The 288,358-nt window shown below is 39.2% G+C and overlaps 1 pseudogene; it reads right to left on the reverse strand.

Moving 5' to 3' along the window:
• Positions 1-182,551: 182,551 nt before the first annotated feature.
• On the reverse strand, positions 182,552-188,374 carry LOC135230152 (PC-esterase domain-containing protein 1B-like; annotated as a pseudogene).
• Between the last annotated feature and the right edge of the window lie 99,984 nt (positions 188,375-288,358).

Consider the following 288,358-nt stretch of genomic DNA (forward strand, 5'->3'; position numbering starts at 1 on the left):
CTTTTTGCCACATTAGGGGAATGTAAGTGGGAGGTGGTATAGAAAAATCCCCCTGGGTGTTAAACATTTGTGGATAAGAGTTGATCCAGGGCTTGCAGGATATTTCCTGTAGAGCATGTCCTAGGGTAAGGGGTAGAGCTTTGGAACTTTTTCTTCTCCTTAAAATCAAGCTGTACATTCCGGTTCTTGACATGTCAAACAAACTTGCTAATTTTTTTTTGTTTTCCTGTGGTCAAATCTGACCTGTCGCGAGGTCAAAGAACTGGAAGAAAAAGGCCCTCTGAGGTGAAAGAACCAAAAGAGAGGACAGGCTTCAAACCCAGGGAGAAGAGCGAGAACACAGGTGATCAGAGGTAATGGTGGGAAGGGGCAGATTCAGGCCCAGACTCAACAGTGGACAACAAAGCCCCAGTCTCAGTCGCGACATCAAATCCCAAGTCTGGGGAAGCCCTGGACATGACAGGGGTGTATCCATCTCTCTAGGAAATGAGACCACAAGTATCACAGGGAACCCCCCAGGGGCAGAGAAATGGAGGGCAGGGCCTCTAGGATGGGCACCTCCGTCCACAGTCTGTTCCTGTGTGTATTCCTCAGAGTGACAGGGACGGCTCCTGCGAGGCAGAGGGTCACAGGCAGAAAAGAACCAAGGTGTTCAGACCAGGTAAATTCTGCAGTCTCCTAAGAATCCAAACCGAAAACTCAGAGATTCTCAGAGGTATCAGGGTGGGAGGGGTTGGCATTCCCAGGCTGGGGAGAGGCTGGCTGGGGAGGTGCTGCTTTCTGAAATCTTTTCATCAACATCTTTCTTCTTAAAAGCTACCTTCCCAGTTGATGTCCTCTACGATCTAGGCTCAGACCTGAATGGGGCCTACAATGCACAAAGGTGGGTTATCCAGTGGGGCTAGGCAGGGAGGAGGTGGAAGCAGCATATTCAGGAAAGAGAATCTTCTAGAGGCGCATGAGTTACCTAGTGGATTGCACGTGGTGTCCAGCCTTCTACATTTAGCTGTAGACGTGTACTTGCAGGACGTATTTGAGGGGTAACTCTACTGACTTCCCAAAGTTATTTTTGGTCATTTCCAGTTATAGAGACCAGAAGAACTCACTGGCTCCAAGAACAACAAGAAATCCACTGGATCTGATTATTACTTTCTGCGGTGTGCTCTCCTGCCAGTGATTCAAATCTTTTGTCTGTCATTCTGGAGAATTTTCAACTATTTTAAATATCTAACAAAACACGTTAAAATATACGTATATCTATGATGTTTATGAATTTCCAAATCTCTGAAATTGTTTTTTTATCACATTTGCAAGATCACAGATTTGTGTGACAAAAAAATTTATGTCAGGGTCCCACCCTCATATGTAATTTGGTCCTGCTCCCCCAGGGTATCCAATGTTAATAGACACACGTGTATCCTTCCCTACACCTCTCTGCAGGGACACATATACACAGTCACAGGTACACAAGTACATCTGCTGGGGTGTTTACTTTTATGAAAGCCTGGTCACACTCCACCCACATTGCTCTCGCCCCTTATTTCACTTGATATTCTACCTTGATTCTCTGTAAGTCATTAGATATGGCACTGACACTATATTTTTTGATCTTTTAACTTACATGAATAATTTAAATAGATGATATCAATTCAGTACACTTTATCTGGACTTCTACATGTTCTTGTCAGAAGCTATCAAGTCAGTTCTGACTCACAGTGGCCCTTTGCACCACAGAACAAAACACCACCCGGTCACGTGCAATCCTAATAATCTTTGCTCTATTTGAGCACACTGTTGCAGCCACTGTATCAATCTCATTGAGGGTCTTCCTCTTTTTCACTGGACCTCTGCTTTACCAAGCATGATGTCCTTTTCCAGGGACTGGTCCCTCCCTCTTGATAACATGGCCAAAGCCATCCTTGCTTCTAAGGAATATTCTGGCTTTCTCCCTTTAAGACAGATTTGTTCGTCCATACGTAACACTACTAAAATGGAAACATTATCATCCATGCTTTTTAAGTCCACTCTTCCTGCGTGTTCTAGCTCTCCTCCCCCTGTTCTTTCCTGCAAGTGAATCCAAGATAATTCAGGTTAACAATGTGGTAAGTAGTCTCTCTTATCCTTGCTTAAACAAGCACACAGACTTATACACACTCATAAACATAAACAGGTATTCAAGCATATTCAAACAATTGATATTGTTTAACCCAGATGTGCTCATTTTATATACACTTCTCTGCACCTAGATTTTTTCAGTAATACTTCAATAATACTTCACAGAGATTTTTCCCACTCAACTACTACAACTCATTTATTGATGATGTAGCTTTACCATAAGTTATCTATCATTCAACCATCAATGTACAGTCAACGTTTGGTCAACACTAATAATAACTATCAGTTGTATACTACAGGATCTGTTTCTGTGGAATAGACTCCATAGAGTGAGATTTCCAGCTCAAAGTATGTTTTAAAAGTACAGAGCCATGGCCATGTCTTTCCCCTAGAGGCTGTCCTAAAGCACCTCTCCAGCCATGTCTCAGGGTATCCTTCTCCCCACAGCCCAGCCAGCCATAGATGGTGTTGATTTTTAAATTGTGCCAGTTTCACTGGGACTTTGATATTTTCTTAACTACCAGTGTTTTTGAGCAACTTGGACTATGTTTATTGGGCATGTGGATTTCCTGTGAACGATCTTTTTGAATTCACTGCTCATTTTTCAAGTGCTTAACTTTTATCCTTCTGTGTAAAATGGAAATTGTTATTAAGTCTTGTCATCTCCATTTCACATGATTTTCCAAATCTATCATTTGTGTATCACATTTTTGCAAGCTTTGTCCCCCAGAACGGTCACTTGAGTCAGCACCGTTTATTAAATAAATATAATTTTCTCAAAATACCGCCTTTATATCAATGGTTATTGTGACTTTTTAGCAGATTTTGTTTCATTGGTCGACTTGTCAGTTTCTATGCTATGTAATATGAATTTGTTCGGTTACCTGAAGAGGTAGACACCTGTCAGTATCCTGCTTTTTCATGTTTTTCTTCTCTATACCTTTTAAAGCAGCCGTAGTGTTGCAGTGATTAAGTGCTCATCTGCTAATCCAAAGAAGGTTTGGCAGGTCGAACCCACCACGGGGCACTGAGGGGAAACACCTGTTGTTCTGCTCCCATAATGATCACAGCCTAGAAAACCCTATGGGGCAGTGAAATGGGATCACTATGAGTCAGAAATGGACTCCAAGTCTCCTAACACCAGCAACATCCTCTGCTATCTACTGTACTATTCGTAGCATATGATCACTGTATACAATTCAAAAACAACTATCTTAATATTCCGACTGGAAATACATTCCACTTATATATTAGTTTTAGGGACCTCCATTTGATTGACAAGACTTCTCATTTGAAAATATGGCATATTTTTTGCATACATTCAGGTTTCATTTTATGTATTTTAGTACATTAGTTTTCATCATAGAGGTCCTTTGATGCTCTGGTCAAAACAATGTTTTCCTAAATATTTTACAGTTTTGAACACAGTTTGATCCAGTCAAGTAGTAGGGGAAAGAGAACGGTCTGCCCTTCTCACCCTTGCCAATTTGAGACCCTCATGTCTATACTGGAGACAAACCATTGATTTTGATGTATTCGTCTTTTATTCAGGTATGCAATTATATCATCATTATTTGAAAAATCTCTTATTATACTAGTTATTTAAATTTTCTAGTTTATTCCTTCACCTGAAAACTATGTTGAGTGATGCCAAAATTTTTGTCTAGTTCCAAATTTATCAGAATGAGTTGAATATTAATTTTCCATTTATCTCACACCTGCTAAGTTTGGGGAGAATCTATTATGCCCCAATAGATAACTACTACTCTGACCTGCTGACCATTATTGGAATCACACACAACTTGTTTCTGACAGTTAAGTACTTCCACCTGGCCTCTGTGGAGCTGGGATCCCATGATTTGCATTGCTACTAGGCGGCCCAGCTCCCACTAACAACCTGAGCCTATAGACGATTGTTGCTGTTAGTTGTCATCAAGTCATTTCTGACTCATGACCACCCCATGTGGGCATAGTAGAACTAACTGTTCAATAGTGTTTTTAAGGCTTTCATCCTTTAGTAGTTGATGGCCAGGACTGTCTTCCAAGGACCCTCTGAGTATGTTCAAACTGCCAGACTTTCAGATAATAGTCAAGCACTTAACTGTTTGTGGCGTCCAGGGACTCCCTACAAAGTATACATATTGGTAAGCTCTGTGTTGCTGGTGCTCCCCTCATCTCCGCATTCCTTATTCTTTTGATGAAATGGGTATCCTTCAGGACCTCCAAGAAATGGTCTTATAGAAGACTAACTCAGACATGCCCACATATTGGAGGCTTTTAATCCCTCTTCCAACATCTGACCTAGCAGGTCTGGCATTTCCATTTCAGAGAATGTGGGCCATTGCCTTTTCTAAGCTTCCAAAAGCAATCCCACAGCATATTAAACCCATTTCCAGAACCCTTGCTACGGCAATAAATCCTTGTCAACAAACTATCCTTGACCCAACTTTATATTAAACTCCCCTTGACTCAGCACCTTCAGCACCCACTCCTCAGCACACCCCCGTCCTGCTCACACAAGGCAGCCAGGTCTTGCAGCTCCTTCAGTGTACAGTCCCTCCCCCCTCAACCACAACAGCACTGCCCCCGGTGGCTATGCTGGTATCTGACAACTAAGTATCTGGACAAATGCATGGGACACTATCTCAGGACTCTGCAAAGGAAAGTGCTGAAGGTGGATGGGGGCAGGGCGGAGCCAGAACATAAAGTATGAACATTCTAGAGGCTGAAATTAAATGAGCCCAAATCTCACAGCTGCACACCCGTTGTGGACAGAAACAGCCCCGAGAGAAGCCCTCTCTCATATAAACGGGATAGAAGGTCCGTAAAGGAGAGAGACAGGCAGCTGGGCAGGTGGGCAGACACCTGAAACTCTGGCAGAGGAGAATCCTTCTCTCTGACCAGAGTATGGAAGAACCAAATATTGTAGAGAAAGCTCCATTACATTTTCTCTCTCTGTGCTGTTAACTGGCACCTAGTCAATTCTGCCTCAAAGGGTGAGACTTTTCAAAAGCAGATCACCAGGCTTGTCTTCTGAGGCGCTTCTTGACACGTTCAAAGTGGCAGCCTTTTGGCTGGTTGTCCAGTGCTTTGGCCCCATAGGCAGAACCAGTCACTGATGTGCACAACAGAATGAGGAGATTAAAGCCCCAGCATTCCCACCAGTGGGCCAGGAAAGCACTCCTTCTGAACTCAGAGAGCAGAAGAGAAAGAGAAAGAGGAGGCTGTGCAAGAAAGAGATTCTGCAGACTTGCTATGAACTCCTGGTTCACCCCCCAGGTGCGTATCCATTGCCCCGACCCAAAGAAGCATTATCAAATCCTTTAAGACCCGCACTATGGGTTAGAATGCCATCAAGGTTCCATACTGAGCGGCGCTCACATAGGTTAGACCTAAATACACCTGCAAAGCCTTCAAAAATTGAACTAACATTTGAACCATAGAATACAGAAGATGGGACAGAACTTGGAGCCTGAACATAACTGGGTCAATTGACTGCTGAAAACAAAAAAATTCTCCATAAAATTTAAGCAGGACTTGTACTCTCAAAATCATAAGAAACAGATTTTAAAATGCTATTCTAATCCAAGAAATAACAGGGACACTTTTTAAATAAATGGAAAGATAATAGGTGCTATTTGCAAATGAAAATTTTACATGTTAAAAGTACAATCGTAGAAATCAAAAATTCAGTTGATATTTTCACAATAGCAGAATGGTGATGACAGAGAAAAAAACTAAATACTTGAAATAGATCAGTAGAAAATATCCATTCTGCAAACTGAGAGGAAAATATGGAAAAAAATGGACAGTGCCTCAAGAACTAGACAAAAAGCTTATTTATTGGAACTCCAGAAGAAGTGGACAAAATGTGTGGTGAAGAAAATAGTATTTGAAAAAATACTGGCTGAACACTTTCCAAATGTGGTGAAAGACATAAACTTACAGATTCAAGAAGTTCAGCAAACCACAGCAAGTTAAATAATTCCATGCCCCAATACCGAATTTTCACAAAAATATTCTGCGGGTTATGGGTTTTTTGCCAACCCAGTGGGCCTTACCCCACATCCCAAGTATATTTGTAAGTACATTACTCTAATTTTTTTTTTTAACAGCAGCATGTAAAAAGAAAAAAACAGTATACTGTACTCACAGACATACCCGGGAGGGGAAAAACAGTTGACACACATATATATATATAGAACATGGGTTACTTGCATAAAAATACCATACATCATAATCAACTGCAGAATAACAAAGGTCAAGAAAATACTCAGGAAGGAGGTAGAGAGAAAACAACACATTTCACCTCAGAAAAATAATTTGAATGACTCTGTATTCACTATCAGAAGCCATGGAAGCCAAAAAAAAAAGATTGTGAAACATCATTTTTTCAACCCTGAAAGATGGAAATATTAACCCAGAATTCTATGTCCAATCATTACCTTCAGGAGTAAAGCACAAATAATGCCATTCTTAGGGGAAAGAAAACTGAGAGAATTCATCACCACCAGACTTCTAAGTGAAACACTAAAGGAAGTACTTCAGGTGGTAGACTTGGAATTTCAGTTGTATTTATGGAAAGCAGAAAACGTGGAAACTATGTGGATAAATATACTATGTCAACACTGTAGTTACTGCACAACATGGCGCTGAACAAGCCTCTTTGGAAAGTTTTTCCAGTCTCTTGGAAACGCTTGGAAATACATCCTGGCAAATCATTAGTAGAGAATGGAATTAATTTTGACAATACCTGAGATATGTCTGTAGTCCAGTCTAGTGAATAAACTGGAAAATAAATTTACTGACTGAAACTAAGGCGTGGTAACAAAACATGAGTCTCAGTTCCCGTGTGGCCATGAGCTGGCTCTGAAGGCCAACCTTCCCCAGAAAGGCAGTTCAAGCACATGGGGGGCAACGGCTTCCTGTTGATATTGCTAGGTGCCATCGAGTGGGTTTCTGAGTCATTGTGACCCAGTGTAAAAGGAGAACTTCCCCGATAGGGTTTCCTGGTTTGTAATCTTAACGTAAGCAGTTCGCCAGGTCTTTACTCCTTAGAGCCTTTTGGTGGGTTCAAAAAACTAACCTTCGGTTAACAGCCGAGTGCTCAAACTTGGCACCACCTGGGCTCCTTGGAGCAATGGCAGCACCACAGAATTTGGTAGAAACCTTCCCATAGGCCTTCTCTGAGAGGTAACCCCTTGCTTAAGGACCAAGTTTAGGTTTTATATATACTCATTCTACATAAAGTCTAGATAAGAATTACAGTGCTTCCTTGAGCGGACAATATTGTATATGCCCTCCATAAACAAAATGTGTCAAGGGCAAAGTTTAATATTAAACCAAGGCATTTCCCGTCAGTCCTTACCTGAGAAGGTCTTCGTGAGAATTTCCTGAGACTCTTGGAAAAGGACTTAGTAGACACTGCTTTCTTTTTACCTCTTCGCTCCTGAACAGAAACCTCTGCTAAGAGGTCATGCGTAAAGCTCCAAATGCCTCTTCTTATCCTGAATGTAAGCCGTGTAATAAGACCAGGAACTAGGCATTCAGCTGGGTGAAGAAACCCAGGAGTACTTCCTGTCTTCAACACCTTCCAGTTCCAGCGAAATCCTGTTACAAGTCACTAGATCAGCCCAGGAGCTGGAAGACTGAAATTCCTGGTCCTCTGACAAGTGGGAAGGGCAGGGTGGGGTTAGGCAGAGCCTCCTTGACCATCACTTGCCCCAAGAGGCTCTGGAGGCTGCTTCATGTTATAAGTCAAAGGCCCTTCCAGGCCAGGCACATAAGAGCAGGGGAAGACTTTGTCCATTGAAAGAAAAGATGTGCACAGGAGTGGCAGCTTTTAGGGCACTCAGCATTGGTCAGCTTTGCGACTTCAGGACATCCTGGCCCATGGTCGCCTTCATGACTGGGCCTTTACAGCCTCTTCACCTCTCCGTCCTTCCCAGTTTTCTCCCAGCACCATGAGCTGTGGCTTCTGCTAGTTTCAATGATTTCAGTATTTCAGTAGCTCCTCACCCCACTCAGGGGAGGCAGTTTTGCAGACTGCAGGACACAAATCCACAGTGCTGTTTACATGTCCTTCAGCAGAAACACTTCTGAGGGTACAAGTTGGCCTCAGAGATTCTGAGACCCAGGCAGAGAGAAGCCCAGGGGGAGGGTCACTGGCTTCAGGAAGTGTCAGCACTCTCAAGGGTCATGTCCCTGGGGTCATGCCCAACTACAGGAAAAACGAAGTGGGCTCTGAGGCTCCGTGTGTTGACCGTCCAGTACACAGGCCCTGGAAGCCTTGGAAGGATTCTGTCTTAGTCTAACCCAGCACTGGGGAAATCCTCACAGGGTAACAGCAGTGATATGCCTGGGGATCTTTATTCTAAAAGTCTCAAAGCAGTTGATAGAGTCTTGTGAGGTAGGAGATGAGAAAGCTTGGGACCACCGAGAGAGCGTGGCAAAAGAAGGAAGACTTTATCACTCCCTCTGTTCAAGTTTTTTTTTTTTTTAATTCCAACTGGGGCTCCAAACAGGTCTTTGTTGTTAAAGTTGTATTTCTCCGTGTTAATTTATGATCCTTAACTCAAATCTAGAGTTTCGAGCTCATTTTGATAATTCCTCTTTAGTCTGTGGAGACAGGAGTCTGCCTTCAGCCAGTGGTGAGAGTGGAAGAAATAAAGTCCCTGGTCCAGACTGGGGCAGGCTCTGCTGCTTCGCAAACTAGGGGTGTGGTCCCTGAAGAGCCCTTCTGAGGACAGCACAAGAGGGGCGTCCCGCCTGGAGAAAGGGCGGAGGGGGGTGGGGGATTGCTGTGTGAGCAGTGTGGCCTCTGTGGCTTCGCCTTCTCCTCCTGGAAGTGCAACCTGGGGCCCTTCACGTGCGGAGCCAGAGTCCTAGAGTGGCCACAACTCTCCCACCCTTTCTGGGTCACCCTCTGGACCCAAGTCCCCATACGCCTCCTCTGCCCTACTATCCCAGCATAAGCACTGTGACTGGGCTCAGGGGTGTACCCTGGGACTTGACATCGGTAGCCTCAGGCTTCCCCTAGTTCTGGTGGGACCTGTGAGCCTAGCGGGTCTGAGTTCAGGGCAAGGCTGGGTGGGCTGGGACTCTCGCGAAAGGCTCCTGCAGCCAGCTCCTTCCTGATGCACGTGAGATTGTGGTGGGGCAGCCTCCGACCTGGCACCTCCCCTGGGCGCCCCTCTCCACACAGCCCTGCCCAGTTCCCTCCCCCCTCCCGCAACCGCCCAACCACCTCCTCCTGCCTCCTAGTTCTAGAGGAGTGCTCTTTTGATGCCCATTTGCAACTAGCACCCCATGGCCCTGCACGGAGTCAATCCAGCTAATGGCCTCAACCTTAAGTGCACAACTTTGAAACTGCTAGATAGGTGGGAAATGAACAAAAAAAAGAGGAGAAACACTTAACAACAGTTACAAAAAAGTTATATGGGACTGTATTCTCACATCATGGACTCAAAGATGCTGGGTTGTATTTTTGTTTGCAAACAAGTCTTAGATAAGGGAATTGGTGCCAGGAATAGATGTAGAGTCTGAGTTTGGAAAAATGAGGGAAAATCTGGGATTGATTAATTGACGTGGATGAGACTGAAAATCGTGATAACAACATAACATTTAAAGATGAAATCCTAGCAGCCTAGAACATGCAGTGGAAATTTTTCTAAGTAGCACCAGAAAAGACCTTTAATCACTACACAAAATGGGTCAGTAGTTCAAGATCTCCCTAAGAAAATAGGAGGCCGAGACCACTTTCATTCAGGTTGCAGCAAAGAGGCAAGAAACAGAGCATTTTAATCCTGTGCAAAGTCAGAAAAGAAGAGAAAAAGATGAGATGCTCCTCTACTTCATCCCTAAGGCTAGTTTAATACTGACACCAAATTAGACAAGGATGATAGAAGAAGAGTTACAGGGCAAGCACACCAAGTAACTGAGATGCAAAAACCTACATAAAATACTGGCAAAGGAAATCCAGCAAAGTATAAACCAGGTAATACGCCATCATCAAGGGGGTTTATCGTCAGCATGCAAGCTTGAGTGAACATTAAAGATTTAATAATTTAATTCACCATAAGCATAGATGGAAGAAGAAAAGACATGCTCACCTCAAGAGATGGGGACAAAGCAGTTGATAAAATCCAATCACACTGAGAGATAAGGACTCTGAGCAATCATGGACCAGAAAAGGAGTTCCTTAAGTTGGAAAAATACAACTGGCATGATAGTTCATGGGAAAATGTGGGACATTCTCTTTAAAATTAATTAGCATTAAAATAAGGATGCTTTCCCAATTTGAAGACTGGCGTCTGGCGTCTTAAACATTAGAAAGCAGCCATCTTAGGTGCATCCATTGGTCTCAACCCACCTGGATCAAAGCAGAATGAAGAACACCAAGGACACGAGGTGATTACGAGCCCAAGAGACAGAAAGGGCCACGTGAATCAGCTACTACATCATCCTGAGACCAGGAGAACTAGATGGTGCCCGGCTACTACCAATGACTGCCCTGACAGGGAACACAACAGAGAAACCCTGAGGGAGCAGGAGAACAGTGGGATGCAGACCCCAAATTCTCATAAATTCATACTTAATGGTCTTACTGAGACTGGAAGGATCCCAGTGGTCATGACCCCCAGACCTTCCGTTGGCCCAGGAAAGGAACCATTCCCGAAGCCAACTCTTCAGACATGGATTGGACTGGACAATGGGTTGGAGAGGGATGCTGGTGAGGAGTGAGCTTCTTGGATCAGGTGGACACTTGAGACTATGTTGGCATCTCCTGCCTGGAAGGGAGATGAAAGGGTGGAGGGGGTTTAGAAGCTGGCGAAAAGGACACGAAAAGAGAGAGTGGAGGGAGAGAGCAGGCTGCCTCATTAGGGGGAGAGTAATTGGGAGTGTGTAGCAAGGTGCATACACGTTTTTGTGTGAGAGACTGACTTGATTTGAAAACTTTCACTTAAAGCACACACAAAAATATTAAAAAAATAAGGATGCTTTCTATCATAATTTATATTAAATATTTAACACTGGAGGTCCAAGCTAGAACAAAATGACAACAAAAAGAAGGAAAAGCTGCAACTGCTATTACTCACAGATTACAGAAATGCCTCCACAGAAAAATTTACAAACCATTGAAATTAATGCTAGTCAATCATAAATATAAACTAAAAAATAAACTGCATTTCTATGCATCAGCATCAAGCCGACTCTGTTGTAGGTCTTAGTGAAGGCAGAGGACACTGATAGGGAAATAGCAGGATTCAGGTGGGCTAGACAAGGGGGGGAGAACACTATTTTACACCAGGCTTCATGTATAGCCATGGGTATGTGTTAGTCATCTAGTGCTGCCATAAGAAAAAAATAACACAATTGGGTGGCTTTAAAGAACAGATATTTATTTTCTCACAGTTCGGGAGGCTAGAAGTAGGAATTCAGGGAATGGCTCGTGTCTACCTCAGCTTCTAGCAGCTTCCAGCCACCCTTTGCGTTCCTGGCCTTGTAGATTATCTTCCCCTTTGTCTGTCTCCCTCTTCCCCTGTTTATGTCTGTGTCTATTCTGTTCTTTTTGTAACTCAGAAGGGATTAGGTTTAGGACTCACCCTACACTGGTATGGCCTCATTAAAATAATTTTAAAAATCCCCTATTTCCAAATCAGGTCACATTTATAGGTACAGTAGTTAGGATTTCAACGTACCTTTGGGGTTACACAATTCAGTCCATATAGTACCCTCACCAGATATTCTAGGCTGAGAGTACAAATATGAGCAGCTGAGAGTTCTATTTTTTGTCTATATTAGTTGGCTATCACTTGTCTGAGTCCACCCATATAAACTTTGGAGCAACTTATTATGAAGGACCAGGCCAACCTTTATTAGCCATGTCCATTATGTGGAAAAACGCACACATTCCCATCACTGAAGCCCTGAGAAATTCATCGATAAGGGTGGAATGGGGTTGGGACCAAGAATTGTTTCATGGCGTTGATAACATGGCATAGCTGTTAGACATCTACGTGGAGATGTCAGGTAATAATACTGACAGCTAACACTTACTGGTGCCAGGACTCTTGTGAGGGCTTCTCCTCTCTTAAGATACTTGCTCTGCATGATACCCATGTGAGGAATGTATCATTATAAGGCACATTTTACAGATGAAGAACTCGGTACACAGAGTTACGCTGACATTTGAATAGAAGTCATGAACCAGGAGGAGTTGAAATGGATGGAGGTGTAAACATCACATCCTCAGCTACAGACAGACAGCAACCGACTCACTGAGGCATCCTAGAGAGAGGGTGTCTATATAGAGAGAGAGGACTAAGCACTGAGCCTGAGGGCACTCTGACATCTAGAAGCCGGACAGATGAACGGCAGCCGACAAAGCTCTCTGAAGTCCAGTGTGGTTCCTGCAGCATGGTCTGTCCTTTCTCTGGACTGCATTTTACCAGTCCCCCTCCCACCCGCACTGGGTGTCCCCTTCACAATGGCAGGGACAATGTGTACTTTCACCACTGCGTCCACATGATGTAGACTATTCCTGGCACGTGGAATCTTTATCTGAAATTCCACAGCAAATCTCTAGAGGCTCATGTTCTCATAGCTTCTGTCGCCTCTGCAGCCCTTGCTTCTGTCTGTCCATCTGCTGGGCTGCACCACACGGAACCAGTTATGAAATTCAAGCCCATCTTACACTCGACAAGGTCCTACTCACACAAAGTTTGTATTAGCTTAAAAGAAAAGGTGTGTAGATAAGATACACAAGGGATTTAATTGCAGAAAACAAACCTTAAAATGAAATGGCTGGGAATGGTGGCCTCCCTTTGTAAAAAGGCGTCTCTGTACAGACTACGGGAAAATGCAGTGAAGATATGGGTCATGGGAAAAGGAGCGTTTGTAGCAATCTGGTAATCGCTCAGACCACCTGTAAAAATGTTTTCATCCTTTTTCTCATACCTTACACAAAACAAAATTCCAGATGGATAGAATATTGAAAATTAAAATATGCAACCCTAAAAATTTTAGAAGTTTTTATTTTCTTTTTATTGATAAAAGAGAAAGACTTTTTAAAAATCCCAAAATATGAAGGCTAAAACTGTTAAGATCTATAGATCTTTGGCATATCAAAAAGTATATGAAGGGAGTAAAAATACAGGCAAAAAGCTGAAAAAAAGTTTGCAGGCTAAGGATTTGAATAGAGATTTCTCAAAAGCAGATACAGAAACTCTCAACAAGCACAGGAAAAGAAGCGTAACCTCATTAGTCATCAGGGAAATGCAAATCTAAACTAAAGTGCACTATTATTTCAAAAGCAGTAAGATGGCTAAACTCAACAGGATGGACAACAAGTGTCGGTGACGATGTGGAGAAGCTGGAATACCGCTGGTGGAAATGTAAAATGATCCAATTGATTTGGAAAACGGTTTGGCAATTCTGCAGACAGTTAAACACAGAATTACCATACAACACTGCAATTGCACTCCTAGGTCTGCACCCGGAGAATCAAAAGCATGTTCACATACAAACTCACACAGAGGATTCCTAGTAGTGTTATTCATAACAGCCAAAATGTGGAGAGAACCCACATGTCATGACCTGATAGACAGGATGTGGTATATTCATAGACTGGAATATTACTCAGCCACAAAAAGGCACCAAGTACTGATACATGCCACAACATGGACGAACCTTGAGAACATTACGCTAAATGAAAGAAGCCAAACACAAAAGACCGCATCGTGTATGATTCCATTTACATGAAATGTCCAGAACAAACCAACACAGACAGAAGTAGATTAGTGGTTGCTACGGCTTGGAGGAAAGGAGTAATGAGGATGACTGTTAATACGCCTTTGTTAACAAGGGCCTTTATTTACTGGGCACTGAAAATATTCTGAAGCTAGACAGTGGTGACTGTTGTGCCAAGTCTGCCCATATACTAAAAGCCACAGTATTGTGCATATTTTCAAAGGCAGTGTTACGGCAGGTGAATTGTATCTCAATAGAAGTATTTGTGATTCCTAAAAGACTAACTTTTCAATTAACATATAGAACCTATAAATCAGTAGGGAAAAAACAATCCAATTTTAAAATGTCTCCCTCCAAAGCAAAGGGAAGGGGGTACATTCCATCCATACAGCTTATTTTTTTATCTCTTCATTATTCAAGTTCTATTCTCATCTTATGTAACTCTAAATTATACAAATAATTGTCTCCATTTTCCTTATCCCTGTTTTCACTATTTAACTAAATAAAGACAGCAACACAGTGTTTTTTTATAAAAACCCACCCACATTCACTCAAATAATTTTTTAGCACTTCTTAGGCACCAGGTACCAGGATACTCTGACAAACACAACAGACAAGTTCCTGCCTGCATGGGCCTTCTAATTTTGTGAAGCAGGCAGATCATAAACCAGCCAACCAGCTCTTAATGTAACCTAACATTAAGGAGGGAAACGTAATTTTGGAGCTATCTCAAGCTGTTGTCTCTCTCACAAAGATTTCTCCAAATCTAGTGAAAAGTAAACACCTCGAAGGAACTCTGTGGGGCCAATAAATGTGAAAAAGCCATTACATTTCAGTTTTGTTTTGTTACTTTCACCTGGTACTTTGTCATCATTTTTTAATAACACGATTATGGAGCTGACATCAAACTCTCACCACCCGCCTGAAAGAAAAAACCAAACCTGTAGCCATCTAGTCAATTCTGACTCAGAGACCCTATACGACAGAGTAGAACTGCCCCATAGGGTTTCCAGGGAGCAGCTGGTGTTAGGACACAATTCCCTCTTACAAGAATCTGAAAGCTGTTCACTGTGGATGTGGGAGGGACTCAGTAACACTTGCAGAGACTTCCACGTGGGTGGGGTGCTCTAGTGTGAGCATCGGCGGAATGGACCCCATGTGCACTTTGCAGCCTTCTGCAGATTATGACACAACAAACATTCACTCTTCATCGTCCTACATCTTGGAAGAGAACAGAGGGAATTGTCAGGCAGGACCCTTCAAAAACGCAGGGCAAGAAATTTTATTGCAACATTAAATGGAAAATAAAGTCTTCCTACATTTTTCCTCCTTCCCTACCTCATTTCAAGGAGATAGCTGGAGTCACGGTGTTGAAGCCCTGAAACTTCAAGACTCTGAAGAGTCTGTGGTAAAAGCCTCAGCTCACTGGGGTGATCACACTGAGTGGACTGGAGCCCAGGGGAAGAGTGACAGTCAGATAGTAGGGTCCTAGACATTGGGAAGGGGTAGGACCTCCTTCTTGACAGTGCCCTGGAGTAGGTTACAGCACCTCAAAGGCTGATGCAGGCACATAAGTAGACAAACCCTGTTATGCTGTTGACAGCCCCACCAAGGTTCTCATGCTCCAGCTGAGAATGGAAACAGCAGAACGAATGCTTCTAGAGAGATCACCCACATAGGCTGAGGCAATGGGTGTGTTGAAGGTCTTCTCCAAGCACTGGTCCTTCATTAGACCCTGGGAATTATTGCATATCTGGACGAGGGAGTACCCTAAAAGTAAGTGAGGTTAAAAACTCCCCTCAATTTTGTAAGCAGGTAGTTCTGAGCCTCAATTCATTTTATTTTTTAAAAAATCATGCTTTTATTCATACATGATTTTGTGCAGACTCGCACATAAAATTCGTATTACTCATTCATGCATTAAGTCAACAAAGATTTCCTGTATAAACAGCTACATGTCAGACCCTAGGCCAGATGCTCTTGGTGATGAAATGACTTAGAGAAGTTGCCTCACTGCCTGGTGAGAGAAACGGCCAAGTTAACAGGTGTATCAGTCACGTATTGCTGTGTAACAAATGACTCCAAAAGGTAGTGTCTTAAAAAAACAACCATTTACTAAGCTCACAATTTTTCAGGTTGTCACTTTGGGGTTCTTCTGATCTGGGCCAGCCACAGTGGCTCGCAGCAGGGCTTATTCACGTGTCTACAATTTGATTCCAGGTCACCTGCGAGCCAGTTTCATAAAATCAACTCAGTGAAACCGCTGGATCCTCTTTCCAATGGTCCCTCATCATTCAGCAGGCTGGCCTGGGGTCATTCCCACAGGTTCTCAGGGTTTAAGAGCAACAAAAGGGCAAGACTCAATGTAAAATCTTTTCAATTCTCTCCTTCTATCATCTCTGCTACTATTTCAATGGCTGAAGCAACCGTAAGGTCGGCCTTCAACAGGTAGAAGAAGACTCCTACTGCTAATGAAAGGTGTTCTGGAGTCTCATAGAAGGCATGGGCACAGAGAGAGGAAGAATGTGTAGTAAATGCAATTGTGTTTTATGCTGTGGTAAAGGGTTTCCTGGGTACAATGGAGTACAGAGCAAGAAGTGGACTCATCTACCAGGAGAAGATTCAGGGAAGACTACAACCAGGAAGTCATGCCTGAACCAAGTTGGGAATATGACTGAATAGTTAAGGGATGAAAAAAGGCCGAGCATCCAGGAAGCCCCAGGTATTTTCCACAGGCTTCAGTAAAAGGGGAAGGATGGCTTGATGAGAAAAGTCTGAGGAAACAGGGTAAAAGCACTGGGGGATTTGTTACATTTGTGAACAGGCACAGATTATCTTTTGTTCTATTGTTTCCCTACCATTCCTGCCTCTTCTGTCCTTTGGGGTCACACAAAACAAGCCCCTACCATCCCCATGTTGGAACTTTTATTTTCCTTGGAGAAGTCTCCTCCTTCCTCATCACCACCCCAACCTTCTTAATTTCTTCCTCAAATGGCCTCCCCATTTGCTGGTTTCTCTTCTAAATGGCCTCCTAAACAAAAACAGAGTCTGTCATGGGATTTCCCCAAGTCAACTCCCAAACTTCCCATTCTGGCTGACCACAAAATTCCTGAGTCTTAGGGCTTTTCGGTAAGTCATAAACCTCATCTGTTCCAATGGGGTCAGTTTTCTTCACCTCCACGCTTCACCAGGGAGAGTAGGCCAGCAGATGGGAAGGGAGAGAACATCTCCTAGTCAGAGAGCAGAGCCTGTGTGAAGACTCAGAGGCTAAGGAGACCTAAGAGGGGCTCAGAGTGGACATTTTATAACCAGAGCTGGAGAGACATGATTCCAACAGAGTCAAATGAGAGGACTGGGAGAAAGCAGCTGCCCATGATACTGTTATCATTCCCTGTGCTCTCTTTACCCACCAAGGGATAGTAACCCCTTACATGGCACGGAAAAGTTTCAATTCATTTTTAGTATCTAATCTCCTTCTTCCCACATTGGCACTAGCACTTCTCAAGCGCCTACCTGACAGTTTCATGTTTTTCTGGTTGCCGTGTTTAGCTTCAAACTGGGCCCATGGAACTCAGCACTGTCAGCAATGATGTCACACAGGATTACGGAAGCCTTGGTGCTAATTCAGATCTCAGCTGCATTTTGAAAAGGGTGCCAACCTCAGGTCTTGTGGGAGAGAAACCGTACCTACTGAATCAAGGAAATTCAGGAGCAAGCCAGAGTTCCCAGGTTATTAAAGCTTCCTGCTGGGAGAAGGGATAAAGGTCCTTCAGACCATTATGTTTGGACATCTTCACCCAAGCAGGATGAAACAGTGACACACGAGGAAAAGGCCTTTCTCTAAGACTCCAGATAAAGGTGAGGAAAAGTTGTCCCCGATTGATGAGTGCTACAGAACAAAAGGTCTGACTTCCAGCAGAAAAGAGAGCCATGGTAGGACAAGATGAAGGATTTGGGATGAAAGGATAAGGTCATAAGGAAGATTCTCCTGAGAAAGCACATTCTGTCATTTAGTAGATAATTAACCAAAGTTTATTTTGTCAATAAGAAATGTAGGAATAAATGAGGGATGAAATGAAAGAATTCAATTGTAAGTTTGAGAGCTTTCCAGAATAGCTGCAGAAAAGGCACTCTTTTGTTCTGGATCTGAACATGGTGGAAAGGAAGGAAGCCAGTGGGCAACTGGGGCAGAGAGTATAGGATGGTGGAAAGGGTGGGTTGCAAGAAGCGTACGTCATTATTATATTTTCTAATGAGATGGAATTAATATACCATGTGAAGAACTAAGGAAATTTCTCAGGAGGTTCTGGGAGTGGTAGGTTGAAGAGGCCAGAACCCACATCATTGAGGGCAGAAGAAGGGCTGTAGACTCCTTCCTAGATCCAGGAACTCCCCTTCCCCTCCTGTGTCTCCTGCCCACCTCCCTCAAGAGCCTAACAACCCCTAACCACAAAGATGGCTACAGGATAGAATTTTTTATTTTCCTACTTTTCTCAACCTGAGCTTCATCTAGGATCAGTCATGTATCACTCTTTTCAGGCCAGTTTTGTTGCCCTCCCCACTACTATTACCTCTGCTGTCCTCCTCCACCCAGTGCTGCCCTCCACTGGCCCTGCTTCCTGCTGCTTGCTTCCTGCTTTTCTGACTGGCCTCTAATACCCTTTGAGAGATCCCCCACCCCATCTTCTGTCTGTCACTGGAGCTTACACTCCCCTCCCAAACTCCTTCTCTTTCTTCCTTAACTCGCCAATCCTTCCCTCAAACTCAGAAAAAAACTGACCCTTCAGCTGACATATACAAGCCCCGCTCACCCACACAGGAGGCATGGTTGTGATTCAGCTACTAAGGTTTGTGCCATCAGACTCTCAAATACGGACATCTGTTTCTGCCTCACGCTGAAGGACATGGTAATGGGCTTCTGTTCAGAGAAAGGCAATTTTAATCTCCTGGTGTAGGCTAGTTAAGGGTACGAGGAGAAGTTTTAAATCACACAGAAAAGTACAAATTACGCTGTCTCTTTAAGTATAATTCCTTCTGTGAAAATCCTTCCCTTAAAAGGAGGATGAAAACAAGTTACAAAGAGGAGACCGATTCTCCTGTTTCAATGTTTACACTCTAAATTTACTAAAAAAAATAACTTTCATAGAAAACAGTTTTTAGAGAAACCATGTATTATCATGAAGGTGCAGAGGATGAGGTAACTTCCATATTCCACAGGAGCAAATTCACTTCCATCCAACAAACGCAAAAAAAAAAAATTTTTTTTTAATGTGGCGATCCTCTGTTTATATTATAAACTATCACAGGATAAACCTTCGGCTGCTAACTAAAAGGTCTGGCAGTTGGAATCCACCAGCTGCTCCTTGGAAACCCTAAGGGGAGTTCTACTCTGTCCTATAGGGTTGCTATGAATTGGAATCTACTAAAAGAAAACTGGGAGTTTTATTTTTAAATCAATGTATTATAATTTTTGGAAAAACGATAGACTTTCGCTATAAGGTAGCACCATCACTGAAATTTTCTGGAGGAGACTTTATTGCCCAGAGTAAATTCCCTAAAGTATGGTCTGTGCCTGGGGAAGAAGAAAGAAACCATGGGGACTGTGGAAGTGGAGGATGGTGGTGATGGAGAGGCCTCCAGGGATCCCTAGACCAGAGACTTAGGTCACAGTTGAGACACCAGAGCCCAGAGGGCTCATGTAAATTAACTCTCCATTATTGCAAGTCTCAACCCAAGAGGAAAGTGTCACTCAGGGTAGAACATGAGAACAAAAAGCCCAAGTTCCAAGCCCAGGAGGATTCCCCAAGTACCAGCGAGGCCTTTTGCATCAGCTTCCACTAGGCAGAATTCCCACTCATCAAATTACTCCAGAGATCTATAGGTCAAGTATGAGTATTCTACCCAAGTGTGTAAGGTCAAGGGGTTAGCCATGGTCTGGCAGACCAGACCAAAACATCTCACACCCCTGTCGGGAAAAGGCCCCTGGTCTTGAGGCTGAGTTTTTGAAGAAAGTGAGTGCCATCAGGTGTGCCCTCAGTCTAACTAACACTGAGTTCCTGGTCAGCATCCTGGAGTCCTGGCAAGAAGAGCCAGGCACCTCCAGGAGCATCTGGAGGAGGAGACAGGGGCTGAAGAGGCTACCACACCTACTGGTGCTGCTACACATGTCGGAGACCTGGCTGCAGAGGGTGCAGGCATGGCCTCAAGGTCAAAGGAGAAAGCGCCTGAAGACGTGCTAGGACTCTTAGACTGAGAGAAGCAGGATGTCTGGACTGCAAAATACGCACCCTTCAGGGAAGAACTTCATTCAGGCTTCTTAAACCCACCTCACCTGGAAGATCCACTCTTTTAGCCTTGTGCCCCTTCCATGACCCCTCAAGTACATGGAGAGATCCAGCCCTAGAGCACCAGGGTGGAAGAAGCCCCAGGATAGCTGTCCAAAGACATGAGGTCCACTCCAAAGCTCCCCCCGCCAAGGAGAGAAGAGGACAAGACTCACCTGCAGATGAGGTCTCAGGGCCCTGAGAATGAGCACAATGTTTGTAAGGAAAGAGAAATGGGATTTCAGTGGGACATGGAAGTCTGAGAAAGAGCCTCTGCAAAGATAGCTCTAAGGGAGGTGTGATTGTGAAGGTGGGCTGGTCACTGAGTTCTTTGTAGTACAAGGTACCAGACAGAAGCCAGACTCTGGAGGGAACCTGCCTGCCGGTGAGCAGTGGGCTTAAAACCCTAAACCAATGAGAATCGAATCCCTTCCCAGCAGCTTCTGCACAGATCAGTGATGTTTGCTTGGTCTTTCTCTTTTCTGTGGTCTAACCTGATCTGTCCTGAGATCAGAGAGTTGGAATAGAAAAGCCTGACTGAAATGAAATGAGCAAAGAGAAGACAAGGCCTCCTAAATCTGGTGAAGACAGAACACAGATAACCAAAGGTGAGGATGGGAAGAAACAGATTGAGTTCCAAGTCCCATCCACAGTATCCCAGGGCCTGGGAATCCCTGGAAGTGCCAGAGGTGTGTACTCCCTGGGAGATGTGACCCCAAGTGTCAGAGGAAGCCCTACGGAGCAAGGAAGGAAGGGCACGGACTCTAGGATGGGCACTTCCATACAGGCTGCCCATGTGAATTTCTCAGAGTGACCGTGACAGATCCTGAGAGGGACAGTTTGAGGCAAAGGAAAGTAAGTTTTCTGAAGAGGGGTGAATTCCACAGTCTCCTGATAATGAAACAGAAATCCCGTCCTGCTCAGAGGTACTGAGTAGGAGGGATTGTGAATTCCCATCCTGCACAGAGGCTGGCTGGGAAGTTCGACTGTCTAAAGACAATGTGGCCAAAGTCTTTTTTATCTTTCAAAGATATATCTTCAACTTCCTGCAAATTCAATCCTGGAAAAAAGCCTAGAATATACAAGTGTGGGTTTTTCAGGAGAGCAACAAGGGGAGAAGGTGATAGTGGCATATCAGAAAAGGAGAACAACAGTCTAATAGTCCCCGTGTTACTTAATGAATCACACATGGTGTCCAGCATTCTTCCTTATCTGTAGACATGTAAATGCAGTAGATGTTTTAGCAATAACTGAATTAATCCTCACAGAATTCTTTTTGGCCATTTCCAGGTACAGAGACCAGAAGAAGTCATTAGTTACAAGAGCAAGCAATAATTCGCTGGTCTGAATTTTGTTCAATATCTGTGTTTGCCCTTCATAGATTGATAAAAGTCTCTGAATCTGGCATTGAAGACAGTGTTTTCTCTATTGTTATGGATTGAATAGTGTCCCCCAAAATGTGTGCCAACCTGGCCAGACCATGATTCCCAGTATTGTGTGGTTGTCCTGCATTTTGTGATCTGATGTGATTACTTATGTGTTGTAAATTCTAACCTCTGTGATGTTAATAAGGTGGGATTAGAGGCAGTTAGGTTAATGAGGGAGGACACAATCTACAGGATTAGGGTGAGTCTTGAGTCAGTCTCTTTTGAGATACAAAGAGAAGAGTGAGCAGAAATGAGAGGGACCTCATACCACCAAGGAAGAAGTGCCTGGAGTGGAGCACGTCTTTTTGACCCAGTGTCCACGCGCTGAGAATTTCCTAGGCCAGGGGAAGATAGATGACAAGGACCTTCCCCCAGAGCCACAAAGAGAGAAAGCTTTCTCCTAGACCTAGTGCCCTGACTTCAAACTTGTTGCTTCTTAAACTGTGAGAGAATAAGTTTCTGTTTGTTAAAGCCATCCACTTGTGGTATCTCTGCTATAGCCACACTAAAAAAAAAACTAGATAACTAAAAAACACATATATAAAATAGTCAAAAGAAAAAAAGTTTCAAATACACACACATACACGTATGATGTTATTAAACTTTAAAAGCTTTTACATTCTTATAACACATTTAACAATAGAGATTTGTATATAGAAGTTATAATAAGAGCCATCCCCACATAAGTATATTGTACCTGCTCCCCTGAAGTGTCCAGTGTCCAAGATACATATGTACCCTTTTACACACTTCTTTTTGCCGGGACACATGTAAGTACATTCATTTGTTTGTTTTTATGGAAATTAGGTCACACTCTACCCATGTTTTTCTCTGAATCACTCTTCACTTGGTCAATATCATGAGTCAGAATCAGGCCAGGGGCTGACTGCAGAACAGATGATCAGTTGCTCATATTCACATTCAAGTTGAAGCTGAAGAAAATTCAAACAAGTCCATGAGTCAAAGTATGCCCTTGAGTATATCAAACCTGAATTTAGAGACCATCTCAAGAATAGATTTGATGCACTGCACACTAATGATCGAAGACCAGATTAGTTGTGGGATGATAGCAAGGACATCATATATGAAAAAAACAAAAAGTCATTAGAAAGACAGGAAAGAAAGCAAACACCAAAGAGGATGTCACAAGAGACTCTGAATCTTGCTCTTGAATGTACAGTAGCTAAAGAGAATGGAAGGAAAAATAAAGTAAAAGAGCTCAATAGAATACCTGAAAGGGAAGCTGGAGAAGACAAAGTATGATAATATAATGTGAACAGATCTGGAGTTAGAAAACCAAAAGGGAAGAAAACACCTGGCATTTCTCAAACTGAAAGAACTGAAGGAAATATTCAAGCCTCTAGGTGCAATACTGAAGGATTCTATGGGCAAAATATCGAACAACAGAGGAAACATCAAAAGTAGATGGAAGGAATACAAAGACTCAATACACCAAAAACAATTGGTCGACGTTCAACCATATCAGGAGGTAGCATAGGATCAAGAGCTGATGGTACTGAAGGAAGAACTCCAAGTTGCACTGAAGGCATTGGCAAAAAACATGGCTCCAGGAATTGATGGCGTACCAAATGAGATGTTTCAACACAGGGACGCAGTGCTGGAGGTGCTCACTTGTCTATTCCAATATATTTGGAAGACAGCTACCTGACCAAATGACTGAAAGAGATCTATATGTGTGCCCATTCCAAAGAGAGGTGGTCCAACGCAATGCGGAAATTATCGAGCAATGTCATTAACATTACATGCAAGAAAAATTTTGCTGAATTTAATTTAAAAACAGTTGCAGCAGTACACAGACAGGAAACTACCAAAAATTCAAGCTGGATTCAGAGGAAGACATGGAACGTGGGATATCATTTCTGATGTCTGATGGATCTTGGCTGAAAGTAGAGACTATCACTAAGATGTTTACCTATTTTTGTTTACTATGCAAGCACACTCAACTGTGTGGCTCATGACAAATTATGGATAGCTTACCAAAGAATGGGAATTCCAGAACACTTAAGTGTAATCATGCGGAATATCTATGTAGACCAAGAGGCAGTCATTTGAGTAGGGCAAGGGGATACCGTGTGGTTTAAAATGAGAAAGTTATGTGTCATGGTGGTATCCTTTCACCATACTTACTCAATCTGTATGCTGAGCAAATAATCTGAGAAGCTGGTCTGTAAGAAGAAGAACATGGCATCAGTTTTGGAGAAAGATTCACTAACAACCTATGATATGCAGCTGATACGACCTTGCTTGCTGAAAGTAAAGAGGACTTGAAGCAGTTACTGATGAAGAGCAACCACTACAGCCTTCAGTATGGATTACACCTCAACATAAAGAAAACAAAAATTCTCACAACTGGACCAGTAAGCAACACCATGATAAACAGAGAAAATACTGAAGTCATCAAGCATTTCATTTAACTTGAATCCATAATCAATGCCCACAGAAGCAGCAGTCAAGAATTCAAACAATGTATTGCATTGGGCAAATCTATTGCAAAAGACCTCCTTAAAGTGTTGTGAAGGAAAGATGTCACTTTGAGGACTAAGGTGTGCCTGAGCAAAGCCATGATATTTTCTATCACCTCACATGCTTGAGCAAGTTAGACAGTGAATACGGAAAACCGAAGAACTGATTCATTTAAAATATGGTGTTGGCAAAGAATACTGAATATACCATGGACTGCCAGAAGAATAAACAAATCCATCTGGGAAGAAGTACACCAAGAATGCACCTTAGAAGCAAGGATGGCGAGACTTCGTCTCACGTGCCTTGGACATATTTTCAGGAGGGACCTGTCCCAGGAAAGGCTCATCATGCTTGGAAAAGCTGAGGGTCAGAAAAAAAGAGGAAGGCGCTCAACAACATGAACTGACACAATGGCTGCAAGAATGGGCTCAAACATAGCAATGATTGTGAGGATGGTTCAGGATTAGGCGGTGTTTCATTCTGTTTTACACAGGATCGATGGCCTCTAACAGCCACAACTAACATATGTAAGCATATATGGGTGTGTGTGTGTGTGTGTGTGTGTGTGTGTATACCCATTGCCGTCGAGTCGGTTCCAACTCATAGTGACCCTACAGGACAGAGCAGAACTGCCCCACAGAGTTCCCAAGGAGCGCCTGGTGGATTCGAAATGCTAACCTTTTGGTTAGCAGCTATAGCTATTAACCATTATGCGACTAGGGTTTCCATATAAAAAAAAAATTTTTTTTTAAATATATATATATATATACACACACACACACGTATATATACACACACTCTTTTTTTTTTTTCATATATATGTGTGTATATATATATTCTGTTCACCAGTTTTGCATCTCTAGAGATCCCAGGCTAAGACATTTGGTACCTACACTGGTTCCAGAGGAACCAAATCTTAAGGATGAGTTTTCTCAATTGATTCTCAAGTCTGGCTAATCTTAAAGGCACTGATGACTGTCTCCAGTAGTAAATAGGCTATTGCTAATCCATGGTGGGAGGTGACAATAGAAATACGCAAAATACTACTACCACTGGATCAAATATTTGTGAGAGACAAGGCTCTGCCTGATTACATATTTGATACTTTTCTATAATTTTGTCAGAATAAGAATAATAAGGAAGCTGCTTGGTTGGTCCTGCTTTTGCTAGCCACACTGGTGAATGAAAGAAATGGACTCAAAGCTCAAGCACCACATACAAGATCTGAAAGCTGCCACTTGTGCCCAGAAAGAAAACCATATTTCTTATAGTAACAAGGCTAATGCTGCCAAAAATAAACTCAGATTCTTATCATAAGAGTGACTGAATTAAAGCGCCAGTTGAATATCCAACCTCAAATGGTTTCTGAAGTTAAAGTAAGGGCACTGATTGGGAAGAAATGGGATCCTGAAACTTGGGATGAGGACATATGGGCAGATAGTCAGGAAGCGGGGGACAATGAACCTCCAATTTCTGTTGAATCGCTCTTCCTAACAGAACCAGACCTCTTACTCCCATCTGAAGAGATTCTCTAACTTTGCCGGCTAAGCCACCCTTCCCAGTAAAACAATTATCCCTTCCACCTCCATCTGATGAGATTACCCCAGCTGTGCCTGAAGTGTCTTGTTTGAGTTGTCTCCTGGGGTGGTGTCTGGGGCATTGCCTGGGGCATCACCTTAGGCAGATGCCTTATAAGACACGGCTGAACATCCCACTGCCACTGCCCATTTTTGCTTCTAGACCTATACCTAGACTTCAGTCCCAACAAGCCCCAAAAGGTGAGCTATGAAGTGTGACCCAGGAAAAGCTATGCTAAACTCCAAAAGAACTGCTTGATTTTTCTAATATATACATACAGAAACCTGGTGAATATGTGTGGGAATGGCTATTTTGGGTGTGGGATAACGGTGCAAGCAACATAAAGGTGGATTAGTCTGAGTTTATTGATATAGGCCCAGGAAGCATAGATTCTTCATTCAGTGTTTCAGCTTGAGAGGTTAGAAAAGGATCTCATAGTTTATTTGGCTGGTTTACTGAAGCATGGATTAAGTGGTGGCCTAAAATAAATCAAGTGGAAATGGCAGATCTGCCATTGTATACTGTAGGAGAAGGTATCCAAAGGCTGAGGGAAATTGAAATGTTAGAATGGATTTATTAGGCTGGACCCACAGACCCACACACGGAGTGCCCAGAGGGCTCTCTTTTTACCATAGCAGTGAGGTACAAATTTGGGAAGCAAGCCCCAGCATTATTGAAGACTTCTGTGGTTGCTATTTTATGTAAGTAAGAGTCCACAGTGAGAACTGCCCTAACTGAATGAAGACACCTGACTACAATGCAGTTGACTGGACCCCATGGTGGTAGCATCCAAGTGGTGGCACTCAATCAACAAAGACGAGGTGGGTGTGGTTACCATAACAGACAGTAGAGTCAAAGCAGTAATCAGAACAGTCTGCTCGCATGGATTTATGGCATTGGCTACTTAGTCATAGTGTCCCTGGGAGCGAAAGAGCTGGGAAATGTACATCTCCTGGTACCTAGCATCTTAGATATCTAGTGCTCCTGTAACAGAAATACCACAAATGGATGACTTTAACAAAGAAAATTATTCCCTCACAGTCTAGGAGGCTATAAGTCCAAATTCAGGGTGCCAACTCCAGGGGAAGGCTTTTTCTCTCTGTCACTCCTACGAGAAGGTCTTTGTCACCAATCTTCCCCTGGACAAGAAGGTTCTCAGCACAGGGATCCTAGGTCCAAAGGATGCACTGCTCCTGACACTTCTTTCTTGGTGCTACTGAGGTCCCCCTGTCTCTCTGCTCTTTTCTCTTTTATATCTTAAAAGAGATTGACTTAAAACACAACTTAATCTTGTAGACTGAGCCCTGCCTCCTTAACATAACTGCTTCAAATCCTCGATCATTAACATCATAGAGGTATGATTTACAATACATTGGAAAATCACATCAGCTGACAAAATGGTGGATAATCGCACAATACTGAGAAGCATGGCCTAGTCAAGCTGATATATACATTTTGGGAAGACAGAATTTAATCCGTAACACCTAGTATGCAGCTATCGACCTGTTAATGCCTTTTTCTCCATACCTGTTTCGAAGTATCACCCGAAACAGTGTGCCTTCTCTCTGACCTAAGTATATAAGGACCAAATAATGTACAGGAATCTCTGTTACATTTTCTCCATCTTACCATTATTTGGCCTCATACGCAGACCCAGTCACTTAATTGTGCAGCAGAATGAAGAGATTAAAGCCCCAACATTCTTGCCAGTGGACCAGGAAGGTAGCTGCTCAGACATCAGAGAGCCTCAGAGAGACAGAGACCAGGCGGCTCAAGAGGGGGATACCATAAAGTTGTTTTTCATACCCCTCCCCACTCCCACAGTTGCATATGCTTTGCTCTGACCCTAAGAAGTAGATCAATCCTTTGAGAACTGCATTATGGGTTAGAACACCAACAAGGTCCCAGACTGAGTGACACTCCCATAGATTACATCCAAATATCACTGCAAAGTCTTCAAAATCTGAACTGACATCTGAGCCACAACACACAGAAGTTGGGAAAGAACCTGCAGCCTGAACATAACTGGGTCAAGTGATTCCTAAAACAAACAACATCGACATTTTCTGTAAGATTGAAGTAAGACACAGTCTTGGAATCACAGACAAAAACTTTAAAAAGCTACTTTAACCATGCTCAAAGAAGTAACAGGCACAACTTAGAAAAATAGAAAAATACATAGAAACCATTCACAAATGAAAATTTTAGACAGGAAAAACAGAAAAATAGAGATAAAAAATTCACTTGATCAGCTCTACAGCGGAATGCTGTTGACAGACAAAAGGATCAATGAGATGAAAACAGTTCAATTGAAAATATCCAATCTGAAAACAGAGAACAAATATTGAAAAAAAATGAACAGAGCCTCAAAAAAATTCAAAAATATCTAACATTTATTTATTGGAATTCCATACGGTGTAGAAAAAATATGTGGTGTAGAAAAAAGTATCTGAACAAATACTGGCTCAACACTTTCCCAATTTGTTGAAAGACATAAACTTACAGATTCAAGAAGCTCTGCAAACTCCAACAAGTTAAACTCACATAATTTTATGCCCAAATGCCTCATAGTCAATTGTGGAATAACAAGGACCAAGAAAATGTCTTCAAAGAAGCTAGAGAGAAAACAACTCATCTCACACAGGAGAAACAATTGGAATGACTCTGTATTCACCATCAGAAGCCATGGAGGCCAAAAGGCTGTGAAAACAACATTTTTTCAACACTGAAAGAAAAGAAACATTAACCCGGTGTTCTATAGGCTGTTATTTCCTTCATGAGTAAAGGAAAAATATTGACATTCTCAGGTGAAAGACGCTTAAGAGAATTCATCGCCACCAGACTTGCTCTAAATGAAACACTAAAGGAAGTTCTTCAGGTGGCAGGCTTGGAATTTCAGGAATTATGGAAAGCAACAAAGTGGAAAGTATCTTCGGAAGTTCGCCCTCCACCAAAGATTAGACAGGTCTATAAAACAAACAACAACACACGTGAAGAAAGTGTTTCTTAGTTCAATCATGTGTATGAGACCAAAAGTACAAAACCAGCCCAAAAGCACTGAAAAGAGGGCAGGACGGAACAGGAATCATGGCGGATGGAAATGGGGAACTGGAGCATAGGAGAGGACAATATTGACACATCATGAATATTGCAACCAATGTCACAAAACAATTGTGTATAAATGGTTGAACAAGAAAGTAATTTGCTCTGTAAAGTTTCAAATAAAGCACAATAAAAAATAAAAAAAAGTGGTAGGTATCTCGGTAAACATATTATGCCAACCCTGTTGTCACTGCACAACATGGCGCAGGACTCCCCTCTTTGCAAAGACTTTCTAGCCTATTGCAAACACTTTGGAATATACTCTTGGTGGCACATTAGTATTAGAGAATGGGGTTAATTTTGAAAATATGAGATGTCTGTACTCATGCCTGGTGAATAAACTGGATAATAATATTTTCAGAGCGAAATGAGATGTTCTAACAGAAAAATAGGCCTGAATTCCCACGTGGGCCATGAGCCTACTACTCTGAAGGCCTTTCCCAGAGAGGCATTTCAGGCACTTCTAGAGCAGCAGGAGCGCTGGGGAATGCAGGTGTCAACCTTCCCCAGGGCCTTCTCTGAGGGGTAAGTACCTGCTTTAGTACTGAGCTTAGTGGTTCATAAATTGTCATTCTGCATAAGGTCTTCAGGTTCAGGTCTGTAATCCAGCTGGGATTCTGTGTGTGCTGCATCTCTGCATCAAAAGAACATGCTTCTAGAAGCAGAATGCCAGGAGAGAGGCGGTTCGGCAGTTGGGGTTGGGGGGTGCTGCGCAGACAGGGGTGCCCGAGGGAGGCACAATATAGTCATTCTGCAGGAGGTCTAGTCCTTCTGCACAAGAATTAGAATGCTTCTCAATGCACAATAGTTTACATGCAGGACATAAACAAAGTGACCGAAGGACAAAGTTGAATAGTAAACCAAGCCACTCCCTGTCAGTCCTTACCTGAGAGGGTCTTCATCAGGACTTCCGGGATGGAGAAGGAAACAGTAAACGCTAATTTATTTTACCTCTTCCTTCCTCAAGAAACAGGAACTGGTGTTAAGATGTCAGGTGTCAAGCCCCAAACTCCTCTTCTGGTCTGTATTTAAGCTGTATAATAAAACTGGGAATCAGGCAATCAGCCAGGAGCAGACAGACCCAGAGTATTCCCAGTGCCCCACATCTTTGAGCTCCAGTGAGATCCTGTTCTTAGTCCCTAGATTAGCAGAGGAGCTGAAAGACTGAAATTCCGTGTTTTCAGGCAACTTGGGCTTCAAGCAGGCACTTATTGCTAAAGTCGTATTTCTCTGTGTTAATTTATGATCCTTAACTCAAATCCGGACTTTGAAGCTCATTTTGATAACTCCTCATTAGTCTGCCTAGACAAGAGTCTGCTCACAGTCAGTGATGACAATGGAGGAAACAAAGTCCCTAGCCCAGAGGAGGGACTGTTCCCCAAATTTAGGGCAATGCCCCTGGGGAGCATCTGCGAGGTGCACTGTGGCCTCTGTGGCTTTGCCTTCTGCTCCTGGAATTGCACCCTGGGGGCGTCCATATGCAGACGCAGAGTCCGTGGGTGACCACAACTCCTGCCCTTCTGGGTCATCATCCGGACGCACGTTGCGATATGCTTCCTGCCCTCCTTCCCAGCATAAGTGCTGCGATCACACATGGCAGAACCAGTTCCCAGGTCCAGACCCTAGGTCTTGCCCTCCTTGGCCTCAGGCTTCCCCTAGTCCTGGGGGAACCCGCAAGCCTGGCGGGTGCGAGGTTAGCACCCAGCTGGGCGGGCTTGGGCCTGTCTCAAAAGGCTCATGGCGCACGCAGGTTCCGCCTCCTTGGAGCCTGTGGGCTCGCGGTGGGCAGCCTGGCATCTCCTGCCTCCCTCGGGCGCCCTCTCTGGGCAGCAGCTCCCCTCCCCCTCCCCCGCCAACCACCCAACAGTCGCACTGCCTGCTTTCTGCTTCTAGAAGCGTGTTCTTTTGATGCACACATGCAGCACACACAGAATCCCAGCTGGATTACAGACTTGAACCTGAAACGCACAACTTTAAAACTACTAGACTGGGGGGGGGGGGCGGTATTGGCAGTGAAAAAAGGAAAAAAAAAAAAATAAGAAAGAGAACAATTACAAAAAAAGTATTAGAAGACTGTAACCTCACGTTATGGACTCAAGAAGGCTGCGGATACACAACTGCGTAGATAGCATACTGTTGTATCTTTCTTTGCAAATAAGTCTTAGATGAGGGAATTTGGTACCGGGAATAGTTGCAGAGCCTGACTTTGGGGAAATCTGGGATTGATTAATTGGCTTGCATGAGGCTACAAGCCCTGATAATCAATATTTAAAGATGAGATTCGAGCAATCTAGAACATGCATCAGAATTTTTTACAAGTAAATTAGCACCAGAAGAGGCCTTTAACCACTAAATAAAATGGGTCAGTAGTTCAAGATCTCCCTACAAAGAAAATGGCAGACCTAGATCATTTCCAGTCAGGTTCCAGCAAACATGCAAGAAACAGTCATTTTAATCTTGTACGCAGTCAACAGAGATTAGAAAACCATGAGACACTCCCCTAACTTGATCCTTATGGCTAGTTTAAAAATGATAACAAATTAGAGAAGGAAGGTAGAAGAAGAGTTAGAGGACAAGCACACTCAGTAACTGAGATGCAAAACCCTACATAAGATGCCAGCAAAGGAAATCCAGCAAAGGGTAAACCACGTAACATGCCATGATCAAGGCGGTTTATTGTAGGCATACAAATTTGAGTGAACATTAAAGATTTAGTAATTTCATTCACCACATGCATAGGTGAAAGAAGAGAAGACATATGCTCACCTCAAGAGATGGGGGCAAAGCAGGTTGATAAAATCCAATCACACGGACAGATAAGGACTAGGTGCAAACATGGAACAGAAAAGGAGTTCCCGAACATGGAAAACTACAACTAGCATGATAGTTCATGGTGACGGGTGGGACATTCTCTTTAAAATTAATAAAAAATAAAATAAGGATGCTTCTATCATTATTTTTATTAAACATTTAACACTGGAAGTGTAAGCTAGTACAAAAAAAGTATAACTGCTATTCATAGATTATAGGACTGTCTCCATTGAAAACCGTAGAAAATATTGGAATTAATAGTAATCATAAATAAAAAATAAATTGAAATTTCAATGCGTCAGCATCAAGCGGACTCTGTCATAGCTCTTAGGTGAAAGCAAAGGACACTGATAGGGAAAGAGGAGGTTCGGGTGGGCTAGACCAAGGAGGGAAGAAAATTATTCTGCACTGGGCTGAACTTATAAGCACGGGTATGTGTGTTAGTTACCTAGTCCCTCCATAACAAAAAATAACACAACTGGATGGCTTTTAAAGGACAGAAATTTATTTTCTCACAGTTTAGCAGGTAGTAGTTCGAATTCAGGGCATGGCTGTAGTGGGAGGTCCTTCCTTGTCTACCTCAGCTTCTAGTAGATGCCAGCAATCATTTGTGTTCCTGGCCTTCTAGAAGCATCTGTCTTCTTTGTCTGTCTTCCTTTTCACCTGTTTGTGTCTGTGTGTATTCTGCTCCTTTTATAACTAAGAAGAGTTAGGCTTAGGACCCACCCTACATTGGTATGACCTCATTCACATAATAAAAGCAGGCCCCTTATTTCCAAACAAGGTCAGAATTACAGGTACAGGGGTTAGGATTTCCACATACATTTTGAAGGGACACAATTCAATCCCTAACAGTTGATTTACCAGATATTCTGGATTGAGAGTACTCACATGAACAGCTGAGAGTAGTTCCAATTCTTTGCTACATTTGTTGGCTGAAACTTGTCTCAATGGTCACCCATAGGAATGTTGGAGCAATTTATTGTGCAGGACCTGGCCTACCATTCCTAATCATGTCCATTGTGTGGAAAAACACACACTCCCATCACCGAAGCCTTGAGAAATTCATCGATAAGAACAGAATGGTGGTTGGAACCAAGAATTGTTTCATAGCCTAGATAACATGGTGCAGCTGTTAGATATCCACATGGAGATGTCCGGTAATAAAACTTCACCCCACACGGAGATGTCAAGGATAATACCAACAGCTAATGTTCATTGAGTACCTACACTGGTGCCAGGCACTCCTGTGCTTTTCCTTTCATGTTTGCTTTTCATGATGGCCATATGAGGAATGTATCATTATAATGCATAAAGAGGTCAATACAGAGAGTTACGCTGACATTTGAATATATGAGTCTGGACCCAGGAGGAGTCTGAATGGATGGAGGTATAAACCTCATGTCCTTAGCTACAAATAGACAGCAGTAAACTCACTGAGGCATCCTAGAGGGAGGGTGTCAACAGAGCGAGGAGCAGGCACCAAGCCCAAGGGTACTTGGGTATCTAGAAGCCTGCCAGGTGAACAGCAGCCAACAAGCCTCTCTGAAGTCCAGTGTGGTTCCTGGAGGGTTGTCTGTCCTTGCTCTCAGCTGCATTTCCCCAGTGCTCCTCCCACCTGCACTGGGTTGTCCGCTCATGACGACAGGGACAGTGTGTACCTTTCACCACTGTATCTGCGTAACATAGACTATTTCTGGCCCATGGAGTATATTGACTGAATGAAAAATAAACAAACGATAAGGACGTAAAATCCTTCGTAGTTGATACCTTGGAATACATTAAGGGGCTTCATGAGTAAGAGGGAGAAAAATTGATCAGGGCTGCTTCTGAGACCATCCCTTAGGCGTAATGAGTGTTAAACAACACTTAAACAAAGAGATTTAATGGCAGAGATGTATGTTAAAAAGATGTAAGTATAGCTTAAAGATTACTAGAAACATGCACATTATTGCAACTATAGTCAAATCGCTAAAAAACATATAGTACATGCACACAGAATATTACAAAGTAATTTAATGCCCTCATTAAAAAAAAACAAAAAAAAATTACCATGAAAAGACTAATGTTGAATGAAAATATCAGGATATAATATCTGTGTTAATATACATAAATGTGTGTGCTAATACACACATAAAACCAGTTGCCATTGAGTCAGTTCTGATTCATGATGACACCAGTGTGCCAGAGTAGAACTGTACCCCATAGGGGTTTCAGTGGCTGGGTTTTCGGAAGTAGGCTGCCAGACCTCTCTTTCATAGCAATTCTGGGTGGACCTGAACTCCAACTTTCTGTCAGCAGCTCAAGATATTAACCATTTGCATCAACCAGAGACTCTAATACACATACATGCCAATATAAGCACGAAAATAGACATATCGGAACGTTAATAATTTATTCTATGCGTTACGTATGTTTTCTTGTTTTTTTTTTTTTTTTTTTGCATACTTTCCCATTGCTTCCAAGTTTTTGAGGAATAGAATGTACTTCTGGAAAAATTCATGAGAGATTTTTAAGTAATGAAATAATTAACAGAAACAGAATGAGTAAATCTGTGGCAAGGCAGCCCATGAACCCAAGATTACAGTAACACTGGTATGAAAAGGAGAATTGTGGAGTCCTGAAGCTCAGTGGTTCCATGCATCCATCAGGAAAGAGGGAAGAGCAAATAAACAAGGAGAAAATACAGTGAGCCAGAGGAGTGGGAGCCCTCTGTTGTGGGCACAGTTTTCTCATGAAACTTTAGATGGACACAGTGGGTGGGATTATCCACTTCCATCATACAAACATTTTTATTACCCTTGATTTTAACAGAACTATGTTATAAAAACAAATAATAAAATAAAGTATAATAAAAGAATAAATCTCATCAGTGGACTACTATCATTTTCCCCAGCCACTGAGGAGGGCAGGAGACACACAAGGGAAAGAAGATGGAGCAGTGTGAAAACTCATGCTAAGTGGGGAGGAGAGTGTTTCTGAGACAGGCCTTAGCTGCTACCACCTAGGGAAGTAGGCAGCCATGCACAACCAACTGGAAGAAATGGTACATTATTTCTGAGACCTACTCCAGCTCATAACAAATTATGGATAACATGGGGAAGAATGAGATTTCCAGGACACTTAACTGTTTTTATGAGAAACCTGTACATAGAACAAGAGGCAGTCATCTAAACAGAACAAGGAATACAGCATGGTTTAAAGTCAAGAAAGGTGTGCATCACCGTTGTATCCTTTCACCATATGTATTCAACCTGTATGCTGAGCAAATAATCTGAGAAGCTGGTCTGAAGAAGAATAAGGCATCAGGATTGGAGGAAGACTCATTAATAACCTGAGATATGCAGATGATAAAATCTTGCTTGCTGAAAGTGAAGAGGCCTTAAAGCATTTACTGTTGAAGATCAAAGACTACAGACTAACAGCCTAACAACTGGACCAATAAGCAACATCATGATAAACGGAGAAAATGTTCACGTCATTAAGGGCTTCATTTTTACTTGGATCCACAATAAACACCCACGGAAGCAGCAGTCAAGAAATCAAACGACACATTGCATTGGGCAAATCTGCTGCCAGAGGCCTCTTAAAGTGTTCAAAAGTACAGATGTCACCTTGAAAACTAATGTGCGCCTGACTCAAGCCATGGTGCTTTCAGTCGCCTCATACGCACACGAAAGGTGGGCAATGAATAAGGAAGACCAAAGAAAAATTGAAGGCATTGAATTACGGTGTTTGCAAAGAATATTGAATATACCATGGACTGCCAAAAGAATGAACAAATCTGTCTTGAAAGAAGTACAGCCAGAATATTCCTTAGAAGCAAGAATGGCGAGGCTTCATCTCACATATTTTGGACATGTTGTCAGGAGAGATCAGTCCCTGGAGAAGCAGGTCATACTTGGTAACAAGTGGCCACAACAATTGGCTCAAACATAACGACGACTGTGAAGGTGACGATAGGTAGTTTAACATACATTTTGACCCATATGAATTAAAATTTAAACAATTATTTCATGCCTTTTTGTAGGGGTTTTAGAATATACAATTAAAATAAATGTAAACAATTAATAGAAAAAATCTCTGAAAATAAAATTTAATTTTTTTAAATCACTGCTCCATACCCCAGATCTAAATGGCTTGATATAAAGCACTGGTCTTTGTGATTCACAAAAAGGAGGTGCCAATTCCTGGAGGGGGGATGGGAGGATAGAGAGAGTTGGAAGCTGGCAAAATTGTCACGAAAGGAGAGACTGGAAGGGCTGACTCATTAGGGGGAGAGCAAGTGGGAGTACGGAGTAAGGTGTATACAAACTTATATGTGACAGACTGACTTCATTTGTAAACGTTCACTTGAAGCTCAATAAAAGTTAATATAAAAAAAAAGCCCAGCCCTGAGCAATGTTTGCTTAAAAACTTTGAAAGTTTGTTCCTCTCTAAAATAAAGCAGGGTCTAACTTTAAAAATAAATAAATAAATGTAAACAATTATTAGAAAAAATCTCTGAAAATAAAATTTAATTTTTTTAAATCACTGCTCCATACCCCAAATCTAAATGGCTTGATATACAGCACTGGTCTTTGTGATTCACAAAAAGCAGGTACCAATTCCTGAACAAGAACTGAAGTGACAGGAGAAACCCCCCATGCTGTTAGAGCCCTGAGTATGGGCCCTAATCCAATGATCTGTCTTCATTAATTCCTTTTTATTTCATCTCTGTGAAAGAGGGGAGGGAGAAGGTGAGAGAGGGTTACATGTGCCTATTCTGTTCTTTAGCATCCAGTTCACTGCCAGGAACAAGTATTCGTAAGAGTCTAAAAAACGTTAAAGTACAAATAAGGAGGAAAACCTCCTAGTATATATATGTATTAGGTGGCACAAAGAGTTAAGTGCTCAGCTACTAACTGAAAGGTTGGCAGTTTAAATACACTCAGAGTTGCCTTGGAAGAAAGGCCTGGCAATCTACCTCCAAATAGTCACAGCTATTGAAAACCGTATGGAGGGCAGTCCTACTCTGAAAACTCATGGGGTCGTCATGAGTGAAAATCTACTCAACGGCAACTGGATTGGTAATCTATATATGGCATAAATGTTGGGAAAATTAGTTTCTGAACATATACACGGCATACAGAATACACTGCACATTAGTATTATGTGCCAAAACCCACTGTCATCAAGTCGATTCTAACTCACAGTGACCCCAAAGGACAGAGTAAAACTGCCCCATAGGGTTTTCACTGAAGCAGACTGCCACGTCTGTCTCCTACAGAGAGGCTGGTGGGTTCGAACCACTGACCTTTCAGTTAGCAGCCAAGTTCTTTAACCACAGAGCCACTAGGGCTCACTGCTGTCATGTACAGTGATTACATAAGCAAATTCTGAAACAAACTGCCTGGGTTTAAATCCTAACTCAATTTATCAGCTGGGTGATCTGGGCACGTTACTTTACCTCTCACTGCCTCAGTTTCCCATTTCTAAAACGGGTCTTATTCAAAAGGTTGTTACGCAGGTTAAATAAAACACACAAGGCACTTAGAAAAAGGCCTTACACACAGAATGAACACAATAATTGTTAGCTTTCATAATTATTAAGGGAATACAAACAAACGGCTAGGTTGAAGGAACTTCCATTGAGAAAGAGTTGAGTTCCAAAATTCATGTGTAAAGTCATTTACATCAACTGTTAAAGTTGTATGTTTAGATTCAAGTGATTACTGAGGTATGTTATGATCTTGAACAGAGTTCAGGGGACTATACAGGCTGACTCTGCATGCCCTTCTCCTGCACATCCATTCCATCTCCCTTGGAGCCCAGACATCATGTTATCAATTAAACCCCTCCCACGCTGGTGGTGTACTGTTTAAGAGCTATGGCTGCTAACCAAAAGGTCATCAGTTCAAATCCACCAGGCGCTCCTTGGAAAGTCTATGGCACAGTTCTGCTCTGCCCTATAGGGCCGCTATGAGTTGGAATAGACTCAGTGGCAATGGGTTTTTAACGGGTATGAGGTAACTGTTCAGTGCTTAAAGACGTACCAAAAGCAACCACTAACACAAAAGTATAGTAAAAGGTTCTTATTTCAGAGTAGCAAAACCTTAGTTTCTAACACAGTGGTGAATTAGGGTGGACTGTGGATCAAGAGGAGCTCTGGTGGCATAGTGGTTAAGAGCTCAGCTGCTAACCAAAAGGTCAGCAGTTCGAATCCACCAACTAGTCCTTGGAAACTCTATGGAATAGTTCTATTCTATGCTATAGGGTCTCTATGAGTTCGAATCAACTAGGGTCTCTATGAGTTGGAATCAACTTGATGGTGACAAGTTTGGTTTGGTGGGTGTCATGGATTGAATTATGACCCTAAAAAATGTGTGTCTCAACTTGGTTAGGCCATGATTCCCACTATTGTGTAGTTGTCCTCCATTTTGTGATTGTAATTTTACTGTAAGAGGATTAGGGTGGGATTGATTGTAACACCACCCTCACTCAGGTCACCTTTCCCTGGGGTGTGGCCTGCACCACCTTTTATCTCTCCAGAGATAAAACGAAAGGGAAGCAAGCAGAGAGTTGGGGGCCTCAGACTATCAAGAAAGCAGCACCAGGAGCAGAGCATGTCCTCTGGACCCAGGGTCCCTGCACCTGAGAAGCTCCTTGACCATGGGAAGGCTAAGGACAAGGACCTTCTTCCAGAGCCGAAAGAGAGAGAAAGCTTTCCCTTAGAGCTGATGCCTTGAATGTGGACTATTAGCCTACTTCAATGTGAGGTATTAAATTTCTCTTGCTTAAACCCATCCACTCATGGTATTTCTGTTATGGCAGCACTAGATGATGAAGACAGTGGGTCAAGGTGGAAGGGGTGGATGAAGGACAAAAAAAGAAAAATGGACAACAGGAGAAATATAAGAATTCAGAGAACTGTGAAAATTTAATTCCTGAATATACTTTCTTTCTCCTCCCTATAACTGGAAGGACTTTTCTCATATACAGCGTATATAAGTAAATCCTTGCAATATTTAAAACACTTAGATTTTTGTAAAACTCATTCTCTGAAAACTCATGGTGGCCCCATTAATTTCTGGCTTAAAAACAACTCAGAACTAAAAAGAAGCATAAATAAATAAATAAAGGCACTGCTGTCATTTGCGGGTGATGTTCTTTTCCTGCTATCCACAACCCACACACTCGGGTTAATTTTCCAGGGTCAGTGTTCACAGACCATCCTCTTTCTCTTACCACCACCCCACCACCCTTAATTATTTAGAAAAGGCAGGGCCAGTCAGTGCTCCAAACATCAAGTTTTCTCTCCAAAATGCCAACTGGCACTTGGGGAGCAGGCTACATTCTCAGCTATCAGCACTTCCACTAGCCCCTGCACATAAGGAATGTGTCTCCCCTGAACTGTTCATTGTAATTAAAAAAAAAAAAAAAAAAGTAAAAAACTGTTTCTTAAAAAAAAAAAAAAAAAACCAGGCATTTCCCTATTACCCACCCACCCCACTCTCCCACACCCAGTGCTCCCCTCACCACACACACACTCAAATATTTCATACCAAGGGTGTGTCCCAAGCACGGGGTCTGGCTCCACTCTTCTTTTACACCCCTTGGAGGCCTCTGGAGAAACCATACCTTTGGTTGGCAATTCCCTGAACCCTGCCTATTCAAGCTGGCACTTATTCAAAAAGGCAGATGAGTCTTCAAGTCAGGTTTTTAAAAGGAGTTTAAGAGGTGCCAGGTGATATGCCTACTCACCCTCAAATTTCTCAAAGGTAATAATTTCTTCAGATGTTTACAATGTCTCAACTATGGGTTAATTAAATCCCTTAGGATGGTGGGCATAGGAAAATCCTCCATCTCAATGCCCCCCATTTCGAAAAAAAAAGAGAGGAATCTCCAAAATTACAAATTTCAATTTCTACATACTTGATTGAACTAAGGAGTAAGTTCCTCACATGTGTTATTCTTGGTCTGAGTCCTGGTGGTGCAGTGGGTAAGAGCTAAGCTGCTAACCAAAAGGTCTGCTGTTTGAATTCACCAGCTGCTCCTTAGAAACCCTATGGGGTAGTTCTACTCAGTCCTATAGGGTTGATAAGAGTTAGAATTCACTGGATGACAATTGGTTTCTTTGCTTTTCAATCTTTGGCTGAAAGGTGGACTTTGTTATCAATTTATTAAATCAACTGGTAATTTGCTGGATATTTCTCGTACAGGAACTTATGATGTCTTCAAATCCAGCTAATCAGGTTTAGAGAGAGAGAAACTTCTCTACCTTAGCTTCCCTGCCACTCCCACACCTTTTTCATTGATTTCCATGCCCTGTTTAAGTAACATCACTCATCACTTCTCACTGTCTAGGTTATCTGAGCCAATTCATGGCAGTCAATTCCACCTGCGCCCTAGGATACCCTCATTTACATACTCTGCCCTGTTCCTTCACCAATGGCTGACCTCACATCTCCACTGGAATGTCTACTAGGCATCTCAAACTTAATGTGGTTCAAATAAAATTCTTCGTCCAAGTGTCTTATCTACCTCCCAGTCTTCCTTATCTCAGCAAATGTTCTCACTATCCTCTGGGTTGTTCAGGACAAAAACCTAGAAATCATCCTTGATTTCTCTCCTTTATTCAAATCTTGCATCCAATCCATTGACATATTCTAGACTCTTGGCACTACCTTAACATAAATCCTGACTCTATCCACTTCTCACTACCTCCACCTTACATCCACCATCATCTCTTGGTTAAAACTGGACTCCATGCACCGATCTTCCCTCTTACAATCTACATAACAGCATCATTTCAGTGGCTTCTCATGGCAATTAGGAAAAATTCCCAAATCCTTCCCATGGTCTTTCATGATGCGGGGCTTGCTCACCATACTAACCTCATTTCCTAACAGTCTTCCCTCGGTTCACTCCACACTAGCCATGACTTATTTCCTGAGCTTCCTCAAATGTGCCAAAACACTTGGTTATTTAAGGGCCTCAGAAACAACTCTTTCCTTTATTGGCAATATCCCTCCCTTCAGAACTTCATACAGCTATTCTCTCCTTTGATATAGGTCAGTTATCTCCTCAAATATCCTGATCCCATAAGCCTTTACTATTAATCTAAAACAGCTCACCCCACTCATTCCCTCACATGCAACTCTGTCTTATTTTCAAAATATTTAGCTCTCCTTGACATTTTTTGTTAATTATTACCTGTATTTTTTCTGGTTGAGAATATATGCAGCAAAACATACACCAACTCAACAGTTTCTACCTGTACAATTTAATAACACTGGCTACATTCTTGAAGTTGTGCAACCATTCTTACCCTCCTTTTCTGAGTTGTTCCTCTGTCATTAACATAAACCCACTGCTCCTTAAGGTTCCTATCTAATCTTTTCAGTAGCTGTTGTCAATCTGATGCCATGTAGACCATTCTTAAAAGAGCATATGCTCAAGGTAGACCATTTTTATTGGTTAAGTAAGCTAATGTTCTGGAGCCCTCATGGCACAGTGGTTAAGTGATATGGTAGCCAAGCAAAAGAAGAGCAGTTTGAATCCACCACCTGCACCTTGGAAACTCTATGGGGCAGTGCTATTCTGTCTTACAGAGTCTCTGAGTTGGAATCAACAGCAACAGTTTGGTTTTTTCTTTTTCATACTTCGGTTTTAAGATGATTCAAGGGAATGCTTTTGGTGTAATGTTTAAAGATTATCTCACGGCAATAGTTTCAGGAGTTCATTCACCCTCAGTGGCTCCAAAAAGTCTAGGGTTCATTTGAAATTCTGTTCTGCATTTTCCCCCTTTTGATCAGGGCTTTTCTATGGACTCTTTGATCAAAATGTTCAGCGACAGCAGCTGGGAACCTTCTGGTTCTTCTGGTCTCATGGCATGCTAGATGTTCTTTTAAAAAACATGAGTGGATGCTGAAGGTTATCAAATACTTATTTTATTACACCTATTAATATAATCACATTTATTTTTCCTGTACATATGGCAAATTATACTGATTCATTTTTGAATGTTAAACTAACCTTGAATTCTTGGGATAGACCCAACTTGGTCATAATATATTCTTCTTTAGAGTATTGCTGGATTTGTTTTGCCTATTTATTTTTATATTTTGCATCTATGTTCATCAGTGACATTGGCCTGTAATTTTCCCATCTTCTGCTGCTCTTGTCAGGTTTTGGTATCAATATTCATTCTACAAGCTTTATAAAATGAGTTTGGGTATATATTTCCTTTTATATTGAAGAATTTGTGAAATATTTCTTGAATATTTGGCAGAATTTGCAGGAAAAGCCATCTGATATGAAATTTTCTTTTTGAGAATAGTTTGAGCTCTAATTCAATTGTATTAACAGTTGTGGAATTACTTTTGCTTCCTGTTTCTTCTTGAATCGTTGTTATTAACTTACATGGTATGATACGTTTGCCTACTTTACCTAAATTTGCAAATTTATTGGCTAATACGGTTCATAACATTCTCACATTATCTTTATGTTCTGCAAGATCTGTAGTCATTTTCTTTCTAATTCCTGATATTCGTTTTTTATATCTTCATTCTTTTTCACTTGATCAATCTTGCCTAAAGTTTGTCAATTTTACTAGCATCTTCTAAGAATCAACTTTAGTCTTTGTTGATCATCTGTTGCATGTATTCAATCATTAATAGAAACAAAGATTCCTATGAATGTTTGTTTCTGGTTTTTTCCCAACATTTTGAATGGATGTTTAACTCACTTATTTTTCAAGATTTGTTCTTTCCAATTATATTTTTAAGGCTATAAGTTTCCTATATTATATTGTCTGTACTGCACAAATTTTTGTATGCACTATCTTCATAATTGTTCACTTCAAAATGTATTCTAATTTTCATTATGATGTCTTTTTTGACTCATAGTATTTTAAAATATCCAAGCACATGGAGATTTTGTATTTTCATTTTCTAAGACGGTTTTTTTTTTTTTTTAATTATGGTGTACTTACATAAAAAAAAAAAAATGGAGATTTTGTATTTTCATTTTCTAAGATGTTTTTTTTTTTTTAATTATGGTGTACTTACATAGTATCCTCTATATTATTGCAGACTCTTGAAATTTGTTGAGACTTGCTTTATAACACAGTATACAGTTAATTTTTATACACACTATGTTATGTATGTGCATGAGATGAATGTATATTCTTTCATGGTTAGATAATACACACAAATACACATATAGCAATTTGGTATTTTTTTACATGTTAAATCTTCTGTATCCTTGATAATTTATGGACTTCTATGTTTCTGAGGGGTGTGTTAAAAATCTATTATGATGCATGATGTCAAAAGGAGCCCCAGTAGTGCAGTGGTTAAGCACTCAGCTCTTAAACCTTTTGATTTGATCCACCAACTACTCCACAGGAGAAAGATATGACAGTTTCCGTCCATAAAGATTACAGCCTTAGAAACCTTTGGAGAAGTTCTACTCCATCCTATAGTCACTATGAGTCAGAACTGACTCAACAGCACACAAGAAAAAATGTATGATGTGATGGAAACTCAGAAGTACGAAGCTAAAAAGAATTGGTCCTACCTCCAGGGTCAAAGGATGAAGGACAGAGAAAACAGCAGAGACATCCAAAAGCTTGGAAAAAGGGCTGAGAGGACAATGGTTGGTGGTTTAAGGGCTTTGAAGGGCTACCATATATACTGAGGAATCTGAAGTGCAATGTTCTTGCCTAAGGATGAAGACATGCTCATAAAGATCCTGACAAAGCTTTAGGCTTGCATCTCTGGCTGATCTTTGGGCTCCATGGGGGCAGGAAGTGAAGGCTAGGGCAGAGTTTTAGGCACTCTTGCTTAGCATTGAAAGAACGTGCCAGTTCAGAGCCAATCTGCAAAGACTGGGATAATGTTACTTTTTCTTTTTGGCTACAAGCATTTAAAGAAAGCACTGTCAGGTCATGAACTGACTGCTGAGATAACAGAACAGAACTTCAGTGTCCACACATGAGAAGACATACAATCTTTGCAGAAATAGTTTGGAAACATCACTAAGCAAATGGATGACTGGCCCTCAACAATTAAAAAAAAAAAAAAAGCAAACCCTAATAACAGGAGGGAATCTTATTTCCAGAGTCACATTATAATATCTAAGATATCCAGTTTGCAACACACTATTCTAAGTCATAAAAAGAAAAAAGAAAAGGATGGTTCATTTGTTAAGAAGAAAGAAAGAAGAGAAATGAACAGAAAGCATCCCTAAGGAAACACAGATATTGGGATTACTAGACAAAGATTTTAAACCAACTGTCTTAAATTTCCTCAAAGAGCTAAACAAACCATAGACACACACACAAAAAAAGGAAACCAAGAGAAGAATGTATGAACAAGTAGAAAACATTAATAAAGAAATATTATACAAAAGAACCAAATAGAAATTATAGAGCTGAAAAGTTGAATAGCTGAAATAAAAATTTCATTAGAGGAGCTCAACAGCAGATTTGAGCAAGAAAGCAGGAAAATGTAAGCTTGAAAAAGCACAACTGAAATTGTTCTAACTGAGGAGCATAAAGGAAAAAGAATGAAGAGAACGAACAGAGCCTAAGGGACCTGCGGGACAACATCAAGCATACCAATATACTCATTAAGGGAGTCCCAGAAAGGAAAGAAAGATGAAAGGACAGAAAGAATATTTAAAAACGTAATGACTGGAAGTTTCCCAAATGTCATCTAGATATCCAAGAAGCTCAATAAACTCAAAGGACAGTAAATTCATAGATATCCACAGACAGACATAATCAAAATGTCAAAAGACGAAGACAGAAACTTGAAAGCAGCAACAGATAAGTGACCCCTAATGTACAAGAGAGTCTCAACAAGTTTAACTGTTGATTTTTCATCAGAAACCATTGAGACAAGAAAATAGTCGAATGATGTATTTAAGGTACTGGAAAAAAAATACAGAAACAAAACTATGAACCAAGATGTCAATATCTAGCAAAACTATCTTTCAAAAATGAAGGTGAAATTAAGACATGCCCAGATACACAAAACCTGAGGGAGTATGTTAGCAGCAGAACTGCCTTATGAGAAATGCTACAGGGAATCATCCTGGCTGGCACGGAAGGACACTAGACAGTAACTTGAAGCCATAAAAAGAAACGAAGACTCCGTAAAGGTAACTACTTAGATAAAACAAAGTCAGTAATATTTTTATATCACGCCTCTTTTTTTCATATATGATTTAAAGCACAAATGCATAAAAATACTTACACATCTCTCTTAATGGACACACAATGTATAAAGATGCAATTTTTGTAACAGCAACGTAAGTAGGGGAGGTAACTGAGCTGAATAAAAGCAGAATGTTGTATACTGTTGAAGCTAAATTTGTATTAATTAAAAGAAGATTGTTATAAACATAAGATATTAATTGTAATCCTCATGGTCACCACTAAGAAGTTAAAAAATATAAGGAAAGGAAATAAGGAGAGGACCAAAATTGTACACTTGAAAAAAATCAGTCAAACACAAAAGTGGACGGTAGTGAAGAAAATGAGAAACAAAATACATATATGACCTACTACAAAGTAGAAGACATAAGTCCTTCCTTATCATTAATTGCTTTAAATTTAAATAGATTAAATTCACAATTGGGATCATTAAAGTTGTGTGTCAACTTTGTTGGACCATGATTCTCAGTGCTTTGGCAGTTATGATGTAGTTTAGCAGTCGAATAACGATGCAATCATTTCCATGATGAGATGTGATATAATGTGATTACCTCCATGATGGGATCTGCTGTGAGTAGCCAATCAGATCTAAGGGAGTTTCCTCGGAGGTGTGGACTGCATCCAATATAGGTGGACTTTCTGGCAAGGCTCTTGAGCTTTTGCTCACTCTGAATCCTGCAGCTGGCTCCTCTTCATCTGATCTCAAGTTTTTGGGACTTGAACTCTCAGCTTACCTTCCAATTTGGGGATTCACCAGCCTCCGCAGTCTGTGAGCCGCGGCCTGCCAGCTTACCTGCCGATCTTGAGATCTGTCAGCCTTTGCAGCCTGTGAGCCACAGACCTGTTGTATGACCTGCAGATCTTCAGTTCTGCAGTCCCTGCATCTATGTGAGTCAGGAGAAGCCACAAGCCTGACCCATGGACTTGAGACTTACCAGCCTCTACAGCCTCGTGAGCCATTTTCTTGATATAAAGCTATTTATATATAAATATATATATATACACCTCACTGGTTTTGTTTCTCTAGAGAACCCAGCCTAAGATACCAATTAAAAGACAAACATTGGCAGAATGCATAAAAAAATCATTCGATTGCTATGAAGCTGATGTGACTCATGGTGACCCCTCCCCTCATGTGTGTCAGAGTAGTACTGACACACAAGTGTGTCAGTTCAATGGCTAATTTTTCAAAAGTAGATCACCAAGCCTTTCTTCCAAAGTGCCTCTGGGTGGACTCAAACCTCCAACATTTTGGTTAGCAGCTGAATGCATTAACCGTTTGTACCTCCCAAGGACTACAACATGTATCTATGTTTATTTCTGTATTACTTCTCTTTATACTATATACATACATACACACATACACACACACACACACATACATACACACACACATAGACATCCATGAGTGGTTCATACAGATGCTTTGGACTTCAACTAGCAGGGCTCTATTAATTATTGATAGAAAAGTACTGATACCAGTTATAAATGCGTATTTGTCCATTTCCCCTTTCAGATTTATTAGTTTTTGTATTTTGGAGCGCTGTTGTTAGACACGTACACATTTAGGAGTGTTGTATCTTTTTGGAGAATTGAACCTTTATTATGTTATGTCCCTACTTATTCCCAATAATACTCCTTTTTCTGAAGTATAATTTGTCTGATATTAATACAGCCACTGCAGTAGAACTGGATAATTTTCAACCATTTCAATAGGTAGCATAAGATCAAGAACTGATGGTATAAAAGGAAGGAATCGAAGCTGCATTGAAGGCATTGGTGAAAAAACTACCCTCTCTCCACCATCTTCACTAACTCTGACACCAACTGTCCCTCACACAGCACTCCCTACTTCTCTGCCGGGTTCAATAACTCATTGCAATGGCCACACAGAACTCATAGTCCATATTCACGATTATGGGGTTTATTAGGGAAGTAACAGTTATAGCTCAGGCTCAACGACACTCAGAATACAGTTTTTCTATCAGGACAGCCTCTTCCCTCCTGTGCTCATAGGCGTGCCTCTGCCTGGCCTTGGGCCGGCCTCTCTCCAAAGGCACTCAGCTTTCCTTCTCCCTGGGCCATCATCTCCTATAGCCAGGTCCCTGTTGCTCGGTCTCTCCTGCCATGGCATCTTACCATCTTCAGGGTTACAGCTTCCTCTCTCTATCTCAGTCTCCTGCTTCTAGGAGCTTCTCAGTGCAGGGATCTCAGGTCCATAATATACGCTTGGCTCTTGGCTGTTCTTCCTTGATGGGAGTTGAATCCTCCTCTTTGCTCTGGAACTGGTTCTCTTTGAAGGCAAAATAAACAATCCCCTTGGTGAGCCACAATTACCCTATCACACAGTCCTGCCCAAGCACCAGGGTGGATGTTATAAGATCATGGCTAGAAAGGCCACACAAAGTAAACAATCACATCACAGTACCTTGGACTCATTTTTCAAGTGAAGTACCAAAAATCCCATACAAACAGATTGGTAAAGAATATAATCAACAGCAAGAACATTTTCATACTTATGTTTTCTGTATTTGGAAGAAATCTATAGCACTATTCTTATTTTGCCAATTCAAAGGGATCACAGAGATTAGTGGTAGATGTTGCAGTACCAGAAAACTCTCTGGTAAAACAGTCTGTGAGCAGTCTTACAAACATGGATATTCCACCAGAGTCAAAAGAATGACGTTACATATCATCAAAGAGAACATTTCAAGATCTAGCCTGAAGTACAATGTTGTCACTGATAGGCTAAAATCCATACACTTACAAGGAAGACTAGTTTATATGACTATTCAAATTTATGCACCAACCACTAATGCCAAAGATAAAGAAATTGAAGATTTTAAACAACTTCTGCAGCCTGAAATTGATCAAACATGCAATCAAGATGCATTGATAATTACTGGTCATTAGAATGTTAAAGTTGGAAACACAGAAGGAAAAGTAGTTGGAAAATACAGCATCGCTGAAATAAATGACGCCAGAAATCTCATGAAAGAATTTTGCAAGACCAGTGACTCATCCACTGCAAATATTTTTTTTCACCAACATAAACGGCAGCTATACACGTGGACTTTACCAGATGGAATACACAGGAATCAAACTGACTACATCTGTGGAAAGAGAAGATGGGAAAACTCATATCATCAGTCAGAACAAGGCCAGGGATCGATTGTGAAACAGACTGTCAATTGCTCATATGGGAGTTCAAGTTGAAACGGAAGAAAATTAGAATAAGTCAAAAGGGGCCAAAATATGACCTTGAGTATATCTCACCTGTATTTAGAGACCACCTCAAGAACACATTTTACGTGTTGAACACTAACGACTGAAGACCAGACGAGTTGTGGAATGACATCAAGGACATCACACATGAGGAAAGCAAGAGATCCTTTAAAAGACAGGAAAGAAAGAAAAGACCAAAACGGATGTCGGAAGAGACTCTGAACGTTGCTCTTGAATGTCGAGTAGCTAAAGTGAAAGGAAGAAATGATGAAGTTTTGAGTATTGAGACGCCACCAGTGATCCCTCTTACAAAAAAGACCAGAAAAAACAAGTGAAGCGATTATATTTATGACAAGCTAGGAGCCCTGAACATCAAAGGTAAAGTTAGAAAACGGAGTCAGCGGCAGGGGGAGGGAGAGACTATTCAGAAGTGGAGAGGAGTTACTGGACCTGAATAGCCAGGAACCCTCAGGCACCATTCCCTGGAGCGACTGCAGTGCGGCTGGCAGTAGCGTTCCACAGGCGTTTAGCTCAGGGAAGGACAGCAAGTTGCACAGACTACTCACACCTCCAGAACAAGAGAAGAACGGCACTCTCAGCAAAAGGTAATTACTTGTGTTTATTTTACCTCACCCCTAGCCCCCAAGCCGGCTTCAGTGGCTGTCAACTTCCCTGGGCCTGAGATAGGCCCTGGTACCACTCTCAGCCATTTTTCCATCCTTGAAGAAGGTATAAGTTCACAACTGGAGGAAAGATAATCTGCCAGCTCAATTAAGCTGGGGAGCTCAGGACACAAGCAGCTCTTGTTCAGGCACAGACAGTCCATGGGCTTTGAATACCTTTCACCCCAGCATGGACCTGTGTGGGCCCATTTCAGGAGAATAGGCCCTTGTTGCCAGACTGCAACTGTTTCAGCTGGACGGTGGAAAGATGGGTGTTTGATGTTTGACACTGCTTTGCCTATTAAACAGGGTCTTCACCTACCCACATCAGGGGCCTAAGGACTGGTGGTCCCACCCACAATACCTAGCCACCTGTGACAGGGCTCCAAGGGTAAGTAGTACCTCCCAGAACTTACAACCCAAAGCATTGGGTACCCACTGCCCTTCTGCAGAACCCACCCGTGTGCTCTACAGAACAGGGATGCACTTTCCTCACAGACACTCAGAGGACAGCTGTCAGACCCCTGCCTTGATCAGAGCCTGACCCCCTACTGCAGCCAGATACTTCTGCCTACACCAATAACCCCTGCCCCTCTAAGACTGTAGGACAGAGCCTGTACCACACACTTTATGACCAACTACCTGGGCACCTGAGTTGAATGCATACAAGAAAAGTAAATGAACTCCTAGGCTCATATACCTGGTAACAGTGCTAGCCATCTGGTGATAGTACATTAGAGCTTCAAAGGTGAAAATAATCAACCTAGCACACTCAAGCAGCTTATTTGGGAATACCAAAACTAAACAAAGGAAGAAGCTAGGATACAAAAAGCAAGCATAAAATAAACTAATACAATAACTTATAGATTGCTCAGAGACAACAGTCAATATCAAATCACATAAAGAGGCAGACACGGGGGCAGGACCAAGATGGCTGACTAGGTAGAAGATTCCGCTTATCCTTCTTGAAACAAAGACTCGAAAAAACAAGTGAACTGATTACATAAAGGACAATCTACAAACCCTGACCATCAAACACAGAACTAAGGAGTTGACCTGAGTGACGGGGGAGCGAAAGCCACGCTGCAGCAGGGACCGCTTCCGGAGCCAGTGTCCCACGCCACAGCCTTGAGCCCTCGCGGTTTCCTGGTGTCAGAGTGGTGGGGCTGATTGTGGTTTACTGAGACAGGGAAGAACAGATATAGGCCTAACCCTCAGGACCAACCTCAGAGGGGACCCAGGCAGCACACGCAGGCTCCACACAGACGCGGCTGACAGGGAAACGAAAAACTATAGGGAAGCAGCAACTGGTTTTGGAGCCTGGAGTGCAGCGTCCCAGAAAGGAAACCTTGGTGCTGGGCTTTGGACTAAGTGTGGGGGAGCCAATTGTGGCTTCCTGAGACAGTGTGAGCATGGATGCAGCCCTAACCCTCTGGGACAGTCTCAGCAGGGATCCAGCCAGCACACACGAGCGACACAATGCTCTGGAATCTCAGAAAAAACAGTTCTCACCAAACAACATAAGTAACTTTGTATATTTTGCCAGGCTACTCTCTTCTATATATCTGATTCCACCCCTCATTGCCCCAGCCAGCTTCATTAACATTGGAATCCTCTGTGCCAGAGAGTGAAGTGCACTGCTGAATTTTTTTTCTTCTTTCTTTTCTAACCCATTCTCCTGGCCTGAGAAAAGCAGCATTTAACAATCAAAGAAAAAATCCTTCCCTGACTTCCCTAAACTGAAATAACAGTACAGAATCAGCTCCATCCAGGCATTAACAGACCCATAGTCTTTGGCTTTCACCCTACAGGTAACTAGGTGGCTATTATAATGCAAAGGCAATTCTGATAGAGATCTGACCATAATTGTTTTAGCTCAGCAGTGGAAAGGCAAGTTTTGGAGGTCAGATACCTCTCTACCTATTAAACAGAGCCCTCGCTGATCCGCACCAGCGAACTGAGGGCTGAGACTCCACCCACATCACCTAGCCACCTGCTAGAGGGGTCTGAGAATAGTGACGCCTACCCAAGCATTGGGTGCCTAAGATACAGCTGCAAAGCCCACCCACCAGAGTGCTCTAGAGAATAGAGCCACACCTACCTCACTGACACTTGAAGGAAGGCTGTCAGCATCCTGCCCTCCTCAAAATGTGACCCCCTGCCACTAATAGAAACTGGTGCATACAACCATCACCACTACTCCTCTAAGATAATAAGTGAGAGCCTACACCACACACTAGGTGACCAGCTATCAGGACACCTGAGCTGATTGTATTCAAGAATAGTGAATGGACTCATACACTTATATACCTGGTAACAGCTCAGGCAAGCTGGTAACAGGACGTAAGTGATTCAAAAGCTACATCAATCACGACACCACAATCTAGTAGCCCATCTGGGTGTATTGTAACAAAACAAAATAAGAAGACTCAGTGAGCAAATATAAAATATTACAATATCTTATAAATGGCTCAGAGACAGCAGTCGACATCAAATCACATGAAGAAGCAGACCATGATTCCTTCTACAAACCCCCAAATCAAAGAATCAAAATCATTCCCAGATGTAGATACATTCCTAGAATTGCCAAATGTAGAATATAAAAAAATTATATACAGAATGCTTCAAGACATCAGGAATGACCTCACAAATGAAATAAGGCAATCTACAGAAAACACCAAGGAATACACGGATAAAGCAGTTGAAGATATCCAAAAGATTATTCAACAACATAGTGAAAAAATTAATAAGCTGTAAGAATCCATAGAGAGACAGCATTCAGAAATCCAAAAGATTAACAATAAAGTCACAGATTCAGACAACTCAATAGGAAGTCACAGGAGCAGAATCAAGGAACTGGAATGCAGAGTGGGGGAGCTGGAGGATAAGGCAATTGACACAAATATAGTTGAAGAAAAATCAAATAGAATTTAAAACTATGAAGAAACCCTAAGAATCATGGGGGACTCTATCAAGAATAATTTGCGTGTGATTCGAGTTCCAGAACAGGGAGGGATAACAGAAAATACAGAGAGAACAGTGGAAGATCTGATGGCAGAAAAATTCCCTGGCATTGTAAAAGATGAAAAGATATCTACCCAAGATGCTCATCGAACCTCATACAAAATAGACCCCAAAAGAAAATCACCAAGACATATCATCAAACCTGCCAAAACCTAAGATAAAGTGAAATTTCAAAAGCACCCAAGGATAAACGAAAAGTTACCTACAAAGGAGAATCAATAAGTTTGCACTACTCGGCAGAAATCATGCAGGCAAGAAGACAATGGGATAACATATATAGAGCACTGAAAGAGGAAAAACTGTCAGCGAACAATCATATATCCAGCAAAATTCTAAAACATGAAGGTGAAATTAAGATATTTACAGATAAACACAAGCTTAGAGAATTTGCAAAAACCAAACCAAAACTGCAAGAATTACTGAAGGAAATTCTTTGGTCAGAAAATCAATAATATCAGATACCAACACAACACAAGGTCACAGAAAAAAACATCCTGATATCAACCCAGATAGGGAAATCACAAAAACAAAATAAGATTAATTAAAAAATTGCTCAAAACAGGGAATCATTGATGTGATTATGTAAAAGATTACGATAGTGAAAAAAGAGGGACTAAATACAGGAGGCTTAGAAATTACATATGGAGAGGAAACCAAGGCGATACAGGGCGAAACAACTTAGGTTTTTACTTACTCAAACCAGGGTAAATATTAAGATAACCACAACAAGGTCTAACAATTCCATACTTCAAAATAAAAACCAAGATAAACATAACGACTCACCAAAATAAATTCAACTACTATAAAAAGGAGGAACACACATTCTACAAAGAAAAACTCAGCACAAAAAAGTAAATGGAAAATGAAATTGTCAAAAACAGGCATCAAAATGACAGCACTAAACTCATACTTGTCTATAATTACACTTAATGTAAATGGACTAAATTCACCAATAAAGAGACAGAAAGTTGCAGACTGGATAAAAAAACACGATCAGTCTGTATGCTTCCTAAAAGAGACACGCTTTAGAGTTAAGAGACACAAATAAACCAAAACTGAAAGGATGGATAAAAATATATCAAGCAAACAACAATCAAAAAAGAGCAGGAGAGGCAATATTAATTTCCAACAAAATAGACTTTAAAATTAAATCCACCACAAAGGATAAAGAAGGACACTACATAAAGATTAAAGGGACAATTTACCAGGTACATATAACTGTATTAAATATTTATGCACCCAATGATAGGGCCGCAACATTCATAAAACAAATGTTAACAGAATTAAAAAGTGAGATAGACACCTCCACAATTATAGCAGGAGACTTCAACACAACACTCTCGGTGAAGAATAGGAAATGCAGTAAGAAGCTCAATAGAGACACGGAAGATCTAAGTGCTACGATTAAACAACTTCACTTCATAGACTTATACAGAACACTCCACACAACAGCTGCAAACTATAATTTCTTTTCTAGTGCACATGAAACATTCTCTAGAATAGATCACATATTAGGTCATAAAACAAGCCTTTGCAGAACCCAAAACATTGAAATATTACAAAACATCTTCTCTGAATGAAAGACCATAAAAGTAAAAATCAATAACAGAAAAACCAGGGAAAAGAAATCAAATGCTTGGAAACTGCACAATACCCTGCTCAAAAAAGACTGGGTTATGGAAGACCTTAAGGAGGGAATAAAGAAATTCACAGAATTCAACAAGACTGAAAACACTTCCTATGAAAACCTTTGGGACATGGTGAAAGCAGTGCTCAGAGGTCAATTTATATCAATAAAGGCACACATATTAAAGAAGAGCCAAAATGAAAGAACGCTCCCTACAACTTGAACAAACAGAAAGAGAGCAACAAAAGGAACTGTCAGGCACCAAAAGAAAGCAAAAAATAAAAACTACAGCAAAATTAAATGAATTAGAGAATAGAAAAACAATTGAAAGAGTTAACAAGGCCAAAAACTGCTTCTTTGAAAAAATTAACAAAATTGATAAACCATTGGCCAGACTGACTAAAGAAATACAGGAAAAGAAACCAATAATCCGAATAAGAAATGGGATGGGCCATATCACAACAGATCCAACTGAAATTAAAACAATCATATCAGATTACTACAAAAAATTGTATTCTAACAAATTTGAAAACCTAGAAAAAATGGATGAATTCCTAGAAACACACTACCTACCTAAACTAACACAAACTGAAGTAGAACAACTAAATAGACCCATAACAAAAAAAGAGATTGAAAAGGTAATCAAAACACTCCCAACAAAAAAAAAGCCCTGGCCCTGATGGCTTCACTGCAAAGTTCTACCAAACTTTCAGGGAAGACTTACCACTACTACTGAAGGTATTTCAAAGCATAGAAAAGGACGGAATACTACCTAACTCCTTCTATGAAGCCAGCATAACCCTGATACCAAAACCAGCTAAAGACAACACAAAAAAAGAAAATTACAGACCTATATCCCTCATGAACATAGATGCAAAAATCCTCAACAAAATTCGAGCCAGTAGAATTCAACAACATATCAAAAAAATAATCCACCATAACCAAGTAGGATTTATACCAGGTATGCAAGGTTGGTTCAATATTAGAAAAACAATTAATGTAATCCACCACATAAAAAAAGGACAAGAACCACATAATTTTATCAATTGATACAGAAAAGGCATTTGACAAAGTCCAACACACACTCATGATAAAAACTCTCAGCAAAATAGGAATAGAAGGAAAATTCCTCAACATAATAAAGGGTATTGATACAAAGCCAATACCCAGCATCATCCTAAATGGAGAGAGCCTGAAAGCATTTCCCTTGAGAACGGGAAACAGACAAGGATCCCCTTTATCACTGCTCTTATTCAGCATTGTGCTAGAGGTCCTAGCCAGAGCAACTGGGCTAGACAAAGAAATAAAGGGCATCCAGATTGGTAAGGAAGAAATAAAATTATCTCTATTTCCAAAGACATTATCTTATACACAGAAAACCCTGAGGAATCCTCAAGAAAACTAATAGAAGGGTTCAGCAAAGTTTCAGATTACAATACAAACACACAAAATCAGTTGGATTCCTCTATATCAACAAAAAGAACATTGAAGAGGAAATCATCAAATGAATACCATTCACAGCAGCCCCCAAGAAGATAAAATACTTAGGAATAAACCTTACCAAAAATGTAAAAGAGCTATACCAAGAAAACTACAAGGTACTACTGCAAAAAAAACAAAAGGGACCTACGTAATTGGAAAAACATATCTTGCTCGTGGATAGGAAGAGAACATTGTAAAATTGTCCATTCTATCAAAAGCCATCTATAGATACAATGCACTTCCGATCCAAATTCCAATGACACTTTTTAAACAGATGGAGAAACAAATCACCAACTTCATATGGAAGGGAAAGAAGTCGCGGATAAGTAAAGCATTACTAAAAAAGAACAAAGTGGGAGGACTCACTCTGCCTGATATTAGAACAAATTATACTGTCACAGTAGTCAAAACAGCCTGGTACTGGTACAGCAACAGACACATAGACCAATGGAACAATATTGAGAATCCAGATATAAATCCATCCACATATGAGCAGCTGATATTTGCCAAAGGCCCAGTGTCAGTTAATTGGGGAGAAGATAGTCTTTTTAACAAAAGGTGCTGGCGTAACTGTATAGCCACCTCCAAAAAATGAAACAGGACCCCTACCACACACCATGCACAAAAACTAACTCCAAATGGATCAAAGACCTAAACATAAAATCTAAAACGATAAAGATCATGGAAGAAAAAATAGGGACATTAGGAGACCTAATACATGGCATAAACAGAATACAAAACATTACCAAAAATGATGAAGAGAAACCAGATAACTGGGAGCTCCTAAAAATCAAACACCTATGCTCATCTAAAGACTTCACCAAAAGAGTAAAAAGACCACCTACAGACTGGGAAAAAGTTTTCAGCTAAGACATCTCCACCCGGTGCCTGATCTCTAAAACCTACATGACTCTGCTAAAACTCAACCACAAAAAGACAAACACCCCAATTAAAAAATGGGCAAAGGATATGAACAGACACTTCACTAAAGAAGACATTCAGGCAGCTAACAGATACATAAGGAAATGCTCTCGATCATTAGCCATTAGAGAAATGCAAATCAAAACTACAATGAGATTCCATCTCACTCCAACAAGGCTGGCATTAATCCAAAACACACAAAAAAATAAATGTTGGAGAGGCTGTGGAGAGACTGGAACACTTATACTCTGCTGGTGGGAATGTAAAATGGTATACAACCACGTTGGAAATCAATTTGGTGCTTCCTTAAAAAGCTAGAAATAGAACTACCATACAACCCAGCAATCCCACTCCTCGGAATATATCCTAGAGAAATAAGAGCCTTTACACAAATAGATACATGCACTTCCACGTTTACTGCAGCACTGTTTACAATAGCAAAAAGATGGAACCAACCAAGGTGCCCATCAATGGATGAATGGATAAATAAATTATGGTATATTCACACAATGCAACACTGCACATCAACAAAGAACAGTGACGAATCTGTGAAACACTTCATAACATGGAGAAACCTGGAAGGCATTATGCTGAGTGAAATTAGTAGCAAAAGGTCAAATATTGTATAAGACCACTATTATAAGATCTTGAGAAATAGTTTAAACTGAGAAGAACATATTCCTTTGTTGTTATGAGGGGGGGAGGGAGGGAGGGTAGGAGAGGGGTATTTACTAAAGAGATAGACAAGAACTACTTTCGGTGAATGGAAGAACAACACTCAACACAGTGGAGGTCAGCACAACTGGACTAAACCAAAGCAAAGAAGTTTCCTGAATAAACTGAATGCTTCGAAGGTCAGCAAAGCAGGGGCAGGGGTTTGGGGACCATGGTTTTAGGGGACATCTAAGTCAACTGGCATAATAAAATCTATTAAGAAAACATTCCGCATCCCACTTTGAAGAGTGGCATCTGGGATCTTAAATGCTAGCAAGCAGCCATCTCAGATGCATCAATGATTCTCAACCCACCTGGATCAAGGGAGAATGGAGAACACCAAGAACATAAGATAATAACGAGCCCAAGAGACAGAAAGGACTACATGAACTAGAGACTACATCATCCTGAGATCAGAAGAACTAGACAGTGCCGGGCCACAACCAATGACTGCCCTGACGGGGAACATAACAGAGATCCCTTGAGGGAGCAGAACAGTGGGATGCAGACCCAAAATTCTCATAAAAAGACCAGACTTAATGGTCTGACTGAGACTGGAAGGACCCCAGTGATCATGGCCCCCACACCTTCCGTTTACCCACTACGGGAACCATCCCCAAAGCCAGTTCATCAGACATGGGTTGGACTAGACAATGGGTTGGAGAGGGATGCTGGTGAGGCGTGAGCTACTTGGTTTGGGTGGACACTTGAGACTATGTTGGCATCTCCTGCCTGGAAGGGAGATGGGTGGGTAGAGGGGCTTAGAAACTGGCAAAATGGTCATGGAAAGAAAGAGTGGAAGGAGGGAGTGGGCTGTCCCATTGGGGGGAAAGTAATTGGGAATATGTAACAAGTTGTGTATAAGTTTTTATGTGAGAGACTGGCTTGATTTGTAAACTTTCACTTAAAATACAATAAAAATTATTAAAATAAAAAAAAAAGAAGCTGACCCATGATTGCTTCAACAAGCTCTCAGAACTAAGACTCAAGGAATCTTCTCGATGAAGGTGTAATCCTGGAATTACCGGATACAGAATACAAAAGATTAATATACAGAACTCTCAAAGATATCAGGAAGGAAATGAGGCAAAATACAGAACAAGCCAAGGAACACAAAGATAAAGCAGCTGAAGAAATTAAAAAGGTTACTCAAGCACATAATTAAAAATTTAATAAGCTGCAAGAAACCATAGAGAGACTGCAATTAGAAATTCAGAAGATTAACAATAAAATTACAGAGTTAGAAAACTCGATAGAAAGTAAGAAGAGCACAACTGAAGAACTGGAAGGCAGAATTACTGAGATAGAAGATAAAACTCTTGGGACCAATATATTTGAAAAGAAACCAGATAAAAGAATTTTAAATGAAGAAATCCAAAGAATCATGTGGGACTTTATCAAGAGAAATAACTATGAGTGATTGCAGTACCAGAACAGGGAGGGCTAACAGAAAATACACAGGGAACTGTTGAAGATTTGTTGGCAGAAAACTTCCCTGATATCATGAAAGATGCTCATCAAATTCCACATAAGGTGATCTCAAAAGAAAGTGACCGAGACATATAATAATCAAACTTGCCAAAATCAAACATAAAGAGAATTTTAAGAGAGGCTAGGGATAAAGGAAGTCACCAAAAAAGGAGAGTAAATAATAATAAACTTGGACTACTCAGCAGAAATCATGGAGGGAAGAAGGCAATGGGAGGACTTATACAAAATATTGAAGGAAAAAAATTGCCAACCAGGAATCAAACCATAACCCTGGCCCTCTGGCCTTAGCCCTCTAACTCTAGCCCCTAAGCCCTAAGTCCCAAAGCCCCTAAGGCCCTAAGCCCTTAGGTCCTAACCCCCAAGGCCCTAAACTCTAACCCTAACCCAAACTCTAACCCCTATACCCTAAACCCTAAATCCTAACACCTAACCCCTAACCACCCTAACCTTAACGACCCTAACCCTAACCCTAACACTCGAACCCTAACCCTCTAACGCTAACCTGAAACTCTAACCCTCTAACCCTAGCCCTCTAATCCTAGCCCTAAACCTAACCCCAACCCCCAAACCCAACGCCAAACCCTAAACCTCAAATCCCTAGCCCTAAACCTAAGAATGGGTCTAAGCCTAATCCTAAACTGTAAACCCTAACACTTAAAACCCTAACACACAAAACCCTAACACCCTTAGCCCTAACACATTCAACCCTAACATCCTAAATGCCAAAACCCTAAACACTAACACCCTTAACCCCAACCCCTAAACCCTAAACTTAAACGCTAAACCATCTAACCCTCTAACCCTAATACCCTAACACTAAACCCTAAACCCTAACCCCAGCCCCAGCCCTAACCCTCACTCTAAGCCTTAAACCCTAAACCTTAAGTCCTAAACCCTAGGCTCTAAGCCCTAAGCCCTAAACCTTAAGTCCTAAAACCCTAAACTCTAAGCCTTAAGCCCTAAACATAACCCTCTAACCCTAAACCCTAAAACCTTACCCCAGACCCATCCCACACCCCTAAACCTGAACCCCTAAACCCTAGCTCTAACCCCTAACCCTAAACCTCTAAACCATACCCCTAATCTTCTAACCCTAAACCTCCAACCGTAACCCTCTAACCCTAACTCTCTAACCCTAACCACAACACCAACCCCAACCTCTGAACTCTGAAACCCTAACCCCCTAACCCTAAGCCTCTGAACCCTAAGCCTAAACCCTCTAACCCTAAACCCTAACCTTCACCCCCTCACACCCTCACCTTCTCACTCCCTCACTCTATAATCTTCTCAACCTCTAACCCCCTCACCCTCTAACCCCTCACCCTCTAACTCCCTCAATCTCTAACCCCCAAACCTCTAACACCCACCCTCTTACCCCAAACCACATATCCCAAACAAACCCAACACCAACCCCAACCCTAAATCTAAATCCTGACCCCTAAAACCTAACCCAAACCCTAATGACTAAACCCCAAAACCCTAAACCCCCAAAACTGTAAACCCCAAACTGCAACCCCTAACACCTAACCTGTAAATCCAAACTCTAACCTCAAACCCTAAACCTAAGCCTAACACCTAACCCCAACCGAAAAACCCTAACCCAAACCCTAACAACCCTAACCCTAACATCCCTAACCCCAAAACCCTAACCCCAACCCCTAATCCGAAACCCTAACAACCAGAACTCTAACAACCCTAACCCTAACATCCCGAACCTCAAACCCTAACCCTTTTTGTTAGCAGCCGTAGCACTTAACCACTAGCCACCAGGGTTTCCATGTCACAGGAATAGACATATGCACACCCGTGTTCACTGCGACATTATTCACAGTAGCAAAAAGATGGAAACAACCTCAGTGCTCGTCCACAGAGGAATGGATAAACAAACTACGGTACATACACACAGTGGAACACTACACGACAATGAAGACCAATGATGAATCTCCGAAACATCTCACACCATGGATGAATCTGGAGCGCATCATGCTGACTAAGTCAATCACAAAACGACATATACACTAAGAGACCACTATCATAAAAACTCATGAAAACGTTTACACACAGAAACAATCCTTGATGTTCACCAGGCAGACAGAGAGTGGGTAGAGAAAAGCTAACTAAACAATAACCAAAAAAAACAAACCCACCGCCGTCGAGTCGATTCCAGCTCATAGAGACCCTATAGGACAGATTAGAACTGCCCCATAGAGTTTCCAAGGAGCGCTTGGTGGATTCGAACTGCAGACCTTTGGGTACCACTGGTGGGTCTTAACCACTATGCCATCAGGGTTTCCAACCAAACGACAGATATGTGGTAACTCTGGTGAAGGAAGAGATGGTACACAAGACTGGGAATCAACCTCAGCCCCACTCTAACCCTAACCATAACCCTAAACCACTTGTGCCCTAGCCTAGTAACCCCAGCCCTAACCCCAACCCCCAGCCACCTAAAACCTATACCCCTAAACCTAACTCCCAAACCTCTAACCCCCCAACCTGAACCCCTAACACCAAACCCTAACCCCTAATCCTCTAACCCTTCTGCATCTCTGGGCCTCTCGACTCTCCGTCTATTTTCTCCCTCCAAATCCTACTAACACTCAGTGGAATTTTGAAGTTTCAGCTGTGCTTTGCTTCTTGTTGTCTCCACCGGTCCCATCAAGGCACTGCATCATTTATTTGCTCTGCTTCACTATTGAGTTCCAAAACCATGGCTTAGAATCACCTGACACTGAACCTCAGCGATTGGGCGCAAGGCCGCGAGAGGGCGTGCGCACCGCCGGTTCTGTTCTGCCCACCAGACCCTCCGAGCATGGGAACCTCCTGGACCTAAGCCGGGACGACCTGGGTACCGCTCCAGTGGCGACAGCAGAAGCTTTTCTTCCAGAGGGACCCAACGCCCCAGGGCGCTCTCTCAATACTCCCATTAATGCTATGATTATCCTAACCCACTCCGTCTGCGAGACCTAGTGGGTCCTCGACCAGGCCCAGCCTTCAGGACCCGCAGCCCCCTGCCGTGGTCATGTACAGGAACCTGCAGGGCCGCGCCCTTCCCGCCCAAGCTCTGCCCCTCCACACCCTGATGCCCTGCAGGCCTCTACTAGGTCCCCGCCCAGGGGAGAGTTGTCGCCCCGCACGGGGGGGGGGGGCCACGAGGAAACATTCGGAAACCACCCCCCAGGCACGAAGCCGACTACCCGTATTGAGACCGTGTGAGCAGGGCTGCCCCGCCGACTGGAGCCTGCAGGGCATCACTCACGTTTGTCAGCTTCTCACCGCTCTCTGGGCTCAGGGTCCCAGAGCAGCCAATCCCCCCCCGGGGGGGGCGGTCCGTCCGCAGGGGCTGGAAGATCGGGTTGGTGCCCATGGCCGGAGCGCTTAAAAACCTAACAAACCCTCATAAACCGTCAGCTCCAGACCTTCAAATGTCAGCCCGAGAGACACCTAATCTCCAACCTAAAAAAAAAAACCACACCTGTTGCCATCGAGTCAATTCTGACTCATAGCGACCCTATAGGACAGAGTAGAACTGCCCCACAGAGTTTCCAAGGAGCGCCTGGTGGATTCAAACTGCCAACCTTTTGGCTAGCAGCCTTAGCACTTAACCACTACGCCACCAGGGTAACCCACTGAACCCACTGCCACCAGGGTAGAGGCTCCAAATCCCACCAGTTTGAGGAACCCTCAAATCCCCTCAGCACCAGAGACCGCGTCCACAGCTACCGCTACACAGCGCCGCACAAACGTTTAAGTTAACAAACAACATGGGCGCTCAGGACCCCTTCCTCCTACCCCACCCCCGCCACCCAGAGGGGGAGCGGGACCCGGCATCCACACTGTTAACAGACACTGAATCGCTGCTGCTTCCACAAGGAGTAGGATCCCCGCGCTGCTCCACAGATTCCCAGGACCCCTTCCTTTCCAGGTGGGGCCGGGGCCGCGCCGACGCCCCAGCCCCGAGAGTAGACCAGCCGGCACGGGCGCGGGCGCGGGCGCGGGGTGCCTCAGCCTCCCAGGCACAGCACCCAAAACAGTAAGGGGCAGCGGGGCCTTGGGCGGGGGATCGCTCTCTCCCCGCCCCTGGCACCCTACGGAGTCTGGTGGGGGTGGGACGACGAACGGGGGCGAGTGCCCCGTCCTCAGTCTGGAGTCTCACCCCCCCGGGCGAACTCTGGGCCTTGGTTTCCCCCCCTGGCACAGGGAGCAGGTGGGGGGCGAGGAGGGGGGCGCCCCGGGCAGAGGAGGGACCTGGGCGCAGCCCTGGACACGGCCTTTCTCCCCAAGCCCTTCAAGTCCCCAGGCCCGAGGGCACTCCGCAGCTGGATCCCGCGGCTGGACCCCCCCCCCCCCCCGCAGCAAATCCATGGGGATGAAATTTCGCAGACCAGCTGAGTCTCCCGGGCCAGAGGCTCCCTCTCCCAGCCCCTAGAGTGGCTGCGTCCGCCCGGCCCCGCACCGCGTCCGCCCCAGGGGATCACTCGGGACGGGGTACGCCGGAGGGGGCGATGCCAGCTGCTAACCCAACGTCCGGACTCCCCAACCTCTGGAGCCCAGGGGATGCTGGCACTGGAAACCACCCTCCTGGCGCCTTCCCTCCACACCTTCGAGGGGCCGGGCTTGTTCAGTCTGGGAGCGGGTCCCTCCACCCACCTGCCGGAGTTTCCTACCTTTCAGAAACCACGGCACGGAAAGCAGCAGGAACACCGTCCGCTATAAGGTGCGCCACCGGCCCGGGCCCATCACCACCCGTCCGGGCGCTTCCGGGAGTAACTGGCTGGACTGCGAGGAACATGGCTGCCGGCCCCGCCCAGCGGCCCGGGTGTGGGGCGGGCGTGGGGGGGTTGGGCCTCCAGAGGGGAGGGTGGGGTCTAGAAGCAAGGACAACGCCAAGGTGTGCGGGGTGAGGAGACGGGAGACGTCAGGAGAGGGCCCCCTCGCGTGCAGAGTTAAGTATTGGAGGTGCAACGGTTAAGTGCTTGGGTAACTGAAAGGTGGGCCGTTGGAACCCACCAGCTCAGGGGTTGAAAAGATCTGGAGATGGGCTCCCATAAAGATTCTAACCAAACAAAATCCAAACCAGTTGCTATTGAATCAATTCCAACTCATAGTGACCCTACAGGGCATAGTAGAACTGCCCCATAGGGTTTCTAAGACTATAAGTCTTTACAGAAGCAGACTGCCATGTCTTTCTGCAAATAACCAACTGGTGGATTCGAACTGTCCACCCTTTGGTTAGCAGCCGAGCTCTTAACCATGGTGCCACCAGGGCTGCGCCATAAAGACTGCAACCTAGGAAACCTTGTGAGGCAGTTCTAAGTTGTCATACAGGGTTGATATGAGTCAGAATCTCTTGATGGCACACAACCATGATTGTACTAAGAAAAATTCCTCCAAGCATCTGCCTACATGACCCCTGAAGCACATATGCATGCACGCTACCAAAGCAGTGCGGCCAAAGACAGGAAATTGGGATAGAGACATTATAGACTGCACACTGAAAAGTGATTTCTGAGGGGCATGCAGCTCAAGCGGAGGAGGTAGCATACAACTAAATGCCCTTCTCCTTCTATTGTTCAATGGTCTTGAGAAAGAATGTGTCCCAGGAATTAACTGTAGCCCAGGAGAACTTGAAGACAGCAAATACAGAGGACCGGTCAGGATGCTTCTGCAGTGGTCAGGGTGAGGAGTGATGGTGGTAGTGCAGGTGGGAACAGTGGGCAGGCTTGAGGTGTACTTTGGAGCTTGAGCTGCCAAGAATTGCTGGTCGATCAGACGTATGGGATGAGGGGAATGGAGAATCAAAGGTGACTTCTAGAATTCAGGCTACCATGAGCGCATGGTCACCAGAGCCATTCTCTACCATGTGGAAAACCATGGAGGAACAAGCTTGAGAAAATGACCAAAAGATTTTTTTCTGTACATGTTAGATTTGGATGTCTGAGGTCATCCAAGTGTGGAGAACAGTTCCCAGCTGTGGATACCACTCTGAGGTAGAGTAGTTTTCTGGGTTCTAAGAATTTGGAGATCATCAGCCTATAGCTGATTTGAAAGCCACTGGTGGTGCAGTGGTTATGCATTTGGCTGCTACCAAAAGGTCTGCAGTTTGAATCTACCAGTCGCTCCTTGGAAACCCTGTGGGGAAGCTCTACTCTGTCCTGTAGGGTCCCTATGAGTGAGAATCCACTCAATAGCGCCTTTTTTTTTTGTTTTGTTTTAATACTAAGCTCAGAAAAGTTGTGTGTCAGGGTTGTATTTTTTCACAATACTTATTCAAGCAGTTCGAATCTACCAGCCACTCCTTGGAAACCCTATGGGTCAATTCTACTCTGTCCTTTAGGGTCGCTGTGAGATAGAATTGACCCAATAGCAATGGACTTAGAACTTGGACTTAGAGGAGCCCTTTCTTTGTCAAAGCTGAAAGTTTTACTTCATACTTTTTAAAAACTGCCATGTCTCATGTTACGTGGCTACCCTTACAGGAGCATTTTTGGTGCTAACTTGACTTGTCCTTGGTGAAGGGCTCTGTATTCATTTTCTAGGGCTGCCATAGTAAATTACCAAAAACTCAGTGTCTTTAAAAAAACATATAATCCATACAGTCCAAGAAGCTGGACTCTATGAAGAAGAAGGGGCACCAGGATTGGAGGAAGACTCATTAACAGCCTAGACATGCAGATGACACAACCTTGCTTACTGAAAGTGAAGAGGACTTGAAGCACTTACTGATGAGGATCAAAGACTTCAGCCTTCAGTATGGATTACACTTCAACATAAAGAAAACAAAAATCCTCACAACTGGAACAATAAAAAAATCACAATAAACAGAGAAAATACTGAAGTCGCCAAGGATTTCATTTTACTTGGATCCACAATCAACACCCATGGAAGCACACTTCGAGAAATCAAATGACATATTTTATTGGGCAAATCTGCTACAAAAGACCTCTTTAAAGTGTTAAAAATCGAAGATGTCACTTTGAGGACTAAGGTGTGCCTGAACCAAGCCATGATATTTTCAGTCGCCTCATGTGCAGCTAAAGCTGGACAATGAATAAGGGAGACAAAAGAACTGAAACTTGAATTATGTTGTTGGTGAAGAATAATGAATATACCAAGGACTACTAGAAGAATGAACACACCTGTCTTGGAAGAAGTACAGCCAGAATGCTCCTTAGAAAGGTGGGTGGCAAGACTTGGTCTCACGTCCTCTGGACATATTATCAGGAGGAATCAGTCCCTGGAAAAAGACATCGTGCTTGGTAAAGTAGAGGGTCAGTGAAAAAGACAAAGATCCTCAATGAGACAGATTGAGACGGTGGCCGCAACAGTGGGCTCAAACATTGCAATGAGAAAGGCCCAGGGCTGGGCACTGTTCCATTCTGTTGTACACAGGGTCACTATGTGTTGGAACTGACTCAACAGCACCTAACAACAACATCATAAACTCACTAGATCTCCTGGGGATAGAATGTCATATTCACTGTGGAGTAGATAGTTTGTCTGTTTGTTTACCATATTTACTAATACTATGATTTACATTTGATAACTTCCACAATCAGTTGGATCGCTTTTCTTTGGAATGGACACAAACATGCATCTCTTGCAGTCTGTTGGCCAGGTAGCTAGCTTCCAAATTTCTTTGCATAGTGGAGTGGGCATGTACAGGGCTGCATCTGTTTGTTGAAACAACTCAGTGGGTGTTCTGTCAGCTCCTGGAGCCTTGTTTTTCGCCAGTGCCTTCAGTGTAGCTTGGACTTCTTGCTTCACTACTACCAGTTCTTCATCATATGCCACCTCATGAAGCAACTGAGAGTCGACCATTTCTTTTGGTACTGTGAATCTGTGTATTCTTTGCATCTTTTGTGTGTGTGTGCTTTAAGTGAAACTTTACAAATCAAGTCAATCTCTCATACAAAAATTTGTATACAGCTTGCTATGTGCTCCTAGTTCCTCTCCCACTAATGAGACAGCACACTCCTTCTCTCAGCCCTGTATTCCCCGTGTCCATTCAGCCACTTTCTGTCCCTCTCTTCCTTCTCATCTCCCCTCCAAACGGGAGCTGCCCACATAGTCTTATGTGTCCACTTGAGACCAGAAGGTCACTCCTCACCACTATCATATTCTATCCTATAATCCAGTCCAATCCCTGTCTGAAGAGTTGGCTTTGGGAATGGTTCCAGTCTTGGGCCAACAGAAGGTCTGGGGACCGTGACCTCCAGGGTTCCTCTAGTCTCAGTCAGATCATTAAGTCTGATTTTTTTATGAGACTTTGAGGTCTGCATCTCACTGTTCTCGTGCTCCGTCAGGGATGCTCTGTTTCGTTCCCTGTCGGGGCAGTCTTCGGTTGTAGACGGGCACCATCTAGTTCTTCCGGTCTCAGGCTGATGTAGTCTTGGATTTACGTGGCCATATCTGTCTTTTGGACCCATAATTACCTTGTATCTTTGGTGTTCTTCATTCTCCTTTGCTCCAGCTGGGTTGAGACCAATGGATGCATCTTAGATGGCCGCTTGATAGTGTTTTTAAGACTGCAGATGCCACTCACCAAAGTGGGATGCAGAATGTTTTCTTAATAGATTTTATTATGCCAATTGACCTAGATGTCCCCTGAAAACATGGTCCCCCAACTGCTGCCCCTGCTACTCTGGCCTTCGGAGCATTTGGTTTATTCAGGAAACTGCTTTTGGTTTAGTCCAGTTATGCTGACCTCTCCTTTATTGTATGTTGTCTTTCGCTTCACCTAAAATAGTTCTTGTCTACTATCTAATTTGCAAATATCCTTGTCCCTCCCTTTCTCCCCACCCTCATAACCATCAAAGAATATTTTCTTCTCTGTTTAAACTATTTCTTGAGTTCTTATAATAGTGGTCTCATACAATATTCGTCCTTTTGCAACTGACTAATTTCACTCAGCATAATGCCCTCCAGATTCCTCCAAGCTATGAAATATTTCACGGATTCATCATTGTTCTTGATCTGTGTGAAGTATTCCATCGTGTGAATGTACCACAATTTATTTATCCATTCATCTGTTGATGGGCACCTTGGTTACTTCCATCTTTCTGCTATTGTAAACAGTGCGGCAATGAACATGGTTTTGCATATATCTGTTCATATAAAGGCTCTTATTTCTCTAAGATATATTCCAAGGAGTGGGATTGCCATATCCTATGGTAGTTCTATTTCTACCTTTTTAAGGAAGTGCCAGATTGATTTTCAAAGTGGCTGCACCATTTTAAATTCCCACCAGCAGTGAATAAGTGTTCCAGGCTCTCTACAACCTCTCCAACATTTATTATTTTGTGATTTGGGATTAATGGCAGCCTTGCTGGAGTGAGATGGTATCTCATTGTAGTTTTGATTTACATTTCTCTAATGGCTAATGATTGTGAGCATTTCCTCATGTATCTGTTACCTGCCTGAATGTCTTCTTCGTTGAAGTGCCTATTCCTATCCTTTGCCCATTTTTTAAATGGATTATTTGTCTTTTTGTTATTGAGTTTTTGCAATATCATGTAGATTTTAGAGTTCAGATGCTGATCAGAAATGTTATAGCTAAAAACTGTTTCCCAGTCTGTAGGTACTCAGTTTACTCTCCTGGTGAAGACTTTGGATGAGCATAAGTGTTTGATTTTTAGGAGTTATCTAATTTCTCTTTGGGTACTTGTACATTGTTAGTAATGTTTTTGTTACAATCCCACCCTAATCCTCTTTAACATAAAATTACAATCACAAAATGGAGGACAGCTACAGAACACTGGGAATCATGGCCTCACCACCTTGATACACACATTTTGGGGGGGACATAATACAATCCATGACATCCACCTTTTAGTATATTTTGGGGACTGGCTCTTTTAGTCAGAAACAGGTTGAATAAAAGTGCTTCCTTACCAATAGTTTCCCAGCAGTGTTGGTGACGGATCCCCAGTTGGATACACACAATCACACTGACGTCATTTGCGGTGCCTCAGCAAGTCCCACTTGCCTTCATAACACTGATCTCTAGAACAAAACACAGCTCTGTAAGCAAGTCAGTTAAAAATAAAGGCATTGGATATTGAACATCACTAAAGACATAAGTGCATATTGGTTCTGTGTTGGTTGCCGGAATCTAATTCTCTTGATTAATTCATATTTTTTGTAGATATTTTTCTTGCTCCATATACCCAGAGTTCTGTGTACATATAATGAACATTCTACACGTAGGTTTCTCACAAATATTACCCAATGTCATTCATTTTTTTGACCATTCACTCAGTGTTCAAGAATAAATTGAAGTATAGGAAATATTCTTACGGTTATTTAACTCTAAGGATGAAGAAATTGCATAGTGGGTCTTGGCTCCCTTTAGAAATTCTCTACCTGATGCAGTTCCACACAGCAACACGGACCTTCATCTCAGCACAGGAAGAAAGACAGCTTTGTCTCAATATTTGCCACTGCTCTTCACCTTCTATTAAGGTAAAAATTCTTCAGCCTGCCAAGAGCATTGTTCAAGAATTGGCTCCAAATCTCTCCTTGAAAATTACAGTGAAAAATCTTATAAAAATGTTAAGTTTTATTATTAGGCAAACCACTATTTCATCAAATCATCGTCTCTATATAAATTTTTCACCACTATGTTTTTTTTTTATGTGGCTTAAGACAACAATCAGGTGTGTAATAATGTGTATATCATTACATTTCAAATTATAAAGTGATGTTCCAATGGTTTAAAGAGTTGGAGGGACTATTGTGGCTAGAGAATACTGAATCAAAAAATATTTTGACATGAAAGTTTCAACAACAAATATGTTCCATAACTATAGGTGTACTTGTAGGTAAATGTTTAATGTAATAATTCGGATGGTTAAAAAAGACAAAAACAAATAAAAACACATTAAACAGCAGAATAAGTCAATAGATACCTATTGTCATGACAGATACAAACAGAAAACAAAGAATAAAAAATAAGTGCAGCAGAGGTTACCAGCGTTATGTAAAAGAGAGGAGCATCTTGACACCGAAATAAAATAGCTAGATGCTTCAAAATGTGCATCCAGCAGCTTTTCCCTTTAGCAGGTATTGCAATTTCTGATTTATTGGAATTAAACTAGTTGTCCATGTCATTCAAGTGTTATTTTAATGCAATAAATCATTTTACAAGTCCCATGCTGTAGAAAAAATGCTTAAATCATTACATAAACATAGCTTTGCTCACAACTCTTCCCATTCTAAATGCTTTACCACTTCCTAAATAGCTGTGAAAATCTTCACAGTGCTGTAAACCCAAGTTCTAGTCCCACCACCATTTTATGTGATACTGATCACTGTGTGTCCCTGTGAAGTCTTTTTTTTTTTTTTTAACATCCTATATATATATATTTTTTATAGCACTATGGTCACTATTGTCGACTCAACATGTTTACTGCCTTATTGTGCTCTTTACCTGTTGTTGAAGCCTTGTTATTTACTTTTAAATGTCTTTCTTATTTCTCTACCTTAACACTTAAAACAGTGTTTCATTTTATTTGCTGTTGTTTTTTTCTTTTATTATATTCTTGTCCACTCAGAGTTCAGGCATGATTAAAAAGTAATTACATTTTTGTGGAGACAGAATGGGATTTAGAATCAAGTTTCAATTACCTGGGTTTTACTTCCTTCATTGACTAGCTGTATATCGGCAATACTTACTGACTATAAAACTTAATTTCAACATTTGTGAAACAGGTTACAATCTATCTATGCTTTTTTTAGATATATACATTTCTTTTTAATTTCAAAATATAAATTCACCAAAAATGATGTTAACATTTAGATTTTTCTTGTGTTAAAAAAAACTAAACCAAACCTGTTGTCATCAAGTTGATTCCAACTCATACCGACTCTGTAGGACAGAGGAGAGCTGCCCCATAAGGGCTTCCAAGGAGTGGCTGGTGGATTTGAACTGTCGGCCTTTTGGTTAGCAGCCAGGTTGGAATCCGCTACATCACCAGGATTCCTTTCTTGTAGTAAGTCAGATAAATTGATAAGCTTATATTCCAGCTATGTATTTAGTGCATGAAATATGTCAAAGAGAATTATGTAATGTTTAAAATTTTAAATGTAAATTGATCAAAAATTATAATAAATTCCAAATAAGTAAGATCAAATGATTAGCTCCAGTTCTCAGTAGGGGTTTAAATGCCTTTGAGACCAGTTGGTGCTCCTGTTTTCACCCGTTCTCAATGGCACAAACTCAGCATCAGTCTCTGAATAGTGATTATGATACTAACACAGTAGACAGTCAGGAGTGGTTGGGCTACTATTTTCACATGTTTTGCTGGCTAATAGATTTAAATTATCTTTACTGTCTAATATTTCTTATCTTTTACTTTTGGACAACGAAGTCAATTGTTCATGTCGTATTATGTATGGTACAGCCCAGAGTGTTTGTAGTGTTCAATACTTTAAATTTCTCACCACTTTCATCATTACTTTTTTGTATAGGAAACTCAGGAATCAAATAGGTATTTTATACTGTCCAGCAATGCTTACATTGTAAGTATAAAGTGGGAGCCATTATAACGTTAAGGGAAATATCATTGATACAATGTTGGCTTTTTAATTACGCAGATTTGTATTTGTAATCCCACTCTGCCCTTAATTGGCTGATGACTTTAAGTATGCTTCTTTACTTTCCGTAGCCTTGATTTACTCACCCACAAAATGGGATGATGACCCTCATCTGGAAAGAATATACATATATATATATATACATATATATATATATACATATATATATACATACGTATGAAACTTACTTCTGACAATGGATGAAACAAAGCCAATACTAACAAATATTGCTATTTCTTCTACCTGCCTTCTTTACTCACTCCAAGCTTCTAGACAGTTTGCTCAGATACGTTTCCTTCCTTCCCGTCTTCTTTCTTTCTATGCTACCTCTTTTTGTTTCCCTTTCAGTTTCATTGTGAATTCACAAACGCTAGGTTGAATTTCAGTGTTTATATGCTATTGGGGGTATGCATCTAAGTAAGCAAATTTACCTTCTTGAAATTAAAATATAGATAATTCCTGCACTGCCTGCCTCACATGGCATGCGAAAGTTATTTAAAATAGTAAGAAAATATAAATATGTTACTTATTATCTATTGAATCCATACATCAGGCTAGATAATTTAACTGTCATGTTGAAGTGATAAATTTATAAATGTAGATATTAATATTTTGTTATTAATGTAAGAAGAGTAAGTTAGAAACCTAATATGAAGAGCAGGTGAGGATTTCAAAAGGATTGGTTCTCAGAAGGGTAGGACTAGAACAGTAATAATCAAACAAAATGTAAAATATGTTCATAGCAGGAACATACAGAAGGTTGCTTCTACAATGGTGTTTAAAATAGAATAATGTATATTTGATTAGACAATCATTTATGGGAATAAAAAGATTAAGAAAATTTATCCTTACCTGCAAAATCTTAGAACCAAAAAACCAAACCAAACCCAGTGCCGTCGAGGTGATTCCTACTCATGGCGACCCTAAAGGACAGAGTAGAACTGCCCCATAGAGTTTCCAAGGAGCGCCTGGCAGATTCAAACTGCTGACCCTTTGGTTAGCAGCCATAGCACTTAACCACTATGTCACCAGAGTTTCCACAAAATCTTAGAAGCAACAACATATTCATCATATTTCATCCAGAACATTCCGGATGTCCTGCAGTCATGCATTTGAACTCATTTGTGCAGAAACATTCATTTTTATAGCTACTTACCTTCCTGGTGGTTACATCATTGGCTCCTAAAGACCAGAAAAAGAACCAAATGCAATTTGGCTGTCTTGACTGGGCCCCAAAGAAGACTCTTAAAGTTAAACAAATGAACAGAAATATCTTAAACAAGCAATATCTTCTAGGTGCAACTGCTTGTGTGTGGCACGAGGAAAATAAACACTAATCAAGGTAACTTAATTCTCAGTGAAATGAAACCTCATATGGAAACATGGGAATTTTACTCTTCCTTGATAATTACATCATCTAGAATCATCTCATGTGAGATTTTTATCATAAAGAAAGGGTTCATGGAAAGGAGATGCCTGACTGGAGCCAGCTGTGGATTATTCTTAATTGCCTCTCCACTCTCACATTCCCAAAAGGAAGGAGGATATCAGGGCTTAATATGACTCAAGTACAGCATGAGAAAATGGAATATGTTTACAAATGTCAACACAACTATTTGTAAAATAATTCTATATTTATTAAATCTTTTTGTGAGAAATGAAGTGGCTCTAATCAGACTTAAATAAATGGGTTGACTAATTTTTTTTTTGTTAATATTTGAATGTACCATGCAACTAGGTTGATGGAAGTTGTATATAAAAGTTATCCAAATCACTCAGTAGGATGATTTCGAAGAATCTGAAAAAAGTTAGGAAAATAAATTTGAAATACTGTGGCACTATGAGTCAACCAGAATTACAGAGCGTTCAGTAAATTGGAGTAAAAAAAAACTGAAGGTATCATTTTCAAATTGATTGTTGTTGTTAGGTGCCATCAAGTCTGTTCTGACTCATAGCCAACCTATGTATCACAGGACAAAACACTGCCTGGTCCTGTACCATTCTTAAAATCATTACTATCCTGGAGCCCATTGTCGCACCCACTGTGTCAATCTCTCTCTTTGAGGGTCTTCTTTTTTTTCCGCTGATCCTGTACTTTACCAAGCATGATGTCCTTCTCCAGGAGCTGATCTTTCCTGACAACATGTCCAAAGTATGTAAGACACAGTCTCGCCATCCTTGCTTCTAAGGAGCATTCTGGTTGTACTTCTTCCAAGACAGATTTGTTCCTTCTCTTGGCAGTGCATTCAATATTCTTTGCCAACGCCACAATTCAAAGGCGTCAATTCTTTTTTGGTCTTCCTTATTCATTGTCCAGTTTTCACATGCATATTGGGCGATTGAAAACACAATGCCTTGGGTCAGGCACACCTTAGTCTTCAAGGTGACATAGTTGCTTTTCAACACTTTAAAGAAGTCCTTTGCAGCAGATTTGCCCAATGCAATGTGTCTTTTGATTTCTTTCTTTTTTTTTTTTTAATTTTTGTTGTGCTTTAAGCAAAAGTTTACAAATCAAGTCAGTCTCTCACACAAAAACTTATATACACCTTGTTACATACTCCCAATTGCTCTTCCCCGAATGAGACAGCCTACTCCCTCCCTCCACTCTCTCTTTTCATGTCCATTCCTCCAGCTTCTAACCCTCTCTACCCTCTCCTCTTCCCTCCAGACAGGAGATGCCAACACAGTCTCAAGTGTCCACCTGATCCAAGAAGCTCACTCCTCACCAGCATCCCTCTCCAACCTATTGTCCAGTCTAATCCCTGTCTGAAGAGTTGGTTCTTGTCCTGGGCCAACAGAAGGTCTGGGGGCCATGACCACCAGGGTCCTTCTAGTCTCAGTCAGACCATTAAGTCTGGTCTTTTTACGAGAATTTGGAGTCTGCATCCCACTGCTCTCCTGCTCCCTCAGGGGTTCTCTGTGTTCCCTGTCAGGGCAGTCATCAGTTGTAGCTGGGCACCATCTAGTTCTTCTGGTCTCAGGCTGATGTAGTCTCTGGTTTATGTGGCCCTTTCTGTCTCTTGGGCTCTTAATGACCTTGTGTCCTTGGTGTTCTACATTCTCCTTTGATCCAGGTGGACTGAGACCAATTGATGCATCTTAGATGGCCGCTTGCTAGGGCCGAAGACTCCAGATGCCAATCTCCAAAGTGGGATGCAGAATGCTTTCTTAATAGATTTTATAATGCCAATTGACTTAGATTTCCCTTGAAACTATGGTCCCCAAACCCCTGCCCTGGCTACTCTGGCTTTCGAAGCGTTCAGTTTATTCAGGAAACTTCTTTGCTTTTGGTTTAGTCCAGTTGTGCTGACCTCCCCTGTATTGTGTGTTGTCTTTCCCATCACCTAAAGTAGTTCTTATCTACTACCTAATTAGTGAATATCCCTCTCCTTCCCTCCCTCCCATCTCTCTTAACCATCAAAGAATATTTTCTTCTCTGTTTAAACTATTTCTTAGTTCTTATAGTAGTGGTCTTATACAATACTTATTCTGTTGTAACTAATTTCACTCAACATAATGCCTTCCAGGTTCCTCCATGTTATGAAATGTTTCACAGATTCATCACTGTTCTTTATCAATGCGCAGTATTCTGTCATGTGAATATACCATAGTTTATTTATTCATTCATTCATTGATGGGCACCTTGGTTGCTTCCATCTTTTTGCTATTCTAAACAGTGCTGCAATGAACATAAGGGTGCATATATCTGTTCCTGTAAAAGTTCTTATTTCTCTAGGATATATTCCAAGGAGTGGGATTGCTGGATCTTATGGTAGTTCTATTTGTAGCTTTTTAAGGAAGCGCCAAATTGATTTCAAAAGTGCTTGTACCATTTTACATTCCCACCAACCGTGTGTAAGTGTTCCAATCTCTCCACAACTTCCCCAACATTTCTTGTTTTGTGTTTTTTGGATTAATGCCAGCCTTGTTGGAGTGAGATGAAATGTCATTGTAGTTTTGATCTGCATTTCTCTAATGGCTAACGACCATGAATATTTCCTCATGTATCTGTTAGCTACCTGAATGTCTTCTTTAGTGAGGTGTCTGTTCATATCTTTTGACAATTTTTTAATTGTGTTATTTGTCTTTTTGTAGTTGAATTTTTGCAGTATCATGTAGATTCTAGGGCTCAGGCACTGATTGGAAATGTCATACCTAAAAACTTTTCCTCAGTCTGGGTAATCTTTTAACTCTTTTGGTGAAGTCTTTGGATGAGCATAGGTGTTTGATTTTTAGGAGCGCCCAGTTACCTGGTTTTTCTTCTGCATTATTAATAATGTTTCATATACTCTTTATGCCATGTATTAGGGCTCCGAACAGTGTCCCTATTTTTTCTTCCATGATCTTTATCATTTTAGATTTTATATTTAGGTCTTTGATCCATTTTGAGTTTGTTTTTGTGCATGGGGTGAGGTATGGGTCTTGTTTGATTTTTTTTGCAGATGGATATCCAGTTATGCCAGCATCATTTGTTAAAAAAAAAAAAACTGTCTTTTCCCTATTTAACTGTTTTGGTGCCTTAGTCAAATATCAACTGCTCATATGTGGATGGATTTATGTCTGGATTCTCAAATCTGTTCCAGTGGTCTATGAATCTGTTGTTGTAGGAGTACCAGGCTGTTTTGACTACTGTGGCAGTATAATATGTTCTAAAATCAGGTAGAGTGAGGCCTCCCACTTTATTCTTCTTTTCCAGTAATGCTTTACTTATCATTAAAAAATGTCATTGGACTCTTTAGACATGGATTGGACTGGACAATGGATTGGAGAGAGAGATGATGAGGAGTGAGCTACTTGTATCAGGTGGACACCTGAGACTATGTTGGCATCTCCTGTTTGGAGGGAAGATGGGACGGTTAGAAGCTTACAAAATGGTCACCAAAAAAGAGACTGGAAGGAGGGAGCGGGCTGTCTCATTGTGTAGTAAGGCGTGTATTATAAGTTTATATGTGAGAGACTGACTTGATTTGTAAACTTTCACTTAAAGCACAATACAAATTATTTTTAAAAAGTTGGAATTTGGCTCGGAATTGCATTAAATCTATAAATTGCCTTTGGTAGAATAGACATTTTTATAATGTTAAGTCTTCCTATCCATGAGCAACGTATGTTTTTCCACATAGGTAGGTCTCTTTTGGTTTCTTGCAGTAGTGTCTTCTAGTTTTCTATGTTTAGGTATTTTACATCTCTGGTAAGATGTATTCCTAAGTATTTTATCTTCTTCGGGGCTATTGTAAATGGCATTGATTTGGTGATTTCCTCTTCGATGTTCTTTTTGTTGGTGTAGAGGAATCCAACTGATTTTTGTATGTTTGTCTTGTATCCTGATACTCTGCTGAACTCTTCTATTAGTTTCAGTAGTTTTCTGGAGGATTCCTTAGGGTTTTCTCTGTATAAGATCATGTCATCTGCAAATAGAGATACTTTTACTTTTTCCTTGCCAATCTGGATGCCCTTTATGTCTTTATTTAGCCTAATTGCTATGGGTAGGACCTCCAGCACAGTGTTCAATAAGAGTGGTGATAAAGGGCATCCTTGTCTGGTTCCCTATCTCAAGGGGAATACTTTCAGGCTCTCTCCATTTAGGATGATGTTGGCTGTCGGTTTTGTATCAATGCCCTTTATTATGTTGAGGAATTTTCCTTGTATTCCTATTTTGCTGAGAGTTTTTGTCATGAATGGTGTTGAACTTTGTCAAATGCCTTTTCTGCATCAATTGATGAAATCATGTGATTCTTGTCTTTTGTTTTATTTATATGATGGATTACATTAATGGTTTTTCTAATGTTGAAACATTCCTGTATACGTGGTATGAATCCCACTTGGTCATGGTGAATTATTTTTTTTTTATATGTTGTTGAACTCTATTGGCTAGAGTTTTGTTGAGGATTTTGGCATCTAAGTTCATGAGGGATATAGGTCTGTAATTTTTTGTGTGTGTGTGATGTCTTTATGTGGTTTTGGTATCAGGGATATGGTGGCTTCATAGAATGAGTTTGGGAGTATTCTGTCCTTTTCTGTTCTCTGAAATACCTGTAGTAGTAGTGGTGTTATCCCTTCTCTGAAAGTTTGGTAGAACTCTTCAGTGAAACTGTCCGGGCCAGAGCTTTTTTTGCGGGGGGGGGGGGGCAGTTTTTTGATTACCCTTTTCGCTTCGTCTTTTGTTATGGCTCTATTTAGTTGTACTACCTCTGTTTGTGTTAGTTTAAGTAGGTAATGTGTTTCTAGGAATTCATCCATTTCTTCTAGGTTTTCAAATTGTTAGAGTACAATTTTTCAGAGTAATCTGATATGATTCTTTTAATTTCAGTTGGGTGTGTTGTAATATCGCCCATCTCATTTCTTATTCGGGTTATTTGGTTCCTCTCCTGTTTTTCTTTTGTCAGTTTGGCCAGTAGTTTATCAATTTTGTTGATTTTTTTCAAAAAAACTAGCTTTTGGTCTTATTAATTCTTTCAATTGTTTTTCTGTTTTCTATTTCATTTAGGTCTGCTCTAATTTTTATTATTTGTTTTCTTCTAGTGTCTGTGAGTTTTTTTTTGTTGCTCTGTTTCTATTTCTTCAAGTTGTAGAGATAATTCTTTCATTTTGGCCATTTTTTCTTTTTGTATGTGTGCATTTATTGATATAAATTGGCCTCTGAGCACCGCTTTTGCTGTGTCTCAAGGGTTCTGTTAGGAAGTGTTTTCATCTTATTGGATTCTATGAATTTCTTTATTCCATCCTTATTTTTTTTTTTTAATGTCTTCTATAATCCAATCTTTTTTGAGCAGGGTATTGTTTAGTTAGTGTTTGATTTCTTTTTCCTGCTTTTCCTGTTATTGATTTCCACTTTTATGGCCTTCTGGTCAGAGAAAATGCTTTGTAATATTTCAGTGTTTTGGATTCTGCTAAGGCTTGCTTTATGACCTAATATGTGGTCTATTCTATAGAATGTTCCATGTGCACTAGAAAAGAAAGTTTAGTTGGTTGCTGTTGGGTGGAGTGTTCTGTATATGTCTATGAGGTCATGTTAGTTGATTGTGGCATTTAGATCTTCCGTGTCTTTACTGAGCTTCTTTCTGGATATCCTGTTCTTCAGCGAAAGTGGTGTGTTGAAGTATCCCAGTATTATTGTGGAGCTATCTATCTCACTATTCAATGCTGATAGAGTTTGTTTTATGTATCTTGCAGCCCTGTCATTGGGTGTGTAAATATTTAATATGGTTATAGCTTCTTGGTGTATTGTCCCTTTAATCATTATATAGTGTCCTTCCTTATCTTTTCTGATGGATTTAACTTTAAAGCCTATTTTGTCAGAAATTAATATTGCTACTCCTGCTCTTTTTTGCTTATTGTTTGCTTGATATATTTTTTTCCATCCTTTGAGTTTTAGTTTGTGTCTCTAAGTCTAAGGTGTGTCTCTTGTAGGCAGCATATAGACAGATCGTGTTTCTTTATCCAGTCTGAGACTCTCTGACTCTTTATTGGTGCATTTAGTCCATTTACATTCAGAGTAATTACGGATAGGTGTGAATTTAGTGCTATCATTTTGATGTCTTTTTTTGTGTATTGACAGTTTCTTTTTCTCACTTGATTTTATGTGCTGAGTAGATTTTCTTTATATATTGTCCTTTCCTCATATCTGTTGTTGTTGATTTTGTTTCTGCTGAGTCTCTATTTTTTTTTTTTTTTTTTAATGAGTAGGGTAGCTTGTCTCCTTTGTGGTTACCTTATTATTTACCCCTATTTTTCTAAATTTAAATGTAACTTTTATTTCTTTGTATTGCCGTATTTTCCACTCCATATGGAAGGTGTATGATAACATTTCTTACTCCCTCTTTATTATTCTAATGTTGTCTTCTTTTCTATGATAACATTGCTGTTACCCTGTTTTGAGGGTTTTTTTTTTTTTAATAATCTTGCTTTGTTTTTTTGGATTTCCCTATCTGGGTTGACTTCTGGTTGCTCTGCCCAGTGTTCTAGTCTTGGGTTGATACCTGATATTATCAATTTTCTAGCCAAAGAACTCCCTTTAGTGTTTCTTGTAGTTTTGCGTTGGTTTTTATGAATTCTCTAAACTTCTGTTTACCTGGAAATGTCTTAATTTCACCTTTATATTTGAGAGACATTTTTGCTGGATATATGATTCTTGGCTGGCAATTTTTTCCTTCAACTTTTTATATGTCATCCCATTGCCTTCTTGCCTGTGTGGTTTCTGCCTAGTAGTCCAAGCTTATTCTTATTGGCTCTCCTTTCTAGGTGACTTTTTCTTTATCCCTAGCTGCTCTTAAAATTCTTTCTTTATCTTTGGTTTTGGCAAGTTCAAGTATAATCTGTCTTGGAGACTTTCTTTTGACATCTGCCTCATGTTCAGTTAGATGAGTATCTTGGATAGATATCTTCTCCTCTTTCATGATATCAAGGAAGTTTTCTGCTAAAAAATCTTCAACAATTTTCTCTGTATTTTGTGTTATCCCTCCCTGTTCTGATACTCCAATCATTCGTAGGTTATTTCCCTTGATACAGTCTGCCATGATTCTTAAGCTTTCTTCATTTTTTAAAAATTCTTTTATCTGATTTTTCTTCAAACATATGACTGCCAAGTGCTTTATCTTCAAGTTCAGAAATTCTGCCTTCCATTTGCTCAAATCTGCTTCTCTGGCTTTCTATTGAGTTGTCTATTTCTTTATTTTTATTGTTAATTTTCTGAATTTCTGATTGCTGTCTGTCTATGGATTTTTCCAGCTTATGAAATTTTTCATTATGTTCCTGAATAATCTTTTTAATTTTTTCAATTGCTTTATCTGTATGTTCCTTGGCTTGTTCTGCACATTGCCTTATTTCCTTCTTGATGTCTTGAAAGGTTCTGCATATTAATGTTTTGTTTTCTGCCTCTGGTAATTCCAGGAATGCACTTTCATCTAGAAGATCCCTTGATTCTTGGTTTTGAGAGTTTGTTGAGGTAATTATGGTCTGTTTCTTTATGTGACTTGAAATTGACTGTTTTTTTTTGAGCCATCTATAAGTTATTGCATTAGTTTATTTTATGTTTGCTTACTGTGTCATAGCTTCTTGCTTTGTTTTGTTTTGATATGCCCGGATGGTTGCTTGACTGAGCTAACTTGATTATTTTCACTTTTGGAGCTCAGATGTCCTCTCACCAGATGGTTAGAGCTGTTATCAGGTAGATCAGTCTAGGATTGCATTCAGTTTTCTTGTATGAATTCAGCTCAGGTGTCTAGGTAGCTGATCATCAAGTGTGTGGTGCAGGCTGTGTCCCACACCCTTAGAGGGGCAGGGGTGATTGGTGCAGGTACCTGTATCTGGTTGTAGCAGATGGTCATACTCTGAACAAGGCAGGGGGCTGAGAATCGTCCTCCAAGTGTCTCTGAGGAAAGTGTGCCCCTATTCCCTAGAGTGTACAGTTGGGTGGGTTCTTCAGACGGACCACGGGCACCCAATATTTTTGGTTGTAAGGACTGAGAAGTACCAGTTATCCTCAGACCCCTTTTGTGGGTGGCTGGGTGACCTGAGTGGAGCCATCTGTCTTTAGGCCCCTGATATGGGTAGGTGAGGACCCTGTTTAATAGGCAAAGCAATGTCAAACATCAAACACCCACCTCTCCACCACACAGCTGAAAGAGTTGGTGTTTGCCAACAGGGGCCTATTCTCCTGAAATAGGCCCAGACAGGTCCATGCAGAGGGGAAAGGTTGTCAAAGTCCACAGACCGTTTATGTCTGATCAGGAGCTGCTTCTGTCCTGAGCTTCCCCAGTTAATGGAGCTGGTAAATTATGTTTTTCCCCAATTGCAAATTTATTCCTTCTCAAAGCCCATGAGGATAGGTCTAGGCTCTCAACAGGATCTATCGCAGGCCCAGGGAAGTCAGCCACTGAAGCCATCTTGGGAGTAGGGGGCGCGGGGGGGCAGAGTGGGGGGTGCAGTGAAATATATGCAGGTAATTAGCTTTTGCTGAGAGGGCCATTCTTCTCTGATTCCAGAGGTCTGAGTAGGCTGTATGGCTGGCTGCTTCTCCCTGAGGAAACTGTGGCCGAACACTAGTACCAACCCGCCACTGCAGCTCCTGGGAATGGGGCCTAAGGGCTCCCCATGATTCAGGTCTGGTAACTCCTCTCCACTTCTGAACCATCTCTTCCTCCCCCTGCCCCTCAGTTCTTTTTCTAAGCTTGCCTTTGATACTCAGGGCTCCTAGCTTGTCATAAATATACTTGTTTCACTTGTTTTTTTCAGGTGTTTGTTGTAAAGAGAGCTCGCTGGAAGCGCCTGTCTATTCTGCCACCTTGGCTCTGCCTCTGGAAATAGCATCTTTTGATTTCTTGATTGCTGCTGCTATGGTATTGATTGTGGATCCAAGTAAAATGAAATCCTTGACAACTTCAATCTTTTCTCTGTTTATCGTGGTTTGGCTTATTGGTCCAGTTGTGAGGATTTTTGTTTTTTTGTGTTGAAGTGTAATCCATAATGAAGGCTGTAGTCTTTGATTTTCCTCAGTAAATGCTTCAAATCCTCTTCACTTTCAGCAAGCGAGGTTGTGTCATCTGCATAATGCAGGCTGTAATGAGTCTTCCTCCAATTCTGATACCTCATTCTTCTTCATACAGTCCAGTTCCTCAGATTATTTGCTCAGCATAGAGATTGAATAGGTATGGTGAAAGGACACAACCCTGACACTCACCTTTCTTGACTGTAAACCACTCAGTCTCCCCATGTTCTGTCTGAACAATTGCCTCTTGATCCATGTACAGGTTCCTGATAACACAATTATGTGTTCTGGAATTCCCATTCTTCACAATGTTATCCATAATTTGTTATGATCCACACATAGTCGAATGCCTTTGCATAGCCAGTAAAACACAAGTAAACATCCTTCTGGTATTCTCTGCTTTCAGCCAGGATCCATCTGACATCAGCAATGATATCCCTGGTTCCACTCCCTCTTCTGAATCTGGCTTGAATTTTTTGCAGTTCTCTGTTGTTATACTGATATTCAAATCTATTAATGTCCCGTTTATCTTACCATTAATAAGGACCAGTTATAAAAATATATAAATGGTCACCTAATGGTATTAAAAATATGATATTCAAGTCAGCTATTATAGGGACATCTTTGGTTTAGGGTCTGTCAAAACCAATATGCCTATTGTTCATAGGAGACACCTGTGATATCTCACTGGTTTCTAGTCATGCTTGTAGAGCAAGTCAAAATTTCACCCAAGCTCCTGTCAGTATTAATTATATAAAATACATATGGGTTGGGACGGGTGTATATCATCACCATTATCATCAGCAGCAGCACTTTTTTTGCATTATCACTAAATCAGTTAAAATTTGTGTTAACTGGGTTAAAAAAAAAAAAAAAAACCTGAGTTCAAACTTGTATAATAATTACAGGTGCATGAACCCCTTCTAGAATAAATAAACAGTTGACCTAATTAGACAACATCTGGTTTAATTCATGCTCCAGAAATAATCATGACAAATGGGATTACTGTTATTGGTGAAATGGTTGGGTTATATCCTTGGAACTGGGCTTGAACTCTATCCTAGTTGATTGACAATCCACAAGTTCCATTGACTTAAAATGTGGGGATATTTCTCATTTATAATACCTCTTGGGTGTGAGTCAAGTGCAAATCTGCTCTGTATTATCATCTTTCCTATTTCATTTCTGGTTAGCAGCTCTTATGTTAGTCACTATCATGGCAAATGCATAGGAATATGGATGGAACCAGGTAAATGGCACTTAATTCTTCTGTTTGAATGTGGAATCTTTCACTTCACTCATATTCCATTTGCCCAGCAAGTCATATGGCAAATCCTGATGTGGAAGAGATGAGAAATACCCCGCTACTCAGGATGCACCAAGGATAACCCTTTCCCTTGTTTCTAGGTATAGTGAATTAATCATATACTTCATATACCATTAGGTCTGTATTTGGCTTCCATATCATGTTCCTATATTAGTCATGGAATTGACTCGAAGGCACTGGGTTGGGATATTAGTCAGAATTTTACTACAATAATGATGCATAAAAGACAACCACAAAATCTTAGTGACATGTAATAAAAAGTATTTCATGCAACTCTACAGATCAGCTAGGTTTTGAGTTCAGGTTGTTTCCATGCATCTCTTAATTTCCTTGGACAAGTTGAAGGGGCGGCAGACACTTGAGGCAAGTTCATCTCATGGTAGAACTTCAAGCTTTCAGAGGAGAAGTCTCTTACAGACTAGGCTGGGAAACACCACACTCACACTCATATCCACATTCCATTAACCAAGTAACATGGCCAAGACTAGTGTCAATGGGTCAGGAAATATACTCCTCCCATGGAGACAGTGTAGGTCTGTGTGGGGGGGGCAAGCAGGGGAATAATGTCAATATTTGGTGACTAATAATCTAATCTACACAAGTTGCATTCACTCATCCAAGAAATACTTTCTGGACACAAATATTTTTTTCAGATACCAAAGCAGGATGTCAAAGTATATGCATTCTAGTTGTTGTCAGCTGCCATCAAGTTGGTTCCGAGTTACGGTGACTTTATGCATAACAAAATGAAAGATTGCCATGTCCTGTAACATCTTCATGATCTTTGGTATTTTGAGTCCATTGTTGCAGCTATTGGGTTATTCCGTCTCACTGAGGGTTTCCCCCATTTTGGTTGGCTCTCTACTTTACCAAACATGGTACCTTTTCCTAGCAATTGGTTTTTCCTGATGACATGTCCAAAGTAAGCAATTTGAAGTCTCACCAGCTGTCATGGATTGAATTGTGTCCCCCCCCAAAATATCTGTCAACTTGCCTAGGTCATGATTCCCTTGTCCGATTCTATGATTGCCTATCATTTTACGATCTGATGTGGTTTCGCTAAGTGTTGTACACCCTATCACTATGATGTAATAAAATGTATTAGCAGAAGTTATGTTGATGAAATCTATAAGATCAGGTAGTGTCTTAAGTGGATCTCTTTTGAGATACAAAAGAGAGAAGTGAGAAGAGAGACATGGGGGCCTCATACCACCAAGAAAGGAGTGCTGGAGCAGAGCATGTCCTTTGGGTCTGAGATTCCTGCACTGAGATGCTCCCCGACCAAGGGAAGATTGATGACAAGGGCATTCCTCCAGAGCAGACAGAGAGAGAAAGCCTTCCCCTGGAGCTGACGACCTGAATTTGGACTTGTAGCCTACTAGACAGTGACAGAATAAATTTTTCTTTGTTAAAGCCATCCTCCTGTGGTATTTCTGATATAGCAGCATTAGATGACTAAAACACCGTCCTAATTTCTAAGGTACATTTTGGTTGTATTTCTTCTAAGACTGCATGAGGAAACATTCATTCTATTGGGAGTCTATGGTATATTCAATATTCTTCATCAACACTGGAGTTTGCATGCATCAATTCTTTTTCTAGTAGTAGACAGAAATAGATACACATAATTACATATATAGTTAGATGGTGCCTTGCTCTCTGAAGAAAAATTAAAAAAATAGGGTAAAGGACAAGATAGTAACTGGTTCAGGGATGAAGTCTCTCTATCATTTCTAGAAGCAGACTGCTCAAAGCAAATGAACTGGCTAAAGCCCTGAAATAAGAGATGAGTTATTATCCAAAGAAGAAACCTCAGCAAAATATAGCTGTAATACAATGAAAGAGCCCAGTGATGTAATAGGAATTGAGGAGCACACAACAATGGAGGCCAGGTGGAGTTGGGCCTTGAGTTTAATTTTAAAAGCTTTCCATTCAACTCAGGTTTTTGTAAAATTGAATAGAACCGTAATAAAATCTAACATACTTTAAATGGATTATTCCATGTGCTTTATGGTACAAAGATGGGCACAGTAAGACAATTTAGATAGATATTACAAAAGTACAGGTGAGTAAGTATGATGACTTGAACCATCAAGTATGGAAAATAGCAAAAGTAGCAAAATCCTGAAGACAATGAGCAAATGCTGAACAATGCATTCTTTGAGAGAACAGTGGAGTCAGGGATGCTACTAAAGCTTTGGTTGAATAAAGGCATCATTTATTGATAGGATGAAGATTGAGCAGGAAAATATCTTGGAGAGCCTAATCAACCTTTAAACTTCAAATACGTCAACTTTGAATACTTAACATATATCCTCATGGAGAGATTAACTTGGAAGTTGATATTCAACCATAGATTTCAGGGAAGAGATTCTATTTGGAGATATAAATTTGGTAGTTGTAAACATAGAGATAGAAATTAAACAATGACATAAACGATTTAGTCAAATGAGAAGTCTGTTTATTTAAATAAGGACACAGCACTGTTCATTTATTACAAAATGTCAGGTATCTGGTAGGGGCTGTTACTTATTTTTTAGTACTACTCTAGCTACTATTGGGCCTTTACATACCTACGTAAGTTTTAGAATTAGTTTGTCATTTTCTTTACAAATTTTGTTGTGATTTTTATTAGATTTGCATAGAATATATAAACAGTATTGATGGAATTTAGTCTTCTTAACCATTAACTTTCTATATCTCAAGAATTATTGAGATCTACCTTCATGTCAATATTATAATTTTATCCGTGAAATCCTTGAGTGAATATGTGTGTTCATGAGTGTAGGAGTGTGTGCATGCATGTGTGTGTTCATATACACGCGTGTAAGTCTGTTCACAGATATACATTAACAAAATATAATCAATAAAATACCAAAAAAACACTGAATAGAAAATACCTAAACTAGAAAGCTACTGAACCATTAAAATCCAAAGCAAATCACTGTCATATAATTTTTATGTTACTTTTATCAAAATAGCAAGAAACTTGCAATTCTTATACTTTGTAATATATTGCAGACACAGGGCATAGTGAGGGTAAGGAGTTTCCAGGGGCAATCTCTAAGTTCAGCCTTTCCCTATCCCAAATTTCAAGATGAATAGATGTTGATGAGTCAGCAGAAATGTCTTCCCCCTCTTGTCTGGCTTTCATATTTGTGGTGCCTAAAAGTATTCTGTACCTTGTCTGCTGCACCCTTGGACTTGGACCCTGGGGCATGTGCCCTCCTCTGCCCCCCTTTTGCGATGCTTCTGTTTAGACAATGGAGAATATAAAATAGAACAAAACCATGTGATTAATAATAATCATACGAATTCTAGTTGCATGACCAAGAACAAGTTACTTAACCTCTCTGAGCCTCAACTTTGTCATCTGTACAATGGCAGTAACAACAGTAACAGATTCAATAGAAGTAATAGCTTTTGATGTTGTGAGGATTAACTCGTTGCCATCCAACTGATTTCATCTCATGGCAAACCCATACTCTGTAGGGCTTTCAATTGCTGTGACCTTTTGGAGGTAGATCACTAGGTCTTTCTTCTGAGGTGCCTCTGGGCAGACTGAAGCCACAAATATTTTGGTTAACAGCAAAAAAAAAATTTTTTTTTTTTTTTAGTGCAACTAGGGACTCCCTGTGAAAGTTAAGTGACTTATTATAAACAAAATGTGTAGAACACTGCTTGGTATATTGTAGTTGCTACTTAATTGTTATCAGAAATTGTTATCAATATATCATGAATATTTATGGCATTATCACTGAAACATTTGATAAAAAGAACAAAAATATAAAGTTGGACAAGCCTCACTTATGCATATTATTTAATACCATAAATCAAATCCCAGAAAATGAATGCTGTCAGTAGATAAAAAAGATACTGTATTTTAAACATATATTTGTAATTACAAAATTCCTAAGATGGCCCTACAATAGGACCAGTACAATAATCCATTCATTAAAAAATATTAAGTAAGTGCATATTGTTTGTCAACTGCTGTTTCAGGTCCCATAGAAACAGAAGTAAACCATCAGACAAATCTCTGCCCATCAGAAACTTACATTCCAATGTAGAAATACACAAAAAATGCATATACAAATAGAGATACAGTAAAATTCAAAGTAATGCTAATGCTTACAAAATGAGCAAGGCATTGAAGTAGAATGTTAATTTATAGGTTAAATTAGTTGGTCAGCAAAGTCCTTTCTTAAGAGTGGTATCTGAGCAGAGATCTGAAAGAAAGGGGAGAGACAACCAACAGGAAAATATGGAAAAAAAAGAAAAAAATGCTAGGAGAGAGAACCAACCCCAGTCCAAAGGCCTGGAGGCAATGAAACAAAACAAGGAGGATGCACAACAGAAATCAAGGGAGAGAGGGGTGCTCTGTAGTGAGGTGAGAGATATGTCCAAAAGACTATCATGGCAGCCTAAAGGACTTGGATTTATTTAAAATCTTTGAAAAGATTTGATCAGAGAGACATGTCACCTGAGTAATGTTTTAAGAACTTCTCCCTGGTTGTTGTCTGATTAGACTCTAGAGGGAAAAATTGAAGGTTGGGAGAGCAGTTAGGAGGCCCTTGCAGTGTCTGAGCAAGCTGTAATGGCAGCCAGGCCCAGGGTGTTGGCAAGGGAGTAATTTAGAAGTGGGCAGATATGGAATCTATTCTGAAGATACAACCAACAGAAAGTGTTGTATATAAGATGTTAGAGAAAGAGAGAAGTCAATGATGACTCCAAATTAGAGAAAAACCCTGACATCACATAAGTGGGGGATAAACATTTTTGGTAAAAAATAATGCAAATTCCCATAGAACACTAAATACAAACATACTAATTTTTTTTTTGATAGTCTAGAAGAGGCAGAAAAAAATCTGTAATATGATAAAATGCATACATAGTTTAAATGGAAAATAAAACACTGTTAATGTTTTCCATCAATGTTACAATCAAACATTAAGGATCAAATACTCAACATTTTTCTTGGAAATTGTAGACCTGGATATCATGGCAAACAACACTGGAACCAAAAATATCTTACCTTTGAAAAGCTAGCAAAAACGAATGGTATTTACGTATGATATAATCAACCTGAAACACTATTAGACTCAACTGAAAAATCATATGAACTAAAAAGAATGCTCAGAAAGTATAATTGGCACCCCATTAATATAGATAAAGTATAACCCTGAAGAGTTACAAATTTTATTTTCTCATAAATAAAAAAATGCAACAAAATTTATACATTTCCTAAATCTAAATTGTCAATTTAGATTTAGGAAATGTATTTTGTGATATTTATATAAAACATTTTTTCCTTGAACTCCACTTAAACCAAATGAAACCCATTGTTATTGAGTTGATTCCAACTTACAGCAACCCTATAAGAGAGATGTAACTGCTCAGTAGGATATTCTTGCTGTACTTCTTCCAAGACAGATTTTTTTTCTACTTTTGGCAGTCCACGGTACATTAAATATTCTTCACTAAAACCATTATTCAAAGGCACCAACTCTTCTTTGGTCTTCCTTACTCCTTGTCCAGCTTTCACACACATATAAGGCAGTTGAAAACACCATGGCTTGGATCAGGCACTCCGTGGTCCTTAAAGTGACATCTTTGCTTTTTAACACTTTAAGGAAGTCTTCTGCAGCAGATTTGCCTAAAGTAACACGTCATTTGATTTCTTGAATGCTGCTTTGATTGTCACTCCAAGTAAAATGAAATCCTTGACAAGTTCAATATTTTCTCCTTTTATCATGACATTTCTTAGTGGTCTGGTTGTGAGGATTTCTGTTCTCTTTATGTTGAGGTGTAATCTATAATGAAGGCTGTGGTTTTAGATCTTTATCACTAAGTACTTCAAGTCCTCTTCACTTTCAGTAAGCATCGTCTTGTCATCTGCATATCACAGGTTGTTAATGAGTCTTCCTCTAATCCTGATGCCAAATTCTTCTATACAGTCTGGCTTCTCAGGTTACTTGGTCAGCGTACAGATTGAATAAGTATGGTGAAAAGATACAAACCTGATGCACATCTTTCTTAACTTTAAACCATGAAGTATCCCCTTGTTCTGTTGGAACGATTGCCTCTTGATCTATGTGCAGGTTTCTCATGAGCAAAATTAAGTGCTCTAAATTCACATTCTTTGCTATGTTATACGTAATTGGTTATGATCCACGCAGTCGAATGTCTTTGCATAGTCAATAAAACACAGGTAAACATCTTTCTGGTATTCTCTGCTTTCACCCAGGATCCATGTGACATCAGCAATGATATCCCTCATTCCATATCCTCTCCTGAATTCATCTTGAACTTCTGGCAGTTCCCTGTCAATACACTGCTACAGCCACTTTTGAATGATCTTTAGCAAAATTTTGCTTGTATGTGATATTAATGATATTGTTCAAGAATTTCTGCATTTGATTGGACCTCCTTTCTTGGGAATAGGCATATATATTGGCTCTCTTCCAGTTGGTTGGCAAGGTAGCTCTCTTCCAAATTTCTTGGCATAGACAAGTGAGCACTTCCAGTGCTGCATTTGTTTGTTGAAACATCTCAATTGGTATTCTATCAGTTCCTGGACCCTTGTTTTTTGCCATTCCTTTCAGCATAGCATGGACTTCTTCCTGCAGTACCATTGGATCTTGATCATATGCTACATCCTGAAATGTTGAACATTGGCCAATTAGTTTTGGTATAATGACTCTGCGTATTCCTTCCATCTTTCTCTCGATGTTTCCTGAGCTGTTCAATATTTTGCCCATAGAATCCTTCAATATTGCAACTTGCAGCTTGAATTTTTCTTCAGTTCTTTTGGCTTGAGAAATACTGACAGTTTTCTTCCCTTTTGATTTTCTAGCTCCAGATCTTTGCACAGTTCATTATAATATTTTATTTTGTCTTTCAAGCTGCCCTTTGAATCTTCTGTTCAGCTCTTCTACTTCTTAATTTTTTCTATTCCCTTTAGCTACCAGATATTTTAGAGAAAGTTTCGAAGTCTCTTTTGACATCCATTTTGGTCTCTTCTTTCTTTCCTGTCTTTATGATACATATAAACCAAGTCATTGAGTCAATTTTGACAGAGTGGAACTGCCCCATAGGGTTTCCAAGGAGCACCTGGTGGATTCAAACTGCCGACCTTTTGACTGGCAGTCATAGCTCTTAACCACTATGCCACCAGCACTCCTCAAATCAACATAAAAGTATAAAAATGAGCAAAATATATGTCAGGAGAGTCCAGTAGAAGATAAGAAGGCACAAATATATTCATGGAAATTTATCTAATTTCACTAAAAAATAAATTTAAATTAAAATGACAGCTGGAATTCATCATTTTTCCAAATGGTTTATCAGCTATTGGAAGACTTAAAAATAGTAATAGAAATGGTCCAAGGGAAAGCAGGTGCCCTCAACCATTGTTGCAAATATGGATTGTGAAACTTTGTGATGATATATTTGCAGTTGTTTTCAATATTTATATTTATGCTAGAAATAATCCAAGTTAGGAATTCATAAAATGCAAATAAACAATTTTACATACTTTTCTTCATTACATTTTATAAGAGGATTTTTTGAATCAAAAAAAAAAAAAGGAAAGAATTCCCATGACTGTGAATTTCCATCAGTCAGGCATGAGAACATAATGTCTACTTTGAAAGCATGAGGAAAACTTATGTTCTAACCTAGAAAAGTATCTATCAAATATAGCTAGACAAGAATGCATCAGATGCAGGCAGGGCCAAGATAGTGGAGTAGTCAGATGCTTCTGATAGTCCCTCTTACAACAAAGACCTGAAAAAACAAGTAAATTGATTATATATATGACAAGCTAGGAGCCCTGGACATCAAAGGCAAAGTTAAGAAATTGGACTTAGCAACAGAGGGAGGGAGATATGGTTCAGAAGCAGCAAGAAGTTGCCGGACCTAACTCAGTGGGAACCAGCGCCCCTCATCCCTGATCTGCTGGTGTGACTGCAGAAGGGCTGGCAGTAGCTTTCTGTACACGGTTTCCCTAGCCACAGAGAGCCAGTGGCACAGAGTCTACTCATGCCTCCAGAATCAGAGAAGAACAGCGCTCTCGGCATAAGTGCTAGCATTTAATTCACTGCACAGATCAAATACCTCCCCTTTCAAAAGAACTCTCTCCCATTTATCTGATCCCTCACCCTCTGTCCCAGGCCCCCAAGCTGGCTTCAGTGACATTCGATTTCCCTGGGCCTGAGATAGGTCCTGGCATGCAACCAGAGCCATTGGAGATGGAGCAAATTAACAAACAGGGAAAAAATAATCTGATGGCTCCTCTAAGCTGGAAACTCAGGGCAGAAGCAGCTCCTGTCCAGGCACAAGTGGACCATAGACTTTGAATGGCTTTCACCCCTGCATAGAACTGTGTGGCCCATTTCAGGAGCTGGGTTCTTGTTACAGTGCAAGGGTGTGTGGCCTAAGGTCTGACTTTAACAGTTTCAGCTGTGCAGTGGCGAGGTGGGTTCTTGATGCTTGACACTGCTCTAATAAGCAGGGTCCGCACCTACCCAAATCAGGGGCCTGAGGACTGGTGGCTCCACCTGCACCACCTAGCCACCCATGTCAGGGGTACAAGGATAAGTGGTGTCTCCCAGTCCTTACAGTTAAAAGTATCGGGTGTCAATGGTATGGCTGCAGAGCCCACCCACTTGTGCACTCTAGAGAACAGGGACATGTCTTCCTCACAAACACTCAGGGAAAGGTTGTCAACCCCCTACCTTGCTCAGAGTGTGACCACCTGATGCAACAAGAGACCTGTGCATACACCAATCACCACTGCTCCTCAAAGACAGTAGGTGAGAGCCTACACCACACACTTGGTGACTAACTACCTGGAAATCTGAGCTGAATCCTTACAAGAAAACTGAATGGACTTCTAGGCTCATATATCTGATAACAGCTCTAGCCATCTGGTGACAGGACGTTAGAGCTTCAAAGGCTCCATTAATCAAACCAACTAATTTGAGCAGCCTATTAAGTATTTCAAAACAAAACAAAGCAAGAAGCTAGGACACAGTATGCAAACATACAGAGACAACAGTCAATATCAAATCACATAAAGAAGCAGACGATGATCATGTCAGCAAGCTTCCAAAGCAAAGAATTGAGGAATCTTCCAGATGAAGATATATTCCTAGAATTACCAGAGATAGAATACAAAATAATAATATACAGAACTCTTCAAGATATCAGGAAAGAAAAAAAAGAGCTCAGGCAAAATGCAGAACAAGCCAAGGAACACACAGATAAAGCAGTTGAGGGAATTAAGAAGGTTATTCAAGAGAATAACGAAAAATTTAATAGGCTTCAAGAATCCTTAGAGACACAGCAGTCAGAAACTCAGAAGATCAACAATAAAATTTCAGAATTAGACAACTCAGTAGAAAGTCAAAGGAGCAGAATTCAGGAAAGTGAAGTCAGAATTAGTGAGACTGAAAATAAAATACGTGGCACCAATATATTCAAAGAAAAATCAGATAAAAGAATTTTAAGAAATGAAGAAACCCTAAGAATCATGTGGGACTCTATCAAGAGAAATAGCCTACAAGTAATCAGAGTACCAGAATAGGGAGGAAAAACAGAAAATACAGAGAAAATTGTGGAAAATTTGTTGGCAGGAAACCTCCCAGATATCATGAAAGACGAGATATCTTTCCAAGATGCTCATCTAACCCCACAGAAGGTAGATCTCAAGAGAAAGATATCAAGACATATTATAGTCAATCTTGCCAAAACCAAAGATAAAGAGAATTTTAAGAGCAGCTAGGGGTAAACAAAAAGTCACCTGTGAAGGACAGTCAGTAAGACTAATCTCGGACTACTCAGCAGAAACCATGCAGGCAAGAAGGCAATGGGAGGACATATATAAAGACAAAGGGAAAATAACTGCCAGCCGAGAATTATATATCCAGCAAAACTGTCTCAGATATGAAGGTGAATTATGGCATTTCCAGATAAACAGAAGTTGAGGGACATTGCCAAAACCAAACCAAAATTACAAGAAATTCTAAAGGAAATCCTCCAGTTAGAAACTCGATAACATCAGATAACAATCCAAGACAAGAACAGAGGACAGGGAAACCAGATATCATTCAAGACAGAGAAATCACAAAACTAAATCAAAGCTAAAATGCTCAGAACAGGGAAACAGACATCATGAAGTAAAAGATGACAACATTAACTCAAAAAAGAAGAACTAAAAGATATAGTCATAGATCTTTCATATGGAGTATGAAAATAGGGGTAAATTTATCAAGGTAATCACAAAGGAAAATAACAATCCTGCACATCAAAATAATAATAAAAAAGAAAAACATGAAGACAGCAAAAACAAAAGCAACAACACTGGAAAAGAGGAAAAGATAATACATAAAGAAAAATTACTCAGCACAGAAAATTCAGTGGAAAAAAGAAACTGTCAACAACCAAAAAAAAAGGCATCAAAATGACAGCACTAAACTCATACCTAGACATAATTACGCTGAATGTAAATGTACTAAATGCACCAATAAAGAGACAGAGAGTGGCAGAGTGGATTAAAAAAACAAGATCTGCCTATATGTTGCCTACAAGAGACATACCTTAGACATAAAGATACAAACAAACTAAAACTCAAAGGATGGAAAAGAGATACCAAACAAACAACAACCAAAAAAAAGAAGAGTGGCAATATTAATTTCTAACAAAATAGACTTTAAAGTAAAATCTACCACAAAGGATAAGGAAGGACCCTTTTGTGCAGCCAATGACAGGGCTCCAAAATACATAAAATGAACTCTAAAAGCACTGAAAATAGAGATGGGCAGCTCTACAATAATAGTAGGAGGCTCCAACACACTACTTTTGGTGAAGGACAGAACATCCAGAAAGAAGCTAAATAAAGACAGTGAAAGTCTAAATGCCGCAATCAACCAACTTGATCTCATAGGCACATACAGAACACCCCACCCAACGGCAGACAAGCATATTTTCTTTTCCAATGCACATGGAACGTTCTCCAGAATAGACCACATATTAGGTCATAAAGCAAGTCTTAACAGAATCCAAAACATCAAAATATTTCAAAGCATCTTTTCTGACCATAAAGCCATAAAAGTAGAAGCCAATAACATAAAGCAAGTGAAAAAAAACCCAAACGCACAGAAACTGAACAACACCTTGCTGAAATACTACTGGGTTATAGAAGAAATTAAGGGTGGAATAAAGAAATTCGTAGAATCAAATGAGAATGAAAACACTTCCTACCAGGACCTGTGGGACACAGCAAAACAGTGCTCAGAGGTCAATTTATAGCAATAAATGCACACATCCAAAAGAAGGAAAGGCCAAAATCAAAGAATTATCCCTACAACTCAAAGAAATAGAAAGAAAGCAGCAAAAGAAGTCCTAGGGTACCAGTAGAAACAAAATAATAAAAACTAGAGCAGAATTAAATGAAATAGAGAAAAGAAAAACAATTGAAAGAGTTAACAAGACCAACAGCTGGTTCTATGAAAAGATCAACAAAATCGATAAACCATTGGCCAAATGGACAAAAGAAAAATAGGAGAGAAAGCAAATAACCCGAATAAGAAATGAGATCGGCAATATTACAACAGACCCAACTGAAATTAAAAGAATCATAACAGAATATTATGAAAAATTGTACTCCAACAAATTTGAAAACCTAGAAGAATTGGATAAATTTCTAGAAACACGCTACCTACCTAATCTAACACAAACAGATGTAGAACAGCTAAATAAACCTACAACAAAAGAAGAAATTGAAAAGATAATTAAAAATTCCCAATAAATTAAAGCCCTGGCCCTGATGACTTCACTGGAGAATTCTACCAAACTTTCAGAGAAGTGTTAACACCACTACTACTAAAGGTATTTCAGAACATACAAAAGGATGGAATACTCCCAATCTCATTCTATGAAGCCAGCATAACCGTCATAACAAATCCAGGTGAAGACACCACAAAAAAAGAAAATTAGAGACCGATATTCTCCATGAACTTAGACACAAAAACCCTCAGCAAAATTCTAGCCAACAACATATTGAAAAAGTAAGTCACCTTGACCAAGTAGGATTCATACTAGGTATGCTGGGATGGTTTAACATTTGAAAAACAATCAATGTAATCCATCATATAAATAAAAGACAAGAACCACATGGTCTTATGGGTTGATGCAGAAAAGGCATTTGACAAAGTCCAACATCCATTCATGATAAAGACTCTCAGCAAAATAGGAGTAGAAGGAAAATTCCTCCACATAATAAAGGACATTTATGGAAAGCCAACAGCCAACAGCACCCTAAATGGAGTGAGTCTGAAATCATTCCCCTTGAGAACGGGAACCAGACAAGGATGCCCTTTATGATCACTTTTATTCAACATTGTTCTGGAGGTCCTAGCCAGAGCAATTAGTCTAGGGAAAAAAAAAAAAAAAGCATCCAAATTGGTAAGGAAGAAATAAACTATCTCTATTTGCAGATGATATGATTTTATACACGGAAAACCCTAAAGAATCCACAAGAAAACTACTGGAACTAATAGAAGATTTCAGCAAAGTATCAGGATACAAGATAAACATGCAAAAACCAGTTGGATTCCTCTATATGAGCAAAGAGAAAGTCGAAGAGGAAATCATGAAATGAATACCATTTACAATAGCCCCAAGAAGATTAAATACTTAGGAACATATCTAACCAGAGACATAAAAGACCTATACAAAGAAAACTGTGAGACACTACTGCAAGAAACCAAAAGAGACCTACGTAAGTGAAAAAACACACCTTGTTCTTCAATGGGAAGACTCAAGATTGTGAAAATGTTTATTCTACTCCAAGCAATCTATAGATAAATGCAAGCCTGATCCAAACTCCAATGGCATTTTTTAATGAGATGGAGAAACAAATCACCAAGTTCATATGGAAAGGGAAGAGGCCCTAGATAAGTAAAACAGTACTGAAAAATTAGAACAAAGTGGGAGGCCTCACACTACCTGATTTTAGTACATATTACAACACCAGGGTAGTCAAAACAGCCTGGTACTGGCACAACAGCAGGTACATAGACCAATGGAACAGAATTGAGAATTCAGACATAAATTCATCCACGTATGAGCAGCTTGTATTTAACAAAGGCCCAAAGTCCATTAAATGGAGAAAAGACAGTCTCTTTAACAAATGGTGCTGGAATAACTGGATACCCATCTGCAAAAAAATGAAACAAGACCCATACCTCTCACACGATGCAGAAAAACTAACTCAAAATGGATCAAAGACCTAAATATAAAATCTAAAATGATAAAGATCATGGAAGAAAAAATAGGAAGAACTCTAGTAGCCCTCAAACATAGCATAAACAGTATACAAAACATTGCCAGCAATGCACAAACACTGGAAGGTAAAGTCGATAACTGGGAGCTTCTAAAAATGAAACACTTATCCTCATCCAAAGGCCTCACCAAAAGAGTAAAAAGACTACCTATAGACTGGGAAAAAAAATTTGGCTACAACAAATCCGATCAGTGTCTAAATCTTTAAAATCTACAAGATACTTCCAAACTTCAACAACAAAAAGACAAATAAACCAATTAAAAAATGGGCAAAGGGTATGAACAGAAACTTCACCAAATAAGACGTTCAGGCAGCTAACAGCTACGTTAGGAAACGCTCATGATCAATAGCCTTTAGAGAAATGCAAATCAGAACTACAATCAGATACCATCTTACCACAACGAAGCTGGCTCTAATCTAAAAAACACAAAGTAATAAATGTTGGAGAGGTTGTGGAGAGACTGGAACACTTATACATTGCTGGTGGGAATGTAAAATGGCACAACCACTTAGGAAATCGATTTGGCGTTTCCTTAAAAAGATAGGAGTACCATACGATCCAGCAATCCCAGTCCTTGGAATATAGTGTAGAGAAATAAGAGCCCTACAAGAATAGATATATGCACACCCATGTTCACTGCAGCACTGTTACAATAGCAAAGAGATGGAAACAATCAAGGTGCCCACCAATGGATAAATGGATAAACAAATTATGGTATATTCACACAATGGAATACGATGCAACAATAGAGAAAAACAATGAATCCATGAAACATCTCATAACATGTAGGAATCTGGAAGGCATTATGCTGATTGAAATTAGCCAGTCGCAGGACAAATATTGCTTGAGACCACTATTATAAGAACTCAGGAAAAGGTTTAAACACAGAAGAAAACATTCTTTGATGATTACGAGAATGGGGAAGGAGGAAGAGGGATATTCACTAATTACAGAGTAGACAAGAATCATTTTAGGTGAAGGGAAGGACAACACACAATACAGGGGAAGTCAGCACAACTGGACTAATCCAAAAGCTAAGCAGTTTCCTGAATACAACGAAACACTTCGAGGGACACAGTAGCAAGGGTGGGGGTCTGGGGACCATGGTTCAGGGGACATCTAGGTCAACTGACGTAACAAATCGTATTAAGAAAGTATTCCACATCCCACTTTGATGAGTGGTGTCTGGGGTCTTGAAAGTTAGCAAGCGGCCATGTAAGATGCATCAATTGATCTCAATCCGCCTGGAGCAAAGGAGAATGAAGAACACCAAGGACTCAAGGAAATATGAGCCCAAGAGACAGAAAGTGCCACTTAAACCAGAGACTCTAACAGCCTGAGACTGGAAGAACTAGATGGTGCCCGGTTACCACCAATGACTGCACTCTAAGGGAACACAACAGAGAATCTCTGATGGAGCAGGAGAAAAGTGGAATGCAGACCTCAAATTCTAGTAAAAGAGACCAGGCTAAATGGTCTGACTGAACACTGGAAGGACTCCAGAGGTCATGGCCCTTGGACTCTCTGTTAGCCCAAAACTAAAACCATTCTGAAGCCACTTCTGCAGACAAAGATTAGACTGGACTATAAGACATAAAATGAAACTGGTGAGGATTGTGCTTCTTAGCTCAAGTAGACACATTGTGACTGTGTGGGTAAAGCCTCTCTGGAGGTGAGATGAGAAGGCAGAGGGGGACAGGAACTGGATGAATGGACACAGGAAATACACAGGGGAGAAAGAAGGAGAGTGCTGTCACATTGTAGGGAGAGCAACTAGGATCACCTTAACCATGTCTGTATAAGTTTTTGTATGAGAAACTTACTAGAACTGTAAACTTTCACTTAAAGCACAATAAAAAGAATACTTAATATTAAAAAAAAGAATTGTTATCCATACACATTTGCTAAATATTTACTTCTGAAAAGCTTCCATATACCATAACTTCCCCGTTACCCTCACTCTGTTTATGATTTTTAAAATAAGCTTAAAAATTTCAATTTAGAACAATTTTATATCTTGCTGTTATGATTTCACTTAAAGTAAATTTATTGCCAATCATAGCTTTTATAACAAAATATTAATTCTTTTTCCCTTGCAAATAATTCATTTGATTGGACTATATATATATATATATACATTTTTTCTCATTGAGTCCATGTTTAAATTTCTTGTTTATAATTTCTTTTCTTATCCACTCCAAGCCTGTAAATACAATTTACAGAATGTAGTAGCAAGTTTTGATATAAGACCCTGGATTCACTTTGGAAACCCTGGTAACATAGCGGTTAAGAGCTACAGCTGCAAACCAAAAGGTTAGCAGTTCAAATCCACCAGGTACTCCTTGGAAACCCTATGGCACAGTTCTACTCTGTCGTATAAGTTTGGTCAGAGTCAGAACCCACTCGATGGCAACGGGTTTTAGGGAACTTACTTTATGCTACATAAAAAAAGAAAATACAGCCATCAATTTACATATTATTTAGGTCAACAATTAGGTTATCAAACACTTATCATTTATTAGTCACCGTGCAGGTCATGGTGCCATGAATAGTGATGTTTATGGTCTCCAGATACCAAAAGAAAAATGAGTAGTAATGGTGAACATTTAGAAATTTATTTCACCTAATAAAAAGGAAATACTTTTTTTCTGATTTTTGATGCTCTACCCACTATCATCTGATGCCTACAGCCACGTTTTCTTAGCATTAGAAATATTTGTTTGTTTTTCTGTGAAAGTAATTTACAAGTGAGAACAACTTTCGTGAGGGAAGGGGTCATGTGCATCCTCTGAGGGAGGCTGAGGAATATACTCAGCATTGCATAACCCAGTATATTGGCTGATGCCTTATTGTTTTCCTTGGCAATTTTATTGCATACTCCCAGAAATAAAACAAATTAAGAGAACAGTTTATTGTGATACACTCAGTGATTATTTTTGAAAGCTGGAAGGATATATTTATTTTTACCTTTCAAATATTTTTGATATGAAAATAAAATGGCAGAAATCTTAATGAAAAGTATGATTTCTGAGATTGTTCTATAAAATATGAGAAGAACAAAAGAATTTATTTTGTATTCCCCTATGTAATTTCCATCTATCCTATATCAGTATTTTTGAAGATTGGGTTACTTCAGAGTCTATGTCTTATTTTGTTAGAAAAAAATTTTAAAAACTACCAAATTATTTTAACATTGGTCTTTACCACTTATACACAAATCTAATTCCCCTTCAACACTGAAATTTTACCCTCTGTGTACTTAGCTACATTCCCAAATTTCTCACTGGAATGACAAGATTTTGTTAATTTTAGATGAGTGGAATCCCAAACATGAATTTTTGTCTAGAATGTGGGCAATTAGTTATAATATTCTAGTTTATGCTGTAGTATAACACCAGTGATTAAAAAAAAATCTCTGTCATAAAACCACAATAGTGGATTTCTGGATCACGCTGCATGTTATCTTGGGATTTGTCCTCCCTCAGGGACACAGGCTGATGGTGCTTCCCTCATTGTGAAGCAACAGCAATTTCTGGAAGATGGAAAGAACATGGAATTTCACTCGCTGGCTCTAAATTCTTGCCATGGGTTATGCATGCCACTTGCACTAATGTTTCACAGTCCACACCTAACTTCAGAGAAAAGGGAAGTGCAATCCAAACTTGAGCCAGGAAGGATGAAGATCAGATGATTAACCCACATTCCTAATCAAGTAGTTCACCCTTCTGGGTCCCAACTCCTCTCCAAAGGAGACAACCAAATGTCCCGTTCAGTCATGGAATAAGCTCAAAGCCCAGGATCTCTTGGTGATAAGCAGTCACCAATAAGGTCCATCTTTTATCTGATGACCTGTGAATTATCTAAATTTCCCAGTTATCCAGATATCCAGCATGTCTTGGTTGGACAGGGACAGGATAACGGAAATAAACACTGGTATTAGGAAAGAAATAATGAGATATCCACAGGAATCGTGGGTCCCCAGAAATTCTGAATTTCCATTAGGCAGACATTTAAAGGCCCACTATATTTCTGATGAGGAATAGTCACTGATAAGGCCACATTTCTGCCTCCTTAGAGTAGTTTTCACATTCATTTTTTTGATAGCATAGCCCCTGGATCTTCTCTCTGAGATATGCTTTTTAAAAGATTCATATTGCCTTATCTGCCATGATGCAAAACCCCAAAAAAACCACTGCTGTTGAGTCGATTCTGCCTCATAGCGACCCTATAGGACAGAGTACAACTGCCCCATAGAGTTTCCAAGGAGCGCCTGGTGGACTCGAACTGCCAACCTTTTGGTTAACAGCCATAGCACTTAACCACTACGCCACCAGGGTTTCCTATCTGCCATGATAATTGTGGAATATACTCTTATGGTTGCTAAAGAGTTTTTTCAACTAACTTTCTGCCCATGGTGTTTGGAGTCTGTGATAAAGAGACTATCATTTGACAAGTATTTACTGCCTTCTGCTGATCACATGAGGAGCACACTTCTTCACTCCATCACGCGTTAACCTAGTGATTTGATAAACTTTGCTCAATAGCATGTGGCTGAAAGTGTCTGTATACCACTTCCAAGCCTAGAGTTTCAGCGATATTATATTTTCATATTTCTCTATTGTTTCTTCCATCATCATGAGAAGAAAATGTCTCCAGTACGTTGTCTCTTTCAAAAACTTTTTTCTAAGCCTAATTTTCTCATCTAAAAATCAGTTATCAGGAGAGAGATCACTAGCTATTTCAAAAGAGAGAACAGAATTCAGATAAGTACTTCAATAGGAGATGAGGGAATCAAGGAACCAAACAAGGGAAGCTGAATCAACTTAGAGACTCCCATCAGTATGTTGCTTCCAACACCCAGAAAACTGTCAAACAGCAGGACAAGATGGCTTCCAGGACCCCATGGGTGGGGCCCTCATGCAGAACCCAGAACCAAGGTGAGGACCAGCGGACAATATTTGAAACCATGAAGAGAGTGGCTATTTATTCAAAGTGAAATCATGGCGAGCCACGGTTACTTCCAGGAACTATAGTTGAAGTGGGGAAAGAGAGAAGGAGAAATTTGCTGACTTCTGTCCTATAGCATTTCTAATCTTCTGACAGTCTTACATTGTGATTTCCTACAAGAAATATGCTGGCAAAGGATCTTGGGAAATGTAGTTCTCCTTGGTATAGAGTCAAATAAAGTCAGTGAAAGTATCTGAAAACCAAGGAGCATTACAAAACATGCTGGCTAATATGAAAAAATAAAAACCAATCATGTTGAGTCAATTACAACTCATAGCAACCCTATAGGGCGAAGCAGAACTGCCTTATAGGGTTTTCAAGGAGCAGCTGGTGGATTTGAACTGCCAACCTTTTGATAAGTGTCAGCTTTTAACCACTGCACCACCAGGACTCCAAGCTAATAATCCAAAAAAAAATAGAGCCTGTCTTATATGGTGTGTGTGAGCATCTTCATATCTAGAGTTTTTTTTTCTTAAAATCTGCTTTGTTTAATATTTTATAGCTAAACCATATTTCCTTTTAATTAATATTTGTCTTACGTATCTTTTTGACCTTTTAAATTTCATATATTCTTTGTCTTTATATTTAAATATGCCTCCTTAAAATTTCACTCAAGTAAAATTTTGCTGAAGATAATTAAAAAATGGCTGCAGCAGTACATCAACAGGAAACTGCCAGAAATTCAAGCCGATTCAGAAAAGGATGTGGAAACTAATGGGCCGCAACTACCACAGCCTCCACCAGACTGAGTCCAGCATAACTAGATGGTGCCCAGCTACCACCAACGACTGCTCTGACAAGGATCACAATAGAGGGTCCAGGACAGAACTGGAGAAAAATGCAGAACAAAACTATAACTTACAAAAAAAGACCATACTTACTGGTCTGACAGAGACTGGAGAAACCTCGAGAGTATGGCCCCTAAGTGTCCTTTTAAATCAGTACTGAAGTCACTCCGAAGGTTCACCCTTCAGCCAAAATTTAGACAGTCCCGTAAAACAAATCAAGACTAAATGGGCACACCAACCCAGGGGCAAGGATGAGAAGGCTGGAGGGAACAGGAAAGCTGATAATGGGGAACCCAAGGTTGACAAGGGTAGAATGTTGACATGGTGTACGGTTGGCAACCAATGTCACAAAACAGTATGTGTATTTATTGCCTAATGAGATATTAATTTGCTCTGTAAACCTTCATCTAAAGCATAATTAAAAAAAAAAAGAGAAAAATCAAAATATCTACCTGATAACATTTGGGAATTACTGTTATTTCCATCATTGCTATCACATAATAACAATTATAACATGTGCATTGTTAATTATAATTACAACGTTTATTGTGCACTGTCAGGAACAGTACCAAGTACTTTTCATACATTGCTCATTCCATGCCCGTATTAACCCCATGAAGTAGGTGCTATTATCACATCCAGAGTCCTGTGGATAGTAATGGGTAGGAATGTAAACCTAGGTTGAAATTCTTAACCACTGTTACATTAACTTCAGTTCTACTTCTGGCCACGGTGGTTCTGTTTTTATATATTAATTGATTAAATGTATTGAGGAAGACTGACACTATAAACTTAGAGAGATAAATTTGAATATGTAAGTATATAGCCAGTGGAAGGATTTCAAAGGATAATGGAATCAGGGTATTATAATGAAGAAAGATCTGGATCATTGGGATGGCAGACCAAAGAGTAAGAAACACTAACTCTTCAGATGAACTATGTGAGCACTACCCAACTGGCACAATGGTAAGTCCCATCACTTGTCTTGTCAAAGAAGATATGACATACTGAAGCCATATACAGCTGTATTTCTGTATGACTTGATTCTGATCCATTGGGCAGACAACCATGTATAATGACTCTGATCTACAAGAAACATGTGCTCTGTGTGCTAGGCTTTGGGTACACAGATATATGTTCCCTTTCTTTTCTTTTCTTTTTTAAAAATAAGTTGTGGTTAAATAAATATTAAAATAAAAAAATCCTGATTTGAAAGAAAAAAAATAACGAAAATGACACAGAAGGAGGGATATAATTGCTGATGTCCAGTGGATCTTGGCTAAAAGCTGAAAATACCAGAAAGATGTTTATTGTTGTTGTTATTAGGTGCAGTGGAGTCGCTTCCGACTCATAGCGATCCTATGTACCACAGAAAGAAGCACTGTCCGGTCCCGTGCCATACTTACACTCGTTGTTATGCTTGAGCCCATAGTTGCAGACACTGTGTCAATCCATCTCATTGAGGGTCTTCCTCTTTTAAAAGCTGACCCTGTACTTTACCAGGCATGATGTCCTTCTCCAGGGACTGATGTCTTCTGACAACATGGCCAAAGTATGTTAGATGCAGTATCACCATCCTGGCTTCTAAGGAGCATTCTGGCTGTACTACTTCCAAGACAGATTTGTTTGTTCTTTTGGTATACTAAATATTCTTTGCCAACACCACAATTCGAAAGCATCTATTCTTCTTCAGTCTTCCTTATTCTTTGTCCATCTTTCACATGCATATGAGGCAATTGAAAATACCACTAATGCTTGGAACCTGAAATATACGAAGTATGAATCTAGGAATTTTGGAAATCTTCAAAAACGAAATGGAACACATAAGCATCGATATCCTAGGCATTAGTGAGCTGAAATGGACTGGTATTGGCCATTTTGAATCGGACAACACATAGCCTACTACGCCAGAAATGACAACTTGAAGAGGAATGGTGTTACATTTATGGTCAAAAAGAACAATTCGAGGTCTATCCTGAAGTACAGTGCTGTCAGTGATAGGATAATATCCATAGGCCTATAAGGAAGACCAGTTAATATGACTATCATTCAAATTTACGCAGCAACCACTAAGAACAAAGTTGAAGAAATTGAAGATTTTTTTCAGCTTCTGTAGTCTGAAATTGATTGAACGTGCAATCAGGATGCATTGGTAATTACTGGTGATTGGAATGTGAAAGTTGGAAACAAAGAAGAACAATTGGTAGTCGGAAAATATGGCCTTGGTGATAGAAACAATGCCGGAGATTGAATGATAGAGTTTTGCGAGACCAATGACTTCTTCATTGCAAATACCTTTTTTTCACCAACATAAACGGCAACTATGCACATGGCCCTCGCCAGATGGAATACACAGAAGTCAAAACGACTACATCTGTGGAAAGAGACAAAGGAAAAGCTCAATATCATCAGTCAGAACAAGGCCAGGGGCTGACTGTGGAACAGAAAGATCTTTCTGTGTTAATTATTGACTATTCAAAGGCATTTGACTGAGTAGATCATAACAAATTTTGGATAACATTGCAAAGAGTGGGAATTCCAGGACACTTAATTTTGCTCATGCGGATTCTCTACATAGACCAAGAGGCAGTAACTGGAACACAACAATGGGACACTGCTTAGTTTGAAGTCAGAAAAGATGTGCATCAGGATTGTATCCTTTCACCATACTTATTCAATTTGTATGCTGAGCAAATGATCTGAGATGGACTATATGAAGAAGGCAGCATCAGGATTAGAGAAAAACTCATTAACAACCTGCAATATGCAGAACACACAGCCTTGCCTGTTGAAAGTAGAGAGGACTTGAAGCACTTGCTGATGAAGATCAAAGACGTCAGCCTTCAGTATGAATTACATCTCAAAATAAAGAAAACAAAAATCCTCAAAACTGGACCAGTAACCAACATCGTGATAAATGGAGAAAATACTGACGTTGTCAAGGATTTAATTTTACTTTGATCTACAATTAACTCCAGTGGAAGCAGCGGTCAAAAAATCAAAGGATGTATTGCATTTGGCAAATTGGCTACAAAAGCCCTCTTTAAAGTGTTAAAAAGCAAAAATGTCGCTTTGAGGACTAAGGTGCACCTGACCCAAGCCATTGTATTTTCAGTTGCCTTTTGCCACTTCTGCATGTGAAAGATGGACAACGAGTAAGGAAGACCAAAGAAGAATCGATGCCTTAGAATCACGGTGTTGGTGGAAAATATTGAATATAAAATGGACTGTCAAAAGAATGGTCAAATTTGTCTTGGAAGAAGTACAGCAAGAATGCTCCTTAGAAGCGAGGATGGCGAGATTTCGTCCCATGTAATTTGGACATATTATAAGGAGGAACCAGTCCCTGGAGAAGGACATCATGCTTGGTGAAGTAGAGGGTCAGCAAAAATGAGGGATTAACACACTGGCCGCAATAATGGGCTCAAACATAGAAATGATAGTTAGGTTGGGGCAAAATGGGGCAGTGTTTCATTATGATGCACATAGGGTTGCTCTGAGTAGGAACCCACATGAAGGAACCTAACAACAACAATTAAAATACGAAAAGGTTTTCTCCAGTCTAGATTCTTTGCTCGGAATATTTAGACTATTTACATTTGCTGAAAAACTTATGTTTTTCAGCTTATTAGTTTTTTTATTTTAAATTAAAAAAAACTTTATATTATTCAATGTAGTGATTTTTAGTTACTTATCTTCTCTGTGTCCCCCCTTCATCTCATTCCTGTCTTCTTTGGATTGATTATTTTTTTGCCTTTCACGATTTCTTTGTGTCATTTAAGACAATATGCACTTTACTTCTTTATGTTTAGTGATAATCTAGGACAATGTACCATACACTTAATTAATCAAAAACTAATTTTATTACAACTTCATCTACTCAAACAATAAAAGGTATTATATATTTTAACTCATATCTTCACAGCTATTGCTGTCTAACAAAACACCACAAAACTTGGCAGTTTAAAACAATGTTATTATCTCCCCAGGATTCTGGGTTGAGTGGGTTGGTTCTCTGCTAGAATGTTCATTTTGAAGTTGCAATCAGATACTGGCTGGAGTCATCTGAAAACCTATTGGGCTGGATGTCCAAGAATACTTCTTCACTCCCATGTCTAGTGCCGCAATGCTGCTCCATGGGACCTCTCTCTCCAGCAGACAATTACGGGCTTTTTATGTGACCTACAAGTTCTTGACCGAGTTCTCAGCCACTCTACTTGGTGCCATTCACTGAGAAAGAATTTTCTGCAGATTTCCTGGACCTACTTGAGGAGCTGGGAGGTTAATTTCTAGCTAACTCAGACAGAATTGTGTTGTCCCTTACATTCCCTGGTTTATTCAGAGTTCTTCTGAATCCTCACCTTTAGGGGCCTTGTAGTTTATCTCCTGTTGTCCATGAAACACAGAGCCATGAAAGTTGATACAGCATTGTTTTTTTATTTCCTTTGACTAATATTCTGGTAAAGAAGCTACTTCCTTCTGCCTTATTTTTCTAATTACTGTTTTTATTTGTGTATGTGTGTGTCTGTGGTATATATATGCAGTTCTTTAATGCATGAAAGAAAAACTTAGATCCACATGCCTATAATCTGTTTCCAAGTCTGTCTATCTATCTATTCAACTAGCTCTGTGTGTTGGTTATGATACCTCATCTGCCATGTTTCCAGGCACTGAAGTCTCTGTCATGTTATTTTCACATTACTAACTTAAATTAATCTTGATAATACATATATTTTTAATTTTAGGAATGCTGTTTTTATAGACAGAATAGCTGTATATCAGAGAAGCTAACTTACCCAAGGTACATGTTCTTAGTTGACTGATCCCAGACGGCAACCCCTGGCCCTCTCACAGAAAAATCTAAGTGGTTTTCCTCAACCACATTGTTTTTGATTTTTCACTTCTAGAACATCTTAAAACTTTAATCAAAGCCGAAGTGGTAAGACTTCTCTGTAATATAAAATAATTCTAAACAGATAAAAATATTATTTTCAGAACAGTGGTTCCAGATTATATGAAGTAGGGAAAGAGAATTATAACCCCTTTTATTCAAATGTAGTTCATATCTTTATTATGGGTTTTAGATAACACATATATTCACCTGAGCACTATTCCAGTGTGTGTATATGTGTGTATGTGTGTGTGTGTGTGTGTGTATCCACAAAGCACAGCAGTTTAAAACAACAATTATTTATTTTGCAAATGAATTTGCAATTTCAGCAGGTTTCATCAGGGACAGCTCACCTCTACTCCACGCTTCATCAGTGGAAGTGGCTCAACTGGAAGGCGAAAGATACACTTGCATGATGTGCCACCAAGGACTGAAAAAAATGGCTTTGAATTTGGCTGGGCTCTCAGCTGGGGATGTGCACTAGAAGTCTTGGTTTCTCTCTTTGTCACAGCATGGGGATTATATAATTGCACCAACACAATTACTCTTAAGACATTTCTTAAAATAGGGAATGGGGTAGCATACAGTCACTTGCAATTCTAAAATTCTGGTGGAAATTGTTGCCAGCTCCTTAATTAAGATTCAGTGTGATTCTCTGGGAATTATTCTACATGATTTTTGCCTCTGCTTTCTGAGTCACCCTTGCTCTACCATGAGAAAACTGAGTAGTCACCTCAATCAGCTTACTCCTTAGACCAAACTAGTGATATTTCTGTCAGAAAAACATGCTTGCAAACATTGTGAGTTTTTCATGAATCTTACTGGAATTTACTCCATTAGACAAAACCCACAACTACCAACCTTGGGCTTCCTGTGACTCTGCTGCACTACAGTGCCCTGAAACATTTTAGTAGTCCTATATATTTTTAACTAAAGAGAATCTACAAGACTCTCAAGATTTATAGAAGGTCTTTTGTCTCTTTGGATGTTTATTTAAGGTTTTTTTTTTTTTTTTGTACAGTGTCTTAAATCGTCCTGAAGCCTTAATAAATGATTTTAGAGTCACAACTTGTGTTGGATCTTTGGCCTGAGGCCCTTTCTTAATTTGAGACTTCTTTGCTGAGAGAAAGTTTTATTTTTGAATCCACTGTGTACTGACTCCTTTGTACACAATATATTTTTTTCTTCAGCTCATCTCTCTACTCTTATGTTTTAACATAGGTCATGAAAAGCCAATTAGCATTTTTATATTCTGTCTGGAAGTTTCTTTAACAAATCTTCCCTCAGCAACATTTTGCAAATATTTCTTGATGTCTTCTTACGTATTTTATGTTTGATGGTCACATTGGGTCCTTATTTCATTTGAATTTATTTTATCTTCATTATGTGATTTAGGATCTACATTTAGTTTTCAAAAGGTATTATCCCCATCAAAATTAATGATTTCCATTATTTATCAAAAAATACAAATTATACAATTATCATATGCTATTTAGAAACTCAGTCACTCATACTTATTGCCAGAGCCCTAATTTCAGAGCAAAAACACCACTGCAAATTATAACAGGAGGACAAATATAATTTTTAATTAGTTTACCATATATAAAAACAATCATATAGGAACAATGGAGCCAGATTGGCAAAGTAAGAGCAAAATAACTTGATAACACAAAAAGAAGAATTTAAATGGGATGAACAAAATAGCAAAACAATATTTTAGAAATGTAACCTGTATCCAGTTTGGTTGCTGCCCTTTTGGCAAATTATGCTCAGCATTGATATCACATAAAATGTCTCTCCAGCCACCTCCTCAAGGCCCCCTTGACTTCTTTATTTCTCACACTGTATATAAGGGGGTTCAAGACAGGTGTGAAGATGGTATAAAACACTGAGACCACCTTATCATGGTCCTCTGAATCGTTAGATTTGGACCTCATGTAGATGAACATGATGGTGCCATAGAAGAGTCCCACAACCACCAGGTGAGAGGAGCAGGTCTTAAAGGCTTTTTTCCCAGCTCCAGCTGACCGCATGCAGAGCACTGCAGCCAGGATAAGGCTGTATGAGGCCAAAATGAGAGACAAAGGGATCAAGAGCATCAGAATGCAGCAGACATACATGAAAAACTCAAAAATCGTGGTGTCAGCACAGACAAGGCGTACCAGTGATGGTGCTTCACAGAAAAAGTGATTGATTTCCCGTGAGTGACAGTAAGGGAAGCTCAAAGTGGCACCAGCCTGCATCAGCCCATCGATCCCTCCCAGGAGCCAGGAACCTGACGTCACGAGTAAACAGAGCTTCTGACTCATGAGAATGGGGTAGCACAGTGGGTGACATATGGCCACATAGCGGTCATAGGACATGGCCGTTAAGAGGAAGCATTCACTCCCTCCCAGAGTGAGAAGCAGGAAGATCTGGACTCCACAGCCAGTGGGAGAGATAGACCTAGTGTCCATCAGGTAGTTGGCTGCCATTTTGGGAACGATGGTGGAGACCAGCATCATCTCCATGAAAGAAAGCTGGCTAAGCAGGAAGTACATGGGCATGTGGAGTTGAGGGTCCACATGAATGAGAATGATCATAAGGGTGTTGCCCATCAGTGAGGTGATGAAGATCATAAGCACCATGGCAAACAGGAATAGGTGGATCTGTGTGTGGTTAAAGGCCCTAGAAGAATGAAGTTTATTCCTGTGGTGCCGTTTGCATTGACCATGGCTCTACTGGTGCCTGAAAGATGTAAAATGACGCAGAAATAAGATTTGTTTAAAAGGAAAAAAAAAAAAAATTTTTTTTTTTTTTTTTTTAAAGGAAGCTTGTACATATCTTTATGAAAACTTGATCAAATGACTTGGGAAATCTCAGAATTGGAGGGCTAATTGCTACTTTAATCTTTCACTTACAAACAAGATTTTTGCCATAGCATAGTACTATCCATCTCTGCTGTTACTATACATTATTTTTTATTCACACAAAATTAGATAACATACATGTACAGTAGTACAACTTACACCTCTATTGTTTTTTAATAATTTGTCAGTGTGCCACACGTAATTTACTCATGGTGTTAAGAAATATTACTTATGCAATCCGAGTTCTTTACACTTTGGGTATTTCTATATTGAAGGAAATTCAGATTTATGCACTTTAGTAGGTATTGAGGTGATATGCCTATAGTTATTACTTTTGCATGTGTTTTAGATATTTGCTTAATGGATTCTCACATGATTTTCTTCAATATCAAGACAAATAAATTACAACTGATAAAACTAAGTTTGATGGGGAAAAAACAAAAGCAAAAATTCTCTATTCCACACTTACATGCAGCCTGTGCTCTAAACACACTAGGCTTTCAGCCACCACAGATACTACTGTACCCATCGCCATATCATTTATATTATCATGACTTGCTTTCCTGATCATGGTGCCTACATCTCATTAAGTTTAGAACCCCCTCAACATTTAAACTTTTATGTATTATGTTCTCAAACAATGCTGCTGATTTTAATTTAATACATAATATATCCATTCTAAGGGAGCCCTGGTGGCACAGTGGTTAAGCTTTCGGCAGCTAACCAAAAGGTTGGCAGTTCAAACTCACCACCACTCCTTGGAAACTCAATGAGGCAGGTCTACTCTGTCCTATAGGGTCAGAATTGACTTGACAGCACAGGTGTTTGGGTTTTATCCATTCAAAAAAGTTAATAATTTCATAAATGAACATAATTTGTATTGCATGCAATTTTCACATAAATTTGGACATCAATAATCTTATACTTCTAAAAGTAGAAGACAAAAACTAATCCACTGATTATGACTTATCCAAATGATATTCTCATATAATGAACCTGAGGTCCAACATCTCCCACAGGTAAAATATACAGGTACTCATTCACTTTCAGAATAGCTCCTCTTTTCACTAGAACCTATAACTTCCGTTTCTTTTACGTCTGAGTATTTTTGGTGGTAGGAATGGATGCACATGTAAATGGATTCACCTATTATACTTAGGTAGGTGGTGTCTTTTGCTCACAAATTCAAATTGTCAGAGAGAGCTGTGAATTCAGGATTACCAACAGTATTATGTTTGGACTTCATTCATAATCTGTGGTGTAGTAAATCCTTTTTTAGTTTTTCTGTAATTTATTTGGAAAACATTGCAAATTTTGTGAATGGTCTATGATCTTCACACCTTTAATACATATTAAAATTTTTTGATTCTTAGTATATACCAACATTGACTTTCATATCAATAAAATATGTAGATGTTCCATTTTTCAAAATTGATATAAATATGCTATAATAGTGAACATATCATTCTTTTATGCTTTGTTCCCTCAAATATATATATTTTGAGTGAAATATATATTCAGTTTAATATATTTTTAACTACTGCCAAATTTTATTACATCATAGATATGCAATTTATATATATAAATATAGATGTATATATATATTTATTTATTTTTTTATTTAAGAATACTTAGCTTCTTTCCAATCTTTTGTTAACATAACCCATATCCTTGTGCATGTGGCAAGATTTTCTCAAGTAAATATTTCACTAGAATATTTTGGGTTTAAGATAATTGCATCTCCACCTTTTACACTCCAGTCAACTGTCAATTTGTGTGATAATTCCTCCACATATTTTACTGTTAGATGCGATAATTAACAGCAATCATGTAAGTGTGAAAATAAATTTAAATTGCATGTCACTTAAGTTACATGGCAGAAACTCTTTTAATCTATTCATCGACCTCTTGGATTTCTTCTGCAAACTGTGAATATCTCTAATTCATGGTTTCTAGATTGTTTGGCTTTTTCTTAATAATTTAAAGAATTCCCCATGTATTTTGTAATTTATATATTTAATTTATATATCTTTATAACTTGTTATTTATATGCATTGTGAATATCTTCTCCAGTTGATTTTATACATTTGACATTTTTGTTATTTTGGACTGAAGTTTTGCATTTTATATTACATATATTTGGGATACTTATATGATATTAATAATTTAATATTAATGTTCTGCATTTCATTAATAGGCTACCATTTTAAACAATTTCAATGTTATTTGGATCAAACAACTTGTTATTGGTATATAAGTTGTTTGAATCTATGATCATTGTTGATTTAATATTACATTGTACTGTCTTTGCATGCATGAATATTAAACATATTAAACTCACAAAATGTATTGCTATAGTTCATCTTTTAATTTGTAGTCTCTGATTTTTTTTTTTTAAACAAAAGAGGGATAATCAGTGTTCTTAAAGGCCACTAAAACATAGGTGTAAAGTAGTCTGTGTCTGTAGATTTTTTTTTTTTTAAATAATGTATTCACTTTCCTATTAGTTTCAGGTAAGCTGTGTTTTCCTATTACTTTTTAAATTAATATGACTTTCTATTTTTAAGGAAACATTTTCCTTTTCTAATCTATTTTCTTTGTTAGCGTTTCTCACTGCATTGGGTGGATGGACAGGTCTGTGTCTCTGGCTGCTGCTGAACTGGAGGTCCTGACACGCAAAGTTCATTCACTTAAGCCGGCCCTGGGTCAGGGCACACTGGGTATAGACATACAAGTTACGAGTTGCTTAAATAACATGAAGACTAGGAGTCAGAACTCTAAAGACCTGTCCATATTTTGTTCACAAATACGCGTTATATTTGGGGAAGGTCACTTACTTTCCTATGAGCCACTCTCCTTGTTTCTAGACTGGGAAAATTCACAGACTTTGGTAGACAGCTGTACTGGAGCACTGTTTTCAATTGTTTCCATCTGGCTCATTCTCTGCTTTGGCGATTTGATAACCACCTGCTAAGGCCCTGAGCTTAAGGGCAGCTTTCCAATGTTTCTCAGATGCCAAGATTCAATGAATATGATTTTGAAAGTCTTCTGTAGATTTAAATTTAAGATGAAATTATTTTAAATTAACTGTATTTGAAAATATTATCATATCAGGCATTCTATTCGCTGGACAAACAGTTCATATAATGTGAAATATATGTATATTTCACATTTAATCAGTATAAATTACGAAGTTCAAAAAAGTTACATGACTAATCTAATAATAAACATTTAAACTGGTAGCTGTATTCATCTGAAGGTTGTCTGAACATAGAAGTACATATTTAATGGCCAGGTTTCTGGAGTTTGAATACCTATGCCACTGTTTAGTAGTTGGATAAATTTGAGCAATATGCTTAAACCTCAGTTTCATTATGTGCAAAATGAGATGACATAATAGTATCCACTATAGGATTATTTGATAACTACAAAATAAAATGTATATAAGTACATTGGAGAATGCATGCACAAGAAGATAGCTCTAAAAAGTTATTGATTATTATCATTATTATATTGTTATTGGCCATACATAGATGTTTCCTACCAAAATATTTTGAAAGTAAAATTAGTATTTTCCCATAACTCACATGTAATGTAATGTTACTTATTTCATACCAAAGAACAAAAATATCATTACATATCAGTCTTCATTTTTCAGCATAAGTGACATGTTTTCTGTGTTCCTTGAGATTTTTCTGTCTGTCCTCTGTCTGTCTACCTTCTATGAATTTATTTTGAACATAGAGGAAACACTCATGACCATGGTAAATTTAATTATTCCAAGGCTATTAGGTTACTTGATTATTAATTTTACAATGTGTTCTCATGCGTTTAATATTCAATGTGTTATAAGAATTGTAATAGATACCATGAAACTTGCCACAAATTCAATAATGTCTCAAAATTCAATCAAAATTTTTTAAAATAGCAGGTAAAAAGAGAAAATATTATCCGTATTTCACATCAAAAAGGCAGTTGTTCCCAAGTGAATTCAATTCTGTGTAATTCCACACTACCAAAGTACAAGAGGGTATGTAGGTCAGATAAACTTCTAGTTGTCTATAATATTTCTGTACAATTTAAAAGAGGATAAAAACGTATTCCCATTTATTTTCTAGTTGTATAAAGTGGGTAATTGCAGAGAGCTCAGAGTACTTTTAGATCCATTGTCACATTTTTCTGTCTACCTCAATGTGGTGTTCCCAGAATTAGCAAACCTTCCCCTTTGTCAAAGGTACACTCTCTGTTACATACCCACCTGTCCAATATTCTGGCCTGGCACTAGTATGTTCATTTCTTCAATTCAATCCAAAACAATTCCAAGCCAAAATGACTCTTACTTCACATCTGCATGATATAGATGGAGTAACTCAGACATAACAAGGATTTTTATAACTGTAGCAAACAATGTCCCAAGTCCTATGTTAACCCTGGATGTGCATTTCCTCATGGAATGTCACAACAATTAAATGAGGTAAACTGTCACTGTTTCAGATTTGCAGATGAAGGACTGGAGGGTTAGATTAATTTATTTTTCCCTGGTCTCAAAAGTAGGAAGCATGGGTCCAAAATCCTGATCATGAAAGTAAACTCCCCACAGTTATTTTGGGCTTGCCAGCCAGTTTTTTGTTCCAATTATTATCTTAATAATGACAAAACTTTTTGAATAAAACAGACAACATAAATAAAGGAAAAAAAACTTTTTGAATAAAACAAACAGCATAAATGAAGAATGGACCCTCAAACACATCGTTGTTGTTAGATGCCATTAAGTCACCTAACACACGGCTACCCCGGGCAAAATGCTGCCCAGTCCTGCGCCATTCCCATAATCGGGTGTTGATCGGACTATTGCCATCCATCGGGTTCACTTTGGCTGACTTTTCAGAAGTAGATCGCTAGCCTTTTCTTCCTAGTGCATCTCAGTCTGGAAAATCTGCTGGAGCTCACTGGAGCAACTGTGAGTTCTGTGAAGTTAGGCACCTCTCTTATAAACTGTGTGTCTCAGGTTAGTGTATTTAAAATGGGTAACTGTCTTACTTTGTAAAAATGAAAAAAGATAGTGCATGTAGAATGTTTAATTAAATTATTTATATTTAGTATGTTATCAAACATAAATTTTATCTCTACACAAACTTTTTCCCAAAGAGAAATTCATGAATAGAGAATTTAATAGAATCAGATATATGCATCCATTTACCTCAGAGTCAGAGTGTTAACTAAGACTCAACTTTCCTAAAAGCTTAGTACAGATTGCCCCGACTTAAGACATATTTCAGTTACAACGAACTGCCCTATGACTATCCTTTTTTTATCTTTGTACATCTTATTATTAGTAATATGTACTACATATAACGTTGTAGCACGTAATTTGTTGATGTTATCATTCTCTTGCCAATCCCAAAGACAAATAAAGATTGGATTTATAAAGATACTGTTAATAGGAGACAAAAATAATGAATATTTTTTAAAAAATTAGATATTCTACTTATATCAGAGCTGACTTATGACAGAGTCTTCAGAATGGAACCCTGTCTTACACTGGGAAATACCTGTAATATTATTTTCATAATTACAATTTGATAAAGATACATTAGTGCAATATAATCATGAAAGGATGTTTTTTCTCACTGGAAATTAATACATAGTTTAAACGAAATTTTTATAATTTCTATGCATTCAAACATTATACACTCAATGTCTCTTTATGATATTCATTACTAGTAGGAATGCAATGAAGATTAATCTCAGGGTAAAAGTGAAAAATCCTTTATTAGTCAATTTGGCAATATGGAGTGAGAGCCAGAGAGCTAGTCTTGTCCCTTGAAGCATTGCCATACCTTGTGGATATCGTTCTAAAATATGACTAAAAAAGAAGGGCTGGGAGGAGACCCTGTAAACACAAAGGGCTTATTTTGCAAGGTTTTCCACAATGTGCATCCTGAACTATTGTAGAACTAATAAATTTCCCATGGAACACAGTATAACAGCTGGAACAATCTTAGATATCATGCTAATCGTATAAACAATATTTTTCAAGTTGTAAAAAATGTATATGGAAGAATATAAAAGGAATAGTTATGATGTTATCAAGTGCAATCCAGGTGCTTTAATTTCTGTGCTTTCCAAATAGTATGATTGTGATATAGTTTTTTAAATTACAGAAATTAAGTGGGCCACAGTGAAAGCATTAGCGCTTACCATCCCCGGTTGTAAGCACTCAGTCTAGGAGTCGTAGCACTAACCTGCATCAGAGGAGCCACCGTGCAGGAGGTGTGGAATACTCTAAGCCTCTGGTTCCCAGATCACCGTTCGGATCCCCACCACTGCCTCTGTTGCCGGTATAAAATACAAGGCACCTGGCTAAAGCCTTAGGGATTCCTGAGCTTCAGGCTGCAGAAATGCTCGTGGGAAAGCATTCGGAAGAATACAGATGACCACATGCTCTCCTCATTTATCACCTCCATACAGGATTATTTAAAAATTTCAGGATATTTGATCTCTGAAGATAATGACCTGTTTTATCAACATGCTAAAGTCAGGATGTGATTATTTTGAATATGATGCTTGCCTTATAATATTATTAGTATTAAATGAGATACGATGCATAAAGCACTTAACTCATACCTAGAAAATATACTTAGTCCACAATCCTGTTAACCTAAACTTTCACAATAACTAATGCGTCAAGAAAGAGCTGGTAATGATGTGGGGAATAGAGTGGACTTCTAGACATGTCTTACCCAACAAAAGGCCATGACCGAATTGAACTTTTCCAGTCTTGAAACTTTCTAGTTATATATTTGGGGCCTGTTATATAACCTCTCTGAGCATCAGTTTAATCATCTGTAAAAGAGGCATAATAATGCCTCTTCCATAGGATTATTTTTAGGGGCTACTGTATAGAATAAGGAGCCCTGGTAGTGCAGTCGTTAAGAGCTCAGCTGCTGACCAAAACGCCAGCAGTTCAAATTCACCAGAAGCTCCTTGGAAACTCCATGGGGCAGTTCTACTCTGTCCTATTGGGTCGCTATGAGTTGGAATAGACTTGATGACAATGGGTTTGGTTTTGGTTTCAGGTATGGAATAAATATAAAGTACCAGATCTATCAAATAAGTATAATTTCATTGTCTCCTTTCATCTCTGCTTTAGCTGAATATGTTGACTTATGAACTGACGTACAGTAATGAGAGTTTTTTTTTTAATGTCTTTATCTTGCAACAGAAAACAGTAAAAATCAGTTGCCATTGAGTTACGTCTGACTCATGGCAACCCTGTGTGTGTCAGAGTGGAACTGTGCTCTGTAGAGTTTTTAATGGGTGATTTTTCAGAAGTAGATCACCAGGTCTTTCTTCCAAGGTGCCTTTGGGTGGACTTGAACCTCCGTCTTTTCAGTTAGCATCTGAACATGTTAACTGTACCACCCAGGGGCTCTGCTCCAGGAGATTATACAGTATAACTGTTTGCACCACTCAGGAGCTCCAATATGGGAGGTTATACGATGCTGTGCTACATAATCAAAATATAATAAGCATTAACTAATTGATTTGTTACAGCTCTGCTTATGAACTGGTTAAGGGTTAAGAAAATGGGCTGAATTATTGCTGTGCAATGAATCACTTTTATATGGCTTTTCTAGCCCTGGTCTTGTAATTTCACAAAATGATTGTCTGGCCCAAAATTTTGCAAGGTATTAGTAGATTTACTACAAAACTAGTGGATTGAAAATTCACTTAATGGGATTGTGCCCTTTGTGGTCCAACTAGGAGATTGGTTGTTGTTCCTATTGTGTTAGGCTTATATAAGGGCCAAATCCACAGAGGTTCTGGGGCCCCTCACTACCATCAAAAAGAGCGTAGAGTGGAGTGCATCCTTTGGACCCAGGGTCCCTGCATTGAGAACTTCCTATATTAAGAAGAGAGAGTTGTAACAGTGAAGACAGGGATGGTGGGCTTGCTGGTCCATAGAGAGAGAACTGAGTGTCTTTGTGCAGGCTTGTGCCTCCTACTAAAGTACTGCAACAGTTGTACCTGTGGGACAGAGACCTGAGTGTGGCTGGTGTAATTTGCTTTCTTCCCCCTTTGGGCATCGTGGTGGGAACAATACATTCCCTCATGCAGGGTAGGCCTTGGTATCACGGCAGCAAGACAGAGAACCACTCTGGCCTGGGTAGCATGGTAGGAGGCAGCAGCATAGGTCAAAAAGGGCCCAGTGGCAGAGGCTCAGGAGATCCTGTGCAGGGGTCTTTCCATTAGTGAAGCAAGGCCCAGTGAGGCCCAGGGGCAGAGCAGAAGCCTCGGAAGCCATGCAGGTGTCCCGGGTAACATGGTGGCAGCCAGAGGCAGGGGTGACATGAAGACAACATTTGACCAGAAACACAATGTGCCAGTACAGTGATATTAGAAAGAATATGAGTAGTTTGGAGAAGAATAAGCAGATCTGCTTTGAGAATTTGTTTTACTGTTTACTGTTTGCTTTCTAGAAATAATAATAGTGGCTTTCACTTTGCCAATATTGTGTAAATGTCTTGATCACAGATGGCCGTAGCACTCATGGAATGGTTGATGCCAGTGGTTGTACATGCCTCATTCTTAGTTGTCTGGTAGTTTGAGGCACATCCTGTTTGCATGTGCAAAGTGGTTAGATAGACAAACCACACAATTATATAATCATACTAGGATTGTCAAACCAATCTATGAAGGGATATTTGAATTTTATTTTCAAACAGGCATATACCTATGGATATAGTCAATAATATGAGAAAAAAGAAAGTGAAAGTAGAAATATAAGTCAAATTCTGGTAACCCTGAATAAATTAATTAAAAGAGAAAATAATAATATTAGAATCAATAACAAAAATCAGGACAGTTAATATTTATTGAGTTATTAATTTCTGACAAAACAATAATAGTAGGAGACTTCAACACACCACTTTTGGTGAAGGACAGGACATCCAGAAAGAAGCTCAATAAAGATACGGAAGACCTAAATGCCACAATCAACCAACTTGACCTCATAGACATACACAGAACACTCCGCCCGACAGCAGCCAAGTATACTTTCTTTTCTAGTGCACATGGACATTCTCTAGAAGACCACATATTACGGCATAAAGTAAGCCTTAGCAGAATCCAAAACATTCAAATATTACAAAGCATCTTCTCTGACCATAAGGGCATGAAGGTGGAAATCAATAACAGGAAAAGCAGGGAAAAGAAATCAGACACTTGGAAACTGAACAAAACAAAAGACTGGATTATAGAAGGCATTAAGGATGGAACAAAGAAATTCCAATGAGAATGAAAACACTTCCTATAAAAACGCTGGGATACAGTGAAAGAAATGCTCAGAAGTCAATTTATATCAATAAATGCACACATCCAAAACGAAGAAGGGGCCAAAATCAAAGAATTATCCCCACAACTTGAACAAATAGAAAGAGAGCAACAAAAGAAACTCACAAGCACCAGAAAAAAAAAAAAATACTAAAAATTAGAGCTGAACTAAAAGAAATAGAAAACAATGAAAAGAATTAACAAGACCAAAAGCTGTTTTCTTTGAAAAAACTAACAAAATTGATAAACCACTAGCCAAACTGACAAAAGAAAAACAGGAGAGGAACCAAATAACCTGAATAAGAAATGAGATGGGCGCTATTACAACATACCCAACTAAAATTAAAAGAATCATATCAGATTTCTGTGAAAAATTGTACTCTGACAAATGTGAAAACCTAGAAGAAATGGGTGAATTCCTAGAAACACACTGCCTACCTAAACTAACACAAAAAGAGGTAGAACAGCTAAATAGACCCATAACAAAAGAAGAGATGGAAAAGGCAATCAACCCCCCCCCACCCCAAAAAAGCCCTGGTCCGGACAGCTTCACTGCAGAGTTCTACCAAACTTTCAGAGAAGAGTTAACACCACTACTAGTAAAGGTACTTCAGAGCATAGAAAGGACAGAATACTACCAAACTCATTCTATGAAGCCACCATATCCCTCATACCAAAACCACGTAAAGACACCACAAGAAAAGAAAATTATAGACCTATATCCCTCAGGAACTTAGACACAAAAATCCTCAACAAAATTCTCGCCAATAGAATTCAACAACATATCAAAAAAATAATTCACCATGACCAAGTGGGATTCATACCAGGTATGCAGGGATAGTTCAACATTAGAAAAACAATTAATGTAATCCATGACATAAATAAAACAAAAGACAAGAATCACATGATTTTATCAATTGATGCAGAAAAGGCATTTGACAAAGTCCAACACCTATTCATGATAAAAACTTGAGCAAAACAGGAATAGAAGGAAAATTTCTCAACATAATAAAGGGCATTTATATAAAGCCAACAGCAAACATCACCCTAAATGGAGAGAGCCTGAAAGCATTCCCACTGAGACTGGGAACCAGACAAGGATGCCCTTTATCACCGCTCTTACTCAACATTGTGTTGGAGGTCCTAGCCAGAGAAATTAGGCTAGATAAAGAAATAAAGGGCATCTAGATTGGCAAGGAAGAAGTAAAAGTATCTCCATTTGCAGGTGACATGATCTTATACACAGAACACCCTAAGGAATCCTTCAGAAAACTACTGAAACTAATAGAAGAGTTCAGCAGAGTATCAGGATACGAGATAAGCATACAAAAATCAGTTGGATTCCTCTACACGAACAAAAAGAACATTGAAGAGGAAATCACCAAATCAATGCCATTTACAGTAGCCCCCAAGAAGATAAAATAATTAGGAATAAATCTTACCAAAGATGTAAAAGACTTATACAAAAAAACTGCAAAACACTTCTGCAAGAAACCAAAAGAGACTTACATAAGTGGAAAAACATACCTTGCTCATCGATAGGAAGACTTAACATTATAAAAATGTCTATTCTGCCAAAAGGGATCTATACATTTAATGCAATTCTGGTCCAAATCCTAACGGCATTCTTGATGAGATGGAAAAACAAATCACCAACTTCATATGGAAGGGAAAGAAGCCCCAGATAAATAAGGTATTACTGAAAAATAAAAACAAAGTGGGAGGCCTTACTTTCCCTGATTTTAGAACCTACTATACCACCACAGTAGTCAAAACAGCCTGGTACTGGGACAACAACAGATACATGGACCAATGGAACAGAATTGAGAATCCAGATATAAATCCATCCACATATGAGCAGTTGATTTTTGACAAAGGCCCCAAAACAGTTAAATGGGGGGAGAAGACAGTTTTTTTTAACAAATAGTGCTGGCATAACTGGATATTCATCTGCAAAAAAGTGAAACAAGACCCATACCTCACTCCATGCAAAAAAATGAGCTCAAAATGTATCAAACACCTAAATATAAAATCTAAAAAAAAGGTAAAGATCATGGAAGAAAAAATAGGGACACTGTTCGGAGCCCTAATACATGGCATAAATAGTATAGAAAACATTATTAAAAATACAAAACAAAAACTAGATAACTGGGAGCTCCTAAAAATCAAAAACCTATGCTCATCCAAAGACTTCACCAAAAGAGTAAAAAGACTACTTACAGAATGGGAAAAAGTTTTCAACTATGACATTTCCAATCAGCGCCTGATCTCTAAAATCTACATGATACTGCAAAAAGTCAACTACAAAAAGACAAATAACCTAATTTAAAAATGAGCAAAAGATATGAATAGACACATCACTAAAGAAGACATTCAGGTAGCTAACAGATACATGAGGAAATGTTCACGATTATCAGCCATTAAAGAAATGCAGACCGAAACTACAATGAGACTTCATCTCATTCCAACAAGGCTGGCGTTAATCCAAAAAACACAAAATAGTAAATGTTGGAGAGGCTGTGGAGAGATTGGAACACTTATACACTGCTGGTGGGAATGTAAAATGGTACAGGCACTTTGGAAATCAATTTGGGTCTTCCTTAAAAATCTAGAAATAGAACTACCATAGGATCCAGCAATCCCAATCCTTGGAATATATCCTAGAAGAATAAGAGCCTTTACACAAACAGGTATATGCACACCCATGTTTATGCAGCACTGTTTACAATAGCAAAAAGATGGAAGCAACCAAGGTGCCCTAAGAACTTGAGAAATAGTTTAAACTGAGAAGAAAACATTCTTTTGTCATTACCAGAGGGGGGAGCGAGGGAGGGCGGGAAAGGGGTTTAGATAGTAATAGGAACTATTTTAGGTGAAGGGAAAGACAGCACACAATACAGGGGAGGTCAGCACAATTGGACTAAACCAAAAGCAAAGAAGTTTCCTGAATAAACTGAATACTTCAAAGGCCAGCGTAGCAGGGGCAGGGGTCTGGGGACCATGGTTTCAGGCGACATCTAAGTCAATTGGTACAATAAAATCTATTAAGAAAACATTCTGTATCCCACTTCGAAGAGTGGCATCTGGGGTCTTAAACGCTAGCAAGCAGCCATCTAAGATGCATCGATTGGTCTCAACCCACCTGGATCAAAGGAGAATGAAGAACACCAAGGACACAAGGTGATTACGAGCCCAAGAGACAGAAAGGGCCACATGAACCAGTGACTACATCATCCTGAGACCAGAAGAACTAGATGGTGTTCGGCTACCACCGATGACTGCCCTGACAGGGAATACAACAGAGAACCCCTGAGGGAGCAGGAGAGCAGTGGGATGCAGACCCCAAATTCTCATAGAAAGACCAGACTTCATGGTCTGACTGAGATTAGAAGGACCCTGGTGGTCATGGCCCCCAGACCTTCTGTTGGCCCAGGACAGGAACCTTTCCTGAAACCAACTCTTCAGACATGGATTGGACTGGAAAATAGGTTGGAGAGGGATGCTGGTGAGGAGTGAGCTTCTTGGATCAGGTGGACACTTAAGACTATGTTGGCATCTCCTGCCTGGATGGGAAATGAGAGGGTGGAGGGGATTAGAAGCTGATGAAATGGACACGAAAAGAGAGAGTGTAGGGAGAGAGCGGGCTGTCTCATTAGGCGGATAGCAATTGGGAGTATGTAGCAAGGTGTATATAAGTTTTTGTGTGAGAGACTGATTTGATTTGTAAACTTTCACTTAAAGCACAATAAAAATTATAAAAAAAAATTGAGAAATTACTGAGTGAGCTATATCGTTCCTAATAGTCTATTTGCATGATTTCATCGAAGCAGATTCATGAAGATAATGTTATTTTTAGCTCCCACTGACTTTTGATGAAACTGGATCTTAGTAAAGTTAAGTAACTGCCCAAGGTTAAAACCTTAAAAAGATTAGACTAGGAAAATGGTCTGGTGGTCTATTTCCAATAATTAGCCAATGTAAAACTTACGGATCACAACAGAACATTGTCTGACTCACTTCCTTTGGACAAACCATTAGGAGGGATCAATCTAATGCAGGACCTCATGCTTGGGGAAATACCGGGCCAGAGAGGGTAAGGGAGACCTTTGTTGAGGCAGACTGGCACAATAGCCACTATAGTCATTGCAAATTTGTACTTGTTTAATGAATTATTTTAATACATTTTTTACTGCACTAGAGATATTTTTAATTTTATTGAAGTTTGTAAACAGATACAGTTAAACAAAAAGTCATAGTAGTACAGTGAGATGAATTAACTCAAAGGGAAGAGAACTGAGTACAAATATCCTAGAAGAAGAAGTAGAATATTTTTTGACATCTGGGAGCTGACCTGGCACTATCAATTAGGTTTTTGTATTGCCAGGAGCTGGCCTTGATGTCTGCCTGTTGAACAGACATGGTTTTACAAAATATCAATACGGAAGATAGGAAAAAGATTCTCCAAAGGTGTCCTTGTCTCAATCCCTGGAATCTGTGAATATGTTAAGTTACATGGCAAAGGAGAATTAAGATTGTACATGGAATTAAAATTGTTAATCAGCTGACCTTAAGAAAGAGTATCCTCTGATTATAATGACATAAAATTAGAAATCAATAACAGAAACAGCAAGGAAAAAAAATCAAATACGTGGAAACAGAACAACACCTTGCTTAAAAACTACTGGATTATAGAAGAAATCAAGGATGGAAAAAATAAATTCATAGAATTAAATGAAGAATGAAAACATGTCTTACCAGAACCTTTGGAAAACAGCAAAAGCAATGCTTAGAGGTCAATTTACAACAATAAATGCACACATTCAAAAAGAAGAAAGTGCCAAAATCAAAACGTTAACCCTACAACTTGAACAAATAGAGAGAAACAAAAGTAGCCCTCAGGCACCAGAAGAAAGGAAATAATAAAGGTTAGAGCAGAAATGAATGAGATAGAGAATAGGAAAACAATTGAAAGAGTAGACAATACTAAAAGACGGTTTTTTGAAAAGATCAACAGAATCAATAAACCATTGGTCAAATTGACAAAAGAAAAAACAGGAGAGGAAGCGAATAACCTAAATAAGAAATGGAATGGGTGATATCACAACAGACCCAATGGAAATAAAAAGGATCATAACAGAATACTATGAAAAATTGTACTCTAACAAATTTGAAAATCTAGAAGAAATGGACAAATTTCTAGGAACACACTACTTACCTAAACTAACACAAATTGAGGTAGAAAAATTAAATAAACCCACAACAAAAGAAGAGATTGAAGAGATAATTAAAAAAATAAAAACCACCACCAACAAAAAAGCCCTGGCCCAGACGGCTTCACTGGAGAATTCTACCAAACTTTCAGGGAAGAGTTAACACCATTACTACCAAAGGCATTTCAGGCATAGAAAAGGATGAAATACTTGCAAACTCATTCTATGAAGCCAGCATAACCATGATAGAAAAGTCAGGTAAAGATCCACAAAAAAAAGAAAATTACAGACCAATATCCCTCATGAATATAGACCCAAAAATCCTCAACAAAATTCTAGCCAATAGAATTCAACAACATATCAAAAAATAATTCACCATGACCACGTGGGATTCATACCAGGTATGCAGGGATGGTTCAACATTAGAAAAACAATAATGTAATCCATCACATAAATAAAACAAAACACAAGAACCACATGATCTTATCAACTGATGCAGAAAAGGTATTTTAAAAAGTCCAAAACCCATTCTTGATAAAAACTCTCAGCGAAATAGGAATAGAAGGAAAATTCCTGGACATAATAAAGGCCATTTATACAAAGCCAACAACCAACATCATCCTAAATGAAGAGTCTTAAAGCATTCCCCTTGAGAAGGGGAACCAGACATGGATGCCCTTTGTCACCACTCATATTCAACATTGTACTGGAGGCCCTAGCCAGATCAATAAGGCAAGAAAAAGAAATAAAGTGCATCCAAATTGGTAAGGAAGAAGTAAAAGTATCCCTATTTGCAGATGATATGGTTTTATACATGGAAAACCCCCCAAAATCCACAAGAAAACTACTACAACTAAAATAGAAGATTTTGCAAAATATCAGGATATAAGATAAACATACATAAGTCAGTCAGATTCCTCTGCACCAAAAGAGAGAACTTCCAAGAGGAAATCACCAAATCAATACCATTATAATAGCCCTCAAGAAGATAAAGTATTTAGGAATAAATTTAAACAGAGATGTAAAAAACCTACACAAAGAAAACTACAAGACACTATTACAAGAAATCAAAAGAGACCTAAATAAGTGGAAAAACATACCATGCTGATAGACAGGAAGACTCAACATTATGAAAATGTCAGTTCTTCCCAAAGTGATCTACAGATACAATGCAATCTCAATCCAAATTCCAATGACAACTTTTAGCATGTTGGAGAAACAAATCACAAACTTCATATGGAAAAGGAAGAAGCCCCAAATAAGTAAAGAATTACTGAAGAAGAACAAAGTGGGAGGCCTCACACTACCTGATGTTAGAACCTGTTATATCACCATGATAGTCAAAACAGCCTGGTACTGGTACAACAGACACATAGACCAATATAACAAAATTGAGAACCCAGACGTAAATCCATGCACCTATGAGCAGCTGATAGTTGACAAAGGCCCAAAGTCCATTAAATGGGGGAAAAGACAGTTTTTTTAACAAGTGGTGCTGGCGTAACTGGATATCTGTCTGCAAAAAAATGAAACAGGACCCATACCTCACATCATGCACAGAAACTAACTCAAAATGATCAAAGACCTAAATATAAAACCTAAAATGATAAAGATCACGGAAGAAAAAATAGGGACAATGCTAGGAGGCCTGATACACGACACAAACAGAATACAAACCATAACCAACAATGCAGAAACATCAGAAACTAGATAACTGGGGTCTGCTAAAAGTCAGTTATGCTCATGAAAAGAGTAAAAACAGAACCTACAGATTGGGAAGAAATTTTTAACTACGACATATCTGGGAAGGGTCTAATCATTAAAATCTACAAAGTACAGCAACACCTCAACTACAAAAAGACAAATAAAAAAAATTAAAAATGGGCAAAGCATATAAACAGACACTGCACCAAAAAAGATATTCAGGTGGCTAATGTACACATGAGGAAATGCTCATGATCATTAGCCACCAGAGAAATGCAAATTAAAACAACAAAGAGATGTCTTATCACCCCAATAACACTGGCGCTAATCCAAAAAAAGGAAACCCTGGTGGTGTAGTGGTTAAATGCTGTTAACCAAAAGGTCGGCAGTTGGAATCCACCAGGCGCTCCTTGGAAACTCCACAAGGCAGTTCTACTCTGTCCTATAGGGTCTCTATGAGTCAGAAATGACTCAATGGCAATGGGTTTGGTCAATCCATAAACCACAAAATAAAAATGTTGGAGAGGTTGTGGAGAGATTGGACTCTCATGCACTGCTGGTGAGAATGTAAAATGATACAATCACTTTGGAAAACAATCTGGTGCTTCCTTAAAAAGCTAGAAGTAGAAATACCATAAGATCCAGCAATCCCACTCATAGGAATATACCCAAGAGAAGTAAGAGCAGTCGCAGGAATAGACACATGCATACCATGTTCATGGGAGCACTATTCACAACAGCACAAAGATGTAAACAACCTAAATGCTCATCAACAGACGAATGGGAAACAAATTATGGTACAGACACACAGTGCGGCCTACTGACGGAGCCCGGTTCTACTCCGACACCCAACGGGTCACTGTGAGTTGCGTTTGATTCTACTGCAACTGGTGGTGTTTTTGTTTTATATGAAGATATAGCTGTAGCTATGTTGTTGTTGATGTCTTGCGCTGAATGTTGTTGAGAGCAGTTGCTATTTAGTTGGCTTCTACTCAAAGTAACCTAATATATAAGAGAAAGAAATTTTCCCTGGTCCCGTGCCATCCTAATGATTGTTGGTATGTTTGAGTCCATTGTTGTGGTTATTGCGTCAATCCATCTTTTTGAGGGTTTTCCTTTATTTTTGTGATCTTCTACTTCACCTAACAGGACTTCTTTTCCTAGTGATCGGTCTTTCCAGATAATGTGTCCAAAGTAAGTAAGATGAAGTCTTGCCATCCTCATTCCTAAGGAATATTTCACTGTTTTATTGTAAGACTGATTTTTTTGTTCTTTTGTTAATCCATGGTACATTCGATATTCTTCACCAACATCACACTTCCACGCATCAGTACTTCTCCTGCCTTCTTTTTTCATTGTCCAGTTTTCACATTCACAGAGGCAAACAAAAAGACCACAGTGTTGAATAGAAGTAGGGAAAAGAGATATCCTTGCCGTGTTCCTGATTTTATGGCAAAATCTTTCAGTCTTTCACCATTGAGTATAATGTTAAGTGTTGGTTTTTCACAACTGTCCTTTATCATTTTAAGGAAGTGTACTGAGGTGAAGGAAATTCAGAGCTATATGACAGTATTGCACAACAAGCTATTTAATGGGGCCAACACATTGAAAGTCACATGCAAGGGGGTGGTCCCTGTAGCAGAAGGTCTTCCAGAGGCTAGAGTCACAGGTAGCATCAGAAGGAGAAGAGAGCAAGAAAGCTCCCAGGGGTGAGAAGCGATATCCTCCTGCAGCCAGGCGATAAGTCTCTGGGTCAGAGAGCTCTAAAAGCAGCAGCATCCTAGGGTCTTTATAACTACAGGAATTTATCTTTTTTTTTTTTTTTCAGGACTAGCAGAAGTTGAGTCCAGTTTTGCAGGGTATGTAAAACAGGCAGGTCCTAAGTGGCTAAAAATCTGCTTATTTGGGCTATTTTTAAATCAGTTGGACATGTACAAGTTTGAGTTTCATGCCAGTTTTTTTTTTTTCCATATAATACGCCTCAGCTTACTTGAAGAAGTAAATAACTTGGGGCTAATACACAGAGGCCATTTTTGACTCTCACACAATAGGAAGTTCGCTTTTATTCCTGATTTTTGAGTGTTTTTTTGTTAAACGCTTTTTCCTGCATCAGTTGATAGATCATCCCCCTCTCCCTACGTTCTATTAATGTGTTGCATTACACTGATTGACTTTTATATATGCTGCACTTGTGGGACAAAGCACACAGGGTTATGGCATATGGTCCTTTTAATATGCTGCTGGATTGGAGTTTTACTATTTTGTTGAGGATTTCCATAGCTATTTCTATGCAATATTTTTTTCTGATGGCTTTGTCTGGCTAAATATCAGGATGCTGATAGCATCATGGATTGAGTTACAAATTATTCCTTCCTTTTAGTTTTTGGAAAAGTTTGAGAAAGATTGATGTTAATTTCTGTTTGATGCCTTCTTTATAATTTCTTTGTCATTATTGATATTCTCTATTCGTTGAGACATTCTCCTGTTTTCCTTTAGGTCTTTGACCACGTTTAACACAGTAGATTTAAACGATTTGCCTAGCAATTCTATGTCATTGGTTCTTCAGGGACTGCTTTCACCGATTTTTTTTTTTTTTTTCCTGTGAATTGGTTGTACTTCCTGTTTCTTGGCATGCCTTGTATTTTTACCAAACACTGGGCTTTGTGAATTTTATGTGTTAACTCTGAAAAGCAGATTCTCCAGCCTACCTAGTGCTTGCTGTTATTGTTGAGGGCTGCGGTCATCTGTTTAGTGACATTTCCAAACTCTTTATTTGTTTGTATGTATTTATTATTTTTCATAGACTGTTTTCTTTGCCATGTGTGGTCACTGAAGTCTATCTTCAGTTATTTTAGTGGTCAACCAGTGACCTGATAGAGACCTTTTTTGGAGTCAAAAAGAGAAGAAAAAGAAAACTAAAAACCCTTTCCTGGTCATTGAAGATTGACTCTGAATTAGGTACTCTTTCAATGCTTAGCCAGGCCACCTACAACTGGGCCTTAGTCTACACCTCCGTTTGTGCAGAGCCCAAAGATCTGCCAGAGGCTCAAACCTAGGGTCCTCTCAGGTCTTGTCTGAGCATGCATTCAACCTGGGTATGTACATTGGATCTCTGATCCTTCAGTACATTCAGTATCTCTACAGTTTATTCTCCCATGCATCTGCCTCGTCAGCCTCTTCTTTTCCAGGCTATCAGGTTTGTCTGCTTCTTTCCCTGTTCTCCATTCCTTACCTAAGCTGGTTATGGCATTATATGTCTTTAAGGCTTTTCACAGACAGATACCACCTGGTAGCCACTCATGTCTGAGAGGAGTAAAGCCAAGGCCTATCTCAGAGCAAGTATCTCTGGAACTACCAGATTGGTCAAAATAAACAACAACAACATTTTTAGAAAAAAGATCTGTCTTGTCCACACCCTGGCACCAGCAAGCCACACCAGGAATGTGGGCTGCTGTCTTCATGGCAGCTGCCAAGTGGAGAATGGGGGATAGTAGGTGAATAAACAAAAATGCCACCATTTTTCATCAAAATTCAACAGCATCTTTTCTCATGAAGCACTTAATGTTTATTCTGTCAGGTTTTTTTCCCACTTATTCATTGCTTCAGGGAAACCCTGGTGGCCTAGTGGTTAAGTGCTACGGCTGCTAACCAAAGGGTCGGCAGTTCGAAGCCTCCAGGCGCTTCTTGGAAACTCTATGGGGCAGTTCTACTCTGTTCTATAGGGTCGCTATGAGTGGGAGTCGACTCGATGGCATTGGGTTTGGTTTTTGGTTTTTTTCATTGCTTCAGTGGAGGGAACGAATCCTATACCTTCTTAACACACCGTTTTCTGTAATATCCCCTCTCCTGATGTTTTTAAGTGGCCTTTCTCTTATTTCAGAAACACTGGTGGCATAGTGGTTAAGTGCTATGGCTGCTAACCAAGAGGTCAGCAGTTCGAATCCACCAGATGCTCCTCGGAAACTCTATAGTGCAGGTGTACTCTGTCCTATAGGGTCGCTATGAGTCGCAATCGACTTGACGGGAGTGGGTTTGGTTTTCTGGTTTTCTCTTATTTCAGTATTTGCTTGGTTGCTGTAAATATTTTAAAACTTTCTAAATTTCTAAAAAAGTTGATTCTAACACTTTTTGCTTTGTCGTTGTTTCTGTGCAGGAACAGGCCCTCCACAGAAGCTATCTGAGGCTATCAACTTGGTCATTTTCACTGACATTATCCACATCTCATTTTTTAAAAATATACACGGATATACAATTGATCCAACAACTTTCACTGAAATGTGTATCCTTTTATCACTCCCCATACAAGCACCTGACATATGTGACTCATCATTGTACACATATGTGTGCATCTGAATTATGTATTCTCTTCCATTGGTCTATAATTATATCAATACAAATTTTTGATATCACATAGAATGATGCATCTCATTTTATTATTTTTAAAATTCCCTTTGAGCTATTACTGTTTTTTGCATCATTTTATATAAATTCTATAGCCAACCTGTAAATTAAACACACACACATGCACACACTGATGGGATTCTAATGGGGATTATATTGAATTTATATAATAATTGAAATGATTTATTTTTTCATTGTTCAGTATAATTCATGGATAATGCACTTAAATATAATGGTTTCATTACAAGTAAGTATGGGTAGCAGCTAGGGGGAGGCATGAGGAATCTTCTCAAGTGCTAATAATATGTTATTACTTTCATATAGGTTTGTTCAATTTGCGATAATCTATCTGATTAGTTGTGAATGTACTGTATATGGATTTCTTTATTCTGTATAACTTACACAAATCATCCTTCAAATTGCTATTTACTTAAAAAAGTTTGTTAGCTATAGCTATTGAAGTTTAGGCATCGTGTTTAGTCAGGTTTAGGCTCTATTGGAACTCAAAAGCATGAAAATGGTCAAAAATACTACAAAAATTAATTACAATAATAAAAGATCAAGGATGTATAAAACTCTAAGGCCAAGATCAAGAAGCTGGGGTGGAGATTACCTGAAACTCGAAGCTAGCAACTGGACATACAACCATATACTTCACTGACTGATGTGGTCTGCAGATGTGAACTTTCATGCAATCTGTGTGAAAAATATTTAAATATGTTAAAATTCATTAAATTTGAATGTACATTTATTAAAATATGGATTTATTATTTTCGTTTTTGATAGTAAGTATAAATTAGAATTTCAAACTTTATGTAAAACACAAATGGTTTACACACTTAAGTAATTTCACCACCAATTCCATTCGTAGATATATACAAAATACAAACTCTTGTTTATGGGAAACAGGAGACAAATGCAACAATGTTTATAAGTGCATTGTATATAATAGTAGACAACTAGAAATAAAACAAGCATCTATCAGCAACAACACCACCAACAAAAAATGGATAAATGTGTAGTATAGTCTTAAAATAGAATGCCATTCAATAATAAAATAGAATGGGCTGTCATTTCATTCAACCTGGAGCGTTAGTAATGTCAACTGAAAAAACAATTTTCAAAAAGATTATCTACAACTTAAGGCCCCTTTATTAATTTCTACAGCATCTAAAAATATTTTCTAATACCCTATGAATTCTATATTATAATTATAGCAAGAGAATTAAAAAACCAAAAATTCAGAATGATGGTGGAGGTATAGGAGGATGTGAGGAGTCCCTGGATGGTGGGAACAGTTAACATAAAAAAAAAACATAGTCACTGCTAAATGAAACCTTGGTGGTTCGAGTCTACCCAGAGGTATAGGAGGATATGAAGAGTCCCTGGATGGTGCGAACAGTTAACATAGTCACTGCTAACTGAAAGTTTGGTGGTTCGAGTCTACCCAGAGGCACCTCAGGAGAACGGATTAGTGATCCACATTAGAAAAATAAGCCGTTGAAAACCCTACCAAGAACAGTTCTACTCTGACACACATGGGGTCGCCAAGAGTTGGAGGAGCACTAAAGATAAATTTACTATTTTAGTTGTTGGGTTGGGTGGTGAACTTACAGGTATACATTATATTATAAACAAACTGACCGAAGTAAGGCATTCATAGACCAATAAACACATTTTGTCTTGAACCAGAAATGAGCATTCCTAAAGGCCATTACATATAATTATTATTAAAATTATTGACAATGGATCCAAAAAAATCTTGTCAGTGAATCTCTAAAATATTTCACAGAAATATACACTTTCTTCCAATACCATTATTCATGCACTGATGGCACACTGGTTGTATTTTGCTCTCATGGTTTATATTCCACTTTATATTTAGCAGCAAGTAGTTTAGCAACCCATTGCATTATTTATTATCAACACTCAGACTCTAAGAAGTTTTTATATATTACTGATTGGAAAATAAATGATTAAATCCACTTTGGATAACGCTAAAAAAAAAATTTTTTTTTTTTTTTTTTATTAGAGCTAAACATGTGCCTAATTTATGACTAAGCAATTTCAATTTAGGTATATGTACAAGAGAATTGAGTTCACGTGTTCTCAAAAAACACTTGAACAGGAAGCTTTATGGTAGTTTTATTCATTATAGTCAAACATTTCTGACATCAGAATGGAAATAATTATTCTAAGCCATATGATGGAATTCAGCTTTGTAATAAAAATGATGGAGACACTCAAAAATATGGTTGAACCTTTTAAACATGTTTAGGAAAAGAAGCCAGACATCAAAGAGAACTTATTTTCTGATTTAAAAGTTTCGACTCAATGGTGATGAGAAATAAGAGCTTCTATTTAATGGCGATAGAAGCCAGAATAATGATTGTAATTGTGGGCCTAAGGCATTAACATGAAAGTAGCATAAGAGATGACGAATGATGAAATGCTCCACCTGTGGTTTCCCTCAAGCTGTAATGATGACAGTTCCACACTTCCAGTTGTTAATTTCAAGTTTTAGCCCAATTCTGAAAGCTTCTTATTTCATAGTATTTCCCATCCCATGTGTCCACAAAACTCAAATGTCTGCTTTCTCCCAGTCTCCTGAATCTGGCCAGTCTTTGCCTCTCCACTAATATCACCTTGGTCCAAGGTAATATCTTGTCACAGCTGGACTACTGCAATGGCTTTCTCCTGCCCACATCAGTTCTCTACCACAACTCTGCAAAGGTAGCCCATTGTTTTAGGTTCAAAGCCACAATCCTCAAGTTGATCTAATTTACACTGTAAGACCCGGCCCCAAAACATATACCTATTTCCTGTGTCTCACCAATTTACTCCTTGATCTTTTGTGACTACGCTGGGCATGTCCCCACCTCAGGGAGTTCTCACTTGTTCTTTGCTCTTCCCAGAACATTTATCCACAAATATCCACTTGTCTCTCTTCCTCGACTCCTTTTAGTTTTTGACAAAAGTCATATTCTTGATTCTCCCTTCTCTGACTATTTGACTTAATATTGCAAATATCCTCTGTTTTCCTGATTCCAATTTTCCACTTAGTTCTTCTTCATGGTGATTAATACTTTTTGGTATACTCTGAAATTTACCCAAACCCAGTGCTGTCGAGTTGATTCCGACTCATATAAGGTCGCTTTACCCGTTAATTTTATATACTGTCTTTCTCCCCACAATGAAATGTAAACTTCATGAGAGCAGAGACTTAGGTCAGTTTTTTCTTGTTTAATCCCATTTCACCAGTGCCTATAACAGTGTCACACACAGAGTTAAAGCATTAAAGCCCTTGTTCAATAAATGAATAAATAAATAAATAAGTGGATGTATGCATTTTGCTCTATATTATAGTTTGGTCATCATATGTATTTTCCTGATATTATGTATTATATGGTAAATTATATTTCATGTGCATTTTATTTCAGAATATTAAAAAGGTACTAAAAATTTGTTATGACATGGGAGCATTGTGTTGACAGGGATTAAATCTATTGCTTTAGAAGATAAAGTTGAAAATGGCAACCATTCTCTTGCTTTTACACGGCAAATCCACCCAGTTCCAATAACAAAGCTTTAGTTATTTCTGAGAAGTGTAGAAACCAAGGCATTGTTACATTTATTTATTTTGTAAACATTTCTTTGAGCTTACTTCTCTCTAGACAGTAGGCTAATCAAATCATGTTGTTCAGTCTCAAACTATAAAGGGTTCCTAAAGTCATATTTTCTGTACAAATGTCTATTTTCCCAGCACTCTTCTCATGGCCCCCATGACCTCCTTATTCCTCAGACTGCAGATAAATGGGTTCAGAAGAGGTGTAATGATACTGTAAAATACTGCCACCACTTTATCTTCCTCAGGGTAATGCAAGGAATGTGGCCTTGTATAGGTGGAGAGAGTAGCCCCATAGAATAGGCTTGCCACAATCAGATGAGAGGAACACGTGGAGATGGCTTTTGTCTGCCCTTTACCTGAGCTCATCTGGTACACCACAATAAGCACTCAGGCATAGGAAGCCAGAATGGCCATGAATGGTAGTAGCAGAACGATAAGGACACTAAAGAGGACAGTATACTCATACTGGGAGGTGTCCTGACACACCAAAGGCATTAGAGATGGAACTTCACAGAAAAAGTGGTTAATGATCCGAGATGTACAGAATGGAAGTTGAAATACATGCAATGTATGTATTAAAGCATTGATAGAACTACTGGCCCATGCACATGTGACCATGGACAAACAGATCGTCTTGCTCATGAGCACAGGATAATGTAAAGGGTGACAGATCGCTACATATCTATCATAAGACATGAAACCAAGAAGAAGAGCTTCAGTTCCACCAAGGGTCAAAACCACAAAGGTTTGAATCTTACAGTCTAAAGAAGTAATAGTCTTATCATTTGACAGAAAGTTTGCTGCCATCTTGGGTACCGTGGTGGAGATGTACATCGTGTCAATGAAGGAGAGCTGACTAAGGAGGAAGTACATGGGAGTGTGGAGCGGAGTACCCAGTCGGATGAGGTGGATCAGTATGATATTCCCCATCAAAGTCACTGAGAAGAGGCCCGCAATGGTGACAAAGAGGACGGTGTTCATTTGGCCATACTGGAAAAAGCCAAGAAGTATAAATTCTGTTCCAAAAGTTTGATTTTCTGTCTTCATGGCTTAGATAAAAATAAAGCAGACAATATCTGAAAATTCAATGTAAACAACATTGAATGTCCTTCAGAAGAAAACAAAATGATTATTAAATGCAGTAGAATTTCCTTGAATCACTTTAGGTGACTATTTCTCCCTCTGTCTCTATACACTGAATCTGTGTCTGTTGAGCAATGGCCAATTTGAAAAAAAAAAAAAAATTATCATTTTTTTTTTTTTTTTCTTACAGAATAAAAATATTATCTGGAAATAAACATTTAGATGATTTGCCAACATGAGTCTTTTCTCTCCTTTTAAATATCTTCAAGATGAGAGATTGGAGATGTGCTTACTTGGTATGAGAAAAAAAATCTTTCACTCCATTCATTTAAATAATTAAACATGACAGTGATGTTCAAATATGGTATAATATAATATTCTTACAAAAAGAATTTCTTTCTCCATTTCTCAATTTTGAAATTATATTGGCTATAGGTTGTAATAAATGTTATGTTACCATTTGTATGTCAGGAATACTACAACTCTTATAAATGAATTGGTGGTTATTTCTATAATATCTGTAATTGCATGTGGAAATTTGTTGCCCAGGCAAGAAACAAATATGCAAGACCTTTAAGAAGGGCTGGAGAAAGAAACATTAAAATGTTACATTAGCAATTATTAATCTAAGTTTAACTCAAGGAACATGTCAAGAATGGCATTTTGAATTTGACTTGGTCCTTTTATATTAATAGGGGAAATTTACATTTAAACTGCACTTGGACGAAATGTCAGTTAGTAAAATGTTATTACTTGCTCCTCAGTTGAGATATGGAGTCAAAAGGTATTGATGCCCCATTAAAATTTGAAAGTTTTAGATAATTGTTATTACAAATATTGCTCAACAAAGTTGAGAAATTAAAATTATTTTCAGTAAAAACTAGTCAGCTTTAATATAAAGTGTGACAAATAAGAAAACTAATTGACAATACCAACTGTTGATTACACATACATGCAAATATAAATACAATTCTAGCATATAGAATTCAATGATCTGTCATAAAGTTATATTTATTGTTGACCTGACTATACTTGGTCCAAGGTGCAGTCACTTATGCTAAGCCCCACATCAGCAAACCAAACCTAAGTCTAGTTCCTACAAATGCCTGACCTTCCCAGAAGCCAAAATGTGAGTTAACCAATTAAGACTTGCCTGCTGAGCTTAACCGAGTTCAAAACGTTCCATTAATCCCATCCCCATCACCAGAACTGTTAAAAACAAAATTTTTACAAAATTAAATTTGTATAAGAACTCATAACCTGTAGTTGCTATTCATGAATTAGAAAGCTCTTGTCTGAAACTTCCCATTCATAAATTGCAAGTTAAACTTATGGGTTCATATACAAATCTAATCTTGTAGAAATTTGGTTTTTAACATTATCTATAGTCAGCCAAGTTGGTATAAACTGAGGCACATTTGACTATAAATAATCATATCACTAAGTTATATAGGAAAGATACTACACACATTTCATATATTCTAAAAAGCTTTGATCCTATTGAACCGTCATTCTTCATTATAGGCCTTTCTCAAAGAACAGTGCTTTTCTCTAAAACAGCAAACACGCTGATATAAAATAATGATGGATGTTTGTATAATTCAGAAAAAAACAAAGACTTATTCTAACAACGTTATGATTTTTTTGAATGTTCTAACCCATGAAATAGAATATGACAAAAATAACAACACAAAAAAGAAAAAAATTTTTTCTATTTAAAAGCTTTACTGTTTTTGAAAACCTAATAAATGAAAAACACTTTACTTGCTAAAAGTGTTCGATAAATTGTATAAATTATAATTTATAGTTAACAACATTCTAATACATTATATTTTTAATATTCTTAAAATTTTTCACCTTAGTAATAACAATACTCAATGACAATAAAATATTATTTAAATATGGTTATCGAAAAAACTGGTTTATGTTTTAAAAATATCAAATGCAAACACACGTAACTGAAAGGACAAAATAAATGTCATTGCAAGCTAGTTCACTGTAAACCAATTGATGTAAATACAATCTAAATTTCAAGATAGGTTATATATTTCAGACCATGAAGCAATTTTTTAATAAAAATCTGAAAGAAAATGATCAAGTTAAAAATAAAAATGAAAAAAAATGTCGATAAGAGAATGAAGGGAGGAAATACAACATGTAAAATTTTATGGATATAAACGTGATAAAATAGCATGATAACTGGGCGTGATAGAAAAACAGGAAAGTAAGAATACAATAGCTGTAGAAGTTATAAGGAGTCTTGATCCTGGTGTAGTGATTTTAGCACTGATCTGGTAACTGAAAGGCAGGTGGTAGTTGGAACCCACCAGCTGCTGAACAGCAGGAGAAAGCTGTGGCAGTCTGCTTCTGTAAAGATTTACAGCCTTGGAAACCCTGTGGGGCAGTTCTACTCTGTTCTATAAGGTCACTATGAGTTGCAATTGACTCCATGGCAGTGGGTTTATAGAAGTTATGTAATTATTATATGACTACGTATCATCAATAAATTATATACTCTGCCCATTGCCTTGGAGTCAATTCCAATTCATAGTGACCCCTGGGCAGAACAGAACTGCCCCATAGGATTTCTAAAGCTACAATCAGTACAGAAGGAGCCCTGTTTGTGCTGTGGTTATGTGTTTGGCTGATAACAGAAGAGTTGGTGGTGTGATCCTACTAGGTGCTTTGAGGGAGAAAAATGTGGCAGTCTGCTCCTGTAAAGATTTACTGCCTTTGAAACCTACTTTGTCCTATAGGGTCACTATGAGTTGGAATCTACTGGATGGCAGTGGGTTAATCTTTATGGAAACAGACTGCCACATCTTTCTCCCTTGAAGTTCCTGGTAGGTTCCAACCCCTGACCTTTGGGTTAAAACCCAGTGCTTAACCACTGTACAGCCAGGGCTCCTTCAATAAAATATGTAGGGAAGTCTGTTCTTTTTGTGAATTTGATCGTCTGTTCTACATTTTCTCCCACTCTGTCCAGGACTTTCTGTTGTAATCCCAGTCAGAGCAGAACCCTGGAGACTCTGGCCCCTGGAGATCCTTCTAACTCAGAACTGAAGCCACCCCTGAAGTTTACCTTTCAGCCAAAGGTAAGAGAGGCCTGTAAAACGAACAGTATATGACATCAAATGGGCTACACCTGCCAAAAAACAGAGAAGAGAAGGCAGGAAGGGACAGGAAAATTGGACAAATGGAATGTGGGAATGTGGGGTGGAAAGGGGGAGAGTGCTGACACAATAGGGATTGCAGCCAATGCCATGAAAAAAATTGTGTATAAATTTTTGAATGACAAAGTAATATAAACATATATATGGAAGGAAAAATTTATTAAAAAAAAAGAAAATGGGAACACTGGCAACAATTTCCAATCTATTGGAATGCTCATTTCACCAGGTGGGGGCCGTTATTTTGATTTTGTAGTTTTTACCCCAAAAAATTTCATGTAAAGAATTATAAATCTAAACAAGAACCCAAATTAAATCCTTAGAACAAATAAAAAATTTTAATATCACAAATAATATCCAATTTACCAAAAATTAATAATAAAAATGAAAAGAGCTGACTAAGCAGAAGAAAATACACAAATAAGTGATACATCGAAAACGAAATAGAGGCTTAAAATAAAGAAATAATCCAAAAATATTAAAACCTAGTTAAACAAAACAACTTTACTAAATTATTAGGCCAGAAATGTTGTGAGCAACGTTATCAGATATGCAGTAGCATAGTTTTGGTAAAACATGGTAGATCTTTTCAAAACTTGCTAATCATTTCTCATGACCTTTGATCATATTCATACCTGTCGCAGTCGTTGAGTTAGGGCTGCTTACCAAAAGGTTTGCAGCTCGATTCCACCAGCGGCTCCTTGGAAACCATACTGGGCAGTTCTGCTCTGTCCTACAGGGTGGCTTTGAGTCAGAATAGACTTGATGGAAACCGCTTTTTTTTTTTAACTAACAGTTTCATATTAGGAATTTTTCTCGTGTAATTTATAGAAATACACTAAACATACAGGAGAAATTTGAAATGAAGGGCACATGATGAAAATGGAGAAAGGAACTAAAAACATCAACTTGTTGAGATAATGTGCATGTATTCAAAATCGGTTATGAAAACTAGACAGTTACACATTATATACACACATATATACATATGCATATAAGCATATATATTTCACTAAAAATAAAACAATCTACAAAATATTTTAATACCACTGCATAAGTTTCTCAACAGGTGTTTGTATTGCTTGAAATACTTTACATAGTTTACAACCTTTCACCTTTCTAATAATATTCCTGAACATGACTATGTCCTAAGCATAATACAAAGTGGTAAGGCAAAAATAAGAAAGAAATGTTTTTTCTACCCCAATCAAGACTATGAGTGATAGCTGCACGGCCTTGTTGCCCAGTAGGGGTTGCATTGGACCTTCAAACCCTAACCCTTATCTCACCTTCCCAAGAAATGTCTTTCACCTTGCTCCTTTGTGGTTGCCGCCCCAAGAAAATTTCAATTCAATGTATGGTCAAATCAATCTCACATAACTTACCTTGATACTCATTTTTGCAGAAATCGTTCAAATGTAATCTGAATAATTTGGGCAGCCCAGAAGTCATGCAAATCAAGGAAATGAGTGTGCAAAAAAAAAAAAAAAAAACAATACAATCCACTCTACATAATTTATCAAATAAAACACATTCCTTTAAATAGTGTCCCTGAGATTAGTTGTATATTGATCTTTTTGATATGAATTGTAGTAAAGTCTCCAAGGTATTGTAATATTTTAGGTTAAATTCAGAGTAATTAGTGGCCTAAAACAGCTATTTGAGATTTGAATGGTTGTTTTTTTTTTTTTTTGTTATGAAGGAGACTGCTCACATCCAGCGGGTCATGTTTCTAAAACTGAAGAATAAGCTACTGCATTGAAAAGCACATTCTTCTTCATTAGATGTGTAGACATCCACATTCTTTTCCAGATATAAAGTAATTAATTTTAAAACTTATTTCAGCTGAGATATATAGTGTCTCATATAGAGGTATGTTTCATTTTCCCAGGAAATTTTATTTGAAATAAAACATTAGGTCAGAAGCTGGGGAAGGGGTCTGCAAAATTAAATAGATTTCCCTGTCACCCCACTTGGGGACAGTGTTACATACTCACAGCAAGTCCGTCTTTCACAAAGTTTTAAGTTAAATTATATTGTTTGTTGGTTATATATATCAAAGAGTCACAGAGACAAACTGCATATATTATGAATAATCAAGCTACTTTATTTGGCACCTGTACGGGGTGGCAGAGAAATAGATTTGAAAAGGAACCCAAAACTGTAGAAACCTCTAATCTGAAACACATTTCAGGAACTGTTACCACACTACGAGTGTGCAAGATTGCCTTTGTTTTTTTTTTTTTTTTTTTGCTTCAGACAATAAGCCTTCAATCATTTACCATGAAAAATTTTAATAAAAAAAGAAATGTTCAAACTCATTTTCTCATCCTTATATGAGGCTTTCAACCTCTTGATAGAAATGGGCTGACTGCCTAATCATGGTGGAATTCATATTTTGTTTCTCAGAGGCCTTCTGGGGGAACTAGGTCTCTAGCCCACAATTAAGCACATTGTAGAAATTGTAGGTGATATTTTATGAGGCCTGGTGTCTATACTCCTGGGAGAAAAAAAAAAAAAGAACAAAGGGTCAAGGCTCAAAATATATTTATTCAAGTGAAAAACAAATCAAATAACTGATCTCAACTGAATGTTAAAAAAAGAAAAACCAGTTAACTCTATTTTACCTTTAAAATATGCGTGTAGATTTAGACTCCACATAATTAGTAATCAACTAATATTTACTTTGATTTTTTCCTGTACAAAATATGCATGCAATACTGAGAATTATATAATGTAGGAGATATTATGTTAAATACTGCAATAATTTTATTCTCAAAATAAACAAGTTGGCTTGACCATAGAAGTAAGAGACTCAGCTTTCTGGAAGTCCACAGATCCAATATAAATGTTTCAGCCCCTAAGGTTTAAATGTCTCCAAGTTCATAGACAGGAATTTAGATTTTGGCATGATGCCCACTTAAATTTGTTCTATTTGAATGAGATACATTTAATCTGGAAAAATTAAAGTGAAGTGGGATTTTAACCAGCCAATTCTCTTACCTAATTCCATGGGATGACATAAGACAGCTGCTGTGCTCAAGTAGGAAAAAGAAATGTGCAATAACTTAAGAAGAAAGGTGATGTAGGTCAGAGTTTAGAGAGAAAATACATAGGTTAACTCTATCACACACAGACAGAGATTAAGTCACATCAGTAAGCTCTTATCTTCATTTTTCCTCAATTATGTTATTTTATAATTTATAAATTATAATTTATAATAATTATAACATAATTATTCCTTAATTTGAAATATTTTATCTTATTCTCTAAAACACCTTACAAAGAAACTCCAGTCGTCAAACAATCGTTGAGTCAGTCATAGGATAAAACATAAGCATCCTGGAAACCAATCTCAGAGTTTAACTGAAGAATTGAGTCCTAGGAATGGTCAACACTTGCCTCACTTTTGTTTACTGCTGGAAATATACCTACAATATCAAGGTGACATTTATAAATTTTGAATAATGTGAAACTTGTACAATTTTTGGCACTTGATTTTAGAACCAGAAAACAAAAATGCAAATATAAAATCAATATGATCTTGGAAGGGTCCTGGACAGGTAAGAAGTATTTGCTCTCTTGATTCAGGTATTAATTATTAATTTTCAAGTGTTACTGGTAATAGCATCTACCACTAATATTGTTTATTAAAAAGTAAATTAGTTAACACATGCAAACAACTTACAACATTGTCCAGAATGCTGCAAACACTCAACAAACAGCTTTAATGATGATTATTATTGATGCTGCTGTTTTTACTGCTTTTTTGATTATTATTTCACATAAACTAAGATTCAGGGATGGAAGCATTGCCTGCACTGCTTTTCTCAAACACAGGCACAAATCCTTTTAACAGCTTTCTACACCCCTGTGTTACATGGTTCTACTAAAAACTCAACAAACAAAAATAGAACAAACTCTCTGCACTGAGAATTACTTAAATAAACTCTCTCTATATAGTTGCTCTCTCTGCTCAGGTTCAAAGACTCAACAGCATGATCACTGTTGAGGGCTGACCTCCTTCCAGCCAGGGGCAGCCTTCCTACCTAATAGCCAACACAGGGCAAATGAATGCTTTTGCCACCACTTGAGAAGCACTGAGTCTATACACATGGGTGCTTGGGCCCAAATAGTGAACCAAGAGAGAATCATTAAGTCTCTTTTCCTCCAAATTTAAGCTCTTTAAATTCATACAAATAAGGAAAAAAAAAGAAAGAAAAGATCATCCAATTTTTTTGGATCAAGCTTAATGAGAAGTAATTTAAAGCAGATTTAAAGCAAACGTGTCATGAAGAAAACTAATCAAGTGAATCAATTTTTCCCATAGGCATAATTAAGAAGTCATTGACATCTTTTTTCCCTTAAAATCCAGGTCAATTTGAAGTTTGGTGTTGAAGAAATATGAAGCTCAAAAGGGTAATAAGTAAACAGAGAGAGAGAGATAAATAAATGAATGAACACATGCATGGATGGATGGATGGGTGGATGGGTGGATGGGTGGGTGGGTGGGTGGATGGACAGGCATACAGAAAGACTGACATATGAATGAATGAATAGATGAATAAGTAGTTAAAGAGATAGCTATATCAACAAATCACTAAATAGATGGGTAAATAGATAAACAGATAAATAATAACAATTTGGCTTTCCAGAACTGTATTTTTGTGTGTTGATCTGATATCCTGCCATTCTGTTGAATTTGTATATTAAATCTAATAGCTTCTTTTTGTTTTTCATTTGTATTGTATATTTGTGGGTGTGTGTATGTGAGAGAGAGAGAAAGAGAGAGAATTCCTTAGGATATTCTATGTATAAGATCTTGTCATCTTGAATATGAAAATTTTTACTTCTTTCCAAATTCAAATGCCTTTAAAAAAATTTTAGCCTAACTTTTCTGTCTAGTATTTCCAGAAAAATGTAGAATAAGAGTTATGAAATCAGGCATCCTTGTCTTGTTCCTGATGTTAGGGGAAAACTTGTAGTCTTTCACCAATGCATGTGATGTTAGCTGTGGGTATTTCATAAGTGTCCTTAATCAGATACACATAGTTTCCTTATATTTCTAGTTTGTTGAATGATTTTATTATGAAAGGGTCTTGGATTTTGTGAAATGATGTTTCTGCATTCATTAATCAAATCATTTTTCCTTCATTTTCTTAATTAATTGATATTTATGCTTAACAACTCTTGCATTTGTGGGATAAAGTTCCACTGGGATGTGGTTTGTAGTCTTTTCAATATGCTGCTATGTTTGGTTTGCTAGTATTTTGCTGCTGGATTTGGTTTGTTAGTACTCTGTTGAAGATTTGCATTCATATTCATAAGGGATATTGTGGGGTTTTTTGGCTTTGGCATCAGGGTGATTATGTCATCATAGAATCAGTTACAAAGTGTTCCCTACTATTTTCTTTTGCAAGAGTTTGGGAAAGATTAATGTTAATTTGTATTCGGTACTTTGTTATAATTTCTATCTCCTTATTGTTGTTGTTGTTTTTGCTAGGTGCGCTCGAGTCATTTCCGACTCATAGCCACCCTATGCACAACAAAAGGAAACACTGCCCGATCCTGTGCCATCCTCACGATCATTGCTATACATGAGCCCATTGTTGCAGCCACCATGTCAGTCCATCTTGAGGGCCTTCCTCTTTTTCACTGACCCTATTCTTTACCAAGGATGATGTCCTTCTCCAGAGACTGATCCTTCCTGACAACATGCCCAAAGTATATGAGATGAAGTCTCACCATCCTTGCTTCTAAGGAGCATTCTGGCTGTACTTCTTCCAAGGCAGATTTGTTCCTTATTTTGGCACATCATGATATATTCAATATTCTTCACCAACAGATGCCAATTTTTCTTCAGTCTTCCTTACTCATCATCCAGCTTTCATTGCTTGGGTCAGGGGCACCTTAGTCTTCAAGGTGACGTCCTTGCTTTTTAACACTTTAAGGAGGTCTTTTGTAGCAGATTTGCCCGCTGCTGCTTCCATGGAAGTTGATTGCTGAAACAAGTAAAATGAAATCCTTATTGTTTTATCTTTGATCCATTTTGAGTTAGTTTTTGTTTATGATGTGAAGTATGGGTCCTGATTCATTTTTTCTACAGATGGACATTCAGTTTTGCCAGTGCCATTTGTTAGAGACTGTCTTTTCCCAATTTAACAAAATTCGGTCCTTTGTCAAAAATCAGCGGCCCATAGCAGGATGGATTTACATCTGTGTTCTAAGTTCTCTTCCATCGGTCTGTGTGTTTGTCATTGTACAAATACCAGTCTGTTTTGATTGCCATGCCTGTATAGTAGGTTCTGAGATTCAGTAGTGCGAGGCCTTCTTTCTACCTTGTTCTTCTTTAGTAGCACTTATCCAAGGCCTCTTTCCTTTTCACATTGGATTGGTGATTAGTGTTTCCATCTCATTAAAGAATGCTGTTGCAATTTGGATCGGTATTGCATTATATTTGTAGATCACTTCAGGTAGTATTGACATTTTCATGATGTTGAGTCTTCCTATCCATGAGCATTTTTTTTTCTTCCAATTATATAGGTCTCTTGGTTTCTTGCAGTAGCATTTTGTAGTTTTCTTTGTATAGGTCTTTTATATCCTTGGTTAGATTTATTCCCAAGTGTTTTATCATTTGGGGGGCTATTATAAACGGCATTCTTTTTGTGATTTACTTTTTGAAGTTCTCTTTGTTGATGTAGAGGAATCCAACTGATTTTTTATATGTTGATATTGTACCCTGCTACTTTGCTGACTCCTTCTATTAGTTCCAGTAGTTTTTTGTGGAATCCTTGGAGTTTTCCACGTATAGGTTCATTTCATCTGTGTATAGGGAAAATTTTGCTTCTTCCTTCCAATTTGGAGGTCCTTTGTTTCTTTCTTTTTCCATATTTCTTTAGGTAAGACTTTCAGTGCAATGACATTTTGGTTAGCAGCTGAGCAATTAACCAATGCACCACAAGTCCTCCTCTATGTCGTTACCTTGAAATTTACTGTTATCTTCCTAAGTTTAAAACAGTCTTTTATTTATTGATATCACTTTGGCTTCCTCTCCATATGAAAGTTCTATAACTACACCATTCATTCCGTCTTTTTTGTTTTGATGTCATCATTTACATATTGATGTCTTTGGTTCCCTGTTTTTAGCCTTTTAGCTTTGTTTTATTTTTAAAATTCTTTATTTGGGTTGGTATCTGGGTGGTCTGTCCTGTGTCCAAATATCAGATTATTGTTTAATGTTTTTGGTTCTCTATTCGAAGGACTCTCTTTAATATTTCTTGTAAGTTTGGTCTGGTTTTTACAAATTCCCTTAATTTCTGCATATCTGGAAATATTCTAATGTTGCCATTGTATTTGAGAGACATTTTTACTTAATATAGAATTGCTGAGTTTTTTTTTGTTTTTTTTTTACTTTCGACCTTTTATATAGGTCTTCCCACTGTCTTCTTGCCTACGTGGTTTTAGCTACATAGTTGGAGATTAGTTTTATTGGTTCCCCTTTGTAGATAGGTGACTTTATTTTTCCTTAGCTGATCTCAGGATTCTTTGTTTGTCTTTGGTCCTTTTTTTTTTTGCACGTTTGTTTATAAGTCTTAGTGACTTTCTTTGGGCTCTATCCTGTAGAGGGTTCATTGCGCTTCTTGGATGAGTATCTTCTTGTCTTTCATGATGATAGATAGTGAAGTTTTCTGCCAGGATTATTTGACAATTGTCTCTGTGTTTTGCATTGCACCCAGCCCCATCCATTGGATCTCTTATCATATGCAAGTTGTTCCTCTTGATAGTGTCCCACATAATTATTAGGATTTCTTCATTCTTTTTTCTGATTTTTCCTCAAACAAATTGGTATCAAGGGACTTTTCTTTAATTTCACTAATCTGTCTTCCATTGCTTCAATTCTGGTCCTATATCTTTCTTTTGAGTTGTCTGTTTCTGAAATTTTATTCTTAATCTTTTGGCTTTCTAGTTGATGTTTTTGTATGGTTTCCAGTTGTTTCGTTTTTATATTGTTTTCCTGAATTCTTTATCACCTTTATGAGTTGTAAACAACTTGACAACAATGGGTTTTTCGTTTGTTGCTTTCTTTCATTTTGTCAGTGCCTTCCTTGATTTTGTCTATATTTTTCTTGGTTTTGCCTGTGTTTTCACAGGCTGTTTCTTACCCCCGGCAGTTTTTTTGTTCTTTATTTCAGTCACTTGCTGACTCCATCCTGTCCTGCTTCTTTTTGTGATTTGATATTGTCTGTTGTTTCCGAAGCATCAAGAAATTATTATATCTATTTATTTACTGTGTGTTTGTTGAACCCTGAAATTTTGTTTTGTTTTGATATATCCAAGTAGGCTGGGCCTGTGTTTTGCTCTGGTCTCTAATTTTGCCATTTTGATGCTCTCGGTACCTTTCTCAGGGTTGGTGGAAGAATGACTGCATGTGTGAGTGTGGGTCTCTCGTGGGGCTGTTGAGGATATAGGTGGTGTTTCTGTTGAGGTGGTGTGTTTGTCTGTCCAGCTGGACCCTGGCTGTGGGTGCAGTGGGTGATCTTCCTAGTTGTGGGGTTGGGTGCTGTGTGTGTGCTCTGCTGATAGCAGGGTGGTTGGGTTTGGGGTATCTGGGTTGTTGGTCCCCAGATGAGTTGTCTGGAAACTCTCATCAATGGTTCCAGGTGAGCAGGGTTATGTGGGGATGTTTAGAATTAGAATATAGAGTACAGAAGAATATACAATATACATTATAGAAGAATATACACAGTAGACTATACAATACAGAATATAGATTATACAAGAGCATATAGTACAGAATTTAGAATATAGAAAGTAGAATGTAGAATACACAATATAAAATGTAGAATAAAGACTATAGAATACAGAGTATAAAATATAGAAAATTATGGAATGTAGAATGTAAAATATAGAAGAATACACTATATTCTATTTTCAAAGTTCTTTTACATTCTGTATTCTATCTTCAGTGTTCTATGTTCCATATTCTATGTTTCAAATTCTCTATTTTCTATAATCTATGTTCTTCTATATTCTATATTTTTGTATATTCTATATTCCATACTCTGCATTCTATATTTGATGTTCTACATTCTATATTTTTCTACATACAATATTCTTCTATGTTCTATATTTCATATTCCATATTCTACATTGTATATTTTAAATTCTTCCATATTCTATGCTCTATATTCTGTATTCTACATTCTAAATTCTTATTCTATGTTCTTCCATATTCTTCTATATTCTATATACTGTATTTTTCTGTATTCTATATTCCATAGTCTACATTCTTCCTTCTATATTCTACATTCTTCTATATTCTGTATTCTATACTCTTCTGTAGTGTATATTTTGTTTTACATTCTATATTCTTATTCCATTATCTTCTATAATCTATATTCTTCTATATTCTGTGTTCTTTATGCTTTATTTATATTCTATATTTTGTATTCTATATTCTTCTATATTCTATATTCCATCCTGTGTTCTGTATTCAATGTTCTTTTTCTATATTCTATAATTTTCTGTATTCTATATTCTACATTCTATATAGTCTGTATCATATATTGTTCTATATTGTATATTCTGTATTTTGCATTCTACATTCCATAATCTTCTATATTGTATAATGTATATTCTCTATATTATGTATTTTATTCTATATTTTATATTCTACATTCTATTTTCTAAATTCTGTATTTTCTATATTCCATTGATTGTATTCTATATTCATTTTTCTCTATAGTCTATATTTTTTAATAATTTTCTGTATTCTATATTCCATATTGCATACTATGTATACTCTATTCTACATTCTCTTATAGTCTATCTTCTATATTTAATTCTACATTCTATATTCCAGAATCTTCAATATTCTATAATCTATATTCTTCTATATTCTATGTTCTTTATTCTATATGTTATATTCTATATTTTGTATTCTACTTTGTACATACTCTATTCTATATTTATCTCTATTTTATATTTTTCTATATTCTCTATTCCATACCCTGTATTCTATATCACATATTCTATATTCTGTGTTCTATGTTCTATATCCAATATTTTTATATACTATATTCTTCTGTATTCTATATTCCGTATTCTATATTCTACATTCTGCATTCTATATTCTATAGTCTTCTATGTTCTGTATTCTATACTCTTCTACATTCTTATTCTACATTCTATATTCTTCTCTTATAATCTATATTCTTCTGCTATATTCTATATTGTACATTCTAAATTGTATATTAAATATTCTACAGTCTACATTCTATATTCTAAATTTTGTAATATTCTTTATTCTTCTCTATACTCTATTCCACATTCTATGTTCTCTATTCTACATTCTATATTCCATTTTCTTCTATATTCTACATGTTCTCTTCTAAATTTTTCTGAATTCTGTATTCTTCTATATTCTATATTTTTTAGTGTTTATTCTACCTTCTAATCTCTATATTCTATATTCTTCTGTAATCTAATATTCTCTTGTATTCTCTATTCTACATTCTATATTCTTCTATAGTCTGTAATCTATATTCTTCTACTTTCTTTATTCTATATTTTTCAACAGTGTATATCCGATACCTTATATTCCATATTTGTCCATATTCTATTTTCTTCTATGTTCTATCTTCTATTTTCTGTAGTCTGTCATCTATATTCTGTATTCTTCTATATTCTGCATTCTATATCCTATATCTTCTATATTCTAAATTTTTGCTCTGTATTTTCCTATATTCCATATTCTGTTTTTCAGTTTTCTATATTCTTCTATAATTATACTCTACATTCTTCTATTGTCCATATTCCATATTCTTCTATACTCTATATTCTTTTATATTCTGCATTGTATTTTCTGTCCTATGTTCTCCTATATACTATATTCCTCTATATTCTATGTTCTAAATTCTTCTATATTCTATATTTTATATTCTACATTCTAAATTCTATATTCTCCTATGTTCTATATTCTTTTATATTCTCTTTCTATATTTTTACATATTCTAGGTTCTATATTCCATACTCTGTATTCTATATTGTATATTCAAAGTTCTATGTTCTATATTCTTTATTTTTATATATACTATATTTTTCTGCGTGGTATATTCTATGTTCCATATTCTACATTCTGTATTCTTTTAAATTCTGTATTCTTTTATATTTTACATTCTACATTCCATAATTCTCTGTATTCTACAATCTGTATTCTGTATTATATAGTCTTTATTCTATATTTTATATTCTGTAGTCTACATTCTATATTCTGTATTCTATGTTCTTCAGTAATCTATACTCTTTCTTGTATAGTCTTCTACTGTGTACATTCTTCTATAATGTATATTCTGTATTCTATATCCTAATTCTTCTATATTCTCTATTCCATATTCTGTATTCTTCAATATTCTGTATTCTACATTCTACTATATTCTTTTTCTTGTATTTTCCATACCCTTGTATATTCTATATTCTTCTATATTCCGTATTCTATGTGCTCCTATATTCTATATTTTACATTGTACATTCTATATTCCATTATTTTCTATATTGTATGATTTATATTATATTCTATACTTTCCTGTATTCTTCATTGTATACTTTGCATTGTATAATCTGTATTCTACATTGTACATTTTGTATTCTTCTGCATTCTATATTCTAAATTTATATTCTATTTTCTTTTATATCCTGTATTCTTTATGCTATATTCTTCTATAATGTATATTCTATATTCTTCTTTATTCCAAATCCTCTATACACTATATTGTTCTGTTTACAAAGTTCTTTTATATTCTGTATTCTATCTTCAGTGTTCTATGTTCCATATTCTATATTTTAAATTCTCTATATTCTGCAATCTATGTTCTTCTATATTCTATATTTTTGTATATGCTATATTCCATACTCTGTATTCTATATTTGATGTTCTATATTCTGTTTTGCCACATACACTATTCTTCTATATTCTATATTTCATATTCCAATTCTACATTCCACATTGTATATTTTAAATTCTTCCATATTCTATGCTCTGTGTTCTATATTCTACATTCTAAATTCTTCCATATACTTCTAGTCTATATTTTTCTATCTACTATATATTTCTGTATTCTCTATTCCATATTCTATATTCTTCCTTCTATATTCTATATTCTACTATGTTCTGTATTCTATATTCTTCTATATTGAATATTCTGTATTTTAAATTCTATATTCCATTATCTTCTATATTCTATAATCTATATTCTTCTATAGTCTGTGTTCTTTACCCTTTGTTTTATATTCTGTATTCTACATTCTATATTTTTCTATACTCTATATTTTCTATATTACATATTCCATACTCTGTGTTCTATATTCAATGTTCTTTTTCTATATTTTTCTATACAATTTTCTGTATTCTATATTCTTCATTCTTTACTCTATATTCTTCTATAGTCTGTATCATATATTTTTCTATATTGTAAATTCTGTATTTTACATTCTACATTCTATATTCCATAATCTTCTATACTGTATAATGTATATTCTCTATATTATGTATTTTTTCTATATTTTATATTCTATATTCTGTATTCTACATTCCGTATTCTAAATTCTATATTTTTCTATATTCCATTGTCTATATTCTATATTCAATGTTGTTTTCTATATTCTATATATTTTATAATTTTCTGTATTCTATATTCCATATTGCATATTCTGTAAACTATATTCTACATTCTATATTTTCTTACATTCCATCTTCTATATCCTATATTTAATTCGATATTCGAGAATATTCTATATTCTTCTGTATTCTATGTTCTTTATTCTACTTTGTACGTACTCTATTCTACATTCTATATTTAAGTCTATTCTATATTCTATATTCCATACTCTGTATTCTATATTCCATATTCGATGTTCTATATTCTGTATTTTTTATATCTTGTATTCTTCTGTATTCTACATTCTATATTCCATATGCTATATTCTACATTCTGCATTTTATATTCTTCTATGTTCTGTATTCTATACTCTTCTACATTCTATATTTTTCTGTTGTAATCTATATTCTTATACCTGCTATATTCCATATTGTACATTCTAAATTCTATATTCAATATTCTAGTCTACATTCTATATTCTAAATTTTTCAATATGCTTTATTCTTCTCTATTCCCTATCCCATATTCTATGTTCTCCATTCTCCATTCCATTTTCTTCTATATTCTATATTCTACATTTTGTATTCTAATTTTTTTCTGAATTCTATATTTTTTATGTATATTCTACCTTCTAATCTCTATATTCTTCTGTAATCTATTCTCTTGTATTCTCTATTCTACATTCTATATTCTTCTATATTTTGTCATCTGTATTTTTCTACTTTATTCTCTATTCAATACTGTATATCCTATACCCTATATTCCGTTTGTCAATATTCTACTTTCTTCTACATTCTATCGTCTATATTCTGTAGTCTGTCATCTATATTCTTTATTCTTCTATATTCTGCATTCTATATCCTATATCTTCTAAATTTATGCTGTTTTCCTATATTCTGTATTCTATATTTTTCAATATTCTACATTCTTCTATAATTATATTCTACATTCTCCTATTTTCCATATTCCTTATTCTTCTATACTCTATATTTTTCTATATTCTTTTTTCTTTTATGTTCTGTATTGTATCTTCTATGTTCTTCTATATACTATATTCCTCTATATTCTATAGCCCATATTCTATATTCTACGTTCTAAATTCTTCTATATTCTATATTTTATACTCTACATTCTAAATTCTTTTATATTCTATTTCTATATTCTTCCATAATCTAGGTTCTACATTCCATTCTCTGTATTTTATATTGTATATTTAAAGTTCTATGTTCTATATTGTTTATCTTTCTATATACTGTTTTTCTGTATGGTATATCCTATGTTCCATATTCTATATCCTATATTCTACATTCTGTATTCTTCTATAGTATGCATTCTATATTCTTCTATATTTTACATTCTACATTTCATAATTTTCTATATTCTATAATCCGTAACCAATACTCTTCATTTTATATTTTATATTCTGTATTCTACATTCTATTTTCTATATTCCAAATTCTGTATTCTATGTTCTTCTATAATCTATATTCTGTATCGTATAGTCCTGTAGGGTAGCCTGCATGCAGAACAGGCCCGAATAGCGGAGCCCCGCAGGTAAGGCGAAGCCCGAAAGGAGAGTCCTGCAGGCAACAATAGTCTCGAAAGGAGAGCCCCGTAGGCATGAACAGGCCCGAACAGAGAGTCCCGCAGGGAAGAACAGGCCCGAAAGGAGAGTTCTGCAGGCAAGTATATGCCCAAATGGAGAGTCCCGCAGGCAAGTATAGGCCCTAACGGAGAGTCCCGCAGGCAAGAATATCCCCTAATAGAGAAGCCCCACAGGCAAGAACAGGCCCAAATAGCGGAGCCCCGCACGCAGAAAAAGGCCTGAATAACGGAGCTCCACAGGCACTAAGAGGCCCGAATAGGAACCCTGCAGACAAGAGAAAGTCTGAAAGGAGAGTCCCGCAGGCAAGAATAGTCCTGAACTGGGACTCACGCAGGCAAGAATAGGCCAGAATTGGAGCCCGGCAGGCAAGAAAAGGCCCTTCCACAGTCCCGCGGGCAAGAATAGGCCTGAAGAGAGGAGCCCCACAGGCAAGAACAGGCCCGAACAGAGTTCCACAGGCAAGAATAGGCCCGAACAGGGAAGCCTGGAGTCGAGAACAGGCCCGAACGGAGAGTCCCGCAGGCGAGAACAGGCCTGAAAGGAGAGTCCCGCAGCCGAGAAAAGGCCCGAACAGAGATTCCCACAGGCCAGAATAGAGGAGCCCTGTAGGCAAGAATAGGCCTGAACAGGGTCCCGAAGGCAAAAATAGACCTGAACGGAGAGTCCCGCAGGCAAGAACAGGCCAGAACGGAGATTTCTGTAGCCAAGAATAGGCCCCAACAGAATCCGGAAGGCAAGAACATGCCCTAATAGAGGAGTCCCGCACGTACGAACACCCGAATAGCGGAACCCGCCACACAGGATCACGCACAAATACTGGAGCCCCGCAGGCACGTACACGCCCGAATAACGGAGGCCCGCAGGCTCAAACAGGCCCGAATAACGGAGGCCTGCAGGCTCAAACAGGCCTGAATAACGGAGCTCCGTAGGCACGAACAGGCCCAAATAGAAGAGCCCCGCAGGCAAGAGGAGGAAGGAAAGGATGCTCCCGCAGGCAAGATTAGGCCCAAAGAGAGAGTTCTGCAGGTAAGAATAGGCCCGAACGGAGATTCCCACAGGCCATGTTAGAGGAGCCCTGTAGGCAAGAATAGGCCTGAACAGGATCCGGCAGGCAAAAATAGACCTGAACGGAGAGTGCCGCAGGAAAGAATAGGCCAGAACGGAGATTTCTGTAGCCAAGAATAGGCCCCAACAGAATCCGGAAGGCAAGAACAGGCCCGAATAGAGGAGCCCCGCACGCAAGAACAGGCCCGAATAGCGGACCCGCCACACAAGAACACACACGAATATCGGAGCTCCGCAGGCACAGCAGGCCCGAATAGAAGAGCCCCGCAGGCAAGAGGAGGAGAAAGGATGCTCCCGCGGGCAAGATTAGGGCCGAATGGAGGTTCCGCAGGCAAGAATACGTCCGAAGGGAGAGTCTCGCAGGCAAAAATAGGCCCTAACGGAGAGTCCTGCAGGCAAGAATAGGCCTGAAGGAATGATCCCACAGGCAAGAATAGGCCCGAACAGAGTGTCCCATAGGCATGAATGGGCCCTAACAGAAGGTCCTGCAGGCGAGAATAGGCCGGAAGGGAGAGTCCCGCAGGCCACGATAGGCCCGAACAGAGATACCCGAATGCAAGAATAGGCCCAAATACAGGAGCCCCGCAAGCAAGAATAGGCCCTAAGGGAGAGTCCCGCAGGGGAGAACAGGTCCGAAAGGAGAATCCCACAGGCAAGAAGAAGCCAGAATAGAGGAGCCCTGTAGGCAAGAATTGGCCTGAACATGGTCCCGCAGGCAAGAATATAGAATGTTGAATACAGTATAAAGAATATGGAATATAGAATACACAAAAATATAGTATATGTAAATATATAGAAAATAGAAGATTGAATATAAAAAAATATAGAATATAGAAAAATTTCAAATGTTTAATATAGAATGTAGAATATAGAAGAATTTAAAATGTAGACTACAATATGGAATATAGAATACAGAAGAATATAGTATAGAGAAATATAGAACATAGAACATCAAATAGAGAATAGAGAGTATGGTATATACGATATAGGAAAATATAGAATATAGAAGAACATAGAATTTAGAATGTGGAATATAGAATATAGAAGAATTTAGAACATAGAATATGGAATATAGAAGGAAATAGTACATAGAAGAAAACTGAACATAGAACACAGAACACAGAAGCTAGAATACAGAATGTAAAAGAATATAGAAAATAGTAGAATATAGAATATACAAGAATATGGAATACAGAAGAATATAAACAAGAGTATAGATTATAGAATGTACATTACGGAAGAATATAGAATACAGAATATAGAAGAATATTGAATATAAATTTAGAATATAGAATAGAGAAGGCTATAGAAAATACAAGAAAAAGAATATAGTAGCATGTAGAATACACAATATGGAAGAAGAGAGAATATAGAAGAATTAGAATATAGAATAGAGAAGAATATAGAATATACATTATAGAAGAGTATACACAGTAGAAGACTATACAATACAGAATATAAATTATACAAGAACATGTAATACAGAATTTAGAATATAGAAAGTAGAATACAGAAAACAATATAAAATATAGAATAAAGACTATAGAATACAGATTATAAAATATAGAAAATTATGGAATGTAGAATGTAAAATATAGAATACACTATATTCTTCTATTTTCAAAGTTCTTTTGTATTCTGTATTCTATCTTCAGTGTTCTGTGTTCCATATTCTATATTTTAAATTCTCTGTATTCTATAATCTATGTTCTTCTATATACTATATTTTTGTATATTCTATATCCCATACTCTGTATTCTATATTCTATATTTTTCTACATACAATATTCTTCTATATTCTACATTGTATATTTTAAATTCTTCCATATTCTATGTTCTGTATTCTACATTCTAAATTCTTTTCCTTCCATATTCTATATTCTTCTATATACTATAATTTTCTGTATTCTACATTCCATATTCTACATTCTTCCTTCTATATTCTATATTCTGAATTCTATATTCTTCTATATTGTAGATTCTGTATTTTACATTCTATATTCTATATTCCATTATTTCTATATTCTATAATCTATATTCTTCTATATTCTGTGTTCTTTATGCTTTATTTCATATTCTATATTTTGTATTCTACATTGTATATTCTTCTGTATTCTATGTTCCATACTCTGTGTTCTATATTCAATGTTCTTTTTCAATATTCTATATTTCTCTGTATAATTTTCTGTATTCTATACATTCTATATTCTTCTATAGTCTGTACCATATGTTCTATATTGTATATGCTGTATTTTACATTCTACATTCTATATTCCATAATCTTCTATATTCTAGAATGTATATTCTCTATATTATGTATTTTTTATTCTATATTTTATATTCTGTATTCTACATTCTATATTCTAAATTCTATATTTTTCTATATTCCATTGTCTGTGTTCTATATTCAATGTTTTTTCCTATAGTGTATATTTTTTTATAATTTTCAGTTATAATTTTCAGTATTCTATATTCCATATTGTATATTATGTAAACTATATTCTACATTCTATATTCTCTTATATTCCATCTTCTATTAAAAAAAATTTTTTTATTCTGTATTCCAGAATCTTCTATATTCTGTAATGTATAGTCTTCTATATTCTATGTTCTTTATTCTATATTTTATATTCTGTATTGTACTTTGTACATACTCTATTCTATATTCTATATTTATCTCTATTCTATACTTTTCTATATTCTCTATTAATACCCTGTATTGTATATTCAATATTCTATATTCCAAATTCTTCTATATTCCATATTCCACATTCTAAATTCTATGTTCTTCTATATTCTATATTTTCCTATATCCTATATTCCATACTCTCTATTCTATATTCGATGTTCTATGTTGTATATTCTGTATTTTTCTCTATACTATATTCTTCTGTATTCTATATCCCATATTGTATATTCTACATTCTATATTCTAAAATCTTCTATATTCTACATTCTGTATTCTATATTCTTCTGTATTCTACGTTCTATATTCAATCTTCCATTTTCTATATTTTTACATATACTATGTTTTTGTGTATTCTGTATTCCATATTCTTGATACTATAGTCAACATTCTATGTTCTTCTATATTCCGTATTCCATAGTCTCCTACATTCTATATTTTACACTGTACATTCTATATTCCATAATCTTCTGTATTGTATAATTTACAATCTTTTATATTCTATAATCTATATTCTCCTTTATTGTTCATTCTATACTTAGCATTCTGTAATCTGTATTCCACATTGTACATTTTATATTCTTCTGTATTCTATATTCTAAACATATATTCTATGTTCTTCTATATTCTGTTATCTATGCTATATTCTTCTATATTCTGTTATCTATGCTATATTCTTCTATAATGTATATTCTATATCCTTATTTATTCCAAATCCTCTATACACTATATTCTTCTATTTTCAAAGTTCTTTTATATTCTGTATTCTATCTTCAGTGTTCTATGTTCCATATTCTATATTTGAAATCTTTACATTCTATAATCTATGTTCTTCTGTATTCTATATTTTTCTATATTCTATATTCCATACTCTATTCGATGTTCTATATTCTGTATTTTTCTACATACAATATTCCTCTGTGTTCTATATTGCACATTTCATATTCCATATTCTACTTTCTGCATTGTATATTTTAAATTCTTCCATATTCTGTGTTCTATATTCTTCCATATTCTTCTATGTTCTATATTTTTCTACATACTATATTTTTCTGTATTCTATATTCTTCATTCTTCATTCTATATTCGTCTATATTCTGTACTCTATATTCTTCTATATTGTATATTCTGCATTTTATATTCTATATTCCATTATCTTCTATATTCTTTAATCTATATTCTTCTATATTCTGTGTTCTTAATTTCATATTCTATATTTTGTATTCTATATTCTTCTATATTCTATATTCCATACTCCGTGTTGCATATTCAGTGTTCTTTTTCTGTATTCTATACTTTTCTATATAATTTTCTGTATTCTATATTCTTCCATAGTCTGTATCATATATTCTTCTATATTGTATATTATGTATTTTACATTCTACATTCTACATTCCGTAATCTTCTATATTCTGTAATGTTTATTCTATACATTATGTATATTTTTATTCTGTTTTATATTCTATATTATTCTATATTCCATTGTCTGTATTCTATATTCAATTTTTTTCTATAGTCTATATATTTTATAATTTTCTGTATTCTGTATTCCATATTGCATATTCTGTATACTATATTCTGCATTCTATATTCTCTTATATTCCATCTTGCATATTCTATATTTAAATCTACATTCTATATTCCAGAATCTTCTATATTCTATAATCTATATTCCTTTATATTCTATGTTCTATATTTTATATTCTGAATTCTACTTTGTACATACTCTATTCTATAGTCTATATTTATCTCTATTCTATGTTTTTTCTATTTCTCTGTTTCATGCTCTGTATTCTATATTCCATATCAATGTTCTATATTCTATATTTTTATATACTATATTCTTCTGTATTCCACATTCTATATTCGTTATTCTATATTCATCCTGCATTCTTCTATGTTCTGCATTCTATACTCTTCTACATTCTTATTCTATATTCTTCACTTATAATCTATATTCTTCTATCTGCTATATTCTATATTGTACATTCTAAATTCTATATTCAATATTCTACAGTCTGCATTCTATATTTTAAATTTTTCAATATTCTTTATTCTTCTCTATACTCTATTCCATATTCCATGTTCTCCATTCTAAATTTTATATTCTATTTTCTTCTATATTCTACATTTTATGTTCTAAATTTTTCTGAATTCTTCTATCTTCTATATTTTTATTGTACATTCTGCCTTCTAATCTCTATATTCTTCTATAATCTAATATTCTCTTGTATAGTCTATTCCGTATTCTCTATTCTACATTCTATATTCTTCTATGTTCTATATTCTTTTATATTCTATTTCTATATTTTTCTATAGTCTAGGTTGTATATTCCATATTCTGTATTCTATACTGTATATTCTATGTTCTATATTCTAAAATCTTCCATATTCTACATTCTGTATTCTAAATTCTACATTCTATATTCTTCTAGATTCTGTATTCTAGATTTTTCTATATTCTGTGTTCTATATTCAATCTTCTATTTTCTATATTTTACATATACTATATTTTTGTGTATTCTATATTCCATATTCTTGATACTATATTCAACATTCCATATTCTTGTATATTCTGTATTCCATTTTCTCCTATATTCTACATTTTACATTCTACATTGTATTTTCCATAATCATGTATATTGTATAATTTATAGTCTATATTCTGTAATTTATATTCTCTTATATTCTTCATTCTATAGTTTGCATTCTATAATTGCTATTCTACATTGTACATTTTGTATTCTTCTGTATTCTATATTCGGAATTTATATTCTATTTTCTTCTATATTCTGTATTCTTTATGCTATGTTCTTCTATAATGTATATTCTATACTTTTCTTTATTCCAAATCCTCTATACACTATATCCTTCTATTTTCAAAGTTCTTTTATATTCTGTATTGTATACTCAGTGTTCTATGTATCATACTCTATATTTTAAAGTTTCTGTATTCTATGATCTGTGTTCTTGGATGTTTTTCTACATTCTGTATTTTTGTATATTCTATATTCCATACTCTGTATTCTATATTCGATGTTCTATATTTTTCTTCATACAATATTGTTCTATATTCTATATTGCATATTTTGTACTACATATTATATATTCTACATTCTATATTTTAAATTCATCTATATTCTCTATTCTATAGTCTATGTTCTTCCATATTCTATCTTTTTATATACTATATATTTTTGTATTCCATATTCTATATTTGTCCTATATTCTATATTCTTCTATATTCTGTTTTCCTCTATATTGTGAATTCTGTACTTTACAATCTATATTCTATTGTCTTCTATATTCTATAAAATATATTTTATGTTCTGCGTCATTTATACTTTATTTCCTAATCTATGTTTTTTATTCTACATTATATATTCTATGTTCAATATTCTATATTCTTCTATATTCTATATTTCCTATTCCATACTATGTGTTCTATATTGAATGTTCATTTTCTATATGTGGCAAACAGGTCATCCGTGTCCCCACATCCATAAACCACTGGACTGCTGGGGCCCAGGCTGCCAGGATTTCGGCCTTGCCTTCGGAGCCCGGCCACATACGCAGCTTTTGACCGGAGGCAGGGATGGGTAGAAAGCAAAAATTTGGAAAATGGCAGTGTCTCCTCGATTTTCCTGGCATTGTCTTTTTGAGCGGAATGCTTTTTTTCCTAGTAGGATGAGACACTGACGGAAAAGGCAGGATTATGTGTGCAGGAAAGGTGTGTGCTGAGAGGGTGACGACGTTGAGACTAGGTTGGGATCTTTTGTCCCAGGAAAGGCCCCTGGCAGGTGTGGGTCAATGTTCTCGGCCCTTCCCGTTGTGGGGGGCAGTTTCACCATACAAAGCAGCAGAGGAATTATTCCTCGCCTGAGAACTTGCATTTCCCCCAAGCTACAACTGGCCAGGGTCCACCCTACTTTATTCCTCATGTCAATCAACAAGAGCTAAGACATTCCAGAGAGACTACCTGCTATTGTCTGTCCGTGGGAAAGTGGTACAGCCAGAAGCCTCCTCCGTTTCATCTCTAGGCTCTCTCTCAGGCCCCTCGTACTTGTGATGTGTCTCAGAGGTAGAATGAATAGATTTCTCTGAATGACCACGTACAGAGAGGGGCCATAGATGCTGAGGAAGGGTGCCTTGAATACTGATATTCTAGCATAAGTGGAACAGAGATACTTCCCTGCTATCCCAGTGTGTCGAACCTGTCCACATCAACGGTTACCTACTGTGAAGATATTCCCTGGGTGCCCTCCATTTTGTGGCCAAAGACAGAAGGGGCCGTTGTGTATCCATGGGTAAAATGGAGGGCTCTGCGGAACCGGTGGGTTAGGCTGGACCTCTCCTATTGGCTCAGTGTTTGTAACCCGTCCCCGTCAGAAGTTCCGCCCAGCCTTCCGGTGGCGGTCTCCATGCTGATTAGGAAAAAAACCTTACGCCCCGCACTCAGCCTTCACCTGACCTACCTGGCCTCTTTACCCTCATCGAGACCACTGTTTGGATGAAAGAAAGGATGTCGGCCAGTGACCAAGTGTCCTCATTGCCTTTGAAGGATTAGGCTCCTGGCCTGGGCAGAAGACAGCCAAGGTCAGCCTGAGCCTAGACACCTAGTGACCTGTGACACTGCAACCAGTGATAGATGTTGATTTCCACGCTCACGTATCCTCAGGTGGCGGATTCACAGTGTCAGAGGAGAACTATAAGTAGAGATCACACACTCACGAGGGCATGGGTCAAAGGTCGGGGAAAATACCTGAGGTCGTGGAGCTCTAGCAGAGCCAGCCTAGGGCCAAGGCCTCCCTCTTGTACGTGGCAAAGTGGTGAACCATAGGCATGAATTTCGGTGGCTGGATATGACTCTAGAACTTATTCAACTTGTTTTATGCTGTTGGGTACTTGGACTTGTTTCAGAGTATCACTATTATAAATAAAACTATAATGAAGATGCTCATATATAAATCTTTCTCTAAATCTGATGATTTCCTTAGGATAGATTCCAAGCAAGGGCTTTGCGATAGTGTTTAAATTGTATTGTTTTCTTTCCCTGACTCTATGCCAGACTCCACTGCAACTCGGTGTTTTCATTGTTGCAGGATTTTTAGACATGCCTCAGGAATTTAGACAGTGACTGGTCATTTTCTTTAGTTAAAACATTTTCTTTTGATGTAATAACTCCAACAGAAACATTCTTTCAATTTTCCTAATAATGCTACATGTTTATTTATGTATTATTTAAGCATCACTTATCAGTAAACCAAATTCCAGCTTAAATGATTCAGCACATTGATGAATATTTAGAACGCTTCCCCTTGGAGATATGCACTTCTATAGTCATCAGTGATGATCAAAAGCAAACTAAATCGCTTAATTTTCTAACAGAAAACATTGGTGCTTTCATGACTATTAACTAACTCAATCAATCTTAATTACTTAATCATGTCAGTTGCTAAGACCTTAAATTGGAGAAAAAGAATGCATTTGGGAGGTGATGTTTACTTTCTCCCAAACTGAACATCAAGACTGCACCCAAAGTATATAATGTCCATCAACATTTACTGAATATCTGACGGCTTCAAATTTGGTGATGATATGTGAAGAATGCTTAGAGCTAACATAGAGCCTAAATATTTATGAAAAACGTATAAAAAATACATACAAAGAACACTGCTTAGTAAAAACAACTGTGCAGAAGTGATCTGAAAATGCTGAGGTAGGCACATTTTCTAGCAGATCTAACATGAGAAAGGACGGAAAGTTGGAAATGAATCTGAAAAGGACTCAAGATGAGACAAGGATCTTTTAAAAGCAGCTTCTTTTTGTTGTGAGGTGCCGTTGAGTGGATTCCGACTCATAGCGACCCTGTAGAACAAAGTAGAACTGCCCCATAGGGTTTCCAAGGAGCAGCTGGTGGATTTGAACTGCCAACCTTTTGGTTAGCAGCTGTAGCTCTTAACAAGTGTGCCACCAAAGCTCCATAAAAGTAGCTGGGACTCCTCAAATGTTGTTATTATCTGCCTTTGAGTTGGCCCTTGACTCACGGCCACTGTATGTACAATGGGATCAGATCATTGTGATCCACGGGATTTTCATTGGCTGATTTTCAGTAGATCACCAGGCCTTTCTTCCTACTCTGTCTTAGTCTGAAAGCTTCACTGAAACCTGTCCATCACGAGTGACCCTACTGGTATTTGAAATCCTGTGATGGCTACCCTGAGGTTCACTGTCTGGGAATCAAACCCAGGTCTCCTGCATGGAAGGTGGGAATTCTACCACCGAACCACCACTGTCCCCTCAAGGAAGAATCCTTTTATAAATGAGGGGTGATATTTTGTGCCCAGGGTGACAAATTGGTTTACAAAGCTAATTCTGTTAGAAATAAGGGTTATTAGAATTTGTGAGGAAGATGTCATTCAAACTGAAGTGGTGGGGGACCATGGTCCTTTATTCCTGGATGCATATACAGAACTTAGCAAAATCACAGCCTCGTTGTTTATTCTTGGGGATATTTCTTGTATAAATTTTTGAAACACTTGAAATTAACCCCTGGGAGCTAAAGGTCAAGGTTTTACAGGATTTCTTTTAAGACGAATATTTAAGATTGAACGTGTCCAGTATTCTTATTAGGAGTCCCTTGGTGGCACAAATCGTTAAACCCCACTACTAGCTGGAAGGCTGGCGATTTAAACTCACCCAAGGTGCATCAGATGACAAGCCTGGTGATCTGCTTCTGAAAGGTCACAACCATTGGAAACACTACAGATCAGACAGATTTTAGACAGATATATGGATGGATAGATGGATGGACAGGCAGATGAAAGGATAGATGGATGGATGATGGATGGATGATAGGTGGATAGTGGATGGACAGATGGACAGGTGGGCGGATGGACAGATGGATGGATGGATGGATATTTAGGTAGGTAGGAGATAAAGATAGCTGCCCTTGAGTTGACTCCAACTCAGTGAGATCTTATGTACAGCAGAAAAACATGCTGCCTGGTCCTGAGTCATCCTCATGATCACTGGCATTTGCAAGTCCATCCTTGTTCTGTTGTGACAATCCATCTCACCAAGGGTCTCCCTTACCCTTGCTGGCCCTCTACTTCACCAAACACAATGCTGTCCTTCAGCCATTGATCTCTCTTGATGATGTGTCTAAATTTAGCAAGCTAGTTGGCCAATCTTCTTGTATGACCTCATTAACGTAAGAAAGGAATAAGCTACTTCCAAACAGAATCATATCCACATGTCCAGGAGCCAAGCTTTCATATTTTTTGGGGAGGACATAATCCAATCCATAACAAAGTATTCAAAAACAGACAGAGCTGTGTAGACAACACCTTTCTTTCCAAACTCCAATTTCCAAAACGTAGGTGTTTAGCAATATTACATTCTTTTCTTCTCCCTTTTTCTTGCTTCCCACAGTCCCCTTCCCAAGCCCTGCTGCATTGTAGGAAGAAAACACCACATATATTTAATGAGTGTGTGATTTCTTTTTTCATTCCTATGGCTTTATTTTTTAGTGATAGAGAAAATTGGACTGCAATTTATGTATATTCATCAGTACTCACTCCGCCTCCATAGGTGTCCATTAAGGTAAAATGAATGCTGTGTAAATTAATTAAATCTGAGCCAAAGCTGTATATTTTCATTTGATGAGGGTGCTTTAAGGGTCTGTGACTGATACATTATTAAAAGAATTAAGTTTGAGGTTGAATTAGTTCTTGAGCCTCCTCCAGGCTGATACCCTGTATTTTGCGTGTACAACTGGACAGGTTGACCAGCCTCCCTGAATAAATAAAGCTGTTACACCAGGGCTGGCCTGCTACTTGGAACATCTAGATACTCTTAGCTGCAGAGAAGGATGAAACACTCATTTAAAAATAAATGCAAATAAATTAATTTCCAAGACAAAGGAATTGCACTAATAGCTGAAGTAAACGTATGGCGGCAAAACTGTGTGATCAGGGAGTGTCTTGCCTTTTGAATGTTTGGGTTTGTCCATTATGTAGTTATCTAGGACTCACTTCAGCAGCGCAGGTTCAGACAATGCCCTCGGAGTAAAATGTTTTATTTTAACGACGTACTATGCACTCTGCAGGAACCTGGTGGTGCAACGGTTAAGCACTCAACTGCTAACTGAAAGGTTAGCAGTGTGACCTTCCCCAGCAGCTCTGCTGGAGAAAAGACTTGTCGATCTGTTTCTGTAGAAGATTATAGCCTGGAAAACACTGTGGGGTAATTCTTATTTTGTCACACGGGGCCACTATGAGTCGGAATTGACTCCATGGTACCTAGTGATAACAACATGTATTGTGCGTTAAATGCAAGCCAAAGATGCAGATCTTGAAATGCAATTTATCTTGGGTGGCTATCGCAACTTAGATGGAAAGATTTACTAGTAAATGGAGCTCCGCCGTGTTGTAGGCTGCAGTATGAGGATGGTTCAAGTGAACAGACTTACCATGTGTCTTAGTCACTTAGTGCCGCTGTAAAAAGCAGGTGGCTTCAATGAACAGAAGTTTATTTTCTAACAGTCTAAGAGGCTACAAGTCCAAATTCAGGGCACCAGCTTCAAGGGAAGGCTTTCTCTCTCTGTTAGCTCTGGGGAAAGGTCTTTGTCATCAATCTTCCTCAGCTCTAGGAGCTTCTCAGCACTGGGACGCTGGGCCCAAAGGACGTGCTATTCTCCATGCTCTTGTTTCTTGGTGGTATGCGGTCTACATGTCTCTCTGCTAACTTCTCTCTTTTATATCTCAAAAGAGATTGTCTCAAGACACAATCCAACCTTGCAATTGAGTCCCGCCTCATTAAAATAATTGCCACCTACCTCACCTCATTAACATCATGGAGGTTGTATTTACAACACATAGGAAAATCACATTAGATGAGAAAATGGTAGACAACCACACAATACTGGGGAATCACGGCCTAGACAAGTTGACACATATTCTATCCATAACAACATGCTACCCCTCTGAGTTGTGATGGCTTGTTTGTTACTGCACCATCTCTGTCCTAGCCTGACTAACACAAACCAGTCCTGGCACATGGTAACTGCCTTCTCATTGTTAACAATTATAACTTGCTGCCCTTCACTTGGAGGGAGCTCTGGTGGCACAGTGGTTAAATGCTTGGCTGCTAACTAAAAGTTCGGCTGTTTGAAACCACCAGCCACTGAGCAGGAGAAAGATGTGGCAGTCCACTTCTGTAACTATTACAGTCTTGGAACCTCTATGGGGCAGTTCTACTCTGTCCTACAGGGTTGTTATGGGAATCATCTTGACAGCAACAGGTTTCTTGGTTTGTCTCCTGGCCTCCTTATTGCAGAAATGAGGTTCAGTGTGGCCTAAAGGTTGGGTCTGGTAAGGGCTGCTGATTTGTTTTGCCTAGTCTTAAAGTTTTAAAAAAGCAAAGATGTCACTTTGATGACTAAGGTGTGCCTGACCCAAGCCATGGTCTTTTCAATGGCCTCATATGTGTGCGAACACTGGGCAATGAAAAAAAAAGTCAGAAGAAGAATCGGTGCATTTGTGTGTCATGTTGATGAAGAATATTGAACATACCGTGGACTGCCATATGAACGAACAAATCAGTCTTAGAAAGAAATCCAACCAGCCTGCTCCTTGGAAGTGAGATGGAGAGACTTTGGCTCACTTACTTTGGACACGTCATCAGGAAAGTCCAGTCACTGGAAAAGAACATCCTGGTTCGTAAAGTACAGGGTCAGCCAAAAAGAGGGAGCCCCTCCATGAGATGGGGTAACACAGTAGCCTTCACGTTGGACTCCAACATACCAGTGATGATGAAGGTGGCACAGGAATGGGCAGCATTTCATTCTGTCATATGTGGGGTCACCATGAGTCGGAGGCAGCTCAGCAGCAACTAACAACAAAAACAACAAAATCATATTATCGCCACCTAATGAAGCTTTCACCTAATGTTCAGCTAGATACACGGAGAGCATCAAGACAGCTTACTCAGCTCAGTTAGCGACATCACAATCTCAGTAGGAACTCAGGGACTCTGAGACACCCCACCTCTCGCCCAGAGAAGCATGCAGTGACTACTTCTGGACAGCTGTATTTCTAGCTGCTTTTCCAGGAGTCAAAGTTTACACCCTTAGACACATCTGTTGGTGTTCCCCATCCACTACCCCTTGTCTGGCTGTAACGAGCTTGTCCTCATTGGGGCTCATCTCACTTCCCTCAACATCATGTTTTCAGCCATAAAAAAAACCCATTCTGAGTCGATTCTGACTCATAGTGACCCTGTAGGACAGAGTAGAACTTCCCCATGGGGTTTCCAAGGAGTGGCTGGTGGATTTGAACCACTGACCTTTTGGTTGGCAGCTTAACCACTGTGCCACCAGGGCTTCCCCTTGTACCCTAAGATCCTGCTTCTCAGGGTTTGCATGTGAGGTTCCCCAGCACACAAACATTCTCACCTTCTCCCTGAGACAGCTCTCCTTCTCCCCTTTTTCCTTCATATAACTGACATTCACCCTGAGCTTGTGTGGATGTTTCTCCCTTGCCTGTGTCCAGCGTGCGCGTCCTTTGCAAGCTTCCACAGATGCTCCCTGCCCTTATGTCTACGACAGCTTCGCCCCGCATTGTTGTAGCAGCTGGATTATTTTCCTGTTCACCCTTGTCTTAGTCTCCGTGTGCTGTTGTAACAAAAATACCACAAGTGGGAGGCTTTAACAAACAGAAATTTGTGTTCTCACAGTTGGGGAGGCTAGAAGCCTGAATTCAGGGCACTGCCTCTAGGAGAAGGCTGTCTCTCTGCTGGTGCTGGGGAAGGTCCTTGTCTCTTTCAGCTTCTATACCTGGTTCCTTGGGGATCTCCACATGACATCTGTCTTTCCTCATCTGTGCTTGTTTGTGTACCACATCTGCTCTTTTTATGTCTCAGAAGTGATTCGTTTAAGACACACCCTACACTGATATGACCTTATTCACATAACAAAGAAAACCCTATCCTTAGATGGGATTTCATTTATAAGCATAGGGGTTAGAATTTGCAAGACCAATTACATCTTGATTGCAAATACCTTCTTTATACACATGGGCCTTGCCAGATGGAATGCACACAAATAAAATTGACTACATCTGTGGAAAGAGGCGATGAAAAAGCTCAATATCGTCAGTCAGAACAAGGCCAGGGGCCAACTATGGAACAGACTATCAATTGCTCATGTGCAAGTTCAAGCTGAAACTGAAGAAAATCAGAGCAAGTACACGAGAGTCAAAATATGACCTTGAACACATCCCACCTGAATTTAGAGTTTATCTGAAGAATAGATTTGACTCACTGAACACTAGTGACTGAAGACCAGATGAGTTTGGAATGACATCAAGGACATCAGACATGAAGAAAGCAAGAGGTCATTGAAAAGACAGGAAAGAGAGAAAAGACCAAGACGGATGTCAGAGGAGACTATGAAACTTGCTCTCCAACATCGGCTAAAGCAAAAGGAAGAATTGATTAAGTAAAAGAACTGAACAGACGATTTCAAAGGGTCTCTTGAAAAGACAAAGTAAAATATTGTAATGACATGTGCGAAGAGCTGGAGATGGAAAACCAAAAGGGAAGAACACACTCGGCGTTTCTCAAGCTGAAAGAACTGAAGAAAAAATTCAAACCTCGAGTTGCAATAGTGAAGGATTCTATGGGGAAAATGTTAAATGACGCAGGAAGCATCAAAAGAACATGGATGAAATACATAGAGTCATTATACCAAAAAGAATTAGTCGATGTTCAATGATTTCAAAAGGTAGCATATGATCAGGAACCAATGGTACTGAAGGAAGAAGTTCAAGTGCTCTGAAGGCATTGGCAAAAAAGAAGGCACTAGGAATTGATGGAATATCAATTGAAACGTTTCAACAAACAGATGCAGCACTGGAAGTGCTCACTTGTCTATGCCAAGAAATATGGAAGACAGCTTCCTGGCCAACTGACTGGAAGAGATCCATATTTATGCCTATTCCCAAGAAAAATGATCCAACCAAATGTGGAAATTATGGAACAATATCATTAATATCACATGCAAACAAATTTTGCTGAAGATCATTCAAAAGTGGCTGCAGCAGTATATCGACAGGTTACTACCCAAATTTCAGGCCAGATTCAGAAGAGGATGTGGAACCAGGGATATCACTGCTGTTGTCAGACGGGTCGTGGGTGAAAGAAGAGAATACCAGAAGGATGTTTCCCTGTGTTTCATTGACTATTCAAAGGCATCCGACTGTGAGAATCAGAACAAATTATGGATAACATTGCGAAGAATTGAAATTCCAGAACACTTAATTGTGCTCATGAGGAACCTGTACATAGATGAAGAGGCAGTTGTTCGGACAGAACAAGGGGATACTGAGTATTTTAAAGTCAGGAAAGGTGTGTGCCAGGGTTGCATTCTTTCACCATACCTATTTAATCTGTATGCTGAGAAAATAATACGAGAAGCTGGACTATATGAAGAAGATCGGGGCATCAGGTTTGGAGGAAGACTCATTTATAACCTGTGATATGCAGATGATACAACCTTCCTTGCTAAAAGTGAAGAGGACTTGAAGCACTTACTAATGAAGATCAAAGACCACAGCCTTCAGTATGCATTGCACCTCAACATAAAGAAAACAAAAATCCTCACAAGTGGACCAGGAAGCAACATCATGATAAACGGAGAAAAGATTGAAGTTGTCAAGGATTTCATTTTACTTGGATCCACAATCAGCACCCATGGAAACAACACTCAGGAAATCAAAAGACACATTGCATTGGGGAAATCTGCAGCAAAAGACCTCTTTAAAGTGTTGAAAAGCAAAGATGTCACCTTGAAGACTAAGGTGGGTTTGACCTAAGCCATGGTATTTTCGATCATTTCATATGCATGTGAAAGCCGGACAATCAATAAGGAAGACCAAAGAAGAATTGAAGCCTATGAACTGTGGTGTTGGAGAAGAATATTGGATATACCATGGACTGCCAATAGAACAAACAAATCTGTCTTGTAAGAAGTACAACCAGAATGCGCCTTAGAAGCAAGGATGGCGAGACTGCGTCTTACATACTTTGGACTTGTTATCAGGAGGGATCAATCCCTGAAGAAGGACATCACGCTTGGCAAAGTACAGGGTCAGTAAAAAAGAGGAAGACCCTCAATGAGGTAGATTGACACAGTGGCTGCAACAATGGGCTCAAGTATAATAACAATTGTAATGATGGTGCAGGACCAGGCAGTGTGTTTGGTTCTGTTGTGCATAGGGCTGCTGTGAGTTGGAACTGACTCGACCACACCTAATAACAGAACAACAACAGTGATGATGTCATCACCTCCATGATGAGCTTTGATATCAAAGATAATCTAAGAATTTCTGTCATTTAGTAGATCAATTTTTAATTGAACTATCGGTGGTTCGCGTATTCAAGGATGCTGTATGAGGGTAAGTAGTACAGAAAAGTGTTTTAGAGATGGTAATTACCAACTCTATTAGTGTGATGGTTAAAGTTGTGTGTCACCTTAGCTGGGCCATGACTTTCAGTGGTTTGGCAGTTATGACGTAGTTGGGCAGTCGTACGATGATGTGATCACCTCCATGATGAGCTTCGATATAACATGATCACCTCCATGGTGGGATCTGCGGTGAGCAGCTGATTAGTGGAAAGGGAGTTTCCTTGGGAATGTGGCCTGCATCCAGTCTAGGTAGACTTCCTGGCAAGGCTCAAAGTTTTCGCTCACTCTGAATCCCTCAGCTGCCTCCTGTTGGTCTGATCTCTGGCTCTTGTGACTTGAGCTAGCAACTTACCTGCTGTCTTGCCAGCTGATCTTGGCATTCATCACCCTCTGCAGCCTGTGATCCAGAGCCCTGCTCTCTGGCCTTTCGACCTTGGGTTTGCCAGGCCCTGCAGCTGTGTGAATCAGGAGAAGCCTGTATCCTGGCCCATTAGAGCTATGATAAGATTTGGCCAGTGAAAAACATTGTTTCATGAAGTCAGTGAACAATGAATGAAATGCCGTCAGAAGAAGAACAAGTAAGCCAAGACTAGAAGCTGGGACAGAGAGTGCTCAGTCTGAATACTATGCTGTGTCTGAACGGGAGGCATAGCATACACAGAGAAGACTAAACTTGTGAAGTACTGGCCCAGTGGTTAAGAACTCGGCTGCTAACCAAAAGGTCGGTCCTTCAAATCCATCAGCAGCTACTTGGAAACCCTATGACACAGTTCTACTCTGTCCTATAGGGTCTACAAGTTGGAATTGATGCCCACAGGTGTGTGTGTGTATGTGTGTGTATGTGTGTGTATGTGTGTGTGGGCTAGTTGCTGCGAAGTCATTTCCAACTCATTGTGACCCCATGTGTTTCAGAGTAGAACCACATTCCATATGGTTTTCAATAGCTGATCTTTCAGACGTAGATTGACTAGACTTTCTTCCTAGGTGCCTTTGGGTAGACTTGAACCACCAATCTTCTGGTTAGCAGCTATCTCAGTTATCTGGTGCTGCTACAACAGAAATACCACAAGTGAATGTCTCTAATGAAGAGAAATTTATGCTGTCATAATCCAGGAGGCTAGAACTGTGGACCCTATGGTTAGCAGCCGTAGCACTTAACCACCATGCCACCAGGGTTTCTAGCCGCATGATATTCGGAGCCGTATCACAGTCACATCCTTTTATTTGTGAAAGACCCCCACTGATTGCCCTTGTCATCGAAAACAAGAACTTAACAAAAATCAAGTTCTGACTTTTGCTTTGCGTGTCCAAGGAAGGCTGACACCACCTGACTGTCAGTGGAGGCTTGAGTGTTGCTGTCATGCTGAATAGTTTTCTGAGGAGCTTCCAGACCAGATGGACTAGGAAGAAAGGCCTGGCAATCTGCATGCAAAAATCAGCCAGTGAAAACCCTGTGGATCACAATAGCTCCATTTGCAACCCATCATGGGGCTGGTACAGGACCAGCCAGCGTTTTGTTTTGCCGTGTTTGGGATCCCTGTGAGTCGGGGGCCAACTCGACGGCAGCTAGCAACAACAGGAGCATTCAAGGAACGAAGATAAAAGATATGTAGATGTCATTGTGGGCTGCCGTCGAGTCATCCCCCGACTCATGGAGACCCTATATATTACAGAGTAGAACTACTCCACAGCCTTCTCTTGGCTGTAATATTTACCAAAGTAGATCACAGGCCTTTCTTCCACAGAACCTGTGGGTGAGTTCAAATAGCCACTCTTTAAGTTAGCCAAAAAATAAAAAATCAAACCTGTTGCCATTGAGTCGATTCTGACTCATCGTAACCCTATAGGACAGAGTAGAACTGCCCCATAGAGTTTCCAAGGAGTGCCTGGTGGATTCGAATTACCAACCTTTTGGTTAGAAGCTGTAGCACTTACCCACTGAGCCACCAAGTTTCCTTTAAGTTAGCAGCTGATGGCAAATCATTTGTACCACTCAGCCTCCTCTGATAAAAGATAAACCTTGTGTAATTATAGATAACAACTACGTCCCCTTTGGGAAAGCAAGCACATAATTAAAATCTGAACTGTTACCTAGTGTTATAATGGAACAACGGGATTATTGAAGGGCCAAAACCTTTTTCTTTTTTGTAATGGGAAGCGTTTGCTTCCTTGTTTTTCTTGTTCACTCTCCCATTGGCTGCCCCCACTACCTGCCCACATTTTTTCCCAGAAAGATGCCAGAAACAAACAAACAAAAAAACCAAACCCACAGCCATCTAGTCCTTTCTGACTCATAGCTACCATGTAGGACAGGGTAGAACTGCCCCATAGTGTTTCCAAGGCTGCGATTTTCTTTTTATCAAACTTCAGATGAAGGCTTACAGAACAAACTAGCTTCTCCTTAAACATTTAGCGCACATATTCTTTTATGACATTGGTTAACACGCCCATGACTTGTCAACATTCTCCCTTCTCAACCTTGGGTTCCCTATTACCAGCTTTCCTGTCCCCTCCTGACTTCCATTTCCTGCCCCAGGGCTGGTGCTCCTCTTCAGTCTTATTTTGTTTTATGGCTCTGTGTAATGTTTGGCTGAAGGGTGAGCCTTAGGAGTGACTTCATTATTGAGCCAAAAGGGTGTCTGAGAGCCATACTCTCAGGGTTTCTCCAGTCTGTCAGGCCAGCAAGTCTGGTGATTTTTTTTCAAATTAGAATTTTGTTCTACATTTTTCTTCATTTCTGCCTGGACCCCTGTACTGTGATCCCCGTCAGAGCAGTCAGTGGTGGTTGCCGGGTCCATCTAGCTTTACTGCACTCAATCTGGTGGAGGCCGTGGTAGATGCTCCCCTGGACTTTCCTTTTTTTATAATTTCTATTGTGCTTTAAGGGAAAGTTTACAAATCAAGTCAGTCTCTCACACAAAAACCCATATACACCTTGCTACACACTTCATATTACTCTCCCTAATGAGATAGCCCACTCTCTCCCTCCACTGTCTCGTTGCATGTCCATTTCACTAGCTTCTAACCCCCTCCACCCTCTCATCTCCCTTCCAGGTAGGAGATGCTAACATAGTCTCAAGTATCCACCTGATCCAAGAAGCTCACTCATCACCAGCATCCCTCTCCAACCCGTTGCCCAGTACAATCCATGTCTGAAGAGTTGGCTTCAGGAATGGTGTCTGTCCTGGGCCAACAGAAGGCCTGGGGGCCATGACCACCGGGGATCTTCTAGTCTCAACCATATCATTAAGTCTGGTCTTATAAGAATTTGGGGTCTGCATCCCACTGCTTTCCTGCTCCCTCAGGGGTTCCCTGTTGTGTTCCCTGTCAGTGCAGTCATCGGATGTAGCCAGGCACCATCTAGTTCTGGTCTCAGGATGATGTAGTCTCTGGTTCACGTGACCCTTTCTGTCTCTTGGGCTTGTAATTACTTTGTGTCCTTGGTGTTCTTCATTCCCCTTTGATCCAGGTGGGTTGAGACCAATTGATGCATCTTAGATGGCTGCTCACTAGCGTTTAAGACCCCAGATGCCACCCTTCAAAGTGGGATGCAGAATGTTTTCTTAATAGATTTTATTATGCCAATTGACTTAGATGTCCCCTGAAACCATGGTCCCCAGACTCCTGCCCCTGCTACACTGGCCTTCGACGCATTCAGTTTATTCAGGCTTCTTTGCTTTTGGTTTCGTCCAGTTGTGCTGCCCTCGCCTGTATTGTGTGCTGTCTTTCCCTTCACCTAAAGTAGTTCCTATCTACTATCTAGTTAGTGAATGCCCCTCTCCCACCCTCTTTCCCTCCCCCTTCTCGTAACAACAAAAGAATGTTTTCTTCTCGGCTCAAACAGTTTCTCAAGGTCTTATACAATATTTGTCCTTTTGCAACTGACTAATTTCACTCAGCATAATGCCTTCCGGTTTCCTCCATGTGATGAAATGTTTCACAGATTCCTTGCTGTTCTTTATCAATGCATAGTATTCCATTGTGTGAATGTTCCATAATTTATTTATCCATTCACCTGTTGATGCGCAACTCAGTTGCTTCCATGTTTTTGCTATTGTAAACAGTGCTGCAATAATCATGGGTTTGCATATATCTGTTCATTTAAAGGCCCTTATTTCTCTAGGATATATTCCAAGGAGTGGGATTGCTGGATCGTATGGTAGTTCTATTTCTACCTTTTTTTTTTAATAATTTTTATGTGCTTTGAGTGAAAGTTTACAAATCAAATCAGTTTCTCACACAAAAACCCATATTCTGTCTTTATTTTAAGAAACTGATATCGTTATGACTTTGCAAAACAAACTTTCCAGTTGAGAGATGCTGCTATTGCTATATCCATTATGGGTGTTGAAGAATTTTGCAAAGAAAAAAATACACATTTTATAAATCTTGCATACGATAGTAATTATATTTTCCTTTTCATTTCAGATCAGTCAGGTATAAATAGCCTCACATTCACCGTGACTCACGACGTGGCTCGTCTGGTCCTGTGCAAAGCGAGCCAAAACGTGTCGTAAGATTGAGTATACCCTTGAATTTGTGTCAAGGTCTTTGAGATTGCTCTCACTGCTGACGGATATTGGCAATAGTCCAATTAACTTTGAAGACATGGCATCAAAGACCAGAAAGAGAGTGCACAAATTTTTAAGTATTTCAAAATGAAACCCGTGGTGTTCTATGAAGGGCCTGGCGACAAACATCATAGGATAAACTAATAAAATTATTTCTCACTACATTGTAAACACTATTCCTTTTAATTACCTCACAACTGAAGAAGAAATTACATGGTCCAAATAAAATTTCTTTTTTTACTTACTCATTTTCAAACATAAATTTTTGTGTTAACTTTCAAATTCGAATGTAAATTTTATTTTATAAATTTTACTGGTTTCATAAATTTTCTTTATTTTCCATTATTTAAATGTATTGGCTATGGACATGTTATCAGGAGGGATCAGTCCCTGGAGAAGCATATCTTGCTTGGTAAAGTAGAGGGTCAGCAAAAAAGTGGAAGGCCCTCAACAGCGTGGACTGACACAGTGGCTGTAACAATGGGCTCAAGTATACAATTATTGTGAGGACGGCACAGGACTGGGCAGTGTTTCGTTCTGTTGTACTTAGGGTTCCTGTGAGTCAGAACCTACTCGAAAGCACCTAACAACAATAGTGGCAGAACAGAAATTTTTTTTAAATGCCATAATATGGATATACCATGTAAAATGAAATGGCAACATCTAACTAGAGTGCAAAAAATGAAAACCTGAGAAGATGAAAAGAAAATAATTTGTGAATCCCTAAAGACAATTCCAGAATTAACTCCCTTTTTAAAACATAATGAAGGAGAAGAGAGTTCTTTCCTTGAACACTTGAGTTTAGTGGGTGCAGATCATTGTACTTGCACCAATGGTTCTGAAATTACAAATAGCAATACAACTGTAACAGAATTTGTTCCAAATTCTGCATGCATTCCTTGAGGTAGTAAAAAATTAATAATGGTGTAGAAAGTGAAACGATCTTAGCATCTGAAATTGTTGCATCTGCAGACCACGAAAATAACAGAAACACAGATCCTACTTTGGGGAATAACTTTTCTTGTAATGATGTAAATTATCAGATTGAAAGAAGGCCAAGTGATTGTCAGCATCACAGTGGTCCATTTGAAAATTCATGCCAAAATTTTCTGGGTGGTAAACAAATATCTGTAGCCAGAAGATATTTCTAGGGTGCAAAGCTAGTAGTGGAAATTATGAGAGGGAGTGGCTACCGTCTTCTCCATCAGTGGGTTCTGCATATTGTTTTGTTTGCAAACTATTCAGTCCTAAATCATTTAATTCCTGATTTGCTAAGAGTGGATTTAGCAACTGGCACAACTCAAATACGATCGATAAACATGAAAACAGTTCAATGCACAGAAGTTTTATGTTGTCGTATTTAAACTGAAGACATGGCTTTGGCTTAACTCATGGACTAGAAACATAAATTAACGAAGATTGTCAATACTGGAAACTCATTTTGCAATGCATTATTGTTGTCATTCTAACAATCGCTGAATGCGGACTACCGTTTTGAAGAAGAAATGAAGTGTTTGGGTTACCACAAAATGGAAATTTTGGGGGTTTACTTGAACTTGTTGTTCAGTTTGATGCACTTTTAGTAGGTCAGATCTCAAAATATAATAACACAGGAAAGCAACCCATCGTATGTCTACAAAAATGTGTGAGAAATTAATAAATGTAAAAAGTGATAAAGTTTGATCAACTATTTTCAGCAAAATAAGTATAGCTCAATCCTTCAGTTTATCAGTAGATTCCACTCATGATCTTTCTCATATAGAGCAGCTAAGTATTGTTTTAAGATACATATCTACAAGAGATGGAAAAACCTATTTAGTGATTTGTTACAATTACTAGCTTAAAAATTCATACCAGTGAAGGAGTGGCAAATCAAGTACTTCACTATGTATGCAAAGTTTACAAAATCAGTTTTTCTAAGTGCAGAGGCCAGTCCGATGACAATTCTGCCAGTATGTCAGGGTATTATAAAGACATGCAACAGAAAGTTTTAGAACGTAATGAATATGCCATTTTCTAGCCACATTCTATTCATTCACTTAATCTTGTAGGACATAGCTCAGTAGATTGTTGTCCAGATATAGTTGAGTTTTTTCTACTGTTCAGTTACTCTACATATTTTTTGCCTCCTCTACTTACCAATGGACAGTTTTTAAAACATTTAGACAATGGCTGAGTATTAAAACGTCTTTCTAATACTTGTTGGAATGCACATATTGTAGCAACAAGTGCAAGTCTGAAATCCTACGCTAAGATTCTAGATGCCTTAGAAAGCATTGCTGAAGACCAGACACACAAAAAAGGGATTCCAAAAAAGAATGTGAAAACATTACCAACAAAATGCAAACAATGGAGTATGTACTTATGATGGTTATGTAAGATAATATATTGAAATACCATGGCTTGGGTCAGGTACACCTTAGCCCTCAGATTGATGTTTTTGCTTTTTAGCACTTTAAAGAGATCTTTTGCAGCAGATTTGCCCAATGCAATGCATCATTTGATCGTTTGATTTCTGGACTGCTGCTTCCATGGATGTTGATTGTGATGCTCCCCCAAAATATGTGTCAACGTGGCTACACCATGGTTCCCTGTATTATGCGATTGTCCATCATTTTGTCATCTGATGTGATTCTCCAATGTGTTGTAAATCCTACCTCTATGATATTAATGAGGCAGGATTAGAGGCAGTTACTATAGTGAGGCTGGACTCAATCTATAAGATGAGGTTGTGTCTTGAGTCGATCTCCTTTGAGATATAAAAGAGAGAACTGAGCAGAGAGTCATACCACCAAGAAAGCAAAGCTGGTAGTAGAGTGCATCCTCTGGACCCGGGGTTACTGTGATAAGAAGCTCCAAGACCAGGAGAAGATTGATGAGAAGTACCTTCCACCAGAGCCTACAGAGAGAGAAAACCTTCCCCTGGAGCTAATGTCCTGAATTTGACCTTATCCCTTACTAGACTGTGAGAGAATAAACTTCTCTTTGTTAAAACCATCTTCTTGTAGCATTTCTCTCATAGCAGCACTAGATAACTAAGGTAACCTCTAAAAACAAAAACCAAACCAGTTGCCCTGGAGTCGAGCCTGACTCATGGTGACCCCATGTGTGTCAGAGTAGAACTGGGCTCTGTAGGGTTTTCAGTGGCTGATTTTTCAGAAGTAGATTACCAGTCCTTTTTTCTAGGTTCCTTTGGGTGGACTCAAATCTCCAGCCTTTGGTTTAGCATCCAACTTCCTTAGCTGTTTAAACCATCCAGGGACTCCATAGATATTAGGAATCAAAAAAAATATCAAAACTTTTTGCTTTCCAGTGGATTCTGACTCATGGCTCCCCATGTGTATCAGAGTAGAACTGTGCTCCATAGAGTTTTCAGTGGCTGGTTTTTCAGAAGTAGATCACCAAGCCATTATTTCATGGCACCTCTGAGTAGGCTTGAATTTCCCACCTTTGTGTTACCAGCTGAATGCTTAACCATTTGCTCCACTCAGGGACTCCACTTGGAGCCATTAAGTGGGTGGTAATTTGTTATGACAACAATAATGATAATACCCAGCTTGCACAGTTTATGAAGCCCTTCTTGTTGTTAGTTGCCCTCAGATCATTCCGAATCATGGTGAAGAACTGGCCTCCAAAGGGTTTTCAATGGCTGTGAACTTTTAGAGGCAGATTGCCAGGTCTTTCTTCCAAGGCACCTCTGGGTTGATTTGAACCACCAACCTTTCGGCCACTAGTCAAGAATGTAAACATTTGCACCACTCAGAGACTCCTATGAAGCCCTTGAAGTAACAAATTAATTGGTAAACTATTGAGGGAGCTGAGATTCTCTTAGTTCAATGCTGGAAATGTCAACATTTCCTCCTGGAACTTTAAGCTGGTAGGAAGGTTACGAAAGGCCAATTTAGAGAACTGACCTGGAGTTATTTCAAATGGTTTTTATTGCCCTTGTAAGCAACTCTTCTGGATAAAGTACTACTTTTGTCAAAGACCCAACTCAAAACCAGCCAGGGTGACATCCGAGGACAATTTCCAGACCTAATTTACCCACAGAGCCTTCACCTTAGAGCACGTCATAAATCTCCCCCATCCTCAAAGGTCCAAGACTCTAGTGGAAGCTCTTTGTGCTTACCGTTGATATTGCAACTCACAGTATCACTTACAGAAAATTAGCTCTACCTCTACAGACTGGAGGGTTGATTTTTACTCCCCCCTGGGGTTGCCTTGTGCTTCTCTCAGCCAGTCCTCTTCTGCCTGCTTAGGCTCAGCCAGTTAATGCCCCATCAATATTCAAATTTCATTGTCTTTTTCTGCTTTTGTTCTCAACAGGATCCTTTAGCCCCAAAGAAAAGTGCTCAACTTTTGGTTCACTGCTAAGCTGTTGTTATTGGGTGTTTTGGAGTTGATTCCAACTCACAGGAACCCCATGTGAGAGAATACAACTGCCCTATTGGGTTTCCTAGGTTGTCATCTTTCCTTTGGAGATATTATCAGGAGGGGCCAGTGCCTGGAGAAGGACGTGTTTTGTAAGGTAGAGGGTCAGTGAAAGAGAGGAAAGTCCTCAACAAGATGGATTAACACAGTGGCTACAACAATGGACTCAAGCATAACAACGTTTGTGAGGATGGCGCAGGACTGGCAGTGTTTCTTTCTGTTGCACATAGGGTCGCTATGAGTCCGAAGTGCTTCGACGACACTGAATAACAATTGTCTTCACAGGAGCAGATAGGTAGGCCTTTCTCCCTTGTAGCCACATGGTGAGTTTGAACTGCCAACCTTTTTGTTAGCAGCCGAGTGCTTAACTGTTATGCCTCCAGAGGTCCTTCACTGCTAACCAAAAAGAAACCAAACCTGTTGCAGTCCAGTCAATTCCACTCATAGCGACCCTAAGGATTCAAACTGCCAACATTTTGGTTAGCAGCTGCAGCTCTTAACCACTACGCCACCAAGGTTACCAAGCATAATAATTATGTAAGCTTTTCACTACTGACATTCAACAGCATGATTTATCATCAGTCTGCTATTTAATTTGTATTAATAATTCTTCATTCTACAAACCTTGACTCAGAGCCTACCATATTCTGGGATGCACTAGAAGACTGTACAGAAATAAACAGGAAGGGGTAAAAGTCTAGCAGGGGAGCTAGGCTTTCCAAATGTACAGTGCATGCCACCTGGAATACAAGCGTGCCATCTACAATGCTGCTAAATCTCCTGGGGACGGTCAGAAAGGTGTCCTGGAAGGGGGAGCATGTAATGGGTCTAGACGAGAGAGCAGAAGGTTCTCAAGAACATGCCAAGGGGAAGAACAAAACCACTCAGAGAGACTAACAAAGGAAATGCTTGAAGGTCGTGAATAGGTAGTATAGTCTGAGGAAGGATGTGTGTACAGAATAGTCTACTACCCATCTATCAGTCTGTCCTACTGTAGTGGCTTGGGTGTTACTGAAATGCTGGAAGCTACGCCACTAGTATTTCAAATAACAGCAGGGCCACCCATGGTGGATAGATTTTGGTAGAGCTTCCAGACTAAGACAGACTAGGAAGAAAGGCCTGGCCATCTACTTCCAAAAATGAACCAGTGAAAAACCATATAGATCAACACAGAACATTGTCCAATTTGCTTGCCTGGACACGTCATCAGGAGGGGTCAATTGTTGGAGAAGGACATCATGTTTGGTGAAGTAGAGGGCCAGCAAGGGCAGGGGAGACTACATTTTGATTATCCATTCATCTGTTGATGAACACTTAGGCAGTTCTGTCTTTCGGCTGTTATGAAAAGCTCTGTAGTGAACATTGGTTTACAGGGTTCTGTTTGCATTCTTGTTTTGGCTTTTTCTGGGTGCATGCCTAGGACTGGGTTTGCTGGATCTTGGGGTCATCATATGTTTAACTTTTTGAGGCACAGCCAAAACTGTTCTGCACAGTGGCTGTAGCATTTTACACTCCCGCTAGCAATGCAGGAAGGCCTGGTTGCTTTAGAATCTGCTAGAGCCATCTACACAGGGAAAGCAAGATTCAAAGACTTTGAAAATGTCTGACCAATGAGGAAACTTATATGTAAGTCTGGAGTGTGTGTGTGTGTGTGTGTGTGTGTGCATATAGATAGGGAGAGAGAGAGACAGAGGAAAGAGACAGAGGCTGGGTTTATTCATGCTGGAAAAATTAAACATGATCTGCAGGGTCATTTTAATTCTAAGTGAGCAAATTCAATTTTCTGTAGAAAAATTCTACAGCCAAAATGAAGAAAAGCATACCACCTGCTGCAGACGTGTTTTGCGAGATTTTTCATTATGATGGGCTTCACGGTTAGAGGCTGTGTTCCTGAGAGGTGAAATAAAAATGTTGCCATTAGGAATGGCATATCTAGGAGACTTTTTGAGAAAAGAGGAAAGTAAATGTCTGTAAAAGGAAAAAAGAGACAGTTCTCATACAGACTTAAATACGATCGTGGCCCCCGGCTCCCTGGCCACCCGAGAGGGCTGCTTGTTCACTGTATTCCTGTGGTTGTAGACAGAACATTCTCTCACCTTCTCTTCCCACCTTGCTCAGAAGAACAATGATCAGAATAGACCCTACATTCTCAAGATGCTTTTATTAATGCAATTCTTTGTTTCTAAAGAATTTTTTTTCCAATAACAATAGAATTACATGAATTTTTTTTTATGCAAGTTTGGATTAAAGTTTCAAAGTTTCCTTCTGGCACAACCTAAAGGTTTGTGGTTCAAGCCCACGCAGCACTGCTGTGGAAGAAAGGCCCGGCACTCTGCTTCCAAGAAGGTTACAGCCAAGAAAACACTGTGGGGCAGTTCTACCCTGGGTTTGCCAAGAGTCAGTGTCAACTGGCAACTGTTTCTGTTTTTTTAGGTGACATAGGTGGAGTTCCTGCGTGACACGACAGGATATACATTTGTATGCACGTATATTTTATGTACGTGTGTATATATATATATGTGTGTGTATATGTATAAGAAGCCCTGGTGGCACTGTGGTTAAAGCACTCAACTGCTAAATGAAAGGTCGGCAGTTTGAAAGCACCAGCAGCTCCTTGGGAGAAAGGTGCAGCAGTCTGCTTCTGTAAAGATTTACATCCTTGGAAATCCTCTCAAGTCACTATGAATTAGAATTGACTCAACAGCAGTGGGTTTTTTTTCCTTTTTTGTATATGTGTGTGTGTATATATATATATATATATAAATCTATGTATGTATGTTTATGTCTGTCATTGTTGTTAGGTGCCATTGAGTTAGGTTGAACTCATAGCAGCCCTATAGGACGGAGTAGAAGCGCCCCATAGGTTTTCCAAGGAGGGGCTGGTGGATGTGAACCGCCCACCTTTTCGTTAGCAGCGCAATGCTTACCCAGGGCCCCACCAGGGCTCTGTATATAAGCATATGCGCATGCTTGGCTTCCCCCACATGTCTGTCAGTTTGACGTACTGTAGGGGTTCTTACACCAAACTTTTGACACCTCCTTTAACAATACTTTAAATCATTTCAAGCCCAAAATGTGTCATTTCTCCTTTTCCGTAACCAGCCCTGGATTTGCTCATTCATTCTTAGCATGCTTGAGATCACTCTGATTCCCATCTCCTCCCTGGCTACCTTCCATCCCCGTTTGTCTTTAAGGCGCATTGTTCCTCATATGAGGAAAGAGAAGCTGGTTCCTCTGCCAAGGAAACCCCCGACCTCTGGAAAAGCTCTCAGAGTCTCCCAAGTGTGTGCAAATAAATTAATTCACTTTAATAGTATAGAAAAAGGTCTGGGAGGCTTGTTTTTACACCAGCCCTGAGAGGCCTGAGAGGCACTTAATTTCAGGTCGCTGAATTGAGCATTGGATCTTGCTAAGTGGTGAAGCGCAGCTCAACCTCGGGGCTTTTCTGAACAAATAACTCTTCTACAGAAACTACAGGTAATTGGAAGGAATGGATTTCGCCTGATTGCCTCTTTGGCCCTGAAAGCAGCAGAAGCCCCCGAGGAGGCGTCTGGGCGCCCTGCTCCTTGCCCCGAAAGGCACCCAGAACATAATGGGAGTGACAGGCTACACTGATCCATTATGGACACACTGCCAGGGCGCAGCCCCACAAGGCCTTCGCAGAGACAGACACTGTGTTTCTGAACGCACTTTTTTAATTCGCAGTTAGTTTGTGCATCAAGGCAAGGAGGAGGCAACCGTGAGTGTGCACGTCTGATATCTGTTCCTTTCCCCAACTCGCAGCGAGTAAGGCTTGTCCTTGCTGAGAGGGGTGGAGGGGTGGCTGGAGGTGTTCCAGACCTGCATGCCTAGGCCATCCCCCAGGCAAGGGTTCAAAGGGGAGAGGACGACCTACGTGGGGGGGTGGTTACCGAAGTCTTGGCACTGGTCATACTGGTGGCTGCGGTCCGTCCCCCTGCACCTCTGTGGCTCTGCGGGGGGTACCTGGAGGGTAAGGCGGAGAAGCCCGGTGAACCACGCGGCGCTGGTGCTAATCAGAGGCCGTATGTATTCCGGCGTTGCGGGGCAGCCGGCCAGCTGTCAGGTTTGCTTCCTCGCCATACCTAGTGTGCAGTGCAGAGGGGTCGCCAGAGCATGGCTGGCGCTGCAGGGATTGGTTCCAGGGCAAACTGGAGCCATGGCGGTGCCGCCGGAAGCACCTGGGAACCTGGGGCAGGGAAATAGGGGGTCTCCGCGACTAAGCGATCGGGCACGCGGGTCTAGGCGGGCGTCGAGGCGGGGCCTACCTCACTGGATTCACCTCAGTGGTGCTGGAGCAGTCTGTCGTCCGCGGGCCCTCTGAGACGGCTCCCAGGGCCTTCCCAGATCCACCTGCCCACCGGGTTGTCGCAGGGCAGGTCCACGCCCGAGATGTCGCCCAGATGGGCCAGCAGCAGCTGCGAGAGCCTTCGATGAGCGTGTTGGTTCCAGTGCACGCCATCTGCCTGCCTGTGCTGCCGGAGTGCCGGAAGTGGAAATTCAAGTCCAGCACGTTGAAGCGGAGCCTGCTGGCCTCAGCGGCGCTGTAGAAATTGGCCTCCACCACATCATCCCGCAGGCACGAGGTCGGGGGCATGCCCTCAGGCGGGAGGAAACCCCCCGAGACCGTCTCAGCCACTGGCATGGCAGTGTTCCACACCACGAGAGAGGACTCGGGCAGGACCTAGCGAAGGCACCAGAACAGGGTCTCCAGGTTCCTCCTGTAGCTCCACATGGAATCCTGGCCATACCTGGACAGGTCCCAGAGGCAGGAGTTCATGATGACCACGTCTGGGCCGTGCTCGCCCCTCAGCAGCTCCAGCAGAACTTTCTCCACGTACCGGGAGTAGGCGCGTGTGAGGAAGTAGAAGCGCACAAGGTGGTGTGTGGAGCAGAACTCGCGGACTTCGCGGTAGTGGGTCCCGTTGTGCATACGGCCCCACCCGCCGCCGTGCAGCAGCCTGTCCTGCTAGAAGCTCATCTCGCCCTTGGCCTTCAGGGGACTGCTTGAGAGCAGGCAGTCCTTCTGCAGCAGGAGCACCAGGTCCTTGTACACGGCCCTCTGCACCGAGTCCCCCATGACGACCACGAACTTGTTGTGCCGCAGCTGCCGGACTTCGGACGCCCTCACGTGGACCATGGTGGCTGGGTGAAGGTGGCCTAGCTCCTGCCTTCCCTCAGGGCGGGTCCCGAAAGAGCTCTGGACCGAGGGCTGAGGGGCTGCTGCCAGAGACGGAGAGAAGGCAGGCAGGCTGGCTGGCTGGCGGTTGTGGGGCGGCCGGGCGGGCAGACGGGGGCTGTTTAATGCCGCTGGACTGGCCTGGGCCTGGACGGGGAGGAGAAAGGGGGCAGCGTCCGGGGCCCTGAAAGCGTTCTGCCAATCCTTAGGCCCACGGTGTGACCTCTGAACCCATGGCCCTGCCCCTGTGCCTGGCTTGGCTCCCCTTGGTGGAGGGCAGCGGTGCTGACACTGATGCTGTTGGTCTGGATGGTTGTAGGCTGTTTCCGCCTCAGCCACCACCTGTGCTCCAGGCACTGGGACAAAATCTGTCCACTGGAAGAACCAGGCCACTTCCAGGGCCGTGGCCCAGTCGGTGGTGGATCCACACCCAGGATTTCCAGGCAGTGTAGGCGAGAATACTCAGGAAAACATACTCATCTTAGTTCCACGGTGCTTTCGTCTTTGTTTTCGTTTTGTCTCTCTCTTCCCAATCCCATTGTGAGTACCCCAGCCCTCCTGAGAAATGACAAGAACACATCCCATGACCTGATCACTGTCTTTGTCCCAGGGTAAAGTCTGGAGACCCCTTCTAACACAGTGTTCCAACCGGGGTGTGGGAATCCATACCCACAAGGTACTGGCCATGATGGTATCCCCAAGCAGTCCACCCTTCACACTTCCATCTGCACACCCAGTGCTCCTGAGCTGAGGCCTGGCCACCACACAGCTCCTCTGCATTTATCCAGCATTGCCCTTTGGAGAATCGAAGCAAAGGAACCCTACGGTATGTAACGTAGGTGGACGTTTTACCCTTCCTGGGCACCACCTTCTGGTCAGTCATTCTGCTTCTCTGGGGATCCCCCCGGGGTGTCCAGTGTAGAACTCCTGCCGTCCACCACCTTTTTGCACTAACAAACGGCCTCTGGTGTGGTTCAAGCAGGGTAAGCTTAGTATGCAACTTCTGGCTCTTACAAATTAGGCTCCTATTATACTTTTGTAGGTGGACTTGTGCAAAAAGAGAGCTCCAGCTCTCAGTAAAAGCCCTGAGCTGCACTTGTCTGCTGGTGTGGTGGTAGAACAATCGTTGCTTTGGGAAATGCTCAGACCCTTTTCCACAGTGGCTCCACCAGCCATTAGATCTGTTAATTTTAACATGCTCACTCCTTAAATTATGACACTATCTTCTGGGTGCCCCAAACCATTAAACATATGACTGCTAACAGAACGATTGACAGTTTGAGTCCACATAGAGGCCCCTCAAGTGAAAGTTCTGGCTATCTACTTCCCAAAGGGCATAAACTTAGAAAACAAAAAAACCTGTGGAGTACATTACTACTCTGCAATATCTGGGGTTGCTATGAGCCAGATGTACTGGTCAGTACTTGCTCCATGTACAATGGTCAGTACTTGCTCCACGTACAATGACTTCCTCTCCATTGAATATAAATGTTGACGTCCTGGCTGAAAGCACCATTCCTAATTCTTACTAAGATGTAGCATGATTTCCTTATCCCTTACATACAACTGTTTGTTTTTACATACTGGTGCTGGATTCCTGGCTGAAATCCAAGGCCTAATTCTCAACAGGATATTGACATCAACTTTGATAAAAGAACCCTTCCCTTCCCTCTCTTTAATATAGATGCCAGTATGGGGCATGGTTCTGTAACAACCATGCCCCATTACTTCATAGGGTGTTGATTTAGTCTCTTGGCTCTGTGAATCATGAACTTCTCTATTAGCAGATTCTGGCTGTAACACTCACGTCATATTCCTTATTAAAAAAATATGTGCATGGAACAAGCTCTGTGAACCCTGGCCTCTTGTCTGCTTGAATAGGATGCTAGCTTTCCAACCGTGCTGCCTTTGACTATTTCATTACCAGAATATGGGTCAAGCTCCTGGCTCTGTGAAACCTGATCTTTTTTGTTATTCTTTTTCCTTTGGATATGGTTGCTAACTTCCTTTTTGTAACAACCATGACATAATCTTTACTATTATGTCAATATCTTAGTAAAAAAAAAAACAAAACTAAAGACATAGATATTGTTTTAAGGTTATGGATATTCCCTTTCTAGCTTTGTTTAAATGACCCTTTTCTCACTAGTACATACGTTAAAGCTCTTCTTTATGAATCCTGCCTTCATGTTTCTCTGGGTATAGATGCTAATTTCCAGGCCTCACAAGCCATGTATCTTTTTTTAAGTAGGTTATTAAGGCAAATTTCCTTTCATATGGACTCTGACCATCTTTAATCATGAATATGAATACTACCTATCTGGCTGTACTTACTGTGGCCCCCTTTTCCCTTGGCTATGTTTTATGGATGCATTTTTCTGGCTCAATGAACCCTGACCTTCAGTCTCCCAACATAGGAGTTTCTTGACTCTAACAACCACGGCCTGTTTAATATTCAGATCCAGTTTCAGATTTTTACTCGGATTTGCATTCTTTAAACTCTGTCTTTACGTTTCATAGGATATGGATTCTAGCTCCCTGGCCATGAGAACCATGGGCCATTTTCACTAAAATATGGATGTAGGCTGTTAGCTTTATGAACCCTAATCTGTTTTTGTCCATGAACGTGGTTGCTACTTACCTGCTTGTAGGAAACATAACACAATTCTTAGCACAATTTGAGTCAGACCAGGGCTTTATGAACCCTGATCTTCTCTTAAGTAGTATGTGAATGTAGCTTCCTGGCTTTAAGAAGCATAATGTATCTCTTATTAAAATATGATTTTGGGCTCATGATTCTTTGAACCCTAACCTCCTTTCTCCTTGTATATGGAGGTTGTAGCATTGTGCCCCTCACTTTATGTTAGGATTTGGATGAATTCCAGGTTTTATTAATTCTGACCTCTTATTTCTTTGGCTATAAGTGCTAACTTTATGGCTGTAATGACCTTGACTTCAATATTATTACTATATTCTAGGTAAATATTTAGTCTTAGAGCTTGTTTTAACCCATCGTGTTTTTCTTTGGGTATGCATGCTAACCTCTTGACTGTAATAAATATGCCGTATTTACTGCTGCCCATTACTATTGCCATCAAGTGGTTTCTGATGCACAGCAACTCTATAGGAAGGAGTAGAACTGCCACATGGTTTTCAAAGGAGCGTTTGGTGGATTTGAACTGCTGACCTTTTGGTTAGCAGCTGTAACTCTTAAACGCTGTGCCACCAGGGTTCCTATTGGGATGTGGATTTAGTTTCCAAGTATACATATCTTGAGTTCTTCTTCAGTTGGATATAGATGCTAATTTCCTGGCTGCAATAACCATGACCTGTTTCTTGCTATGATATTAATGCAGGCTCCTGCTGGTATGAACTTTGGCCTCTTATTTTCCCTTAGATAAGTTTTCTAGCTGTCTGATTGTAATACTCTTTGAAGATTACATAACAGGATATGTATCCACACTACCATCTTTGTTGTTGTTGTTTGGTGCTGTTTAGTCCATTCTGACTCATAGTGACTCTGTGTACAGCAGAATGAGACACTGCCTGTCCCTGCGCCATCCTCAAAATGGCTGCTATGTTTTTTTTAATAATTTTTATTGAGCTTTACGTGAACGTTTACAAATCAAGTCAGTCTGTCACATATAAGCTTATATACACCTTACTCCATACACCCACTTGCTCTCCGCCTAATGAGTCAGCCCTCCCAGTCTCTCCTTTCTGACAATTTTGCCAGTTTCTAACCCTCTCTACCCTCCTATCTCCCCTGCAGACAGGAGATGCCAACACAGTCTCAAGTGTCCATCTGATACAAGTAGCTCACTCTTAGCCACCATCTCTCTCCAACCCATTGTCCAGTCCCTTCCGTGTCTGATAAGTTGTCTTCGGGAATGGTTCCTATTCTGGGCCAACAGAAGGTTTGGGGACCATGACAGCTGGGATGCCTCTAGTCTTAATCAGACCATTAAGTCTGGTCTTTTTATGAGAATTTGGGGTCTGCATCCCACTGATCTCCTGCTCCCTCAGGGGTTCTCTGTTGTGCTCCCTGTCAGGGCAGTCATCGGTTGTGGCCGGGCACCATCTAGTTCATCTGGTCTCAGGATGATGTAAGTCTCTGGTTCATGTGGCCCTTTCTGTCTCTTGGGCTCATGGTTATCTTGTGACCTTGGTGTTCTTCATTCTCGTTTGATTCTGATGGGTTGAGACCAACTGATGCATCTTAGATGGCCACTTGTTAGCACTTAAGACCCCAGACGCCACATTTCAAAGTGGGATGCTGAATGTTTTCATAATAGAATTATTTTGCCAATTGTCTTAGAAGTCCCCTTAAGCCATAGTCCCCAGACCCCCGCCATGCTCCACTGATGTTTGAAGCTATCAGTTTATCTCAGAAACTTCTTTGTTTTGGGTCCAGTCCAGTTGAGCTGACCTTCCGTGTATTGAGTATTGTCCTTCCCTTCACCTAAAGTAGTTCTTATCTGCTAACTAATCAGTAAATAACCCTCTCCCACCCTCCCTCCCTCCTCACCTTGTAACCACAAGAGTATGTGTTCTTCTCAGTTTATACTATTTCTCAAGATCTTATAATAGTGGTCTTATACAATATTTGTCCTTTTGCCTCTGACTAATTTCGCTCAGCATAATGCCTTCCAGGTTCCCCCACGTTATGAAATGTTTCACAGATTCGTCATGGTTCTTTATTAATGTGTAGTATTCCATTGTGTGAATATACCACAATTTATTTAACCATTCATCCGTTAATGGGACACCTTGGTTGCTTCCAGCTTTTTGCTATTGTAAACAGAGCTGCAATAAACATGGGTGTGCATATATCTGTTTGTGTGAAGGCTCTTAGTTCTCTAGGGTATATTTCGAGGAGCGGGATTTCTGGGTTGTATGGTAGTTCTATTTCTAACTGTTTAAGAAAACGTTAGATAGATTTCCAAAGTGGTTGTACCATTTGACATTCCCACCAGCAGTGTATAAGAGTTCCAATCTCTCTGCAGCCTCTCCAACATTTATTATTTTGTGTTTTTTGGATTAATGCCAGCCTTGTTGGAGTGAGATAGAATCGCATCATAGTTTGAATTTGCATTTCTCTAATGGCTAATGAGCGAGAGCATTTTCTCATGTATCGGTTAGCTGCCTGCATATCTTCTTTAGTGAAGTGTGTGTTCATATCCTTTGCCCACTTCTTGATTGGGTTGTTTGTGTTTTTGTGGTTGAGTTTTAACAGAATCATACAGATTTTAGAGATCAGGCACTGGTCAGAGATGTCGTAGCTGAAAATTCTTTCCCAATCTGTAGGTGGTCTTTTTAATCTTTTGGTGAACTCTTCAGATGAGCATAGGTGTTTGATTTTTAGGAGCTCCCAGTTATCTGGTTTCTCTTCGTCATTTTTGGTAATGTTTTGTATTCTGTTTATGCCTTGTATTAGGGCTCCTAAAGTTGTCCCTATTTTTTCTTCCATGATCTTTATTGTTTTAGTCTTTAGTTTAGGTCTTTGATCCACTTGGAGTTAGTTTTTGTGCATGGTGTGAGGTATGGGTCCTGTTTCATTTTTTTGCAAATGGATATCCAGTTATGCCAGCACCATTTGTTAAAAAGACTATCTTTTCCCCAATTAACTGACACTGGCCCTTTGTCAAATATCAGCTGCTCATATGTGGATGGATTTATACCTGGGTTCTCAGTTCTGTTTCATTGGTTTATGTGCCTGTTGTTGTACAAATACCAGGCTGTTTTGACTACTGTGGCTGTATAATAGGTTCTAAAATCAGGTAGAATGAGGCCTCCCACTTTCTTCTTCTTTTTCAGTAATGCTTTGCTTGTCTGAGGCTTCTTTCCCTTCCATATGAAGTTGGTGATTTGTTTCTCCATCACATTAAAAAATGTCATTGGAATTTGGATTGGAAGTGCATTGTATGTATAGATGGGTTTTGGTAAAATAGACATTTTTACTATGTTAACTATCCATGAGCAAGGTATGTTTTTCCACTTAACTAGGTCCATTTCAGTTTCTTGTAGTAGTACTTGTAGTTTTCTTTATATAGGTCTTTTACATCTTTGGTAAGGTTTATTCCTAAGTATTTTATCTTCTTCGGGGCTACTGTGAATGGTATTGATTTGGTGATTTCCTCTTCGATGTTCTTTTTGTTGATGTAGAGGAATCCAAGTGATTTTTGTATGTTTATCTTATAACCTGAGACTCTCCCAAACTCTTCTACGAGTTTCAGTAGTTTTCTGGAGGATTCCTTAGGGTTTTCTGTGTATAAAATCATGTCATCTGCAAATAGTGATAACTTTACTTCCTCCTTGCCAATCCGGATACCCTTTATTTCTTTGTCTAGCCTAATTGCCCTGGCTAGGACTTCCAGCACGATGTTGAATAAGAGTGGTGATAAAGGGCATCCTTGTCTGGTTCCCGTTCTCAAGGGAAATGCTTTCAGGCTCTCTCCATTTAGAGTGATGTTGGCTGTTGGCTTTGTATAAAAAGATGCCCTTTATTATGTTGAGGAATTTTCCTTCAATTCCTATTTTGCTGAGAGTTTTTATCATAAAAGGGTGTTGGACTTTGTCAAATGCTTTTTCTGCATCAATTGATAAGACCATGTGGTTTTTGTCTTTTGTTTTATTTATGTGGTGGATTACATTAATGGCTTTTCGAATATTAAACCAGCCTTGCATACCTGGTATAAATCCCACTTGGTCGTGGTGGATTATTTTTTTGATATGTTGTTGAATTCTATTCGCTAGAATTTTGTTGAGGATTTTTGCATCTATGTTCATGAGGGATATAGGTCTGTAATTTTCTTTTTTTGTGATGTCTTTACCTGGCTTTGGAATCAGGGATATAGTGGCTTCATAGAATGAGCTAGGCAATATTCCATCATTTTCTATGCTTTGAAATACCTTTAGTAGTAGTGGTGTTAACTCTTCTCTGAAAGTTTGGTAGAACTCTGCAGTGAAGCCATCCGGGCCAGGGTTTTTTTTTTGTTGGGAGTTTTTTGATTACTGTTTCAATCTCATTTTTGGTATGGGTCTATTTAGTTGTTCTTCTGATTGTGTTAGTTTAGGTAGGTAGTTTTTTCTAAGAATTCATCCATTTCTTCTGGGTTTGCAAACTTGTTAGAGTGTACTTTTTCGCAATAATCTGACATGATTCTTTTAATTTCAGTTGGGTCTGTTGTGATGTGACCCATCTCGTTTCTTATTTGGGTTATTTGTTTCCTTTCCTGTATTTCTTTAGTCAGTCTGGCCAATGATTTATCAATTTTGTTAATTTTTTCAAAGAACCAGTTTTGGCTTTGTTAATTCTTTCAATTGTTTTTCTGTTCTCTAATTCATTTAGTTCAGCTCTAATTTTTATTATTTGTTTTCTTCTGGTGCCCGATGGATTCTTTTGTTGCTCACTTTCTATTTGTTCAAATTGTAGGGACAGTTCTCTGATTTTGGCTCTTTCTTCTTTTAGTATGTGTGCATTTATCATTACAAATTGACCTCTGAGCACTGGTTTTGCTGTGTCCCAGAGGTTTTGATAGGAAGTATTTTCATTCTCGTTGCATTCTATGAATTTCTTTATTCCCTCCTTAATGTCTTCTATAACCCAGTCTTTTTTGAGCAGGTTATTGTTCAGTTTCCAAGTATTTGATTTCTTTTCCATAATTTTTGCGTTATTGATTTCCACTTTTATGGCCTTGTGGTCTGAGAAGATGCTTTGTAATATTTGAATGTTTTGGATTCTGCAAATGTTTGTTTTAAAACCTAATATGTGGTCTATTCTAGAGAATGTTCCATGTGCACTAGAAAAAAAAGTATACTTTGCAGCAGTTGGATGGAGTGTTCTGTATAAGTCAATGAGGTCAAGTTGGTTGATTGTTGTAATTAGGTCTTCCGTGTCTCTATTGAGCTTCTAACTGGATGTCCTGTCCTTCTCCGAAAGTGGTGTGTCAAAGTCTCCTGGTATAATTGTGGAGGTGTCTATCTCACTTTTCAGTTCTGAAAAAGTTTGTTTTATGTATCTTGCAGCCCTGTCATTGGGTGTATAAATATTTAATATGGTTATATCTTCCTGGGCAATTTTTCCTTTTATCATTATGTAGTGTCCTTCTTTATCCTTTGTGGTGGATTTAACGTTAAAGTCTATTTTGTCAGAAATTAATATCGCTACTCCTGCTCTTTTTTGCTTATTGTTTGCTTGATATATTTTTTCCATCCTTTGAGTTTTAGTTTGTTTGTGTCTCTAAGTCTAAAGTGTGTCTCTTGTAGGCAGCATATAGACGGATCGTGTTTCTTTATCCAGTCCGTGACTCTCTGTCTCTTTATTGATGCCTTTAGTCCATTTACATTCAGCGTAATTATAGATAAGCATGTGTTTAGTGCTGTCATTTTGATGCCTTTTTATGTGTGTTGTTGACAATTTCATTTTTCCACTTACTTTTTTGTGCTGAGACATTTTTCTTTGTAAATTTTGTGTTCCTCTTTTTCATAGTATCTGACTTTATGTTTGCTGAGTCGTTATGTTTTTCTTGGTTTTTATTTTGAGTTGTGGAGTTGTTATACCTCTTTGTGGTTACCTTACTATTTACCCCTATTTTTCTAAGTAAAAACCTAACTTGTATTGTCCTATATCGCCTTGTATCCCTCACCATATGGCAGTTCTATGCCACCTGTATTTAGTCCCTCTTTTAGATTATTATGATCTTTTACATATTGACTTCAATGATTCCCTGTTTTGAGTGTTTTTTTCTTTTTAAAATTAATCTTAATTTGTTTTTGTGATTTCCCTATTTGGGTTGATATCAGGATGCTCTGTTCTGTGACCTTGTGTTGTGCTGGTGTCTGATATTATTGTTTTTCTTATCAAACAATTTCCCCCTTTAGTATTTCTTGTAGCTTTGGTTTGGTTTTTACAAATTCTCTAAGCTTGTGTTTATCTGTAAATGTCTTAATTTCACCTTCATATTTCAGAGAGAGTTTTGCTGGATATATGATCCTTGGCTGACAGTTTTTCCCCTTCAGTGCTCTGTATATGTCATCCGATTGCCTTCTTGCCTGCATGGTTTCTGCTGAGTAGTCTGAACTTATTCTTATTGATTCTCCCTTGTAGGAGACCTTTATTTTATCCCTGGCTGATTTTAATATTTTCTCTTTATTTTTCGTTTTGGCAAGTTTGATGATAATATGTCTTGGTGATTTTCTTTTTGGATCAGTCTTAAATGGGGTTCGATGAGCATCTTGGATAGATATCCTTTCGTCTTTCATGATGTCAGGGAAGATTTCTGCCAACAGATCTTCAACTATTCTCTCTGTGTTTTCTGATATCCCTCCCCGTTCTGGGACTCCAATCACATGCAAGTTATTCTTCTTGATAGAGTCCCACACGATTCTTAGGATTTCTTCATTTTTTTTAATTCTTTTATCTGATTTTTTCCAGCTATATTGGTGTCAATTCCCTGGTCCTTCAGAGCTCCCACTCTGCATTCTAATTGCTCGAGTGTGCTCCTCTGACTTCGTATTGCGTTGTCTAATTCTGTAATTTTATTGTTAATCTTTTGGATTTCTGAATGCTGTATCTCTATGGATTCTTGCAGCTTATTAACTTTTCCACTATGTTCTTGAATAATCTTTTTGAGACCTTGAACTGCTTTATCAGTGTGTTCCTTGGCTTTTTCTGTAAATTGCCTTATTTCATTTCTGAGGTCATCCCTGATGTCTTGAAGAATTCTGTAAATTAGTTTTTTTTTTATTCTGTATCTGGCAATTCCAGGATTGTATCTTCATTTGGAAAAGATTTTGATTCTTTACTTTGGGGAGTTGTAGAAGCAATCATGGTCTGCTTCTATATGTGTTTTGATATCGCCTGCTGTCTCTGAGCCATCACTAAGATGTTGTAGTGATTTAATCTATATTTGGTCACTGAGTCTTGTTTTGTTTTCTTTCAATGTACGTAGATGGGCTACTAGATTGCGCTGTCTTGAATGTTGTAGCCCTTGACTCACTTATGTCCTATTACTAGCTGGTTTGGGCTGTTACCAGATATGTGAACCTAAGAGTCCATTCACTATTCTTCAGTAGAATCTGATTTTGGGGCATCAAGTGTGTGGAGCAGACTGTTACATTTCCACCTAGAGAAGAACTGGTGATAGTTTTGTACACCAGATTCTAGTAGCAGCAGGGGTTCATACTCCAGGGGGGGCAGGATGCTGACAGGCTTCCCCCAAGTGCCAGTCGGGTAGGTATGTCTCTATTCCTAAAGCACTTCGGTGGGTGGGCTCTGCGGCTGTACCTTAGATGGCTGCTATGTTTGAATCCATTGTTTGCAGACACTGTGCTAATCCATCTGGTCGAGGGTCTTCTTCTTTCTTGCTGGCCCTCTACCAAGCATGATGTTCTTCCCCCCGATAACATGTCCAAAGTGTATGAGATGAAATTTTTCCATCCTTGCTTCCAAGGAACACTCTGCACTTCTCCCAAGACAGATTTGTTCATTCTTCTGGCAGTTCATAGTATATTCAGTATCCTTCTCCAACACCATAACTCAAGGGCATCAGTTCTTCTTCAGACTTCCTTATTCATTGTCCAGCTTTTGAATGCCTATGAGGTGATGGAAAATACCGTGGCTTGGGTCAGGTGCACCTTAGTCAAAAAAGTAACACCTTTGCTATTCAACACTTTAAAGAGGTCTTTATGCAGAAGATTTGCCCAGTTCAGTACATCATTTTATTTACTGACTGCTGGCACTGATGGTGTATCCAGGTAAAATGAAATCCTTGACCACTTCCACCTTTTCTCTGTTTATCATGATGTTGCTTGTTGGCCCGATTGTAAGGATTTTTCTTTTCACTATGTTGGAGTGTAATTCATACTGAAGGCTGTAGTCTTTGATCTTTACCAGTAAGTGCTTCAAATCCACTTTGCCTTCAGTAAGCAAGGCAGTATCATCTGCCTCTCTCAAATTATTAATGAGTCTTCTTGCAATCCTGATGGCACACTTTTCTTCAGATAGTCCAGCTTCTCACATTATTTGATCAGCATATAAATTGAGTATGTACGGTGAAAGGATACAACCCTGATGCATACCTTTCCTGATTTTAAAGCACACACTATTCCCTTGTTCTGCCTGAGGAACTGATTTATGGTGTATGTACAGATTCCACGTTAGCAAAATTAAATGTTCTAAAATCCCCGTACTTCACAACGTTATCCACAATTGTTATGAAAGGAAGGCCCCCAACAAGATAGACTGACACAGTGGCTCCAGTAATGGGCTTAAGCATAACACAAATTGTAAGGATGGCACAGGTCCAGGCAGTGTTTTGTTCTGTTTTATATAGGGTCACTATGAGTTGGAACTGACTAGATGGCACCTAACAACAATGACAACTACTTTACCAAATATGATTTCCTTCTTCAAGGACTGGTCCCTCCATAACATATCCTAAGTACATGAGGTGAAGTCTCACCATCCTTGCCTCTAAGGAGCATTCTGGCTGTGTTTTACTTCTCCCAAGCAGATTTATTCCTTTTTCTAGGGGTCCACAGTATATTCAATATTTTTTGCCAACACTGCAATTCAAATGCAACAGTTCAGTCTTCTTTATTCTTTGTCCAGCTTTCGCATGTACATGAGGGACTGAAAAAACCATGGCTTGGGTCATGAGCACTTTAGACCTGAAAGTGACGTATTTGCTTGTTTACACTTTAAAGAGGTCTTTTGCAACAGATTTGCCCAGTGCAACAGTTCTTTTGATTTCTTGACAGCTGCTTCCATGGGTATTGACTGTGGATCCAAGTAAAATGAAATCCTTGACAAATTCAATCTTTTCTTGTTTTATCATGACATTGCTTACTGGTCTGCTTGTGAGGGTTTTGTTTTCTTTAAATTGAGGTGTAATCCATATTGAAGGCTGTAGTCTTTGATATTATGAGTGTTTCAGGTGCTCTTCACTTTCAGCTAGCATAGTTGTGTCATCTGCATATCGCTAGTAGTTAATGAGTCTTCATCGAATCCTGATGCCCTTTTCTTCTTCATAGAGTCCAGCTTCATGGATTTTTTATTCAGCATGTGGATTTAATAAGTATGGTGAAAGGATACAACCCTAAGGCACCTTCCTGATTTAAAACTATGCAGTATCCCCTTATTCTATTGAAATGACTGTATGTTGGTCTATGTAGTTTCCTCCTCAAAACAGTTAAGTGTTGTGGAATATCCATTCTTCGTAATGTTATTCATAATTTGTTATGATCCATACAGTTGAATGCCTTTGCACAGTCAGTAAAACCGAGGTAGATATGTTTTAGGTATTCTCTGCTTTCAGCCAGGATCCATCTGACATCAGCAATGATATCCCTCATTCCATGTCCTCTTCTGTCTGCAGCTTGAATTTCTGGCAGTTCATTGTTGATGTATTACTGCATTTGGTTTCAAAAGATCTTCAGCAAAATTTTACTTGTGTGTGATAGTAATGGTATTATTTGATAATTTCTGCATTCTGTTGGATCACCTTGCTCTGGATTGGGCACAAATATCAATTTCTTCCTGTTGGTTGGCCAGATTACTATCTTCCAAATTCTTGGCATAAATGAGTGAGTGCTTCCAGCTCTGGGTCCATTTCTTGGAACATCTCACTTGATATTCTGTCTATTCCTGGAGCCTTGTTTTTTTCTTTCTTTCTTTGTTTACCAATACCTTCAGTGAAGCTTGGACTTCTTCCTTCAGCACCTTCGGTGCTTGATTACATAGTCCTTCCTGAAAGGGCTGAGCGTCAACAGATTCTTTTTGGTACAATGACTCTCTGTACTCCTTCCATCTTCTTTTGATGCATTGTGTCATTTGATATTTTCCCCATAGAATCTTTCAAAATTGCAACTTGTTGCTAGGCAAATTTAGTCAATACTGACTCATAGATAGAACAAAACACTTCTCAATTCTGTGCCATCCTCACAATTGTTGCTATGCTTTTGCCCATTGTTGCAGCTACTGAGTCAATCCATTTCATTGAGGGTCTTCCTCTATAACCAAGCATGATGGCCTTCTCCAGGGACTGATTCCTCCTGAAAATATGTCCAAAGTATGTGAGATGTAGACTTGCCATCCTTGTTTCTAAGGAGTATTCTGGTTGTACTTCTTCCAAGACAGATTTATTCATTCTTTTGACATCATGGTATAGTCGATTATCTTCTACAACAGCCAAATGCAAAGGCATCGATTCTTCTTCTGTCTTCCTTATTCATCGTCCAGCTTTCACTGCATATGAGGTGATTGGAAACACCATGGCTTGTGTCACATGCACCTTAGTCCTCAAGGTAAAAATTTTTATTTTCACCACTTAAGAGAGGTTTTTTTCAGTAGATTTGTCTAATGCAATGTGTCTTTTGATTTCTTGACTGCTGCTTCCATGGCTGTTGATTGTGAATCCAAGTAAAATGAAATGCTTGACAACTTCAGACTTTTCTCGATTCATCATGATGTTGCTTATTCGTACAGTTGTGAGGATATTTTTGTTTTTATTGAGGTGTAATCCATACTAAAGGATGTGGTCTCTGATCTTAATAAGTGCTTCAAGTCCTATTCACGTTCAACAAACAAGGTTGTGTCATCTACATAACACATGTTGTTAATATTTTTTTCCTCCAATCCTGATGTCCCCTCCTTCTTCATATAATCCAGCTTCTCAAATATTTGCTCAGTATACATATTGCAACTTAAGACTTGAATTTTCTCTTCCGTTCTTTCAGCTTGAGAAATGGTGAGTATGTTCTTTCCTTTTGGCTTTTGTACTCAAGGTCTTTGCACCCCCACGTCTGTCAGTTTGTCATAATGTGGGGGCGTGCGTGTTGCTGTGATGCTGGAAGCTATGCCATTGGTGTTCAGATACCAGCAGTGTCACCCATGGAGGACAGGTTTCGGCTGAGCTTCCAAACTAAGACAGACTAGGAAGAAGGACCCTGCATTCTATTTCTGAAAAACATTAGCCAGTGAAAACCTTTCGAATAGCAGCAGAACATTGTCTGATATAGTGCTGGAAGATGAGCTCCCCAGGTTGGAAGGCACTCAAAAGATGACTGGGGAAGAGCTGCCTCCTCAAAGTAGAGTCCACCTTAATGACATGGATGGAGTAAAGCTTTCGAGACCTTTATTTGCTGATGTGGCACAACTCAAAATGAGAAGAAACAGCTGCAAAAATCCAGTAATAATTGGAACTTGGAACGTATGAAATATGAATCGAGGAAAACTGGAAATCATCAAAAATGAAATGGATCACATAAACATCGATATCCTAGGCATTAGTGAGCTGAAATGGGCTGGTATTGGCCATTTTGAACCGGACAACCATATAGCCTACTATTCTGGGAATGACAACTCGAAGAGGAATGGTGTTGAATTCATGGTCAAAAAGAACATTTCAAGATCTATCCTGAAATACAACGCTGTCAGTGGTAGGATAATATGCATACAGCTACAAGGAAGACGAGTTAATATGACTGTTATCCAAATTTATGCACCAATCACTAGGGCCAAAGATGAATAAATAAAGGATTTTTATCGGCTACAGCAGTCCAACATTGATTGAACATGCAATCAAGATGCATTGGTAATTACTGGCAACTAGAAATTTTTTTAGAATGTAAAAGTTGGAAACAAAAAAGAAGGACCAGTAGTTGGAAAATATGGCCTTGGTGATAGAAACAATGCCAGAGATCGAATGATAGAATTTTACAAGAACAATGACCTCTTCATTGCAAATACCTTCTTTCACCAACATTAATGGTATCTATACACATGGACCTCACCAGATGGAACACACAGAAATCAAATTGACTACATCTGTGGAAAGAGACAATGGAAAAGCTCAATATCATCCATCAGAACAAGGCCAGGGGCCAACCGTGGAACAGACCATCAATTGCTCATATGCAAGTTCAAGCCAAAAATGAAGAAAATCAGAACAAGTGCATTGGAGCCAAAATATGAACTTGAGTGTGTCCCACCTAAATTTGGAGATCATCTGAAGAATAGAGTTGATGCATTGAACACTAGTGACTGAAGACCAGACGAGTTGTGGAATGACATCAAGGACATCATACATGAAGAAAGAAAGAGGTCATTGAAAAGACAGGAGAGAAAGAAAAGACCAAGATGGATGTCAGCGGAGACTATGAAACTTGCTCTTGAGCATTGAGCAGCTAAAGCAAAAGAAAGAATTTGTGGAGTAAAAGAACTGAACAGAAGATTTCAAAGGGGATCTCTAGAAGACAAAGTAAACGCACATTATAATGACATGTGCAAAGAGCTGGAGATGGAAAACCAAAAGGGAAGAACACACTCGGCATTTCTCAAGCCAAAAGAGCTGAAGAAAAATTCAAGCCTCGAGTTGCAATGGTGAAGGATTCCATGGGGAAAATATTAAATGACACGGGAGGCATCAAAAGAAGATGGGAGGAATACACTGAGTTATGATACCAAAAAGAATTAGTCGAAGTTCAACTATTCCAAGAGGTGGCATATGATCAGGAACCGATGGTACTGAAGAAAGAAGCCCAAACTTCTCTGACGGCATTTGTGAAAAACAAGGCACCAGGAATTGATGGAATATCCATTGCAATGTTTCAACAAACAGATGCATCGCTGGAGATGCTCACTCATCTATGCCAAGAAATATGGAAGACAGCTTCCTGGCCAACTGACTGGAAGAGATTCATATTTATGCCTAGTCCCAAGAAAGATGATCCAATTGAATGTGGAAATTAGAGAACAATATCCTTAATATCACATGGAAGCAAAATTTTGCTGAAGATCATTCAAAAATGGCTGCAGCAGTATATCGACAGGGAATTGCCAGAAATTCAGTCCGGTTTCAGAAAAGGATGTGGAACCAGGGATATCCTTGCTGATGTCAGATGGATCATGGCTGAAGGGAGAGAATACCAGAAGGGCGTTTACCTGTGTTTTATTGACTATGCAAAGGCATTTGACTGTGTGGATCATAACAAGCTATGGATAACAGTGCGAAGAATGGGAATTCCAGAACACTTAATTGTGCTCATGAGGGACCTTTACATAGATGAAGAGGTGGTTGTTCAGACAGATCAAGGAAATACTGATTGGTTTAAAGTCAGGAAAGTCGTGCGTTGGGGTTGTGTATTTTCACCATAAGTATTTAATCTGTATACTGAGCAAATAATACAAGAAGCTGGACTATACGAAGCAAAACTGGGCATCAGGATTGGAGGAAAACTTATTAAGAACCTGTGTTATGCAGATGACAGGACCTTGCTTGCTGAAAGTGAAGAGGACTTCAACCACTTACTAATGAATATCAAAGACCACAACATTCAGTATGGATTGCATCTCAACATAAAGAAAACAAAAATCCTCACAACTGGACCATTGAGCAACATCGTGATAAACAGAGAGAAGCTTGAAGTTGTGAAGGATTTCATTTTACTTGGATCCACAATCAACATCCATGGAAGCAGCAGTCAAGAAATCAAAAGATGCATTGCAGTAGGTAAATCTGCTGCAAAGGACCTCTTCAAAGTGTTGATAAGCAAAGATGTCACCCTGAAGACTAAGGTGCGCCTGACCTAAGCCATGGTATTTTCAATCGCGTCATATGCATGTGAAAGCTGGACAATGAATAAGGAAGACTGAAAAAGAATTGATGCCTTTGAATTGAGGTATTGGTGAAGAATATTGAATATGCCATGGACTGGCAAATAACAAACAGGTCTGTCTTAGAAGAGGTACAGCCAGAATGCTCCTTAGAGGCAAGGATGGCAAAACTGCATCTTACATAGTTTGGACATGTTGCCAGGACGGAAGAGTCCCTGGAGAAGGACATCATGCTCAGCAGATTACAGGGTCAGCGGAAAAGAGGAAGGCCCTCAAGGAGTTGGACTGACACAGTGACTGCAACAGTGAGCTCAAGCATAACAAGGATTGTAAGGATGGCTCACGACTGGGCAGTGTTTCGTTCTGTTGTGCACAGGGTCACTATGAGTTGGAGCTAACTTGACAGCACCTAACAACAGGTCTTTGCACATTTCATTATAATACTTTACTTTGTCTTTTCTAGCTGTCGTTTAAATCCTCTTTTCAGCTCTTTACTTTATCAATTCTTCCTTTTACTTTATTTACTCCACATTCAACAGCAAGTATCAGATCCTTTTTTGACATCTATTTTGGTCTTTTACTTTCATTACTTTTTAGTGGATTCTTAACTTTCTTCATGCCCTTGATGTCATCCCACTGTCTGTGTGGCCTTTGGTCATTAGTGTTTAATGAGTCAAATATATTCTCAGATGACCTCTAAGTTCAGGTGGGATATACCCAGGTTCATACTTTGGCCGTTGTTGACTTGTTCTGATTCTCTTCAGCTTCAGCTTGAGCTTGCTTATGAGCAATGGATGGTGTTTCCGGGAGTCATCCCTGTGTTTCTTATGACTGAATTGAGCTTTTCCATAGTCTCTTTCCACAGACTTAGTCATTTTGATTCCTGTGTATTTATTCTGGTGAGATTGACAGGTATACATGATGTTTATTTTGTTGAAAAAAGGTACTTGTAATGAAGAAGTCACTGGTCGTGAAAAGCTCTGTCAGGCCATGCGGTCCCTGGCATTGTTTATATCACCAAGGCTGTATTTTCCAACTACTGTGTCTACTTCTTTGTTTCCAACATCTGCATTCCAATCACCAGTAATTATTAATGCATCTTGATTGCATGTTTGTTCAATTTCAGACTGCAGAAGGTGGTACGAACTGTCAATTTCTTTATCTTTTGTCTTAGTGGTTGGTGTTTCAATTTGAAAAATAGTCATATTAACTTGTCTTCCTTGTAGGTTTGTGGATATTTGCCTATCATTGACAGCGTTGTGCTTGAGGTTAGAGCTTCAAATATTCTTTTTGATGATGAATGCACTGCCATACCTCTTTAATTTGTCGTTCTCAGCAGAGTAGATCATATGATAGTCAATTCAAAATAGCCTTTACCAGTCCATTTAAGCTCTCTATTTTTTTTTTTTAATGCCTAGGATATCAATGTTAATGTGTTCCATTTCATTTTTTATAAGTTCCAATTTTCCTAGAGTCATTCATTGTACACTGATTATTAATGTACATTCTTATTATTAATGGATGTTTGCGGGGATTTCTTCTCATTTTGAGTTGTGTCACATGAATAAATGAAGGCCCCCAAAGCTTGTCTTCATCCATGTCAGTAAGGCTGACTCTACTTTGAGGAGGAAGCTCTTCCCCAGTCCTATTTTGAGTGTCTTCCAACCTGAGGGGCTCGTTTTCCAGCACTATATCAGACAATGTTCCTTTGCCCTTAATATAGTTTTCACTGGCTAATGTTGAGAAGTAGGCTACCAGGTCCTTTATCCTAGTTTGTCTTAGTCAGGAAGCTCAGGTGAAACCTGTCCACCATGGGTGACTCTGCTGGTATTTGAAATACTGGTGGCAGAGCTTCTAGCATTACAGCAACATGGATGACAATACAGTATGAGAAAATAACACACGTGTGGGAATCATTTACAATGTTGTTATTAGGTGCCCTCGAGTTGCTTCTGACTCAGAGGGACCCTATGCCCAATAGCACTAAACACTGCCCAGCCTTACACCACCCTCACAATCATTTTTATACTTGAGCCCATTGCTGCAGCCACTGAGTCAGTCCATCCTGCTGAGGGTCTTCCTATTTTTCACTGGCTCTCTACTTTACCAAGCACAATGGCCTTGTCAAGGGGCTGATCCCTCCTGATAACATATCCAACGTATGTGAGACGTAGTCTCACCATCCTCGCTTCTAAGGAGCATTGTGGTTGTACTTCTTCCAAGACAGGTTTGTTTGTTCTTTTGGCAGTCCATGGTAATTTCAATATTATTCATCAGCACCACAATTCAAAATTGTCAATTCTTCTTTGGTCTTCCTTATTCATCATCCAGCTTTCTCATGCATATGAGGTGAATGAAAACACCATGGCTTAGGTCAGGTGCGCTTTGGTCTTTGTGGTAACATCTTTGCTTTTCAACACATTAAATTGGTATTTTGCAGTAGATTTGCTCAATGCATCCACCATTTGATTGCCGCTTCCATGGGTGTTGATTATGGATCCAAGTAAAATGAAATCCTTGAAAATTTCAATCTTTTCTCCATTTATCATGATGTTGGTTATTGGTCCAGTTGGAAGGATTTTTTCTTTGTGTTGAGGTAAAACCCATACTGAATCTATGATCTTTGACCTTCACCAATAAGTGTTTTGAGTCCTGTTCACTTTCAGCAAAATCGTATCATCTGCATCTCACAGGTTATTAGTGAATCTTCTTCCAATCCTGATGCACTATTCTTTTTCATGTCGTTCAGCTTTTCGGCTTCTTTGTTCAGCGTACACATTGAATGAATATAGTGGAAAAACACAATCCTGACACACACTTTTTCTGACTTTATACCACACAGTATCCCCTTTAGAATGACTGTGTCTTGATCTGTGTACAGGTTCCTCATGAGCACAATAAAGTGTTCTGAAGTTCGCAATGTTATCCATAATTTTTTATGATCTACACAGTTGAATGTCTTTGCATAGTTAATAAAACACAGGTAAATATCTTTCTGGTATTCTGTGCTTTGAGCCAGAATCCATCTGACATCAGCAATGATATCCTGGTTCCACACCCACTTCTGATCCTGGCTTGAATTTCTGGCAGTTCCCTGTCGAAATCCTGCTGCAGCCTGTTTTGAATGATTTTTAGCAAAATTATACTTGCATGTGGAATTAATGATGTTCTTCTATAATTTCAGAATTCAGTTGGATCATATTTCTTGGGAATAGGCATAAATATGGATTACTCCTAGTCAGTCGGCCAGGTAGCTGTCTTCTAAATTTCTTGGCATAGAGGGGTGAACACTTCCAGTGCTGCATCCATTTGTTGAAACATATCAACTGGTATTCTGTCAATTCCTGGAACTTTCTTTTCTGCCAATGCTTTCAATGCAGCTTGGATACCTTTCTTCAGAACCATCACATGCTAATCATATGATACTTCTCAAAATGGTTGAATATCAACTAATTCTATTTGGTATTGTGACTCTGTGTATTCCTACCATCCTCTTTTAATGCTTCCTTCATAGTTCAGTATTGTCCCCACAGAATGCTTCACTATTGCAACTCGAGGCCTAAATTTTTTCTCCAATTCGTTCAGCTTGAGAAATGTCAGGTGTGTTTTTCCCTTTTGATGTTCTACCTCCAGGTCTTTGAACATATTGTTATATACTTTACTTTGTCTTCCTGAGCAGCCCTTTGAAATCTTCTGTTCAGTTATTTTGCTTCGTCATTTCTTCCTGTTGATTTAGCTACTCCGTGTTCAACAGCAAGTTTCAGAGTCTCTTCTGACATCATTTTGGTCTTTTCCTTCTTTCCTGTCTTTTTAATGACATCTTGTTTCTTCATGTACATCTTTGATGTCATTCTACAGTTCCTCTGTCTTCAGTCATTATCATTCAACGTGTCAGATCTATTCTTGAGATTGTCTGTAAATTTAAGTGGAAGATGCTGAAGGTCATACTTTATCTCAGGTGGACTTGTTCTAATTTTCTTCAGCAGTTACTTGAACTTGTGTATGTTCACTTGAAGGTCTGTTACAAGTTGGCCTCTGGAGTTATTCTGACTGATGATACTGAGCTTTTCCACTGTCTCTTTCCACGGATGCAGTCAATTTGATTACTGTGTGTTCCACCTGGTAAGGTCACCATTTATGTTGTTGAGGAAAGGTATTTGCGATGAAGAACTCATTGGTCTTACCAAATTCTGTCATGCAATCTCCGGCTTTGTTTCTATCACCAACGCCATATTTTCCAACTACCTATCCTTTTCTTGGTCTCCAACTTCCACATTCCAATCACCAGTAATTATCAAATCATCCTGATTGCATGTCTGATCAATTTCAGACTGCAGAATATGGTAGAATTCTTCAGTTTCTTCATCTTTGGCCTTACTGGTTTGTGCATAAATTTGCATAACAGCCATATGACCTGACTTGCCTTGTAGGTGTATGGATATTGTCCTATAACTGACACCATTGTCCTTCAGGATAGTTCTTGAAATGTCCTTTTTGATGATAAATGCAACACCATTCCTCTTCAATGTGTTGTTCCCAGCATAGTTGACCATATGATTTTCCCATTCAAAATCACCACTACCAGACCATTTCAGCTCACTAATGCTAGGATACCAATGTTTACACTTTTCATTTCATTTCTGACAATTTCCAATTTTCCTAGAATCATACTTCATACATTCCACATTCCAATCATTAATGGATTTTTGCAGCTGTTTCTTCTCATTTTGAGTCGCGGCACATCAGCCAATGAAGGCCTTGAAAGCTTGACTCCATCCACATCCATAAGGTTTACTCAACTTTAAGGAGGCAACTCTCTCCCAGTTGTATTTTGAGTGCCTTGCAACCTGAGGATCTCACCTTCCAGCACTAAAGAAGACAATATTAATCTGCTATTCGTAACTTGTGTGTGTGTGCGCATTAAAAGAAAGTTTACAAAACAAGTCAATCTCTCATATAAAAATTAATGTACAGCTTGCTATGTACTCCTAGTTGTTCTCCCCCTAATGAGACAGCACACTCCTCCAGTCTGTATTCCCTGTGTCCATTTAGCCAGCTACTGTCCCCCATTGCCTTCTCATATCCTCTCCCGACAAGAACTGCCCACATACTCTTATGTGTCTACTTGAGCCAAAAAGCTCACTCTTCACCGGTATCATTTTTCTGTCTTATAGTCTGAAGAATTGGCTTTGGGAATGGCCCTGTCTTGGGCTAATAGAAGGTCTGGGGTCCATGGCCTCTGGGGTCCTTCTAGTTTCAGTCAGACCATTAAGTCTGGTCTTTTTACAAGAATTTGAGGTCTGCATCCCACTGTTTTCCTGCTCCATCAGGGATTCTCTGTTGTGTTCCTTGTCAGGGCCATCATCGGTGGTAGCGAGGCACCATCCAGTTCTTCCTGTATCAGGCTGATGGTGCCTTGGATTTTCGTGGCACTTCCTGTCTCTTGGGCTCTTAATTACCCTGTGTCTTTGGTGTTCTTCATTCTCTTTTCCTCCAGGTGGGTTGAGACCAATTGATGATGCATCTTAGGTTGCGGCTTGTTAGCGTTTAAGACCCCAGGCCCCACTCACCAAAGTGGGATGCAGAATGTTTTCTTAATACATTTTGCTATGCCAATTGACCTAGATGTCTCCTGAAATCATGGTTCTCAGACCCCTACTCCTGCTACTCTGGCCTTTGAAGCATTTGGTTGTATTCAAGAAATCTGTTTGCTTTTGGATAAGTCCAGTTTTGCTGACCTCTCCTGTATTGTGTGTTGTCTTTCTTTTCACCTAAAATACTCCTTGTCTACTATCTAATTAGTGAATCCCTTTTCCCTTCCCTCCCCACCCTCTAACCATCAAAGAGTAAATTCCTCTGTGTTTCAATTATGTCCTGAGTTGTTATAACAGTGGTATCCTGCAATATTTGTCTTTTTGCAACTGACTAATTTCACTCAGCATAATGCCTTCCAGATTTCTCCATGTTATGAAATGTTTCATGGATTCATCATTGTTTTATCATTGTGTAATATTCCCCTGCATGAATATACCATAACTTAATTATCCATTCATCCGTTGATAGGTGCCTTGGATGCTTCCATGTTTTTGCTACTGTATATAGTGCTGCAGTGAACACGGGTGTGCATATAACTGTTTGTGTGAAGGCTCTCATTTCTTTAGGATAGATCCTGAGAAGTGCAATTGCTGGATCATATGGTAGATCTGTTTCTAGCTTTTTAAGGAAGTGCCAAATCAACTTCCAAGGTGGCTGTACAATTCTACGTTCCCACCAGCAGCATATAAGTGTTCTAGCCTCTCCTCAACCTCTGCAACATTTATTATCTTGTTGTTTTTTTTGGGGGGGGGTGGATAATGGCAGCATTTTTGGAATGAGATGGTGTCTTAGTGTAGTTTTGATTTGTATTTCTCTAATGGCTAATGATCTTGAGCATTTCCTCATGTATCTGTTAGCTGCCTGATTGTCTTCTTTGGTGAACGGCCTGTTCATACTACTTGCACATTTTTTAACTGGGTTGTCTCTCTTTTTTTGTTTAGTTTTTGAGGTATAACATAGGATTTAGAGATCAAACTCTCATCACTATTGTCATAGCTGAAACTGTTTTCCCAGTCTATAAGTAATCTTTTTACTTTTTTGGTACAGTCTCTGGATGATCATATTTGATTTTTAGGAGCTCGCAGTTAGTTTCTCTTCTGGTTTTTGTGCACTTTTAGTAATGTTTTGTATACTGTTTATGCCATGTATTAGGGTTCCTAGTGCTGTCTCTATTTTTTCTTCCATGATCTTTATCATTTTAGATTTTATATTTAGGTCTTTGATCCCTTTTGAGCTAGTTTTTATGCATGTTGAGAGGTATGGGTATTGTTTCTTTCATTCTTTTTTTTTTTTTTTTTTTTTGCAGCTGGATATCCAGATAACTCAGCACCATTTGTTAGAAAAGCTGTCTTTTCCCCATTTAACAGATTTTGGGACTTTTTCTGCTAGCAGCTGCTCATACGTGGATGGATTTATATCCCGGTATTCAATTCTGTCCCACTGGTCTATGTATCTGTTGTTGTATAGTTCTAGGCTGTTTTGACTACCGTCTGATATAATAGGTTCTAAAATCAGGTAGTATGAGGTCTGCCACTTTGTTCTTCTTTTTCAGTAATGCTCTATTTATCCGGGGTCTCTCTCTCTTCTGTGTGAAGTTGATGATTTGTTTCTCCATCTCACTGAAAAATGTCATTGGAATTTGGGTCAGAATTGCATTGTATCTATAGATTGCTTTTGGTAGAATGGACATTTTTACAAAGTCGAGTCTTCCTATCCATGAGCAAAGTATGTTTTTCCACTTCTGTAGGTATCTGTTGGTTTCTTGCAGTAGTGTTTTGTAGTTTTCTTTGTATATATATCTTTTCTGTCTCTGGTTAGATTTATTCCTAAGTATTTTATTTTTGTGGGGCAATACTTAGTTGTGCTCATGAAGAATCTGTAAGTTGATCAAGAGGCAGTAGTTTGAACAGAACGAGAGGATATTGCACTGTTTAAAGTCAGAAAATGTGCACTTCAGGGTTGTATCCTTTCACTGTACCTATTCAATCTGTATGCTGAACAAATAATCTGAGAAGCTGGACTGTAAGAGGAAGAATGGGGTATCAGGAATGGAGGAAGACTCCTTAACAACCTGTGTTATGCAGATGATATATCCTCGCTTGTTGAAAGTGAAGAGGACTTGAAGCACGTGCTGATGAAGATCAAAGACTGCAGCCTTCAGTATGGATTACCTGTCAACATAGAGAAAAGAAAAATCTTCACATATGGCTGAATAAATGAAGAAAAGATTGAAGTTGTAGAAGAATTCATTTTACCTGGATCCAAATCAACACCCAGGGAAGCAACAGTCAAGAAACCAAAAGATACATTTCTTTGGGCAAATCAGCTGCGAGAGATCTCTTTTAAGTGTTAGAAAAAAATCTCTCCTTGAGGACTAACGTGCACTGACCAAAGTGATGGTGCTCTCAATAAGTTCATATGCATGCAAAAGCAGGACAATGAATAAGGAAGGCCAAAGAAGAATTGAGGCCTTTGAATTGTGGTGTTCCCAAAGAATATTGAATATACCATGGACTGCCAAAAAAAAAAAAGAACAAATCTGTCATGGAAGAAGTACAGCCAGAATGCTCCTTGGAAGCAAGGATGAGGAGACTGTGTCATGTCGTCAGGAGGAATCAGTCCCTGGAGAAGAACATCATGCTTGGTAATGCAGAGGGCCAGCAGAAAAGAGGAAGACCCTCAACGAGATGGACTGACACAGTGGCTTCAACAATGGGCTCAATCGTAGCAAAAGTGGTGAGGACGGTGCCGGACCAGGCAGTGTTTAGTTCTGTTGTAGATGGGGTCACTTTGGGTAGGAGCTGATTTGAGTGTACCTAACAAGAACAACATTTGGGACCAAACTGACAATAGTAACTTGAAAGAGTAGATAGGAAAATTAGGGAGGGGTGAGTTTGTGTAAATGGGGGAGGAAGACCAGAAAAGGAAGGTGAATGGTTACACAACTTGAATGTAATCAATGTCACTCAATTGTATATAAGAACCAAGGTGTCTCAATGGTTTAGCACTCAGCTGATAACTGTAAGGTGGTGGTCCAAGCCTACTAGCGGCTCCACAGGAGAAAGATGTGGCTCTCTGCTTCCATAAGGATGACAGCTTTGGAAACACTACGGGGCAGGCCTTCTTGGTCCAATAGGGTCACTATGAGTTGGAATCCAAATGGAGGAATGCTTCTGAATTGTACATGTAGAAACTATTGAATAGCTGTATATTTTGCTGTGCATATTCTCAACAGCAACATAATGACATAAAAAGATAAAAAAGGCTTGGAGAAGTTACAGAATGAAAGAATAAAGCAACTCCCAACAGCAAGTAGGGCAAATGCTTAGGAGGGCAAAGACTCTGTTTCCCAAAGCTAACACTAAAAGTGCTGAAACTCAGCAATATCAAAGGAATGTTAAGAACAACAACAACAACAACAACAGGAAAGAATGGTAATTCACAGTGGAAAAATTGATAGAAACTCTGAGTAAGTACTGATATTGAACTTACTAGAAAAATAAAGGAACTCTTAAATATGCTCAAAGAATGAAAGGCAAATATGGACAAAGAAATAAAGAAACAGAGAAAAAAAATCTATGTATGTACACAATGAGAATACTAGGAAAGTGATAGAAAATATAAAAGGGAGCTTTTGGGAGCTAAAAAGTAAAATTACTAAAGTGAAAACTTTAATGGGGAGTCTCAACAGAAGACTTGAGCAGGAGAAAAAGCAATCAATACACTTTTAATGACATAAAATTAAAATTTTCTGCTCATAGAAAAAAAAAATTAACGTAAGCAGGAAGAATGCAATGCAGTGGCTTTGGGTTTGGCCAAAGAGTGGGCGGTCTGTACTTTGAACCCACCATCTGCTCTGCAAGAGTAGGATTGCAGTCTGCTTCCGTAAAGATTTACATCTTTGGAAATCCTACGGGGATGTTACACTCTGTCCTAAACATTCAGAATGAGTAGGAATTTACCTGATGGCAAGTATTTTTGTTTGTTTGTTTAAATGTCCTATGGATCATCATTGAGTATACAAAAATAGGAAAAAAAGAAGACAAAAATAGGAACAAAAGGAACAAAAGAAAACTTGAAGAACTAATGACCAAAAACATCACATTTTAAGGAAGAAATGAATACGCACATTTAAGAAACTCAACACACTTTAAGTAACCTCAAAAGGGAACCAAACTGAAACTCATTATACTCAAATTGTGAAAACTCAGAGGGGGAGTATTGAGTGCAGCATGGAAGAAGCAACTTGTCGTGCAGAAGAGTCTCAGTAAGATTAATGGCTGAATGTATATCGGGGCCCATGGAGGTAAATTGCAGGTGTACATTTTGAGATGGTATATGTTTTGTCATGTGTATTTTTACCACAGACAAAACAAACAAAAATTAAAAAATTGGAAACGTGCAGTCAGCAAGGTGACACATTTAAAGTTCTCAAAGTAAGAAAACAAAATCTGTCCATCAAGAATTCTCTCCAGCTTCACTGGGATCTGCTGAGAAAGAACCAGAATAGCTGGTGGCTTTGTGGCAGAAGGCGTGGACTTCCTGCACAGGGTCATCATGAAGACCGTGTGCTTTGCCCACCGCTTCCAACCCGTGGTGGTGAAGGGCAGTAGGGCATCCTGACCCAGTCTGTAGGTAATCTTTTTACTCCTTTGGTGAAGTCTTTGGGTATTTAGGAGCTCCCAGTTATCTACTTTTTCTTCTGCATTGTTAGTAATGTTTTGCATACTGTTTACGCCGTGCGTTAGGGCTCCTAACGTGTTCCTTATTTTTCGTTCCATGATCTTTATCGTTTTAGATTTTATATTTAGGCCTTTGATTCAGTTTGAGCTCGTTTTTGTGCATGGAGTGAGGTATAGGTCTTGTTTCATTTCTTTGCAGATGGATATTCAGTTATGCCAGCAGCATTTGTTAAAAAGACTGTCTTTTCCCCTTTAACTGCTTTGGGCACTTTGTCAAATATCATCTGCTCATGTGTGGATGGATTTATGTCTGGATTGACAGTTCTGTTCCATTGGTCTTTGTATCTGTTGCCATACCAGTACCAGGCTGTTTGGACTACTGTGGCAGTAGTCAAAATCAGGTAGAGTAAGGCCTCCCACTTTGTTCTTCTTTTTCTGTAATGCTTTACTTATCTGAGGCCTCTTTCCCTTCCATATGAAGTTGATGTTTTGTTTCTCCACCTCATTTAAAAATGTCGTTGGGATTTGGATTGGAATTTTGTTGTGTCTATAGATAGCTTTTGGTAGAATAGACATTTTTACAATGTTCAGTCTTCCTGTCCATGAGCAAGGTATGTTTTTCCACTTACGTAGGTCTCTTTTGGTTTCATGCAGAAGTGTATTGTAGTTTTCTTTATACAAGTCTTTGACATTTCTGGTAAGATTTATTTCTAAGTATTTTATCTTCTTGGGGGCTACTGTAAACGGTATTGATTTGGCGATTTCCTCTTCGATGTTCTTTTTGCTAGCATAGAGGAATCCAAGTGATTTTTTTTATGTTTATTTTGTATCCCAGTACTCTGCTGAACTCTTCTCTTACCTTCAGTAGTTTTCTTGAGGAATCCCCAGGGTTTTCTGTGTATAAGATCATGTCATCTGCAAATAGAGATGCTTTTACTTCTTTCTTGCCAATCTGGATGCCTTTTATTTCTTTATCTAGCCTAATTGCTCTGGCTAGGACCTCCAGCACAATACTAAGAGCGGTGATAAAGGGCATCCTTGTCTGGTTCCCCATCTCAGGAGGAATGCTTTCAGCAAAAGTGACTGGAAGGTAATTTTTTTCCTTTAAGTGGGTGGGCAAATGGCTTGAGAGTGTACAAAAGAACATTATGAGTATGACACAAGGGATCAAAGTGTTATGTGCAGTAACTTTGCCAATACCATGGCTTGGGTCAGGTGCACCTTAGTCTTCAGCGTGACATCTTTGCTCTTCTATACTTTGAAGAGGTCCTTTGCAGCAGATTTGCCCAACGCAATGCATCTTTTGATTTCTTGACTACTGCTTCCATGGCTGTTGATTGTGAATCCAAGTAAAATGAAATCCTTGATAACTTCAATCTTTTCTCCATTTATCACGATGTTGCTAAACGGTCCAGTTCTGAAGAGTTTTGTTTTCTTTATGTTTAGGAGTAATCTGTACTGAAGGCTGCGGTCTTTGATCTTCATTAGTAAATGCTTCAGGTCCTCTTCACTTTCAGCAAGCCAGGTTGTGTTATCTGCATAATGCAGGTTGTTAACGAGTCTTCCTCCAATCCTGATGCCCCGTTCTTCTTCATACAGTCTAGATTCTCATATTATTTGCTCAGCATACAGATGAAATAGATATGGTGAAAGAATACAACCCTGAGGCACACCTTTCCTGACTTTAAACCAATCAGTATCCCCTTGTTCTGTCCAAACAACTGCCTCTTGATCTATGTAAAGGTTCCTCATGAGCACAATTAAGTGTTCTGGAATTCCCATTCTTTCCAGTGTTATCCATAGTTTGTTATGATCCACACAGTCGAATGCCTTTGCATAGTCAATAAAACACAGGTAAACATCCTTCTGGTATTCTCTGCTTTCAGACAGGATCCATCTGACATCAGCAATGATATCCCTGGTTCCACGTCCTCTTCCGAAACCAGCCTGAATTTCTGGCAGTTCCCTGTCGATTATACTGCTTCAGTCGTTTTTGAATGATCATCAGCAAAATGTTGCTTGCGTGTGATATTAATGATATTGTTCTATAATTTCCACATTTGGTTGGATCACCTTTCTTGGGAATAGGCATAAATATGGATCTCTTCCAGTCAGTTGGCCAGGAAGCTGTCTTCCATATTTCTTGGCATAGACGAGTGAGCAGCTCCAGCGCTGCATCTGTTTGTTGAAACATCTCAATTGATATTCCATCAATTCCTGGAGCCTTGTTTTTCGCCAATGCCTTCAGAGCAGCTTGGACTTCTTCCTTCAGTACCATTGGTCCCTGATCACATGCCACCTCTTGAAATGGTTGAATATCGACTAATTCTTTTTGGTATAATGACTCTGTGTATTCCTTCCAACTTCTTTTGATGCTTCCTGCATCATTTAACATTTAATGAAATATTTATTATTTAATGAAACGTTTATATTTAATGAAGGTATTGGTAGAAAACAAAGCTCCAGGAATTGACAGAATGCCAATTGAGATGATACCACAAAAAAATGAAATGCTGGAAGTGCTCGCTTGTTTATTTCAAGAAATTTGGAAGAAAGCTACTGGGCCAACTACCTAGAAGAGATCCTTATTTGTGCCCATTCCAAACAAAGTCATCCAACAGAATGTGAAAATTATCAGACTATATCATTAAGATCACACACAAGTAAAAATTTGCTGAAAAGAATTCAAAACCAGTTGTAGTGGAACTGTGAGAGGGAAATGCAAAAAAAATTTAAGCTATACTGAGAAGACGGTGTGGAATGAGGCATATCATTGATGATGTCAGAATGATCTTGGCTAAGCAGAGAATAACACAAAAATGTGTACCTGTTTTTTTTTTTTTTTTTTTTGAGTGTGCAAAGGCATTGCACTCTGTGGATCATAACTAATGATGGATAATGATGTGAAGAATGGAAATTCCAGAACACTAATTGCGCTCATGCAGAACTGGTATATAGAGAGAAGATCAGCTGTTAGAACAGAAAAAGTAGATATTGAGTAGGTTAAAATCAGGAAACTTGTGGGCCAGCAGTGTATTCTTTCACCATATTTGTTAAATTTGTATGCTGAACTAATAATTCCATAAGCTGGACTTAGGAAGAATGTAGCAACAGTACTGAAGGAAGATTTATTAACAACCTGAATATGCATGACACAACATTGCTTGATGAAAGCATAGAGGTCTTTAAGCACTTACTAAAAAAGACCAAAGACTGCAGCATTCAGTAGGGATTATACTTCACCATAAAGAAAACAAAAGTCCTCACAACTGGACCAATAAGCAACATCATCAGAAATGGGGAAAATATTGATGTTGTCAAGGATTTCATTTTACTTGAATCCACAATCAATGCCCATGGAAGCAATAGTCAAGAAATCAATTGCATTGGGCAAACCTGATGCAAAAGACCTTTTCAAAGTGTTAAGAGCAAAGATGATGCTTAGAGAACTAAAGTGTGCCGACCCAACCCATGGCATTTTCAATCATCTCTTTGCATGGGAAAGCTGGAAATGATTAAGGAAGACAGAAGATGAATTGATGTCTTTATAGTGTCAATACATCAGACTAAGAGTCTTCTATTTTTTTATTGTTTCTTTATCTTAATAATCATGATGTCATTTTTCAGGGACTGGTCCCAACAGAAATCATGTCCAAAGTAAATGAGACAAACCCTCTCTATCCTTGGTGTCAAGGAACATTCGGTCTGTATATCTTCCAAGTCAGATTTGTTCGATCTTGTAGCCATCCACGGGATATTCTATATTCTTTGTCAACCATACTGCAAAGCTATTGATTCTTCTTCCACCTTCTTTATTCATTGTACAGCATTCTCATGCACATAAGGCAAGTGAAAACATCATGGATTGGTTCAGGTGCACCTCAATCCTCAAAAATGACCTTTGCTTTTCAAAATTTTAAGAGGCCTTTCGCAGCAGATGTGCCCAAGGCAATAAGGTGCTTGATTTCTTGATTGCTGCTTCCATGGGTGTCGATTGTGGTTTAAAATCAGAAACACATGCATCAAGGTTGTATCCTTACATGATATGTATTTAATCTGTATGTTGACTAAGCTGAGAGGATGGACTATGTGAAGAAGAATGTGTCATCAGGATTGAAGGAAGACCCATTAACAACCTGCAATAGTGGGAGGACACAACCCAGCTTGATGAAAGCAAAGATGACTGGAAGCACTTACTGATGAAAATCAAGACTACAGCTTTCAGTATGAGCTACACCTGAACATAAAGAAAACAAAAATCCTCACAACTGGATTAATAAGTAACAACATAATAGATGGACAAAACAGAATTACCATAGCAAGCAGCAATAACACACCTAAGTATAAACTCCAAAGAAATGAACTGAAGGACTAAAGCAGGTATTTGTACACCAATGTTTATAGAAGCATGATTCACGATAGCCAAAGGGTGGAAATACTTAAGTTTCCGTCAACAGATGAACCGATATACAAAATATGATACTTATATGCAATGGAATATTAGTCAGCCATCAAAAAGAGTGGAGTCGTAATGCATGTTATGACATGGATGAAGTACGAAAACGTTATGTAAGTAAAAGAAGCCACACAAAATCTGATAACTATTTTACAGTTCCATTTATACTAGGTATCTAGAATAGGCCAATGAGTTATTGTTTAATGGGCACAGAGTGACTATTTGAGATGAGGAAAATATCCTGGAAATACATATTTGTAATTGTTGTCACAGTATTACGAGTGCACTTAACATCGGTTAATTGTAAACTAAAAAAAAGAAAAATGTTGAAGTGGCAACAACTATGTTATGTGTATTTTACCACAATAAAATTAAAACAAAATAAAAACACATGGAAAATTTTGCTGAGTACTCCAGCCAACAACTCCAGCCTCTGATTAATTTAGTTTTGAATAAGGTCTTTACATAATGCATCCATAAAGAGTTTGTTCTCATTACCCACTCTACTTTGCTGTATGTATTTGTATGTTTTACATAAACTTTTTATCTCTATATTTGCCATACTAGAGGGTCCAGGATAGTGCAGATGACCTTCATGCTTGGCTATTAACAAAAAGTTTGGGGGATCACCTAGAAGCACCTTGGAAGAAAGGCCTGGCACTCTACTTCCAAAAAAATCTTCCATTCGAAACCCTATGGAGCAGGTCTACTCTGACACACATGAGGTCACCACGAGTCAAAAGTGACTGGGAGGTAATTTTTTTCCTTTAAGTGGGTGGGCAAATGGCTTGAGAATGTCCAAGAGAACAACCTGAGTATGACACGAGGGATCAAAGTGTTATGCGCAGTTACTTTGCCTTCCCCTTGGCTATTTCTCTGTTCGGTGAAAGTCAGAGAGAATGGCAGAGAGGTTTGGAAGGAATCTGTGCAACTAACTATGCCTACGCCCTGCTTTAGAAAATATAGAGATTAAGCAGGAACCTGTGGAACATTACTTCATAGTCTTCCTATTACTCGGCAATAAAAAAAAAAAAAGGGAAAACAAAAAGATAAATGAACTCAGACAAGAAAATGAAAAGGGCAGACAGAGAAAAGGAACAAGTATTTTAAATGCTAATGTGGCAACCCAAGTCCTTCTAAGGTTTCTGACTGAAAGGTAATAAAGCGGTCCCTCAGGCTAGTTTTCCTGAAGATAATTAGCAGGGTGCGTTGATCCAGACTTCAAAATACTGGGCTTGCTGTTTCAGATCTAAGAAAGAAATATGACTGAGCTTCTCTAAGGTTTAAGGATTGATTGACTGGAATTCAAGGGGTTTGGTTTGGGTTCTCAGCCACCCGTACTGCCACCATTTCTGTTTAAGAAGCAGGCTGATGGGGGAGGGGCTTCACGGTCGCGGTAGGTGGTCTTGAGGCTCCACAGGGAACATGATGGGGAGAGCTTGGAACGACGATGCTTCCAGCCACAGGCATCAACGCGAGATTGCCTGCGAGCAGTTCTCCTGGAGATCAGATGTGACAGGAGGGTTTCTGGCTGGGTGGAGTGAGGAAACGTATGGTGCAGGCTCCCCGCTCGGGGCACCGATTTCACCCACGTCATGAGTTGTCCCCAACTGAGGAGTCACGCACAAAACCTGTTGCCCTCCAGTTGATTTTCACTCATAGCGACCCTAGAAGATGGAGTAGAAATGCCCCATTGGGTTTCCAAGGAGCGCCTGGTGGATTTGAACTGCCGGGCCTTTGGTGAGCAACTGCTGCACTTAGACAGTACGCCACCAGGGTATCCAGCTGAGGACTGAGAGTACGCCACCAGGGTATCCAACTGAGGACGGAGAGACAAATGAGTACCTCTGGGGGTAGGCACAGTAGAAAGGAGCCACCACCATGTGCCCGTAGGTGCAGCCTGGACCTCCTGCACCGCTAATGACCAGGGTCCAGCCACGTTTCATCTGGAAGGCCAAGATGACCCCCTCTGTCCTGTGCAGGGCGCCCTCTGCAGGCTGGCCCTGGTAGTGCAGAGGCTGCCCTGAGTCTGAGCGAGGCAAGGGGCGGGGTAGGAGTAGGAGCAGTCTCCGCCCCTGGCCGTCACTGATTGGTTGCGTTTGGCGACGTCGCCAGTGGCACGACAACGTCCGGGCACGAGAGAGCTGTGGCTAGAGCTTTGAGTGTTACGTTGAATACAAGTGGTGAAAACGGGAATCTTAGTTTTGTTCTTGATACTAGCTGCTGTGTTTCCAGGATTTCTCCAGTGATTATGATGCTAATTGTGGGTTTTCCACAAATTTCTTTTTGAGGTTAAGCATCCTTCCATTCTTAGTTTATTGAGTGTTTTCTTCATCAAAGTGTATTGGATTTTGTCCAATTTATTTCTGCATTAATTGAGATGACCTAGTACTTCACATTGTGTACTGATTTTAGTACGCTGAACCAACTTTGCATAATGGGACTACATTCTATTTGGACATTGAATATGATCCTGATAATATTCTCCTGGAGTTTCCTAGCGTGATGTTCAGGATTTTTGCATGCAGAGTCCTAAGATGTATTTGGTCTGTAGTTGTGTTGTTTCATTTCAATGAATTTGTAGCTTTGATACCAAAGTAATGACAGACGCATACAATAAGTTAGAAGTGTTCCCTCCACCAGTATTTTGGAAGACCTTGATTTTGCTTCCTTCTTCCTGATTTATTGATTTTCTACCAGTGTAACTTTTTTTAAAATAATTTTTATTGAGCTTTAAGTGAACGTTTACAAATCAAGTCAGTCTGTCACATATAAGCTTATATACACCTTACTCCATACTCCCACTTGCTCTCCGCCTAATGAGTCAGCCCTCCCAGTCTCTCCTTTCTGACAATTTTGCCAGTTTCTAACCCTCTCTACCCTCCTATCTCCCCTGCAGACAGGAGATGCCAACACAGTCTCAAGTGTCCATCTGATACAAGTAGCTCACTCTTCATCAGCATCTCTCTCCAACCCATTGTCCAGTCCCTTCCATATCTGATGAGTTGTCTTCGGGAATGGTTCCTGTCCTGGGCCAACAGAAGGTTTGGGGAGCATGACTGCTGGGATTCCCCTAGTCTCAGTCAGACCATTGTCTGGTCTTTTTATGAGAGTTTGGGGTCTGCATCCCACTGATCTCCTGCTCCCTCAGGGGTTCTCTGTTGTGCTCCCTCTCAGGGCAGTCGTTGGTTGTGGCCGGGCACCATCTAGTTCTTCTGGTCTCAGGATGATGTAAGTCTCTGGTTCATGTGGCCCTTTCTGTCTCTTGGGCTCATAGTTATCGTGTGACCTTGGTGTTCTTCATTCTCCTTTGATCCAGGTGGGTTGAGACCCACTGATGCATCTTAGGTGGCTGCTTGCTAGTGTTTAAGACCCCAGACGCCACATTTCAAAGTGGGATGCAGAATGTTTTCATAATAGTATTATTTTCCCAATTGACTTAGAAGTTCCCTTAAGCCATAGTCCCCAAACTCCCGCCCTTGCTCCGCTGACCTTTGAAGCATTCAGTTTATCTCAGAAACTTCTTTGTTTTGGGTCCAGTCCATTTGAGCTGACCTTCTGTGTATTGAGTATTGTCCTTCCCTTCACCTAAAGTAGTTCTTATCTACTAACTAATCAGTAAATAACCCTCTCCTACCCTCCCTCCCTCCCCCCCTTGTAACCACAAAAGTATGTGTTCTTCTCAGTTTATACTATTTCTGAAGATCTTACAAAAGTGGTCTTATAAAATATTTGTCTTTTTGCCTCTGACTAATTTCACTCAGCAGAATGCCTTCCAGGTTCCTCCATGTTATGAAATGTTTCACAGATTCGTCATGGTTCTTTATTAATGTGTAGTATTCCATTGTGTGAATATACCACAATTTATTTAACCATTCATCAGTTGATGGACACCTTGGTTGCTTCCAGCTTTTTGCTATGGTAAACAGTTCTGCAATAAACATGCGTGTGCATATATCTGTTCGTGTAAGGGCTCTTATTTCTCTAGGGTATATTCCGAGGAGTGGGACTTCTGGGTTTTATGGTAGTTCTATTTCTACCTTTTTAAGAAAACACCAGATAGATTTCCAAAGTGGTTGTACCATTTGACATTCCCACCAGCAGTGTATAAGAGTTCCAATCTCTCCACAGCCCCTCCAACATTTATAATTTTGTGTTTTTTGGATTAATGCCAGCCTTGGTGGAGTGAGATGGAATCTCATCCAAGTTTTAATTTGCATTTCTCTAATGGCTAATGATCGAGAGCATTTTCTCATGTGTCTGTTATCCGCCTGAATATCTTTCTTAGTGAAGTGTGTGTTCATATCCTTTGCCCACTTTTTGATTGGGTTGTCTTTTTGTGGTTGAGTTTTAACAGAATCACATAGATTTTAGAGATCAGACACTGGTCATAAATGTCATACTTGAAAATTCTTTCCCAGTCTGTAGATGGTCTTTTTAATCTTTTGGTGAAGTGTTTAGATGAGCATCGGTGTTTGATTTTTAGGAGCTCCCAGTTATCTGGTTTCTCTTCGTCAGTTTTGGTAATATTTTGTATTCTGTTTATGCCTTGAATTAGGGCTTCTAAAGTTGCCCCTATTTTTTCTTCCATGATCTTTATCATTTTAGTTTTTATGTTTAGGTCTTTGATCCACTTGGAGTTAGTTTTTGTGCATGGTGTGAGGCATGGGTCCTGTTCCATTTTTTTGCAAATGGATATCCAGCTATGCCATCACCATTTGTTAAAAAAGATTATCTTTTCTGCAATTAACGGACACAGGGCCTTTGTCAAATATGAGCTGCTCATATGTGCATGGATTTATATCTGGGTTCTTAATTCTATTCCATTGGTCAATGTGCCCGTTGTTGTACCAGTACCAGGCTGTTTTGACTACTGTGGCTGTATAATAGGTTCTGAAATCTGGTAGAGTGATCCTCCCACTTTCTTCTTCTTTTTCAGTAATGCTTTACTTATCCGAGGCTTCTTTCCCTTCCATATGAAGTTGGTGATTTGTTTCTCCATCACATTAAAAAATGTCATTGGAATTTGGATTGGAAGTGCATTGTATGTATGGATGGCTTTTGGTAGAATAGACATTTTTACTATGTTAAGTCTTCCTATCCATGAGCAAGGTATGTTTTTCCACTTAAGTAGGTCCTTTTTAGTTTCTTGCAGTAGTACTTTGTAGTTTTCTTTGTATAGGTCTTTTACATCTTTGGTAAGATTTATTCCTAAGTATTTTATCTTCTTGGGAGCTACTGTGAATGGTATTGATTTGGTGATTTCCTCTTCGATGTTCTTTTTGTTGATGTAGAGGAATCCAAGTGATTTTTGTATGTTTATCTTATAACCTGAGACTCTGCCCAACTCTTCTATTAGTTTCAGTAGTTTTCTGGAGGATTCCTTAGGGTTTTCTGTGTATAAGATCACGTCATCTCCAAATAGAGATAATTTTACTTCCTCCTTGCCAATCCGGATGCCCTTTATTTCTTCGTCTAGCCTTATTGCTCTAGCTAGGACCTCTAGCATAATGTTAAATAAGAGCAGTGATAAAGGGCATTCTTGTCTGGTTCCCGTTCTCAAGGGAAATGCTTTCAGGCTCTTTCCATTTAGAGTGATGTTGGCTGTTGGCTTTGTATAAAAAGATGCCCTTTATTATGTTGAGGAATTTTCCTTCAATTCCTATTTTGCTGAGAGTTTTTACCATGAATGGGTGTTGGACTTTGTCAAATGCCTTTTCTGCATCAATTGATAAGGTCATGTTGTTTTTGTCTTCTGTTTTATTTATATGGTGAATTACATTAATGGCTTTTCGAATATTAAACCAGCCTTGCATACCTGGTATAAATCCCACTTGGTCATGGTGGATTATTTTTTTGATATGTTGTTGAATTCTATTGGCTAGAATTTTGTGGAGGATTTTCGCATCTATGTTCATGAGGGATATAGGTCTGTGATTTTCTTTTTTTGTGATGTCTTTACCTGGTTTTGGTATCAGGGATATGGTGGCTTCATAGAATGAGGTAGGCAGTATTCCATCCTTTTCTATGCTTTGAAATACCTTTAGTAGTAGCGGTGTTAACTCTTCTCTGAAACATTGGTAGAACTCTGCAGTGAAGCTGTCCGGGCCAGGGCTTTTTTTCGTTTGGAGTTTTTTGATTACCGTTTCAATCTCTTTTTTTGTTATGGGTCTATTTAGTTGCTCTACTTCTGATTGTGTTAGTTTAGGTAGGCAGTGTTTTCTAGGAATTCATCCATTTCTTCAAGGTTTGCAAATTTGTTAGAGTACAATTTTTCGTAATAATTTGGTATGATTCTTTTAATTTCAGTTGGGTCTGTTGTGATGTGGCCCATCTCATTTCTTATTTGGGTTATTTGTTTCCTTTCCGGTATTTCCTTAGTCAGTCTGGCCAATGATTTATCAATTTTGTTAATTTTTTCAAAAAACCAGCTTTTGGCTTTGTTAATTCTTTCAATTGTTTTTCTGTTCTCTAATTCATTTAGTTCAGCTCTAATTTTTATTATTTGTTTTCTTCTGGTGCCTGATGGATTCTTTTGTTGCTCACTTTCTATCTGTTCAAGTTGTAGGGACAGTTCTCTGCTTTTGGCTCTTTCTTCTTTTTGTATGTGTGCATTTATCGATACAAATTGGCCTATGAGCACGGCTTTTGCTGTGTCCCAGAGGTTATGATAGGAAGTGTTTTCATTCTCGTTGCATTCTATGAATTTCTTTATTCCCTCCTTAATATCTTCTATAACCCAGTCTTTTTTGAGGAGGGTATTGTTCAGTTTCCAAGTATTTGATTTCTTTTCCCTAATTTTTCTGTTATTGATTTCCACTTTTATGGCCTTATGGTCTGAGAAGATGCTTTGTAATATTTTGATGTTTTGGATTCTGCAAAGGTTTGTTTTATGACCTAATATGCGGTCTATTCTGGAGAATGTTCCATGTGCGCTAGAAAAAAAAGTATACTTTGCAGCAGTTGGGTGGAGTGTTCTGTATAATTCTATAAGGTCAATTTGATTGATTGTAGCAATTAGGGCTTCTGTGTCTTTATTGAGCTTCTTACTGGATGTCCTGTCCTTCTCCGAAATTGGTGTGTTTAAGTCTCCTAGTATAATTGTGGAGGTGTCTATCTCACTTTTCAGTTCTGAAAAAGTTTGTTTTCTGTATCTTGCAGCCCTGTCATTGGGTGCATAAATATTTAATATGGTTATATCTTCCTGGTCAATTGTCCCTTTAATCATTATGTAGTGTCCTTCTTTATCCTTTGTGGTGGATTTAACTTTAAAGTCTATTTTGTCAGAAATTAATATTGCTACTCCTATTCTTTTTTGCTTATTGTTTACTTGATATATTTTTTTCCATCCTTTGAGTTTTAGTTTGTTTGTGTCTCTAAGTCTAAGGTGTGTCTCTTCTAGGCAGCATATAGACGGAGCGGGTTTCTTTATCCAGTCTGAGACTCTCTGTCTCTTTATTGGTGCGTTTAGTGCATTTACATTCAGCGTAATTATAGATAAGCATGTGTTTAGTGCTGTCATTTTGTTGCCTTTTTATGTGTGTTGTTGACAATTTCATTTTTCCACTTACTTTTTTGTGCTGAGACATTTTTCTTTGTAAATTGCGTGTTCCTCATTTTCATAGTATTTGACTTTATGTTTTCTGAGTCGTTATGTTTTCCTGGTTTTTATTTTGAGTTATGGAGCTGTTATACCTCTTTGTGGTTACCTTAATATTTACTCCTATTTTTCTAAGTGAAAACCTAACTTGTATCATCCTATATTGCCTTGTATCCCTCTCCATATGGCAGTTCTATGCTACCTGTATTTAGTCCCTCTTTTTGATTATTGTGATCTTTTACATATTGACTTCAATGATTCCGTGTTTTGAGAGTTTTTTTGTTTTTAAAAATAATCTTAATTTGTTTTTGTGATTTCCCTGTTCGAGGTGGTATCGGGATGTTCTGTTCTGTGACCTTGTGTTGTGCTGGTATCTGATATTACTGGTTTTCTGACCAAACAATTTCCTTTATCATTTCTTGTAGCTTTAGTTTGGTTTTTGCAAATTCTCTAAGCTTCTGTTTATCTGTAAATGTTTTAATTTCACCTACATATTTGAGAGAGAGTCTTGCTGGATATATGATCCTTGGCTGGCAGTTTTTCTCCTTCAGTGTCTATATATGTCTTCCCATTGCCTTCTTGCCTGCATGGTTTCTACTGAGTAGTCTGAACTTATTGATTTCTCCTTTGTAGGAGAACTTTGTTTTATCCCTGGCTGCTTTTAAAATTTTCTCTTTATCTTTGGTTGTGGCAAATTTGATGATAATATGTCTTGGTGTTTTTCTTTTTGGATCAGTCTTAAATGGGGTTCGATGAGCATCCTGGATAGATATCCTTTCGTCTTTCATGATGTCAGGGAAGATTTCTGCCAACAGATCTTCAACTATTCTCTTTGTGGTTTCTGATATCCCTCCCTGTTCTGGGACTCCAGTCACATGCAAGTTATTCTTCTTGATAGAGTCCCACATGATTCTTAGGGTTTCTTCATTTTTTTTAATTCTTTTATCTGATTTTTTTTTTCAGCTATATTGGTGTCAATTCCCTGGTCCTCCAGATCTCCCACTCTGCATCCCAATTGATCGAGTCTGCTCCTCTAACTTCCTATTGCATTGTCTAATTCTGTAATTTTATTGTTAATCTTTTGGATTTCTGAATACTGTCTCTCTATGGATTCTTGCAACTTATTAATTTTTCCACTATATTCTTGAAAAATCTTTTTGAGTTCTTCAACTGCTTTATCAGTGTGTTCCTTGGCTTTTTCTGTAAATTGCTTTATTTCATTTCTGAGGTCATCCCTGATGTCTTGAAGCATTCTGTAAATTAATTTTTTATATTCTCCATCTGGCAATTCCAGGATTGTGTCTTCATTTGGGAAAGATTTTGATTCTTTAGTTTGGGGAGTTGTAGAAGCAATCATAGTCTGCTTCTTTATGTGGTTAGATATCAACTGCTGTCTCCGAGCCATCACTAAGATATTGTAGTGGTTTAATCTATATTTGCTCACTGAGTCTTAACTTGTTTTGTTTTCTTTCAGTATACGTAGATGGGCTACTAGATTGCGCTGTCTTGATTGTTGTATCCCTTGACTCAGTTATGTCCTATTACCAGCTGGTTTGGGCTGTTACCAGATATATAAGCCTAAGAGTCCATTCACTATTCTTGAGTATAATCTGATTTTGGGTCATCAAGTGTGTGGTGCAGACTGTCACCTGTCCACCTAGAGAAGTAGTGGTGATAGTTGTGTGCACCAGATTCTAGTAGCAGCAGGGGGTCACACTCCGGGGGGGGGCAGGATGCTGACAGGCTTCCCCCAAGTGCCAGTGAGGTAGGTGTGTCTCTATTCCTAAAACACTTTGGTGGGTGGGCTCTGCAGGTGTACCTTAGGCCCCCAATGCAAGTACCTCTACAGATTGGTAGATGTCACCCTCCTTAGACCCCTAAGGCAGGAGGCTAGATGGTCTGGGGGGAGCTTCAGCCCTCAGTTCCCTGTTGTGGGTCAGTGAGAGCTCTGTTGAATACGTGAAGATATCAGACCTGGGAAACTTGTCTTTCCAGTAATCTGCTAAAACAATTACAGTCAGAGCCCTATCAGAAATGCCTTTGCATTATAATAGCCACCTTGTTCCCTGTAGGGATGAAAGCCCAAGACTGTGGATCACATATGCTTGGCTGGAGCTGGTTCTGTGTTTTTAGTCCAATTAGGGAAGGATACTTGGTCTCCGGGTTTTTTGTAGTTGCTTCTCTCAGGCCAGGAGAATGCATTAGGAAAAGACCAAAAAAGAAAGAAAGAAAGAAAAACCGCAGCACAGTTCACTCTCTGGCTGAGGAAATTCCAATGTAAATGAAGCCGCCTGGGAAGAGGGCAGTGGTTCAGATAAATAGGAGAGAAGAGCACCCCGGAATATAGACAAAGTTACTTATCTTGCTTGGGATGACTGTTTTATCTGAGATCGAGAGGCACGTCGACTGTGTGTGCTGGCTGGGTAGAGATTGCCCCTGAGAGTCAGGCCCATGTCCCTTGCTTGCACTGTCTCAGAAGCCATGGTTAGTTCCTCTGCTCCCAGTCCAACGCCCAGCGCCAAGGTTCCCTGGCTGGGACGCCACACTCCTGGCTCCAAAACCAGTCACTGTTTCCCGGTGACTTCTCCTCCTGTCAGCCACATCGCTGCGCTGCCTGCGTGCACTGGTTGGGCTTCCCCCGAAGTCAGTTCAGGGGGCTAGGGCTGTGCCCCATGTTTGCACCTTCTCAGGATGCTGGGCTCAGCTCCCCTGCACCCAGTCCAAAGCCCGGCGCCAAGGTTTCCTGACTGGGAAGCTGGCTCCAGGCCCCAAAAACAGTCGGTGCTTCCCCATGGTTGTTTGTTCTCAGTCTCTGTCACTCAGGTCAACTCTTTAGATCTGTGTTTGATCGTCAGGGTTCGTAGATTGTATGTGATCAATTCACTTGTTTTTCCGAGTCTTTGTTGCAAGAGGGATCCGAGGTAGCTTCTACTTAGTCCGCCGTCTTGGCCCTGCCTTAGTGTAACTTTTTAATTTTCTTCTGCATTTTTTTTTCCTTTATGGTTTTCCTGAAAATTACATTCACATCATAGGATCAGAAAAATGCATTATGATTTCACAGTAACTTAGTTTTAGTGCTACACAGGTCTGTATCTGTTGGGTATGTTGTTATTGTCACAAGTTATATCTGAACATAGAGTGAGTCTAATACCATGTGTTTAATTACCACTTTGTGCAGTTTTCCTTAAATCATGTAGGAAATAAAAGAGTGGTTTCAAAGAAAACTACAATAAAATAGTATTTTATATCTTAATTCTGTATATTATATATATTATCAGTAGTGCCAGGGTTGAGATTTTTGAAAAATCAGGTAAAAGAATTTTTAAAAAATGAGGAAACCCTAAGAATTATGTGGGATTGTGTCAAGAGAAATAACCTGCAAGTGATTGTAGTACCAGAATGTGTGGGATAACAGAAAATATAGAGAGAAAATTGTTGAAGATTTGTTGGCACAAAACTTCCCTGATATCGTGAAAGATGAGAAGATGTCTATCAAAGATGCTCATCGAGCTCCATGTAAGGTAGATGTTAAAAGAAAGTCACCAAGGCATATTATAATCTAACTTGCCAAAACCAAAGATAAAGAGAGAATTATAAGAGCAGCAAGGGTTAAATGAAAAGTCACCTACAAAGGAGAGCCAACAAGAATAAGCTCGGACTATTCGGCAGAAACCATGCAGGCAAGAAGGCAATGGGATGACACATTTAAAAAATTGAAGGAAAAAAAATTGCCTGCCAAGAATTATATACCATCAAAACTGTCTCTTAAATATGAAGGTGAAATTAAGACATTTCCAGATAAACACAAGTTGAGGGAATTCGTAAAAACCAAACCAAAACTAAAAGAAATACTAAAGGGAGCTCTTTGGTTAGAAAATCAAGAATATCAGGTATCAACCCAAGACTAGAACACTGGACAGAGCAACCAGAAGTCAACCCAGACAGGGAAATCCAAAAAACAAAGCAAAATTATTAAAAATAAAAACCAAAACAGAGTAACAGCGATGTTATTATGTAAAAGAAGACAACATTAAAATAATAGAGTGACTAAGAAATGTAATCATACACCTTCTATATGGAGAGGAAGATACAGCAATACAAAGAAATAAAAGTTTTGAATTTTGAAAAATAGTGGCAAATAATAAGGTAACCACAAAGGAGATAACCTGTCCTACTCATCAAAATAAAATACAAGGGGAAAATACTGACTCAGCAGAAACAAAATCAACAACAACAAATATGAGGAAAGGACAATATATAAAGAAATTCTACTCAGCACATAAAATCAAGTGGCAAAAAGAAACTGTGAACAACACAAAAAAGACATCAAAATGATAGCACTAAATTCATACCTATGCACAAATTACCCGGAATGTAAATGGACTAAATGCACCAATAAAGAGACAGAGAGTGGCAGAATGGATTAAATGGTAAGACCCCTCTACATGCTGCCTACCAGAGAAACACTTCAGACTTAGAGAAACAAACTAAAAAAGCAAAGGTTGGGAAAAAATGTATCAAACAAACAACAATCAAAAAAGAGCAGGAGTGGCAATATTAATTTCTGACAAAATAGACTTTAAAGTTAAATCCATCACAAAGAATAAGGAAGGACACTACATAATGATTAAAAGGACAGTACACCAAGAACATATAACCATATTAAATATTTATGCACCAAATGACAGGGCTGCAAGATACATAAAACAACCTCTATCAGTATTGAAAAGTGAGATAGACGGCTCCACAATGATAGTGGGAGACTTCAACACACCACTTTCAGTGAAGGACAGGTCATCCAGAAAGAAGGTCAGTAAAGACACGGAGCATCTAAATGCCGCAATCAACCAACTTGGCCTCGTAGACATATACAGAACACTCCACCCAACACCAGTCAAGTGTAGTTTCTTTTCTAGCGCACGTGGAACATTCTCCAGAATAGACCACAGATTAGGTCATAAAGCAAGCCTTAGCAGAATTCAAAACATTGAAATATTACAAAGCATCTTTTCTGACCATAATGCCATAAAAGTGGAAATCAATAATGGGAAAAGAAATCAAACACTTGGAAACAACAATACCCTGCTCAAAACAATACCCTGGATTATAGAAGTCATTAAGGATGGAATAAAGAAATTCGGAGATTCCAATGAGAATTGAAACACTTCTATCAGAACCTTCGGGACACAGCAAAAGTGGTGCTCAGAGGCCAATTTATATCAATAAATGCACACATCCAAAAAAGAAGAAAGGGCAAAAATCAAAGAATTATCCCTACAACTTGAGTAAATAGAAAGAGAGCAACAAAAGAAACCTACAGGCACCAGAAGAAAAGAAATAATAAAAATTACAGGTGAATTAAACAGAAAACAATTCAAAGAATTAACAAGACCAAAAGCTGGTTTTTTGAAAAAATCAACAAAATTGATAAACCACTAGCCAAACTGACAAAAGAAAAACAGGAGAGGAAGCAAATAACCCAAATAAGAAATGAGATGGGTGATATTACAACAGACCCAACTGAAATTAAAAGAATCACATCAGATTACTATGAAAAACTGTACTCAAACAAATTTGAAAACCTAGAGAAATGGGTGAATTCCTAGAAACACACTACCTACCTAAAGTAACACAAAAAGAGGTAGAACAACTGAATAGACCCATAACAAAAGAAGAGATTGAGAAGGCAAACAAAAAACTCAACAAAAAAAAAAAGCCCAGGTCCTGAGGGCTTCACTACAGAGTTCTACCTAACTTTCAGAGAAGAGTTAACACCACTGCTACTAAAGGTATTTTAGAGCGTGGAAAAGGATGGAATACTCCGAAACTCATTCTATGAAGCCACCATATCCCTGATACCAAAACCAGGTAAAGACACCACAAGAAGAGAAAATTATTGACCTATATATTCCTCATGAACGTAGATGCAAAAATCCTCAACAAAATTCTAGCCAATGAAATTAAACAACATATCAAAAAATTAATTCACCGTGACCAAGTGGGATTCATACCAGCTATGCAGGGATGGTTCACCATTAGAAAAACAATTAATGTAACCCACCACATAAATAAAACAAAAGACAAGAATCACATGATTTTATCAATTGATGCAGAAAAGGCATTTGAAAAAGCTCAATGTCATTCATGATAAAAACTCTCAGCAAAACAGGAAAAGAAGGAAAATTCCTCAGCATAATAAAGGGCTTTTATACAGAGCCAACAGCCAACATTACCTGAAATGGAGAGAGCCTGAAAACATTCCCATTGAGATCTGGAACCACACAAGGATGCCCTTTATCACCGCTCATATTCAACATTGTGTTGGAGGTCCTAGCCAGAGCAATTAGGCTAGATAAAGAAATAAACGGCATCCAGAATGGCAAGGAAGAAGTAAAGGTTTATCTATTTGCAGATGACATGATCTTATACACAGAAAACCCTAAGGAATCTTCAAGAAAACTACTGAAACTAATAAAAGAGTTCAGCAGAGTATCGGGATAAAGATAAACATACAAAAGTCAATCGGATTCCTCTACACCAACAAAAAGAACATTGAAGAGGAAATCACCAAATCAATGTCATTTACAATAGCACCCAAGAAGATAAAATACTTAGGAATTAATCTTACCAGAGATGTAAAAGACTTACACAAAGAAAACTATAATACACTTCTGCAAGAAACCAAAAGAGACTTACATGAGTGGAAAAATATACCTTGCTTGTGGATACAAAGACTTACCATTATAAAAATGCCAGTTCTACCAAAAGCAATCTATACATTTAATGAGATGAAAAAACAAATCACCTACTTCATATGGAAGGGAAAGAGGCCCTGGATAAATAAGGCATTACTGAAAAAGAAGAACAAAGTGGGAGGCCTTACTTTACCTGGTTTTAGAACCTATTATACCGCCAATGTAGTCAAAACAGCCTGGTACTGGTCCAACAACATATACATAAACCAATGGAACAGATTTGAGAATCCAGACATAAATCCATCCACATATGAGCAGCTGATATTTGACAAAAGCCCCAAAACAGTTAAATGGGGAAAAGACAGACTTTTTAACAACTGGTGCTGGCATAACTGGATATCCATCCGCAAAAAAAATGAAACAAGACCCATACCTCACTTCGTGCACAAAAAGTAACTCAAAATGCATAAAAGACCTGAATATAAAATCTAAAAAGGTAAAGATCATGGAAGAAAAAATAGGGACAACATTAGGAGCCCTAATACATGGCATAAACAGTATAGAAAACATTACCAAGAATGTGGAAGAAAAACTAGATACCTGGGAGCTCCTAAAAATCAAACACCTATGCTCATCCAAAGACTTCACCAAAAGAGTAAAAAAGACTACCCACAGACTGGGAAAAAGGTTTTGGCTATGACATTTCTGATCAGAGCCTGATCTCTAAAATCTACATGATACTGCAAAAACTCAAGTACAAAAAGACAAATAATCTTATTAAAAAATGGAAAAAGATAAGAGTAGACACTTCACTAAAGAAGACATTCAGGTAGCTAACTGATATATGAGGAAATGTTCACGATCATTAGCAATTAGAGAAATGCAGATCAAATCTACAATGAGATTTCATCTCACTCCAATAAGGCTGGCATTAATCCAAAAAACACAAAATAATAAATGTTGGAGACGTTGTGGAGAGATTGGAACACTTCTACGCTGCTGGTGGGAATGAAAAATGGTACAAGCACTTTGGAAGTCCGTTTGGAGCACCCTTTAAAAACTAGAAATAGAACTACCATACGATCCAGCAATCCCACTCCTTGTAATATATCCTAGAGAAATAAGAGCCTTTACACAGATATATGCACACCCATGTTTATTGCAGCACAGTTTACAATAGAAAAAGATGGAAGCAACCAAGATACCCATCAATGGATGAATGGATAAATAAATTATGGGATATTCACACAATGGAATAGTACACATCTAAAAAGAACAGAGAGGAATCTGTGAAACATTTCATAACATGGAGGAACCTGGAAGGCATTATGCTGAGTGAAATTAGTCAGTTGCAAAAGGACAAATATTGTATAAGACCACTATTATAAGAACTTGAGAAATAGTTTAAACTGAGAAGAAAACATTCTTTTGTGGTTAGGAGAGGGGGGAGGGAGGGAGAGTGGGAGGGGGCATTCACTAATTACATAGTAGATAATAACTGCTTTAGGTGAAGGGGAGGACAGCACACAATACGGGGAGGTCAGCATAACTGGACTAAACCAAAAGCAAAGAAGTTTCCTGAATAAACTGAATGCTTCAAAGGCCAGCGTAGCAGGGTCAGGGGTCTGGGGACCATGATTTCAGGGAACATCTAAGTTAATTGGCATAATAAAATCTATTAAGAAAACATTATGTATCCCACTTCGAAGAGTGGCGTCTGGGGTCTTAAATGCTAGCAAGCAGCCATCTAAGATGCATCAATTGGTCTCAACCCACCTGGATCAAAGGAGAATGAAGAACACCAAGGACACAAGGCAATTATGAGCCCAAGAGACAGAAAGGGCCACATGAACCAGAGACTACATCTTCCTGAGACCAGTAGAACTAGATGACTGCCCTGACAGGGAACACAACAGAGAACCCCTGAGGGAGAAGAGAGCAGTGGGATGCAGACCCCAAATTCTCATAAAAAGACCAGACTTAATGGCCTAACTGAGACTGGAAGGACCCCGGTCGTCATGGCCCTCAGACCTTCTGTTGGCCCAGGACAGGAACCATTCCCGAAGTCAACCCTTAAGACATGGATTGGACTGGACCATGGGTGGGAGAGGGATGTTGGTTGGAGTGAGCTTCTTGGATCAGGTGGACTCTTGAGACTATGTTGGCATCTCCTGCCTGGAGGGGAGATGAGAGGGTGCAGGGGATTAGAAGCTGGCGAAATGGACACGAAAGACAGACTGGAGGGAGAGAGCTGATATCTTAGTAGGGGGAGAGTAATTGGGAGTGTTTTTGTGAGAGAGACTGACTTGATTTGTAAACTTTCATTTAAAGCACAGTAAAAATTATTTAAAAAATGTATTATGTTCGTTAAAGACATTAATCGTTCTGAAGGTGTGTTCTGAAAGCAGAGTGAAAAGTGTAGTTTAATTCCACTTTGAGACCCAGTGCTTGTTTACCCCTATCAGTTCATGTTGCTTTCTCTGTTCTACAGGAGAGTGGCAAGTGCCTGGCGCTGAAACTCACCATCTGTACCAGGAAACTTCTGGCTGAGGGCCAGGGGTAGGGGGAGCACATTTAAAAATCCTGGGTTTTCAATATTCAATATCACATGGATAATTTGGTGAACTGAGAACTCAAGTTCTACTGTACTTTTGTGATGATAAACATGACACATGGAAAAACTGTAGGGTTTTGTCTTTCCCAAGAATGTAGATGCTGAGTCTAGATATCTAAAGAGAGATTGACATTTGGTTTACTGGTTCAAGTCTGGGTGTGCTTGTGTAATAACTTCTGCTATCCACACCTTCACACACACACAAACACACATACAACCTCATCCTCTTCTCCAACCAACTACTTAATCTCTGAAGTGTGCAAACACTGGTGCACGCTCTTCCTTTCAGAGGAAACAGGAGCAGAAGTTTGTGGCCTACAGCAGCCTGAGCCCAGAGTTGAGAATTTTCTTATACCCTTGACATTTTGGTGCATTTTTGGTAAAAGACAGAGAAGGAAGTAAACAGAATAAACCCAAAGCTATATATGCATAACCCTTATTGTGAAAGGGGTTCTCTGGCATATTTGTGTGCTTTATGTGTCTTTTGCTGTTTCCCCACCCCCAGAAGGCTCTTTTGCAGTGAAGCACCAAATAATTGCTTTTGGGATTTCCACAAATCTTGATTGAGGATTATAGACCTAATTGTTCTTTTAAGAACATCACTGATAAAATGGCCAGGCGGATCTTATGTGTTAATTCAGAGGCAGAAACCCAAACTACCTGTTGCTACATTAGCTGGAACATATTTTGAGTGTCATCTGTTGCTTTGTTTGTTGGCAGGTTCCTGAAAACATAGATCATTTATTACATTTGGGCTAGAGAGTACTCAGATAATAAAATCTTAAAAACAAATACGCAATTTTGATTATGACCCCCAAAGGGTTGTAATCTTTAAGGCAGTAGAAAGAAGGTAGGGAAGACAATGGGAACACTGAACATTACTGCCCCAAGAAAACAACATGATTTTCCAGGTGTTGAAGAATATCTTTGGTATACACCATTGCAAGTCCCTTTGTGTACTACCTACCACCTGTCCGACTGGGAGTGTCTGTTTCATTGAAGGTGGGTCTCTAGTCTTCTTCAGATTTTCTTCTCTACAATGCTAGGGCCTGGGACCAGGACCTTTTACTCAAAAGATACGTGTTGGCTGACAGGGCTCACCTGACAAGAAGAGAATGTAAGCATTTAACCTGGGCTCTATTTAAAGAAGACGTTCTCCTTCGGTGCAGTTGAGTCAGTTCCACCTCATAGTCACCCTGTGTACAACAGAACGAAACACTGCCCGGTCCTGTGCCATTCACAATCGCTGCTATGTTTGAGACCATTTTTGCACCCACTGTGTCAATCCATCTCATTGAGGGTCTTCCTGTTTTTCACTAACCCTCCACTTTACCAAGCATGATATCCTTCTCTAGGGACTGCTCCCTCCCATATCATATCTAAAGTATGTGGGAAGAAGTCTCACCATCCTTGCTTCTAAGGAGAATTCTGGCTCTACTTCTCCCAAGACAGATTTTGTTTCATTCTTCTGGAAGTTCATTGTACAGTCAGTATTATTCACCAACACCACAGTTGAAAGGCATCAATTTTTCTCATCTTCCTTATTCATTATCCAATTTTCATGGATATAGGTGGTCATAGACAACACCATGGCTTGTGTCAGGCATACCTTAATCCTTAAAGTGACATCTTTGCTTTTCAACACTTTGAAGAGATCTTTTACAGATTTGTCCACAGGCAATGCATCTTTTGGTTTAACTGCTTCTTCCGTAGCTGTCGATGTGGATCCAAGTAAGAAGAAATCCTTGACAGCCTCAGACATTTCTCCATTTATCATGATGTTGCTTATTGGTTCACATGTGAGGTTTTGTGTTTTCTTCATGTTGAGATGTAATGCTGAAAGCAGTAGACTTTGATCTTTGTCAGTGAATACTTCGAGTCCTCTTCACTTTTAGGAAGTGAGGTTGTGTCATCTGCATAACAGAGGTTGTTAATGAGCCTTGCTCCCCTCCTGATGCTGCATTCTTTTCCACATAGTCCCGCTTTTCGGATAACTTGCTCAAATGGAGATTGAATAAATATGGTGAAAGGTACACAGTGATGCTCATCTTTCCTGACATTAAATCATGCAGTATCCCCTTGTGCTGGTAGAATGACCACTTCTTGGTCTAAGTACAGGTTCCTCATGAGCACAATTAAGAGTTTTGGAATTCCCTTTCTTCTCAGTCTTATCCAATGTTTGTTATGATCCACAGTCAAATCCTTTTGCTTAGTTTATAAAGCCCTCTTTCTGCTGTTTGCTTTCAGCCAAAATCCATCGGACATCAACAATGATATCCTTCATTTCATGTCCTTTCCTGAATCTGGCCTAAATTTCAGGCAGTTCCCTGTCCATGTACTGTTAAAATCATTTTAGATTTATCTTTAGCATAATTTTACTTGTATGTAACATTAATGATATTGTTTGGTAATTTCTGCATTCAGCTGAATCACTTTTCTTTGGATAGGCACAAAGATGGATCTCTTCCAGTCAGTGGCTAGGTAGTTCTCCCCCAAATTTCATTTCTTTTTATGGCACTTTAAGTGAAAGTTTACAATTCAAGTCAGTTTTTCATACAAAAATGTATACGCACATTATTATGAGACCCTAATTGTTCTCCCCACAATGTGACAGCACACTCCTTCTCTACACCCTGTATTTCCCGTGTCCATTCCACCAGCTCCTGTCCTCCGCTGCCTTCTCGTCTCACCACGGGACAGATCTTCCAACATAGTCTTACATGTACATTTCAGCTAAGAAGCATACTACTCAGCAGTATCATTTTATGTCTTATAGTCCAGCCTAATCTTTGAAGAGTTGGCTTTGGGAATGGTTTCAGTTTTGGGCTAAAAGAAAGCCTGGAGGTCATGACCTCTGGGTTCCCTCCAGTCTCCTTCAGATCATTAGGTCTGGAATCTTCACTAGAATTTGAGTTCTGCACCCCACTTTACTCCTACTTCATCAGGGACTCTCTGTTTTGTTTCCTGTCAGGGCAGTCCTTGGTGGTAGCCAGGCACCCTCTACTTCTTCTGGTCTCAGGCTGATGGAGTCTCTTCTTTATGTGGCTTTTTCTGTCTCTTGGGCTCATATCTTCCTTGTGTTTTGATGTTCTTCATTCTCCTTTGCTGCAGGTCAGTTGAGACCAATTGATGCATCTTAGATGGCTGCTTACTAGCTTTTAAGACCCCAGATCCCTCTCACCAAAGTGGGATGCAGAGCATTTTTTTAATACACTTTGTTATGCCACTTGACCTAGGTGACCCCTGAAACCATGTTCCCCAGACCCCCACCCCTGCTGCTCTGACCCTCAAAGTCTTTGGTTGTATTCAGGAAACTTCTTAGCTTCTGGTTTTCTCCAGTTGTGCTAACTTCCCCTGTATTATGCATTCTTCTTCCCTTCCCCTAAAATAATTCTTGTCTAGTATCTAATTAGCGAATGCCCCCTTCTTTCCCTCCCTACCCTCATAACAACCGAAGAATGTTTTCTTCTGTGTTTAAACCTTTCCTTGAGTTCTTATAATAGTGGTTTCATACAATATTTATCCTATTGCAACTGAGGAGTTGCACTCAGCAAAATGCCTTCCAGTTTCCTCCACGTTATGAGATTTTTCATGGATTCATCTTTATTCTTTAACACTGCATATTATTCCATTGTGTGAATATAATGTAATACATTTATCCATTCATTCGACGATGGGCACCTTGTTTGTATGTATCTTTTTGGTATTGTAAACAGTGCTGCAGTGAACATGGGTGTGCATATGTCTATTGTGTGAGGGCTCTTATTTCTCTATGATATACTCCAAGGAGTGAGATTGCTGGATTGTATGGCACTTCTATTTCTAGCTTTTTAAGAAAACATCAAATTGATTTCAAAAGTGGTTGTACTGTTTTACGTTCCACCAGTAGTGTGTCAGTGTTCTTGTTTCTCTACAACTTCTCCAACATTTATGATTTTCTGATTTTTGGAATAATGCTAGCCTTGTTGGTGTGAGAGGGCATCTCACTGTAGTTTTGATTTGCATTTCTCCAGTGGCTAATGATGGTGAGCATTTCCTCATGTATCTGTTAGTCCCCTAAATGTCCTCTTTGGTGAAGTGTCTGTTCATATCTTTAGCCCATTTTCTAACGGGGTTATTTGTCTTTTTGTTGTTGAGTTCTTGGAGTATCATGTAGATTTTTAGAGAGTAGATACTGATCAGATTTGTCATAGCCAAAAATATTTCCCCAGTCTGTAGGTTGTCTTTTCACTCATTTGGCGAAGCCTTTAGATGAGCACATGTGTTTGATATTTAGGAGCTCCCAGGTGTCTAGTTTCTCTTTGGATATTTGTACATTGTTAGTCATGTTTTGTATACTGTTCATGCCATGTATTGGGGCTCCTAGTGTTCCTATTTTTTCTTCCATGATCTTCATCATTTTAGATTTTATGTTTAGGTCTTCGATCCATTTTGAGTTAGTTTTTGTGCATCATGTAAAGTATGGGTCTTGTTTCATTTTTTTGCAGATGGGTATCCAGTATGCCACCATCATTTGTTAAATAGACAGACTTTTTCCCGTTTAAGGAACTTTGGGCCATTGTCAAATATCAGCTGTTCATAGGTGGATGAATTTATATCTGGATTCTCAATTCTCTTCCACTGGTCTACATATGTGTTGTTGTACTAGTACCAGGCTGTTTTGACTACTGTTGTGATATAATAGGTTCTAAAATCAGGCATCCCATTTTGTTCTTCTTTTTCAGTAATACTTTACATATCCGGAGCCTCTTCCCTTTCTATATCAAGTTTGTGATTTGTTTCTCCATCTTATTAAAAAATGCCATTGGGTTTTGGATAGGGATTGCATTGTACGTATAGATGGCTTTGGTTGGGTAGAATAGAGATTTTCACAATGCTGATTCTTCTTATTCATAAGCAAAGTATGTTTTTCCACTTATGTAGGTCTCTTTTGGTTTCTTGCAGTAGTGCCTTGTAGTTTTCTTCGTATAGGTCTTTTACGTCTCTGGTTAGGTTTATTTCGAAGTATTTAATCTTCTTGGGGGCTAGTAATGGTTTGGGGATTTCCTCTTCGACATTTGCTTTGTTGGTGTAGAGGAACTGAACTGCTTGGTGTGTTTATCTTGCTGAACTCTTCAATCACTTCCAGTAGTTCGTCTTGTGGATTCTTTAGGGATTTCTGTGTGTAAGATCATATCTGCAAATAGAGGTCATTTTACTCCTTCCTTACCAGTTTGGATGAACTTTATTTATTTTGCTAGCCAAATAGCGATGTTGAATAAGAGCGGAGATAAAGGGCATCCTTGTCTTTTTCCCATTCTCAAGGAAAATTATTTCAAACTGTCTCCATTTAGAAGGATGTCAGCAGTTTGCTTTGCATAAGTGCAATTTTTATGTTGAGGAATATCCCTTCTATTCCTATTTTGCTGAGAGTTTTATCATGAATGGGTGTTGGATTTCCTCAAATGCCTTTTCTGTATCAATTGTGGAGATGGTATTGTTCTTGTCTTTTATTTATGTGATGGATTACACTGATGGTTTTTCTAACGTTAAACCATCACTGTATACCTAGTATGAAGCCCACTTGGTCATGATGAATCATTTATTTGATATGTTTTTCAATTGTATTGGCTAGGATTTTATTGAGAATATTTGCATCTAAGTTAATGAGGGATATTGGTCTGTAATTTTTTTTTCTTTTTTTTTGTGATGTCTTTACCTGGTTTTTGTATAAAGGGTTATGCTGGCTCAAAAGAATGAGTTTGGGAGCATTTCATCCTTTTCTATGTTCTGAAATACCTTTAGTAGAGGTCGTATTATTATTCTCTGAAAGTCTGATAGAATTATCCAGTGAAATTGTCAGGGTAGCGGCTCTGCTTTTTTGTTGTTCTTGGGAGTTTTTAAACTACCTTTTCAATATCTTCTTTTGATATAGATTTATGTAGTTGCTCTACCTATGTGTTAGTTTAGGTTGTTGTTGTTGTCGTTAGGTGCTGTCAAGTCGGTTCCGACTCATAGCGACCCTATGCACACCAGAACAAATCACCGCCCTGTCCTGAGCCATCCTTACAGTCGTTGTTATGCTTGAGCTCATTGTTGCAGTCATTGTGCCAACTCACGTCGTTGAGGGTCTTCCTCTTTTCAGCTGACCCTGTACTCTGCCAAGCATGATGTCCTTCTCCAGGGACGGATCCCTCCTGACAACATGTCCAAAGTATGTAAGACGCAGTCTCGCCATCCTTGTCTCTAAGGAGCATTCTGGCTGTACTTCTTCTAAGACAGATTTGTTCATCTATCTAACAAATCTGTCTTAGTTTAGGTAAGTAATGTGTTTTTAGAAATTCGTCCATTTCCTCTGTTTTCAAATTTGTTCAGAACAATTTTTCATAGTGCTTTGTTATGATTCTTTTAATATCACTTGGTTCTGTTGTGAAATCACCTGTCTCATTTCTTATTCAGGTTCTGTGCATCCTCTCCTGTTTTTCTTCTGTCAGCTTGGCCAGTCCTTTATCATTTTGTTGCTCTTTTTAAAGAACCAGCTTTTGTTTTTGTTAACTCTTTGTTTTTCTGGTCTCTGTTTCATTTAATTCTGCTCTTATTTTTATTACTTGCTTTCTTTTTCTGAGGGCTGCTTTTGCTGATCACTATTTTTTGAGTAGTAGGCATAATCCTTTGATTTTGGCCCTTTCTTCTTTTTGGAAGTGTGCTTGTGATGTTACAAATTGATCTCTGAGAACTGCTTTTGCTGTGTCCTAAAGGTTCTCCAAGAAAGTGTTTTCGTTCTCATTTGATTCTATGAATTTCTTTATTTTGTCTTTAATTTCTTCTATAACCCTGTAGTCTTTAGCAAGATGCTGTTCAGTTTCTATGTGTTTGATTTTTTCCTTGCTTTTTCAGTTATTGATTTCTACATTTATGGCTTTAATTCAGAAAAGCTGCTTTGTAATATTTCAATGTTTTGCATTCTGTTAAGGCTTGCTTTATGGGCTAATACGTGGTCTATTCCAGAGCATGTACCATGTGCATTGGAAAAGAAAAGTATACTTGGCTGCTGTTGGGTGGAGTGTTCTGTATATGTTTATGAGGTCAGGTCGGTTGATTGAGGCATTTAGATCTTCCATGTTGTTGTTGAGCTGCTTTCTGGATGTTCTGTCCTTCACTGAAAATGGTGTGTTGAAGTCTCCTACTAGTATTGTGGAGATTTCTGTCTCTCTTCATTGCTGTTAGAGTTTGTTTTATGTATTTTAGAACCCTTTTGTTGGGTGCATAAGTATTTATTATGGTTATATCCTATTGGCATATTGACCATCTAATCATTATATAGTGTCCTTATCTTTTGCAATAGATTTTACTTTAAAGTCTATTTTGTCAGAAATTAATATTGCTAGTTCTGGTCTCTTTTGATTGTTCTTTACTTGATACATATATTTTTTTCCATCCTTTGAGTTTTAGTTTATGTCTTTAAGGTGTGTCTCCTGTAGGCAGCGAATAGATGGAACATTTTTATTTATTTATTTATTTATTTATTTTAATCCACTCTCTGTCTCTTTATTGGTGCATTTGGTCCATTTGCATTCAGCATAATTATGGATAGGTATGAATTTAGTGCTATCATTTTGATGTCTTTGTGAGTGTGTTGTTGACAGTTTCTTTTTTCTAGTTAGTTTTCTGTGTCAAACAGTTTTTCTGTATGTTTTGTCTTTTCGTCTTTTACATTGTTGTTGCTTTTGTATTTGCTGAGTCTTTATGTTTTTCTTGTTTTTTATTTTGATGTTTAGGATTCTTAGTTTCCTTTGTGGTTGCCGTTATATTTTCCCCTACTTTTCTAAACCAATCTTAATTATCAATACCACCTCGACTTCCTCTCTGTATGAAAGATACATGACTATAGTCCCTCTTTTCTGATTTAATGTTGTCATCTTTTACAAAATGGCATCACTGTTTCCCTCTTTTGAGCATTTTAGCTTTGATTTATTTTTGTAATTTCCCTATCTGGGTTCATATCTTGTTGCTCTCTCCTGTGTTCTAGTCCTGGATTGTTATCTGATGTTATTGATTTCCTAACTGGATGACTCCCTTTAGTATTTCCTGAAATGTTGATTTGGTTTTCAAATTCCCTAAACCTCCGTTTGTCTGAAAATGTCCTAATTTTGTCTTCATATTTGAGAAACAGTTTTGCTTGGTATATAATTCTTGGCTGGCAATTTTATTTTTTCCTTTAAGTCTTTAAATATGTTGTTTCATTTTTTTCTGGTCTGCTTGGTTTCTTCTGAGTACTCTGAGCTTAGTCTTATTGACCCTCTTCTGTAGTTGACTTTTCCTGTATCCCTAAAAAAAATGCTCTTAAAATTCTCTCTTTATCTTTGGTTTTGGCAAGTTTGATTATAATATGTTTTGGTGACTTTCTTTTAAGACCTACCTTATGTGGAGTTCAATGAGCATCTTCAATAGATAACTTCTTCTCTTTCATGATATCAGGGAAGTTTTCTGCCAACAAATCTTCAACAATTTTCTCTCTCTATTTTCTGTTATCCCACCCTTTCTGGTACTACAATCACTTGCAGGTTATTTCTCTTGATACAATCCTACATAATTCTTAGGGTTTCTTCATTTTCTAAAAATTCTTTTACCTGATTTTTCCACAAATATGTTGGTGTTAAGTGCTTTATCTTCAGTCTCGCTAACTCTGACTTACATTTACTTGCTTCTGCTCCTATCACTATTGAACTAATTATGAAATTTTATTGTTAATTTTCTGAATTCCTGATTGCTGTCTCTCTGTGCGTTCTTGCAGCCTATTAAGTTTGACATTATGCTCTTCTCTAATCGTCTTAATTTCCTCTAATTCTATGTCTGTGTGTTCCTTGGATTATTTTGGATGTTGCCTGATTTCCTTCTTGACTGCTTGTAGAACTGCATTTATTAATCTTTTGTATTCTACCCCTGGTAATTCCAGGAAATTCTCTTCATCTGGAAGATTTCTTGATTCTTTGTTTTTGGAGCTTGCTGAAGCCATCATGGTCTGCCTCTTCATGTTGTTTGATATTGACTGTTGTCTCCAAGCCATCAATAAGTTATTGTATTTATTTATTTTATGTTTGCTTACTGTGTCCTAACTTCTTGTTTTGTCTTGTTTTGACATGCCAGAATAGGCTGCTTGAGTGAATAGTTTGATTATTGGTGCCTTTGAAGCTCTAACATCCTGTTACCAGTTAGTTAGATCTTTCACTAGGTTTGCGATTCTTGGAATTCATTTCTTTTCGTGTATGGATTCAGCTCAGGTGTCCAGATAGTAGGTCACCAAGTTTGTGGAGCAAGTTCTCACCTACAGTCTTAGACAAGCAGGTGTGATTGGTGTAGGCACAGGTATTTGGCTGCAGTAAGGTGTCACACACTAAGAAAAGCTGGTGACTGACAATCGCCCCTGCATGTCTGTTAGGAATGCATATTCCTATTCCCTAGAGTGCCTAGGTGGGTGTGTTTTCCAGCCCAACTATAGGCACTCAGTGCTGTTTCCTGTATGCCTGGGAGGCACCACTTATCCTTGGACCCTGTCCTTGTAGTGGCTAGATGGTCTGGGTGAAGCCACCAGTTCTCATGCTCCTGATGTCCGTAGGTGAGGACCCCACTTAATAGGCAGAGCAGTGTCAAATGTCACAAACCTGCCTCTGCACCATATAGCTGAAACAGTTGAAGTTAGACTTCAGGTATATACCTTGTTGTACTGTGATAATGAGGGCATAGGCTGTTGAAAAGGACCCACATAGGTCTGTGCAGGAATGAAAGGCATTGAAAGTCTGCAGACTGCTTATGCCTGTGCCTAGGCAAATGAGCTGTTTCTCCCCTGAGTTCCCAGCTTAGGGGACTCAGCAGATTATTTTTCCCCTGTTTGTTAATTTGTTCCTTCTCTAAGGCTGGGAGGATGACTCAGGGCATGTGACAGTTCCTTCTTCCATCCCAGGGGAAGCATCTACCACTGAAGACAGCTTTGTATCTGTGCAGAACAGGGAGGGGTCAGTCAAGAGATATTTTTTTTCCAAAGGGCTGTTTTTTGGTCCACATTGTACATTGGGGGCAAGTTCTTATCATTTTCTGGGAGCAGTGGTTTTTGCTGATTCTGTCACAGGAGTGGACTCTCCGCCACTAGGTCTCTGCCGACTTGGAAAACATGTCCCAAATGCCACTGCTTGCCTCACTGCACTCAGGCCATCAGATCTGGCTTGTAGGCTGCTGGTTCCCACCAGATCAGGTCTGGTATCTCCTTGCTGATTCTGTGCTGTTTCTCCTTCACCATGCCTCTCAGTCTGATTCCTCAACTTTGCCTTTGAAATTCAGGGTCCCTAGATTGTCATAGATAATTGATTCAATTTTTTCAGGCCTTTGCTGTAAGAGTGACCACAGGATTCATCTGACTACTCCAGCATCTCGGCCCCCACCTCTCTCCAAAGTTCTTGACATAGACAAGTGGGAACCTCCAGTGCGTCATCAATTTGTTGAAACACCTGCACTGGTATTCTGACACTTCCTGGAAGCTTGTTTCTTCACAAATGTGTAGCTTCAACTTCTTCATTGAATATCTTTAGTTTCTTGATCATATACCAACCCCCAAAATGGTTGAATATTGGCCAGTTCTTTTTGGTACAGTGACTGTATGTTCCCTCCATCTTCTTTTGGTTCTTCCTGCATCGTTCAATGTTCTGCCTATGGAATCCTTCAAGATTTGCTAGAAATGGAAATACCATAGGAACCAGCAAATAAGAAGAAAAGATGGAGCAATCAACAATAAGTGGTAAAAATCCTTGCAGAAGTCTACTGCATTGTGAGTGACAGCACCTCCTGGGGGGCTTGATCAAAAGGAGAAAACTGCGGAAGCTAGAAATCCATGTAGAGACTAAAAATGGAAAACTGAGGACATTTCTGCCAAGTCTGGAGAATATGGAGAAACCTGGTATCATGGAGCAAGTGTTTTAAGACAATAAGAAACCTAAACCTTAGAGTTAACAACTAGCTAGTTTCTTTAAGTTAATTTGTAATGAGCCCTATTAGACTTGCTCTGCATTCCACATAAGTTGGGTTATTTAGGCATTGACCCCTCAGACCTTCGTCGTTTGTCTTCTTAGCCAAACACAGTTCTGAGGAAGAAAGGACTTCAAGAGACATTTTGATGAATATCTGAAAGACTTATCGAAACCTCTTGGATTTCCCTGACTTTCTTTGTTCCTCGGACTGTAAGGACTCCGTATTGCTTCACCTTTTGTACAATACACGTTCTCACGCTGTTTGTTATCCGATTCACGAATTGTATGATCAAATAATAAATCCCTAGCACTATTTTGAACTTTATTTGCATCCTAAGCAATTCTTTTACATAGATCACCACTAATTTGATGATATTTTGAAGAGGACATGCAATGCACTCATTCTTGCTATCACCAAATGATTTAACAAATGAACATTTTAGTTAAATGATCTTGAATTTTCATTTCTAATGTGCTTAATGTTTATAGTTGCCCTCCCACTCCCTCAACGAACTCACAAACTCTTTAATGTCTCTGAAGCTTGAAGAGTGCCAAGGAATTTTGAAAAAAAATAAGTATATGATTGAATAAAACAAATATTGTTTTGAAAAAACACCTAGTCATTTTCTGGGGCTGGGGAAGAAAAGTCTGTACGTGGTTGTATTCCTCTGAAACTGTTTCTTCTCAGCATAGTCTCAACCCCTATCAAATTTCATAACTTTTAAGGAAAGTAATTTAGTTCTATTACATACACGAAATTGAAGGGTGGATTTTTTCGTTGTGATTTTTGTCTTTTGATTTAAAATTTCACCACCATAGACAGTGCTTGTTTATGGTTCATTTATTTTCTGATAACTGTATTATCAAAAACCAAACTTAATGGGGACATCATGTTGATTCTAACTCATAGCGACCCTAATGGACAAAGCAGAATTGACCCATACGGTGTCTAAGGCTATTATCTTTTTGCACACGGACTACTTCTGTGGAATGGCTGGCAAGTTTGACATGCCAACTTTTCAGTTAGCATCCAGAAAACTGTAGTAAGAAATCATTTTTTCTTATTTTAAACCTCATCAATGTCCACATTATTTATCCTGTTTTCTTTTATCTCTTTAAAGTTATTCACTCTGTTGTGAGGAATTCTCTCTTCAAAAGTTTCCCTGGGGCTCCAATGGCAAACCTCAGGCCTCAAAGTGTATGGTATGCTGAGGCCTGATCCTAAAACCCTTCCTTTTCTGAGGCTAATTGTCAAAAAGGATATGGAAATCTCAGATAATTTACATATATTTAAATTAACATAGGTATTTTGGAAGACAAAAGAAACTTTAATAGCTCAGGTTATTTTCAGAAACCAATTTCTTTTCTTTTTTCTTTATTATGCTTTTGGTGTGATGGTTAAGGTTTGTGTCAGCTTGGCTGTGTCATGATTCTCAGTGGTTTAGGAGTTCTGTAAGTATACAGTTCGGTAGTTTTGTAATGACGTATTTTGAGGGTTATATAAGGATGTATTTATCCTCCATGATGTCAGCTGATGTGATCAGGAAATCAGTTGTAAGGAGAATTTCTTTGGGTGATGTGGCATGCATCCAATATATGTATGGACATTCTGGCAAAGCTCACATTGTAGCTCTGGATTCTGCATACAGCTCATTATCCTCTGATGTCCAGTTCTTGGGATTTAAGCCAGCAGCCTACTTACTATATTGCCTGCAGATCTTGGATTTGTCATCTTCCACAGTGCATAAACCACCAGACTGTTGTCTGACCTGCTAACCCTGGACTCATTGACCCCTGCAGCTATGAGAGTCAGGAGAAGCCTATAGCCTGAATGTTCAAATACTGCCAGCTTCTAAAATTGCATGAGCCATTTAAAATAAATAGATAAATATAATAAACATCAAAAACTAATAGACACATAATAGTTTTCAGTGCTGACAGGTCTTAAAGGTGCTGATGGCTCTAACCCTAATAGTAAAAAGTATGCTGCTAATCCATGGAGTAAGGTGGCCATATTAACAGTCAAAATATTACCAATAGATCAAGTGATATTAGAAGTGAGGCTATGGGTGATTGCATGTTTGATGCTCTTCTGCAGTTTGTCAGAATGAGGAGTATAGGCAAGCTAGGTGACTGGTCTTACTTTAAAAAGGCAAAGTGCTGAAAAAAGAGACAAGATCAGGGCTTCAGAATCACAGGTCAAGCGCCATATAAAAAATCTGAAAGTTGCCGTGTGTGCCCTAAAGGAAAGTCATAGTTCTTATAGCAACAGTGTTGATACGCTGGAAAACCAAACCCAGGGTCATATTGTAAAAGTGACTGAATTACAAGGCCAGCTGAATTCCCAGCCTTCAATGGTGTCTAAAGTGAGGACAATGATTCTGAAGAAATAGTGCCCTGCAACTTGGAATGGGGACGTATGGGCAGATAATCAGGAAGTTGTAGACATGGAACCCCTAAATTCCATTGAATCGCTTCTGCGTACAAAGCCAACCCTGTCACTCCCATCTAAAGACATTACTCAATTTTTGTCTGCTAAACCACCTACCCCAGTAAAATCGTTAGCCCCTAAACCCCTATCTGATTATATTAACCCGGCTGTGTCTGAAAAGCCTTTGTCTGAGGTATCAACTGGGGCAGCATCTGAGACATGGCCTGGGACATTGCCTGAGGTACATGCCTTGCATGACATTGATGAATGTTCCCAAGACTCACACTAGCCACCCATTTTTATTTCTAGACCTATAGCTAGGCTTATGTCCCTGTCAGCCTCAAAGGTGAGGTACAAAATGTGATCCAGGAGGAGGTACGCCACACTCCAAAAGAACTGTTTGGTTTTTCTAATATGTACAAACAGAAACTTGGAGAATAAGTGTGAGAATGGCTACCAAGGTTTGGGATAAGGTACAAGGAACATAAAGTTGGATCAGTCTGAGTTTATTGATATGGACCCTCTAAGCGCAGATTCTTCATTCAATGTTTCAGCTCAGAAGTTAGGAAAGGATCTAATAGTTTATTTAATCAGTTTCTGAAGCATGGATTATGGGGTGACCTACAATAAATCAAGCTGAAGTATCAGACCCGCCTTAGTATCCTAGAGTAGAGGGTATCCAAAAGTTTAGGGAAATAGGCAAATTAGAATAGACTTATCAGATTTATCAATGGATTCATCCAGAGACAAACATGGAGTGCCCAGAGAACGCACCTTTTATCACGAATGTGAGAAAAAAGTTTGTCACAAGACGCCAGGATCCATGAAGACTGCTGTGATTCCTGTTTTATGTCAGTAAGATTTGACATGGGAATTGCCCTAACTGAATTAAGACTCCTAAATAGTATGGAGCTGATTGGACCCCGTGGTGGTAGCAGCCGAAAGGTGGGTATGGTTTTCGTAATGGACAGCAGAGTGAAAGTAGTCATCAGAATAATCTGACTCCTATGGAGTATGGTGTTGGCTAGTCATGGTGCCCTTAAGAGTGAAAAACATAGGAAATTACTAAATATTTACTTGATCTGTGCAAGCAGATGAATTCTAAGTCAAGGTAACAGCAATCTAACTCAAATATCCAGAACAGAGAGTCACAGCTCCTCAATTCATTCCCAGATTGAGCGAGTTTAAAGGCTCACAATCCCTTGAATGAAGGGAGGTGAGATCCCCTCGAGGAAGGACTCCAGTACATTGACAAAAATGTATGCTGAAATTCTTCCAGCCTTCCACAAAGGGATCTGTGGCCTTTGAGAGAGTGACTTTTTGTTGGAGAAAAGAAAGTAACGAGGCTTTTCAGGGATTCATGGATACTGACACTAACTCCAGGAGACCCAAAACATCAGTGTGGCTCACCAGTCAGAGTGCGGGTGTATGGAGGTCAGGTTATTAATGGAATCTTAGCTCATGTCTATCTCACAGTAGTTCCAGTGGTTCCCTGAACTCATCCTGTAGTGATTTTCCCAGTTCCAGAATGCATAATTGGAAGAGATACACCCAACAACTGGCAGCACCTCCACACTGGATCCTGACAAGTGGAGCGGGGCTATTATGGTAGGAGAAGCCAAGTGGAAACCATTAGAACTGGCCCTACGTAGGAAAATAGTAAATTGAAAGCAATACTGCATTCCTGGAGGGGTTGTGAAGATTACAGCCACTATCTGATATTAAGAAATAGTTTTTGGCTTATTATTCATCCTTAGCTCATTCATGGGCCACCAAGTCACCATGTGGCCTGAGCTGCACATCATGAACTGGGTGTTGCCTGACACAGAGAGCTTTAAAGTTGTACATGCACAGCAGTACTCCATCACTAAATGGAAATGGTATATACAAGGTCAGGTCAGAGAACGACCAGAAGGCACAAGTGGCATGAGGAAGTGACCCATATGCCCATGGTGTCCACTCCTGGCTATAACCTTACATTTCCCAGTCTACACTTATGGCCTCACGGGGAGTTCCTTATGTTCAGTTGACTAAGGAAGAGAACACTTGTGCCTAGTTACAGATGATTCTGTGTAGGCACCACTAGAAAGTAGACAGCAGCAGAACTACAGTCCCCTTCTGGGACCTCCCTGAAGGGCAGTGGTGCAGGGGAATCCTCCAAATGGACAGAACTTTGAGCAGTTCACCTGGTTGTTCACTTTGCTTGGAAGGAGAAATGGCCAGCTGTGTGACCGTATACTGATTTGTGGAAGATTTTTTGGCTGGATGGTCAGGGACTTTGAAGGAACATGATTGGATGACTGGAGACAAGAAAGTATGGGGAACAGGTTTGTGGATAGAGCTCTGTGAGTGGACCAAAGAAGTAACGACATTCATGTCCCATGTGAATTCCCACCCAAGGGTGACCTCAGCAGAGGATGATTTTAACAGCCAGTTGGGTAGGATGACGCGTTCTTTGGAAACAAGTCGTCCTCTTTCCCGAGCCACTCCCATCCTTGCTCAATTAGCTCATGAATAAAGTGGCCACGGTGGCAGAGGTGGAGGTGTGGATTTTCACTCACCAAGGATGACTTAGATACTGCCACTGCTGAGTGTCCAGTCTACCAGCAACAGACACCAACACCAATTCCCTGATATGGCACCATCTCTTGAGGTGATTAGCCAGAAACCTGATGACAAGTGTTTACATTGGAGTACTTCCATCATGGAAAGGGTAGCATTTTATTCCTACCAGAATAGACACATATCTGATATGGGTTTGCTTTCCCCGCATGCAATGCTTCTGCCAAAACTACCACCCATAGACTTACAGGATGCCTTATCCACTCTCATGGTATCCCACACAGCATTACCTTGGATCAAAGGACTCACTTCAAGTGAATGAAGTTGGTCAGTGGGCCCATGCTCATGGAATTCACTGGTCTTACCATGTCCCCCATCACTGTGAAGCAGCCGCTCTGATAGAATGGTCGGACAGCCTCCTAAAGACACAATTACAGGGCAAGCTGGGTGTCGATACCTTGTAGGGTTGGGGGAATGTTCTCTAGGAGGCTATATATACTTTAAACCAACCCCCAATATATGGTGCTTTTTCCTCCATAGCTCCAATTCATGGGTCCAGGATCAAGGGGTAGGAATGGGAGTGGCATCACTCATTATTACCCCTTGTCTTGGATTGAATTGTGTCCCCTGAAAATATCTGTCAACTTGGCTGGGCCACAAGTCCCAGTATTGTGTGACTGTTTGCCATTTTATGTTATTTTCCTATGTGTTGTAAATCCTGTCACTATGATGAAATGAGATGGATTAATGACAGTTATATTGATGAGATCTACAACATCAGATAGTGTCTTAAGCCAATTTCTTTGATGTATAAAAGAGAGAAGCGAGCAGAGAGACAAGGGGACCTCATACCACCAAGAAAGCACCACCAGGAGCAGAGTATGTCCTTTGGAACTGAGTTTCCTGTGCTGGGATGCTCCCAGAACAAGTGAAGATTGATGACAAGGACCTTCTTCCAGAGCAGACAGAGAGAGAAAACCTTCCCCTGGAGCTGACACCCTGAATTTGGACTTCTAGCCAACAAGACTGTGAGAAAATAAATATCTGTTTCCTAAAGCCATCCAATTGTGCTATTTCTGTCACAGCAGCACTAGATGACTAAGACGCCCCTAGTGACTCACTAGCAAAATTTTCACTTCCTGTTTCCACTACCTTGTGCTCTGGTGGTCTAGAGCACATAGTTCCAAAGGGAGGAATATTCCCACCTGGAGACACATCATTGAAATGGAAGCTAAAAATGCTACCTGCTATGCAGGAACAGCTTAACATTAGGAAAAAACCTGATGTAATCCATCACAGAAATAAAACAAAAGGCAAGAACCACATGATCTTATCAATTGGGGCACAAAAGGTATTTTAAAAAGTCCAACACCCATTCACAATAAAAATTCTCAGCAAAATAGGAATAGAAGGAAAATTCCTCAACATAATAAAGGGCATTTACGCAAAGCCAGCAGCCAACATCATCCTAAATGGAGAGAGTCTGAAAGCATTCCCCTTGAGAATGGGAACCAGACAAGGACATCCTTTAATACCACTCTTATTCAACATTGTGCTGGAGGTCCTACCAGAGAAATTAGCCAAGATAAAGAAATAAACAGCATCCAGATTGGTAAGGCAGAAGTCAAAGTATCTCTGTTTGCAGATGACATGACCTTATACTCAGAAAACCATAAGGGATCCTCGAGAAAACTACTAAAACTAGTAGAAGAGTTCAGCCATGTATCAGGATAAAAGTTAAATGTACAAAATCGGTTGGATTCCTCTACACAAAGAGAACATTGAAGAAGAAACCACCAAATCAAAACCATTTAGAGTAGCCTCCAAGAAGATAAAACTCTTAGGAATAAATGTTATCACAGAAATAGAAGACAGACAAAGAAAACTAGAAGAAATTACTGCAAGAAACATAGGTGGAAAAACACACCTTGTTCATGGATAGGAAGACTCAACACTGTAAAAATGTCTATTGTACAAAAAACGATCAATAGATACAAGGCAATTACAATCCATATTCCAAAGGCATTTTTTAATGAGATGGAGAAACAAATCGCCAGCTTCATATGGAAGAGAAAGAGGCCCCAAATAAGTAAAGTATTACTGAAAAAGAGCAGAGTCGGAGGCCTCACACTACCTGATTTTAGAACATATTATACTACCACAGTAGTCAATACACTTGATCCACATTTGAGCAACTGATACATCACAAAGGCTCACAATCAGTTAAGCGGGGGAAGAGACAGTCTCTTTAACAAATGGTGCTGGCATAACTGCATATCCATCTGCAAAAAAATGAAACAAGAGCCAGACCTTACACTATGCACAAAAACTAACTCAAAATGGATCAATCACCCAAATATAAATGCTAAAATGATGAAGATCATGGAAGAAAAAAATAGGGACAATGCTAGGAGCCTTCATACATGGCAGGAACAGTATACAAGACATTACTAACAATGCACAAACACCAGAAGAGAAACTAGATAACTGGGAGCTCCTAAAAATCAAACACCTATACTCATCAAAAGATTTTGCCAAAAGAGTGAAAAGATTATCTACAGACTGGGAAAAAATTTTTAGCTATGACATTTCCTGTTAACATCTGATCTCAAAAATTTACATAATACTGTAAAAGCTCAACAACAAAAAGGTAAATAACTCAATTAACAATTGGGCAAATGATACGAACAGGAACTTCACCAAAGAAGACATTCAAGCAGCTAACAGATCATGATCATTGGCCATTAAAAATTAGAGAAATATAAATGAAAACTACAATGAGATACCACCTCACTCCAACACGCCTGGTATTAATCCCCCCCCCAAAAAAAAAAACAAAAACAAAGGAGAGCTTGTGGAGAGACTGGAACACTTGTACGCTGCTGGTGGGAATGTAAAATGCTATAACTGCTTCGTAAAAAGGTTTGGTGGGAACGAAAAATGGTATAATTATTTTGGAAATAGATTTGGTGCTTCCTTAAAAAGGTAGAAATAGAAATACCGTATGTTCCAGCAATCCCACTTCTGGGAATATATGCCAGAGGAATAAGAGCCTTTACACCAACAGATATATGCACACCCATGTTAATTGCAGCAGTGTTTACAATAGCAAAAAGTTGGAAATAACCAAGATGCCCAAAAACAGATGAATGGATAAATAAATTATGGTATATTCACACAATGGAATAGTATGCATTGATGAAGTACAATGATGAATCCATGAAACATTTCACAACATGGAGTAATCTGGAAGGCATTATTCTGAGTGAAATTAGTTGCAAAAAGACAAATATTGTATGAGACCACTATTATATGATCTCAAGAAATAGTTTAAACACAGAATAAAATATGCTTTGAAGGTTACAAGGTGGGGAGGACAGAGAAAGAGGTGTATTCACTAATTCTATAGTAGACAAGAACTCTTTCAGGTGAAGTGAAAGAAAACACAATACAGGAGAGGTAAGCACAACTTGACTAAAACGAAAGCAAAGAAGTGTTCTGAATAAACCGAATTCTTCCAATGCCAGAGTAGCAGGGACGAGCGTCTGGGGACCATGGTTTCAGGGGGCTTCTAGGTCAATTGGCATAATAAAATCTATTAAGGAATCATTCTGCATCCCACTTTGGTGAGTGGCGTCTGGGGTCTTAAACGCTACCAAGCTGCTGCCTAAGATGCATCAATTGGTCTCAAACCACCTGGAGCAAAGGAGAATGAAGAACACCAAAGACACAAGGTAATTATCAGCCCAAGAGACAGAAAGGGCCACACAAGTCAGAGACTCCATCATCCTGAGACCAGAAGAACTAGACGGTGCCTGGCTACAATTGATGACTGCCCTGACAGGAAACACAACAGAGAATCCCTGATGGAGCAGAACAGTGGGTTGCAGGCCTCAGATTCTCATAAAAAAGACCATACTTAATGGTCTGATTGAGACCAGAAGGACCCCAGAGGCCATGGTCCCCAGACCTGTTAGCCCAAGTCTGGAACAATTCCCAAAGACAACTCTTAAGACAGGGATTGGACTGGACTATAACATGGAAGATGAGGTGTGAGCTTCAAGGCTCAAGTAGACACATGAAACTGTGTGGGCAGCTTCTGTGTGGCGGGAAGATGAGATGGCATAGGAGGACAGAAGCTGGCTGAATAGACACAGGGAATACAGTGTGGAAGTAAGAAGTGTGCTGTCTCATTAGGGCAAGAGCAGCTAGGAGTACAAAGCCAGATGCATATAAATTTTGTATGAGAGACTGACTTGATTTGTAAATTTTCACAATGAAAAAAAAAAATGCCACCTGCCACTTTGGGGTCCTTATGCCTCTAGATCAACAGGCAAAGAAGGGAATTACCATACTGGCTGATGTGATTTATCCTTGTTACCAAGAGGAAATAGGATTGATATTACATAAAGGAGGTGAAAATGAGTATGTCTGGAATGCAGGACATCCCTTAGGGTGTCTTTTAGTACTATCATGCCCCATGATTAAAGTCAATGAAAAACTACAGCAACACAATTCTGACATGACTACTCATGACCAGGACCCTTCAGGAATGAAAGTTTGGGTCACCCACCAGGCAAAGAAACACGACTAGGTGAGGTGCTTGCTGAGGCCAAAAGGAATATGGAATGGGTTGTGGAAGAAGGTAGTCCTAAATACCAGTTATGACCATGTGACCAGTTGCAGACAGCAGACTGTCATGAGGATATGTGCTTTGCATGTGTTCATCAATTTTTTTTTCACTTATAAAATATAAGATGTAAATAGTGCTAGTGCATTTTTGGTTGTATCTGTATTCACTGTATGATGTTAGGTGCAACTGTATCTTTATGATTGTGTTTATTCAGTGATTATGTAAGGCTTAAGGAGATGTGTACAGGTGCCAAGTTGATAAAGGGTGGATGGTGATGGTTAAGGTTGTGTGTCAACTTGACCGGACCGTGATTATCAGTGGTTTGGCAGTTATATTTTGGCTGTCATATAATGTCGTGAGTGTTTCCATGATGAGATTTGATATACATAATCACCTCCGTGATGGCATCTGCTGTGAGTAGCCAATCAGTTGAAAGGGAATTTCCTTGGGCATGTGGCCTGCATCGAGCCGGCAAAGCTCATTGGCTTTTGCTCCCTCTGGATCCTGCCGCTGGCTTCTTGGGCAAGGAGCTTACCTGCAGCCTTGTCTGCTCGTCTTGAGATTCATTGTTCTTCACAACCTGTGAGAAACAGTCTTGCTGTCCATCTTGCCAATCCTGGTTTCACCAGCCCCTGTGGCTACATGAATCAGAAGCCACTATCCTGATCAGTGGACTTGGGATGATCCAGCCTCTACAACGATGTAATCATTTCCTTGATATAAATCTCTCTACATATATTTATATGCTTTTCTGGTTTTGCTTTTCTAGAGAACCCAGCCTAAGACATAAACATAAACAAGACATAGGCTTTATCAATTCCGAGACTTTAGCCAGTACTACTTAAATGTAAGGGAGTCCCAGTTTCCTTGAGGAAGGACTCCCCTCCGTGGCCAAAAAATATAATTCTAATTTTCCTTCCAGCTTTCCAAAGAAATAAACAATGACTTTTTTGTTTGTTTGTTTCTTACAATGGTGACTGCTCTTGAGGTAAAGGAAATAATCAGACTTTTCTGGAATTACTGGATACCGACCCTAAACTGACACTAATCCCAGAAGATCTAAACATTACTGTGGGCCAACACACAGAGTAGCACACTATGTAGATAAGATTATAATGAAATCTTAGTTCAGGGTCCAAGAACCCATCGTGTAGTGATTTTCCATGTTCCATGATTCATAATTGGAATAGATATACTCAACCACTAGCAGAACCCTCACAATGGATCCTTGACAAGTGGAGTAAGGGTTATTATGTTAGGAAAAACAATGTGGAAGTCATGAGAACTACTTCTACTTGGAAAATAGTAAAATGAAAGCAATGTTCCATTCCTGCATGAACTGAGAAAATTACTGCCTCTGTCAAGGACTTAAAGGGTGCAGGGCTGTAGATTCCCACCACATCCCTATAAAATACACCTATTAAGACTATGCAAAAAGAGATGAATTTTGGAGAATGACAGTGGGTTAACTTAAACTTATTCAAGTGGTGACTGAAATTGCAGGTGCTATTCCAGATGTGCTTTCATTGCTTGAACAAATTCATACATTTCCTGATGCCTGGTATGCAGCTATTGATTTGGCTAATACATTTTTCCCCCTTAAGAAGAGACACCAGAAGCAGTTTGCCTTCCATTGGTAGGGCCAGCTATACACCTTCCCTGTCCTACCTCAGCCCTATAGCAACTCTCCAGCCCCACGTCATAAATTAGTCTGCAGGGATCTTGACTGCCTTCCCATTGCACAATATGTCATAATGGTCCATTACATTGATGACATTTTTCTGACTGGGCCCAGTAAGGAAGAAGTGTCAATGGCTACGGACTTATTGGTGAAACATCTGCTTCGTAGAGGGTGGGAAATTTGTTCCACAAAAGTTCAGACCCTTTCCACCTCAGTGAAATTCCTAGGAGTCCTCGGTTGTGGGACATGTTGAGATATTCCTTCAGAAGTGAAGGATAAGTTGTCAAACCTGGTCCCTCATACAATTAAAAGAAAGGACAACACATAGTGGGCCTTTTTGGATTTTTTCAGGAAATATATATCTAATTTGGGTGTGTTACTCTGGCCCATTTATCAAGAGACTCTAAAACCTCCTAGTTTTGAGTAGGGCCACACAAAGAGAATTTTCTGCAAAAGGTTCAGGATGCGATGCAAGCGGCTCAGCGACTTGGGTCATATGATCTGGCTGATCTAATGGTACTTGAAGTGTCAGTGGCAGATAGAGAGGTTGTTTGGAATCTTTGGCCAGCCCATATTAGAGAATTAGAGCACAGTCCCTTAGGATTTTGAAGCAAAGCACAGACATCCTCTGCAGATAAACACTTTTCATTTAAGGACAGGTTTTAGCTCATGTCCTCATGGGAGTTTGTTATGGTCACTTGATTAAGTTAGGGAAAACTCGTGCCTGGTTTACAGATGGTTCTGCCCAATATGCACATGGCTAGAGCACTACATCCCCTTTCTGGGACCTCCCTGAAGAACAGTGTGAGGGAAAATCCTCCAAAGGACAGGGCTTTGAGCAGTGCACTTTGCTCGGAAGGAGAAACGGCAAGATGTGCGATAGAATACTTCTTCAAGGGCTGTGGCCGATACTTCGGCTGGATGATCACGGACTTAGAAGGAACTTGATTGGAAAACTGGTCACAAGGATGTATGGGGAAGGGATATGTGGACAGAACCCCCTGGCGGGCCAAAGAAGTGATGCTATTTGTGTCTTATGGGAATGCTCATCAAAGGCTGACATCAGCAGAGAAGTATTTTAACAACCAATTAGATCTGATGATGTGTTCTGTGGAAACCAGTCATTCTCTTTACCAGCCACTCTCTTCATTGCACAATGGTCTCAAGAACAAAAAGGCCATGGTAGCAGGGATGGGAGTTATGCACGAGCTCAGCAAAATGGAGTCCAACTCACCGATGCTAACTTAGCTACAGTCACTGCAGGGACCAACACTGAGCTCCTGACATGACACCATTCCTGGAGGTGATCAGCCAGCAACCTGGCGGCAGGTTGTTTACGTTGGACAGCTTCCATCATGCTAAGGCAGCATTTCATTCTTACGGGGTTAGACACTCTGGATACCTGTCTGCCTTCCCTGCACACAATGCTTCTGCCAAGACTACCATCCATGAACCCACAGAATGCTTTATGCACAGTCACGTTATCACAAACAGCATTTCCTCTGATCAAAGGACTCACTTCACCTAAAGTGAAGTGCAGCAATGAGCACATGCCATGGAATTAACTGGTTTTACCATGTTCCCTTTCATCCTGAAGCAACCTGCTTGATAGAACAGTGGAATGGCTTTCTAAAGACACAATTACAGTGTCGGCTATGCAGCAACACTTTGCAGAGTTGGGCAATGTTCCCTAGGAGGCTGTATATGCTCTAAACCAGCACCCAATATGTGATGTTATTTCCCCCATTGTGAGGACTCATGGTTCCAGGAATCAAGGCGTGGAAACTGGAGTGGTACCAGTCACTATTATCCCCAGTTTTCCACTCACAATGTTTTGCTTCCTGTCTCTGTGACCCTATGCTCTGCAGGTCTAAAGGTCTTAGTTCCAAAGGGAAGAATATTCCCACCTGGCATTCATGATTCAGTGGAACTGGAAGTTAAGAATGCCCTCGGAACAGTTTTAGACCCTCATGCCTGTGGACGAAAAGGCTAAGTACTTACAGTGTTAGGTGGGGTAATTCATCCTGACAACCAAGGAGAAATCAGATTGCTCTTGCCTAATGAGGTAAAGAAGATTATGTCTGAAATACAGAAGATCCCTTAGGGTATCTCTTAGTACTATCATGCCCTGTGATTAAGGTCCATGGGAAGCTACAGCAATCCAATATCTACATGATTACTAATGGCTCAGGGGCTTCAGGAATGAAAGTTTGGGTCACTCGACCAGGCAAAGAACCATAAACAGCTATGGAGCTTGCAGACATTACAGGAAATACAAAACTGATGGTAGATGAAGGTAGTTTTAAACACCAGTTTTGACCATGTAACCAGCTACAGAAATGAGAACTGTAATTTTTTTATGAATATGTCTTCCTCATATGTGTGCATCAGTTTTTTTGTCTTCACTTATAAAATATAAGATGTAAACTAGGCTAGTGTGTCTCTGGTTATACACATGTTAGTTGTATCATGTTAGGCACAACTATGACATTGTCATTGACTTTATTTAGAGGTTTATTAGAGCTGTGTATGGTTTTAGGTGATGTGTACAGGTACCAAGTTGACAGCTGATGAACTTTGATGGTTACAGTTGTGTGTCAACTTCGCTGGGCTGTGATTCTCAGTCGTTTGGCAGTTTGGTATTATGTAATGATGTAATTTGACAGTTATGTATTGATGTAGTTATCCTCCATGTTTTTTTTATTAACTTTTATTGAGCTTCAAGTGAACATTTACAAATCAAGTCAGTCTGTCACACATAAGTTTATATACATCTTACTCCATACTCCCACTTGCTCTCCCCCTAATGGGTCAGCCCTTCCAGTCTCTCCTTTCGTGACAATTTTGCCAGCTTCCAACTCTCTCTATCCTCCCATTTCCCCTCCAGACAGGAGATGCCTACACAGTCTCAAGTGTCCACCTGATATAATTAGCTCACTCTTCATCAGCATCTCTCACCTACCCACTGTCCAGTCCCTTTCATGTCTGATGAGTTGTCTTCGGGGATGGTTCCTGTCCTGTGCCAACAGAAGGTCTGGGGACCATGGCCGCCGGGATTCCTCTAGTCTCAGTCAGACCATTAAGTATGGTCTTTTTATGAGAATTTGGGGTCTGCATCCCACTGATCTCCTGCTCCCTCAGGGGTTATCTGTTGTGCTCCCTCTCAGGGCAGTCATCGATTGTGGCCGGGCACCAACTAGTTCTTCTGGTCTCAGGATGATGTAGGTCTCTGGTTCATGTGGCCCTTTCTGTCTCTTGGGCTCTTAGTTGTCGTGTGACCTTGGTGTTCTTCATTCTCCTTTGCTCCAGGTGGGTTGAGACCAATTGATGCATCTTAGGTAGCCGCTTGTTAGCATTTAAGACCCCAGATGCCCCATTTCAAAGTGGGATGCAGAATGTTTTCATAATAGAATTATTTTGCCAACTGACTTAGAAGTCCCCTCAAACCATGGTTCCCAAACCCCTGCCCTTGCTCCGCTGACCTTTGAAGCATTCAGTTTATCCTGGAAACTTCTTTGCTTTTGGTCCAGTCCAACTGAGCTGACCTTCCACGTATTGAGTGTTGTCCTTCCCTTCACCTAAAGCAGTTCTTATCTACTAATTAATCAGTAAAAAACCCTCTCCCTCCCTCCCTCCCTCCCCTCCTCGTAACCACAAAAGTATGTGTTCTTCTCAGTTTATACTATTTCTCAAGATCTTATAATAGTGGTCTTATACAATATTTGTCCTTTTGCCTCTGACTGATTTCGCTCAGCATAATGCCTTCCAGGTTCCTCCATGTTATGAAATGTTTCACAGGTTCGTCACTATTCTTTATCGATGCGTAGTATTCCATTGTGTGAATATACCACAATTTATTTACCCATTCATCCGTTGATGGACACCTTGGTTGCTTCCAGCTTTTTGCTACTGTAAACGGAGCTGCAATAAACATGGGTGTGCATATATCTGTTTGTGTGAAGGCTCTTATTTCTCTAGGGTATATTCCGAGGAGTGGGATTTCTGGGTTGGATGGTAGTTCTATTTCTAACTGTTTAAGATAACGCCAGATAGATTTCCAAAGTGGTTGTACCATTTGACATTCCCACCAGCAGTGTATAAGAGATCCAATCTCTCCGCAGCCTCTCCAACATTTAGCATTTTGTGTTTTTTGGATTAATACCAGCCTTGTTGGAGTGAGATGGAATCTCATGGTAGTTTTAATTTGCATTTCTCTAATGGCTAATGATCGAGAGCATTTTCTCATGTATCTGTTAGCTGCCTGCATATCTTCTTTAGCAAAGTGTGTGTTCATATCCTTTGCCCACTTCTTGATTGGGTTGTTTGTCTTTTTGTGGTTGAGTTTTGACAGAATCATGTAGATTTTAGAGATCAGGTGCTGGTCGGAGATGTCATAGCTGAAAATTCTTTCCCAGTCTGTAGGTGGTCTTTTTACTCTTTTGGTGAAGTCTTTGGATGAGCATAGGTGTTTGATTTTTAGGAGCTCCCAGTTATCTGGTTTCTCTTCGTCATTTTTGGTAATGTTTTGTATTCTGTTTATGCCTTGTATTAGGGCTCCTAAAGTTGTCCCTATTTTTTCTTCCATGATCTTTATCGTTTTAGTCTTTATGTTTAGGTCTTTGATCCACTTGGAGTTAGTTTTTGTGCATGGTGTGAGGTATGGGTCCTGTTTCATTTTTTTGCAAATGGATATCCAGTTATGCCAGCACCATTTGTTAAAAAGACTATCTTTTCCCCAATTAACTGACACTGGACCTTTGTCAAATATCAGCTGCTCATATGTGGATGGATTTATATCTGGGTTCTCAGTTCTGTTTCATTGGTTTATGTGCCTGTTGTTGTACCAATACCAGGCTGTTTTGACTACTGTGGCTGTATAATAGGTTCTGAAATTAGGTAGAGTGAGGCCTCCCACTTTCTTCTTCTTTTTCAGTAATACTTTGCTTATCCGAGGCTTCTTTCCCTTCCATATGAAGTTGGTGATTTGTTTCTCTATCACCTTAAAAAATGACATTGGAATTTGGATAGGAAGTGCATTGTATGTACAGATGGCTTTTGGTAGAATAGACATTTTTACTATGTTAAGTCTTCCTATCCATGAGCAAGGTATGTTTTTCCGCTTAAGTATGTCCTTTTTAATTTCTTGTAGTAGAGCTTTGTAGTTTTCTTTGTATAGGTCTTTTACATCCTTGGTAAGATTTATTCCTAAGTATTTTATCTTCTTGGGGGCTACTGTGAATGGTATTGATTTGGTGATTTCCTCTTCGATGTTCTTTTTGTTGATGTAGAGGAATCCAAGTGCTTTTTGTATGTTTATCTTATAACCTGAGACTCTGCCAAACTCTTCTATTAGTTTCAATAGTTTTCTGGAAGATTCCTTAGGGTTTTCTATGTATAAGATCCTGTCATCTGCAAAGAGCGATAATTGTACTTCCTTCTTGCCAATCCGGATGCCCTTTATTTCTTTGTCTAGCCTAATTGCCCTGGCTAGGACTTCTACCACGATGTTGAATAAGAGCGGTGATAAAGGGCACCCTTGTCTGGTTCCCGTTCTCAAGGGAAATGCTTTCAAGCTTTCTCCATTTAGGGTGATGTTGGCTGTTGGCTTTGCATACATGCCCTTTGTTGTGTTGAGGAATTTTCCTTCAATTCCTATTTTGCTGAGAGTTTTTATCATAAAAGGGTGTTGCACTTTGTCAAATGCCTTTTCTGCATCAATTGATAAGATCATGTGGTTTTTGTCTTTTGTTTTATTTATGTGGTGGATTACATTAATGGCTTTTCGAATATTAAACCAGCCTTGCATAAAAGTATAAATCCCACTTGATCAGGGTGAATTATTTTTTTGATATGTTGTTGAATTCTATTGGCTAGAATTTTGTGGAGGATTTTTGCATCGATGTTCATGAGGGATATAGGTCTGTAATTTTCTTTTTTTGTAATGTCTTTACCTGGTTTTGGGATCAGGGAGATGGTGGCTTCATAGAATGAGTTGGGTAGTATTCCGTCATTTTCTATGCTTTGAAATACCTTTAGTAGTAATGGTGTTAACTCTTCTCTGAAAGTTTGGTAGAACTCTGCAGTGAAGCTGTCCGGGCCAGGGCTTTTTTTGTTGGGAGTTTTTTGATTACCGTTTCAATCTCTTTTTTTGTTATGGGTCTATTTAGTTGCTCTACTTCTAAATGTATTAGTTTAGGTAGGTAGTGTTTTTCCAGGAATTCATCCATTTCTTCTAGGTTTGCATATTTGTTAGAGTACAATTTTTGGTGACAATCTGATATGATTCTTTTAATTTCAGTTGGGTCTGTTGTGATGTGGCCCTTCTTGTTTCTTATTCGGGTTATTTGTTTCCTTTCCTGTATTTCTTTAGTCAGTCTAGCCAATGGTTTATCAATTTTGTTAATTTTTTCAAAGAACCATCTTTTGGCTTTGTTAATTCTTTCAATTGTTTTTCTGTTCTCTAATTCATTTAGTTCAGCTCTAATTTTTATTATTTGTTTTCTCCTGGTGCCTGATGGATTCTTTTGTTGCTCACTTTCTATCTGTTCAAGTTGTAGGGACAGTTCTCTGCTTTTGGCTCTTTCTTCTTTTTGTATGTGTGCATTTATCGATATAAATTGGCCTCTGAGCACTGCTTTTGCTGTGTCCCAGAGGTTTTGATAGGAAGTATTTTCATTCTCGTTGCACTCTATGAATTTCCTTATTCCCTCCTTAATGTCTTGTATAACAGTCTTTTTTGAGGAGGGTATTGTTCAGTTTCCAAGTATTTGATTTGTTTCCCTAGTTTTTCTGTTATTGATTTCCACTTTTATGGCCTTATGGTCTGAGAAGATGCTTTGTAATATTTCTATGTTTTGAATTCTGCAAAGGTTTGTTTTATGACCTAATATGTGATCTATTCTAGAGAATGTTCCATGTGCGCTAGAAAAAAAAGTATACTTTGCAGCAGTTGGGTGGAGAGTTCTGTATAAGTCAATGAGGTCAAGTTGGTTGATTGTTGTAACTAGGTCTTCCGTGTCTCTATTGAGCTTCTAACTGGATGTCCTGTCCTTCTCCGAAAGTGGTGTGTCAAAGTCTCCTGGTATAATTGTGGAGGTGTCTATCTCACTTTTCAGTTCTGTTAAAATTTGATTTATGTATCTTGCAGCCCTGTCATTGGGTTCATAAATATTTAATATGGTTATGTCTTCCTGGTAAATTGTCCCTTTTATCATTATGTAGTGTCCTTCTTTATCCTTTGTGGTGGGTTTAAGTCTAAAGTCTATTTTGTCAGAAATTAATATTGCTACTCCTCTTCTTTTTTGCTTATTGTTTGCTTGATATATTTTTTTCCATCCTTTGAGTTTTAGTTTATTTGTGTCTCCAAGTCTAAGGTGTGTCTCTTGTAGGCAGCATATAGACGGATCGTTTTTCTTTATCCAGTCCGAGACTCTCTGTCTCTTTATTGGTGCATTTAGTCCCTTTACATTCAGCGTAATTATAGATAAATAAGTGTTTAGTGTTGTCATTTTGATGCCTTTTATGTGTGTTGTTGACAATTTCATTTTTCCACATACTTTTTTGTGTTGAGACGTTTTTGTTAGTAAATTGTGAGATCCTCATTTTCGTAGCGTTTGACTTTGTTTGTTGAGTCGTTACTTTTTTCTTGGCTTTTATCTTGAGTTATGGAGTTGTTATACCTCTTTGTGGTTACCTTAATATTTACCCCTATTTTTCTAAGTAAAAACCTAACTCGTATTGTTCTATATAACCTTGTATCACTCTCCATATGGCAGTTCTATGCCACCTGTATTTAGTCCCTCTTTTTGATTATTGTGATCTTTTACATATTGACTTCAGTGATTCCCTGTTATCAGCATTTTTTTTTTAATTAATCTTAATTTGTTTTTGTGATTTCCTTATTTGAGTTGATATCAGGATGTTCTGTTTTGTGACCTTGTGTTGTGCTGGTCTCTGATATTATTAGTTTTCTGACCAAACAATATCCTTTAGTATTTCTTGTAGCTTTGGTTTGGTTTTTGCAAATTCTCTAAGCTTGTGTTTATCTGTAAATATCTTAATTTCGCCTTCATATTCCAGAGAGAGTTTTGCTGGATATATGATCCTTGGCTGGCTGTTTTTCTCCTTCAGTGCTCTGTATATGTCGTCCCATTCCCTTCTTGCCTGCATGGTTTCTGCTGAGTAGTCTGAACTTATTCTTATTGATCCTCCCTTGAAGGAGACCTTTCTTTTCTCCCTGGCTGCTTTTAAAATTTTCTTTTAATCTTTGGTTTCGGCAAGTTTGATGATAATATGTCTTGGTGTTTTTCTTTTTGGATCAATCTTAAATGGGGTTCAATGAGCATCTTGGATAGATATCCTTTCGTCTTTCATGATGTCAGGGAAGTCTTCTGTCAGCAGATCTTCAACTATTTTCTCTGTGTTTTCTGTCCTCCCTCCCTGTTCTGGGACTCCAGACACACGCAAGTTATCCTTCTTGATAGAGTCCCACATGATTCTTAGGGTTTCTTCATTTTTTTAAATTCTTTTATCTGATTTTTTTTCAGCTATGCTGGTGTTAATTCCCTGGTCCTCCAGATGTCCCAGTCTGCATTCTAATTGCTCGAGTCTGCTCTTCTGACTTCCTATTGCATTGTCTAATTCTGTAATTTTATTGTTAATCTTCTGGATTTTCACATGCTGTCTCTCTATGGATTCTTGCAACTTATTAATTTTTCCACTATGTTCTTGAATAATCGTTTTGAGTTTTTCAACTGTTTTATCAGTGTGTTCTTTGGCTTTTTCTGCAGTTTGCCTTATTTCGTTTCTCATGTCTTGAAGCATTCTGTAAATTAGTTTTTTATATTCTGTATCTGATAATTCCAGGATTGTATCTTCATTTGGGAAAGATTTTGATTCTTTTGTTTGGGGGGTTGTAGAAGCTGTCATGGTCTGCTTCTTTAAGTGGTTTGATACGGATTGTTGTCTCCGAGCCATCACTGGGAAACTTGTTTTTCCAGAAAATCCGCTAAAAAAAAGTGCAGTCAGATCCCTATCAGAACTGCCTTTGGATTATAACCGCCACCTTGTTCCCTGTAAGGATGGAAGTCCGAGATTTGGATCATATATGCTTGGCTGTAGCTGGTTTTGTGTTTTTAGTCCAATTAGGGAAGGATTTTTGGTCCCTGGGTTTTTTGTGGTTCCTTCTCTCAGGCAGGAAGAATGGGTTAGGAAAAGACCAAAAGAAAAAAAAGGGGGGGGAAGCAAAGCCGCCGTGGAGCCGGAACCATTCTCCCTCTGGCTCAGGAAATTCCAATGTTAATGAAGCTGCCTGGGAAGGGTGGGGGAGGGATCAAAGAGATAGGAGAGTAGCACCTCGGAATATAGCCAGAGTTGCTTGTCTTGCTTGGAATGACTATTTTATCTGAGATTCCCGCCGGGAGTGTCGCCTATGTGTGCTGGCTGTGTGGAGATTGCCCCCGGGGCTCTGGCCCGCTGAAGCTGCAGTCAGATCCTCCGCTGCCAGTCCAAAGCCCAGCGTCAAGGTTCCCCTGCTGGGATGCTGCACTCCTGGCTCCAAAATCAGTCACTGCCTCCTGGGGACTTCTCGTCCAGCCAGCTGCGTCACCGTGCTGCCTCCGTGAAACAGCTGGGCCCCCTCCCGGGGTTAGTTCAGAGGAGTAGAGCTGCGCCGGTGCTTGCGCCATGACTGAGCCCAGTCAAAAGCCCGGCGCCAAGGTTCCCTGGCTGGGACGCTGCTCTTGGCTCCAAAATCAGTCGCTGTCTCCCGGGGACTTCTCGTCCTGCCAGCCGCGTCGCCGTGCCACTCCTGAGGACCGGCTGGGCCCCCTCCGAGGTTAGTTCAGAGGAGTAGAGCTGCTCCCCATGCTTGCGCAGTGACAGCGCCCTATCAAAAGCCCGGTGCTAAGGTTCCCCGGCTGGGACACTGCACTCCTGGCTCCAAAACCAGTCACTGCCTCCCGGGGACTTCTCCCACCAGCCGCTCCCCACACCGCCCGCGGACCGGCTGGGCCCCCTCCCAGGTTCAGTTCAGGGGGGTAGGGCTGCGCCCCTTGTTTGCGCCATCACAAGATTTATGAGTCTAGTTCCCCTGGGCCCAGAAGCCCGGCGCCAAGGTTACCTGACTGGGACGCTGGCTCCAGGCTCCGAAAACAGTCACTGCTTCCCCGTATTTGTTTGTTTTCCATCTCTAAATCTGTGTTTGTTGTTCAGGGTTCATAGATTGTTATGTATATGATTGATTCACTTGTTTTTCCGAGTCTGTGTTGCAAGAGGGATCCGAGGTAGCGTCTACGTAGTCCGCCATCTTGGCCCCGCCTCTCCATGATATTTTTTGATGTGATCAGTCAATCAGTTGTAAGTGGAACTTCCTTGGGGGTGTGGCCTGAATCCAGTATGTATATAGACACTCTGCGAAAGTTCACATTGGTATCCTGCATCTGGTTCATCATCATCTGTCCTACTGACGTAGTGGCCTACCATATTGCCTGCAAAACTTTGGAATCATCCGCCCTCACAGTCAGTGAGTCAGTGTCCCACTCTCTGACCTGCCAATTTTGGGTTCATCAGCCCCTGGAGGTATGTTATGCCTGACCCACTGACTTGGGACTTGCCAGTTCTACAGTTGCATGAGCCATCTCCTTAGATAAATCTCCCTTATGTGTATGTACTCTTCACTGGTTCTGCTTGTCTAGAGAACCCAACCTAAGACACTTGGTGAACACTTTTGCCTTCTCTTCATAACCTTCTTTTAATCATTTTTAACCTGCCATAAAAAAAAAAATTTCCTTCTCAGTGTTTCTCTTTCTAATTCTGGACCAACTAGTTTCTTTCATTTCAGTGCAAAATTACTATCTTTTCACTTAAACATACTCCATAATCTTAAACTATTCTAAGGTACTTGGAAATTCCTTTGAAATTGACATAAAGTTTTGTAAGAAGTTCACTTTCATTAATTCCTGGGAATACTTGAACTGTTAAATATATAGAAGCACTTATTTATCATTAAATCAAACAAAATAAATCTCTTTAACAGAATATTATAATCTAACAATACCATCCATAGGTAAGAAAATATTCCATTTTCATAACTCTATCTTCTGTGTCCTTTAAATAGTTCTTTATAGAAGTAAATTTAGAATAAATTGTATTATTTCGAGGCTTTGTTACATTGGTCAAAATAAACTACCCATAGTTTTCCTTTTTTGGTGCACTTTTCAAATGAGCCAACTTGTACCAACGTTTCTCAGGGTAGCTACTGAAGCCCAGATCATAAAACAGGCATATGAAGCACTTTTTTATAGAGCAGAGTTAAAGTAAGCTCATGATGCTGTTCAGAAAAACAAAAATTAAAAATCCCGAACTAAATGTTCCTTCTAAGTCAAAACCACAGTACTCAAGTTCAAAACTCATTCACTTTTTTTTTTTAGATGACCCACTACAAAAGTTGTCTAAGTGGACATGATTTTGGGGGAAAAACACAGATTTGCTAGTGTATCAAGCCAACTTAAACATCAGGCTCACAAGGTCTAAACCAAACACATTGTAGTTAAATTGATTTTTATTCATAGGGACCTCACAGAACAGAGGAGAATTGTGTCAAAGGGTTTGCCAAGGCTGTAAATCTTTACAGAAGCAGACTGCCACATCTTTCTCTCATGGAGCAGCTTTTGGGTTTAAGCCATCAAAATTTCAGTTAGCAGCTGAGTGTTTAATCACTGTGCCATGAGGGCAGTTTTCAGGGGCAAATTTATAGTTATAAATGTCTACAATAACAAAAGAAGAAAAGACCCTAACTTTAAATCTTGAGGAACTAGAAAAATAACAATTCATCATCAATAGTAGTGTAAGGAAGGAAATAAAATATACTAGAGCACACATATAAATGAAACAGAAAAAAAAGCAATCGAGAGAATCAATAAAACCAAGAATTAACTCTTTGAAAAGAGCAACAAAATGGATAAGTCGTAGCTAAAATGGCAAAAAAAAAGAGGGAGATGTTCGTAACTAAAATCAGAAATTAAACTGATAATGCAAAACCCATTCCTGACTCATGGTGATCTGACAGGCTGGAGTAGAACTGCCCCATAGAGTTTGCAAGGCTGAAATCTTTACAGAATCTGATTGTCACATCTCTCCTACAGAGTGGCTGGTGGAATTTGAACCACTGACCTTTTGGTCAGAAGCTGAGTGTTTAACCACTGCACCACTAGGAGTCTTTGAAAGTGCAAACACTACCAACAAGTTTATAGAAATTAAGGGGATTATAACAATACTATAAACAATTCTGTGCTAAAATCCTAGATAACCTAAACAGAATAACTAAATTGACAGAAACATACACACTACCTAAATTGGATTAAGAAGAAATAGAAACTGACCTATAACAAGAAAAGAGGTTAAAATTGCAATCAAACATCCCAGCAGGGGAAAGACCTTTACAAGAAGGCTTCATTCGTAAATTCTACCAAATACTAAGGCATTAGAAACAATCCTTCTCAAACACTTGTTAAAAATAGAGGAGGAAACATTTCTTAACTTATCCTGTGAGGCCAGCATTGTTGTGATAAAAAAAAGACAGAAAAAGATGCCTGCCTCAAGAGAAAAGGTACAGCAAAAGAAATAGCCTTCATGATTATAGATACAAAAGTCCTCACTGAAATAGTAGGAAAACAAATACAACAGCATGTTAAAATGATTCTATACCATGACCAAGTAGGATTTCTCCTAGGATGTAAGACAATTTTCAATATAAGAACAGTAATATTTTTATACAAATAATGCACACCTTCCATGCTTGTTTTCCACCCATGCCCTCCCTGCTGTGAAGTATTTCCATAAGCGCCACAATGTCAAACTTAATTAATATGTATAAAATTAACATAGTGCACTGAAGGATACCTTGTGGTAGGAAGGGATGTATGGCAAACAAGCATAGAGGGTGTGCATTATTTGAGTAAAAACATGATAATTCTCTTAATTGATTAAAAACAGGCAAGTGACAAAATCTAACACTCTTTTAAAATAAAGGTATTCAACAAACTAAGGATAGTAGAAAATTCCTTAATATAAAGTTTATTTATAATAAAAACACAACACAGGAGGCAGAGGGTGGGCCCAAGATGGCTGACTAGGTACAAGCTACCTCAGATCCCTCTTACAACAAAGACTCGGAAAAACAAGTGAATCGATCACATACATGACAATCTACGAACTCTGACCATCAAACACAGATCTAAAGGGTTGACCTGAGAGCCAGGTGAGCGAAAAGCTGCATCCTGAAACAGCAACTGCCTCTGAAGCCGGTGACCGGCACCATAGCCTTGAGCCCTTGTGGTTCCCTGGTGCCGAGTGGTGAGGCTGATTGCAGCTTGTTGAGGCGGGGCAGGCACGGGACACAGCCCTAACCCTCAGCCCCCTGGGGTAACCTCCATAGAGACTCAGCCAGTGCAAGCAGGCTGCACACTGACGTGGCTAACGGAAGAACGAGCAACCACGGGGAAGCAGCGACTGTTTTCGGAGCCTGGAGTTCAGCGTCCCAGCCAGGGAACCTTGGCGCTGGGCTTTGGACAGGGATTGGAAGAGCTGACCATGGCTCCTGAGACAGCACAAGCACAAGACGCGGGCCTGGCCCTCGGGGGAAATCTCAACCCAGGCAGTGCACACAGGCTACATGCCCCTGGGGAATCTCAGATAAAACAGTCATCACCAAGCAAGATAAGTAACTTTGTCTATATTCCTGGGTGGTACTTTCTCCTATCTATCTGATTCCTCCCCTCCCTTCCCAGGCGGCTTCATTAACATTGGAATTTCCCGGGCCAGAGAGTGAAATGCTCTGCAGTTTTTTGTTTTTTGCTTTTTTTTTTTTTTGTCTTTTCCTAACCCATTCTCCTGGCCTGAGAGAAGCAGCTACAAGAAACCCAGGGACCAAAAATCCTTCCCTGACACCCCAAATTTGGAATAAAAGTACAGAAACATCTCCACCCAAGCATATGCGATCCACAGTCTTGAACTTTCCTCCCTACAGGGAAAAAGGTGGCTGTTACAAAGCAAAAGCAATTCTGATACTGATCTGAATGTAATTGTTTTAGCAGATTACTGGAAAGACAAGTTCTCCAGGTCTGATATCTCTACCTATTAAACAGAGCCCTCACTGACCCACAACGGGGAACTGAGGGCTGAAGCTCCACCCATACCACTTAGCCTCCTGCCATAGGGATCTGAGGATAATGACTCCTACCAATCTGCAGAGGTATCAGCATTGGGTGCCTAAGGTACAGCCGCACAACCCACCCACCAAAGTCCTTTAGGAATAGAGACACACCTACCTCACTGGCACTTGGGGGAAGTCTGTCAGCATCCTGTCCCCCCCTGGAATGTGACCCCTGCTGCTACTAGCACCTGGTGCACACAACTGTCACTATTACTCCTATAAGCAAATACGTGACAGTCTACCCCACACACTTGGTGACCCAAAATCAGATTCTACTCAAGAATAGTGAATGGACTTTTAGGCTTATATTTCTCGTAACAGCTCAAAGCAGCTGGTAATAAGACATTAGTGATTCAAAGGCTACAACAATCGAGACAGCGCAATCTAGTAGCCCATCTATGAATACTGAAAGAAAATAAAACAAGATAAGACTCAGTGAGCAAATATAAAATAAGTCACTACAATATCTTAGAGATGGCTCGGAGACAGCAGTCGATATCAAACCACATAAAGAAGCAGACTATTATTGCTTCTACAACTCACCAAATTACAGAATTGAAATCTTTCCCGAATGAAGATACAATCCTGGAATTACCAGATGCAGAATATAAAAAACTAATTTACAGAATGCTTCAAGACATCAGGCATGACCTCATAAATGAAATAAGGCAATTTACAGAAAAAGCCAAGGAACACACTGATAAAGCAGTTGAAGAAATCAAAAAGATTATTCAAGAACATAGGGGAAAAATTAATAAGCTGCAAGAATCCATAGAGAGACAGCATTCAGAAATCCAAAAGATTAACAGTAAAATCACAGAATTAGACAACTCAAAAGGAAGTCAGAGGAGCAGAATGGAGCAATTGGAATGCAGAGTGGGGGAGGTGGAGGATAAGGCAATTGACACCAATATAGTTGGAGAAAAATCAGGAAAAAGAATTTTAAAAAATGAAGAAACCCTAAGAATCATGTGGGACTCTATCAAGAAGAATAACGTGCGTGTGATTGGAGTTCCAGAACAGGGAGGGATAACAGAACATACAGAGAGAATAGTTGAAGATCTGTTGGCAGAAAACTTCCCCGACATCATGAAAGACGAAAGCGTATCTATCCAAGATGCTCATCGAACCCCATATAAGATTGATCCAAAAAGAAAATCACCAAGACATATTATCATTGAACTTGCCAAAACCAAAGATAAAGAGAAAATTTTAAAAGCAGCCAGGGATAAAAGAAAGGTCTCCTACAAAGGAGAATCAATAAGTTCAGACTACTCAGCAGAAACCATGCAGTCAAGAAGGCAATGGGATGACATATACAGAGCACTGAAGGAGAAAAACAGTCAGCCAAGGATCATATATCCAGCAAAACTCTCTCTCAAATATGAACGTGAAATTAAAACCTTTACAGATGAACACAAGCTTAGAGAATTTGCAAAAACCAAACCAATGCTACAAGAAATACTAAAGAAAATTGGTCAGAAAATCAATAATAGCAGATACCAGCACAAGACAAGGTCATAGAACAGAACATCCTGATATCAACTCAAATAGCGAAGTCACAAAAACAAATTAAGATTAATTCAAAAAAGAAAAAAATGCTCAAAACAGGGAATCATTGAAGTCATTAAGTAAAAGATCACAATAACCAAAAAGAGGGACAAAATACAGGTGGCATAGAACTGCCATATGGAGAGGAAAACAAGGTGATATAGGACGATACAAGTTAGGTTTTTACTTAGAAAAATAGGGGTAAATATTAAGGTAACCACAAAGAGATATAACAATTCCACAACTTAAAATAAAAACCGAGAAAACATAACGACTCAGCAAACATAAATTCAACTACTATGAAAATGAGGAACACACAATTTACAAAGAAAATGTCTCAGCACAAAAAAGTAACTGGAAAAATGTAATTGTCAACAATACACACAAAAAGGCATCAAAATGACAGCACTAAACACATAATTATCTATCATTATGCTGAACGTAAATGGACTAAATGTACCAATAAAGAGACAGAGAGTCTCAGACTGGTTAAAGAAACACGATCTGTCTATATGCTGCCTACAAGAGACACACCTTAGACTTAGAGACACAAACAAACTAAAATTCAAAGGATGGAAAAAAATATATCAAGCAAACAACAATCAAAAAAGAGCAGGAGTAGCAATATTAATTTCTGACAAAATAGACTTTAAAGTTAAATCCACCACAAAGGATAAAGAAGGACACTACATAATGATAAAAGGGACAATTGACCAGGAAGATATAACCATATTAAATATTTATGCACCCAGTGACAGGGCTGGAAGATACATAAAACAAACTTGAACAGAACTGAAAAGTGAGACAGACACCTCCACAATTACAGTAGGAGACTTCAACACACCACTTTTGGAGAAGGACAGGACTTCCAGTAAGAAGCTCAATACAGACATGGAAGACCTAATTGCTACAATCAACCAGCTTGACCTCATTGACTTATACAGAACTCTCCACCCAACAGTTGCAAAGTATACTTTTTTTCTAGCCCACATGGAACATTCTCTAGAATAGATCACATATTAGGTCATAAAACAAACCTGTGCAGAATCCAAAACATCAGAATATTACAAAGCATCTTCTCAGACCACAAGGCCATAAAAGTGGAAATCAATAACAGAAAAATCAGGGAACGAAATCAAATACTTGGAAACTGAACGATATCCTGCCGAAAAAAGACTGGGTTATAGAAGACATTAAGGATGGAATAAAGAAATTCATGAAATACAAAGAGAATGAAAACACTTCATATCAAAATCTCTGCAACACAGCAAAAGCAATGCTTAGAGGTCAATTTATACCAATGAATGCACGCATACATAAAGAAGAAAGAGCCAAAATCAGAGAACTGTCCCTACGACTTGAACAAATAGAAAGTGAGCAACAAAAGAATCCATCTGGCACCAGAAGAAAACAAATAATAAAAATTAGAGCTGAACTAAATGGATTAGAGAACAGAAAAACAATTGAAAGAATTAACAAAGCCAAAAGCTGGTTCTTTGAAAAAATTAACAAAATTGATAAACCATTGACCAGACTGACTAAATAAATACAGGAAAGGAAACAAATAACCCGAATAAGTAACAAGTTGGGCCATATAACAACAGACCCAACTGAAATTAAAAGAATCATATCAGATTATTACAAAACATTGTACTCTATCTAGCAAACTCGCAAACCTACAAGTAATGGATGAATTCCTAGAAAAACTCTACCTACCTAAACTAACACAATCAGAAGTGGAACAACTAAATAGACCCATAACAAAAAGAGAGATTGAAAAGGTAATAAAAAAAACCCCAGCTGAAAAAAAGCCCTGGCCCGGACAGCTTCACTGCAGAGTTCTACCAAACTTTCAGAGAAGAGTTAACACCACTACTACTAAAGGTATTTCAAAGCATAGAAAATGATGGAATACTACCCAACTCATTCTATGAATCCACCATATCCCTGATACCAAAGCCAGGTAAAGACATCACAAAAAAAGAAAATTACAGACCTATATCCCTCAAGAACATAGATGCAAAAATCCTCCACAAAATTCTAGCCAATAGAATTCAACAACATATCAAAAAAATAATCCACCACAACCAAGTGGGATTTATACCAGGTATGCAAGGCCGGTTTAATATTCGAAAAACCATTAATGTAATCCACCATATAAATAAAACAAAAGACAAAAACCACATGATCTTATCAATTGATGCAGAAAAGGCATTTGACAAAGTCCAACACCCATTCATGGTAAAAACTCTCAGCAAAATAGGAATTGAAGGAAAATTCCTCAACACAACAAAGGGCCTCTATGCAAAGCCAACAGCCAACATCACTCTAAATGGAGAGAGCCTGAAAGCATTTCCCTTGAGAACGGGAACCAGACAAGGATGCACTTTATCACCACACTTATTCAACATTATGCTAGAGGTCCTAGCCAGAGCAATTAGGCTAGACACAGATAAAAGGCATCTGGATTGGCAAGGAGGAATTAAAATTATCTCTATCTGGAGATGACATGATCTAATACATAGAAAACCCTAAGGAATCCTCCAGAAAACTACTGAAACTAATAAAAGAGTTGGGCAGAGTCTCAGGTTATAAGATAAACATACAAAAATCACTTGGATTCCTCTACATCAATAAAAAGAACATTGAAGAGGAAATCACGAAATCAATACCATTCACAGTAGCCCACAAGAAGATAAAATACTTAGGAATAAATCTTACCAAAGATGTAAAAGACCTATACAAAGAAAACTACAAAGTACTAGTGCAAGAAACTAAAAAGGACCTACCTAAGTGGAAAAACATACCTTGCTCACGGATAGGAAGACTTAACATAGTAAAAATATCTATTCTACCGAAAGCCATCTATACATACAATGCACTTCCGATCCAAATTCCAGTGACATTTTTTAATGTGGTGGAGAAACAAATCACCAACTTCATATGGAAGGGAAAGAAGCCTTGGATAAGTAAAGCATTACTGAAAAAGAAGAAGAAAGTGGGAGGCCTCACTCTACCAGATTTCAGAACCTATTATACAGCCACAGTAGTCAAAACAGCCTGGTAGTGGTACAACAACAGGCACATAGACCAATGGAACAGAACTGAGAACCCAAATATAAATCCAACCACATATGAGCAGCTGATATTTGACAAAGGTCCAGTGTCAGTTAATTGGGGAAAAGATAGTCTTTTTAACAAATAGTGCTGGCATAACTGGATATCCATTTGCAAAAAAACAAAACAGGACCCATACCTCACACCATGCACAAAAACTAACTCCAAGTGGATCAAAGACCTAAACATAAAGACTGAAACGATAAAGATCATGGAAGAAAAAACAGGGACCACCTTAGGAGCCCTAATACAAGGCATAAACAGAATACAAAACATTACCAAAAATGACGAAGAGAAACCAGATAACTGGGAGCTCCTAAAAATCAAACACCTATGCTCATCTAAACACTTCACCAAAAGAGTAAAAAGACCACCTACAGACTGGGAAAGAATTTTCAGCTATGACATCTCCAACCAGCGCCTGATCTCTAAAATCTATATGATTCTGTTAAAACTCAATCACAAAAAGACAAACAACCCAATCAAAAATTGGGCAAAGGGTATGAACATGCACTTCACTAAAGAAGATATTCAGGCAGCTAACAGATACATGAGAAAATGCTCTCGATCATTAGCCATTAGAGAAATGCAAATTAAAACTACCATGAGATTCCATCTCACTCCAACATTAATCCAAAAAATACAAAATACTAAATGTTGGAGAGGCTGTGGAGAGATTGGAACTCTTATAAACTGCTGTTGGGAATGTCAAATGGTACAACCACTTTGGAAATCTATCTGGCGTTATCTTAAACAGTTAGAAATAGAACTACCATCCAACCCAGAAATCCCACTCCTCGGAATATACCCTAGAGAAATAAGAGCCTTCACACGAAGAGATATAGGCACACCCATGTTTATTGCAGCTCTGTTTACAATAGCAAAAAGCTGGAAGCAACCAAGGTGTCCATCAACGGATGAATGGTTAAATTATGGTACATTCACACAATGGAATACTACGCATCGATAAAGAACAACGACGAATCTGTGAAACATTTCATAACATGGAGGAACCTGGAAGGCATTATGCTGAGTGAAATTAGTCAGATGCAAAAGGACAAATATGTAGAAGACCACTATTATAAGATCTTGAGAAAAAGTACAAACTGAGAAGAATGCACTTCTTTTGTGGTTATGGGGGAGGGAGGGTGGGAGAGGCTTATTTACTGATTAGATACTAGATAAAAGCTGCTTTAGGTGAAGGGAAGGACAATACTCAATGCAGGGAAGGTCAGCTCAATTTGACTGCACCAAAAGCAAAGAAATTTTCAGGATAAACTGAATGCTTCAAAGGTTAGTGGAGCAAGGGCAGGGGTTTGGGAACTATGGCTTAAGGGAACTTCTAAGTCAATTGGCAAAATAAATTCTGTTAAGAAAACATTCTGCATCCCACTTTGAGTGTGGCATCTGGGGTCTTATATGCTAGCAAGCAGCCATTTAAGATGCATCAATTGGTCTCAACCCACCTGGATCAAAGGAGAATGTAGAACACCAAGGTCACACGATAACAATGAGGCAGAAAGGGCCACATGAACCAGAGACTTACATCATCCTGAGACCAGAAGAACTAGATGGTGCCTGGCCACAACCAATGACTGCCCTGACAGGGAGCACAACAGAGAACCCCTGAGGGAGCAGGAGAACAGTGGGATGCAGACCCCAAATTCTCATAAAAAGACCAGACTTAATGGTCTGACTGAGTCTAGAGGAATCCCAGCAGTCATGGTCCCCAAACCTTCTGTTGGCCCAGGACAGGAACCATTCCCAAAGACAACTCATCAGACGTGGAAGGGACTGGACAGTGGGTTGGAGAGAGATGTAGATGAAGAGTGAGCTGCTTGTATCGGGTGGACACTTGAGACTGTGTTGGCACCTCCTGTCTGGAGGGGAGATGGGAGGGTAGAGAGGGTTAGAAACTGGCAAAACGGTCACGAAAGGAAAGACTGGAAGGAGGGAGTGGACTGACTCATTAGGGGGAGAATAAATGGGAGTATGTAGTAAGGTGTATATAAGTTTACATGTGACAGGGTGACTTGATTTGTAAACGTTCACTTAAAGCAGAATAAAAATTATTAAAAAAAAATAACAAGCATCATATTCAATGATGGAAGAGTGAAAATTTTCCCCGCAATATCAAGAACAAGGCATGGATGCTCATGTTTATCACTGCTAATCAACACTGTACTGATAGTCCAAGCCAAAACTATTAGGAAAAACAAAGAAACACAAAATAAGTAACATCCATATCAGAAAAAAAGAAAAACAATCTCTATTTGCAAGTAATTTAATAATCTGTAAAATCCCAGAAGAATCCAAAGAAAACTCCTGCAGATAATACACAAATTCATTAAGGTTTCAGGGCAGAAGATCAATCCACAGACATCAGCTGTGTTTCTATGCTCCAGCACAAACAATCTGAAAAGGAAATTATGAAAACCATTGTTTTTACAATCATAAGCAGAAGAATAAAACACTTAGAAAAAATCTGACCATGGAGGTTGTCATGGATTGAACTGTGTCCCCCCCAAAATCTGTGTTTCAAATTGGCTAGGCCATGATTCCTAGTATTTTGTGATTCTCCAGAATTTTGTAATCTGATGTGATTTTCCTATGCGTTGTAAATTCTATTTCTATGATGTTAATACGATGGGATTAGTGGAAGTTATGCTAACGAAGCAGGACTAAATCTACAGGATTAAATTTGTGTTTTAGCCTAATCTCTTTTGAGATAAAAGAAGGGAGCAGAGTGGGAATGCTTTCAGACTCTTTACATTTAGGGTGATGTTGGCTATGGGCTCTGTGTAAATGCCCTTTATTAGGCTGATGAATCTCCCTTCTATTCCTATTTTGCTGAGAGTTTTTATCCTGAATGGGTGTTGGACGTTGTCAAATGCCTTTTCTGCATCAATTGTTAAGATCATATGGTTCTTGTCTTTTTTTTTGTTTGTTTATATGATGGATTACGTTGGTTGTTTTTCTGATGTTGAACCATCCTTGCCTACCACTCGTTCATGGTGAATTCTTTTTATCATTATTACTTTGATATGTTGTTGAATTCTATTGGATAGAATTTTGTTGAGGATTTTTGCATCTAAGTTCCTGAGGGATATTGCTCTGTAATTTTCTTTTTTTCATGGTGTCTTTACCCAGTTTTGGTATCAGGGATATGCTGGGTTCATAGAATGAGTTTGGGAGTATTCCATCCTTTTCTGTACTCTGAAATACATTTATTAGTAGTGGTGTTAATTCTTCTCTGAAAGTTTGGTAGAATTCTCCAGTGAAACCTTCAGGGCCAGGTTTTTTTTTTTCTTTGCTGTTGTTCAGGGTTTTTAAATTAACTTTCCAATCTCTTGTTATGAGTTTATTCAGCTGTTCTACCTCTGTGTTATTTTAGGTAGGTAGTGTGTTTCTAGAAATTCATCCATTTCATCTAGTATTTCAAATTTCTTAGAGCACAATTTTTTTTCAGAGTAATTAGATACAAATCTTTTAATTTCAATTGGGTCTGTTTTGATATGGCCCATCTCATTTCTTATTTGTGTTATTTGCTTCTTCTCACGTTTTTCTTTTGTCAGTTTGGAGAATGGTTTATCAATTTTGTTAGTTTTTTCAAAGAATCAGCTTTTGGTCTTCTTAACTCTTTCAACTGTTTTTTCTGTTTTCTATTTCATTTAATTCTGCTCTTACTTTTATTATTTCTTTCTTCTGGTGCCTAAGGGTTTCTTTTGTTGCCCTCTTTCTATTTGTTCAAGTCATAGGGATAATTCTTTGATTTTGGCCCTTTCCTCTTTTTGGATTTATGCGTTTATTGATATGAATTGACTTCTGAGTACTGCTTTAGCTGTGTTCCAAAGGCTCTGATAGAAAGTGTTTTCATTCTCATTGGATTCTGTGAATTTCTTTATTCCATCCTTAATTTCTTCTATAACCCAGTCATTTTTGAGCAGGGTGTTGTTCACTTTCCAAGTGTTTGATTTCTTTTCCCTGTTTTTTCTGGTATTGACTTCTACTTTTATGGCTTTACCATCAGAGAAGATGCTTTGTGATATTTCGATATTTTTGATTCTGTTAAGGCTTGCTTTATGACCTAATATGTAGTCTATTCCAGAGAATGTTCCATGTGTGTTGTAAAAGACATATACTTGGCTGCTGTTGGGCGGAGCGTTCTGTATATGTCTGTGGTCAAGTTGGTTCATACTTTCATATATCTTCAGTGCCTTTATTGAACTTCTTTCTGGATGTTCTGTCCATCACCAATGTGGCGTGTTGAAGTCTCCTACTATTATTCTAGAACTTTCTATCTCACTTTTCTAAGCTGTTAGAGTTCGTTTTATGTATCTTGAAGCCCTGTCATTGGCTGCATAATTTAATATGGTTATACCCACCTAGTATTTCATCCCTGTAGTCATTATATAGTGTCCTTCCTTAACCTTTCTGCTGGACTTAACCTTAAAACCTATTTTGTGAGCAATTAATATTGTCACACCTGCTCTGTTTTGATTGTTGTTTGCTTGATATATTTTTTTCCATCCTTTGAATTTTTGTTTGTGTCTCCAAGTCTAAGGCGTGTCTCTTTTAGGCTTCGTATAGACGGATCGTGTTTTTTTTTATCATTCTGCCATTCTCTGTCTCTTTACTGGTGCATTCAGCCCATTTACATTCAGCATAATTATGAATAGGTATGTTGTCATTTTGATGTCTTTTTGTGTGTATTGTTGACAGTTTCTTTTTTCCAGTTAATTTTTTGTGCTGAATAGTTTATCCTCATATATTGTCTTTTCCTCTTGTTTTTTTTTTTTTTTTTTTTGCTGAGTCATGGTGTTTTTAATCATCTTGTATGCATGTGAAAGCTGGATAAAGAAGAATTGATGCCTTTCAACGATGGCATTGGCGAAGGATATTGAAAATACCATAGACTGCCAGAAGAATGAACAAATCTGTCTTGGAAGAAGTATAGCCAAAATGCTCATTTGAAGCAAAGATGGCAAGACTTTATCTCACATATTTTTGACATATTATCAGGAGGGACTAGTGTATGAGGGATATCATGCTTGGTAATGTAAAGGGTCAGTAAAAAAGAGGAAGACCCTCAATGAGATGGACTGATACAGTGGCTGCAACAATCGGCTGAAACACAGCAACTGTTAATGAGTATGGCCCAGAACTCGATAGTGTTTCATTCTGTTGTACATAGGGTCGCTATGAGCTGGAATTGACTGGACAGCACCTAATAACTACAGAAATCTTTCCCCCTGTCTCTGTGTATTTCTCTATGTCTGACTGAGTGAATTTATTATTTTCTCTGCATTTCTCTGTATTTTTTCCATCTTCCTTCCCTTCTGTACATCTCTGCCTCTCACTCTGCTTCTCTTTTGTTCTTCTCATCAGTCTTTGTGTCTGTTTCTCTCTCTCCATGTCTCTGGGTGTCTTTTTCTATCTCTGAACATCTCTTTTTGCCTCTTTCCTTCTCTCTCTCTATCCCCCTTTCAACCTGTCTCAAAATCTGTATCTCACTTTTCCTTTCTGTCTCGCTGTCTTTGTCTGTCTGTCTGTCCTGTCTCTGTCTCTGGGAGGAGGTAGTTCTGCTTCTCCCTGGATTTCTGTGTCTATTTCTTATTCTCTCTCTCTGATTTTGTTTTCCTCTCTGCACTTCTCTTTGTGTCTCTCTAGCTCTCTCTTTCCAACTCTATGTATCTCTATGTTTCTCTCTGTGTTTCTATTTTAAACTACTCATGCTTTTGGTGTCGTATCTAATATTTTATTACAAAACCTAGATCATGAATATTTAACCCTATGTTTTCTTCTGAAATTTGCATATGCTTCGTTCTAATCATTTGGACATTGACACATTTTCAGCTAATTATTCAGCTAATTTCAGCTAATTTTGTTATGTAGAATGATATAAGCTCAAAATCCCTTCCTCTGTATGTGAATATCCGTTGTCCAAGGAATATTTGTGAAGAGATTATTCTTTTCTTATCGAATGGTCTTTGCACTTTGATTGAAAACTAATTGGCCTAAATCAAATGGTCTCTGATTTCTATTACTCTGTCTATACTTACATTAAGTGATGGTTAAGGTTATGTGTCAACTTGGCGGGGCCATAATTCTCAATGGCTTGGCAGTTATGATGTAGTTTGGCAGCTGTGTGATGACGTAATCACTTCCGTAGTCATATCTGATACAATGCTATCACGTCCATGGTGAGATCTGCTCCAAACAGTTAATCAGTTGAAAATGAGTTTCCTAAGGGGTATGTTCTACATCCAATGCATGTGACTTTCTGGCAAAGGTCACTGGCTTTATCTTACTCTGGATCCTGCATCTGTCCTCTGGTTCTTGGTGCTTGAGCTAGCAGCTTACCTGGCACTCTTGGGATTTGTCAGCCTTTGTACCCTACGAGCCAGGGAACTGACATATTACCTGCCAATCTTCGTGCTAGTTGGCCTTCATAGCCTGTGAGCTAGAGGCCTGCTGTCTGACCTGCTGATCTTGGGTTTCCAGAACCTGCAGCTATGTGAAGCTATGTGACTCAGGATAAACCTCCGACCTCACCCATGGACTTAGGACTTTCTAGTCTTTACAACCACATGAGCCATTTTCTTGATATAAATTTCTCCCCCCGCATCTCTCTCCTTCTCTGTATACACACACACACACACATATACATACACATGCGTACATATACATATACATATAAATGCACCTATATATATACACACACATATACGTATATACACATGTAGACATATACACACGTACATATACACACACACGCATATATATTCATATGCTACATTGATTTTGCTTCTCTAGAAAACATCCTAAAATGGTCATTATCACACTGTTTTGATTTCTATACCTTTGTAAAAGGTTTTGATATTTGGGCAGTGTGTCTTCCAACTTTGTTCTTCTATTTCAAGACTCAGTTGATTTGTGGTGCTTGGCTTTGCCATTTCTAAAAGTGGTTGTCTGGATTTTAATCAGGATTGCATTAAATATGTAGATAAGTTTTGGTAGTATTTCCTCATTACCAATATTAATTCTCTAAAACCATGACATGGTTTAGGGCTTTTTAAGTTTCTTTCACCAATGTTTTGTAGTTTTAAGTGTTTACTAAATTTCTTTCTGAAGTGTTTATTGCTGTTGTATAGAAACATAGCTAATTTTTGTATGTTGATTTATTTTTACTCTGAATACTTTGCTAAATTCATTTATTGCTATAATATTTTGTGTTGTTTCTTAGGAATTCCTCTGTCTACATAAAATCAAGTCTTTTACCAATACAGCTATTTTTACTTCTGAGTCTCTAATTTGGATGATTTCTACATTATTTATTCTCTCCTGTAAAACTGCTCTGGTAAGAAGGTTAAGTAATATGTTAAATAAAACTTGAAAGAAAAGACACCTTTGGCCAACATGGCACCGTAGGCAGAAGCACCTTGACGTCCCTCTGCAGCAAAGACCTGAAAAACTAAGTAAAACAGAGAAAAACATCATTACTGGAATGTGAAGTGCCTAAAAGATAAAAGAATTCAGCCAAGCACCGAATGGAATAGGAAACTGACAGACAACAGAGGGAGAGGAGAGATGTGTGCAGAGGGCACCATCACTAATGCAGCATGGATCCGCCATCTTGGATTCCAGCTGGGGATTGGCAGTCAGTAGGAGACAGAGGACCTGGTAACCAGTGATACATGCTTTCCCACGCCGCCTCCCCCCCCGCCCCGCCCATTCTCTTCTGGCTGCTCCATCTCTGAGCTTCCTGGCTGGCTGTGGTGACTCAGCCGCCTGGAAAGTGCAGCATCTGTGCTACTTGGATTCTCCCCACCTATTTTGGAGATCAGCGGACAGGGAGTACAGGAAAGCAGCTTTACAAAACTCCCAGCAGGAGACAGAGCATCTGGTAAGGAGCAATATATGCTTTCCTAACCCTCCCCTTCTTCCACCCCCTTCGGCCTCCTCTACTTCCCACCAGCTGCAGTCTTGGCCAGGAGGCAACTGCTTTGGCCTCAGACTGCTTGGATTCACCCTGCCCACAATGGCCAGGCTCCTGAGCAGATGTTGGTTCCTTCTGTCTTTGTTGGTTTCTTCTGTAGCTCCTACCACCTTCTCCTACTTTCTCTGGAACACCTGGCTCCGTGTGCCATCTTTGCTTCTTCTTGAAAGGCTGAGAGCCAGGCTTGACTGGGTAATCACTCCCCCGGCCCAAGGCACCACGCTTGGGGGGATCCCTGGGGCTTTTGTTTGCCTTATTTTGCTTTGCTCTGTTTTGTTTTGTTTGTTTGTTTTCTTTTTCTTTTTGCCGATTGGGAGCTCCTTCTAGCTGAGCTACACTGCATGGCTTAGGAGACATTCCCCCAGTCTATGCACCTGAGTACCTGGGGGCATCTTTTATTTTCTTCTTTCTATATTTTTTTTCTTTTCTCTCTCTTTTTCTCTCTATGTCTCATTTCTCTACACTTGTCATCTTTTCCTGTCTCCTGAATACCTGGTGCTGTGTGACATCTATGCTCCCTCTAGCCAGGCTATACTGCGCAGCCTGGGAGCCACTCCCCCAGTCTAAGCTGCCCCTGTGATGGTACTCCGGGACTCCTGGGGGCTATTCTTTTCCAAATTTTTGTCTAGATTTTTTTTTTTGTCTTTTTTCCCCTGTTTTGTTTGTTCGTTTGCTCCATTTTTGGTCTCTTCTCTCCACTTCAAAGGGAAGCTCCCTTAGCACTTTTTTTCTTCAGTTCTTTACTTGTTTGTTTTTAGCTCCTGTTTCTCTCTCCTCTTTCCCATACAACTATTAGCTCAACACATCACAACCTCCCCCATCTTTCATGTCTACCTGCACCATGCACTGAACATCATACTTCCAAGCAGCAGAGGCACAGCCTACTTGAACCTGCCCAGCACTGATTCCTGGTCCATGCTGTGAGCCCTAGTTCATGCCACAAACAACCCATCCCAGCCCCTCCCCTTCAGCTGGACCTGCCATTTGCACCATAGCTGATTGACTGGCACTGCCCATTGGATGAGGTGAAAAGTACTGTGACTACAGATGAGCAAACAACAAAGAACGCACTGCTCCACTGCTCAGACTTAATCAAATAAAACAGACAAGCAGAATGAAACAAACAAATCTACAATCAAGAAACAAAGAAAATAACTACTGAATATCCAAAAGACAGTAAGCAATATCAGAACATACTACAAAAAACAGGACAGGATGGTTCCAGCAGGCATCCAAAATAAACACCAGATGACTTTCCAGTGAAGAAAAGGTACTAAAACTACCTGATAGGAATTCAAGTCTCTAGTATTTAGAGTGATCCAAGAGCTGAAGCAAAGAGCAGACAAAAATGAGGAAAAAACAGACAAATTTTTGGAAAAGTCAGACAAATTCATGGAAAATACAGACAAAAAAGGAACAATTCAGGAAAGTAATACAGGAACAAAATGACAAACTAAACTCACAACTAATAATCATACAAAAACACAATTAGAAATCCAAAAGATAAGATTTCAGAAAGGGACAGTGTCATAGAAGGGCTGAGGAGCAGGTTTGAAACAATGGAAGACAAAATTAGCGAAATTGAAGACAAATAGTTGGATACAACTGTTTGAGGAAAAATCAGAAATAAAGAACAATAAAGAAACCCGGAGAATTATGTGGGATGCAAACAAAAGCAAAAATTTGCAAGTGATTGGAGTTCCAGAACAGAGAGAGAAAATGGAAAACACAGAGATCACTGAAGAACTACTGACAGAAAACTTCCCTAGTTTTATGAATGATGAAAAGCTGACCATCCAAGAAGCTCAGTGAACCCCGTATAGGTTAGAATCCCAAAGAAAAATGCCAAGGCCTATCATAATCACAATAACTAAAACCAAAGATAAAGAAAAAATACTTGCAAGCAGCTCAAGAAAAACAAAAAAGTCACATACAGAGGAGAAACAATAAGACTAAATTCTGATTATTCAGCAAAAACCATGCAGGCAACAAGGCAATGGGCTGACATATATAAAACCTTGAAAGGAAAAATTTGTCAACCAAGAATAATATATCCTGTAAAACTTTCATTCAAATTAGCACGTTTCCAGATAAGCAGAAATTAACAGAATATGTAAAAGCCAAACCAAAACTACAAGAATTATTAAAGGGAGCCATTTGGTCTGAGAACACAAAACATCAGACCACGGCCTGAATCTAGGAGGCAAGGTTGCACCATCCGCATATCAACCTAGGAAATGAACTCTCGAGAACTACCCAAAACCAAAACAAGTGCAACAGGGAACCAGAGAGGTTAATCTGTAATTGACAAAAACGTCAGGAAAATAAAAGAGGGAATAGATGGTATAGGTATAGAACTTTCTAATGGAGAGGAAGGCCAGGCAATATCAAGCAATAGTAGACTGGCTCAAACCTAGGAAGATAAGGGTAAATTTCAAGTTAACCACAACCTCAAGAAACCTATCCATCAAAATAAAGAAGAAAAATATAAAGTCTCAATAAAAAAAAAAAAAAAAAGCTATTTAAAAACAAAAAGAAACCCACAAAGAAAAGGGACTCAGCACGGGCGAGTAATAGAAACAAAGACTCTGTTAGCACCACACACACACACACAAAAAAAACTACAAAATGATAGCAATAAACTCAGCCCTATCAATAATTACACTGAATGCAAATGGCAGAAATGCAGCCATAAAGAAATGCACAGTGAAAGAATGGATTAAAAAAAAAAAAACAGGATCTATCAATATGCTGTCTATAAGAAAACACACCTTAGAAACAGACATAAATTATTAAAAATCAAAGGATGGAAGAAATGCATCAAGCAAATAACTACCAAAAAAGAGCAGGAATGGGAACACTAATCTCAGATAAGATAGAATTAAAAACAAAATCCACCATAAAAGAGAAAGAAGGGCATTATATAATGATTAAAGGGATGATCCATCATGAATACACCCACAATAAACATCTACACACCCAATGACAAGGCTCCAAATACATAAAGCAAACTCTAACAGCAATGAAAACAGAAATTGACACTTCCACAGTAATAGCAGGAGACTTCAACACACCACTCTCAGTAAAGGGCAGAACATCTAGAAAGAAACTCAGCAAAGATACAGAAAAACTGAAGAGCACAATCAGCCAACTTGACCTCATAGGCATATACAGAACACTCCACCCAACAGCTGCAAAGTAGACATTCTATTCCAACATACACAGAACATTCTCCAGAATAGACCACATCTTAGGCCACAGAGCAATCCTCAACAAAATCCAAAATTTTGAGATAATACAAAGTATTTTCTCTGACCACAATGCCATGAAAGTAGAACTGAACAACAGAAAGTGTAAGGAAAAACAAAAAATCAATTTCCTGGAAACTGAATAACACCATGCTTAAAAACAACTGGGTAATAGAAGAAACCAAAGATAGAATCGAAATTTGCTAGAATCAAGCAAGAATGAAAACACATCATACCAAAACCTTTGGGACCCAGCAACGGCAGTCCTCAGAGGTCAACTTATAGCACTAGATGTCACATCAAAAAAGAAGAAAGGGACAAAATCAAAACATTCGCTGCGCAACTTAAATAGAAAGAAAAGAGGAAAAAAAACACACACACCCATCAGAAGAAAGGAAAGAATAAAGATCAGAGCAGAGATAAATGAAATAGAGAATGGAAAAACAATAGAAGGGATCAACAAAACCAGAAGTTGTTTCTTTGAAAGGATCAACAAAATCGATACATCACTGGCCAAACTGACAAAAGAAAAGCAGGAGAGAACACAAATAACCCAAATAAGAAATGATATGGGGGACATTACAACAGACCCAACTGAAATAAAAAGGATCATAAAGGAGTATTGTTAAAAACTATACTCCAAGCTATTTGAAAGCCCAGAGGAAATGGACAAATTTCTAGAGACACACTACCTACCCTAACTAACATGAAATTACATTGAAAATCTGAACAGACCCATAACAAGAGATTGACATGGTAAAAAAAAAAAAAAAACTCCCACCAAAAAACAATCCCTGGCCCAGATGGCTTCACTGGAGACTTCTACCAAACATTCAGAGAAGAGCTTACGCCAGTACTACTCACACTATTTCAGAACGTAGAAAATGAAGCAATACTTCCAAATTCATTCTTTGAAGCCAGCATAACCCTGATAGCAAAACCAGGCAAAGATGCCACAAAAAAAGAAACTTACAGAACAATATCTCTCATGAATATAGATGTAAAAATTCTCAACAAAATTCTAGCCAATAGATTTCAGCATCATATCAAAAAATAATACACCGTGACCAAGTAGGATTCATTCCAGTTATGGAAGGATATTTCAATGTTAGAAAACCAACCAATGTAACCCACCACATATATAAAAGGAAAGAATCGCATGATCTCCTCAATCGACACACAAAAAGCACTCAATAAAGTCCTACATACATTCCTGATAAAAATTGTCAATAAAATAGGTATAGAAATAAAATTTCTCAACATAATAACAGGCATCTACGCAAAATGAATGTCCAACATCGTTCCCAATGGAGAGAGGCTGAAAACATTCCCTTTAGAACAGGAACAAGACAAGGTTGCCCTTTATCACCACTACTATTTAACATTGTGTTGGAAGTCTTAGCTAGACCAACGAGGCAAGAAACAGAAATAAAGGGCATCCAAAGTGGTACTGAAGAAGTTAAACTGTCCTTATTCCCAGGTGATATGATACTTTTTAGAAAATCCAAAAGACTCCAGGAGAAAACTACTGGAACTAATAGATTCAGCAGAGTAGCAGGATACAAGATCAACATACAAAAATCAGTTGGATTTCTATTCACTAATAAAGACAATGATGAAAAGGAAATCTGGAAAACAAAACCATTCATAATAGCCCCTACAAAAAATAAAATACTTGGGAATAAATCTAACCAGGGATGTAAAAGACCTATTCAAAGAAAACTACAAAACACTACTGCAAGAAACAAGAGATCTCCATAAATGGAAAAACATGCCATGCTCATGGATAGGTAGACCCAACATTGTGAAAACGACAATTCTACCCAAAGTGATTTACAAATACAATGCAACCCCCATCCAAATACCAACAACATTCTGTAGAGAGAAGGAAAAACTTATCATTAACTTTATATGGAAACAGAAGATGCCCGGTATAAGTAAAGCACTACTGAAGAAGAATAAAATAGGAGCACTACCTGACCTCAGAACCTACTATACAGCTACAGTAATTAAAACAGTCTGGTACTGGTACAACTACAGATAGTGACCAATGGAACAGAGTGGAGAACCAATATGACATACATAACTACATTAATATATGACAGATCCCCTTCATGTTGTTAGAAATTACATCTTCCTATATTGTATGCCAACTAATATGGGTTTATAATTATTTATGTATTCATTTGCTTCTTAAACCATGGAGGTAATGCTGACATCCCAGAAGTCTAGAAATCATGGCTTTTATATTTATCTGTTGATATATTTACCCATTTTTTTTGTATGGCTTCAATTTATCATCAAGTGTGCTTTCAATTCAGCCTGAGGAACTCCGTTTAGCATTTTTTTGTAGAGCGGATCTAGTAATGAATTATCTCAGCTTTTATTTATTTGTAATTGTCTTAATTTTTCCTCAACTTTTTTTAAGGTTAGTGTTACCAGTTTAAAATCAGTTATTGAAAATTTGTCTTTTTTAGCACTTTAAATATGAGGTTATACTTGTTCTAATATCCATGATATCTGATAAAATATCTTACTGAGGGTCATTTTTGTGTGATGATTTACTTCTCTCATTACTTTCAAGATTATCTCTCCAGTATTTGCTTTCTGTTGTTCTATCATAGCATGTCTGAGTGTGGTTGTCTTTAAGGTTTTCTTATTTACAGTTCACTGAGTTTTTTGCATATGTCATTGTTTTTGTTTTATTAGATCCCATCAACTTGATTCTGAGTCATGAGACCACATGCGTACAAAGTAGAACTGCTCCATAGGATTTCCAGGGCTGTGACCTTTTGGAAGGAGAACCCCAGGTTTCTCTTCTGAGGTGCCTCAAGGTGGGTTTGAACTACCCACCTTTTAGCTAGTAATCAAGTATTTAACAGTTTGTTTTACTGTTATATGTGTAGGTTAATGTATTTCCTCAAATCTGGGAAGTATTAAGCCATAATTCCTTCAGATCAGAATCTCCTTAGGTAATCTGTCTGCCTATTTCTCTCCTTTTTGTGGACCAATAATACAGCATACATTAGTATGCGTAATGATGTCTCACTGGTCCACCAGACTCTATTCATTTTTTTTAATTTTTACTGTGCTTAAAGTGAAAGTTTACAAATCAAGTCAGTCTCTCACACAAAACCGTACATACACCTTCCTACATACTCCTAATTACTTTCCCCCTAATAAGAAAGTCAGCTCCTTCCCCCCACACTCTCTTTTCGTGTGCATCTTGCCAGCTTCTAGGCCCCTCTACCCCCTCCAGGGAGGAGATGCCAACATAGTCTCAAGTGTCCACCTGATGGAAGAAGCTCTCTCCTCAAAAGCATCCCCTCTCCAGCCCGTTGTCCAGTCCAATTCATGTCCAAGAGTTGGCTTTGGGAATGGTTCTTATCCTGGGCCAACAGAAGGTCTGGGGCCCATGACCACCGGGGTCCTTCCAGTCTCAGTCAGACCATTAAGTCGGGTCTTTTTACAAGAATTTGAGACTCTGTTCATTTTTACATACTCTTTTTTTTTTTCTGTTTGTCTGATTGGTGATGTCAATTATCCTACCTCCAAGTCTTCCGGTTCTTCCTGCTAAAACCTGCTAAGTAACATCTTCCAGTGAATTTTTCATTTTAGCTATTGTGCTTTTAATCTGCAGAATATCAATCTAGTTCATTTTTATACTTTTCATCTCTTATTGTTTTATTTTGTAGTTTTTAAAAGGAAGATTTATTTGACAAGTTCCACTTAGCACAATACATCTAAAGGGAAAGTTTTAAATTAAGGCCTCAGAGTTTCATACAAACATCAAGACCACAATCCTAAAGTATTGGTATTGTGTCTCATTTTCCCCATTAACTTAAAAAGAAGCTTAAACATACATACATTTCAAGTTATTAAATGGGACTAGAATTAACAAACATGCTGAATGTTTCCCCTTTAATTACAAACACAACTCATACATTTGAGTTTTACCAAAAAGCAAGTATTTCGTCATGCATTCAGTGTTCAGTGGTAATGCGGTATAAGACATCATTTAAGGGAACTGAACTGCTTTAACCTAAATAGCTTCCTGCTTCAGTACATCCTACAGCTAACTCAAGAAAAGCTGAAAATTGTTTAACAGTTATAGTTTACTCAAGCTTTGTTGTTACACCTCAGTGAATGTTTCATGTTCAAAACACTGAACCTGAAATTGTTTTAAAACAAACCTGATTTTCCTCCCCGCCCAAGCTCTG

The sequence above is a fragment of the Loxodonta africana genome, unplaced genomic scaffold, assembly GCF_030014295.1.
Source record: "Loxodonta africana isolate mLoxAfr1 unplaced genomic scaffold, mLoxAfr1.hap2 scaffold_80, whole genome shotgun sequence".
Classification (NCBI taxonomy): Eukaryota; Metazoa; Chordata; class Mammalia; order Proboscidea; family Elephantidae; genus Loxodonta; species Loxodonta africana.